This window comes from Notolepis coatsorum (genome assembly GCF_963971535.1).
Source record: "Notolepis coatsorum genome assembly, chromosome: 9".
Classification (NCBI taxonomy): domain Eukaryota; kingdom Metazoa; phylum Chordata; class Actinopteri; order Aulopiformes; family Paralepididae; genus Notolepis; species Notolepis coatsorum.
In genome coordinates, this window is record NC_140173.1 from 142,362,579 (window position 1) to 142,650,936 (window position 288,358).

General features: G+C 42.9%; 5 protein-coding genes across 11 annotated transcripts; 1 reads left to right on the top strand and 4 right to left on the bottom strand.

The window, feature by feature from the left end:
* Positions 1 to 13,435: 13,435 nt before the first annotated feature.
* LOC311234003 (uncharacterized protein) lies at positions 13,436 to 16,564 on the bottom strand. 3 transcript variants are annotated; one of them, XM_084321079.1, is made up of 5 exons: positions 16,436 to 16,564; positions 16,226 to 16,255; positions 14,038 to 14,211; positions 13,795 to 13,899; positions 13,436 to 13,656 (listed from the first exon to the last, which is right to left on the bottom strand). In XM_084321079.1, the coding sequence occupies exons 1-5, from the start codon at positions 16,443 to 16,445 to the stop codon at positions 13,526 to 13,528; spliced, it is 450 nt and encodes a 149-aa protein (XP_084177205.1). In that variant the 5' UTR covers positions 16,446 to 16,564; the 3' UTR covers positions 13,436 to 13,525. The 3 variants fall into 3 exon arrangements, with proteins under 3 accessions (XP_084177205.1, XP_084177206.1, XP_084177207.1); XM_084321080.1 differs by having other exon boundaries at positions 13,784 to 13,899; positions 16,436 to 16,559; XM_084321081.1 differs by lacking the exon at positions 13,795 to 13,899 and having other exon boundaries at positions 16,436 to 16,559.
* A 3,239-nt stretch (positions 16,565 to 19,803) lies between these two features.
* Positions 19,804 to 167,111, bottom strand: prim2 (DNA primase subunit 2). Of its 2 annotated transcripts, none has more exons than XM_084320995.1 (14): positions 167,070 to 167,111; positions 165,332 to 165,484; positions 165,092 to 165,204; positions 157,895 to 157,989; positions 153,963 to 154,083; positions 131,415 to 131,510; positions 126,270 to 126,407; positions 84,172 to 84,239; positions 77,701 to 77,773; positions 75,067 to 75,252; positions 43,084 to 43,210; positions 39,228 to 39,310; positions 27,397 to 27,465; positions 19,804 to 20,263 (listed from the first exon to the last, which is right to left on the bottom strand). In XM_084320995.1, the coding sequence occupies exons 2-14, from the start codon at positions 165,477 to 165,479 to the stop codon at positions 19,982 to 19,984; spliced, it is 1,599 nt and encodes a 532-aa protein (XP_084177121.1). In that variant the 5' UTR covers positions 165,480 to 165,484; positions 167,070 to 167,111; the 3' UTR covers positions 19,804 to 19,981. The 2 variants fall into 2 exon arrangements, with proteins under 2 accessions (XP_084177121.1, XP_084177120.1); XM_084320994.1 differs by lacking the exon at positions 167,070 to 167,111 and adding an exon at positions 166,355 to 166,451.
* A 2,432-nt stretch (positions 167,112 to 169,543) lies between these two features.
* Positions 169,544 to 195,658, top strand: rab23 (RAB23, member RAS oncogene family). Its single transcript, XM_084321522.1, has 8 exons — positions 169,544 to 169,819; positions 170,602 to 170,689; positions 182,225 to 182,451; positions 182,838 to 182,923; positions 184,337 to 184,493; positions 186,594 to 186,676; positions 187,231 to 187,323; positions 195,365 to 195,658. Exons 3-8 carry the CDS (start codon positions 182,297 to 182,299, stop codon positions 195,496 to 195,498), a joined length of 708 nt encoding a protein of 235 aa, XP_084177648.1. The 5' UTR covers positions 169,544 to 169,819; positions 170,602 to 170,689; positions 182,225 to 182,296; the 3' UTR covers positions 195,499 to 195,658.
* Positions 195,659 to 204,944: 9,286 nt separating this feature from the next.
* Positions 204,945 to 209,745, bottom strand: bag2 (BCL2 associated athanogene 2). Its single transcript, XM_084321395.1, has 3 exons — positions 209,530 to 209,745; positions 207,745 to 207,854; positions 204,945 to 205,590 (listed from the first exon to the last, which is right to left on the bottom strand). The coding sequence occupies exons 1-3, from the start codon at positions 209,643 to 209,645 to the stop codon at positions 205,193 to 205,195; spliced, it is 624 nt and encodes a 207-aa protein (XP_084177521.1). The 5' UTR covers positions 209,646 to 209,745; the 3' UTR covers positions 204,945 to 205,192.
* A 12,409-nt stretch (positions 209,746 to 222,154) lies between these two features.
* znf451 (zinc finger protein 451) lies at positions 222,155 to 257,066 on the bottom strand. 4 transcript variants are annotated; one of them, XM_084321106.1, is made up of 13 exons: positions 256,992 to 257,066; positions 243,397 to 243,456; positions 240,580 to 240,663; positions 240,332 to 240,445; positions 235,207 to 235,318; positions 234,560 to 234,710; positions 232,128 to 232,254; positions 230,570 to 230,732; positions 227,531 to 227,678; positions 225,497 to 227,050; positions 225,030 to 225,100; positions 224,413 to 224,481; positions 222,155 to 222,249 (listed from the first exon to the last, which is right to left on the bottom strand). In XM_084321106.1, the coding sequence occupies exons 2-13, from the start codon at positions 243,445 to 243,447 to the stop codon at positions 222,209 to 222,211; spliced, it is 2,685 nt and encodes an 894-aa protein (XP_084177232.1). In that variant the 5' UTR covers positions 243,448 to 243,456; positions 256,992 to 257,066; the 3' UTR covers positions 222,155 to 222,208. The 4 variants fall into 4 exon arrangements, with proteins under 4 accessions (XP_084177232.1, XP_084177233.1, XP_084177235.1 ...); XM_084321107.1 differs by having other exon boundaries at positions 256,988 to 257,057; XM_084321108.1 differs by having other exon boundaries at positions 222,159 to 222,249; positions 224,377 to 224,481.
* Between the last annotated feature and the right edge of the window lie 31,292 nt (positions 257,067 to 288,358).

Sequence of the window (288,358 nt, forward strand, 5' to 3'; positions counted from 1 at the left end):
GCACATACAAAGCAATATATATATTTTTTTTTATCTACTTTTCCTCCCCATTTTCCTATTTTTCTCCCATCTCAATTTTCGTATTATCCAATTCTTCCTCCCCTGTCTCGAACGCTGTTAGGCCATGCCTCCCACTGGTCGGCTGCAGTGAGGACCAAGCCTTGCATTCACGTGTCCCCTCCGGTACACGAGGAGGCAGCCGTCGCATCTTTTCACCTGCACAGCGCGATCTCTCAGCGGCGAGGAGTAACACGTGGGAGGCTCACGCTGCCCCCGATACTTCCTGATTCTGCTGTACAGGCGCACCAACCGACCTGTAGGAGTCGCTGTCCACAACGTCCGATCCCCACCCACCGGCTTTCCCACCCCCTAATACTGCCAATTGTATTAGTGTGAACGACCAGCCAAGCCGGAAGCAACGCAGAGAGCTGGGCTCGAACCCAGCATCTCCTGCGTTAGTGGCGAGCGCCATGCCCACTGCGCCACTTAGCCGCCCAAGAGCAATTATATTTCTATGATTTTTTCAGAACAAATTTGGCCAAATTTATTTCTCGTTTTTCTCCATTTATTTAGAATGCACTTCCACTGTATAGGGTCTGCGCTGCATCTAGGCACACGAGATGGATGGGAAACATTAAAAGCATCCATGTAGTATATGAGCAAAACCAATGCGGTGGCTGTGAGGATGCAGTACCACCAGAGCTCCCATCAGCCTGTCAGGTCATACAGCAGCCCTACTACAAGGCCTCTCTGGTCCACGTAACGAGGACGGGAATGAGAACAAATCACACATGAAGGCAGTGGAGTTTATAATATGAGTGATGATCGCGAATCCATTTGGGAGAGTCGAACGCACTGTCCTGGTAAACTGACGTGCGGGGATCTAAATGACAGCTCTTTCAAAACGCAGTCGAGCTCTGCCGAACATTAAGCGCTAGGCGTTCTTCGTGCTGACAGTAGCCCGTCCCCACCCACCCCTCCCCGTTATCCGGTTGCCTCATTATGATGCACACGTCCTCTCCTCTGTCAACCGCCGTGCTTGGATTCTCAAAAAGAATTCCAGCGATGTGTCAGGATGCCAAGGGGGGTGGGGGGGTGGGGGGGGGGGGGGGGGGAGAAGAGAGAGACACACAGAGAGACAGAAAGAGAGACACAGAGCGAGAGAGATTACTGTACTGCATCTGTACTGTACTGATCTCTGTTTGATTGTTTTGACACTGGCTTTGGCAATGTAATCGTATGTTTCCCATGTCAATAAAGCCCCTTTTAATTGAATTGAGAGAGAAAGAGAGACACAGAGAGAGAGAAAGAGAGACACAGAGAGACACAGAGACAGAGAGAGAGAGAGAGAGAGAGAGAGAGAGAGAGAGAGAGAGGAGAGAGAGAGAGATGAGAGAGAGAGAGAGAGAGAGAGAGAGAGAGAGAGAGAGAGAGAGAGAGAGAGAGAGAGAGAGAGAGAGAGAGAGAGAGAGAGAGAGAGAGAGAGAGAGAGAGAGAGAGAGAGAGAGAGAGAGAGAGAGAGAGAGAGAATTAGAGATTGGGGGGTGAGAAAAAGAGGAAGAAACGGAGACAGAGAGACAGAGAGGCAGAGAGAGGGTGGAAGTCAGGTGGTGTCGTTGTCCAGATTGAGAGAGGAGATGACATGTCATAAAGATGAGGGCCAGATTGTAATGTGCTGTAGTTCAATGAGCCTTCAGGGTGAGAGAGAGAGAGAGAGAGAGAGAGAGAGAGAGAGAGAGAGAGAGAGAGAGAGAGAGAGAGAGAGAGAGAGTGTGAGAGAGATGAACTGTGGTCTGAATGTGTCATAGAAAACTAGGATGCTTGCCGAATCCTTTAAATGCAATCGTTATCGTCATTACACCCTTGCGCACGCAGAGGAGGCTGCTGTCTGTCTGTCTGTCTGTCTGTCTGTCTGTCTGTCTGTCTGTCTGTCTGTCTGTCTGTCTGTCTGTCTGTCTGTCTGTCTGTCCCTGCCAGCCGAGTAACTCCTACATACAGCTCTGATCCCATTGAGATGAAACCACTTGCGTGTATCGACAGCCAATAAAAGGACCCGGATTCCCTGAATACTATATTCAAATCCATTTCCACCGTTGTCCACTGACATCAACAGTGAGGTGGGGGGGGGCAGCACTTGCCATTGACATCAACAGTGAGGTGGGGGGGCAGCAGCACTTGCAGGATTTGTCTGCTCACGGTGTAGCATCTCTTCCGGTTTTCTTTTGCCATGAAAAGTAAATGATAGACATAGTTTAAATAAAATGTTGCTCTGAAGTTCAAGTTCAAGTTATTTATTTGTCAAATACACAACAATACAGGGGCATTGCAGGTAATGACATGTTTGTGTTTCGAGCTCAGACTCAACAGTGCACAATTAAAGAAACTAGGGGGGGGGGCTCCAAACTTTCCACATAGTTCCTGAAGGTTAATAGTTATGGGTACACTGTTGTCTTAAATCAGACACTTTATTGCAAACGAAATAATTGGGACAAAAGAGCAGAACAGGCACGTGCACACATAGAGGCCAAGGGGTGCCTGAGCACCTGCCTTTTTGAGCCTCATCAAAAAAGTGCCTTTTTTGAAAAAAAATAATGATTTTTATTTTTATTTTTTTTTACCATTACGCATATAGACTGCCCTTCCAACTGAAAAATGTCAGGATAGAATCAAAATATTAGGTAAAGAGAGAGAGATGCCCCATATTCCATTGCAGTTTGCACGGCCTCCTCACCGTGCCTCTCCGCGGACCTATATATTTTATGCATAGCGTGGGTGGTGATGATGATGATGATAGAAACCGCTGTTGAATGCTGGTATTACACTCATTGAGGGACACGAAGAAGTCAAGTCCGATGGGATTTGGGAATCTCAAATACAAATCGGGATTGGAATAAAAAATGCATTTATATTAAACAATACAGAATATACAGACTTGGGGTCTGTAGGGTAAGCACTTATTCCCTCCCCCCTGAACATTTATGGAGATGTATGGGCCTTTTAAGTCAGTGATAAAAGTGTCTTTCAAGGATAAGTGAGCTCCTGCACTGATTATTATAGTTCAATATTCAATATTTGATCACCAAAACCCCCCAAAAAGCATAAAAAGGAGGCCCCCGCCCGAAAAGGGCCCTTAAAATCGTGCTTGCGCGCTACGCACGCTCGTTAATATATACACACAAGTGTAGTGCCCTTTTCAGCCTTTGAGCACCTGCCCCTCTAAAGTCCTGTGCACGTCCCTGTATGCATACATGGTGACGATAGAATCAAAGTATATAAGAAAATTGTGAAATTAAGTAGTAAATAGAACTAAGAACTACTGCAAGCGTTGGTATACAAGATGAGATACAAGACGATGGCTCAGGGCCATTTGCCCCGGGTGTTACAATCACAGCCAGGGCCTCCCTCTCACCTACTACTTCCACGCCCTTATATGGACATCTTCCTGTGGCAGTTTCCACACTCTGCCAGCCAAGTCCTATCTGCACACCTGAGACTCGTCAGGTCATCACCGGTGCTGATATGAGCCCTGTGGTTCCTGCCACTCACCGTCCGAGTGTTGCTACACCTATATAGGTACGAGGACGTAACCTATACTAGCGCTACCCTGTCTGTTTCTCTGCATCACCCTAACCCTTGTCTCCCTGTGCCCAGGACTGCCTGCCACTCGGTCTACGCTGTCTCCTGAGACACCACCCGCCTGGACGTTCCTGTAGATCACAAAGGAGTGCTCCTGCTCGCACCAGTTGCACATTCCTGTACATTCAAATAACCCTGTCTGCGTGGTACCTGTGGAATAAACAACCTAAACTGCTCCATTCTCCTCTCCCTGTGATCTGCTCTTGGGCTCAAGTTAACGCTGCTACCCTAACAGAGGGCAGGAGAACCACTCAGAATAGCTTGAGGCAGAGCAGGTATACATTTCTCCAATCAATGGTACCCATTCAACCTACTAACCCCTACACTACAATAGGAAATAATCATAAGGGAACCATTTACAATGTTTATGTTGTCAAGTTGAAGTTAGAAAAGCTCTATTGCCAGTATCAGGGCGTGAAGAGAATTCAGGTTAAGAAAGTATGTGGGTCATGCAGGCGGAATTAAATCAAAAACATTTACTGTAAAAGCATTCTTTTCATTCTTATCCTACTGTGTCATCATCATAATCCAGTAGCAATAACCAGTCGGACTGGAAACTAGTTTTCAGTCCCACACAGGAGGTGTGGTTTAAAAGGGCATGGCATAACATGAATGTTTTTTTGTCCAAACATTACAAAACTTGCAGGACATGTTTCATAACACATGCTGAACTGTGTGTGAGAACTTATTTTACAATCCTAATGATCAATATTTACTTGAAACCCGGTAACCCGCTTGCGGCTATATTTATTATTATATTTCTTTCTGGTAGCACAATTTTTTTAAGCTTTTTTGTTGGCTAGTTCATTTGTCGAACATTAAAAAACACAAGCCAAAATGTTTGGGCCGACACAGGTCTTCATCAGGACAAACATAGTAGATACAAACACAGGTGGTATAAATGGAGTTGCAGTCCAATATGGACGCCCACATTGATTCAATGATCCATTAAGGTATCAAAGTATCAGTGCATCTCTGCCTCATACAGAGATACACAGAGAAGAAACAATCTTCAAATCAATCATTTTTACTTTGACGAGTCATGTGTGGTCTCCACATTGTGTCCTTCCTTTGAGCCAGGTCATGGTGATCTCCAAGGTCAGCTCCAAGGCTGGTAGTCGTCGGTGCCACTGGGAGTGGGCCTTGGGATCTGGAGTACTCAACAGAAACAAGATCATTTTGGTTTATGCCCTCACATCCACTGTTCCCTTGGGGTTGGTATGGGGTGGTCGGGCTCTTAGCTTGACCAGTTGTGGCCAAGGCACTGATTAAAAGGCCCTGATCCGACGGGAACCGCTCTGGGCAGCAACTTTCCCCACGACACTTCATGACAACCGTGGCTGCTGTCTGGGCACAGGAAGGGACTGCAATTACATATTGCAGAAGCAGTTGTTGAGTAGACATTAGTTGAATAGTTTAACTGCAGCCAGTGCAACGAGAGATGGAGCGAAAAAGAAAGAGAGAGTTGAGGAAAAAAGATCAGACAGACAAGGAGTTGTTTCAGTTGTTCCTGTTCCAGCTCTCACCTGACCCGCAGCATCAGTGTGGGCTGCCCACGCAGGAGGCTCTCCAGGTGACTTCAGGGGTGAGGAGAGAGTTTGGCTGCTGAGGATAATAATAATAATAATAATAATAATAATAATAATAACTTTATTTGTATAGCACTTTTCATACAGGGGATTGCAGTTCAAAGTGCTTTACATCAGTAAGAAATAAGACGTAAAATCAGTGTAAAACAAGCAGCAAGAGCAAAGCATAAAGTGGGATACAATTTTGCAGATATATTAATCAAATCATATCAGAACCTCAAGTTCCAAGGATGGTCGTTGTATCAGACTGTGACCATGAGTAAGGAACCTTTTCTTTATCGATTGAATTGAGCTCCAACACGTGCACCAACTGTTACTGGTACCATGAACATTGAGAACTAAAACCCCAGGTATTTAATTTTTTATTTTATTTTATTTCAGTGTTTGATTCAACATGAGGTGTGTGTTTGAATAAATAAATATACATAGTGTTGAAAATGTAGTGACTATACGAGATCTGTCCATTTTTTATTCTCTGGGAATTTAGGTGAAGCCTGTCATCAGTAGAACTGTAATTAATTTGTTCTGTTATTTCTCTGATTAACATTATTCAGAGTGGGGGCAAATATTTTTTATTGCATGGGAGATTGTGTTCATTATACAGTACAGCTTCATATTTGCATCCCAGTAGCTACCTTAGTGACCATAGTGAGAACCTATAGAGAACAAACCTATAGACCTGTTCGCTGTATACAAAGAGCAAATCAGCAATACCAACTGAGTCACGTGACTATGTTGCCCCATACCTGCGTGAGCTGCTGCGGTAAAAAAAAGATTTTTTTAGACTGCACTTCTAACTGAAAAATGTCAGGATCATTAATTTACTGTAAAAGCATTCTTTTCATTCTTCTCCTACTGTGTCATCATCATAATCCAGTAGCAATAACCAGTCGGACTGGAAACTAGTTTTCAGTCCCACACAGGAGGTGTGGTTTAAAAGGGCATGGCATAACATGAATGTTTTTTTGTCCAAACATTACAAAACGTGCAGGACATGTTTCATAACACATGCTGAACTGTGTGTGAGAACTTATTTTACAATCCTAATGATCAATATTTACTTGAAACCCGGTAACCCGCTTGCGGCTATATTTATTATTATATTTCTTTCTGGTAGCACAATTTTTTTTAAACTTTTTTGTTGGCTAGTTCATTTGTCGAACATTAAAAAACACAAGCCAAAATGTTTGGGCCGACACAGGTCTTCATCAGGACAAACATAGTAGATACAAACACAGGTGGTATAAATGGAGTTGCAGTCCAATATGGATGCCCACATTGATTCAATGATCCATTAAGGTATCAAAGTATCAGTGCATCTCTGCCTCATACAGAGATACACAGAGAAGAAACAATCTTCAAATCAATCATTTTTACTTTGACGAGTCATGTGTGGTCTCCACATTGTGTCCTTCCTTTGAGCCAGGTCATGGTGATCTCCAAGGTCAGCTCCAAGGCTGGTAGTCGTCGGTGCCACTGGGAGTGGGCCTTGGGATCTGGAGTACTCAACAGAAACAAGATCATTTTGGTTCATGCCCTCACATCCACTGTTCCCTTGGGGTTGGTATGGGGTGGTCGGGCTCTTAGCTTGACCAGTTGTGGCCAAGGCACTGATTAAAAGGCCCTGATCCGACGGGAACCGCTCTGGGCAGCAACTTTCCCCACGACACTTCATGACAACCGTGGCTGCTGTCTGGGCACAGGAAGGGACTGCAATTACATATTGCAGAGGCAGTTGTTGAGTAGACATTAGTTGAATAGTTTAACTGCAGCCAGTGCAACGAGAGATGGAGCGAAAAAGAAAGAGAGAGTTGAGGAAAAAAGATCAGACAGACAAGGAGTTGTTTCAGTTGTTCCTGTTCCAGCTCTCACCTGACCCGCAGCATCAGTGTGGGCTGCCCACGCAGGAGGCTCTCCAGGTGACTTCAGGGGTGAGGAGAGAGTTTGGCTGCTGAGGATAATAATAATAATAATAATAATAATAATAATAATAATAATAATAATAATAATAATAATAATAATAATAATAATAATAATAATAATAATAATAATAATAATAATAATAATAATAATAATCATAATCATAATCATAATAATAATAATAATAATAATAATAATAATAATAATAATAATAATAAAATAATAATAATAAAATAATAATAATAATAATAATAATAATAATAATAATAATAATAATAATAATAATAATAATAATAATAATAATAATAATAATAATAATAATAATAATAATAATAATAATAATAATAATAACAACTTTATTTGTATAGCACTTTTCATACAGGGGATTGCAGTTCAAAGTGCTTTACATCAGTAAGAAATAAGACGTAAAATCAGTGTAAAACAAGCAGCAAGAGCAAAGCATAAAGTGGGATACAATTTTGCAGATATATTAATCAAATCATATCAGAACCTCAAGTTCCAAGGATGGTCGTTGTATCAGACTGTGACCATGAGTAAGGAACCTTTTCTTAATCGATTGAATTGAGCTCCAACACGTGCACCAACTGTTACTGGTACCATGAACATTGAGAACTAAAACCCCAGGTATTTTATTTTTTATTTTATTTTATTTCAGTGTTTGATTCAACATGAGGTGTGTGTTTGAATAAATAAATATACATAGTGTTGAAAATGTAGTGACTATACGTGATCTGTCCATTTTTAATTCTCTGGGAATTTAGGTGAAGCCTGTCATCAGTAGAACTGTAATTAATTAGTTCTGTTATTTCTCTGATTAACATTATTCAGAGTGGGGGCAAATATTTTTTATTGCATGGGAGATTGTGTTCATTATACAGTACAGCTTCATATTTGCATCCCAGTAGCTACCTTAGTGACCATAGTGAGAACCTATAGAGAACAAACCTATAGACCTGTTCGCTGTATACAAAGAGCAAATCAGCAATACCAACTGAGTCACGTGACTATGTTGCCCCATACCTGCGTGAGCTGCTGCGGTAAAAAAAAGATTTTTTTAGACTGCACTTCTAACTGAAAAATGTCAGGATAAAATATTAGGTCAAGAGAGAGCGATGCCCCGTATTCCATTGCAGTTTGCACGGCCTCCTCAGCGTGCCTCTCCGCGGATATTTTATGCATAGCGTGGGTGATGATGATGATGATAGAAACCGCTGTGGCGCATACAGTTGAATGCTGGTATTACACTCATTGAGGGACACGAAGAAGTCAAGTCCGATGGGATTTGGGAATCTCAAATACAAATCGGGATTGGAATAAAAAATGCATTTATATTAAACAATACAGAATATACAGCACTTCTTGGGGTCTGTAGGATAAGCACTTATTCCCTCCCCCCTGAACATTTATGGAGATGTATGGGCCTTTTAAGTCAGTGATAAAAGTGTCTTTCAAGGATAAGTGAGCTCCTGCACTGATTATTATTATAGTTGAATATTCAATATTTGATCACCAAAACCCCCCAAAAAGCATAAAAAGCGGGTCCCCGCCCCACCCAAAAAGGGCCCCCAAAAATCGTACATACACAGGTATAGTGCCCTTTTCAGCCTTTGAGCACCTGCCCCTCTAAAGTCCTGTGCACGTCCCTGGAGCAGAACAATAGTAGACAAAAAGGCCTGAGCCTTCGCTCAATATGTATGTAACCATTACCTTCTTTTGGCCGAGGCATTTACATTCATAATGCAGGTCTGACTCTTGTGCGCCTCTAATTGGATCCAAATTGAACCTGCAGACCTTGTACAGCAGGAGGAAGGAGGCACGTAACCATCACTCCTCCTCCAAGAGGAGACAAGCGGCGGGCAGAGTACAGCCGGTGCCACGGACGGACACCATTAAACACAAGGTACTAATGGTCAGTGACGTATAATCTAAGAAGAACACTCAATTTGAAACAGCCTAGAGCTCGAACCACACTCAAAAGTATGTCTGTGTCAGTTAAAGGAGTGAAACTCTGGAACAATATACCGGATAAAATAAAAAACAGCAGGAGTATTTTTAAGTTTAAAAATATGTTTAAAAACAGGGTTCTAGAATCTTAGAGTAAAATTTAACCTACAATATTATTTTTTTTTCCTACCATGAAACTCTGGTATTGCAGATACATTTTTGATTTTCCTATGTTGGCTTATGTTCTTTTCAGGAAAGTTTTTTGTTGATTGTTGATTTTTTTTTTTTTTTTTATCTTGCAAACTTTAACTTTTTAGAATTTGTCATTCGTAGTACAATGGTGGGCGAGTTACAGAACACTGGTATTTCTCACGGAAAGTTATTGGACTTGGGCTGGCCTCGACTTGAGGAACTTTTAGTTGGCAGATAGTTAAGGGATTTCGTTGACTAACTCACAGGCTGAAATTATTCCACCATCATTGGACCTCATGCACCAACAGACTTACGACAAAAGTCACGAGCAAATGTCCTCATAGCTCCCAGTGGCGGCTGGTCCATAGAGCCCGCCCCCCCCCCCCCCCCCCCCGGTGGAAAGTGGTTTTGGATTTTTCTATTATAGTAGATTTCGACCGCTAAAAATATAATAGCCTTTTTTTAAATAAATAATAATTACCCATTTTAAGTATGTTTGTGTTTAAAATTAACAATAACGTGTAATATATCAAATATAAATCATTGTTTATGCTTCCTGTTCATCCCCTCCCTCTTCTGGGTATGTGCGCAACGCAGCCAATTGAAAAATGCACATGGCAACATAAATTCATCTAGCAACAAGATTTTGCCAATCAGCGTATTCAAATATGATGCCTAAAGGGCGATTAATTTAGCGCCCCAAGCAGGGTCATTGGTGTGTTAGGGGGTGCGGACTGACGTGATGACGACAATGATGAACGCAGGGACAGGATTACAGCTGCCCCCAAATTCAATAATATCTCTTCTCTAAAAGAAAGCTGTAAGGTCCCCTTATAAGGGGACCCTGCTTTTCCCAGGTGGGGTATCATTGGAAAGCCACACTCATTGGCTACAACCCTGTCCAAAGATCTTCGAGATCGCCAAATGATTGACGGAGCTAGAGCCCCGGGAGTCGGGGGTGGTAATGTGTACTTTGGCGCACGCCTCACATATCGGCATGTAACTCGAGAACTGCTGAACAGATTTTGTCACCTGAAAGGGCAATCTTGTATATTGTATTAAAATAAATGCACACCCGAGCCACCTAGAGGTCTGCAAAGTGGCGCATCGCGAATCGTCCTCAAGAGGGCCCACATGTTAACATTGGATGTTAAGAGGTTAATGTTTTATTTTTTTTCAAATGTATCCAAGAGTAAAGACCTTAACCCTATCAAAACAGCAGTCAAAGTTTATATATATATATATTTTTTTTACAACACTACAGGTGTACTGTAATTAACAATGAGCGTGTGGTGCCTAAAGTCCACACCAAGCTCAGCATACCACCCAGTCCATATATTTGGGGTTTGGCCTACTATTGCGACCTGAGCGTGTTTGTTTGGTATGTGCTCTCACTGGTGCGTGTGTAACAGAGGCAACTCGCCCCTGCCACGAATTCGACCATGCCTTGAGTGGGAGTCGAACCCCAGGCGTCCGCACTGCGGGCGACATCACAAACCGTTGCGCCAAGAAAGGAATTCCCTTCTAAGCGCTCAGTTTGGATGCCTCTGGGGAGTGAGTTTTACACCCGTTACACGTGTGTGGGCATCAGAGCTACAGGCTCTGGAGCTAGGGGTGTCTCACTGTCTGTGAGCTTGGGTCCCTAGTCTGCAGTGGGAGTGGAGTTCCTCTACAGCTGGACCGAAGTGCAGCCGGTCGGCATCGCCGGACTGTCCTGGAAGTGGCTCGGCTACAGGTAGGATATGTCTGCGATTTCTCATGCATGAGGTAAGATCTTGGTTCCTTGCCGACCTTTACAATAAAAAGCATGAAACTTTTCTACCCATCGCTACAGTAGATGAGATTGACTTTTACATTGAGTTTGTTGCAGAGGTTCTGATCTGGATCGCTGTGTCTCTGCATGGGTCTTTATGTCACTCAGTTGGGCTCTGAGCTGCACATTGCAGTATTTGAAGCAGGCTTTTGTGTTGTCTCCTGGAACAGACGCGATCCATTGTTTTAACTCTGGGTTGCTTTCCCACTCCCGCCTGTACATTATTTTTTTTTATAATTCCCCCATTTAATTGGATCCAAATTGAACCTGCAGACCTTGTACAGCAGGAGGAAGGAGGCACGTAACCATCACTCCTCCTCCAAGAGGAGACAAGCGGCAGGCAGAGTACAGCCGGTGCCACGGACGGACACCATTAAACACAAGGTGCTAATGGTCAGTGACGTATAATTTAAGAAGAACACTCAATTTGAAACAGCCTAGAGCTCGAACCACGCTCAAAAGTATGTCTGTGTCAGTTAAAGGAGTGAAACTCTGGAACAATATACCGGATAAAATAAAAAACAGCAGGAGTATTTTTAAGTTTAAAAAGATGTTTAAAAACAGGGTTCTAGAATCTTAGAGTAAAATTTAACCTACAATATTTTTTTTTCCTACCATGAAACTCTGGTATTGCAGATGAATTTTAGATGTTCCTATGTTGGCTTATGTTCTTTTCAGGAACGTTTTTTGTTGATTGTTGATTGTTGATTTTTAAGCCTTCGAAAAATTATTTGTTTGTTTATTTATTTGTAAACATTCGAAATAAAATAATTCATTCATTCATTCAAAAAAAATGCATTCATTCATTCATTCGTAGTACAATGGCGAGTTACAGAACATTGGTATTTCTCATGGAAAGTTAGGACTTGGGCTGGCCTCGACTTGAGGAACTTTTAGTTGGCAGATAGTTAAGGGATTTCGTCGACTAACTCACAGGCTGAAATTATTCCACCATCATTGGACCTCGTGCACCAACAGACTTATGACAAAAGTTACGAGCAAATGTCCTCATAGCTCCCAGTGGCGGCTGGTCCATAGAGGGCGCCACCCCCCCTGGTGGAAAGTGGTTTTGGATTTTTCTATTATAGTAGATTTCGACCGCTAAAAATATAATAACCTTTTTTTAAATAAATAATAATTACAAATTTTAAGTGTTTGTGTTTAAAATGAAAAATAACGTGTAATATATTAAATATAAATCATTGTTTGTGCTTCCTGTTCATCCCCTCCCGGAAAGGAGCTATTGAAAATGTATTGATTTGAATATGAACAAACATTCCTATAAAATATTTAAAGTGAAAAGTAGTAAATGAAGGTCCCACGGGACATAAGCCTTTAGTGTTTTTGTGAAGACATTCTCCAATAACATTCACAAAGTAATTTTTTTTTTTCATCCCATTTGGGCTGTGGGGGGTGCTTAATGTCTGAAGGAGTCGACTGAAGGCTTCTTGTCCTCTGCAAAAGCATGCAATTGGTCCACTGATGGATACATCTTGATATTTGTCTAGTCTAGTGTGTTCATTAGATGGGTGAAATCCTCTTTCAGTGCCTCTGTGCCTGTTTTCTTAGGCAGTTAGCCTCTGGTATGCATGCCATTAGCGTTAGCCACGCTTCTAGGCCTCTTTTCTTTTGGAAAGAATGATAAAAAAATATTTATAAATAAAAAAAGAAATATATATATATAGGCTATATATATTATAATAATCATTTTATTTTGTCATTCGACTAAGAGGTTGGCAGTCGACTACGGCTCCTTTCGATCGATTAGTCGACTATTCGACTAATAGGGGTCAGCCCTATTGCAATATATATCAAGTCAATAAGGTCTTGTTTGTTTGTTTTATCTTGCAAACTTAATTTTTTTTGTTCTTTTCTGGATAGGTTTTTGTTGATTTTTTGTTGTTGTTGTTGTTTGTTTGTTATATTTTGAAAACTTAAAACTTTTTTGAATTTGTTTTTGAATTAGGGGTAGGTTGCTCTATAAGCCTTCGGCTTCAAACCTATCCTTTTCATTTGTTTATTTGTGAAAATTTTCGAAGAATTATTTGTTTATGTTTATTTATTTGTATGTGTAAACATTCAAAATAAAATAATTCATTCATTCATTGTTAATTGCCTTATATAGAGTGAATCATGGTAAACATCGACAAACAGTTCACACAAACGCCCTCCATATTGTTCAAGTGGTGACTCAGCGTTTTAGATGCTCAAATGTAGATAGATTGATAGAAATTATAGAAACATTTTCCTTTGTGTCATTACTTGGATTCTAAGATGAAAGGTTCAGACTTAATGCTTGGCAGAAACAAGAGAAATCAAATCAAATGCAAGTAACTCTTTATTTATTATGGAAGGTGACCCCTTGGGAACTCTGGGAACACAAGAGGTGCTGCTGTGCCTTCTTTTGTCTTCATCCGAAATAGCACGGGATAGCAAGTACCATGTTCTGGCCAGAATAGAATATAGTAGCGCAGCCACCCCCTACTGCTCCACCAGCGCCGGCCACCGCAGCAGTGGCTGCCCCCGATAGGCCAACCACGCCTACAATAAAAAATACATGTATCAGTTACAATCAATTTGTACATTCATTGCTGTTCCCACAATATAATTTATACTTAATTTCACTAACAAAGGCTAAAATGATTGATATTCAGAAAAAAGGTCATACACATAATTTACCTGCTGACTGCAAGGCCGCCACTACGCCAGAATAGAATATAGCGCAGCCACCCCCTACTGCTCCACCCACCGCAGCAGTGGCTGCCCCCGATAGGCCAACCACGCCTACAATAAAAAATACATGTATCAGTTACAATCAATTTGTACATTCATTGCTGTTCCCACAATATAATTTATACTTAATTTCACTAACAAAGGCTAAAATGATTGATATTCAGAAAAAAGGTCATACACATAATTTACCTGCTGACTGCAAGGCCGCCACTACGCCTCCAGCAGCCACTCCTCCTGCATTTGCAAGGGCAGCTGATGACATCATACTTGCTGCTAAGGATCCGGCACTGATCCCTGCTGCAGTGAAACCGGCAGCACCCAAGACAATAGGGGCCAAAACAGGGGCCAAAACTATGGCAGCACCTTGAAATGGTGAAACAAAACAAATGTCAAAGATTTGTTGGGCAGGTGTCATACCCAAGACCCATCGTGCATTCAGCCAGAGGTTTTTACCAGAGTTTACGAGTTGTGACGTATCACTGACCTTTAAAGGTTTTATGAACATGGAGTATCATGAGACATCTTCAGAAATATAATGTTGACATGTTGGGATTCCTAGAAATTGCTCAAACCACCTGCATCAAGAAATAAAGTTTGAATAATCTGTCTGAATCTGCTGCCTTGCATCTGATTCGTCCTGAGTATCCTAACTAGCACACCCGAATGCTATGACCTGCATACGACACATGGTCACATGATACATTTATGACTTTAAACTTTGACCAAGCAAGTGAGGCAGCATTCCTTCACACCGGAAGGCAAACATTGCGCCATAATTTTGTGCCAAACATTTGGTATGGTATGGTTTATTTCTTAATCCCTGAGGGGAAACATGGTTTGCCAACAGAGCAAATACAAATATACAAACATGAAAGAAACAGTTACATGATACAATACAGCATACACAACACAATAGGAGAGCCTCTCAACACAGTGCTATCGGTGTTCGTTAAAAAATGCAACCGCAGCAGGAACAAAGGACCTTCTCAATCGCTTAGTAGAGCATTGAGGCATCAACAATCTATCACTAAATGAGCTTTGCAGAGCATCGAAAATACTGAACAGTGGGTGGCCTTCAAAAGATAAAATAGTGTTCAGTTTAGTTCTGGTTCGCTTGGCTATGATGATCTCCAGGGAATCAGGAGGAAGGCCAATCACTGAGCCAGTCTTTTTAATGATTTTATTTATACGTTTTTTTTGTCAGAAACCGTGATGCTGCCCCCCCAGCAGAGAACAGCATTAAACAGGACACCAGCCAGGATACCTTGATAGAATACATATAAGTGACCTGCTGATGTCGAAGGATCTAAGTTTCCTCAAATGAAAAAGCCGAGACTGGGCTTTTTTTTAACACAGAATCTGTGTTCTGCTTCCAGGCCAGCTTACCGTCCAGGTGAATGCCAAGATATCTATAGGACTGGACTATTTCAACCTCCTGCCCCCTAATGATGACAGGAGACATTCACCTTCTTCCTACTGAAGTTGATGACCAACTCCTTGGTTTTTTCGATGTTTAATTCCAAGAAATTGGCATTGCACCTATGGACAAAATAATGAGTCTATCTCCTTTTTATAGGGCGTGTGCTAGTGGATTGATTGATTGGCCGTGTGGCCAATCAGAGAAACGCTGAACGAAAAGCTGAACACAAGTTGGTTGCCTTTAATATTCACGCGGCCTGGTCATCACCTTTGTTGATGAGACCGATAAGAGCAGTATCATCAGAAAATGTTTGCATATGGCATATGTAAATGCTTTCAGCTGCTCGGCTCCCAGACTCTGGAACTCCCTGCCCCCACATGTCCGACAGTCTGACTACACAACAACATTCAAATCCCAACTCAAAACTCACCTGTTCAAACTGGCATACTCACTGTAACTGTACCCTGTGTGTCACTGTTTTATACTTCCTATTGTCTACTTTTAATTTTATAAATGTTCCACAAATAAGGGAAGGACTCAAATATACCTGAATAGTTCAGGGTTTTATTTCAAAGTCGGTCTATACAGACGCACCAGTGTTTTGTCTCCTCTTCTGTGTTTTATTTAAAAATAGGTCTACACAGCCAGTCTTTTTTCTCCTCTTCATAAGAGTTTGAGGTTTTCCTTTGTTATAACAGGTAAAAACAGCAATAAAAGTAAAATTTTCTTTTTGTTGCTTTATAATTCCATTAATGCAACAAACTGTGTGCTATATGTAACCATGAGGCTTAGGGTATATAACAGACAAACAAAGCAATTATATTTAATATAATTATCTTTATTGAATATTGTGTCGATTGATGTGTCGTCCTTTCATAAATGCTTATAATGACAAACATTATTGAAAAGATAAATGAATCATTACAGTTGACTCTTGAAATACTACACAATTCGTACCTGCCCCCACCACTGTTCCCAACATGGTTACTGAAACAAGAGAGAATAAAAAACAGAGCTACAATTAATTGAGATCAGATCACAGTAGCCAATGTTGTATCAAAGAGACATTGTTATGATCGTGTACATTGATTAATAAGGCAAATTGTCTATACACCCAAGATTTTGTAAAGAATGTTAACTATCGTCTATCGGTGATATTGTACTCACACGGATCCATGATCGTCTACTGCCTGTAGAGCTGGTTTTGTGGTGCGGGCGGGGCTAGCAAGTTTGCTAGCAAGACTAGCCAGACGCTCGCTCCGCCTCCAGCTCCGACACAAAATGTGCAAGTGCCACGTTGGTGTATACGTCATCATTTTGTGTCAGAGTCAATCTGGTTCCTCCCTCCCTGCTCCTTCTCCCTCGTTTGTTATTGTGTAGAGAATACCTGTCAATCATATCCATTCTAACTGGAGATGATGGGGCGATTCATTGTGGAGTTAGGTTTGTGAAAACATTTATGTAACTTTTCATCGGGGGAGCCAGGAAACCGCCCAAATTACACAAAAAGTAGCCCAAAGCCATTTTTACCCGCCCAATCAAATAAAAAGTAGCCCAATCTGGCAACACTGCACACATGGGCGTGAAACAGCCCAATCTGGCAACACTGCACACGTGGGGGCGTGAAACAGCCCAATCTGGCAACACTGCACACGTGGGGGCGTGAAACAGCCCAATCTGTCAACACTGCACACGTGGGGGCGTGAAACAGCCCAATCTGTCAACACTGCACACGTGGGGGCGTGAAACAGCCCAATCTGTCAACACTGCACACGTGGGGGCGTGAAACAGCCCAATCTGGCAACACTGCACACGGTCCTTGGAGCTGGCGGGACGTGTCTTGTATGCAAATTCAGGTGTGCGAGAACGCGCTTCCAGTTTAAGAATGAGTGACGAACGGTTACATCCAAATGAGTTGTATTTAAATGTTTGAGCGGTTACATCCAATTCGTTTTATTTAAATGTTTGAGCTAGAACATCTAAATTAGTTTTATTTAAATGTTTGAACTAGAACATCCAAATGAGTTGTATTTAAATGTTTGAACTAGAACATCCAAATGAGTTGTATTTAAATGTTTGAGCTAGAACATCCAAATTAGTTTTATTTAAACGAGAGCTTAAATTAAAGAACGCTATTCCTTTTGGGACAGCTGGTTAATTATCTAGTCATACGTCCACTGAACAAACAAATCCTTCTTCTGGTAGAGTACATTCAGATTCAGTCTCCCTGCTTAAACCAGGATTGTCGAAGAACGAGTGGGGGGGACTTTCATGAAGCCGTCGCACAATGCAACGCACACAGAACATTGTTCTTCTGTGGTCAGAGGCATCCGGCTGTAACGTTACCGTCCCATCATTGACAACATTAACATCAGTAGCGACAACCAACCGACTTAACGTTAGTGCAGCTATAGCTAGCGGTTTTAACCAGTATTCTCACTGGAATAAATGGTAAATGGTGCATTTATATAGCGCTTTTATCCAAAGCTATTATTACTATCACTATTGTTTGTTCCCATCATTCACGCCAACGGCGGAGGCAACCATGCAAGGTGCCAACCTGCTCATCAGGAGCATTAGGGATCAAGTGTCTTGCTCAAGGACACGCCGCTTCGGTTTTGAAGTCACGGTTCGGTATGGGTTTTTGGTAGGGATGTCCGATATTCTCGGCCGATATCGGCATTAAAATGTGATATCGGAAAATATCGGTATGGGTTTTCAATTTTTTTTTTTACATTTCTATAACCTTTATTTACCCAGGCAAGCAAGTAAAAACAAATTCTGATTTTATTTATTGTCAAAAGTATGCATACTGTTGTGTTAATTCCACAACAAGAGATATGTAATGTTAATTACCTGAAATTATAAAAATGCATATATCGGTATCGGTTGATATCGGTCTCGGAAATTAAGAGTTGGACAATATCGGTATATCGGTATCGGTAAAAAAGCCAATATCGAGCATCCCTAGTTTTTGGTACAGTGGGGGAACGTTTGGCTTTCCATGTTCCACTCAGGGGTGATGTAGAGCGCAGTAACTGTGAAGTAGGGCTATCAACGAATATTCTATATTCAAGTAAAAAATTGTTAAATTTCAGACATGATGGCTTATAGATGTCAGATCAGTTAATAACACTCCGATAAGCCGTTAGCCTGTGTCAGGTGATGACGCTGTTTAAAATGCAGTCGTTCCTCTTTATCACCATGAATAGTAACAGGGAAGCGACTGTCTGTATGAGCCAACATGGTGGTCAGTAGGTGTATAAGACGTGTTGTGTCTGTTTGAGCCAACATGGTGGTCAGTAGGTGTATAAGATGTGTTGTGTCTGTTTGAGCCAACATGGTGGTCAGTAGGTGTATAAGATGTGTTGTCTCTGTTTGAGCCAACATGGTGGTCAGTAGGTGTATAAGATGTGTTGTCTGTTTGAGCCAACATGGTGGTCAGTAGGTGTATAAGATGTGTTGTGTCTGTTTGAGCCAACATGGTGGTCAGTAGGTGTATAAGATGTGTTGTGTCTGTTTGAGCCAACATGGTGGTCAGTAGGTGTATAAGATGTCGTCTAATAATAATAATAAAATAATTACATTAGATTGTGAAAAGAAACTGCCCCCGGTGGGCCTGAAAGCGCTGCATGGCGGATAGGAGACACGCAACGTCATTAAGTTGAAGAACGTGCTGAACGTAATGAACAACAACAACCACCACGACCATCGGTTGCAAAGACGGTGATTTGCACTCCGAGACTCGAGACAGTTTTATGCAAGCTATGTAAACTACAGCTGGCCTACCTTCTTTTTTATGCTAGCGCTATTTTGGCAGTTCTAGCGTCAAGAATGTAAGTAGCCAAGGAAAAGATATCGCCTCATGTTTATCACACCTTATTCGGAGGTGCGTTGCCGTGTATGAATGTCCGTTCTATATGCCATAAACTATCATTCATTTGATCTCCGAGAGCCAACCCCTTCTCAATCTCGCACCAATTCCACCTCACGCACTGAGATAATAAGGTGTGTGTGTGTGTGTGTTCGCTATGCTAAATTACAGGTAATCTCTCAGTGTTGTGCGTGGGCAGAACGAACAACATCCGGCCCTTTGCGCAAGTTATATTTTGGGAAGGGGTGAACTTGGGAGTATTGAATACAATTCTGCATGCGCAAAAAAAAAAAAGTTCTTCATGTGCGTTCCATTAGTGGTTATAACGTACCGTTGCATTCATTCGGTACACAGCACACCCCAAAGGTCCAGTACTGAAACGGTTCGGTACGGATACGTGTACCGTTACAACCCTACTACCCGCGAATCGAACCGGAAAACCTTCCGATTACCAGACGAATGCTCTACCTCCTGAGCCACTATCGCCCCGAATAATAGAAAGTCAATATAATTTTTTTTTTTTTTTACGGTTGTTGCAGAGAGGTTTAAGAAACGATACTCATGAACCTGGGTTCCGGGGCGGAGCTCTGCTATTGAACCAAATTCAACAAATGAGTCCAGAAGAGATCTTCTATTATGCAACTTTATTACTCAACAGGTTGACAACGTGACTCATATCTAAACAAAGATAGAAAGATTCATGTATAAAAAAAAATAATCAAAACATCATAGCAAGTCGTGATTCTGAATACAAAAACAAACAAACAAAACATTCCAAAGCAGCCGCTCGGCAGCGAGGGGTTAACAGGTAAGATCACTTCTATATAACAAAGACACAATCAGGCATCCGTGAAGAAGGAGTCCAGTTCCTCAGTCACCTCCGCCACGTCTTCTTGGGGCTTCGTTGGCACGTCCCGGGTCACCTCCGCCACGTCTTGGGGCTTCGTTGTTGGCACATCCCGGGTCGCTGTGGGGCCTCTGGCCGGAGGGCCGTCCTGCGCCCTCTGCTGGGGGGCGCCGTCTGCCTCGCGCTTTACCTCCTTCCCCCCTCCGCTCAGAAGCCTCTGGCTCTCGGTGAAGTACTGGTTCGGGTGATTGAGCGAGAAGCCAGCGTCCTCCACCTGTTCAGACCAAGAAACACACAAAGTGGATCGTAAGGAGAGAGTGACGTCAGCGACGGTTCAGAGCGCTACGTACCTAGTAGCCGAGCTGTTGGGCAAAAACACCTCGCACAGAGTTTTTAAGTAGGGATGCACCGAATGGGGAAATTCTTGGCCGAAACCGATACCGAAAATAGGAAACAGTTGGCCGAAAACCGAATGCCGAAAGGCCGAAAATGATTAATATAAAATATTAGGGATGCTCGATATTGGCTTTTTTACCGATACCGATATTCCGATATTGTCCAACTCTTAATTTCCGATACCGATATCAACCGATACCGATATATGCAGGGTTTCCCCCCCCCCCAAAAAACTGAATAATTTCAGGTAACTAATAATTTCACTGGATATATATATAACAAATATTGTTATTGTTTTTTTCTTTTTTTAAACAGATACCGATATTTTCCGATATCACATTTTACTGCCGATATCGGCCGATAATATCGGTCGGCCGATAATATCGGACATCCCTATAAAATATATATATAATGTATTTCTTTTTTTCTTCTTTTGCTCCCCGATTATGGCAAAATACATGATTATGGCAAACACTTAACTTAAATAATATTAATAATCACTATTATGGGCCCATAAAACATGTATTCAGCACTTTTGAATGCATACATTAATTCCAGACTGACTGCTGAAAGATTGTACAATTTAAACATTTTCTCTTTGCATACAACAAAATGTGCATTAAAGTCAAGTGCATTTTCTTTTCTCTGTAGGATAACTACAACAAAGTGCGTTCAGAACAAAGGCAAGGTGCTTTAAAACTGCATAAAGATCTGCATAAAGACACACACACGAGAGGGAGAATTGCTTATAGCAGACTTAATGATGTTACTGTAGTGGCTACTGTATATAATTCACGGCATTTCTACATGGAAGGACTGTTGTATTTACTACATCTCCCGTGACTATTAGCGGGGGATGACGTAGCTTACGAGAGACGGGTCAAAGAGGAATGGAAGCATTGTTAGCTAGCTTAACGCTAGCGTTAGTTAAAGGTTTTTAACCACGACAGGCATATAGTAATGGCGAGGATATAAAGCATGTTAATATAATATTTCCCAAAAATATAAAAAAAAAAATTGCAGTCATGTCATCACAAACACTGGCATTTAAAGGGTACAAATAAAACAATTCCTGCACCAGAATGCAGGAAATTAAGTCTTTGTAACACAAAATCTCCTGGTGGGTGACCCCCAGACCCCCCGCTTAAAAAGTGGCCTGACTGGGGCTATATTTCGCACTATATTTCCTGGCCTGAATGATTTCCCCAGTCCGGCCCTGGTTAAAAGCCTCCAATGCTTATTAGTGTGTTTGCGTTTGAACGTTTGCATGTTTCAACCATACATTTCAATAAAAAAAAAATTTTTAAATACTTGAAACCCTTTTTGTGTGGAATATTTGATGCGGCCCAGCCTCACCCAGACTCTACCTCCAGCGGCCCCCAGGTAAATTGAGTTTGAGACCCCTGCTTTAAAACAAGACGTTAGAAACACTAGATGTTAAAAACATCTTTGAATATATTCAATATTCCAGCGGGAGCAGAGTCACATTTTGTGCTGACGTTGATTATCGCTGACTACAGATGGATTGAACTTTATGCGGTTATGTGTGCTTTCTTACGGTATCCATGCGACATCTAATTGCATTGGTGACAGATAACGTAATGACATGCCAAGGCAAGCCGTTCCACGTCTATTACAAACAGCAAAGGTCAACACCTTTGTGTTATCAATGTGAATATATGAATATTGAACTAGTTTAAGTGTCGTCCCCCTGCCAAAAAAAACGCTAATCTATGAAAGCTTTAGCCAAACATTGATCCATTTCAATATTATGCCACAACAGAGATAAAACAATTGGCCCTTGCGGCCTCTGAAATTGGCGCCTACATAAACATGAAACGATCCCAAGCCGGGAGATCAAAAATGAAATCAATACGAAAATGCTTTTCGTCTGCGCCCCCAATTTCGTGGAACGCCCCCCCCCCCCCCCCCCCTTTTTCCTGATCACCGCATTCCTGGGGATTTCATTACTGGGGTGATTGTTTGATTCATGGCCCGCTGTGTAAATATTTCATCAGAGAAGTATTACATTTTGACCTTTAATAAACGCCCGGCGAGGGAAGGTGGAACGGTGGCAATCTATCTGCGCTAATTCCTATCTGCGGAAGCAGGAGGAGACAATAATGGCATGTGACGGAGCTCCTCCGAGGAGGCCGGGACAATGTGACAAAGCCTTTGTGTCGCTGATGACTTTGCGCGTCGAGGATGAGCGGCGGCTGATGGGAGGGACGGTTTTAAGAGTGCAGTAAAATATGACTAGTGGATTTCATAAATGGGGATTTCATTTGAGGGGGGGGGGGGGGTGCATTCATCTCTCAAAGGCTATTAGGGCTCGCTGTTTATCAGGGCTGCCGGCGCGTTTATTCCTGCAAAGTTATCGTTCCTCCGGAGCGAGTGGCGCCGGGCTATTTGTCATCACCTCTAAAGGATGACAAAAAGGGTACTTTTCCCCGTAAAACTACTAACTAACTACTTTACACTGAAATTAGTTAAACTACATGTAAAGGATGACAACGGTACCATTTTACTGAACTACTAACTAACTACTTTACACTGAATTGAGTTAAACTACATGTAAAGGATGACAATGGTACCATTTTACTGAACTACTAACTAACTACTTTACACTGGAATGAGTTTAACTTCATGTAAAGGATGACAATGGTACCATTTTACTGAACTACTAACTACTTTACACTGAAATTAGTTAAACTACATGTAAAGGATGACAACGGTACCATTTTACTGAACTACTAACTACTTTACACTGGAAATAGTTAAACTACATGTAAAGGATTATAACAGTACCATTTTACTGAACTACTAACTACTTTACACTGGAAATAGTTGAACTACATGTAAAGGATGACAACGGTACCATTTTACTGAACTACTAACTAACTACTTTACACTGGAATGAGTTTAACTTCATGTTTAACCAATAACAGACCACGCTAGTCTAAATTTGCCTAGAGGTCACTATTTGATGGGATTACAGATTATACCTTTAAGTAAACACAACAACAAAAATCGTATCAAGTAATTCGATTTTATATTAAGTCTTAAAATTCGTATTCAGTTTAGTCTGTTTCATCCACCTCAGCCTGTTTCAATCCACCTCAGCCTGTTTCAATCCACCTCAGCCTGTTTCAATCCACCTCAGCCTGTTTCAAACCTCTTCAGTCTGTTTCAATCCACCTCAGCCTGTTTCAATCCACCTCAGCCTGTTTCAATCCACCTCAGCCTGTTTCAATCCACCTCAGCCTGTTTCAACCCACCTCAGCCTGTTTCAAACCACCTCAGCCTGTTTCATCCTCCTCAGCCTGTTTCAATCCACCTCAGTCTCTTTACGTACCAGTAACATTATCAGTGCATCCCTAATAAACATTTGAAAATGTAAAATGTTATGACCAAATGTCCGCAACATTTTAGAATATTTTTTTTTTTATATAATTTTAAAATAATCCTTTCCAGGTCTGGGGGAAATAAAATAAGGACCCAGTGCTCTACTCAGCATAGAGACACTCGGCATAGAAAGAGAAGGATTTATGGGTAAAACCTGTCTAATGGTGGTGGGGGTGGGGTACTGGTACTGGTAAACCTATGTTACCAGTATGTTAACTGTTTTTCATCTATTACAGTAATATAAAGGAATGTTTTAGCTTTTTAAAGTCACAGTGCCATGCCATAAAAACCCACACCATCTGTCTTCTAACTATGGGAGGCGGGTGGTCTTGTTGGGACTTGGAGGTAGCAGGAAGTTACCTTATGTGAGGCTGTTTTTTAACCCCTTAAACCAGTCATCGGGCCGAGATTTATTTCACATCATAAATAGATCAATACAGTCCGTATTAATTAATGTCTGTTTTTTTTTTTTGTTATTAGTGTTAATAGAGTTCATAAATATCTTGGCGGAAACCGGATGAATTAAACGCAAGGAAATAACGTGTCATAAAAGCGTTGTAGTCCTAAGACAGATGAGACCCATTGAAAAATGGACAGACATTTCTAAAACTACACTACCCAGCTCACACCAGCCTCTGTGAAAGCTGCTGAAAATATTCTTTGTGAAAAGTTCTGACGTTATCTTTGTGATTATATCTCACGCGTCGAACAAAAAGTATAAAATATACATTATTTTCTAACAGCAGAGTGGGGTAGAGGAGTGATCCAGCCCTAAGGGAAGGGTCGTCTCCCATTGGTGGATAAGTGTGAATAGTCACTCTCATTTGAAATGGTTTGACGAATGAGGAGAAAGAGGGAGTGTCTAGTAGTTTCTGTTTAAAAAAAACAGCACAGTGAGGAAGGAATGGTATTGTGTGTGTATCAAGATTGGAGGAACATTTTGACTGAACTGACTAAGCTTGTAATACATTTTATTAATTGAGAACACAGATCCGGTCTTTCCCTTTTCTCTACAAAGATACAGTTTTTGGTAGTGATCAATCTCATCTTCTGATTACCTCACCTAAGCTGCTTCACACCACAGAAACAAATAAGGGTGCTTTCACATATCGTTTTGGTGGACTCGGTGCGGTTCTGGTGGTGAAGTTGCAACATTGTTGCATTCATCATTTGGTTCGTCTGCATTCACACAGCAATTTGTCAGGCGCACCAAAACTTTCTGAACAATGTCACGCGGTCGAAAATGGCGCTCGTCTATTGGACAATAGAGAGTGGAAATGTGTGTTGACATGGCATTGATCCATTGTTCTATTGAAGCCCATTACCACCATCCTCTCGCTAAACAACTTGTACACTGCGTTGTTTTTATGAGTGCCCACAAGTAGCTGTTTTATTTGGTCTTCTGCCCATATGTGTACAGCTTGTTTTGCAGTGAATGCAGCGCGCCTCGGTGGTAATAATAATAATAATAAGCCGCGTTTTTTCTTCCTTCTACCCAAGATGCAGTTAATAGATAGATAGATAGATAGATAGATAGATAGATAGATAGATAGATAGATAGATAGATAGATATGAGTGTGCTTGTTTTGCAGTGAATGCCGCACTGTCCGCGTTTGGTCCGATGAAGCGAACCGAGACCTATGTTTTTGGGCGGACTAGAGTTTGTGTGTTTGGTCCGCGGACCGAGTTCGACGCGCATTCACACAAACCTGAAAAACCGGACTATCGAATTCTGGTCCGATAGTCCGGACCAAACAGCCCCTGTGTGAAAGCGACCTTTAAGATACAGGTAAGCTCCTGGCCCATGAGACAACACATCTTATACACCTACTGACCACCATGTTGGCTCATACAGAGACAACACAGTCTTATACACCTACTGACCACCATGTTGGCTCATACAGAGACAACACCGTCTTATACACCTACTGACCACCATGTTGGCTCAAACAGAGACAACACATCTTATACACCTACTGACCACCATGTTGGCTCAAACAGAGACAACACATCTTATACACCTACTGACCACCATGTTGGCTCATAAAGACACAACACGTCTTATACACCTACTGACCACCATGTTGGCTCAAACAGACACAGCACATCTTATACACCTACTGACCACCATGTTGGCTCATAAAGACACAACACGTCTTATACACCTACTGACCACCATGTTGGCTCAAACAGACACAACACATCTTATACACCTACTGACCACCATGTTGGCTCATAAAGACACAACACGTCTTATACACCTACTGACCACCATGTTGGCTCATACAGACACAACACGTCTTATACACCAGCTGACCACCATGTTGGCTCATGAAGACACAACACGTCTTATACACCTACTGACCACCATGTTGGCTCATACAGACACAACACGTCTTATACACCAGCTGACCACCATGTTGGCTCATGAAGACACAACACGTCTTATACACCTACTGACCACCATGTTGGCTCATACAGACACAGTTGCTTCCCTGTTACTATTCATGGTGATAAAGAGGAACGACTGCATATTAAACAGCGTCATCACCGGCTGACACAGGCTAACGGCTTATCGGAGTGTTATTAACTGATCTGACATCTATAAGCCATCATGTCTGAAACATATATTATATATTATGTATCTATTTATCGGAGGGAGAAAGAAAAGAAAAGGCATGATGGCAAACATGCTTGCTTATGTACCCGTCTGGTCTAAGGCTATTAACTCTACCTCCAAGTAATCATTTCCCCCCAGAGCGATGGTGATCAGGTGGGCTCCTGACAAGCATCTCGCAGACGGCTCTCCTCGCACAAGGCTTCAAATTAAACTGTCGCATATTGGATACGAAACATCTACTGTAGATGATGTGTGTGTGAGTGTGTGTGTGAGTGTGTGTGTGTGTGTGAGGCCGCTGCATTCTCCTTCTGGGCTCTGTCAGTTCTGCTCCTCTCAGAGAAGAGTGGTGAAACAGCTAATCTTCAATGACATCTCTCCAGGATTGCAGCTTTCTCACAGAGAATACATGTAGATATATATATATCGTTTTTTTGTGTGTTGCTGATACCGTCTTGTGGGGGGGGGGGGGGGTTTCAATCTAAATAAAATAAATAAAAATCACATGAATTGTGGAGGTAAGATGGAAGCTCTACAATCGGCATGTTTACCTTTCAGCACTGGCTCCACAGCTCGCAGAAAATCAAACACTATCAAGTGTAATGATCAACACACACACACACACACACGCACACACACACACGCACACACCTCAGATGGATCTGCAGTAATCAAGAGATGGCTGGACTGCCTGTTTAAGCCCTTTTTTTAAGCCTGACAGCACAATGACCCCAAGGGTCTCAAAATAATAATAATTAAAAAAAAATAGCATTAGATGGAACAAATAAAAAAATTTCATAGGGGACTGAGTAAATCTAAACGCTATGATAAACCTATAAAAATGAAGTGGCTGCGACAGCTAATGATGGATGTGATCACACCTCTTGGGTCTCTGCAGAGGCTTCACTCATACCCCCCCCCGCCCCCCCCCCCCCCCCCCCCCACACAGCCTTGATTACTGCCAAGCCCTGAATGAAAGGCTTCCTTACATTGTGCGTCAGCTCAAAGTACTTCTGGCAGGCCAGCTGGTAGTGCTGGTCTTTCACCAACTCCACGATCTACAAGAAAAAAAAGACAAGTCAAATATAAAATATAAATCATTTAATGTAAATGTAAGTGTTCCTTTATTAATCCCCTTGGGAGAAATGCAGGCGTCATAGCAGTATGGGGGAGGGGAGGTACAGACAGGACAAAGATAAATAATAATAATAATAATAATAATAGTAGAAATATAGATAATAATATAAAATAATAATATAAACAAATATTATAGAATATAGAATTATCACTGGGGCAAAACATATATATATATATTTATTGTGGCAGACCGGCTGGCGTAGTACTAGAGGGCCGCTATATCTCCGCCAAGGTACTGGGGCATATGCCCATATTAGGAAGTCCGAGGAAACTCCCGGGGGAGATCCGACACACATCAGCCACTATGCAATGCACCTGTGTGTCAGACGCGCACAGGAGACCGGTGAGCACAATTAAGTGGGATAGAAAAGGGAGACAGAGAGAAGGAATAATTGGAGTAGCGCTAAGGCGAAACCTGAGAGTAGAAGAAGAAGGAGAGAGAAGTAAGTGATGACGAGGAGAGATAGAGAGAAGAGGAGAAGATTGTCGTTTGTGTGACCCAATGCTGTGTTTGAATGGAGATCCCCGCTGTGTGACCGACCCTTCGATTGTCTTGAGAACCCGCTTTGGTATCGACCCCTGCTTGCCCGGATCAGCCCCTGCCCATATGAGAAACGATCCCCGTGTACCGACCCCCACGATCGGACAACGATGATTCTCTTGGATTACGGATTGGTTGACGCTTACACTAACCTCTTCCTTCCGCCTAAATAGCAATAAAACATCTGTTAAACTTGCGTCTACCTTGTGCCGTGTGTATTTAATTAATTCCAATCTGGTGACGGCTCAATACACCCCAGAGTTTGTCACAATATATATATAATTGATATTTTTTCATTCATTATTAACTAGACACACCTAGCATCGAAGCTTGCGTATTGCAACCAGATTATTCTTGGGCATTAACCTCTTAACTCATTGGGCGCCACCCACTTTCCTCTGGCGCCAGAGTTATTGACCATTTTAGCAATGTTTGCAGATCAATCGTGTGTTCTGTATTATAGCTATGGAGACAATAGTACGGCTAATTTGACAGGCATTGTTCATAGTCCATTACTGACTAACCAGTACATTTCTACATACTGTAGTTTGTGCGCTATTACACGCTAAACATCGCCCCTTTCCAAAATAAGTATTTTTTCATAGATCGCAAGATATGACGCGTTATATGCAATATGCCCAAATCGTTCTGGTTGATCGCCTGAAACCCGAAATATTTCCATGTGTCTTCACAAAATCATCAAGGTGGGGGGGGGGGGGGTCATTTTAACTAAAGAAATGTGATCGTTACTAAAAGCAAGTTTTTTTAGGACTGCATACTTCTTTTGCAAAGCTTAGCTTTATACTTATAGCACATGCATGAGCCTGGTCTCTTTTGAAAGATAACATTCTGAAGTTACTAATGCAAAAAAGGAAAATCACTTTTAGTGTGAATGAAATAGTGTAACAGAGGTCTGAACTTGAGTTGAACCTGAAGTTGTGTACTCACATTTTTCTGTAGCGGTTGCAATATAAAAAAAAGAAATATATATATATATATATATATATATATATATATATATATATATATATATATATAAAAAAAAAGAAATATATATATATAAATAGGTATAAGCTGTAAAACACAGCGGTTCCATAGCCTGAAGTCTTATGTAGTACAGGTCCAAATTTTATAAAAGTCCGTTCAGAAATGGGTCTTTGAGAGACGTCCGAGTAAAACTGGCAACAAAAAAAAAAAGCTCTCCAAAATCCATTCGCTCATCCACGGCTGTTCATTCTGAAGTGTGATTCACTTCTCGTTTTCGCTCGTCAACTTTCACCTACTTCCTGTATTTGCACACACGTGGGGTATCGTTGGAAAGGTACACTCATGGCTACAATCAGCGGATGATTGGAAGCTCTGGAGCGTCTGGAGTCCGGGGTGGTCATCTGACGCACAGCACGTAAAAAGACGCTCGCCTGACATATCTACATGTAACTTGAGTTTGGGCAGCCCTGCTCTAAGCCCTCTGTCTTACAGAGAGTCCACTTTGGGCAGCCCTGCTCCGACTCCCATGTCTTACAGAGAGACCACTTTGGGCAGTCCTGCTCTAAACCCTCTGAGGCACTGGTTTGGTCGAGTGAGGTGGTGTTCGAATGGCAACAAATAGATCTTTCGAACGGTAATTTATATGTTCGTGAAAATGCAGCCCGAGCCGCTAGATGCCCGCCAAGTGCCGTGGCTTGTGTGAAAGGGCATGAGGAGGGCGGTGAGAATAAATATCAGACTTTTACTTCCAACAAAATGGGGTCTTGAGGCTCCTGGTACAGAGAGATGGAGCGGGGGGTGGCACATCAAATGGTATACAGTCCTCAGGGTGTCCTTACAATTATTCGCTCACACCATTACAGATCTGACACGCTTCACACTTTGGGGCCTTTTAGATATAAATAGACTAGAATGCGGGAAAGTGTTTTAGATGACTATAGAGTAATATCTACATTAAGTACAGCAGTTACAGTCTGATGTGTCTAATGCATTCTGTAACACAATGGTATGGTATGGTATTTATTTTAGACAACGAAACATATACAGATCATTACTCACATGTGCTTTTGTCAAGGATAGGAACGAAAAAGGCGCAATGACTTATTTACATCGTTGTCCTTGGATGTCAAGGATGCTTGAAAAACAACACATATACAACTCATTACAGTAAATCATTTACAATTATCACCTTTGCATAGTAATAATGGCACAACCCTTAGTTAATACAAACAATGCACATTTGTTGATGCATGTGTAACGGATATGTGCCGCGATAGTGTGACTACGGCACATAGAAGTGTGTAAAACTCACTCCCCAGAGGCAGATAAACCGAGCGCTTAGGGGGGAATTCCCTTCTTGGCGCAGCGGTTTGCTATACTGGCCCCGGAGCAGACGCTCGGGGTTTGACTCCCACTCGAGGCATGGTCGAAGTTTCGTGACGGGTACTAGGACGTACCCGTTATACATGTTCATTCTAGCCTTGAGTCTATGAGTCAATGCTATGGTGGACTCAGGAGTTAGACAGAGGGGTTAGAGCAGCGCTGCCCCCCAAGTGGTCTCTCTGTAAGACAGGGGAGTGAGAGCAGTGGTGCCCAAAGTGAACTTCAAAATCCGAAAACGTTCTTTTTGGGCCTAAAAGGGGGTTCCAGAGAGTGATGTAAGGGATAATCAACGAGTAGATGTGCATTCATCGGTTTAAAGGTGGAGATGAGGAACCCCTTGACGCGCAGTGGATTCTTTCTTTTTTTGTGACTTAAAGTCGATTAACCAGGGCTGTACCGAATAGTTCGAAGCTTCATTCATAATGTCGACATTCAAATTCTAAATAAACATTCAAATTTATATTTTTGTAAAGAAATTATTATTATTATACATTTTTTTGGTGTCTATTCATTCCGTTTAAACCAATGGGGTTTTTCTTCACAGTTGCAGATAAGGATGAGGCTACACTAATATTATACTATTATACCGTAATTCCTCTAATAGTAACCCCGGCTTGTATTTGTTTCAACTGTAGCGGATACCAGGCTTGTATTAGGAGGAGGCATGTATAAGAGAGAGGCCTATATTTCAAATTTTCAAACAGATCATAATGAATAAATCAACATTTTGTGTCAGTTTGAACCCAGTAAAATGTACTGGGTTAATTTATTGAAACCAAGTACTGTATGAAATACGGTAGTAAACAGTGCAATTACAGGTGGTAAAATAAAGTAAAATAGTGCAATCACAATACTACTAGTATAATAATAATAATAATAATAATAATAATAATAATAATAATAATAATAATAATAATAATAATAATAATAATAATAATAATAATAATAATAATAATAATAATAATAATAATAATAATAACTTCGTTTTATACAATTCTGAGGTAGGCTTACTCTCTTGGTAAACATTAACACCATACCATTATATGGTATTTACTGTACAGCCAGGCCAGCATATAACAACAATAACTCTAATATACATGAAACCCGGCTTGTATTAGGAGGCCGGCTTATAATTGCTTAGCTCAACAGCGCACCCGGTCATTAATAGAGACCCGGTTTTTAATTGAATACCGGTTACTATTAGAGGAATTACGGTAGTATATGACTCGTCATAAAAATTCTAATAAAACATTTATCATAAATGATGTAGCCTATTCTGCATCCGCTTGGCGCTCCTCCATCAAGACGTCACCATCACTTTCGTACAGACCGTGAGCCCTGATTGGATTATTTATGTTGACGAAACTGACGAGTTTTATCCATTAAAGAAAGTCGATTTAATTAATAAAAAAAAAACTCGATTAATCACTTTATTCAAATTGAGAATTTTGTTTTTGAGTATTTTTTCATGATAAAATATAAAATATGACGACAGACATTCGAAAGCTTCATTCGAAAACTTCCAATAGAAGCTTTGGGCAATTAAACGTGAGCCGAACTACGTGCGCATCGAGCGGCTCTAACGCACGCATGCTGGCCAATCTGAAAAGAGTCTCTCAGACCACGGTATAAAATTAGTGCTGTCAGGCGATAAAAAAAATGTATCTAATCAATTACACGATTTGTAATTAATTAATCGAATTAATCGCATTTTAATCGCATAACCATTTTATGCCTGATATTCTATATTCTATAATCATATTTCAAATTTCATGTGTCCGGATGGCAGAATTCAGTACTGTATCTACAAAACCTTCTGTTTAATCATCTTCCATCTATTCATTTTTCAGGTCTGATCAATTTTAGCATGGTGTTATTCACAGCCAAAAATTACAAAAAAATTACTGTTATTCTCATTTGGTTCATCACAATTTACTCAAGCCTAGTAACAGACACAGTATTTCTGACACTGAATACATTCCCTGAGATTCATAGATGTCCCTAGAATCAGATACCAAGAACATGCAAATGGACCATATTAAAAAAAAAGTCTGTAAATGTGTATTCTACGTTCTTATGGAATGAATGAGATAAAAAATATATATACCGGTATATATATTTTTTGTAATTAATTTTGAGTTAATTTTCATAACGCGATAATTTGCTGTGTAATTAATTAATCTAATTAACGCGATAAACTGACAGCCCTATATAAAATATATTATATTTGTTCTATTATGAGGCAATTCTATTACATTCGAGGTTGGATGTTGAAAAGACGTCCATATTACGAGGCATAGTATCAAAGAACACCTCGACATAAGCACCAACACACTGTTATTTACTTGTGCAGTATTCTTTAGCCCGCGGCCCACCGCTCATGTTCACTCTTGGCCCCTTGCCCCACTCAGGACAAAACAATTGGCCAACCCGGGGTCGGAGTGGTCGTTATCAAAACGCATGTGGGCACGGCGGGGCGGGGTGGCGGTCGGGGGGGGCAAAGTCACTTGTTGGCGCGTGGCCTCTGGTCCGCGGTGTCACGGTAGGTGCCAGGCTGGGCGGGCAGGCGAGGGATGACATGATGCATTTTAATCACCTCCCCACAGAGTTCTTTCACAACCAGCCTGCTCGCTCACATTTAATAACCCTTGCTTACTTAGCAGTCTTCGGGGCAATCGGAGGTCGACGGGGTGAGAAAAACCTCATGGGCAGAGCCGCTTCGTGCAAAGGGCAAACTAGCGGGGCTCTGTGGCAGAGTGGCTACGGGGGACAGGAGGAGGTGATTAATTTAATTTGACGACAAGAGGAGCCCCCCCCCCCTTGGGTTAGCGGTTCACCTAAATTGGCAACGTGTCCTCTATTTTCCTCGCGGCCCTCGATGGCTTAGTTGAATCATGGGCCAATCGATATTTAACAGCTATCTAAACAAAGATATGGGGCATTAAGATTTATGAAACAATTTCCTAGATGACTGAGAAGCATACGCTGAGTCAGTGTGGTGGGGGGGGGGACCCAACAACGGCTCTGAACCGGAGCCAAACATAATATATAGCGTGCGCTATCAGCAGTCTCTAAAACACACGCGCACACGTCGTGCATGAAATCCCAATTCAAAGTCACCGACTCTTACCGGAGGGGGAGACATGGTAGAAAGGTGAGGCCCAATTTTGTGATTTTCGGACAATCAAAGAATAATGTGGGGGGCGCTCCAGTAGCACACCACATAGCGCGCCGAGTCGCGAAGCGGTCGCCACAGGTTCGATTCCCCGACCCGGTGGCCATATGCCGCATGTCTTCCCCTCCCGTTTCACCCTCTCTCCTCTGTCGGTCCTGCGTGGCCGCTGTCGGTCCTGCGCGACCAAAAGGTACTGCGTTGACCAAAAAAGCTGAAAATGCTATAAATAAAATCTTAAAAAAAAATAATAATAATAATGTAAAATTTTGTCAACAGGATCCGGGGGAGACAGGAAGTTGTACTTAATCGTTTCTGCTGCTTGCGTTTCGGTAAACATGGCATGCGGCGAGATAAATACTGTTTACTTGTCAGTACATTGTACGTCCTCTACTTGGACGTACGGTAATTGCCCATCAGACAACTTCATAACTACTTTGGGGGATACCGTATTTCAAGATTATGCCAGAGCTCTGTGTGCGCTCTCAATTTCAATAAAAGACTTTGAACAGTGAACTTTTATTGCCCCGTTAAAAGCCAACCGTGAGTTAAATGAACGTTGGGTTCATAACTCCGAGGGAACGTAATGTCAAGCACCTTACAACCCCATTTCATTACCTGCACCATTGAACTCACTTTAATGTGTCGAGAGAACCACGCTTCAAAGTGCTTAAAAAGTGCGCGTAAAAATATGCCCCTTAATCATTTTTGAAGACACGGACGCCGCTCAGGCAGTCAAAGCTGTGAAAACACTGAGCCGGGCTGCTCTCAGGACCGCGGCGTGTGGGATTAATACAGTAATACAGTGCGTATTACAATACTTTAGAGTCCTCTCACATACTAGAGCTCCTTTAACCATTCCACCAGACATGCTTCTGCACGAGGTTTTACACTTCCAAAAGTGAGGTCGAATGCAATGAAGCAAACTGTCATGTTCCGTGGTATGCAGGAATGGAACTCTCTTCCCAGACATGTTAAGCAGGAGAATAGTAAATGTCGTTTCAAAATCGTGGTAAAACAACATTTTCAACCAAAGAAATTGACATTCCCTAATAGATGGTGTGTACGTAAATGAAAATGTATGTGTGATAAAGGGATAGGTATATATGGATGAAAAGGCATGTGTCTGATAGGGATATATTATTAAAATATTGTATAATTGGCTGATATGAACATAGATAATGTATGTAAAAGCTAAATAGTATATTATGCTGTATTGTATTATGAATGAATTATGAGTAGGTATTATTGTATTGTATTATGAATTCATAAGGCGTATATATTGTTATATTGTATTATGAATTTGATTAGGGTTTTTATTGTTGTTTTAATTGTCTGTATGACATGTAAATGTTGTGAGTGTATAAGTCTGTAACTGTATTTTATGTGTTATGGACCCCAGGAAGAATAGCCCCAGCACTGCTGTGGCTAATGGGGATCCAAATAAACTTAAACTTTTGTACACTAGAAATAGTATCGCTGAGAAAACTAGCTGGAGATATTCAACTGTGGCAGTGTTTTAAACATACAATTAATGCATTTGTTTCCCGTCGCGGTACTATAATCACATGACTCTTTCTCGTAGCAAAAGGGATGGAAGGTATGACTCCGGTAATTACATCACAGTTACCACTCTTGTCATTGACCATAATCATATAGAGATGTACAGCCTACTGGCTTCAAAATGTCAAGCCCACATGTTTAGTTTGGGCATCTACTGTACCTTTACTCTGAGGCATTTTCTTAACCCGTTATGATAGATGATAGAATTTAATTTTTTTATATTCGACTAAGAGGTTGGCCAGTCGACTACGGCTCCTTTCGACCGATTAGTCGACTAATAGGGGTCAGCCCTAACCATTTGTAATAATTACATTACCTCCACTCTGGTCTGCAGCACGTCTCTCCACACATGGAATGGCATCTCTGCACCAATAGTCTATGAACGCTATGCAAAGTGGGCGACGTGTTGTTGGCACAATTTGAAAATGCACAAACCGTTGTCTTTATCTTTTAGATTTAGACAACACTAAGCTAGCTTCCAACGCAGGATTTTTGTTTCAGTGGTACAAACAAGCACTTTGTGATCAATTTTTTTTTTATATATAAATCGAGAACCCTCAAAAACCACACACAAATATATATATATATATATTTGAAAACCGATACCGATATTTTCCGATATCACATTTTAATGCCAATATCGGTAGGCCTATAATATCGGACATCCCTAGTTGAAACGGTGAGTACTTGAGTGATCGATTACTCACGCCCCTCCCTACTAGTGAGCAAAACATCCTCCTTTTACATCACTTTACCTTTCACTTCAATTTAACAGACCATAAAATGAATGGTGAATGGGAAAAAAAACACCGCTCAGGTGTTTATATGTATAGATGTTTAGATGGATATTCTGATCAAGAGTTTACTTTGTAAAGTTCATCCGAGGCTTTGCAAAATTTGAATAATAATAAAACAATAACAAATTATGGGAAATGGGTTTTGCCTAGTTTTTGTACATATCTGGCAGAAATGTTATTTAGATGCTGGGGGAAATCACATATGGACCCTTTCCATTTGGCAAGGGTTTGAAGTCTTATCCGATTAACAAGCTGTTCAGAATGATTGCCCACGGCGATGTCACAAGGGGGGAAAAGCAGCAATGGATTCACTTTCATTAATCATAATCAATTAGCTGTGCTTTTTGGAGCCAGGAACACAGCCTATCTAATGTACTGCCCAGTTTTTTAAAGTATTGTTACTATTTTTTATTTAAATAGTAATTAATTTTACTTTTGGGTGTGGTGTTAGGGAAAGAAATAATGAATTCATCAATAACATTCAATGTGTGCTATACGTGTCCAGAGACAAAGGAAGAAGGACTGGAAAATAAATAACACTTTATTTAAACTAGTTTCTTTACCAAAAAAACTGAAACATGTTCCACAGCTTCATGGAATATTCATGGGACTCGATGTGATTTTAGGTGTCCAGTGGACTCCATCAGAACACAGTACGTAGTTGACTTGTGAGTGTTATGTTGTTCAGTCCCTGAGGGTTCAAAGAAAATATAAATCATCGCCCTCCTGTCACTGTAAGTGAAAGTACAGATAGGTGCAGCAATTTCAGAGACTTTTACCTGACTATGAATGTTAATGGAGAAATGTCAGAAGACGCGTCTCTGCATCAATGTCACCAAGACAAATCCCTCTGCATATACTGTATTTAAGAACATTTAATGGTAAACGGTAAATTGAGGTAAACATTATGATTATTAAGTATTACAATATTCGCAATTGTGCAACATGCATTTTTGGATATTTTGTCCTAATATACTAACCTACACTGTAGCACTCAACACTTTGATGAACATTGTTACTCAGCTGATAAGAGTTGTGCCCTTCCCGATGACCTGTCGTACAGAACTTGTAAGTCGCTTTGGATAAAAGCGTTCAGCTAAATGACTAAATGTAAATGTTGGTCATCAAAATGTAATAGTTCTCAATGCCCTCTATCAATGAACACAATAAAGTACGGTATATCCAGGATCTGGAACCAGCCTTCCAGAGGTGTTGTGGGCCTAACTTGACGAAACACCAGTGAAAGGAGGTGCCCAGACTTGATAACCCCGGTGATGTGCTGGCTCTCACAACCCATCTACTGTATACATGTTGGGTTGTGGAGGCCACTAGGGGCCATGTGATAGGGTATGTAGCATCTATCTATCTACAAGTTGGGTTGTGGAGGCCATTAGGGGCCATGTAGCGTCGGTGTTGTCAATACCTGGAGCTCACATCAAAAGGCCACGGGTCTATTGAAGTTGGCAACGCTGTTTGGGTTTAGAAATGAAAAACCACCTCAATACAAGCTCTTTCTCCCCCTCTTCTCTCCTCTCCTCCCCCAGGAAGATGAAGGAGCAGGGTGAGGTAGAGCATACAGCCCGGTCCGGCAGGAGAAAGAGTTCTACTCTGAATAGACACCTCTCCTTCACTCTACCTTCCTCCACCTCTTTCTAACCTCTCTCGCTGCCTATCTACCGTGGTATTTATAGGCATGTTCGACTTTCCTTTGGCAATGGGAGTGGGTTTCTTCCCTGAGCGTTCAGCCTCATCATTAGGTAATCTATACTTATAAGTAAAGTATCTTGTGTTTTATTATAAATTAAACAATGGTTAAATCACAAAATTAATAAAAGAATAATAAAGCAATGTTGATTCTGTTCTTAATTAATCAAAAAAAATCTTGCAAAATACGGTAATCAAAAAGAACCGATAAGAGAGTATCGATAAAGTACCGAACCGTTAAGCAGTATCGATAAGAGTAGTAGTATCGATAAAATCCTAACGATACCCCATCCCCAATAGTGGTAATGGAAAAAGGACACCATTGAGAAGGCCTGACGGAAGCTAACGGACCGTTTGAGAGGCCTGGAGGACAGGGACCCACCTGATTGATCCCACTGGGACACACCTTATAGGACTGAACAGGGAGGGGACCCACCTGATTGATCCCACTGGGACACACCTTATAGGACTGAACAGGGACCCACCTGATTGATCCCACTGGGACACACTTTATAGGACTGGACAGACAGGGACCCACCTGATTGGTCCCACTGGGAGACACTTTATAGGACTGGACAGGGACCCACCTGATTGATCCCACTGGGAGACACTTTATAGGACTGGACAGGGAGGGACCCACCTGATTGATCCCACTGGGAGACACTTTATAGGACTGGACAGTCAGGGACCCACCTGATTGATCCCACTGGGAGACACTTTATAGGACTGGACAGGGAGGGACCCACCTGATTGATCCCACTGGGAGACACTTTATAGGACTGGACACAGGGACCCACCTGATTGATCCCACTGGGAGACACTTTATAGGACTGGACAGGGAGGGACCCACCTGATTGATCCCACTGGGAGACACTTTATAGGACTGGACAGACAGGGACCCACCTGATTGATCCCACTGGGAGACACTTTATACGACTGGACAGGGACCCACCTGATTGATCCCACTGGGAGACACTTTATAGGACTGGACAGACAGGGACCCACCTGATTGATCCCACTGGGAGACACTTTATAGGACTGGACAGACAGGGACCCACCTGATTGATCCCACTGGGAGACACTTTATAGGACTGGACAGGAGGGACCCACCTGATTGATCCCACTGGGAGACACTTTATAGGACTGGACAGCAGGACCCACCTGATTGATCCCACTGGGAGACACTTTATAGGACTGGACAGCAGGGACCCACCTGATTGATCCCACTGGGAGACACTTTATAGGACTGGACAGGGAGGGACCCACCTGATTGATCCCACTGGGACACACTTTACTTTATAGGACTGGACAGACAGGGACCCACCTGATTGATCCCACTGGGAGACACTTTATAGGACTGGACAGCAGGGACCCACCTGATTGATCCCACTGGGAGACACTTTATAGGACTGGACAGCAGGGACCCACCTGATTGATCCCACTGGGAGACACTTTATAGGACTGGACAGGGAGGGACCCACCTGATTGATCCCACTGGGAGACACTTTATAGGACTGGACAGGGAGGGGACCCCACCTGATTGATCCCACTGGGAGACACTTTATACGACTGCAGTTTCTGCTTCAGGAGCTCAGGGTCGCTGTGTCGGAAGGGACACCCTGCAGAAACAACAGGGACATTTATTAGATGCAGGGAGAAAAAACACACACACACACACACCAGACAACAGAGATGCACATAAAAGAGCCCCTCCACCCCCACACACACAACAGACAAACGCATAAAATAGACCCCCCCCCCCCCCCCCCCACACAACAGATACACAGAAATGAGATCCCCCCCCCCCCCACACACACACACAGACAACAGAGATAGACAGAAAAGAGACCCCCCCCCCACACACACAACAGACAAACACATAAAAAATAGACCCCCCCCCCCACCCCACACACACACACACACAACAGATACACAGAAATTAGATCCCCCCCACACACACACACAGAAATGAGACCCCCCCCCCCACACACACACACACAGAAATGAGCCCCCCCCCCCCCACACACAGACAACAGAGATAGACAGAAAAGAGACCCCCCCCCCCCCCACACACACAACAGACAAGAGATGCACAGAAAATAGCCCCTGCCCATGATTTTGTTATTTATTAAATTGTGCCTGTGTCTCCCCTTTCTTGTTGCGAGCTTGAGCCAGCTCGTAACAAGCACATCAGATACACAGAAAAGAGACCCCCCCCCCCCCACGCACACATCAGAGATACAGAAAAGAGACCCCCCCCCCCACACACAAATCAGAGATACACAGAAAAGAGACACCCCCCCACACACAAATCAGAGATACACAGAAAAGAGACACCCCCCCCACGCACACATCAGAGATACACAGAAAAGAGACACCCCCCCCCCCCACGCACACATCAGAGATACAGAAAAGAGACCCCCCCCCCACACACAAATCAGAGATACACAGAAAAGAGACCCCCCCCCCCCCCCACGCACACATCAGAGATACACAGAAAAGACACCCCCCCCCCCCCCCCCACGCACACATCAGAGATACACAGAAAAGAGACCCCCCCCCCCCCACGCACACATCAGAGATACACAGAAAAGAGACACCCCCCCCCCACAAACACATCAGAGATACACAGAAAAGACACCCCCCCCCCCCCCCACGCACACATCAGAGATCCACAGAAAAGAGACCCCCCCCCCCACGCACACATCAGAGATACACAGAAAAGAGACACCCCCCCACGCACACATCAGAGATACACAGAAAAGAGACACCCCCCCCCCACATCAGAGATACACAGAAAAGAGACAACCCCCCACACACACATCAGAGATACACAGAAAAGAGACAACCCCCCCCACACACACATCAGAGATACACAGAAAAGAGACCCCCCCCCACACACACATCAGAGATACACAGAAAAGAGACCCCCCCCCACACACACATCAGAGATACACAGAAAAGAGACCCCCCCCACGCACACATCAGAGATACACAGAAAAGAGACACCCCCCCCCCACATCAGAGATACACAGAAAAGAGACAACCCCCCACACACACATCAGAGATACACAGAAAAGAGACCCCCCCCCCCCACACACACATCAGAGATACACAGAAAAGAGACCCCCCCCCCACACACACATCAGAGATACACAGAAAAGAGACCCCCCCCCCACGCACACATCAGAGATACACAGAAAAGAGACCCCCCCCCCCCCCCACACACACATCAGAGATACACAGAAAAGAGACCCCCCCCCCCCCCCCACACACACATCAGAGATACACAGAAAAGAGACCCCCCCCCACGCACACATCAGAGATACACAGAAAAGAGACCCCCCCCCCCCCCCACACACACACATCAGAGATACACAGAAAAGAGACCCCCCCCCCCCCACACACACATCAGAGATACACAGAAAAGAGACCCCCCCCCCCACACACACATCAGAGATACACAGAAAAGAGACCCCCCCCCCCACACACACATCAGAGATACACAGAAAAGAGACCCCCCCCCCCCCCACGCACACATCAGAGATACACAGAAAAGAGACCCCCCCCCCCCCCCACGCACACATCAGAGATACACAGAAAAGAGACCCCCCCCCCCCCCACGCACACATCAGAGATACACAGAAAAGAGACACCCCCCCCCCACGCACACATCAGAGATACACAGAAAAGAGACACCCCCCCCCCCCCCCACGCACACATCAGAGATACACAGAAAAGAGACACCCCCCCCCCCCCACGCACACATCAGAGATACACAGAAAAGAGACCCCCCCCCCCCCCCCACGCACACATCAGAGATACACAGAAAAGAGACCCCCCCCCCCACGCACATATCAGAGATACACAGAAAAGAGACCCCCCCCCCCACGCACATATCAGAGATACACAGAAAAGAGACCCCCCCCCCACGCATACATCAGAGATACACAGAAAAGAGACACCCCCCCCCCACGCACACATCAGAGATACACAGAAAAGAGACCCCCCCCCCACACACAAATCAGAGATACACAGAAAAGAGACCCCCCCCACGCACACATCAGAGATACACAGAAAAGAGACACCACCCACACACAAATCAGATGTTTATGGGGGTTTATTGATCAGACAAAATAGAGTAACAAACAATTATATTAAAATAAGGAAAAGAAAACGATTTAAACTATATGACGTGACGCAGGGTGATGATGATAATGGCTCGTTTAGATCATGTGGTCTTCCGTTTTCCCCTTAATGACACAGACTACCGCCACCTGCTGGTGTGGAGTTATATAATGTTACGCGGGCGCAGGATCGTACGCACTCGTCGCCGTCGGTAGTCAGAACGGTGAGCGGTGTGAAATTTGCCGAGTACTGGCGACAGGAGTTGCCTTTTGTCTGCGGTGGCTCTTTGACGTCGGATTGGTGTGTTCTGACCTTAACACATTTGTGGCCAACCACGTATATATACGTGTTAAGCTCGTTTTTGTTTTTATTCCATTCTAATATCCCGGATGTTGTCACGGAGCTGTATGTTGGCTGGAAAAGGCATATCGGGACTCCGAAAGTGCAGTACCGGCCAGATCCTGGTATTGGCGCTGTCTCGAGAATGCAGTTTCCCCTGTTGCAGACCGGGTGTCACTTTTTTCTCATTCCGGGTTAGCTTTTCTGTTAGCCTGAAGCGAGGGCTTCAACCCGATCGCCTGGAATACTTTTTGCTACGCCAAATTCAGTATGCAGTAAAGGAATATAGCATCAGCCAATGGACATATCGATCTACCAGATGGCGATCAAATAACTGGGAAATTCTATTTGGAATCCAACCGGCCACAGGTAAGATCGATTTGACGTCAATTTCAGTCTGATCGGGCCTTGTTCTCATAGCCATCCACCCGGTCAGCGTATGATGTTGCAATAGCGAATGCCGTTATTGGTAATCAATAATCAGAAACGACTTCCCCCGCTCCCCCCTTTCATGCATTCATGGTGGAACATGATACCGATCATATGCATTTTGATTTTTAACTCTAGCTTGTGTAGGCCGAAACGCCAATCGATTTAACGTTATTAGCTTAGCGCCCTATAACTAGCTTTGCAGGAATTACCCCAGACCATTGCGGTATATAGTTCATATTCACGACGCTATAAAACGGGAACTTATTGATGAAAAAATTATTTCTTTATGGCATATTGAAGGGAAGGTTTATACCGTCAATTGACAATGACAATGGACACATAGCAATAATATAAAATATAGATTTAGCTCTACAAACAACCTCACGCACAGTGACAACTTGTAATGAAAAGCTGGCCTCATAGAGTGGGATTAGACCCCCAATGGCCCCTTTAATGTGTTAATAACCACGTCTCTCTCAATCTGTCGACTCACCGTGATGGTCGCCTTGGCTGGGTGGGTTGGCCAGAATCACCTTCATGCAGCTGTAGGGGGTGTAGTCTGTTCGTTTGCCTTCCTTCCCGAACATGTGGCGGATGCTGTAGGCATATGCTTTGTCAAACTAGGGAGGGAGAGATAGGGAGAGGGGAGAGAGAGAGAGAGAGAGAGAGAGAGAGAGAGAGAGAGAGGGAGAGGGAGAGGGAGAGGGAGAGGGAGAGGGAGAGGGAGAGGAGAGGGAGAGGGAGAGGAGAGAGAGAGAGAGAGAGAGAGAGAGAGAGGAGAGAGAGAGAGAGAGAGAGAGAGGGAGAGAGGGAGAGAGGGGAGGGGAGGGGAGAGAGAGAGAGAGAGAGAGAGAGAGAGAGAGAGAGAGGGAGAGGGAGAGAGAGGGAGAGAGGGAGAGAGAGAGAGAGAGACAGGGAAGGTATTAGTGGGGTGTAGTGAGTGAGAGAGGGAAGGTTGGGGTGAAAACAGACGTGTTGTCATACATCATGGCATTTGTGGCAGGGTGTTTTCCTCAATGAAATATGGAGCTATTAAGAGGAAACCTGGTGTAGAGTTGTCGCCCTACTGCAGACAGCCAAGACTGAATTATGGATAATAGGGACCTCTTTCCTCTCATTGCTTTTGCCCTTGTCCTGCGCTACTCGGTGTGTATACAGAGTAGTGTGATCCTTCATCTCCCAGCCTCCCCACCCAGGTAAGCAACAATGCAGTCCCTGAAATGTGTACTCCGAATACCCAAAATATGGAGGGTACAGCATATTACAGAAAAACTTTTAAAATATCTGCTCAGTGTTCATACCATAGCAAGTGAAATGCATTATTTATTAGGTTATTAGTAGGGATGCTCGATATTGGCTTTTTTACCGATACCGATATAGTCCAACTCTTAATTTCCGATACCGATATCAACCAATACCGATATATGCAGGGTTTCCCCCAAAAAAAACGGAATAATTTCAGGTAACTAATAATGTCACTGGATGGATTCAAAAGGCTTTCTAAATGTAAGCATTATCTGTGCAAAATATGATAATTAAAAAAGTAAAAATTAACATACATATCTCTTGTTGTTGAATTAAACCAACATGCATACTTTTGACAATAAATTAAATAAGAATTGGTTCTTACTTGCTTGCCTGGGTAAATAAAGGTTAAATAAATGTAAAAAAAAAAAAGAAAAAAAAATTGTTATTGTTTTTTTTTAACCGATACCGATATTTTCCGATATCACATTTTACTGCCGATATCGGCCGATAATATCGGACATCCCTAAGAAAAACTATTAAAATATCTGCTCAGTGTTCATAGCAAGTGAAATGCATTATTTATTAGGTTATTAGGTTTCAAGAACAACGCAGCAGAATAGGAAATCTGCATGTGTGTGACTGGATGGGATCTGTGTGTCTGTGTGACTGGATGGGATCTGTGTGTGTGTGACTGGATGGGATCTGTGTGTGTGACTGGATGGGATCTGTGTGTGTGACTGGATGGGATCTGTGTGTGTGACTGGATGGGATCTGTGTGTGACTGGATGGGATCTGTGTGTGTGACTGGATGGAATCTGTGTGTGTGACTGGATGGGATCTGTATGTGTGACTGGATGGGATCTGTGTGTGTGTGACTGGATGGGATCTGTATGTGTGACTGGATGGGATCTGTGTGTGTGTGACTGGATGGGATCTGTGTGTGTGTGACTGGATGGGATCTGTGTGTGTGACTGGATGGGATCGGTGTGTGTGACTGGATGGGATCTGTGTGTGTGACTGGATGGGATCTATATAGAGATGTCCGATATTATCAGCCGATATCGGCATTAAAATGTGATATCGGAAAATATCGGTATCGGTTTCAAAGAAAAAAAATCTTATTTTTTATTATTATTTTATAACCTTTATTTACCCAGGCAAGCAAGTAAGAACAAATTCTGATTTTATTTATTGTCAAAAGTATGCATAATGTTGTGTTAATTCCACAACAAGAGATATGTAATGTTAATTACCTGAAATTATTCAGTTTTTGGGGGGAAAACCCTGCATATATCGGTATCGGTTGATATCGGTATCGGAAATTAAGAGTTGGACAATATCGGTATATCGGTATCGGTAAAAAAGCCAATATCGAGCATCCCTAGATCTATACAATGTTATTTCTACATTGATGAAAATCTGCGCGGTAATTTGTGAGCATTAAAGTCCAACCAGAGCCGGAAAATCAGAGCAGGAAAAGGGGGATGATTGTAACATTTCATGTTCCATACGCGCAATCTATGAGATATTGGTGCTAAAAAACTGTGAAAACAAAGTGTAGGAAATCTTCATTTAAATTCATTTGAGCATTCAGTACTTTGTTTAGTTCTAGGTGTATTCCCTCAGGACAAAAGAAAAGTCTGTTTGATTGAATTGATTGATTGATTGAAAATTGTATTAACAGATTGCAGAATGGGTACAAATACAGTACGCGGCTCAATACTATAATAAGGGGATGCAGACCGAGAAAGACTTTAGTCTTGTTTAACATCAGGGTCCCCCATTTTCAATTCATATAACATATATGACATACATGACATACAGATAGACAGTACTGCTGCTACATCTATACATTTATGACATACCAGATTTACAAATACAGTACCGTTTTTGTTTGTGATACAAAGTCTAAAAAAGAGAGTATATACATTTGACGAAGAAACTGTACATTGGAGGAGGTTGTGTAGGTGGGGTTGGAGGGGGGGGGGGTTGGGTAGGTGGGGAGGGTGGGGGGACGGACAGTGGTAAGTTGTGTAGTGGGGTGGGGGGGGGGGGGGTGTGGTGGGAGGTGGGGGGAACTGTATCATGGAGGTGTGTGTGTAGGTGGGAGAGGGGGGGGGGGGGGGTTGGGTAGGTGGGGAGGGTGGGGGAACTGTACATTGGAGGAGGTTGTGTAGGTGGGGTGGAGGGGGGGGGGTTGGGTAGGTGGGGAGGGTGGGGGGAACTGTACATTGGAGGAGGTTGTGTAGGTGGGGTGGAGGGGGGGGGTTGGGTAGGTGGGGAGGGTGGGGGGAACTGTACATTGGAGGAGGTTGTGTAGGTGGGGTGGAGGGGGGGGGGGGTTGGGTAGGTGGGGAGGGTGGGGGGAACTGTACATTGGAGGTGGTTGGGTGGGTGGGGAGGGGGGGTTGGGTAGGCGGGGGGGGGGGTAACTGTACATTGGATTATCGACGAAACCTTACTTGGTCCCAAGAAGAGGGTCTCGTGTATTATGGGGTTTGGACATTTACAGGGGCCAGTTTCGAATTGCAGTCTCCCATAGGTGCTCTTTGAGAGTGGTTCTGAGAGTGGGTAGTGATTCACATTCACCTTCAACACGTCTCAGTGGGTTATTAAGAGTGTAAGAAGGACCCGGCTTCAGAAGACTATATACGTGGTTAGATTATGGATGTCATTGGAGAGGGCTGTTCACGTGGAGGCAGAGAAAAACCTACCCCCTAAAAGAACACATTACCCTGCTGTCATGATATGGGAAAATAGAGATGGGGCACTTACAGCTTTTCTCCTGTCCAATTTCTCCAACGATTTCCCACCAGACAGGAGGAAACTAACTGTCCATCTATATTTTCACATAGTGGTGGGGTAGGGTGATTATATATTATATGATATATAGGTTTGAATTCTCCACATCCGTTTTACACACGTTTGTTTATAAAGCTAACCCTTACCTGGCTTGACCTCACTGGAGCCATCATGCCTAACCTTCACTAGGTGAAATTCAAACACTTGTTGGTCGATATAATTTGTTTAAATTAGTCATTCATGAAACAGTACAGTGTCAGGGACGCACGCGCGGGTAATTAAAACGAAAAAGGATCCTGTGGCGACGTTTTTTCCACTCAGGTTTACTGACCTGATGGGGAAGGTACTACTGTACATCCCGGGAAATATGCACAGAGTTTGTCACAAAGTCATTCAGCGTTTCTTCCCTGAATCACAGAACCAACAACTTGAGAGGCATGTTTGATATGTATGTTTGATATGTATGTTTGATATGTATGTTAAAAAGAAATCCGCCGGCCACAGAGCCTTTGTCTACCGCGCTCCCTACCTGTGGAACAAATTACCTGCCGTCATCAGGGGCGCCTGCTCTGTCGAAGCTTTTAAATCCCTGCTTAAGACTCATCTTTTCTCTCTCTCCTTCAACCTACCCTGATCTCACCTGGTCGGGGACTGACCTTTAGATTAATCTGTGTAGTTTAGTTATGGTACAGGGTACTACATGGTACCACTGGGTAGTTTACTACAGGGTAGTTTAGTTAGGGTACAGGGTACTACATGGTACTACATGGTACTACATGGTACTACATGGCACTACAGGGTTCTACATGGCTCTACGTGGCACTACAGGGTACCACAGGGCACTACAGGGTACTACATGACACTACAGGGTACTACAGGGTACTACATGGTACTACATGGCACTACATGGCACTACAGGGTACTATAGGGTACTACATGGCACTACGGGGTACTACATGGTACTACATGGCACTACAGGGTACTACATGTCTGCTCCTTTGCAGCACCACAAACATGGGAACTCTCTAACTCTCCCCCCCCCCCCCTCTTTTTTCCCCCTATTGTTAGGTTTTAGTGAGTTTTTCCTTACCTTCGCGTGGGGTATGTCTGGGAGTGCTTGCATTCTTTCATTTATTTGCATCCATCTAAAAATGTTTGCACCTTATGGTGTTCTTGTTCTGTTCTTGACTTATTGTTATGTTTTCTTCTTGACTTGTTTAAAGAAGATCTGTACGGCCCATGGGGACATTAACGTGTGTTGTTGGGCCCTATAAATAAATTTGATTTGATTTGTGACATTCCAGTCACTTTTTCATGTCCAATTTTACTATGGAAGTCAATGGAGAAATAGGATGACAAAGCACCTCAAAGGCGCTAAAAACTAAATTACAAACATCACAAAACAAACTGGTCAGACTACTGCTTGACCTTACTCCTAGAACCCACCTCACCCCTGCCCACTTTGACAACCTAGGATGGCTTAGAGTAGATGACAGAGTACAGCAACTTGCATTGGGCCTGGTCTACAAGAGACACTACACCACTAAGGTACCCATGTACATGTCAAAATACTTCCCAAAGGTCAGTGAATACCACGATCACAACGCCAGAGGGAGCTCCACAAATCATGTTAAACCCAGATTCGGCTCAAACATGGGACTAAACACGTTTCGCAATTATGCCACATCAATGTGGAACGCCCTACCCACAGCCGTAAAGGAATGTGAATCACTACCCACTTTCAAAAACACTCTCAAAGAACACCTACGGGAGACTGCAATTCGAAACTGGCCCCTGTAAATGTCCTAACCCAACCCCCTCCAATGTGCAGTAAATGTCCTAACCCAATAATACACGAGACCCTCTTCTTGTACGCAAGGTTTCGTCGATTATCCAATGTACGGTACACCGCCCCCCCACCCCACCCACCTCCAATGTACAGTTTCTATATACATTGTCCATTTATTTCATTGCAATCCATCTGCTCAACGTATGATGTCTTACTAAGGAAAGCCGTTACTGACAATCAAGGAATCATAAACGACCCCCACCCCCCCCCTCTTTCCTTCACGCATGATGGAGCATAATGTATACCGAGCATATGCATTTGAATTTTTTAATATAGCGTGTATAGGAACAAAACGCCAATCGATTATGTGTAATATGCGTCAGGGCCTATAACTCGCATTCTAGGAATTACTGCTCTACACTCCAAAAACATACTTATATTCACGACGGTACTAACACGACAATGTATGAATGGAAAAATATAACGTTCCCACATCCGGAACGATAGATACCCGATGTTGAATGGGCCATAGTAATGTCAATATAGCTATAATATTTAAAAAGTTATAGCCCTGCAAAGAAGGTGAGCGACTCCATAGGCTTACAGCACTGGCAGAGAGTGGTATAAGATGGGCAAACTGCGTGGCACAGAATGTGTTAACGGTATAAGAATCCATCAAAACTACAGTACACACCAATCAAATTTTAATTATGTAGTGGGTTCTAAGGATTTAAGAGTCTATTTCCAGATGAAAGATTACACCTACTGTGTTAACGTCGTTCTAGGAACTCCACTGGCACCGAACACTTCGTCCGTCATGACTCATCCATATTCATGAAAGAACATAACTAGTTTTGATCTTGTAAAGTCATCTCATTAACAGCGTAGGGACTTGTGGAGGAAAATATGAACTGGAATCCTCCCTTTGACTGAGCTTATGGCCACTTAGTGTCTGATTTCTGGAACCCTAACCCTACTGATGTTGATCTTTAAGTCATTTCTCAGCACAACCAATGCTATTCCTACCAGCCCTGAATAGTTAGCCACAAACCAATGCAATGTCAATGGGGTCAAGCTCCCGTATGTACAAGCCGACTGTTTATTTTTATTCGTTTATTTTTTTTATGTGTATGATTCTTAATTTTTGTGTGTATTCCTGTTGGAGCCTCTTGGACCAGATCAACATTGTAAATAAGAAACCGGTTCTTAATGTTTTATCTGGCTAAATAAAGGTAATAATAAGCTCCAGTTTGTACAAGCTGACTGAAATCTACTGTGTGTGTGCACTACAGCTTTTCAATACTGGGGAAAGCCATTAGCCTATCTGTAGTGTTATTCTTATAAACACGTTGTGTAATCGGTGAGCAGTTTGTTAACAGAAAATCAGTCTGACAGCCAGATAAATATTTGATAGTAAAAAAGTGTAGCATGACCTGCCCTTAAAGGAACACACCGACATTATGGGAAATGCTCTTACAGTCTTCTCCAGAGTCATAAGAGATACCAATTTCCTCTCTGTGCGTTCAGTATAAAGCTATCCAGCTGCAAGCTAGCCTAGCTTAGTACAATTGAATGGAAGCGGATATGGACCAGCACAACTGTTGGCCAAAACTCGCCGACCATTCAGCGCCAATCACGAGTATAGTCGGGTTTTAATCGTTATTTCTTTTATTAGCGATATCCATTAATTTTCATCCATCCAGCCTGATGTTATCGTTGGGAATGGGTCTGAGCTTGCAAAAGGGCAAATACCGCCACCTACGCCTTCAAGCTGGTATTGCACTCCATTAGAAATGGTGTAGTTTCTTTTCGGGGACGATCCGAGCCGTGCGGGGCGGGGTTTAAATTCTCAGGCGAGGTAGGCCTTTACAACGGTGGCATGGAACAGTAACCCCGCCCGCCCGTTCATGTGTAACCCTCGGTAATGTGGGACCGACCTCCACGAGCAGTATTTTGAATGGCCAGATACCAGGTAAGGACTCTATATATAAAATCTTGCGTTGATCTGATATTTCTTTCTACCCCGATCACGGCTGTCTCTGTGTGTGTGTATGTGTGTGGCTGTGTGCCGTTGGGTGCAGGAGGGGACTGGGGGAGCCCCGCACTATGAGGCCCTTTTCATTCTTGCATGAGGAAGGATAATAATTATGATCTAGCGTTGATTTCAGGATGATTAGATCAGGGGTTCCCAAACTTTTCAGGCCGGGGCCCAGAAAATAAGGCGTCAGAGAGCCGCGGCCCAATGCACATCGTCTGGCTTTTTTTTTTTTTTTTTTTGCCAGGTGACCGATTTTTTAAGCCAAATATCACTTCAATCCTATTAAGTTAGTTCAAGTTAGTTATTCATTTATATGTGCTATTTATGAGAGGGCTAACTTGTTGCAAAATAATAATGATAATAATAATAGCCTCATTAAAATACTATTGTTGCTTCGGTTGTTTTCAGCGTTTTATGTGCATAATCTGTTATTTAGTTTGAAATGTTCGTTGAAATAAGTAGATTTTTCGTTTTTGTTTATTTATTAAGTTAATATAAAACCATATAGTCACATTTTAGAATACAATAGAATAGAATTTTAGAATACAACTAGAAACACTGTCCTGGCCTGCTTCTAAGTTCAGTGGCCTGACAAAAAAAAAATAAAAAAAAAAAATTAAATCATCTCGCGGCCCACCCGTGGCTGCTCGCGGCCCACCTTTGGGTCGCGACCCCGACTTTGGGAACCACTGGATTAGATAATCAGGGGAAAAATTACAACGTGTTTTGTGTATTCCACTAAAGGGCTATTATCGCGTCTTTTCCTGGGATTAGTAAGAATCACCAAAACTATATTCATATTCAAAACGGTATAAAACGGAAATGTACGGTTGAAAAAACAATCCGTTTCGTACATGTTGACTGGAAGCAACTCACTGACAATCGACGGGTGTATTAGACCCATAGCTATAATATAAGATACATTTTAAGCACTCGCAAATCTCGCAGTCCCCCCATTGATTAAAGCGATGGCGTAATAGCGCCCTCTGGCGCATTAAGCGATGGCGCAGAATGAGTTAAGCCTCATAACCAGTATTTGGTTTCAATTACCAGTAAGGTGGGATTCAAGAGGAGACTAAGAGGGGCTGTAATGCAGAAAGAGATATTTTTGTTGGGTCTAATCTGTGTCTAATGAATGGGTTCTTGTGTTGGGTTATGTGTTGATTTGGAATGTCTTTGTCTAGTGGTTATGAGGAGTATTAGAGTATTAGTGTATGGAATGTCGTGCTGTTTCTGAGCATGTTTTAGTTTTCTCTGAGATATCTCCGTTTGTTGTTTTATTGATATTTGATTTGTTCTATATGTTTGTATATTTGTTATTGTTCTATATTTGTTTGTATGTCTGATTTTGATTTGTTTAATGTTCTATATTTGTTTGTATATTTTATTGGTGTTTTATTGATATTTGTTTCGTTTTTTATGTTGTTTTATTAATTATTCTTGTTTGATTTTTATATGTTTGTATCCAGACCCCAGGATGAATAGTCGCTGCTGAAGCAGTGACTAATGGGGATCTGAAATAAAGAAAGAAATAAATACATTCTTCCCATTTCTTCCAAAACAATTTTTATCTTCTACTACCTTCACTTTCTTATTAACTGGTTCTGATGCGGCTATGGTGCTCCCAATTTCTTCAGTTTTGCATTGTGCAATATTTACAATTCATAAAAAACAACATTTCTTGCATTACATCATGTCACACAATGAGTTGATTAATCATTGAGGGATAAACGTGATCTATGGCTGAGCAGATTACTTCATGCAGACTGAGCCAATACATAAAGCCTGCGTTTACAAATCAGCATAACAACCCAAGTCTGTAAAAATAAAGCTGACCAGATCCCAAGACAAATATAAACCGTATAGGCGATGCTTGTATTGCTACACTCTAAACCCGAAACACTCTTAACTCATTCACGGCCAATCACGTAATATTACGCGTTTGCTCGCCAACCGTTCGGCGCCACAAACGTAATATGACAACATCCCCCCAACATCCCCATGACAACATCCCCTCCAAATTCCTCAGAGACGCAGCAGCCGCCATCACCCCAGTCATCACACACATAATAAACCTCTCTATAAGACAGGGGCACGTCCCCAAGGACTTCAAAATTGCGAGAGTGACCCCTCTACACAAAAAGGGCAGCAAATTAGACCCAGGCAACTACCGCCCTGTTTCTATTCTTACCTCCATCTCGAAAGTCATGGAGAAAATAGTCTACGAACAGGTCGAAAAGTACCTGGCGGAAAAAAACCTAATCTACGAATTCCAATCTGGCTTCAGAACGTCCCACTCCACTGACACATGCCTCCTCTATTTGAACGACCACATCAAACAAGAGGTGGACGCTGGCAAATACTGCGGCATGGTCATGCTGGACCTACAAAAGGCCTTCGACACTGTCAATCACTCCATTCTAATGGACAAGCTAAAAGCAATTGGTTTTGATAGCCTATCAGTGAGCTGGATGCAATCCTACCTGGAGGGGAGAGAACAGATGGTAGAGGTAAACGGTACTCTATCCCCCCCCCTCACAGTGAGCTGTGGTGTTCCACAAGGAAGCATACTAGGACCGCTACTCTTCCTAATATATGCAAATGACATGTCGTCAGCCTGTGACTGCAACTTGTTCCTGTTTGCGGACGACTCAGCCCTGCTGGTCTCTGACAAGAACAAATTGCAGGTTGAAAAAACCCTCAGCACGGAACTAGGCAAAATCTGCATATGGCTCGCTGATAACAAACTATCATTACACATGGGCAAAACAGAGTCCATTCTCTTCGGTTCAAATAACAAACTCAGCAAGACCGACGGATTCTCAGTTACAGTGGGTGACAATATTGTCACAAGGAAAGACGAAATTACCTACCTGGGTTCCATCCTAGAGGCAAATCTTTCCGGTGACAAAATGGCATCCAATGTAATAAAAAAAGTCAACCAACGAACTAGATTCTTGTACCGGATCTCCTCTCTGGTAAACAAGAATACCCTGAAGACTCTGGCAGGAGCACTCATTCAAGGGTACTATGACTATGCGTGCACCTCATGGTACCAAAGCACCTCAAAGGCGCTTAAAACAAAATTACAAACATCACAAAACAAACTGGTCAGACTACTACTTGACCTGAACCCCAGAACCCACCTCACCCCTGCCCACTTTGCCAACCTAGGATGGCTTAGAGTAGACGACAGAGTACAGCAACTTGCAATGGGCCTGGTCTACAAGATACACTATACGACCGGGGTGCCCATGTACATGTCAAAATACTTCCCAAAGGTCAGTGAATACCACAACCACTACACCAGAGGAAGCTCAACAAATCATGTTAAACCCAGATTCGGCTCAAACAAGGGACTAAACACGTTTCGCAATTATGCCACAACAATGTGGAACGCCCTACCCAAAGCTGTAAAGGAATGTGAATCCCTGCCCACATTCAAAACCGCCCTTAAAGAGCACCTACGGGAGGCTGCAATTCGAAACTGGCCACCGTAAATGCCCAAAACCCCCACCACCTCCTAATAGACAGTCTCCTCCCCACCGCATGTATATATTCCCTCCCCGCCGTATGTATATTTCCCTCCCACCCACCCACCCCCTCCTAATGTACAGTCCCCTCCCCATCATATGTATATACTCTGTCAGGATCTAGGGGTAACAGTACTGTATATTTGAATACCGCCTATGTCACAAATGTATCAGTACTAAATACCTATATGTCCCTATGCCATAAATGTCATGTATGTTGTGTATGTCATAAATGTCTATATGAATTGAAAATGGGGGACCCTGATGGAAACAAGACAAACGTCTTTCTCAGGTCTGCATCCCCTTAACAATTGTATGTATTGAGCCGTACTGTATTGTACCCATTCTGCAATCTGTTAAATAAAGTTTTCATTCATTCATTCATTCATATTACGTTTTTAGATAGTTTTTTTTCTTTTATTTGATTTTAAATATCAATATTACACTCAGACCTATATTTTACCGCTGAAAGCCATACTGAGACACCAAAAGTGCAGTACCGGCAAGATCCTGCTAGGTGGCAGTATCGCCCACCCTTTGAAACCCTGTTCCAGACTGTGCGTCACATCTAATGTCCTCCGGGCGGAGAATTTTGGTCCAGGCAAGTCTAACGCTTCACCCAAGCAACTTGAAACACATCTGGCACACTCTATCCATAAGTTGTGCCAAATTATGTCCGGGACCAGATGGACATCAATACTGGAAATCGCGATCAGACAATTATTTTTGGAATAACCCCGATCAAAGGTAAGGACTATCTGACGTCAATTCCACCTTGATCCTACAATGATTTCATATCGATCCAGCTGATCAGCGTGTGTGGTGTTCAAAACGAATGCTGTTACTGGCGATCAGAGCATCAAAAAACGACCCCCCCCCCCTTGATGCATTTATGATGAAACATAATACCCATTATATACATTTGATTTGGAAATAGTAGCGTGTCCAGGTGAGAAACACCAACAACTTTTGCAACATCCACATAGCGCCCTATAACTCAGCTTTGCAGGAATTAGCCCGGATCACTCTGAAATTGTACAATATTCACCACGGGATAACACACGCGAGCGTATACATGAAAGAAGTAACTCTTTCTTGCATGTTCGACGGGAGATAGTGTCAAATGACCATAGTATTGTCTCCATAGCTATAATATAGAATATAGATATAGCTCTGCAAACAGTGACGCACAGTGAAAATAGGCTAGTATGAGAAAGCTGGCGCATTAGCTACAGGGATAAGGGTAATGGCTGGCGCTGAAAGTGTTAACGCCTGACTACAAGCTTCCTAAACATCAGAAATAAAAAAAAAGTGGCTCAACTCCGGTAGCCCTAAATATAGCTAACCTACAGAGGGGAAGCAGTGGATGGTGAGACTGTAAAACACAGAGGCAGGGTGCTTGCAGCAAAGTGGCACTGAAACAGCTGCTAGTGTATGAATACAGGGGGGGGGGGGGGTGCAAACGGGCACTGACACAGCTCTGCTAATGTATGAATACAGGGGGGGGGCTGCAAACGGGCACTGACACAGCTCTGCTAATGCAGTGTTTCTCAAAGTGGGGGTCTTTTTTTTTGGGATTACAGAAAATTATCACTAAAGTGCTATCTGTTGCAGCTGCACTGTTCTCCATGAAAATACCATTTCTCAAAATCTGAAAATCATTATTTAATAAAACACAGAAAAGGATCACCAAGTTACTCTGGATAAAAAAAACCTTTACAGACAACATTGAGACAAAGCTTCCCGACACATCTCCATCCAAACTCTTGGAAGAACTCTTTGAAATCTCATCTGATACCACCTGGAGAGCTAGTTTCAGAGTGTGGTGCTGAGTACCAAGTATCTCATCTCATGGCCCACCAAGAATCTCATGATGCAGCAGTTAAGGTGTTGATACCATTCAGCACCACATACAGTATCTGTGTGAAGCTGGCTTTTCATCCATGACAGCTCTGAAAACAAAATATAGGGCCAATTTGAAAGGTCACGATATTAGTGTTATTTCAATAAATTTTAACATGGCCCATTTCATGACTATTTTGTTGGGGCGAGGGGGGGGGGGGGGGGCCCAAAATATTTTGGTCCGCCAAAGGGGGGCCTGACAGAAAAAGTTTGAGAAGCACTGTGCTAATGTGTGAATACAGGGGGGGGGGCTGCAGCAAACTGGCCCCGACACCTCTGCTAATGCAGGGTTTCCCATTAATGACCTAGTCTGTGGCGGCCCGCCACATTCTAATTAGTCCCGCCGCCACAGTTGTATAATGAACCACTTGAGTTGAGGGAGGGACATTATTGTGAGATGAGAATTGGAAGAATGCGCCAAATCGAGAATTAGAGACATAGATCCTATTACTATAAGTCCACATAGCTAGAAAATAACCCTAAACACTGGAAAAGGTCATTTATAAGATAGTTCCCCTTTAAAAATATATATAGATTTTTTTTTTACAAATTCTTTTTTTAAATATAAAGTTTGCCAATAGGGATGTTATCAGTAGTATTGGCAGTGGTAGTAGTCGTAATAGTAATCCACTATATTTTTTTCTTTTCTAAAAAAATAAACCAGTTCAACACAGGTAACCACTTTTGCTTAATTTCTTTGATGGCTCAAATGTATGCTCTAGTCCAGTGGTTCCCAAACCTCTCCTCGAAGCACCCCAGCCGTTCCATGTATTTGTTAAATTCCACCACCAGCACACCTTGATTCAACTAATAAAGGGCTAGTTAAGTTGAATCAGGTGTGCTGGTGGTGGAATTGAACAAATACATTGAACGGCTGTGGGGTGCTTCGAGGAGAGGATTGGGAAGCACTAGTCTAGTCGATTTTGTGTTTTCATCATAGATCTGGCCTCTTTATTTTGCTCTCAAAGTGCACCAGATTGATCCATTTAACTTTAAAATGTACCAAAAAAACAAAAGTTCCGGGGGGGCATGCGCCCAGACATTAGCTCTGCTAATGTATGAATACAGGGGGGGGGGGCTTCAGCCAAGTGGCCCTGTCACAGCTCTGCTATCGTGCATCTTGCCTCTTGGGGCTACACCGCTATAGCCTCTCCCTGCAGTGCAGTCTGGGACACGTGTTCAAACCTAAGGCAACAGCGACAGAGAAATAGGACACAATCAAAGGGATTATGAGTGTGTGTGTGTGTGTGTGTGTGTGTGTGTGTGTGTGTGTGTGTGTGTGTGTGTGTGTGTGTGTGTGTGCGTGTGTGTGTGTGTAGACTTGGCGTGGCTTGTTAGGCACAGTCCACAGTGACTCTCTAGCCCCGATCCATCGTACATGTAATGCCATTAAACCACTTTCCATTGTAATCAGCGCTACGGTTTAAAAACTCTGCAACAATAATAAAAAAAGTTATTAAAAAAGGTGTGGGACTATATAACGCAGCGTGTTCCAAAAACACATTTGATTGCTGAATAAACCAAATGACCACGTTTCTGAAGAGCAACGGAAATGCTGCATGAAGTGGGTGAAAGCTTTGAGGGTGAATGACGCATGCAAGACTAATGAATAGGCTGGGAATGAATCAAGTTATTAGCGGACACAGTATGAAGCCACTTTAGGATCATTATGGGCACTAGTCACCCCACAGGGTGGTGATGAAGTCATTTGGATTGCCTTTTCAAATGCCATCACCATTATCCAGCTAGAAACTACTGTAGCCTAATATGTTGGCATTCGGGGCCATTCGATTTCCCCATCTAGCTACTGTATAGCTGGGCCAGCTTTCCATTACATAGTTTCACTGTGCGTCACGTTGTTTGTAGAGCTAAATCTATATTTTATATTATAGCTATGGATACAATACCATGGTAATTTGACAGTAACTATCTTCCGTTCAAGATGCAAAAAAAAAAAAAAATTCATGAATACGTTCACGTGTTATCCCGTGTTGAATATAAGTATAATTTCGGAATGATCCGGGCTAATTCCTGGGAGGCCGGCTACAGGGCGCAACGTGAATTCTACTAAAACCATTGGCGTTTCGTCCCTGGACACGCCACTATTTTCAAATCAAATCTATAATCATAGGTATTATGTTTTTTTTTCTTTTCTTTTCTGTATTTTTCTCCCATCCCAATTTAGTCGTTATGACCTTCCTGGCCGTTGCGCGCATTTGCCCCCCACTTGCCGGTCTAGGGAGGGTTGATAGATACTATCACATGTCCCCTCCGATACATGTGGAGTCAGCCAGCCGCTTCTTTTCACCCGACAGCGAGGACTCTCACTGGGGGAGCGTAACGCGTGGGAGGCTCACAATACTTCCCCCAGTTCCCTTCCTCGCTGAGCAGGCGCCCCGACTGACCTGTAGGAGTCGCTGTTTACAACGACCAGGATACACACCCCGCCGGCTTCCCACCCGCTAACACTGCCAAGCGTGTTAGTATGGACGACCGACAAAGCCGGAGGTACCGCTGACAGCTGGATTCGATACCAGTCTCTGCGGTGGTAGGCAGGCACTTAGTCCGCTGCGCTACCCGGCCGCCCATAGGTATTATGTTTCATCATGAATGCATGAAAGGGGGGGTCGTTTCTGATTATTTGATTGCCAGTAACGGGATTCGTTATTACCACAACACACACTGTAACTGAGGGGTACAATTCCCTGACTGTATTGATAAGTATGGTATCATTAAACCACTACCGCTTTATGTACTTTAATTACTGGCCATACAGTACATGATATATAAATATGATGAACACTTCCCACAATAAATCGGTTCCACACAAAGTTATAATTAAGTATTTATTGCAGCAAAAGGTACATAATATACTTCTCTATTATACTTTGAATGCACTTGTAAGGCAAAGGAATGTGCGTAGGCAAATCAATAATGAATGTCCATTCTCTGGTTACGCAGGAGGTAATTATACGACCTGAATCTTAGGGAATTATATCTATGGTGCACTGGTAATATATATAGCGGGAGATACTGAAGGGTCCCCCCGGTAGTAAGCCAGCAGGGGTAGAGGATCTGTCGGTAGTAGAGTCTGGTCAACGATGACTAAGGAGACTCCAAGTACAGGAGACGGTGAAATAGTCTCTTGATCCACAGACGAATACAGCTGTTCTCCGTAGACTGTAGCTCCACAGTGAAGAAAGCTAGCCTGCCTCAGGCTCTCTGAGGCGCAGACTCGACGTGGCTCCTCACAGGGTAAATCCCACACACGTGTAGGCGTCGGCGATTCTCCGCTCCATAAATCACAGGACCAAAACAAATATAATCCAGCCGTAAATGGCTATGCAGTCGTCGGGTAGATTAATCCAGTGTACATGTCCACACGATCCTCGTCTAGGTCTCCTCGGGTGAAAGCGCCATGAAAGCAGCCCAGCCTGGATAAGCACTCTAGCTGGTACGAGGAAGCGTTGGTGATGCTGGTCACTGTAGAACTTTAGCCGCACGATACACTACACAAATAGACTATTACTGACTTAATAGAAATATGTCGCACTCGACGGTATAGCGCCAAACTCTGACACTTCAGTTATTAATTCGCACGCGGTCTCAATGCTCTATTTGGGGCCAAACAGGCCATACTTCACCGCACGGAGTATCGTGGGTGAGGCTTCAACTTTAGTTCCTAAGTGCTTCTGTATTCACCTGCGCCATATTTATATGCACGGCGAACAATCTAGTGCCCAACCTCATTTCTGTCTCGTATTCTTGGGCAAGGCCGGGCATGTACAGACATGTCTTGACGGTGGCTTTGAACCTGACTCTGGAGGCATGGCCCTGGCGCCTGTGGACCGCTGTCCAATAGGAGAATGAAATATTATGGTCTGTACTAGGCTAAAGGGATATTCCGTGTATATGTACAAGGAATATACAAGGGATATCAAAACGATATACAAATACTATGCAATATATATCAATCAATAAATATATATATTCGGTTTAATCTGATCCTTTGTAACACACACCGATCAGGGGGATGGGTATGATAACCTTGCACGATCAAGCTGAAATTGACGTCAGATTGTCCTTACCTGTGGTCGGTGGTATTCCAAAAAGAATATTCCAATTATTTGATCGTCATCTGGTCCATCCTATGTCCATCTGGTCCACGACATAACCCTCCACAACATATGGATCGGGGGCCCCGAAAATGATTCAATGCGATCGGGTGAAGCCCTAGGTTTCCCATTACTAGAAAAGTCCATCCGGAGCAGTTTAAACGTAGCAACCGGTCTGGAACAGGGTTTACTGCACTCTCGATACTGCCTACTAGCAGGATCTGGCCGGTACTGCACCTTCGGAGTCCCAGTATGCCTTTTAACGGCAACAGGTCCCTGACATTGAATAGGATATTAAAAAACATCCCCAAGGTGTTTGAGACTTTTGCGTTATGGCTAATTTACTACTTACCGGCAAACCTTTTAGATGTACCCTGCTACTGTCCACCTCTGCAAATTACCACAAACAAGTACAGAACACTGACTGTACAGTTTCACAATGTTATTGTCCAGAGTAGTCATGGGACGTTTATGTATACAATTGTATATATACTGTATATAAATGATTAATTCATTAATACTAATCATTTTAAGTAATAATAATTCATTACATTTATATAGAACTTTTCTAGACACTCAAAGCACTCCCCACAATGTAGGGTGGAAATTGCCTCCTTCACCACCACTGGTAGCATCCAACCTTGGGCTATGCAGACTCAATGGCTGCCATACACTGGCACCAGGCACACATCACACTACACAATGGCTGAACGGCTCAGGAGACAAAGATTCAAAGATTATTTATAGAGGGATAACGGATAAGGGATATAATTTGAGAGGTATCTGCAACTTTAATAAACGTTACGCTCGCATCAATCTCAGGAGCGGGTGCACATCATCCTATATGGAGTAACTGTGTGGAATGGGCGAGAAGATACAATTAAGGAAAGCTGAATATTGCTCTATTTAAAAAGAAAGATATTATAAAGGAATGATATTTGCAAATGACCAAAAAGAGGAAAGGGGAGGTGACTATTGTCAATCTTCTGGATTCTAAGCCGTTTCATTATAATTGTTCTTCTGTACTACACTGTGGATACTGATATTATTTATTTATTTTATGTTGTTTTCAATGTTAAAAATGACAAATTATTGGTGATGTGGATATTTTCCATTATATAATTTAAGTATTAATTAATGTTCCCACTTGGAAGTGGCGGATAGGGGTAGGGCATGATAAGCTTAGGCTTCTTCCTACTCTTTTTCAAACAGTGATATGTATATTTTTCGTCGTTTGGCTTTTTTTATTCTTTATTTTTATTTCTTTAAATCATGTTCGAAATAAAGATGAATTCATTCATTCAACTTGGGAGATTCATAGATGCCCATGGCTAATGTCTTACTGTGGCTAATCTTCATGTCAATATGACATGTTCCATAACACAACAGTGATCGCCTTGAAATAAATGTGTTATGTTGAATCAGCGGCAGCGCCCGTCACAACCTTAAATCTATACAGCTCATAGAAAGACGTTGGTTCAAAACAATACACGGCCCGTCGCAAGCATCATCACAATGGACTGCATTTCTATAGTGCTTTTATGCAAAGTGTTTTAATAATAATAATAATAATAATAATAATGGCTTGGATTTATATAGCGCTCTTCATGACACCCAGAGCGCTTCACAGAGTCCATTATTCGTTCATACACAGTCATACCGGTGGTGGTAAGCTACAATTGCAGCCAGAGCTGCCCTGAGGCAGACTCACGGAAGCGTATACCTCACATTCACACACGAGTTGCTCAAGGACACTTCGACAAGCGTGTGTAGAGGAGAGCTTAATGAATGTCACTCTGTTACTCCTTTTTAACACATCGAGTGCCGACAGGGGGTGCGCTATTTATCGCTTGTATGCCAGCGCTTTAGTCAATGAGAGGACGGGGATATTTGCGAACGCATAAAGTATATCTTAAATTATGGCTATGTGTCTAATACGCCCGTCGCTTATCAATGACTTGCTTGCAGTCAACATGTACGAAACGGATAGTTTTTTCATCAGTACATTTCCGTTTTATACCGTTTTGGATACGAGTATAGTTTTGAAGATTTCTAGTGATTCCAGAAAAATCCGCGAAAAAATCGCCCTTTACTGGAATACACAAAACACGTTGTAATATTTCGGCCTATTTATGAATCGTTTTCAAATAAACGCTAGATTATCGATAGTATATGTGTACTTATGCACGCTAGAGAAGCGGGCTGATCTTATCTATGCCCTGCCTGGCGCTAACGCCACACATTGTGAAATATGTGAAAAAACATCTGATTACCCCAAGACTGGTCAAATAAAGTCCTTACCTCACATCAGATGTTCTGCAAAAAGATTAATCCAATTCCTGATCGCCATTCCAAATATCGATCGCGTTTATTGATCCAACGTTAGACCTCGAAACAGATAATCCACGCTGCTTTCGGTCGCCTCAATGAATGCACTAGTCTCAGGTTACATGGCTCAGAAGTCAAATGCGGAATCCGGAGTTTTTTTCTCTCTCATGCATTTTCATTGCTTCCAATCCAATGGGTGCATTACCATCCGGGAGACGATAGGGGGCGGTATTTGCCCATTTTCTAGATCAGAGCCAGTCCCAATGATAATATCATGAGGCTGGATGGATGAAAAATGAATGGATATATCGCTAATAAAAGAAATAACAATTAAATAACGAGATTTCTCGTTGTTGGCACTCGCCGCATGGCGGCCAACAACGAGATTTCTCGCCGTTGGCACCCAATGTGTTATAATGTACACATTCAATTCAAATGAACCTGAATACCGTCAGCTTAGCAGAAGCAAAAGAGGAACCACCCAAGTGGAGAAGTTCAGTACTCTACTCCCACGGCCTGAAGTCCAGTCAACATTGTGAACGTGAGCCTCTCTCTCCCAAAGCCAGAAACGAGAGGAAAGACTCAAATTTGTGACGTCATCATCAGGTAAATGATAAACGGACGACACATTTACATCCGAGAACACATTTTCCAGAGTGGAAATCTTCACACGAGTCGAATACAGAGTACCAAGTGCTACTCTTAGCCTTAAATGGTGGTGAATCTGCATTTATATAGCCCTCTTATCCAAATCGCTTTACAACTCATGTCTCACATTCACCCCTTCACTCACACGCCGACGGCGGAGGCAGCCATGCAGAGGTGCCAACGTGCTCATCAGGAGGTTAAGTGCCTTGCTCAAGGACACCGACACGCTGCCGGGAGGAACTGGAAGATATATGAAGTCTAGAGGCTCCTCTGTTGAAGACTGATCTTTTTTTCTTTGAGTTTTTATATCCAATTGAGCTCTATTCCATAGTGGTATTCTCAGATCTGAAACGGACAATGTATCCGGTGCACTCAGAGCGTTCCCCTGGGTGCTCTCTCAGTGTCAATTTAACCATCTTTCCCAATTCATTGTCTACACAAAGCAGACTTTATACCTGATGAAATCATACATTTCTGTTTTTAGCTATCCTAGTCTTTGGAATCGGGAGAGTGGTTTGTGTTCGCTAATATTTTTTTGACTGTCTTTGACCACAGGAATAATATGTATTAATTCCTAAAAAAAAGGTGCGGTATAGATAACATTCAGCCACTAGATGTTGCACTAGAGCACCAGCATTTCATGTATCCAATCAGGTGCATTCCATGTGGAGAGATGGGAAGTAGGGAGGGGATACATGTAAACAACAACATTTTTCATCAATAGTTTTGGGGGGAAATGCTATACTTTTATTCCACACCTTTTCTAAAAGCTCTGTGGATATATTATTATTATATATTTTTTTTTAATGATTACTCTACATAAAAACATTATCTATATCACCTTTAACCTGGGACATAGTTCCCCTTTAAGATAGAGGGGCAGTAGAGGTAGTCAGAGGATTTCTGCCGTCTGCATTCCCATCCACTAACTACAGCATCGGAAAGCTGAAGGTTAACGTGGCTCTGTGAATTGATATGTTATTAGTGCTGTGTAAGACACCCGAGGCTCGCTACAACATTGATGAGGGGCTTTTGGAGGACGCAGCGTTACAGGAGCTGTAAAGGGGGGGGCAAAGGTGTTGCCGTTATTTATTCACGTCCGGTCGACTACAAGCTCAATCAAACTAACAAGCAACATACATGTACCGTGTCATAAACCACAATGTTAAAGTACAGACACGTGTCACAGCGCTTCCCAAACAGGGAACTGCCAGCTATTAGCCTTATCATGTAGTAGCTACTGCCACCGCTGTAAACAATGGGAGTCGCTCACCTTGTTTGCAGGGCTATAACTATATATATATATATATATATATTATAGCTATGTATGCAATACTATGGCCCATTTGACATTGTGTATCTATCGTTCAAGATGTGAAAAAGGAATAATTCTTCCATCCATACATTCCCGTTTTATACTGTGGTGAATATAAGTATGGTTTTAGATCGGTTTAGGGTAATTCCTGGGAGGCTAGTAATAGGCTGCGACGCATATTATACTTAATCCATTGGCATTTCGTCCCTATACACGCTACAATAAAAAATTCAAATGCATATGATCGGTATATTATGTTCCATCATGAATGCATGATGAATGCATTTCTGATTAATTGACTGTCAATAGCGGCATTCGTTAGTACAACAGCATACGCTGATCAGGGTGATGGCTATGAAAACAATGCACAATCAAGCTGAAATTTACGTTAGATTGCTCTTACCTGTGGCCGGTGAGATTCCAAAAAGAATATTCCAATTATTTGATTGCCATCTGCTAGAACGTATGACCATTTGGGCCACGACATAACCCACCACAGCATAATGAATCGGGGGTCCCGAAAACTATTCAATGCGATCGGGTAAAGCCATCGGTTCCAGGCTACTAGAAAAGTCAGCCCGGAAGAATTTCATCGACACACGGAGAGATACACAGAGTCTCAAAGGGAGTGCAACATCAGACGCATACCACCAGGCGGCGGTATTGGACTTTTGCAATCTCAGACTCATTCCCTATAGGGCGGTGTAGTCTGACGTCACTGGTTGTTCCACCCGTATAGGGATTTATGGTTGGGAAAATGGATTATCGGCTATTGTAACAATTCTGCCGCATGAACATTGGCAAGCTTTTCATTTTTGCACAAAATGAGTTCCCTTCTACCACTAACATTATTGTTTACGCATTTTTGGTTGAAATAAAAGGTAGTTATAAGGTTTTAAATTTGTCGTAAAAAAAGAACTACATTTACCAGTAGGCAGCCTGTTTTTCAGTACGCAGCCTGTCGCCTACCTCACGTCATCCTATGTTCCCCGGGTCCTATGTCCCCCGGGTCCTATGTTCCCCGGGTCCCATGTCCCCCGGTAGCGATAGATAGTCAGACCACCAGCCCTGATTCCAAACTCTAACCTTAACCAACTTCGAAAGAGGGCCTAAGCTTAACCAGTTCGAAACAAGGCGGACATTAAGTAAGGGATAATGTATAGCTACGAGGTCATTGTCGCAAAATAATTGACCGACAGAGTTTAAAATACCGAGCCGCCTCGGCGAGGTGTTTTAAACGTCAGTAAAGGTCAATTATTTTGCGACAATGATCGAGTAAAGCTATACATTATCCCTTTCTGAGCAGAAGTACGCACACGGATGTGCACGCGCGCGCACACAAAAATGCATTCACAACTTTCACTGACTCGTCACGCCGTGCGCAAAGTACCCGGCACTTATCACCTAGACTTTGCATAATAATAGGATACAAATAACATAAAGAACGAGAAGTGCAAAACCAAAATACAAGCCCTGTGGGGGTTGATCTGTGGAGCTCTCACTATGTGACAAATAGTCCCGACTGGAAGGATGAGACATTAAGTTGTGCTTCAGAAGGAAACTGTCCTTCTGTAAACTAAGTTGCATTGTTAATTTAGTTTGTATTTACTTTTCTAGTTTAAGTTAATTCAATTAAAGAAATTGTAACTACAATATTGTATCTACAATTACATTTAAAACATTGTTTGTTTTTCAATATCATTTCTTTATATATTGAAGGCTACATCCTGCTACCTTTTTTAGCTTCTATATTTCAAGGCAATATTTACAAAAACTAAACTAAAACTAGTAATTTCCTATACAAACATGTTTCCTACTATTTATGCATAATAATCATCTGTTCTGTGCGCACGGGAGGGAACATGTATGCGCGGTAGCGCGCGTGCACGTGGCGTCATTTAAACAGCGTACAGGCAGTTCTGATATTACGACTGCACCCCTGTCTGCTTGTAATAGTCAACTTCACCAGCTGATAGATAGATGCTGTCTGCTCTACTAGTCAACTTCACCAGCTGATAGATAGATGCTGTCTGCTTGTAATAGTCAACTTCACCAGCTGATAGATAGATGCTGTCTGCTCTACTAGTCAACTTCACCAGCTGATAGATAGATGCTGTCTGCTCTACTAGTCAACTTCACCAGCTGATAGATAGATGCTGTCTGCTCTACTAGTCAACTTCACCAGCTGATAGATAGATGCTGTCTGCTTGTAATAGTCAACTTCACCAGCTGATAGATAGATGCTGTCTGCTACTAGTCAACTTCACCAGCTGATAGATAGATGCTGTCTGCTTGTAATAGTCAACTTCACCAGCTGATAGATAGATGCTGTCTGCTACTAGTCAACTTCACCAGCTGATAGATAGATGCTGTCTGTGCTCATAATAGTCAACTTCACCAGCTGATAGATAGATAGATGCTGTCTGCTCATAATAGTCAACTTCACCAGCTGATAGATAGATGTTGTCTGCTTGTAATAGTCAACTTCACCAGCTGATAGATAGATGCTGTCTGCTCTACTAGTCAACTTCACCAGCTGATAGATAGATGCTGTCTGCTCTACTAGTCAACTTCACCAGCTGATAGATAGATGCTGTCTGCTTGTAATAGTCAACTTCACCAGCTGATAGATAGATGCTGTCTGCTCTACTAGTCAACTTCACCAGCTGATAGATAGATGCTGTCTGCTACTAGTCAACTTCACCAGCTGATAGATAGATGCTGTCTGCTACTAGTCAACTTCACCAGCTGATAGATAGATGCTGTCTGCTTGTAATAGTCAACTTCACCAGCTGATAGATAGATGCTGTCTGCTCTACTAGTCAACTTCACCAGGTGATAGATAGATGCTGTCTGCTTGTAATAGTCAACTTCACCAGCTGATAGATAGATGCTGTCTGCTTGTAATAGTCAACTTCACCAGCTGATAGATAGATGCTGTCTGCTTGTAATAGTCAACTTCACCAGCTGATAGATAGATAGATGCTGTCTGCTCTACTAGTCAACTTCACCAGCTGATAGATAGATGCTGTCTGCTTGTAATAGTCAACTTCACCAGCTGATAGATAGATGCTGTCTGCTACTGGTCAACTTCACCAGCTGATATAGATGCTGTCTGCTTGTAATAGTAAAAAAAATATGTACTTTACTCTCTCTCTGAAGTCTACATTTCACAACACACATTCTAAAACCCCTCTCTACCTCCCTCTCCCAAACCGTTCCTACAACAATTTTTTTATGTTGCATGAAAATACAAAATGTATGTATACATTTATTTTGTATTATAATTTTTTTAATGTTTAAATATCAACATTATCTGGCAATCCTCAGTAAATACTATCAAACTCCTCTGATATCATCTGGTCTTTCCAAAGATATGGGACACGTGACACACAGGGAGAATGGCTTAAATCATTTTAGAATACTTAAATGTTCATTATCATCAACTAACTACTATCAAGTTTGCTTTTATACTACACAGAGAGAGAGAGAGAGAGAGAGAGAGAGAGAGAGAGAGAGAGAGAGAGAGAGAGAGAGAGAGAGAGAGAGAGAGAGAGAGAAAAAAGCTTGTATTGTGTTTCTCCGTCATTTCACTTCTGCGACTTGTTCCCCTTGGTTTCAATTAAAATTTGTATTTAATAAAATTCTGACACCCTCCAGACAAAGAAGCTTTCATTCGGAAACAAATACATTTATATTATGATCAAACAAAAAAAAGAATAAGACAAAGCCAGTCGATGATTAAAGGGACGATGTTTAAAGGAATGATATGCAGCACAGTGCCTCCTAAAACTTCAAGCTAGTGGTTTGCTCTAAATATTTAAACAACTCGATGTTCTAACAAGTCGCTGAATTAAACGGCTTGTTCAAAAAAAAGTTCCCCCTCATCTCACCAAGGTTTGCCGGTTTTGAATGTCGACGGGTCATAATGTAATTAGGGATGCACCGATCCGATATTGGTATCGGCCGCCGATATCAGTAAAATAGCTGGATCGGGTATCGGTAAAAAAATAATAATATAGGATTTTTTTTTTATAATAAATAAAATAAGATAACCATTCAGTACATTTATATCTATGTGTTAATCTGTTACATTTAATTTCACTAAGTTAGGAAAGTAATGTTTTAAGTCAAGCCTGATGTTGCCTTGCACAAAAGAATGATCACAGTCTCTTCCACACAGTGACAGTGAGGCATACAGTTTATTAATTGAATGAATGAAGTTTATTTTCTGTCTTTGTTTACAACCAATCAAAAACACACTTGTGATCCTTTACAATTATTAAAAACAAAATATATTAAAAAAAAAAAAGTAAAAAAACGTGGATACATTTATTTTTTTAAAAACCTTTTTGGAAACTTTTTTTGAACAATGAATATCGGTATCGGTATTGGCCGATACCCAAACCCAGGTATCGGTATCGGAACTGAAAAAGTCGGAATGTAATTCATATTCTCCCTAGCTCCTGTCCAAAATAACTAATCCTAGGGGGGGGGGGGGGGGGGGGGCAAACATTCCACCACCCGTACAATAACAAATCCCTAAGCGGTGCAGAGCATGAACAAAAAAGTGAGCATCATCGAGATGATCATTATCGGTTCAGAAAGCAGACCTGCCCCGGGGCGGTACCACCACTACGCAACGAGCGGTGCAGGAAGCAGACCCGCCCCACGGCTACACCGCCACCACAACACGCGCGGAAGAGTGCTGCTACCAGTCGACACTCATCTGACTGAATAGGCTCGCCGCCCGCGGAAAGCAGAAGCGATGGATAGATCAAGTTGATTTCTCCCCGCAGCCTTACATTACGTGCCTCTTCCTCGGGGGGGGGGGTGTCTCTCTCTCTCTCTCTCTGCAGCCTTACATTATGTGCCTCTTCCCTCGGGGGGCCTCTCTCTCTTTTCGGCAGCGCTGCCTCCCATCTTTTCTCCCTCTCTCTCTCTCTCTCCACGCCCGCCCGCATACTAACGAAGCGTCTTTTGTGTGCGACCTGCGGCGCTCCCGACAACAACACATCACCATGAGAGGCAGGCCTGAGATCTGCTCCGCACCGGGGGGGGGGGAGAGGGAGAGGGAGAGAGAGAGAGAGGGAGAGGGAGAGAGAGGGAGAGAGAGAGAGAGAGAGAGAGAGAGAGAGAGGGGGAGAGAGAGAGTGACGGCAGCCCTCGAGATGGGACAGTTTGAAGGGGAGCGTTGCACGGCTGGCGGACTGTCCGCCTTGAGCAGGGATACAAAGGGAATAAAGGGAAACCACAACGGGAAGAGGGATGAGAGCAGAGCGGATGGACATCCTCCTTGTTAAGCTGTGTAAGCCATATTTTTCTGAAAATTCACCTAAAAGTACATATCCAAGTAAATGGAAGATTGCTCCACTTCTACAAGGTCCATTTGAATGTTCTTGGTATCTAGGGACATCTATGGACCTCAGGGAATGTATTCCCAGTGTCACAAATATTGTGTCTGTTACTATGCTTGAGTAAATTGTAATGAACCAAAGGAGAATAAATATCAATTACATTTTTTTTGGCGGTGAATAACACCATGCTAACATTGACCAGATGTGAAAGACTGAGCTCATTCAGCACCTTCTTTTTTTTTATCCACTTTTTCTCCTTATTCTTCTATTTTTTCTGCCATCCCAATTTCGTATCGCCAATTCTCCCCTTCAATTCTCCCCTCCCCTGTCTTGAACGTTGCTAGACTATGCCTCCCACTGGTCGGCTGTAGTGAGGATAGAAGCCTTGCATCACGTGTCCCCTCCGGTACACGAGGAGGCAGCCTGTCGCATCTTTTCACCAGACAGCGCAGACTCTCAGTGGCGAGGAGTAACGCGTGGGAGGCTCACGCTGCCCCCGATACTTCCCGTCTCTGCTGTACAGGCGTCACCCAACCGACCTGTAGGAGTCGCTGTGCACAACGTCCAATCCCCACCCATCGACTTTCCACCCGCTACCTCTGTCAATTGAGATAGTATGACGACTGGCCAAAGCCGCAGGCAATGCTGACTCGGGGAGTCGAGACCGGAGTCTCTTGCATTGGTGACGAGCGCAAACTCCGCTACGCCACCCAGCCGCCCATTCAGCACCTTCTTGAGATCAAGTGTACTAAAAATCTAAGCAAATAAATAAAGGGCAGATGATTTACAGGTTTTTTTTGTAGATACAGTACTGAATTTTGCCATTTGGACACATGCAATTTGAAATATGAATATAGAATATCAGGCCTATAAATTACCTTATTATGGCCAAGTCATACATCTATGGATCGGGCCATGTCTCCTCTTTCAATCTGGATTTAGTACCACCAGGCGCCCATAACAGGGCAGCAAATGCTCCGACATTTTTCATCAGATTGAGACGCGTTTTTTTCCTAGACGTTCACAGAAGGTAAAGAAACAAACCAGGTTCTATTTTATGGCAATAACGTTCAGGTTTGTTCGACCCGTGAGACATAATTATGGAAATAAAAAATTATTTCAGGGCTGGTGTGAACTGGTAGTGGAGTTTTAGAAATTCGAAAGCCCATCGAAAGCCCTGGGTCTCTTCTTTCATAGGACTACAAACACGTCTGACTTCCTGATTTCCTTGCATCAATACCCACCGTTTTCCACCGGGATGCGCCGATATTTATAAACTAATATTTCGCTAATAACACTTAAAATCAATTGGTATTGAGTTTATTAGGATCCCCATTAGCTGTTGCATGACAACAACTAGTCTTCCTGGGTCCACACAAAACATAAAACATTACATTCGACAAGACTTTTACAACAGACGTATGGCTGAAAATATACACTTTGACTGCTGTTTTGACAGGGTTAGGGTCTTACGCAACATTAATTCATACAGCCTGTAGAGATGGATTTATGACGTGATGTCATTTTGGGTCCGGTACCGTAGCTATACTCGGCCAATAAAAGGGACTCTGCTTTTGAATAAAATTGTACGTTATTTGCATAATCAGGCACAGTTCTCTTTTGAAAATGTAATTAGGGCTGAGGCAAATAAAATAAAAATAACCATGTAATGGTTTCTGGACGTGGACAGAGAATCTTCAAACAACTTTCTACACCCCCCAACTCCTCAAGCACCCTGTCCACCTCGGCCTTCCCCCACACTACCGGCTTCTGAGGCCTCAAAACAGCACTTAAAACAGAACTGCTGCTACCAGCGTCAGCAACAACTAGGACACCCTGGGCCTCTGCTGTTCCAGAACTGTTATTCATAAATTATTCTATAAGAAGCAGAGGCCCTCGGAGAGAACAACCTTCCCAAATACAATAACTAGGGATGCTCGATATTGGCTTTTTTACCGATACCGATATACCGATATTGTCCAACTCTTCATTTCCGATACCAATATCAACCGATACAGATATATGCAGGGTCCCTCCCCCCCCCCCCCCCCCCCCCCCCCCAAAACTGAATTATTTCAGGTAATTAACATTACATATCTCTTGTCGTGGAATTAACACAACATTATGCATACTTTTGAGAATTAAAAAAAATCAGAATGTGTTCTTACTTGCCTGGTTAAATAAAGGTTAAATAAATTGTTAAAATTATTTTAATTTTAATTTTTTTTTAACAGATACCGATAATTTCCGATATCATATTTGAATGCCAATATCGGACATCCCTAACAATAACCAGTGTCCAGACAAAGATTAGAGAAGCAGGTCACAGTAAAGTCTTCCAATCATACACATTTCATTCACATTCCCTGTAAGCCAGGTATCTCAGGCCCTGCTCCAATTACAATACGTGGAGGGGTGGTCAGACCATAGCTTACGTTGTCAATACATGTTTAGAAAGCCACCAGAGAGAGAGGCTGGTGATCAATTGAAGATTTCAATAGTATTATTCAGACCTGAATTTGGTGAGGTTAGTCGAATTTGCTCACGCACAGTATACCCAAGTGACATGTGTATAACGGAGTATAGAGAGAAGGCTCTATAGCAGAGGTCCCCAACCATCGGGTCACGGACCGGTACCTGGCCGTGGATCATTTGGTACTGGCCCGCAAAGAAAGAATAAAGTTGTTTAAAAGGAAATGTCTTTTATTTTCATTCGTCTTCCAGGTATTTTACTTTGAAAAATTGCCACTTCTGCCCTGCCTCACTCTTTTTCGCACAGTGGTTGAGAGTGAGACATGGTTATAATCAGGTTTTTATGCACCCGAGTCTCTCGTACATTACGCTGAGCTATGGTAACTTCCGCGCACTGTAAGCCTCTTTTATGTCATCACTAGGCCAATGAGAATGAGTCTTCAGAAATAGCGGCATTATACACGAGACCAAATAAGAAATAGGAATCGGACACATACAGTAGTTAGGGTTGGATTACAGCTGAGCTCAACAGACTCGTGTCTCCGTTGTATAGGTCCACAAGAATGTATGTCATTCCCTGCATGAACACACATCAGAATACAGGGCCAACACAGTAAATAACAGTTGATTGTACACACTTGTTTAAGTCATTTACAATATGGAATTATAGATAGATAGATATGGTAGAATTTATAGATACTTTTATGGATAGTCTTATTAGCAAAACACCTGCTAAATCCTGACGGCACCTACCCGGGCCCCTACCAGTGAATGCCTCTCACCTGCAAAAGGTGTTAGGTGGGGGAGGGGTTAAGTGGCAAAGGCCAGTGGGTATTTGTAGTTCTGCATGCATCTTAACTCATTGGACGCCGACAACGCTTATATACGCGTTTGTCCGACAACCGTTGAACGCCAAACCACGTATATATACACGTTATTTGATTGTAATTTCTTTTATTCGATATTTCCATTCATTATCCATCCAGGGAGCCTGGTGTTATCATTGGGAATGGGTCTGAGATCGCAAAAGTCCAATACCGACGCCTGGTAGGTTGCGGCCGGTATTGCACATCCTTTGAAACTCTGTGTATTGGGGTGTGCGTCGATCAGGGTTCGAAATTAACGGGGGCTCGGGGCAAAATGCCCTTGAAAATGGACAAAATGCCCCCGAATATCAGTTAAGGGGGGCAGAAAATGCCCCCGACAGTTTACTAATTATATATATAATTATATATATGATCTACAGTGCGAGCATTTCCCTTGTATTTGGCCCTAATAATATGTGTGTGTGCGCCACCCGGAAAAATCATTTACTCGAGACGAGTGACGATTACAAAACAGCTCCGCTGTTATAATAGTCCTACATTACACAAGGCGCATAAACGTCCAATCACAGTAGCGCCCGAAAACAAAGTCACGGTACCGGCTTAGGCAAGTTATACATTCAGAATCAGACAACGCAAAAAAAATCAGCCAGCCATGAAGCCCATTCATTTTTATTTTGAGCAAAAGAGAGACGAGGAGAAAGAGAGGAATCCGGCTGACATGGCTTTTGAAGTGATATTCGCACGTGTTTTTGCGGGTCCAGTCCCCACGGTATGTTGACAGAATTCGCAAAACACCTTATCGACTGAAGCATAAAAGTCATTAGGATACTGCTCTGCTCTGAATTTAGGGCTTAGTGGGGAATTTCTTCCGACGTTAACGTTAACGACGCACCGAAGCAGCTAGACCATTTCTCAGTGTTGTGTGTAACACGCAGCGGTCCCCGCCTCCTCCCTCCTTGCAACAAACGTTCCACCCAAAAACGGAATTTCTATTTCATGAATGAATGAATGAATGAATGAATGAAAACTTTATTTAACAGATTGCAGAATGGGTACAATACAGTACGGCTCAATACATACAATTGTTAAGGGGATGCAGACCTGAGAAAGACGTTTGTCTTGTTTCCATCAGGGTCATAATGAATTAAATAATTGTATAAAGAATTTTCAATGTTCTGTCATCTAATAATATATTCCATTACCTTTCCTATCTGTATCAAAGTCAAAATGTTGGTATCATAACAACACTACAACATACAAAAGCAGCTTGACAACCGATATCCTTTGCGTTTGATTGATTGAAAACTTTATTAACAGATTGCAGAATGGGTACAATACAGTACAGCTCAATACACACAAGTTAAGGGGATGCAGACCAGAGAAAGACTTTCGTCTTGTTTACATCAGGGTCCCCCATTTTCAATTCATAGTGTGCACACGCACAGTATAATAATGCATGAGATAAATAGTTAATAAACTCTGTGTTACTTGAACAATTTTCACTGTGCTCCTAAATTTCTTTGTGTGCTCCTAAATTTTTATTTAGATTTTATTTATTAACATTTTATTTAGGAGCACATGTGCTCCTTGGGAAAAAGGTTAGCGTAGAGCCCTATATATGGAGACATTAACATTACATTATCAAACATAGGGACGAAGACTGTAAAAAAAAGTGTCAACAATGTTTTATAATCCTTATGTTAATTTTCATCATAAAAATTCAGTGCCCCCGAAATACAAAAAAAAGCCCCCGAAAATCAATTAAGGGGGGCAAAAAAAGCCCTTGAAAAAAAATGTTAATTTCTAACCCTGGCGTCGATTATATAGGTCCGGGCGGACTTTTCCTTGTCGGGCATGACGAGCGGTTATAACGCATGGATTGATAAGAATCAAACACTCCCGATTCATGTTCTTTGGTGGATTATGTTGGCGACACGATCGACATCAATACTTGGAATGGCGATCAGATACAGACTTTGTAGATTGAAGACGTAAGATTGAAAAGTATCCGCCCGATGTGTACAAGTGACGGCTCATTTTGTAGGTAAGAACGTGTACTTTGATATAAACAAAAAGAGAACGCTTCACGGTGCCAACGTTACCTTGTCTGCGTCCACTTTGCCCTTGGTGAACTCCGACCTCCAGAACTGCAGCGCCTGGTCCAGGGTGAGGCCGATGCCCTTGAGGAAGAGGCCGTACTGCATGCGTCCACCGTGGCGCAGGTGGTGGCTCTCTCTCAGGGCCTGGTGGAGCTGCCTCATGCACAGGGCAAAGGACTTCCCAGAGAGCTGGAGGAAGGCGAAAATACAGCGGGTGAGAATCAGGGGTAGGTCGGCCAGAACGATATTGGAAAACGTTTATTTTGTTGTTGTTGTTGCCGTTCGCAATATTGTATATGAGAATATACAAGTTAAGGAATTAAACCACAGCGCTTGTGTGCAGATTCAGTGGCATTCATCTCTCATCAAGAGTATATGATTTGATTTGATATTTTTTATTTTCGTGTCTTACATACAGATGTATGCCCAGCCCATATGGGCTTACAAGACACATAACAATAAGTATATAATAATATACTTTACCAATTACTTAACAAATGACATAGACCAAGATGGCCATAAAAAAAATACAAGAAAATACAATAAAACGTAATATAACACTAGCTGTACTCAATGTAAATAAACAGAAAAACAAGGTGAATTCAAATACAATTATATAGGATACAGTGTGTTTTGTCTCAGGTGCCATGCCTTCTCCAAGTATAAGTAGTAAATACAAGCCTTGCATGTTTGGTTTTTACTTTCTAAGCGATAGAAAATGTTTTTTGTAGGACTGACCTACCGGTACTTAAGACCATAAATTGCACCGTGTCTTCCATGATGACACTACTGCATGCGCTCACGTTGCCGTGACGATATTGATAAGACCATAGTCACCTCAGGCCTAATGGGGGGTGGCGGCCCACAGGGAGAGCACAGCGCTGCCGTTTACAAATACACAATCTGTTTAGTAACGATCAGGATAGGATATGCTGCATCTGCGTACTGTAGTTATTGCTCGAGGCTGTGAATGTGTGAGCGAATGCGAGGCATAAACTATATAGCTCTTTTATCCAAAGTGCTTTACAAGTGCAGTCCATTTAGCGCCAATTTACCATGATTAGTTAAACCTTCTCCACACAAGTGATAAGAACATAATACCATAAAAGAAGCGGAAGCGGAATAAGAGGAAGAGAAGAGGGAGAAGAAAAGAAAATGAAGATGAAGAAGAGAATGTAGACGAAAAAGAGGATGAAGAACAAGATCTAATTTCCATTCAGTGCCATGTTTTCAAAATGCTCAAAACATGGCTACAGATTGGAGTCCTGCTCCTCAAGTCTCGCTGCGCCTCCGCGTCCGTTTGAATATCAACATTAGAATTAGGGATGTGCGATATTATCGGGCGATATCGGCAGTAAAATGTGATATCGGAAAATATTGGTATCGGTTTTCAATTTTTTTTTTTACATTTCTATAACCTTTATTTACAAAAGGCAAGCAAGTAAGAACAAATTCTGATTTTATTTATTGTCAAAAGTATGCATAATGTTGTGTTAATTCCACAACAAGAGATATGTAATGTTAATTACCTGAAATTATTCCATTTTTTGGGGGGGGAAACCCTGCATATATCGGTAGATATCGGTATCGGAAATTAAGAGTTGGACAATATCGGTATATCGGTATCGGTAAAAAAGCCAATATCGAGCATCCCTAGTTTTGACTTTAATGTGTGACTATGGACAGGAATATATTAAAAAAAATGTAATATTTTTATTAATTTATTATTGTTTTGGGGAGGGAAAGCTGATCCTAGACCAGAGGGGTAAGTTCTCCCTGCAGAGCCAATTACAATGTGACGAAGAAATGAACACACTGAGCTAGATCCATAGTCCCCCAGAGAGACAACTACACAGTGCAAGGATAATTCAGAGTGAATTCTTATGTAGCCATTTTCAGGGGCGACAGTGGCTCGGGAGGTAGAGCAGTCGTCTGGCAATCAGGAGGTTCCCGGTTCGATTCCCGCTCCTCCCGGGCAGCGTGTCGATGTGTTCTTGAGCAAGATACTTAACCCCCTAATTGCTCCCGATGAGCAGGTTGGCACCTTGCATGGTTGCCTCCGCCGTCGGTGTGTGAACGTGTGAGTGAATGTGTGAGTGAATGTGTGAGTGAATGGGTAAAATGTGAGTAACAAATTGTAAAGCGCTTTGGATAAAAGCGCTATATAAAAAAGGCAGCCATTTACCATTTACCTGTGTGTAGTGGGAACAGTTTCATCAAATCTCATCAAATTACTATACCTCATTTTGTTCAGAGGGATGATGACTTTCCGGTCAATTTAATCTTACAAGTAAGCAGAAACATTTGCACGACAGCAGACATGAAAATACCTAGGTTTTGCAGATTTGGCGGAACTTCCTGGGGAAACAACCTTGCCTGCCGGAAGAGGAATGAACTGAACATAATAGGCTACATATCTATCCTCCCTCTTTTTGTGCACATAAAAATGTAAGGAAACATTAATTACAACATTTTAAGACATTGGACTTTTGACCTTTTTAACGTTAACCTCTTAAGGTCACACCCAGTTTAAGTGCTCTGTGCAACGACAATTGGTAGAAAGTGAGGAGAAGAAAATACTTTCTGTCCCGGGCTTCCAAGATAAAACAAGATGACATCTGCAAACTGTGAACTCACCGGATCAATTTGTTCCAAGGAGATTTTGCCAATACTCTTCTGGATGCTGTAATCTTGTCCCACATAGGCGTGGCTGGAAGAGAGAATATTAAACACATTTATAGAGTGAATATAGAAGGCATACATTGGGGTGGCAGTGGCCGGAAGGTCAGAGATGAGAGGGGTTGTGAGTTGTGACTAGGGCTGGGCGATTAATCGATTTTATCGATTAATTCGAATGAATGATTTATGGCGATTTTGAAAAATTAAAATCGATTAAAAAAAAGATTTTTAATTTTTCTTTTCATGAGTCACCTTTTATTTAACAAAAAGTGATGTTTGTTGAAAGTTAGATTTGCACTTTATTAATCCAATAAGGAAATTCATTCTTGTTTGGTGATCAAGAGGCACCTTTTATTTGTTTTAAGTGAAGTTTGGTGAAAAAGCAAGTTATTGCACTATTAATCCCAATAGGGACATTCATTTCGGTTTGATCAAGAGTAACCTTTTATATATATTATTATTATTATTATTATTATTATTATTATTTATTTATTTATTTATTTATTTATTTATTTATTTATAAGTGAAGATTGGTGAAAGTTAGGTTTGCACTTCAATCCCAATAGGGAAATTAATCTTGGTTTGATTTTTTTTGTGTCAAATAAGTTAGCTAGTTTTCAAGAGAGAAAAAATAGATTAAAATCGTAAATCGGATTTAAAAAAAAAATCAGAGATTTTATTTTTAGGCCATATCGCCCAGCGATTGATAGTCAGAGATGTAACTGTAAGGTTCGCCGGTTCCAATCTCTGGACCCACTGGGGAAATATTGGTTGAGGAAATAAATGAGTAAACTCTACCCTCCCTCAATTACTGCCACCATCTAAGGTGTTCTTGAAACTTCAAACTCAACACCAAGCTCAAAATCTTCAACTCCAACGTCAAATCCGTACTGCTATATGGCTCCGAAACCTGGAAAACCACCACTAACATCATAAATAAACTGCAGACCTCTGGAACCCACGAGGCAAGCGAGGCAGAGGAAGACCCAAAAACACCTGGAGGAAGAGACACTGAGCAGGAACTCAAGAGACGAGGGGACTGACGTGGAAACAGCTGGAGAGGATGGCTCAAGACAGACAGGGGTGGAAACATTTCATCAATGGCCTATGTTCCAAAAGGAATAAAAGGCCTAAGTAAAGTAAAAGTAAGGTGTTCTTGAGCGAGGCACTTCTCCAGTGGAGCGGCTCGGTGGCCAACAAAACAAGACGGCACTAGCTCCCGGTGGTGAATGTGTGTAGCAGTGTGTGGAGGGTGAAAACCTTTACACAGTAAATAGTTAAATAAAAAAAATAGTATGTAATTTACTGGAACCCCATTACATGCTGGAGCAGAGCAGACAGACCTTCATTGCCAATACATTCCACTTTCAGGGTCAGGTCAAGTCTATAGCCGGCACACAGAGGGGGAAAAACAACTCTGAAAACATTTCTCCTCAGCAAATCCACTGAATAGACCGATGGAGGAGTTAGCGAGAGATGAAAGACCGGAGGAACACTCCCGGCGCTGTTGCCATGTCCACCAGAGCACGAGAGCAGGAGGTTGGTAAATTTCCCAAGACTCAACAGAGTCAAATAAGCCGTCTCTGCCTTTGTAAAGAAACTTGAAACTTGTTGGTGGATGTGAACGCAGCTTTCGACATAGGTGGCTGAAATTGTTATGGACTTTAAAATTGGGCCGGCCAATCAATCATTGGATCGCTCATCTACCAGAAATGCAGTGCTTTCAAGCTCTGCTAAAACCATTCAATCTTTTATGGAAGAGTTTTCACTTTCAGATCCTTGGCGTTTTCAAAACCCATCTAGCAGAGCATACTCATTCTTCTCTCATGTTCATCACACCTTCACTCGTATTGATTATTTCTTGATCGACAATCTGCTCATCTCATCAGTACTATCTTGCTCATATGATACTATCGTCATATCGGACCACTCTCCAGTTCTAATGGAACTGCAAATTAGGGGATGTGATAACACCCGACCACCCTGGCGACTGAATACTAGTTTGTTATCGAACGAAGATTTTGTTACTTTTATTTCCAAGCAGATAGATTTTTTTTATTATATCTGTCCTGTATGGCTTGATTTCCTCACTGCGTCCTACCTCATTAGAAAAGATCAGGAGGACCTGGGTGAGGACATCACAGAAGACCTGTGGGAGGATATTCTACACCGGGTCCACTCCTCTTCAATTTGTGCCAGGCACGGACTGATCCAATGTAAAATTGTTCACCGTTCACACTTTACTAAAGTCAGGCTAGCCAAGATCTATGGCAACATTGATCCCACCTGTGACCGATGCCACCGTGCCCCTGCTACACATAGTCACATGTTTTGGTCCTGCCCTTCCCTACTGTACATAACTTTTGGTCTGAAATATTTGAAACCATCTCAAATAGTATTGAGATCCCAATCAGCCCGACTGCCATAACTGCTTGCTTTGGTGTCTCTATCTCCCCTACTACCCTGTCTCTGCCACGATATAAAGCTGACCTGGTGGCATTTGTCACTCTCCTGGCTAGACGTCTCATTTTACTGCATTGGAAGTCACCCACTCCTCCATCTCACTCTATGTGGCTCAGGGATATTTTGCACTTCCTTAAGATGGAGAAAATAAGGTGTGTCATAAGGGGTTCTACAGCTAGAATTTATAAAACATTGGGTCGTTTCTTTACTTATGTTGGCGAACAAGGTTCAATCGACCCCCCCATAAATAATGCTCACTCCTAGCCTAGCACTGTCCAGTCGATTTACCTATCTACATGTGCAAATGCAACCTGATGTCTACCTTCTCACAAAAAGTGTTCCATTCCTCTATTCCTGCTTGTCCTGAGTGTACATATCTGTTTAATTGACTGTATGTCCAAAACAATATCTATATTTATTTTGTGGTGTACTCGCTTTAGTCTATATATTCAACAGACCTATACTTTGACTACTTATACATAGCTTTGTGCAATAGGTATATTGTTTATCCAACAGACTTATATTTTGACTAATTATACATAGCTTTGTGCAATATGTATATTGTCTACATTCAACAGACCTATATTTTGACTACTTATATGTAGATATGTGCAATACGTCTGGCATATATGTGTACAATTTGACCTTGGGCTCATCTCATATTGCAACGAAAAAACTTCAATAAACAAAGTTTTGAAAAAAAAAAAAAAAAAAATTGGGCCGGCCTGATTCTGAAAAGGGATTCCTCGACATTTTGAATTGTGGTTATTATCACAACACGTGTGGAAGGTTTCTCTATAGACTAGACCAGGGGTTCCCAAACTTTTCAGGCCAGGGCCCAGAAAATAAGGCGTCAGAGAGCCGCGGCCCAATGCACATCGTCAGGCTTTTTTTTCTTTATTTTTTTTGCCAGGCGACCGATCTTTTAAGCCAAATATCACTTCAATCCTATTAAGTTACTTCAAGTTAGTTATTCATTTATATGTGCTATTTATGAGACGGCTAACTTGTTGCAAAATAATAATGATAATAATAATAGCCTCATTAAAATACTATTGTTGCTTCGGTTGTTTTCAGCATTTTATGTGCATAATCTGTTATTTAGTTTGAAATGTTCGTTGAAATAAGTAGATTTTTAGTTTTTGTTTATTTATTAAGTTAATATAAAACCATATAGTCACATTTTAGAATACAACTAGAAACACTGTCCTGGCCTGCTTCTAAGTTCAGTGGCCTGACAAAAAAAAATAAAAATAAATTTAAATTTAAATTTCTTTTGGAAATCATCTCGCGGCCCTCCCGTGGCTGCTCGCGGCCCACCTTTGGGTCGCGACCCCGACTTTGGGAACCACTGGACTAGAGGACAAAAAAAACATCCATACTGAGATATATCGTTGTACTTCCTCTTGAGACACATTATCGATACACTGGTGGCAACTATCAATATATTTTTTTCATTTTACTGCAATAAGAATGATTGGAATGAGGTGAACAGATTGAAAACGTTATCTTATTAGATAAAAACAGATGATGTATATGGTAAATATATACTTATATAGCAGATGCTAATAATTAATATGAATAATAATCAAGTCACGGTTAGTGTGTTAAAGAGGCACTATGCAATTGGTTGAACATTGTTTCATGTACAATTGGCCAGTTTGTGATGCACACTAATGTTTCCATGCCAATTCTGTGAAAAATATATAATATCCACTTATTGCCTTTTTATGGGTATTTGTTCGTCTTCAGTTACACAAATATTGTGATGTATCGTAGATGAGATTTCTTGCAATATATATCGTAATAGCAATATTATCACAGATATCGTGATATTATTGGTATCGAGGGCAACATTTTTCAAAGTATCGTATCGTGAGTTACACACATAGTTTAGACCCTAATCTAGTTTTTGTAACGGCGACGTATATTAGGTATGCGTGCATGTTGGCAACAGAAAGATTCTTTGACAGATGGTAACTTAAAACTAGAGAAATGCACTCGGTAGAATACAGACCTCAGGACTAACACACCTTCCACTTTGCCATTACATTCACATGCACGTTTGACCAGGTAGACAGAAAGAGTTGCCGTATTGCCCGTCTCTATAGACCCAGTCACCCAGGCTATAAATCCATTAGGTGACACTAAAGGAGAGGTCACCAAAATCAACAGACCCTATACGAGTCTTGACTGTACAACTATAATGAGTCAGGAGATAAGGTTGAATATTAAAGTTTATGTTCATTTGTACAATTACATTTGGTCCCCTAAAACAAGGGCTACAATTCCTAAATATGGAACGTCAACAATCCTCAAATTAAAGCTAAAGGTCTGTACTTCAATCTCATAGTCATCGTTCCATTTCAAATCCAACGTGCTGCAGCACAGAGGCAAGATAGTTTCACTGTACTCAAGACCTACGAATGTAATGCACAAAATATGTGCATATCTTTATTTTTTTATTTTTTTTCCACTTTTTCTCCCATTTTTAAATTTTTCTCCCATCCCAATTTCGTATCGTCCAATTCAACCCTCCCCTGTCACGAACGCTGTTTCTTGCCTCCCACAAGCCGGCTGCAATGTGGACTAAGTCATACATAGCACAAGTCCCCTCCGGTACCTGAGGTAACAGCAGTCGCATCTTTCCACCTGCGCGGCTCGATCTTTCAGCGTCAGAGGTCTGCGCTTTGGAGGGGCGCCTCCCCCATCGCTTCCTGATTCTACTGCGCAGGCGCACCAACCGACCTGTAGGAGTCGCTGTCCACAACGCCCGATCCCCACCCATCAGTTTCCCACCCCCTAATACTGCCAATGTGTATTAGTACGGACGACCAGCTAAACTGAAAGCAATGTGGAGCGCTGGGCTCGAACAGGGCGAACCCAGCGTCTCCAGCATTCGTGGTGAGCGCCTTGCTCGTAGCCGCCCCCCTGTGCATATCTTTGTTGATGAAAAAGTGTCTACGGCCACTTCAGTTAACCTCTTAAACATCGGAAGGCCAGACGACGGGCTGTCACACACGCATGCACTCACACGTCGCAGCGGTGACCATTTTGGATAATCATGCCGAATTAATCATTAATCATGCCGGTACACGCATTAGAAAAACCTTTGTAAAACACACATTTTCCGTGGGATTGTTATAAACTTTGGACCTGTACTGTAGATAAGACGTCAGGCTATGGAACCGTTATGTTTTCCAGCTCCTACCTCTCAGCTGGAACCCAAAAACAGGCATCTGGCAACAAGTCAACATAAATGTGAGTAAGCCAAACTTTTCCTTCAGTGTGTTCAAACCTCAACTCAATGTCAATGTCCAAACTCAATTTCATTAGCATTAGTGATTCGTCTTTGTTGTTGTGGAAGAACGTTCAGAATGTTTCCTTTCGAAAAAGAGACCAGACTCATGCATGTGCTATAAGTATAAAGTATAATAAATTGCTAATTACTTTGGGTATGCAATCGTCAGGCGTGTTATGCAAAACTAGCCCCATTTTTGCCCGATGCTTAAGTAGTTAAACGTAAAGGTAGGTTGTCAGAATGGTATTTATTTCCAAGTACTTTGCACATACAAGGAATTTGATTTGGTCGTTTGGTGCGACGTTAACAGACAAGACAATTAAGGTATAATCAAATAAAATGGAATATAAACTAAATAAAAATAAAAGTACAATAGAATAGAATATGATTATGAAATAAAAGTTGGGGAGTTGGGAGGAACACCGTCACCGCGAAAGCACCGACTAAGATTTCACAGCCGTCGGCGCAAATTGAATGGTATTTAAATTGAGTATATAATATATATATATTTTTTTTTAAACATGGGTCAACACGCACTACGGCGGGTTTTCTCACTGGGGGGGGCGTGTCGCCTGGAGAGTTCCAACGAGAGCCTGTATCGCCACAGGGAATAAATAAAGGAAAGCAGCGGCAGGGAACCAAGTGCTTATAATAATGACAATTACCTGAGGTGGTTCAGCAGCGGCTGGAGTCGTTCGTCAGACTGTACCGTGGGGAGGGAACGAGCAGTCAGCTGCAGAACAAAAGAAAAAACCTTTTCACAGATGTGTCATAGAGGGGTAAACACAGCTGCAGCTCATAATGGGTTCACTTAAAGTGGTCCGCACACGGCGGGGGGGGCGATTTTTGTCAGGCGACCGATTTTTTTAAGCAAGGCGACCGACAGAATTCTATCGCCTCCATTGTTATGAATGAGACGAGCCACACGGCAGGAGATTTTGAAGCGACGGTCGCGCAGCAATTTCTGTCGCCTGGCAAAAAAATCGCATCGATCCTATTTTTTTTGAGGCGACGGCAGGCGATTTTATACAAAAGAAGTTGTGGATGTTGACAGAGTTTAATGTCCAGGCTGCAGCTGATGTCATTTGTAAGGTTTATTGTCCAAAGAAAATTATGGTTGAGAACAGAACAGTTTTTTTTTTTTATCCACTTTTTTTCCCATTTTCTATTTTTCTCCCATCCCAATTTTCATATCGTCCGATTTCAACCCTCCCCTGTCTTTGAACGTTGTTTCTTGCCTCCCACAAGCCGGCTGCAATGTGGACTAAGTCATACATAGCACGAGTCCCCTCCGATACTCGAGGTAACAGCAGTCGCATCTTTTCACCTGCGTGGCTCGATCTTTCAGCGTCGGGGGTCTGGGCTTTGGAGGGGCCCCGCCCCCGTCGCTTCCTGATTCTACTGTGCAGGCGCACCAACCGACCTGTAGGAGTCGCTGTCCACAACGCCCGATCCCCACCCTTCAGTTTCCCTCCCCGTAATACGGCCAATGTGTATCACTGTGGACGACCAGCTAAACTGAAAGCAATGTGGAGAGCGGGGCTCGAACAGGAGGCATTCTGTTCGAGCCCAGTCTCCAGCATTCGTTGCGAGCGCCTTGCCCACTGCGCCACGTAGACGCCGGTTGAGAACAGAACAGTTTGCGTCTTCAGTGAAAAAACATTCTCTCTCAGCAGGTGCATAACATTACTTGTCCAATCGGTGGTAATGAATGTATTGTAGCGATCAGTGACTCATGCAGTAATGTCAGGAAGAATGAGGAGAGGTTGTATTCGTATAGGTGGTTTAATTCCAGCTCAATATGGGTTTAGTTCCCTCGTAATGCACAACACAGGTACCTGCTAATACGCTCGCTTCACAACAACCTAACGTCCGGTCCGTCCTCCCATATCTCCCTCCGGGGGGGGAAACAAGTAACCACACCCCCAGCTAGACAGAGCGACGGTCGCCTCTGGTGTGGGGGGCCAAGCGATTGTCATTGAGCGACAGACCATCGCATCGCCAGGCGACGCCGCTCGCCCGCCGTGTGCGGACCACTTAACACTAGCACAGCCATGGAGAAAATGCCACAAATTACCGCCAGGAACGGGTCAGATGAGAATATGAGAAATATGAAATAGAAAAATAAACAGTGTAAACTATATAATTACCTCTGAATATAAATATATATATATATATATATATATATACCGTACTTTTCGGACTATAAGCCGCGGCTTTTTTCCCCATTTTTCGACCCTGCGGCTTATATAACGGTGCGGCTTATATGTGGACAAAACCCGAAAATCGAAATATTGCTTTTTTTACTGCATTGAAATGTTATTTATCTGTTCCCTTATTTACTTAATACAACTTGTAAATGTTAATTCTTGTTATTTGTCCGACAGTATTGTGTCCCAATGGGAGTCATTCTCTGTAGAGGTGGGAGTCATTCTCTGTAGAGGTGATGGCCATGCACCACCACCCACAGAATCGAGAAAGAGCAATCAATCTGTCAATCCTTTCTGTGGCCGGGTGAGGTTTCCCGTGTTGAGTCAAATTAAGCCGCAAGCTCCACTCCTTACATATGGTAATTAAACATTAAAACACATGCGGCTTATAGTCCAGTGCGGCTTATATATGTACACATCATTCAATTTAGCTGCTGCGGCTTATAGTCAGGTGCGGCTTATAGTGCGAAAAGTACGGGTATATATATATATATATATTATAATTTTATTAAAAAAATATTACGGGCAAAGAGCCACATGCGGCTCGCGAGCCACGGGTTGGCCACCCCTGCGCTAGACGCTCGCAAAGTGCTGTGCCTTTCGTCCGTTCCAACGGCCCATATGTGGAATAACGTTCTAATTACCGATAATTTTCCTGAAGTCATTTTGAAATTTCAGAAACCGTGCCAGATAAAACGGGTATACTTTTAGGAAAAGTCATTGAGTGACAGAGCTGGAGCTCGACAGAGTGCCGAGGATACATTTATTGAAAATGCCTAGGGGTTATGTGACCCCTTGTCGGCTGTGCTAGTGTTAATGTAGGTAACGCAGCACGGACACTCTGGAACAAGCTCCCACTCAACTTGAAATCGGCAGGCACTCTACGGACCTTTAAGGCCATGCTCAAAACCCACCTTTTCTCCATAAACAATCCACGAGTTCGTTTTGTATTGTAGTATGACTGGTGTATTATGTCGGTCCATTCTCTATCTGCTTGGTTGGCCTGTATGTATTTCTTCTGTTTTCGTATTGTTCCTGTCTTTTTTTGTTTCTCTTTCTTTCCCGGGATGCGCCCCGGGCCGATGTAACTATTGGTTGAGGGGCGCAATATAAATAAATGTATCATATCATGTATCATATCATATCATATCATAGGTGTGCCAGTGGCCAGCATCGACTTAGGGATGCTCGATATTGGCTTTTTTACCGATACCGATATTGTCCAACTCTTAATTTCCAATACCGATATCAACCGATATATGCAGGGTTCCCCCCCCCCCACAAAAAACGGAATAATTTCAGGTAATTAACATTACATATGTCTTGTTGTGGAATTAACATAACATTATGCATACTTTTGACTATAAATAAAATCAGAATTTCTTCTCACTTGCTTGCCTGGGTAAATAAAGGTTATAGAAATGTAACCGATACAGATATTTTCCGGTATCACATTTTAATGCCAATATCGGCCGACAATATCGGACATCCCTACATCAAACATTTTATTAGCTGCCGTTTTGTTTACCCTGGACTTCTATTGTGGTTAATGTCTATATGGTCCTGAGTCACACAAAGTGAATCAGTCGTCAGTCATGTAGTCATGTAGGACCCTGGCAGGAATACCGTCAGTAGCTAATCAGGAGGAGATTAATCACGACAGCTGCCAATGACTTGGCACCCGTTACGGGAAGCAGACAGACACTGAGACGACGAGTTGGCTCAAACTTTTGAAATGGTGACAAGCCAAATACTGAATCCATGCCCTTTCCAGCACATTTTAATTAGCAGTTCAAGATCAGAGAATGCACCTTCCAAAAATGCAACCTACAAATAAAACTAACGCTGCAAACGATAAAAAAAGATGCGTCATTAGTAGGGATGGGTACCGAATTCGGTTCTTTTAAAAAAGGTACTTACCGAAACACGTCGGTACTACCGAGTATCGATTCACGTGAGATGCCGCTGTCGGTACTGTACATTTTATTTTATTTGATTTTTTTACACTTTTTTTCTTCATGTGTTGACATGAAGAAAAAAAAGTTTAAAAAAATAAAATAAAATTAAATGTACAGTACCGACACACGCACAATATACGCTTACCTAGGATTTGACTTGATTCAACAACAAAGCAGTCGGGCAATGGCAAGCCGAAAACGGTCGAAAGTGTGGTTATTTGAAGTTTGGATTTTTTTTTTTACAACTGCAGCAGGTAGATTAATTTTTTTGAGACTAAAGTATCGAAAAAAGGTACATTTTACAGTATTTCTAACTATCAGAAATATACCAGAATGGCTAATAATTACTATCTCTAATTCATTGATTCATCCGATTTGTTAGGAGGAGGAGGAGGAGGAGGAGTGGTAATAGTAATTCAAATTTTGAAATGTATTATTTATTGATAGGATAAACCCCTTGAGATGATCCATCTCGTTTTCGAGGGGGTCCTAAACACAGTGTAACAAGAAAATACAATACATAACGCAAAACAAGACAACGTACAATACAACACAACAATACAACACAACACAACGAATACTGACGGGAGCTCTCCCAAGCACAACCCACCCAGACCAAATGACAAATGACTGCTTTTGCAGTAAGAATAACAACTTTATTTGTATAACACTTTTCATACAGAAATTGCAGTTCAAAGTGCTTCACAACAGTACAAAATACAGGCATAAGCAAGAATAAAAAAAATTATTAAAAAAGATAGAGGTAGCCTTTCTCCAACGCATTCGTGTTTTCCGCGTCTCTGATTGGCCAGGTCATGTGACATGTACGCCCAATCGTGGGACCGCAAGTTTCTACACTGGTTAAGCTTAGGCGCTCTTTCGAAGTTGGTTAAGGTTAGAGTTTGTCTTAGAGCAGGGCGATAGAACGCCTGCCCTGATTCCAAACTCTAACCTTAACCAACTGCGAAAGAGATTAACCAGCTTAGCTAAGTTTAACCAGTGATAAACTAGGCGTTAGGTAGTTTGCAGGCTTGTTCGACCGGGAAATAGGCGCAGAACTTGCCGTCCCACGATTGGCGCACACGTCACATGACCTGGCCAATCAGAGGGCAAAACGGGAACCCGGAAACACGGACGCGTTGGAGAAAAGCTACACGCTGCAAGGTAAGGTAAATCACAGTTTTTCAGTAATACAAATAATAAAAATAGATTAGATAAGAGTAAAAAAAAAAAGTGTGGTTTGATTCAGTTTCAAAATAGGCTAAAAATAATCAAATAGAACGACAGTAAAAAAGTGTGATACAATTGTTCAATAAAAAATATATATAACAACAGAGCAGTGTAAAAGCCCAAGTTCACAAAATAGCATCATGAATTGGATGAAACGTCAAAGACCAAGACATACTATAGTAGGGCTAGGCCAGGGGTGGCCAACCCGCGGCTCGCGAGCCGCATGCGGCTCTTTGCCCGTCAATGTGCGGCTCTTCCATCCATAATTTTTTTTTTTTTTTTTTTACCTTTTTTTTTCTTTTTTTTTACCTTTTTTTTTTTTATGTCACTCATTCCATAAGGACGTAGAATAAACATTTACAATTTTTTTTAAATGGTCCATTTGCATGTTCTTGGTATCTGAATCTAGGGACATATATGGATCAGTGTCAGAAATAGTGTGTCTGTTACTAGGCTTGAGTAAATTGTAATGAACCAAAGGAGAATATCAATTCTATTTAAAAAAAAATTATCTTTGACTGTAAATAACACCATGCTAAAATTGACCAGACCTGAAAAATCTAAGCAAATGAATAAAGGGAAGATGATTAAACAGAAGGTTTTGTAGATACAGTACTGAATTCTGCCATCTTTTTTATAATGTAAATTTCTCCACCATTTTTCATCATATTGCAACACCGTTTTTTGCAAGACGTTCACAGAAAGGTAGAGAAACTAACTGCGTTCTGTTTTATGGCAATAACGTTCAGGTTTGTGGGAGATAATCCCAAAAAATAAGAGAAATTAAAAAGTAAATCCAGAAGTCAGATGATTGACAGGGGCTGGTGTGAGCTGGGTAGGGTAGTTTTTCGAAATTTGAAAGCCCTGAGTCTCTTCCTTCAAAAGACTACACTCACTTTTGGCTGTGCCACTTCCTCCTGTCAATATGCTCAGGTTTCCGACTCAATGCCCTGAGATTTCTATAATCTTATATTTCACTAATAACAGTTAAAATAATTGGTAAACAAACATAATGCTGAAAATATACACTTTTACTGTATATCTCGGGCTTAAGAGGTTAACCCTGTGAGGCCCAAATTAAAAAGAAATTAGCAACTTCAGAGGCCAGAGGGTGGGACATATAAACACATTTACTATCAAATAGCATTGTGAGGCTGAACAACAGGACCAATTGACTATACATGTGCTTAAAGGGGAACTATCTTATAAATGGCTTTTTTCAGTGTTTACCATTGTTTCTTAGCTATGTGGACTTATATTAATAGGATATATGTCTCTAATTCTCATATTGGCGAATTCTTCCAATTCTCCTCTCACAATATTCACCCTCACTGAACTGAGTCATCTGAAAATGTGCATATCTGTGATGTCAGAGATTTCTCAGCTGCATAATAATGTGGCAGTTTATGTGGCAGTTGGCACCAGGCCACACAGTGGTTGGAGCCCAGCCTCAAAACGGCTTAAGATCTTGAGGTAGAAAAATGCGGTTTTTAGTACTTGATTAGAAATACAAAACAATGCTTTTTTTTTGAAAAAAACCTAGGTGTTCCATAGACTCACAGGAATTGTGTAAAAGTGCCCAAATAGTGAAAGAAATAGTAAAATAGTTCCCCTTTAACATTTTTTAAATAAACATTATTTTTTTAAATGGCTAAAAGTGATTTTGTAATTTTGCAACCGTGGGTCTCACAGGGTACTTTTAACCCTGTGAGGCCCAAATAAAAAAAGACATTAGCAACTTCAGAGGCCAGAGGGTGAGACCTACAGTATAAACACATGAAGGGTGCCGTGACTGAAAAAAAAGGTTGAGAAACGCTGGTATATGGTGTGGCTCTTTGTGGTACCACAGTAATTTTTTTGTGGCTCTTAGTCTCTGACTGGTTGGCCACCCCTGGGCTAGGCGATATGGAAAAAAATCATATCGCGATAACGATATGATAATGTTATCATATTTCTCAATATCGATAATTATCGAATTGTTATAAGTATAATCATTTTTTATTTTTTTTTTAACAACAGATGTATGTTTATTTTGCAGCAATTCTTTGTCATTGCCGCCATCTTTAGTGTTACACTCCAGTTCTCAGGCTGCAGCTGGTTTAAAAGGGAAAGTAAACCGGCTTCTCTGCTGGCTGTGGCTCCAGAGGAGTTGAACAGTTCTGGCTCTGCTAGTTTATTTTCGATCTTTTGGCGCTTTTTTGGTGGACAAACCACCGCACATGTGCACTGTGACTCGTGACTGGAGACTAGCTCTGCTAGCACACATAGCCTACTGTGTACAGACGGTTTCAAAATGTATTTTAAATTAGAAAGCAAACAAAATAAATGGACAAGAGAAAAATAAATCTCAATTTGGTCAGTATTGTCATTTGGACAAGCAAAGCCATTACTTTAAGTTGCAGGCAAGAAAGACAAGTCTGTCCACTGTCGCTGGTTTTAAAACTGCCCTGTTGCTGGTCAAAAAAAAAAATAATTAAAAAAAAACGATTTTTCGATTTTTTTTAATTTCGATATTCGATATCGATTATTAAAATATATTGCGATATTTATCGTTATCGTTATATCGCCCAGCCCTATATATAGTATACGGCTTTTCACGTCACGTCAAAGTTGCAAGGCTTACAGGCGGTGTAGGTACGTGGCTTTAAAGTGGTATGATTAGCCTATAGATCGTTACCAGGGGAATACAAGTCCTTGAGAATATCAAGGTGTTAATATTTCATCCATATGACACAGGCCTAACACGGGTATCCCACTATTACTGGATGCTATATTTAGTCTATTGATTTTATGAACATGCCGATGTGGACTGGCAACACTGAGGAATGAGGAAACATGACTATAGGACCCCCCCCCCCCCCCCCCCCCCACCACCACACACAGTAGGGGCGTGGGAAGATGTCAATAGCAAGATATTGTGATACTTTCCCCCCACAATATTAAGAGTCACTGTACTTTTTCCCAGGCCTTAAAAGAAAGAAGATACATATTGAGGCACTTGGAAGTGAGGGGTTACGCCAGCACCTCCTATTGTCAGCTTCCCCTTATTGCACCTAACTTTACACATGATGCCATGTGATGACCAGAGTAGAGCCGACTTGATGGCCCCCCCCCCCCCCACACACACAAATTGATGGACGCTTATGTTTGAGTTATTTGAAGTTTTTTTCTTTCCCAATAATTTTTTTTTAATATTCGGTATAATAAGTTATTAAAAAAATTGCAGTGTTTCTTGTATTGCAATATATAGCTGTATTGTGATGTGCATCATATGGCCAGATTATATATATATATATATATATATCACACACACACACACACACACAAGCTCAGGATACTTCTGTCTGTTCAGATTCAAATGACCAGGCGGAGGATCCAGTCAAACGGAGGAAGCAGCTTTCAATTCCACTCCTATAATGACACATTCTCTGCCACGTCCTCTCGCCGTCACCGGAGGAAGAGGCCATTATAGTAACACACAACACAGTCACAATGGCTCGCTCACAAGAAGAAAGGGATGGGTTTGGAAGATTACTCCGTCTTAGTTAGCGGTTAGCGGTCCGGATAATTACCCGGGAATATGAGAGTGGATTAATTCAAGAGAAGGACACCGCACCCCGTGGTGGAGGAGGCCGCACGCTCACGCTGAACCCAGGCGGGCGTGTGCTTACCGCTTTCTAGGACTGTCCCCGACTAAGGATTTGGATGGTCGACTAGGATTGGCCAAAATGTGCCGTTAATCGACTATTGGTTGACTTAAAAAAAAAAAAAAAAAAAGTATAATATTATCATCTTTTTTTGTTATCATTCCATTTGGGCTGTGGGGGGTGCTTAATGTCTGAAGGAGTCGACTGAAGGCTTCTTGTCATCTGCAAAAGCATGCAATTGGTCCACTGATGGATACATCTTGATATTTGTCTAGTCTAGTGTGTTCATTAGATGGGTGAAATCCTCTTTCAGTGCCTCTGTGCCTGTTTTCTTAGGCAGTTAGCCTCTGGTATGCGTGCCATTAGCGTTAGCCACGCTTCTATGCCTCTTTTCTTTTGAAAAAAATGATAAAAAATAAAATAAAAATAAAATTATTATATTCGACTAAGAGGTTGGCCAGTCGACTACGGCCCCTTTCGACCGATTAGTCGACTAATCGATTAATAGGGGTCAGCCCTACTGCTTTCCACATCTCAAAGTTCCATTTCCACGGCGATATCTTCCTACATCACACTCTGAATGACACGTTAACAACGCTCGGACGACACGCTCCCTTGTTCTCTGTATCGGGGGAAAAAGACACGACCTGCGATGAATAACTCATTTGCTTCTTTCATTTCAACATCCCCCGATGAGAGAAGAGATCGGAGGAAAGGTTTCACAAAAGCTTCCAAGTCTGAGACACGGTCACAGACTATATACGGAGGCCTAAGTGTCTCTGACTCGCACCTAGACTGCACAGACTACAACGTATAAAGTATATCATGCCAGTTAGGGTATACTGCACCTGTGTAGTACCGTTTACTTGACTTTACTCATAGTATAATACGGTATATATTCAGATTCTAATTCTTTATTGCCTATATTTATTGTAACTAGGGATGTCCGATATTATCGGCCGACCGATATTATCGGCCGATATCGGCAGTAAAATGTGATATCGGAAAATATCGGTATCGGTTTAAAAAAAAAGAAAAACAACAACAATATTTGTTATATATATATCCAGTGAAATGATTAGTTACCTGAAATTATTCAGTTTTTTGGGGGGGGAAACCCTGCATATATCGGTATCGGTTGATATCGGTATCGGAAATTAAGAGTTGGACAATATCGGAATATCGGTAAAAAAGCCAATATCGAGCATCCCTAATTGTAACGTATAATATAAATGATAGGGCATACAGACCCTCATCTGCACCTTTGATTACACTGCCTACTTGCTCATGTGCGTATATTCAGTTAATTATATTGTTTACACTGCTTATCGTTTTACTTTTCTACTGTACTATAATTCTATTGCCTATATTTATATCTACTATTACCATGGCCATACCTGTACCTCCCCTCCGCCCCATGGTGCTATGATAACGGAATTTCCCCAAGGAAATCAATAAAGGAATATCTTATGTTATCTTATCTTAATAGCCTATCTTGAATAGATGCTTGTTAAAGGGGAACTATCTTACTATTTCTTTCACTATTTGGGCAATTTTACACAATTCCTGTGAGTCTATGGGACACATCTCTGTAAGTTCTTTTCTCAAAAAAATTCATTGTTTTGTATTTCTAATCAAGTACTCTAAAGCAGCATTTTTCCACTTCAAGATTCCAAGCTGTTTTTGGCTGGGCTCCGCCGATACTCGCAAAGCGCTTTGAGTGACAGTCACCAACCAACGTTACATCCAGGAACTTACATCCAAACAGCCTGTTTGAAAATACTATAATCCAACATAATTTTGACGTCTTGCTCCAGTCGTGGCAAGAATCAAATCTAGGCCTTTACTATCCTATGAGTGTAAGAGAGAGTAGGAGAGAGTGAGAGTGAGAGTGAGAGTGAGAGTGAGAGTGAAAAAGAGAGGGGGGGAATGTACAGAATAAGATATTATCTCTGTTCTGGGCTGAGGGCTCCAGTATGGCTCTGATAACGTCTGCCTCGCTATCATTCTGGGCATGGAGTGACACAAAAATAAGTACTTAGTGTTCGTATCGAGTTGGGATGTCCCGATCGGAGCCGATGACGGCATATCTTAATTGATTGGCATCGGTTATATTAAGCCAGATCAAATTATGTTTTATAAAAAATGTATGAAAACCATTAAGGGAAAGCTATAACGTAGGCTATTTGTTTCGTTTAAGCAGAGCTATTCAATTACCAAGCGTATCTCACAGACATTGGTTTTTACTAACTTTAATATGGTTGAAGTGTGAAGGGTGCACTGTGCAGCTGTGTTATCTAGGAAATACAGATACATACAGGACCAGGACTCTGCAGATACTATAGTAGATACTCAATATTAAATTACTTGGATGGGGATCAGGGACATGCCTAGTGTCGAGTATACTGAGGGGGAGGTGTTTGCCTTTTTCTTATTTTTTTGTATCTACTTTTTTCTCCCATTTTCTATTTTTCTCCCATCCCAATTTCGTATCGTCCAATTCTACCCTCCCGTCTCGAACGTTGTTAGGCCATGCCTCCCACAAGCCGGCTGCAATGTGGACGAAGCCTTGCATCACGTGTCCCCTCCGGTACTCGAGGAGGCAGCCGTCGCATCTTTTCACCTGCACAGCGCAATCTCTCAGCGGCGGGGGTCTGCGTGGGAGGGACACGCCGGCCCCGTCGCTTCCTGATTCTGCTGCGCAGGCGCACCAACCGACCTGTAGGAGTCGCTGTCCACAACGTCCGATCCCCACCCATCAGCTTCCCACCCCCTAACACTGCCAATTGTGTTAGTATGAACGACCAGCCAAGCTGATAGCAATGCGGAGAGCTGGGCTCGAACCCAGCGTCTCCTGCATTGGTGGGCGAGCGCCTTGCCCACTACACCACCTAGCCGCCCGTGTTTGCCTTTTTCTTCAAGTTCTTTCTTCTTCAAGTGTACCCCCCCCCCTTGAAGAATACACCACTAATTGAAACGAGGTGGACCATGATCAAGCCTTTCAAAAGCTATTTTATATTTAATTGAAATGGCGTCTTGAAGGCCAATATAATTTAATGCATCGCATAGTATGCATATCACTATAATAAGGACAACTATTTTGCAAACAAAAATCCTATAGCCCCGTAGATAAAGAAAAAAGGATTGCCTATCCCCGTCAGAAGCCTAATGCCTTCCTCCGATGTTTCAGTAGACCTAAATAACAGACAATGACAACCATTCATTTGGCAAGACACTCATTCCTATATCAATTGTTCCATTCGCCTACTGCAACGTGTAGTGTTTTTAAGAAGAAAAAAAAGCTCGATTTTTTTTTTTAATTTTTTTTATAATAAAAAAAAAAAAAAAAAAAGCTTGATCTTGTTGATCTGCGTCTCTCTTTATACCACTTCCATTTTAAGCACCCCGTGTAGATATGCACCCAGCAAGGCTTACTGCTTAATGATGCACGGTTTATACACTGCATCGAGGGATGCAGCAGGGGGACTACATGATGCCTGTAGTATTTACATACATACATAAAGAGAGACATCACTTTAGAGAAAACCAGGAAGACTGTGGTTACCCCCCCCCCCCCAGAGAGAAACAGCAGCATGGCTAGTCAAGGGCCACACAAGTGACCCTAGTTTGAGATGGATGTTAAGTAAAGTAATGATGTCGACTAGTCTGTTAGGTAGATTATATATCATTCGAAACCTTGAAAAAAACACGAAATATTTCATTAAATGTTAGTTATTAGACTGGCCATTCTATTTTGGTTGTATTAACACTTAGCCGCCCCGTTTTATACCATTTTGAAAAACGCTCGTTTTTTTAAACTTTAAAAAAAAAAGATTCTGCAGGAATCGCGCTTTACTGTAATACACAAAACACGTTGTAATTTTTCGGCCTATTTATGAATCGTTTTCAAATAAACGCTAGATTATCGATAGTATATGTGTACTTATGCACGCTATAGAATCGGGCTGAAAAATCGATTATCTTATTTCCTGATAAGCTACACACACTCACAGCCACACACACACATATAGGACACGTTGATATATAGGTGAAAACAGCTCTGATTATCCCAATACTGGTCAAATAGATTCCTTACCTCAGATCAGATGTTCTCCAAAAAGATTATTCCAATTCCTGATCGCCATTCCAATATATCGATCGCGTTTATTGATCCAACGCTGGGTGGTCGAAAGACATATTCCATGCCGTTCTGATGGTGGGCGATGACTGCAATAGGCTCGGATTACATGCCTGACAAGTAAAATGTGGATTTCCCCATGCGTTTCATTCAGTGCAATCCAATGGGGTGCAGTACCATCCGGAGAGACGATAGGGGGCGGTATTTTCCCTGTTCGAGCTCAGACAGATCCCCACTGGTAACGTGAGGCTAGATTGATGAAAGATGAATGGAAATCGATAATAAAAAAAATAACGATTAAAAACGAGATTTCTCGTCGGCTGGCACTCAACGGTTGGCATGAACTAACGAGAAATCTCGTCGCTGGCACTCAAAGTGTTAAGATGGCCTGTTTCGTTTATGTTTTCATCAATAGGAGGTGGGCATGTAGCACTGTGCAGGTTTCAACAGAATGCACTGAGATAATAAGCAGGCCTGGACTGTGGCCCAATATGTTAGCGCATCAGTGAACTCAGCAGCTATGCTTGTGCGGGGACAGAAAGACAGCCATACATACAAGCAGACATAAAGACAGAGACACACTGTTTTAGACAGCTGTGGCAAGTTATGATATGACGAAGACATATTTTCACTGTTGTTGGGTGTCAGGCGCTAGCATTCAGCCAATTAGCTTAATACCGAATCATTGTGAACATTAGCTGAACACTCCCAGGGAGATGCTTTGAATAAATAAAAAAAAGGAATTCTGATAGCACTCTGAATTCATGAAAAGTCCAGGTTGTGCCAGAATGCCAAGCCGCGGCGGAGCTTCTACTGTATTTGTATGGGTTTTGATTACCGTTACAGTGTCACATTGTGGTCAAAAGGGCGTTTCAGGTGATGTCATTATTACAAGTATTGGTTTCATTGGAGAGTCTTTCAGTGTCAAGTGGTCTAAATGTAATTTCAGAAGCCTCTCCACTCTGCTAAGCAACCTTTTCTGGGGGACTGCTGATTATTGGGACATCCATCCATCCATCCATTAAAAGATTAAAATAAATGACACTGAATGTTTCGATTTTTTTTATACTGAATTACAGAATACACACGTCTCAATCTTCTGGCACCTTTGTGACAGAAGGTACCGTATTATCTTATATAGCCCTTCTTCTAACTCGCCATGGGTGCTGCTTCCAGTGTTGCTGCGGCACTGCTGCAGTCTGCAAGTCATTGATGCGAGACATAGAACGTCCTTGGTGGCCAGTAAAAAAAGCTTGCTATACAAGCATTTCCTGGGTAACTTCATAAAAAAAAAACTTTAAAAAAAATAAACGTTTTGATGGCAGAGAAAGGAGATCCTCTCTGATGCTGATTGACTAAAAACACAAGATCGGCTCATTAGCATAACAGCAAAATGTCATTTCGTACAAATTAATGGTGGCTCAGGGAGAGCGGTAGAAGTGCAGAGTCGACGTTAAAGCTTGGCAGAGCGGCAGGAGGCTGACGAGCCGAATTGATGGAGGAGGAGGAGGCAGGAGGGGTCATTAAAAGCAGGAATGCTGTAGACCAGCGACAAAAATATATCCAAATTATCTCCATGAAAATGGTTGAAGATCCAATTTGAGCCATGCGACGACATGGAGCAGAGAAGATTGATTTGGAGGGGGGGGGGGGGGGGGGGATTAAACTGTCGAAATAGAGCTGGAACAATTCTGTAATGGAATAGATCGGGGAGGAGGAATGGAAATGCATTAGGAAGTATAGAGCAGCAACCTCTCCGTTGTTCACACTTCAATGTTGACCTATCTGAGAATATTCTGATTATAACCACAATCCAGCAGTCTTTCCAGTTCAAAGGGAAACAACGCCCCTTTTTAAGATTTCAATGTTATTCCTGTACACCAGTCAATATTTGTGAGGATGCACCGCTCTCCCATAAAGGCAGAAATCAGTATCCTGGTTACACAGCACCATCTGGAAAGTTTTATACTTTTATACTCTGTGGGTACCGGACCGCAAATGACATCACGTCATAAATCATTCTCTCTAGACTGTATGACATAAGGTTCTTTTTTTTCTCTCCAAATGTATCCAACAGTAAACATCCTAAATATTTTCAATGTATGACAACATTTGAAAGCTTAAATTTTTTTTTTATCTACTTTTTCTCCTCCTATTTTTCTGTATTTTTCTCCCATCCCAATTTAGTCGTTATGCCAATTCCCCCCTCCCCTTCCTGGTCATTGCGCGCATTTGCCCCCTACTTGCCGGTCTAGGGAGCCCTGAAGTCTATCGGATGCTTCCTCCGATACATAGGAGACAGCCAGCAGCCTCTTTTCACCTGACAGCGAGGACTCTCATTGGGTGAGTGTAACGCGTGGGAGGATCACACTACCTTCACCAGTTCCTTCCCTCGCTGTGCAGGCGCCCTGACCGACCTGTAGGAGGCACTGTTTACAACGACCAGGATACCACCCACCGGCTTCCCACCCGCTGACACTGCCAATTGCGTCAGTATGACGACCGACCAAGCCAGAGGTACCGCTGACAGCCGGATTCGATACCAGTGTCTATGCGGTGGTAGACAAGACGCTTAGTCCGCTGCGCTACCCGGCCGCCCATGAAAGCTTACATTCTGTACTTTCACAATCTGTACAAATCTGGAAATTGACGTAGGAGACATGTGGTCACAATCGCTGGTCGTGGTCACAATGATTGAGCTGTCCTGGGGCACAGGAATAACGTGAAAAAGAGTAGTATTCCCCATTTAAGATCATACTGAAGAGCATTTATACTGCAATTAAGACATGAGGAATACTGCATTAGAGGGTTTTCCAGATATGTACTAGGCGTATGTGGTATGGGGGGAAAAACAAATGTCATGATATTCATAAGGATAAGGATGCTCGATATTGGCTTTTTTACCGATACCGATATACCGATATTGTCCAACTCTTAATTTCCGATACCGATATATGCAGGGTTTCCCCCCCCAAAAAACGGAATAATTTCAGGTAATTAACATTACATATGTCTTGTTGTGGAATTAACATAACATTATGCATACTTTTGACAATAAATAAAATCTGAATTTGTTCTTACTTGCTTGCCTGGGTAAATAAAGGTTATAGAAATGTAAATGTTTTTAAAACAATACCGAATATATTTTCCGATATCACATTTTAATGCCAATATCGGCCGATAATATCGGACATCCCTAATTATTACCCCTGATATCAATAGATATCACAATATCTGGTATGGATGAGCACCAGTGTGATACAGTATCAAACTAAAACTGGAATTTTCATTTATTCAATTATCATAATCAAATACTTCAGAAATAATTTGTGAGCATTCTGAATTAATATTTACTTATCATTAATTTAGCTAAACACCATTGTGTATCACAATAAAAAAAAATCTCAGAAACAATATGAATATATTGCCAAGCTCATGTCATAATATATATTGTAAGTAAGTAAGTAAGCCTCTACATAATAGTTTTTACTTTGACGTATAAAGTTGTTACCGTTTACAGCTACATTATTTTGTTTACATGTATTGATCGAGTCTCACTGTTGCAGGAAAGGCACGGGAACAAGGAAAGTATTGGTGTGATACGACTACGGTGTATAACACCAGGGAAATTATTGACGCCACTTGTAACCGTGAGGGAGGAGGCAATTAAGCTCAATCAAGTGTGACACTGCATAGAACAACAATATTAACAATATTGCCGTTGCACACGTAGACGGCTTAATCAACTCATTATCATAATCAGTAAGGGCAATGATTAGATCGTTGTGTGCATGTAAACATGGCCCTTGTTTTGCACATCATCTGAAGTAGCTCTACAGGGTTTATTTTGGTTGGTTAGTAGAATAGATTCTATGAAAACTGATTGTATTATTGAAAACACTTTTCCTAGAAAACTTTTTGGGAAATGTGCTTATTTGTCATCTACCCTGGAGTTAGACAAGCAGTTACATAGCCTTTTCTCCTCTGTGCATGCATTATGCATTAGGCTTAGGGAACCGTCGCACCATTAGCCTAGCTTAGCGTCATTCACTGGAAGTAGGTGTGCCAGTGTAGCCTAGTTCCCAACAGTCACGAAATACACTCCAAATACAACTCCAACACGTTCCTGTAAACATGTTGTGACCCGTGTATTTACCATGTGGAGAAGAAATATATATAATAAGTAGACATTTTTGTTTTCTAAGCAGATATATACTCTGAACTATTTGTTGCAGAAACGCTGCTGCCTGGGCGCAGTGATTTTTAGGTGATGAAATCACTGCGCCCAGGCAGCAGTGGTTCGGAGAAAAAAAATTCTGAGTAAATATCTGCTTAGAAAACGAAAATGTCTAATGTCAAAATGTTTTATTTCTCCATGTGGTAAATACACAGGTCACAACATGTTTACAGGAACATTTTGGAGTTGTATTTGGAGTGACTGTTGGGAACTAGGCTACACTGGCACACCTACTTTCAGTGAATGACGCTAAGCTAGGCTAACGGTGCGGCTGTTCCCTAAGCCTAATGCATGCACAGAGAAGAAAAGGGTATGTATCTGCTTGTCTAACTCCAGGGTAGATGGCAAATAAGCCAATTTCCCAAAAAGTTGGCATGTTCCTTTAAGACGCCGATCCATTTTCAGGTGAAACAATTGCCACTAAATTGAATCACTTCACCATGAGCCGTGAAGACGGGATGAAATTGAAAACAAAATAGCTTTTTTTTATTATTTCACAATTTTCGTTTTGGCCGAAACAAAGGATGTTTTCACAGTCTCTGCTTTTTTATTTTATCTTAAGCAGACTAAATGCTGTCCTCTGTAACTGATTCAGTACCATGGAATTACAGATAATTTAACCCCCCTCCACCCCCCCACACACACACACAACAACCCACTCCCAAAGCAGTAGCCAGCTGACATTCAGTTCTAGACGAACCATGATGCACAAACAGATGTTATTCCCATGTATTCCCCCTTGGTGCCTTCTACCAGCGTATGGCTCTTGTTTAATTAAAGTCGAACTCAAGTGTTGAGCAGTAATGTTAGCGTTGTCAAAATGTTTACTTCTTTCTCTCCCTCTCTCAAAAGGAAGCTGTGACAAAGGTCTGGATGTTTTACTGTTGAACACGGCTTGGTCTAAAATCATAGAAAATGACTAGTAGTCACATTTTCACAAGATTTTTTTTCTTTTACTCGTATCATCAATTTCTATAGCCTGCAAAGCAGTTCCCCATCTAGAGCTACAGTGCATGAGGGAAACAGTTAGAACTATATAGCAAACTCTCTGCCTGGATCACATTCAAAACCCAAACATGGTGCAATACAAAAAATTACCTTGCATGCCCACATTTTGCATAAATCCTGGCTTAAAAAAATAACAGCACTTTTAATTAGGTGGAAAATTAATTCGATAGATAATTTTGGGGCTGACAAATCGGTTAGATAAGATATTCCTTTATTGATCCCCTTACAGTATGCGCCCGATGGCAGTCGAGACCACACAGGCAGTATGGGGCGAATATCTGCGCCTTTGGCGAGATTAGGAGAAAGAAAATAATGGTTAATCCCTTATTCAAACTACCGTAATTCCTCTAATAGTAACCCCGGCTTGTATTTGTTTCAACTGTAGCGGGTACCAGGCTTGTATTAGGAGGAGGCCTGTATAAGAGAGAGGCCTATATTTCAAATTTTCAAACGGATCATAATGAATAAATCAACATTTTGTGTCAGTTTGAACCCAGTAAAATGTACTGGGTTCATTTATTGAAACCAAGTACTGTATGAAATAGTAAACAGTGCAATTACAGGTAGTCACTGGTCATTTCAACGTTTTCAAAGTGAAATCAAGTAACTAGCTCAGTATGCAGCTCATATATTAGTAACCCGGCTTGTATTAGGAGGTCGGCTTATAATTGCTTAGCTCAAGAGCGCACCCGGCCATTAATAGAGACCCGGCTTGTATTTGAGACCCGGTTACTATTAGAGGAATTACGGTATCATCTCAAGGACTATGCTTGTTTTGTGGTTCACTGCACAGAGAGTCTATTTTCCACCGGTATCTTTCTTTAGATTTGAGTTGTTTCATGTGACTGTTGTTGTTACGAGCTGGCTCAAGCTCGCAACAAGAAAGGGGAGACACAGGCACAATTTAAGAAATGGCTAAATAATTTATTTAAATATACTAATTATCAGCCAATATGAATGAGTATCAGTGTGTAAGCAGTGTGTGGATGAGAATGTATGTGCAGCATGAATGTTGTAAGTGTCAAAACAAACCAAAGGAACCAAACGGGTGGAGAGAGAGAGAGAGCGAGACTACAGGAAGCCTCCCTCTATATCCGACTGGGACACACCGACCCAGGTGTGTCCCAATTAGCCTGTCTATCTGTATGTCATGTATGTCATAATGTATGTTATAATGAATTGAAAATGGGGGAACCCTGATGTAAACAAGACGAAAGTCTTTCTCTGGTCTGCATCCCCTTAACAATTGTGTGTATTGAGCCGTACTGTATTGTACCCATTCTGCAATCTGTTAATACAATTTTCAATCAATCAATCAATCAATCAATCAGCCCGATTACCCTCCCCCAGCTGTGCTCTGACAGCTCCACCCACCAATCCTGTGTAGCTTTTCTCCAACGCGTCCGTGTTTCCGGGTTCCCGTTTTGCGCTCTGATTGGCCAGGTCATGCGACATGTGCGCTAATCGTGGGACGGCAAGTTCTGCGCCTATTTCCGGGTCGAACAGCCTGCAAACTACCTAACGCCTGGTTTATCACTGGTTAAGCTTCTAGGCGACTCTTTCGAAGTTGGTTAAGGTTAGAGTTTGGAATCAGGGCAGGCGTTCTATCGCCCTGCTCTAAGACAAACTCTAACCTTAACCAACTTCGAAAGAGCGCCTAAGCTTAACCAGCGTAGAAACTTGCGGTCCCACGATTGGGCGTACATGTCACATGACCTGGCCAATCAGAGACGCGGAAACACGAACGCGTTGGAGAAAGGCTACAGGCGACAGGGACACAGAGCAAGCAAGCAAACAATGTGGGGGAGGGTCGTCACAGTGTTGGCATCTCTGACCCGTCTCTCAGGCTCTCGGGCTTGACGATACCGAAAAGCAGAATTTTACTTACAAGGAAACCATATAAGTGTGCGCCGTGCGGGCGGCTACGTGGCGTAGTGGGCAAGGCACTCGCCACGAAATGCTGGAGACGCTGGGCTCGTCAGTTCGAGCCCAGCGCTCCACATTGCTTTCAGTTTAGCTGGTCGTCCGTACTAATACACATTGGCCGTATTAGGGGGTGGGAAACTGATGGGTGGGGATCGGGCGTTGTGGACAGCGACTCCTACAGGTCGGTTGGTGCGCCTGCACAGTGGAATCAGGAAGTGTCGGGGGCAGCGTGAGCCTCCCACGCGTTACTCCTCGCCACTGAGAGATCGAGCTGCGCAGGTGAAAAGATGCGACTGCTGTTACCTCAAGTACCGGAGGGGACTTGTGCTATGTATGACTTAGTCCACATTGCAGCCGGCTTGTGGGAGGCAAGAAACAGCGTCCGTGACAGGGGAGGGTGGAATTGGATGATACGAAATTGGGATGGGAGAAAAATATAGAAAAAAATGGGAGAAAAAGTGGATCAAATAAAAAAAGAAAAGTGTGCGCCGTGCACGCATCGAACAACACTGAATTGCAACGCTCGCGGCAGTGTCCAACGGGCAATGTTTTGTATAAGGAAATCAATGTCCACATTCATCAGGACTGCAGTTAATAGGGGAACCCACTGGGGAATGAGAAAACTGTGGAGAGAGAGAGAGCGAGACTACAGGAAGCCTCCCTCTATATCCGACTGGGACACACCGACCCAGGTGTGTCCCAATTAGCCTGTCTATCTGTATGTCATGTATGTTATAATGAATTGAAAATGGGGGACCCTGATGTAAACAAGACGAAAGTCTTTCTCTGGTCTGCATCCCCTTAACAATTGTGTGTATTGAGCCGTACTGTATTGTACCCATTCTGCAATCTGTTAATACAATTTTCAATCAATCAATCAATCAGCCTGATGACCCTCCCCCAGCTGTGCTCTGACAGCTCCACCCACCAATCCTGTGTAGCTTTTCTCCAACGCGTCCGTGTTTCCGGGTTCCCGTTTTGCGCTCTGATTGGCCAGGTCATGCGACATGTGCGCTAATCGTGGGACGGCAAGTTCTGCGCCTATTTCCGGGTCGAACAGCCTGCAAACTACCTAACGCCTGGTTTATCACTGGTTAAGCTTCTAGGCGACTCTTTCGAAGTTGGTTAAGGTTAGAGTTTGGAATCAGGGCAGGCGTTCTATCGCCCTGCTCTAAGACAAACTCTAACCTTAACCAACTTCGAAAGAGCGCCTAAGCTTAACCAGCGTAGAAACTTGCGGTCCCACGATTGGGCGTACATGTCACATGACCTGGCCAATCAGAGACGCGGAAACACGAACGCGTTGGAGAAAGGCTACAGGCGACAGGGACACAGAGCAAGCAAGCAAACAATGTGGGGGAGGGTCGTCACAGTGTTGGCATCTCTGACCCGTCTCTCAGGCTCTCGGGCTTGACGATACCGAAAAGCAGAATTTTACTTACAAGGAAACCATATAAGTGTGCGCCGTGCGGGCGGCTACGTGGCGTAGTGGGCAAGGCACTCGCCACGAAATGCTGGAGACGCTGGGCTCGTCAGTTCGAGCCCAGCGCTCCACATTGCTTTCAGTTTAGCTGGTCGTCCGTACTAATACACATTGGCCGTATTAGGGGGTGGGAAACTGATGGGTGGGGATCGGGCGTTGTGGACAGCGACTCCTACAGGTCGGTTGGTGCGCCTGCACAGTGGAATCAGGAAGTGTCGGGGGCAGCGTGAGCCTCCCACGCGTTACTCCTCGCCACTGAGAGATCGAGCTGCGCAGGTGAAAAGATGCGACTGCTGTTACCTCAAGTACCGGAGGGGACTTGTGCTATGTATGACTTAGTCCACATTGCAGCCGGCTTGTGGGAGGCAAGAAACAGCGTCCGTGACAGGGGAGGGTGGAATTGGATGATACGAAATTGGGATGGGAGAAAAATATAGAAAAAAATGGGAGAAAAAGTGGATCAAATAAAAAAAGAAAAGTGTGCGCCGTGCACGCATCGAACAACACTGAATTGCAACGCTCGCGGCAGTGTCCAACGGGCAATGTTTTGTATAAGGAAATCAATGTCCACATTCATCAGGACTGCAGTTAATAGGGGAACCCACTGGGGAATGAGAAAACTGTGGAGAGAGAGAGCGAGACTACAGGAAGCCTCCCTCTATATCCGACTGGGACACACCGACCCAGGTGTGTCCCAATTAGCCTGTCTATCTGTATGTCATGTATGTTATAATGAATTGAAAATGGGGGACCCTGATGTAAACAAGACGAAAGTCTTTCTCTGGTCTGCATCCCCTTAACAATTGTGTGTATTGAGCCGTACTGTATTGTACCCATTCTGCAATCTGTTAATACAATTTTCAATCAATCAATCAATCAGCCTGATGACCCTCCCCCAGCTGTGCTCTGACAGCTCCACCCACCAATCCTGTGTAGCTTTTCTCCAACGCGTCCGTGTTTCCGGGTTCCCGTTTTGCGCTCTGATTGGCCAGGTCATGCGACATGTGCGCTAATCGTGGGACGGCAAGTTCTGCGCCTATTTCCGGGTCGAACAGCCTGCAAACTACCTAACGCCTGGTTTATCACTGGTTAAGCTTCTAGGCGACTCTTTCGAAGTTGGTTAAGGTTAGAGTTTGGAATCAGGGCAGGCGTTCTATCGCCCTGCTCTAAGACAAACTCTAACCTTAACCAACTTCGAAAGAGCGCCTAAGCTTAACCAGCGTAGAAACTTGCGGTCCCACGATTGGGCGTACATGTCACATGACCTGGCCAATCAGAGACGCGGAAACACGAACGCGTTGGAGAAAGGCTACAGGCGACAGGGACACAGAGCAAGCAAGCAAACAATGTGGGGGAGGGTCGTCACAGTGTTGGCATCTCTGACCCGTCTCTCAGGCTCTCGGGCTTGACGATACCGAAAAGCAGAATTTTACTTACAAGGAAACCATATAAGTGTGCGCCGTGCGGGCGGCTACGTGGCGTAGTGGGCAAGGCACTCGCCACGAAATGCTGGAGACGCTGGGCTCGTCAGTTCGAGCCCAGCGCTCCACATTGCTTTCAGTTTAGCTGGTCGTCCGTACTAATACACATTGGCCGTATTAGGGGGTGGGAAACTGATGGGTGGGGATCGGGCGTTGTGGACAGCGACTCCTACAGGTCGGTTGGTGCGCCTGCACAGTGGAATCAGGAAGTGTCGGGGGCAGCGTGAGCCTCCCACGCGTTACTCCTCGCCACTGAGAGATCGAGCTGCGCAGGTGAAAAGATGCGACTGCTGTTACCTCAAGTACCGGAGGGGACTTGTGCTATGTATGACTTAGTCCACATTGCAGCCGGCTTGTGGGAGGCAAGAAACAGCGTCCGTGACAGGGGAGGGTGGAATTGGATGATACGAAATTGGGATGGGAGAAAAATATAGAAAAAAATGGGAGAAAAAGTGGATCAAATAAAAAAAGAAAAGTGTGCGCCGTGCACGCATCGAACAACACTGAATTGCAACGCTCGCGGCAGTGTCCAACGGGCAATGTTTTGTATAAGGAAATCAATGTCCACATTCATCAGGACTGCAGTTAATAGGGGAACCCACTGGGGAATGAGAAAACTGTCCATTCCTGTTTGGAAATAGGCTTTCACACCAGGCAAGATCATTTCCCCTCACGTCCGCCTCCCAATTTGATACGAGTCTATGGGATTGATCTTTTCTAGCTCCGAACAGCTAGAAACCTGTGTTCTCATTTTGATCAATAAACAGCTTCGCCCAAGCAAATCCCACAAGTGCAACGTTAGTGCTTTGTGTTGTCACCGTCGCAAATGAAGCACGAAACAAGACGTCTCAAGAGCTCAGGTCTAAGGTTGTGTTGCAGGAATAAAAGCCTTTAGCAAACCAACTTTGACAACACCCCGGCAACAAGCGACGGATGTTGTCGCTCGACAAAGAGATTTGTGCACAGGCAGCGCACGCTGATCATTTCTCCCTTTAACCCTCATGTTGTGTTAGGAATAGACCTATCTCAAACCCTGCCCTTTTTCTTGATCCTCGGACAAACTTTGTTTGTACGAGGAAGTCCGAGGTAAGCGACAGCTGTGATTGGAGGATCAAGAAAAGAGGGCAGGGTTTGAGATAGGTCCATTGGCACCACTGACCGTTGTTAGCGGGTCAATGTTGCCCCGGGGTCTAACTCAGTCCTGACCACTAAAAAGAAAGGAGTATCACTCAATATAGTTAATACTACATCCTAACTAACATTATATGCATTCATAACCATATAATCCCATTGTAATTAGATTTGATGGCCCCCCGAGACACATGTCTGAGGTTGTAAATGAGGTTGTTCAATCATAATATACTAAATGTGAAACCCATAGATAATAATGTTTTCCGACTATAATAGAACAATATTAGAATATAACTTCTGAAAAAAAGTTTAGTATATTTATTATAATTTTATGTATTTATATTTAGTATTTTTATAGTATAGTTTTACCTTGCCGGGTCAAGAATGACCCTAACACCACAGTCGTACCTTTTTTTCTGCAGATACCTTCAGAATTTTCTAAATGGTGAAACATAGTTTTGCTGTGCTTATATATGTGTTGTGGAGGATATCATAAAGCCTTGTTCTAATAAAATCAACTACATGGTAGTTATTACATATTATAACCTTGAAACGGGTCGCTGGAGACCCTCCCCCTGCTCTACCCTGGTTTAAGCGAGGTATTACAGCCAAACTGTATTGTGTTGGTTCATGATCTTTGACGGAGGTATGGAGATTTAATTATTATACTGTTACAACCAATAGATGTAAATGTTTTAACATAATCTTTGACAGAGTGTGTTTTATATTGTATTCAAATGCTGAGGCATATGGGTACTGTAGTAGTTCGGTAGTACTGTAGTAGTGTCTACCTGTCAATCTAGCCCTGCTACTGATCATGACGTCAACCTAGCCTGTTGACTGATTGCCGATTGTTCCCACCTGGATGTCGTCAAGTACAGCCTAGTTAAGGTTGGTTTGTCACAATTGTTATCATTGCACACTGAAGAAGGCCGGATGGCTAAAAGCGTTTTGTGCGTTATACAACTTGTGCATATAAAAATAAAAACAATGATTTTCCCCCCTGAGTGCGGTCCCTATTCCATTTTTTACTGTAGAAGTTACCATGGAAACAAGTTGAGATTTAATAGTTTCTGTCAAATGAAAAAAAATGCAGATCTCATTGAATCATGCTCAACAGACGGGTCTTCAAATGATCACGTGACTCCCCGGGTCTATAGCATGACATTGTTATGCATTAAGACTGCAGATAAAACTGCTGTTTACACATCAATATCCCATTCCCATTCTGATATGCAAATGATCCAGGTTTATGTATGCCCATGTAAATATCAAATCCCATTTATAATGGCTTAGTGCTCATCCTGGTTAGGGAAACCTAGGACAGCTGCGATAGGACGATATTAACACGGATACTGAGGCAATTGCACACCGTATCCCTTTAACTATTGGGTTTTGTGGTCTGTTCCGTTTCCATGGTGATCATGGCCATACTAATTCCATTTACTCACATATTATGTACATTAGCGACCAGGATATGAAAATGTACATAATAGGGATGAAACGTTACCGGTTTTACTATCAAAGATTTGTTTGGCAAAATTCCCAACGGGTAGTACCTAGGGATGCTCCGATCACGTTTTTTGCCACCGATACCGATCACTGATCGTCTTGAGCCATATCGGCCGATACCGATATCGATCGTTTTTGATAAAAAAAGATTTTTATTTTATATAATTCTTTTTTTATAAAATATATATATTATATAATTATACTTGTAGTTGTATTATCTGCGAGACATCGCCACCACGCAACAAGTCAAAATGCTCGCTATCTCCACTGTCTGTGTGTATACTCTGCTTTGATCAAATCACATTCAGCATGCCCTCAGCAGGGTATATCAGCGGCTGCGGCTCTGCAGATATACCCTACTCCCTCAGCTAGCCCAGTTTGTGACTGCGATGCAAGCCGGGGCTCGAATACGCATTGAATCAATGTTATAAGACATTGATATCAGGAGCTATCTGAAGTACAGCTGTGTTTTAGTTACTATAGCAACAGGAGAAGTTAATGGACTAAGTCTGAAGTACAGCTGTGTTTTAGTTACTATAGCAACAGGAGAAGTTAATGGACTAAGTCTGAAGTACAGCGGTGTTTTAGTTACTATAGCAACAGGAGAAGTTAATGGACTAAGTCTGAAGTACAGTGGTGTTTTAGTTACTATAGCAACAGGAGAAGTTAATGGACTAAGTCTGAAGTACAGTGGTGTTTTAGTTACTATAGCAACAGGAGAAGTTAATGGACTAAGTCTGAAGTACAGTGGTGTTTTAGTTACTATAGCAACAGGAGAAGTTAATGGACTAAGTCTGAAGTACAGTGGTGTTTTAGTTACTATAGCAACAGGAGAAGTTAATGGACTAAGTCTGAAGTACAGCGGTGTTTTAGTTACTATAGCAACAGGAGAAGTTAATGGACTAAGTCTGAAGTACAGTGGTGTTTTAGTTACTATAGCAACAGGAGAAGTTGATGGACTAAGTCTGAAGTACAGTGTTGTTTTAGTTTCTATAACAAGTGCATTATGCAACACTCATAAGACAAGACTTTATTCTCATGATGTATTTTGCTATGCATCATGATATAATACCTCACATACGTCACAGCTCATTGGCCACAGTCGTCATTAATGATAATCACCTACCGATTACAATCACATGTTGTTTATGACCAAGATGTCTGCGATGGAATACTACAAACACTACATTTGCTATTGCCTTTAGCATCTGGTTTACTTTTTATACATTGTATCACATTAATTCCATACCCTTTCATCTCTGGTACATAAACCCTTAACTGGGATACAAGTTGGCATCTAGAATAGTTTGCAGTCAGTGACCTGGAGGTCTCTCCAAAAAGAATAATAAAAAATAAATAAAAAAGACTTTCATTATTTCATCCACATGCAAATTTGGGAGAGCTTCAATAAAAGGGAGAAGCACAGCTACAGACTGCGCAAAATATTTTAGGATTTGGATATTGTTGACGACGGAGGGGGGGGGGGGGGGGGGGGTGTACCGCCCCAGTCAAACTCTGACACTGTCCCCAGGAGCGGGTTGCAGGTTGAAATCTGCAGAGTGCTTTTACATTAACTGTGGCGAGTGGATGCATAGTAGTAGACTGCCCTGAAGAAGATTCAAATGAATATGACGGGTAATAATTGATGACCGGATTTTTTTTTACGACTAGCGCAACCTCTGTTCCTGGACTTAAGTGTCGCAGTATCCGAGTGAGACACGTTCTGAACTGCAGCAGGTACTGGAGCCGAGACCAGGGCTGAGGGTGAGGAGCGTCCAGGGTCCCGGAATCACTGACTGCCCCCAACATTTACACAGGAAACAAATGAAGATATTCACTTCCTTAATATGCCAATCAGCCCCCCCCCCCCCCCCCCCCCCCCCAGTAATATCCTGATTAAAGCTACAATGTGTCAAGATTTTGTTGAAATCATATCTTAACGTGGAGACACTGACTCACAATAGAAATCTTTTTTTTTACATCAATACTTGCCGTCACTGTATCGATATAATATCGGCATGCAAAATAATTGCGATATATATCGCTGTATCGACCCTAGGGGTGGGGGGGGGGGGGTGGATACGTAGTAGTATCACGATACTTTGCGTGGCGATACTGTATCGATACAGGGACGCCAAGTATCGATATTTAATTATTCATTTAATTTATTTTTCTTTTTGTATAAAGGAAGTTGCATTGTTCATTTCAATACCTGTAATAGTACAGTAGTCCACACACACACACATGTGCATTCAGTTAAGTCGGAATATGACTATAATACAAACAGTTCAGTTTGTCAGGTACATGCAACACAGATTACAGTATTGACATCTGTCTGCTTGAGAAAATACCATGTTCTGCAATAAAAATGATTGAAGTGAGATGAACAGACTGAACTTTATTTTATTAGATAAAACATGTTGACAAAGTTTTACTTTGCAGTTGAAAAAAGGTAATAAATTAAATGTGATGAAGAAATAATAATAATAATAAAAAAGTGTATTCCCGCAATACTCAGCGTCTCGCGATATATTTAGTATCGCGATATTATCGTATCGTGACGCAAGTATCGCGATAGTATCGCATCGTGAGGTCTCTGGCGATTCCCACCCCTATTCGACCCCCACAACCCTGTAAGCTACAACCAGTTCCATCATCAACTCCCACAAAGACTCAAGGGATGAATACGAGCCGAAATGCTGGCAGTACAAACATTCCCTGAAAGAGACCAGTTGTTGTCGATGCTGTTGTTGTTGTTGCCGCTGCTGTTGTCGTTGTTTTTTTTACGACCGTGCCCCTTCCAGGCATGACTCTTCCGAGTGGCACGAGTGTGGGCAGAAATGTCAACAGATTGGTTTGTTGCTCTGCATTTCAATGAGCGAAGAGACGCGGGGGGGAAACACAAGACGGCGGTAGCAGCCGCTTAATAAATGTTTTCATGTCGGTGGAAGGGGCCGTTGAGGGTTGAGTTGGCGTGGCAGGAGCATTCACGCTTCTCCTGGGACTTGTTGGCACGAGCGAGAAGAATAAATCGGCTCCCCGTTACAGCCGGTCCTCAAGGAGCCGGTCATCGACTTCGCTGAACATTCATCAGGTAAATAATTGAGTGGGGGCTGAGAGGGACAAGCTTTAGCGGTGGAATCCCACCGCCGAGCGGAATAATAACCCCTCGACGGACGAGTCCGCTGGCGTTTTCCTTCTTCACGGCGTTTCCAACCACTGACGGAATTAAGCTGACATTAAAAGCATTCACAGGCCTTTGTCAAAAGAATTCAAGAATGGACTCAAATATAAACCAGTAAACACTCACCGGAATTGTATAGCTCCACTGGCTTTTATTGACATTTGAGAACGGAAAAACGTGTTTGAATATATTTCCTCAGTCTCCCTTACTCAAGGCCCACCATGCATTTTAGATTCCTGGTGCGCAATTCTTCTCAGTGTGGGAAGATGCAACCAAAAAAAAGTTATCGAAATATTGTTGTATTTCTAGTCACCGGCGTGTACACAGTCTTACCACTGTGGCGAACGAGAGCTCAGACGTTTACCAAAAAAAATCACAGCTCCGTGTCTGGAAAGCTGTCCCGTTAAGCCCATAAGCGGTAAAGTAAAGCTGTGTGTTGAGACTAGTACTGGCCTCATGTCATACGGTGGCGGCAGCAGCCACGGCTCTCAGTGCATTGAACGGGGTGCAGACACCGTTTAAAAAGGAACACGCAGACATCATGTGAAATGCTCTTAACGTCTTCTCCAGAGATAGATACCAATTTCTTCTCTGCACGCTCAGGAGAAAGCCATCTGGCTGCAAGCTAGCCTAGCTTGGCACAAATTAATGGAAGCGGATAAGGAGCTAGTGGTCCGTATCCACTTTTGTCGTTATTAGCTTACTCACGAGTCCCGTGGTCGGAGTTCTGTGCCGGTTCCTGGTGAACCAGGAAGCAACAGACAAGCCAAAAGGAAAACGGGGCGACGAGATAGAAAAGTGTTAATCCACACCTTAACGTGCACTGGGACGTATACGTCCCGGCGTGCCCCGTGCGCGGAAACGCACAAAGTCACGGCACTTTGCAAGTGTCTTAGCGGCTCGGGCTGGATTTTTTCGCTGAACATATAAATTACCGTTAGAAAGATCTATTTGTTGCCGTTCGAACGCCACCTCACTCGACAAAATCCGTGCCTCGGTTCTCGAGTTACATGACGATATGTCAGGTGAGCGTCTTTTTACGTGAGCGCGTCAGATGACCACCCCGGACAAATGATTGGTCAGCGTTGTAGCCAATGAGTGTAGCTTTCAATGATACCCATGTGGGGGGGGGGGGGTGCGAATAAGGGATCTAGGTGAAAGTTGACGAGCGAAAACCAGAAGTGAATCACATTTCGAATGAACGGCCAAAATGGATTTTGGAAGTGGGGTTTAGCCTCTCTCCTACATCAGTATTAGACTGAGGGACACGCTGAAAGTGTGTCTGTGTAGAAGGAAGGTTTGAGATAGTGGTCGCTATGGCAATGATAGGAGCCGAGGTGTCCGCAGAGGAGCTTTAACAACATTCAGAGACAGCGAGAGCGAGAGTAGGAGAGAGAGCCATTGCCTAGGTAATGAAAGCGAGATAACGAATCTGTCAGTAGACAGTGGTAGAAAGCATTGCACACAAGAGAGAGAGAGACTTTAAGACATTAAGCTGGTAGTCTTCCGGTAACAGACAGAAGTGTGTTAGATAGCGTGTGAGACAGCAGAGAGCTTCCAGCCTCTGAAGTCGCCCTGCTACGAGCAGTGGCGGACATAATAGGGCATCTTCCTTTATATAATTTAACAATATAATAGAGAACTAGAGCATTTATAATGCCATAGAAGCATATAGACTATTATTATGTATATAGCCCTAAGTCTATTTTGATTAGGTTTTGACCGTTTTGACAGCGCCGAGTTTCATTTCACTAGTTGCTCTAAAGTTGTGGCAGTGTATGTCCTTCTCCGTCTCTCACCTCCTCCAGCCCAAGTCTCTCTCTTGCGGTTTGAAAGCTTTCCCCTCGTACCACAATCACGAATGCTGCGTTAGCCATTGTGGTAGAAACTTGTAATACTTTTTCTTCCTCACTGGCTCAGTCGGTCTCGCCCTGCCTGCACTTTCATCATTAGCTGTTGTTGGCTCTCCCTCCCCACCAGCCTCCTCCTCTCCCTCCTCTCCCTCCTCACCAGCCTCCTCCTCTCCCTCCCCACCAGCCTCCTCCTCTCCCTCCCCACCAGCCTCCTCCTCTCCCTCCCCACCAGCCTCCTCCTCTCCCTCCCCACCAGCCTCCTCCTCTCCCTCCCCACCAGCCTCCTCCTCTCCCTCCCCACCAGCCTCCTCCTCTCCCTCCTCTCCCTCCTCACCAGCCTCCTCCTCTCCCTCCCCACCAGCCTCCTCCTCTCCCTCCCCACCAGCCTCCTCCTCTCCCTCCCCACCAGCCTCCTCCTCTCCCTCCTCCTCTCCCTCCTCACCAGCCTCCTCCTCTCCCTCCTCACCAGCCTCCTCCTCTCCCTCCCCACCAGCCTCCTCCTCTCCCTCCTCCTCTCCCTCCTCACCAGCCTCCTCCTCTCCTCCTCACCAGCCTCCTCCTCCTCTCCCTCCTCACCAGCCTCCTCCTCTCCCTCCTCACCAGCCTCCTCCTCTCCCTCCTCACCAGCCTCCTCCTCTCCCTCCTCACCAGCCTCCTCCTCTCCCTCCCCACCAGCCTCCTCCTCCTCTCCCTCCTCACCAGCCTCCTCCTCTCCCTCCTCACCAGCCTCCTCCTCTCCCTCCTCACCAGCCTCCTCCTCTCCCTCCTCTCCCTCCTCACCAGCCTCCTCCTCTCCCTCCCCACCAGCATTCTCCTCTCTCTCTCTCCTAATTTCTCTTTTTAAAATGATCATGTTATGGTGCCGCTTCATTTTTGGAACACGGTAACAACAACTAAATGGATTGTTTAGTAAGGTTTGGAATCTCTGAACTTGCGCAAATGGGTCCAGGTGAACTTTTAATTAACCTCTCTCTCTCAAAGAAAGGTTGCATAGAATTATGGCCGCAGTCTGTAGGCAATCTGAACGATCTGCGGTCCTCCCAGCATTTCCATGCTCGATTCATGTTGGACCGTCTGTTGTTGTCGAGCGTCAACATTAGGGATGGGTACCTTTCACATTTGAACCGATACCGGTACCGGTACCTGTGAATCGATACCGGTACCCAACGGTACCTTTTTTCGGTACTTTAGTCTCAAGAAATTTAATTTACCTACCTCAGTCGTAAAAAAAGAAAATCCAAACTTCAAATAACTACAATTTCGACAGTTTTCGGCTTGTCATTGCTCCGACTGCTTTGTTGTTGAATCAAGTCAAATCCTAGGTAAGCATATAGTGTGCGTGTGAACGTTGACATGAAAAAAAAAAGTTAAAAAAATAAAAATAAAAATAAAATAAAAATTAATAAAATATTATTTTTTTAAATTTTTTTTTAATTTTTTTTTTGGTTTCTCACTTGATTCGATACTCGGTAGTACCGACGTGTTTCGGTTCGGTACCTCAAAAGTACCGAATTCGGTACCCATCCCTAGTCAACATTACATTCATCTTTGCAATAGGTGAACAATCTCAACATAAAATAACATGTTGACACTCACGCACTCCCTCCCTCCTCCTCCTCCTTCTCCAGCCCAAGTCACTCTTGCAGTTGGGATTTACGTTTCAACAATCTCGCCACATCACTTTGCTCTATTTGAACATTTACACTTTAGCCATAAGTACAGGGCTCCTGCAGGTTTCAACAAGTAAAATGTAGGACTTTAAGACCCGGCAGGATCCCTTATATATATAGCCTCTTGATAGTAATCTCATCACATATTTTGCAAAAACAATATGGCGCAGAGCCACAGCTCATTCGCCACGGCTGTCGTTTTAACGATAAACACCTGCTATTTGATTACAATCACCTGTCGTTTGTGACCCAAGATGTCTACAATAAAAAAATTAGAGATTTGGAATACCGGTATTTTTCAATTTATTTTCCAATTTCTACCATTGCATGAATTAAATTAAATTTGCTTTTGATTCATGCTTTTCAATGACAAAATTCAACTACAAAACTACATGGTGATGAAAAAAACGTATTAGTCTATCGAACATTGTCCTTTCCACCACATTATACCAAAAGAGCACAATAACTGAAAACAAATTAATTAATGAGTCACTGGCTGTGCTTGTGGATGGGGCAGACAAGTACCCATGTGCCATCTGTACGAGCTCTGGAAAGTGGCCTTGATTGGTCCTCCAATATCCAAGAGGGCTATATCACGACTGTACTTGATCCACGCAAAATGATCCATGGTAAATTGGATTTGATGGAAATGACAGTTGACGGTGGAGACGGTGGCACAGAGGATACGTTGCGGTAGAAGAGGGTTCATACAATATAATTTCTCGTACACACTGCTAAAAACACATTCAGTTAACATTCACTCTGGCCTGACTGCTGATGTGACCTCACTGTCACCCTTCCCCCGAACTATGAATCACTAAAGACACTTTTTAACTGCTGCTGTGACCCACTGTCACCTCCATATTTATATTGTAAACTGTGAATCGGAACGTGCAATGTTACTCAATGTGTCTTGTATATATCGTATACCCTTTTAAAAAAAATATCTATTTTTACCATTATTTTTTTTGCACTCGCTTGTATTTAAATTGTATTGTGTGATTTTGTGTGAAGGGCGGACTAGCAAAGTAAGATATTCATTGTACGGCAAACTGTCTGTTTAACTGTGCACATGAAAATAAACAATCTTGAATCTTGAATTTTCAGCCTTTTCACTATATTTGCACAAACTGGTGGAAAGCATAATGGTATATGAATATTATTCCCACTGATTGTATCTGAAAAAAGAAAAAAAAACACTAAATACAGCGCAAGGCAATGTACCTGTGTAAATGCCCATGCCATGCATATCATGCATATCAAGACAAGCATATCAGATTGTAGTAAAGAAAATATTATATGCAGCATAGACTATCTTTTTACACATTCACCCAATAAAATAAATACAAAATGATATCCACATGAACCGCTACGAATAAATTCAAGATAAGTGGTTAGCCGGCAAACTGGTTATCTGTGCATTTTTGTGATCTTCATGAGCACAGAAATATATATTTTTCTTTTTATTTGACCTTTGCTATTCAAAAATGCTGTTTACAAGACTGAGCGTCCAGATAGTGAATGGCATATCTTTATGTGAAGCATAAGCTGCATGATGGCTGTGTGAGTCATCAGTCTAACTGTTGACAATCATGAGTGTGCTCTCTCTCCCGTCATGATGGGAATGGTGACTCATCGACACCAGCCGAGTGATGGACTCATTGACACCAGCTGAGTGTGAATATTAAGAGCGACCTTCACAAAATAAAATTGTTGCTTCCTTGATACACGGATCCTGTTTGTCAGCGTTTTATTCATTCTTCTATATACTGTGGAGTCTGTGTTATGATGTCTAGCCAATAAGCAATAGCCGACATTCAACAGGTTATGGGCCCAGGGCGCTAGAATCATGACGACCAGACAATCGGAAAAAGGAGTTTGCGTTGGTCTCGTCTAGCGTTTGACGGAGATGAACAAAAGGTATGAACTGTGGGAGACTAAGTTCATGGGCCATCGCCGGCTACAGAGGCTAAAAGACACTCTCGAAACGTATCTTCCTTTAACGGCGTCTGCTGACGAGTTGAGAGAAGATGATGAGAAAAACGCATTGATATATACGCAGAACTCATCCAGTTTCTGGACGAGTTTATCGCTGGTAATGCGAGAAGCGTCCGATGATGGACGGAAAGCCATAGAAATATTGCGCAATTATTATGCGGGTTCAGGGAAGCCGAGGGTTATCATCAGTCTCTATACAGAGCTGACTACACTGCAAAAGTCTAGCAGTGAAACAGTGACGGACTATATTATTCGGGCAGACACAGACTGACACATCCATAGATGATGAGGACTTTGGTGGGCCACTTAGGGCTAGCACAAGCAAGCAAATGGATGCTAGTCCAGAGAGACTGCTAAACAGCAGATTCCTGTGACCAGGCCAGAGAACAGCCAGGATCAGGCTAGAGAGGAACAGGAGGTCAAACAGGAGTCTCCACGCTATCCTTCCAGGGACCGGAAGGAGCCAGATTATTTTGGTGATAGTGTATATGAAGTAGGAAGTCAGGACCAGACACAGGTTAATGTTGATTATTGTTAACATACCTTTAACCTTCAGTGATGCAGTCAAGTCACCCAAATCAAAAGAATGGGTCAGTGCCATGGAGGATGAAATGCAATCACTGAGAGAGAACTGTACATTTACTTTGACCAACTTGCCACAGGGCAAAGTTGCAGTGGGGGGTCGATGGGTGTATACTATCAAGAAAAATGCAGATGGTTCAGAAAAATACAAGGCACGATATGTTGCTAAAGGCTACAGTCAGAGAAGGGGTGTTGACTATGGAGAGACTTTTTCTCCCACAGCCGATCTGACCAGTGTTAGAGTGTTGATGCAGAAAGCAGCAACGGAGAATTTGATTTTACATCAGATTAGTGATGCACCGATGTGAAAATTGTGGCCGATACCGATAACCGATATTAATATTGCTGTTCTGGCCGATAACGATATTTACCGATGTCGATATTTCTGTATAGAAAACACATTTTTTTATGATAATCAAATAAAGAGCTATTTTCCAAAACGCTTTTTATTTTTATTGTAACTTATTTTCAGAAATGACATATTTTGAAACTATTTAAATTTTTTTTTTTTATATCGGCCCTATCTTGATATCGGACCGATACCGATGTGTAAAAAAACGGCTATATCGGCCGATATATTGTGCATCACTACATCAGATGGACGTTAAAACTGCCTACCTACATGCACCGATAGATTATGAGATATACATGGAACAGCCAGAGGGTTATCAACAGACATCTGGCACAGAGACATTGGTGTGTAAACTAGAGAATGTAAATGTAATGTAAGTCACTGTATGGTCTAAAACAGTCTGGCCGGAATTGGAACAACATGTTACATGACTATCTAATTGTGAATGAGTATGTGCAAAACCCTGCAGATCACTGTGTATATACAAGAGAAACTGAACATGAGAAGGTAATCATGATTATATGGGTTGATGATTTGGTTCTTGCTGCCAGTAATGATAATGCAATGAATGTTGTAAAAGAGATGCTCACAAAGACATTTCAGATGAAGGATATGGGCAGATTGACACACTTCCTAGGAATCGACTTTGAACAGTGTGATGGATGTGTGACAATGTCACAGAAGCAGTGTGTAAAGAACATGCTAGAGAGGTTTGCCATGCAGAACTGTAAATCCAGATCAACACTTTGTGAACGGGCAACTCAATTACACTGAAGGGACAGGACTAATGAGTGATGTCACCCTGGCCTGTACAGAGAGGTGGTCGGTAGCCTAATCTATCTTACTATGTGTACTAGGCCAGATCTGTGTTTCATAGTGAGTAAACTGTCTCAGTATTTTAACAAACCAACTGAGGAACATTGGGCCACTGTCAAGCATGTATTGTCGGTTCTTAAAGGGCACCAGTGATAAAATGTTGTGTTACAAGAAGTGTAATTCTGATCCGAGGTTACAGGCTTACAGTGATGCGGACTGGGCAGCAGATGTCACAGACCGACGTAGCACAACAGGGTACTGTGTAAGTCTACATGAGACTGGTCCATTGGTCTCATGGAAGACCAAAAAGCAACCGACGGTGGCATTGTCCACATGTGAAGCAGAGTACATGGCAGTCATTGAGGATGACTACCGGCTGGAGGTGGAGCGGACACTAACGTGGTGCAGAGAACACAACTCAATGAAAGCAAGACCGTTGAACTCATCATTGACTTTAGGAAAACCACACCCACTAAAACACCCATGCTCATCAACAATCAACCCATTTCAGCCACAGACACATTCAAATACTTAGGAACATACATCAGCAATAAACTAAACTGGGATCATCACACCACTCATCTACTCAAAACAGCCAATCAAAGACTATTTCATCTGAGACAACTCAAGAAATATAAGGTTAGGAAGAACTTAATGATACAATTCTACACAGCCATAATACAAAACATTATTTCACTATCCATCACTGTATGGTACGGCAACACACCCAAACACACACTACACAGACTAGACAGGATCATTAAAAGGGCATCCAAAATCATCAACTGCAAACTCCCCACCCTGGACTCCATACACAAACATCACACCATCACACGCGCACACAAAATCATCAGTGACCCCCTGCACCCAGCTCATCACCTCTTCCAACACCTCCCCTCTGGTAGGAGGTTCAGGTCACTGGGCAGTCGCACGGTTAGGTTCAACAACAGTTTCTTCCCCAAGGCCATACAACTACTTAACTCCAACTCCTCCTAAATTTACCCCCTGCTGTTATGTTTCTTCCGGTCTAGGTTACATTGAACTGTCATCTATAGTTTTTCGTACTGTACTGTTTCTGTCATGTATTTGTTCTAGGTGGTGTTTTCTGTACTGTACTGTTCCATGTGTCTTTGAATGTTTTTGTGGTGTATTGTCGCAGCTACCACCTGCACCGTGCTTGAATTCCACCGGCCTGGCCGTGTAGCAATAAAAGGAACTTGAACTTGAACTTGAACTAGCTGCAACCACCCAAGAGTGTTTACACCTGGTACAACTGCTGACACATATGGATGCATGTAAGTATGCACCACCCATTGTCCATGAGGACAATCAGGGAACCATTGCATTAGCTAAGAACCCAGTCCGCAGACAAAGATGCAAACACATAGACATAAAGTACCATTTTGTCAGATCTACAGTACTAAATGGACAGATCCGTTTGCGATACTGCCCCACAGATCAAATGGTGGCTGATGTGTTTACCAAACCAGTAACTAAGGACAAATTGGATAAGTTCACAAAAGGTGTGTGATGTTTGGGAGAGAAACCACATCAGTATGAGTAGTGACCAAAGCGGTAAAACATTTTTAGTTTTCTTGTTTTATTTCAAATTGTTATAAGAGAATGCCAGTGAAAAAAACTGACTGTTTGTAAATAATGAAATTTAATGATTTATGTTCTTGTTTCACTCAGGAGAGGAAGTGACGGCCTTCGTTTGTTTGATTAATGGAATGTAAAAGTGTTACAAAAAGTGTAGGCTATGTTGGCAGCGGTTACAAAGCTTAAAGAGCGCATATAACGTTCATTTGCTAGATAATCTATTGTATATAATGTATTTAACCCACGTTGAGGTCCGGGGGTGAGTGGGGGGGGGGGGGGGGGGGGGGGGGGGAGCAGGGCGAGTGAGTGCCATTGTCCACTTGTGTTTTTTATTTTTTATTTCTTTTTTGTTATTATTATTATTATTATTTTTTCTCTTCTCTTGTAATTTTAATGATGTATATTTTCGGGACCCCCTTTGGCTGTGGGTCTGGTGGCCGTGGGCTCTGACTGGGGGGGGCCATGGTTGGGGGGTCTCTGCGGGTTGAAGCATTAAAGTGGCGTGGTGCTTTGGCCCGTGGGGGCGCCGGACTCCGGGTCCTTCGGGATTGGGGTTCGCAGCTGCCGGGCCTGGGGATGGAGGGGGCTCAGGAAGCCTTATACTTTGTGACAGCTTATTTGAACTAGATATGTATGCAAATGTATATTCTGTCTAATTTATTGTCTGATCATTTTGGTTAGTTTATGTTTTGGATGTCTTTTACGTATTATTGTTATTATCGTGTTGTGAGTTGTGATGTTTCATGTTTGAAAAATGGAAAAAAAAAAAAAAATTTATCACAAAAATAAAGTGTAGGCTACTTTATGTGAAGCATAAGCTGCATGATGGCTGTGTGAGTCATCAGCCTAACTGTTGACAATCATGAGTGTGCTCTCTCTCCCGTCAGCCATGGGAATGATTGACTCATGGACACCAGCTGAGTGAGTGATGGACTCATTGACACCAGCTGAGTGTGAATATTAAGAGCGACCTGCACAAAATTAAATTGTTGCTTCCTTGATACACGGATCCTGTTTGTCAGCGTTTTATTCATTCTTCTATATATACTGTGTAGTCTGTGTTATGATGTCTAGCCAATACGCAATAGCCGACATTCAACCCATCTAGAATGAATTTTCAAAACATATTTACCGTTCATACGTTTATTATTGACAGCCTCTGGACTGACGAGGCTGCAACTAATGATTATTTTGGTAGTCGACTAATCTGTCGATTATTTTTTCGATTAGTCGACTAATCTAACGATTATTTCTGTCACACCCTCCATCTCTGCTTCCTGTGGGCGCGGCTCCTTTTCCGGGCTCTTAGCAGACTTCTTAGCTTAACATAACAGACCGACAGTAAGTTTGGGGGAACTAATGGGATAACTGGGGTTGCAACAAAAGTGCAACTAGGGCTAAAAACACAATGAAATAATAAAATAATAATAATAATAATAAATAATATATCCTTCTTAGCAGACTTCTTAGCTTAACATCCCAGGGAACTAATGGGATAACTGGGGATGTTGTTTGCTCCTGACAAGAGTCTCAAAGTCTGGGGTGATGGTAGACAAAGCAACTCTGAGGTCATGCTCAATGTCCAATCTGTTCCTCTTCTTTGTCTTCAGCTGGACCAGAGCTGAGAAGCCACTTTCACAAAGATAGGTAGTACAAAAAAAAATATATATATATATATAGTTTTTATGATCGACGTCGTCGATTAATCGTTGCAGCCCTAGGGGGGGGGGGGGGGGGGGTCACACCTCTTCCTTCGAATATGCTTCTTAGTTCCGTCAAGATGAACCTCGACCGGCAGGGTGGGATGCGCTGCTCGATTCATGTCATCGTAGAGACAAATGAGGGTTGAAAAAACCTCATCCCAAGATCGGGGTGACTCTTTTAACCTGGTAATCGATTTCAACGTTAAGCGACGGAAACTATTCCGGGTCTCAGGGCACAGCAGGGCCAGAGTTTTATTAAGATTGACGTATCTCATTATTTTCCAGCAGCCACCATTTTAAACGACAATGGAGGTAAATATGGAGACAGGCAGCGTATGTTTGCATTCACCGAGACAGGTTCCGTCTGACGCCTCCCCCGGCCAACCTGCGGCTTAGAACGCGCAGCAGAGAGAGATGGGCAATTTATTATCAGCCCAGGAGGGACATTTGTTTACAGCATTCATGAAAAGGGGAAAAATAAATAAAATAAGATTCGAGGAACTAGAACACACTGCCACTTTTGTTTAGAAAAGCCCTTCCATTCATGTCACAATTTTCTTTCCAGTGTCCCAGATTTATGAAATTACTCTGAAAGTAACAAATAGTCTTCCAAAATGTGCTCTCTCTCTCTCTCTCCCTCTCCCTCTTCAATTTGACTTGGGGAACATGTGACAGTCCTGGTTAGAACACGCTTACAGTCCTGGTTAGAACACGCTTACAGTCCTGGTTAGAACACTCTTAGAGTCCTGGGCCCTCATTCATCAACGTGGCGTAGAAAATGTTCTATTTCCACACGTAAGCACAGAATTTAGAATCAGTGCACGCACAAAAAAAAACAGGATTTACCACACGTGCGTACGCAGGTTCTACGCACACCTGTCATGATAAATATCACCTTGGCCCTGCGCCGAGGCTCGTGCACACTTTCACGTATTTGCATACCAAAACCGCCCCGATTAACCATATACGGTAATGGGCACCCCCATGAAATGTGGAAGAATGGACTAAACCGAGGGAAGCGTGTTATGAGACAGGCTGACAGACGTGTACACGTACGGTGATGTCGGATATGATATCTATTAACCATTGCTGCCTGGGCAGCGCAAACACTAATAAAGACCGTGCTGGAATATGACTGCCTTTTTCTGTTTTGTTTGATTAATACCCAGGGATTAAAGTTCTCCTCAATTTTATTCCAAATCGCGACGGATTTTCGGTCAATTTTCTACCTGCTGCATATGATTTCTAGAGTCATACAATCTATTTTGATGTCAGTATTGGGTAGCCTATATAAACAATAATACGAGAGCATATACAAGAACAATGAATCTCACTGCCAATGATGTAGCCTATACGCCATGTGTAGCCTGCCTATATGTGATCAATACAAACTTGAACTTGAATTCCATCATGTCTGTGTGCGGGTCACTGCGGGAACTCACAAGGCTGTTGTCACAATGTAAATAAGAACGTGCACTGAAAAGTTACAGTATGTAGTTGGTTGATTATTTGTATGACAGTCAGTAAACCCTTGCAAAAAGTATCCGTTTTATTTAATGAATTGAAAACATTCAGCATCGCCTTCCTCCCGGCATGCAGCAACAACATGTATCAGGCAAATGCGCATCGCAACATTGACTTCGTGGAATCCCTTTCTATTCACATAACTGCATTTGTGATGGAGCTTTGACAGCTACAGTAACAGTCTATTGCTCGATCCATCCATAGTCTGCCCAGTGAACTGAAAACCATAGACAGTGCCGTTAGATTCAAGTCCAGCCTGAAGACATGGCTCAAAAGGGACTATACCTAGACACTTAGCTTAAGGCACCCTTGCATGTTGTATGAGTCTGTATGTACATAAATGTTAAATGGTATATGTGATGTGTTGTGATGTCACGTTTTGTATGATGCATGTGTTAAGCATCACATTCCCCCACCCCCCTACAAGGACCACAATGGAAATAAGCTCTGAGCTTTTTTGTGTTACATCCTTGGCAGTATATCCCGACTGTGCTCTTCTGTCACATGTTTATTTTTTATATTGTCAAATAAAGTCATTCATTCAAGTCATTCATTCATCCAATATCACGATGGACCGTGTCGGTGGCAAAGACCCGAGGGTGGAGAGGATCTTGAATGAATTCCATCATCATATTTATATGTTGTGTGTCTGTCCACTATGTCTGTTACTTTGTTATTCCCCCCCCCTATCTATGTAAAGCGACCTTGGGTCTCTTGAAAGGCGCTATATAAAATGAAGCTATTATTATTATTGTTATTATTATCACATCTGAGCGGGAGCTCACAAATAGACTGTTAGTCTCAGTGAAGTTTCAACGGAGGTCATCTATTCTAACCAACACATTGAAGTAGAAAGCATTTCGTGACCAATCTTATTTGGAAACATGAAACACAAAATAATTAGCTTTTTATTTGAAACAATATTTAATCGCGTTTGGAGGTTGGTGTTTTGCGTCTGCCCCCCCGTGCCAAACAAGCAGGCCAACCTCTTGTTCGCGTGTGAGCCCGTTATAATTACACTACTGTCGCTATTTTATAATGAACTATAATGAATTACGGGTCATACAGAAGTTGAACACTAATGCACGGAAGCTTATTTCCGCCTTGAAACTAATGCAGAACTGAGGAGCGCTTATGCCGTAGTAACGATGTTCTACCACTGGGCGTCAGCTAAGTGTGCTCCGAGCTGTGCGTACACATAAGCACGAAGTCAAGTTCAAGTTGAAATTGATGAATCCCACTCTTTGCTTAGAAATGGTCGTACGCACAGGTTAAGCACATATCTGTGCGTAAGTCAGGTTGATGAATGAGGGCCCTGGTTAGAACACGCTTAGAGCCCTGGTTAGAACACGCTTAGAGCCCTGGTTAGAACTAGGGCTGGGCGATTTATCGATATTATCGATTAATTCGAATTAATGATTTAGGACGATTTTGACAAATTAAAATCGATTTTCAAAAATATATATATATATATATTATTATTTTACAAAAAGTGATGTTTGTAGAGATGTTGACACTTACTGCCAGGGCTTTGGAGAGTCTTATGCGGAAGTCATTGAGAACGATGGTGATAATCTCTTGTTGAGGGATGTACACATAGCCCCCTCTCAGGTACACTTTCCTGGTACGCACAAGATCCAGCGCATCTTGAAATGGAACCTATAGGATGCAAGTAAAAAGGAAAGATAAGTGAAATATATACAGATTCATATTCAACACTAGGCAATGTTTGTCTCAACGTCAAGAAATAATCATTGTTTAAATTAAGTGACTGTCTATTAAAGTAGGCCAGGCCAATTCAAAATCGCAATGCAATGGGCACCAGTTGAAACGTTTCCCTCTTAAACGGTTAATCCAAGCCAATAATATATCCTTCACCTGATTTGTTGTTCTGATCCAATTCGTCAGAAATTAGGAGTAATTTCAGGCCATTCAAATGGCAGCAATAGCCGTGTTTCAGAACACAAGTGACATAAGATGCTAGCATGGTGACTTTCTTCAGTTTCTATGGTGTTTTTAAGACATTCTCAGATACACAGGAAGCCGATGACAGTGGTGCATCAAGGCTTAGTTTAATCTACCTAGTCACTAGTGAAACACTACTAGGAATTATCTGGCTAGTTTAGAGCCGCCTGAATCAGCATTTACAGTTTGTTTAACACAGAGTTCGGTCATTAGCGTTAGTGTCCATTCACTTAACCCATTTAGACCTAAAAACGCCTGCTAAAAACGCCTATTAAAACCTATGCAATTATTCTACACAATCTCTTAAAACCTGAGGGTTTTTTGGAAAGATTTTCAGAATTGTCAATCTTCACTAAAACCTTTTATATCTCAGCCTCTGGAGCAGGTAGAAAAATGGAATGAAAAAACCATTTGATAGATTACAACTTGGGCTTTTATTTGAAATCATTAATTTACTATAATGTGCATTGACATTTATAAAAAAATAATATAAACAACAAATATAAAATACTAAATATAAGATACTGCCACCTAGCATGATTCGGCCGACATTGGAATCTCGATGTCTCAGAATGAGTCCCAATGATACACCGAGGTCTGTGAGACTGTATAGAATATTAAAACCAAAGGGCGGCTAAGTGGCGCAGTGGGCAAGGCGCTCGCCACTAGTGCAGGAGATGCTGGGTTCGAGCCCAGCTCTCGGCATTGCTACCAGCTTGGCTGGTCGTTCATACTAACACAATTGGCAGTGTTAGTGGTGGGAAAGCTGGTGGGTGGGTCCTGGTTGTTGTAAACAGCGACTCCTACAGTTCGGTCGGGGCGCCTGCTCAGCGAGGAAAGGATCTAAGGGGGGTAGTGTGATCCTTCCACACGTTACACCCTCTCAGTGAGAGGCCGCGCTGCCAGGTGAAAAGAAGCGGTTGATTGGCTACACATGTGTCGGAGGAAGCACGTGATAGCCTCCACTCTCCCAGACCGACCGTAGGGGGTAGGTGCCCAGCGACCAGGAAGGGGATTGGGAATTGGCATAACGATTAACATTGGGCAGGGCGGATACGTGGCATAGTGGGCAAGGCGCTCGCCACAAATGCGGAGACGCTGGGCTCGCCTGTTCGAGCCCAGCGCTCCACATTGCTTTCAGTTTAGCTGGTCGTTCATACTAATACACATTGGCCGTATTAGGGGGTGGGAAACTGATGGGTGGGGATCGGGCGTTGTGGACAGCGACTCCTACAGGTCGGTTGGTGCGCTTGCGCAGTAGAATTAGGAAGTGTCGGGGGCAGCGTGAGCCTCCCACGCGTTACTCCTCGCCACTGAGAGATCGAGCTGCGCAGGTGAAAAGATGCGACTGCTGTTACCTCAAGTACCGGAGGGGACTTGTGCTATGTATGACTTAGTCCACATTGCAGCCGGCTTGTGGGAGGCAAGAAACAGCGTTTGTGACAGGGGAGGGTTGAATTGGATGATACGAGAAGATATAGAAAATGGGAGAAAAAGTGGATAAAAAAAAAAAAAAAAACGATTAACATTGGGATGGGAGAAAAACAGAGGAAAAAGGAGGGGGGGAAATATTAAAAATATATATATATATATTCAAATCAAATAAAAGAAAAAATTATTAAAACGATCGAAAACCTGAGATTTCTCGGGTTCTGGCACTCAACCGCTGGCGAGATAACCGAAAGAAATGTCGGGTCTGGCGCTGAAAGTGTTAATATAAAAAAATATATATTTATAATTAAAATCCCAAAGCATTCCCCCACATGTATTTCAGCGAATCACAGCGCTCGTCATTACTCGCATACCTTGAAAATGGCGACACTGTCTGAAATGACCTAGACGTTGCATCAGGTCTTAAAGCTAAATACATGCGCATGTAGCATCCAGCCTTAAAAGGTATAAACACACACACACAGCATCCGGTCTAATGGGCACGCCACGATAGGACGTGTGATCACAATGTCCCGTGTTCGAATCTGGCCCAGGACATTCGTTGCATGTCTTCCCCCTTCTCTCTACCTGGTTTCCTGTCTCGCACCGTCCTGTCCCCAATAAAGCAGAACGCCCTAAAAACACATCATGAAAAATAATTCACTTGAAATGTCCGTCCCTATTGGAAAAATGTCGGTTCATAAATGAGGAGTTATTAGCTGTGTAGTGTGCTTCTCAAAACAGACTTAACCACTTGTTGGATTCTTCGGTAATCAGCCAATCTCATCTCGTCATCTCCTTCGTGACTCTCCCTGTTCTGCGTTGTGTTTTTTTTCAATACTTCACATTGGCTGTCACCCACTGTATCAACCCCCGTTAGTACATCCGTTAGTCATAAGAAACGACACTGCAACGTGATCTCTTTCCTTAGATCCTCATGTTTATTTTCATAACCATAGCCTCTGTACCAGATGGAAACACCGTTCTGTATTGTCCTTGTTCAGTCTTAATTATCTTTAATCCAATGGTTCTCTCTCTCGTCGTAGCCAACCACCATTTCCTGTTAGCCGAAGCTAGTGATGATGTGTCACTATTTCCCCTCCCCCACCCAGCGAGGGTGGCGAGGGATGAAAGTCTCTGATCAACGCGTCTGCTCGTCTGGGCGTCGTATCTCAGTCTAAACTTACCCCCGGAAGGAACTCACCCCTCATAACATTCTCCCCATAGCAACAGGCCGCCGCCCCCTCTTCTCGTTACTGCGTAACACGCAGTCTTTGACAACGGCTCTTTGACCCAAATCACTATAGCAACGGCGATGTTAATATTATCCCCCTAGTTCTCTCTGACCAAACCTGCCTGCTCTCAGTGCTTATCTCGATTGTTTTTGTTACAAACCTGCCGACGACCTTGGCATTCACACACCCTGCTTGCTACCGTGGAGACACACACGGCTGCTTTTAAGATCTATAGATCCGTCTGAGTAGATGCTGACACCCACCAATACATTATATACACATTGAAAAACATAGATTCTGGAGTTTCAGGAGGCTGCCTATAGCGATGATTGACAGGACTAATAACAGCTAATGTCATGCGATTATCATGTATTAAAATTAAACATTTACAAACTTGTGATTATTAGTTAGGCTTACAGTTATAGGAAGGCTATAAACGAACCCTTACTACTTAGCTGTAAAACAACAAAGGCATACATTTCATGGCCATCAGAAACTTAAACAGAAATAACGAACTTGAATGAAATCAACATCTGGGCTGTAATCTCATTTGTCTGGCGTCCTGCTGTGGCTAACCTGCCTAACACCTGATCATATAAAACAATGTAGCTAAAATATTACAAATTATTATTACATTACATAACATTAGCTAAAGGGCCCAGAGTAGTTCTCAATCACATATGCATCAGAATCTGCTATAAATCTAGCATAACATTAACATAGCGTACATGCAAATACATTATTGAATATCACATACGTATCAAACTATATGTACCTTGAAAACACTTGAAACATAGCTAAACTGGAGTTGGGAAAAATAACTGGACTTTTGGCCCTCCCCACTTAAGAGAGTTCGAGTAATAAAAGTTATTGCTATAGAAGACATAATTACCACACAGAATGTACCCGTTTGTTTGGTTTTCCCCGAGTGTCTCTTGGGAGAGCTGAAGAGCAGGCAATAGCAACATTAAACACCCTCAACGCCGTTCAGTGACTAATTTTACTATGGGCCAGTGGGGAAATTAAGACCGGAGAAAGTCACTGAAACTGCATTAAAGGGTTATTTTTACATACAGTGGAGGGACGGTGGGACCACTCAGGCGCAGGACATGAATCTCCATAAGTGTACTATGTGTCCCACACTGTGTTCAGGTATTGGACAATGAAAGCGTATATACCGCATTGGGACCGATTATAAGACAACGTTTTTTTTCTTCTTTTTTTGCTGTAAATTACACCCATAAAAGATGCAGCCGTCTTATATTCAGAGTTGATTGAGACGTGTTGTGGGGCAGCACGTTGGTAGTGATATTTACTTTCCTGAGAAGCAAGCATGTTTCGCCTCTACGGATCCTGACCCTCTGTAGTTTCATATAACTAGTACAGTGTCCCCTTGACCGTCCCCTGACCCCCACCCTTCTCCCCCCTGAGACTTTTGTCTCTTCACCCCAGCCCTCCTCAATGCCCCCCAGCCCTCTCCTCAAAGCCCCCCAAACTGTTTATTTGTAGTTGGTCTCCAAATAGTATCCATATAGGCTCATGGCTGGTCAAATTAAAATGCGATATATATCGCAATATTTTGACATTTTCTCTAAAGCACTTAAAAATGCTTGATTTAACCCTTTGATGGATACGGTCACGCAAATATGATGATTATAATAGTCCCGGCAACATATGTCTGCATTAAACCATGAAGATGCTTTCAAAGATAATTAAATTAATTCTCTAAGACAAGTTATATAAAAACTCTTGGGTGCCTAAGACTTTTGCACAGTAATGTGTTTTCTATCCACTTTAGCCAAAAATACACACATATATACTGTATGGATGAGGGTTTGTGCAAAACATCACGATGTCCACGATACGTTTAAAAAGTGTATCGTTAATGAACTGTACCCGATATTTATTTAATATAGTCATATTGCCCACCCCAGCGGCCTACTGTAGAAACAAATTAATGTCAACGTTTGCGAGGGGAAAGAGAGAATGAAAAGGATCCGAGGAGTGCGAGCGTCCAGACGGGTCGGTAACTCACTTTGTAGAAGTCTTGCTCCTCGACGTTGCTTCCGCTGACGGCGTAGCTGGAGCTGACGAGTTTATCCGTCAGAGCCTTCTTTTCATCCCCACTTATCTGAGGAAGACATTGGCGGAATGGATCGATTCATCTTTATTTATCTCAAACACAACAAACACACAATCACATTTAAAGGGCACGTGTACTGCATTGTTTTATATTTCTAATCAAGTACTAAAAAACCATAATTTTTCAGCTTCAAGATTTCAGGCTGTTATGGCCTGGCTCCGCCCATAAGCACTTTGAGTGACAGTCAGTCCACACAGTCTGCGACTTGGAGAGAGAGATAGAGAGAGAGATAGAGAGATAGAGATAGAGAGAGAGATAGAGAGATAGAGAGATAGAGAGATAGAGAGAGAGAGATAGAGAGATAGAGAGATAGAGAGATAGAGAGATAGAGAGAGAGAGAGAGAGAGAGAGAGAAAAAAAAAAGAAAAGACAGGCCGTTCTTTTTTTCTCTGCCTCTCGGGTGTGCTGCACGCAGCTTGTGGGGAGGGGGCCCTCCCTTCCTCCCTCTCTCTTCCTTTTTTTCTTTCTATCACTCTCCCGTTCGGAGGTGTGTGTGGTGCGGCAGGCCCCCCCCCCCCCCCCCTAGTCCTGCCCCTTTCTTACAATATCATGACACGACACAACTCTTTTACTACCTAAAAGAGAGAAATAAATATAATTATAATAACATAAAAAAAATGTAATATACAAATTAATTATAAAAACAAAACCATTTTTTGTTTTAAAGAAATCAAAACATTCCCAGAGAGCAACCATCTATAGTTCCTCAGTTCTGTATTGTCTATCAGTGCTTTTTTGTATAATTCTTTTTAACTTGCCGTTTAATTTCCCCACAAACTGAAATGCACATGCTTTTAAGAGTACAGTACAGTAGGATATTTTAAGTTAAGTTACCCCCTTAAACCATAACTTCCCCTCTCTGTCCATGACATTTTTTTGTATATTACCTGCATTTCTTCTGAAATTCGGATGGACTTTTTTGTCATAGAGATTAAACGATTTATTGCAAAATGGTCATACAGTTGTATTTTGCAGTGTATGTTTAGGTTCTGCTCTCAAGGTGCTCCCAGCACAGATACTGGGCAGTTTTAGTAGAAGTCAATATGGAGTATGTCTTTGACAACAACAAAAAAGATCCTTCACCAACTAGTGGACAGAAAAATTTCTCGCCACCTACATACAGCAGTCCTACGTCGTTTACAATCCCCAACTAACACAACTTCTGATTTGTATTATTTAAATACTTTATCTGCTTACTTTCAGGGAAGTCTTGCACCTATAATCCCCATTTCATTTCTTGCATGGTCACTTTGTTAACCTCGAGCCTTACCCACCTATATTACAAAAGCAGTCCCATTTACCATTTAGATCATTTGTATAAGAGGCCTAGTACTATCTGCCAATCAGTGTCCAAAACTGTTATCGTATGCCGCTTGTCTCCGTTTGTATGCAGAGCACTTCAAAATAAAAGGTTGATGCTATTTAGAGATTCAATACATTTGAAGAGCTGAACTGAAACTAGAGACAGATGAGTGGAGAGAGACGTTCCAAGGAAGTACAATTCCCACCCGTCCCAGGCCGTGAGTTAAGGAAACAGAGGTTCAGTCGACACAGAGGCCGGAGGATACTGGTTTCTCATCCCATGCCTGGCCAGTTTACACATCTTTTTGCAAGGCTTCCACTAATGGGTTTAATTTTACAATGTATCCACGGTTTAAGAGTTACTCTGAAAACTGTGATTAATATCGTGCTTTGCGCGACGGGAGGAAGGACGGAGACGATGGGATGTGGGAATATCTCTCTCTCCCATCTCCTGCTCCTTCTAACTCACACGTGCTGAAGCACGTTGCCTAGTAACATTTTAATACATCAAAATGCATTATTAACTTAGAATTTTGCTTGATGGTTGATCCACTGGCTTAAGTGGCCTTGTGTGTGTGTGTGTGTGTGTGTGTGTGTGTGTGTGTGTGTGTGTGTGTGTGTGTGTGTGTGTGTGTGTGAATCTGATGGACGGAGAAGGGCGTGGGGGGGCAGAGCTGTATCTCATCTAGTGATGCACCGATGTGAAAATTGTGGCCGATACCGATAACCGATATTAATATTGCTGTTCTGGCCGATACCGATATTTACCGATGTCGATATCTCTGTATAGAAAACACTTTTTTATGATAATCAAATAAAGAGCTATTTTCCAAAACGCATAATTTTTTTACTTTTGTAACTTATTTTCAGAAATGACTGATATTTTGAAACTATTTAAGGCCAAAACATGTATAAAAAAAAATTAAAATTAAAATTAATATCGGCCCCATCTTGATATCGGACCGATACCGATGTGTAAAAAAAACTGCCATATCGGCCGATATTATATCGGCGGCCGATATATCGTGCATCACTAATCTCATCCCATATGGATACTATCTCAGAATGAACAGTCAGATCCTTAGGTTTCCCGTTATACACAGATACCTGCCGATAAAGCTATTGTGCTCAACAGCCAACAGCTGTGGCCGTAAAAAAAAAATTATAGGTGCCGTGAGCGTAGTAGTGCGACGTCTACTACACCCACTCGTCATCACAGGTCCATTTCAGATGCAGTCACAGATATCGGGCTACGTGTGAAAATAGAACTGCGGTTTGCCCTTCCGTTATCAGGCGGGACCGTTTTTGTGGCACTTTTAATAATAGCGTGTTCATGGTTAATTAAGTCAGACCTGCGTCCGTTTCTGACCTCCAAGTCGGATAAATATCTCTTTAGCGCCCAATGAGTGGGAAGGTTGTGATTCTTTTGTGTCGAGCATTTGCAGTATCAATAAAAAACCTCTTCGGTTCCACCACAGATCCCTCCTGCTCAACCTGGGTGACCTCTTGCACCCTGGGTGACCTCTTGCACCCTGGGTGACCTCTTCCACCCTGGGTGCCAAACAGCAGAGCCTAGGTCACTAAAGGAATCCTGCAGAATCTCAAATGTCTGACATTTTAGTGTCTCCTCTCTCTACAACCCAATGTTGATTTAAAAAAACGAATTGTTTGCTTGATCAACACACGTGTAAAGAAAAAGCTTTTTCGGAACAGAACCATAACATTTGAGAGTGCACACGCTAAACCCATAGCAGGAAGTTGTACCCTTCCTGCTGACTTGTCGTACAGAACGTCGTAAGTCGCTTTGGATAAAAGCATCAGCTAAATGACAAAATGTACATGTAAACCTGTTCAGATGTGCTCCAGTACCTTCCTTTCTGAGAACCGGAACATTGTTCATTTAATTTCCCCATCATCCCGTAGTTCCCAAAACATCACAGTTTGTAAATCTCGAAACAGAGAAATCCCACTATAACTTTGTATCCTCGAGAAAAGCCGATTCCAAAAAAAGGGCCTTGGTGAGACAGTTCTAGAAAAGAGATCGAGCAGATTCCCTCTGGCTCCCACAGAATCTACAGGTACTTTGACTGACCGAGGCCCCTGACACCAGGCCCCAGACCCCTGACACCAGGCCCCTGGCCCCCAACACCTGGCCCCCAACACAGAAGAAATCTGTATATTCATTGTTTTTGTACCATTAATAGAAACCCGCGGTGCAGACATATTGATTGCGTCCTCCCATTCTAATAGGCTGTTTGCTTAACATAGTGACACCATGTAAAATTCATAGGCTACATCTTTATTCATGTTTGTTTTTCTTGCTAGTTTTGCTGAATGGGCAACACGTTGATCGGTTGGTTCATTTACTTATTTTTTCCTTTTCCATGCATTTGGTATCATTGCTTTGGAAATTATTACATTTTAATATGTCTAAATGAGCACACATTACCATATATCCTGGAAAGATTCATAAGGCATAATATTATCATTTACATCTATTATATCATCCAAAAATATAATGCCATTCTCAACATCCGTTTTCATGCCATGGGTTGCCCATCTATCTATCCATCCATCTATCCATCCATCAATCCATCATTAGAGAACACAATGTACGTTTCCATAGCTACGCGGATGACACACAATTGTACATCTCTGCTGTACCAAATTATGCTGCAGCCATTAAATCCATTTCTGCCCGTCTCCTAGCAATACATAAATGGATGAGCAACACTTTCTTACAATTAAAAGAGGACAAAACCAAATCCTAATAGTGGGCCCTATAACAAAAAGAGAAATGCTGCTGAACAATATGGGGAAACGTACTACAAAAATCGGAATAATTTCAGGTAATTAACATTACATATCTCTTGTTGTGGAATTAACACAACATTATGCATACTTTTTACAATAAATAAAATCAGAATTTGCTCTTACTTGCTTTTCCTGGGTAAATAAAGGTTATAGAAATGTAAAAAATATAAATTATTATATATATTTTTTTTGAAAACCGATACCGATATTTTCCGATATCACATTTTAATGGCAATATCGGCGGATAATATCGGTAGGCCGATAATATCGGACATCCCTATTTATAATACATTTTAAGATCCTCCTCCTTATATACAAAGCACTTTGAAGCTACATTGCAAATTCTCGTCAAACTATGTGCCTCCAAGAAAATTACAATCACCTACTACTGGTCTATTGGAGGTTCCCCAACCACAGCCAAAAGAAAATCGAGCATCCAACCTTTGCTAATTACGGACCAAAGCTATGGAACACCCTACCTATGGACATTAGGGAGGCTAGCTCACTAAATATTCTCAAAAGTAAGCAAAAAACGTAGCCTTAAACTGAGTGTGGGTCATTATCATTAGACGAGTACAGAGCACCACAATGTTTGTAGTTTGTGCAAACTCGAATTTAAGATGCCCGTTGTATATTAATACCCTGCGTCCAAAAGACAACAAGGTTGTATAGTTGTGATCTTGGCAGATAAACAGTCACAATATCAGAGTCCAGGACCCTGTTGATGATTTTAACCAAGGTTTGAGAAAGTCAAGAAAACTGGACTGATACTGACGAGTATATTTTAAAGTTATAGTAACACTGATAACAACACAAGTGCAGCGCAAAATAATAATAAGCCAAAATTAACAGTATACAATAGAAAGAAAGAAACGTATTTTCTTTAAACAGGGTAATATATACAATGGCACTAAATTGGGCGGTTAGGTGGTCGAGCGGAGATTGCGTTCGTCACCAGCCCCGGAGCTGTGAGCTTGGTTCGCCTGTTCGAATCCAGCTCACAGCTCCGGGGTTGTCACCAGCTTGGCTGGCCGTCTGCACTGATACAATTGGCTGTATCAGAGGGTGGGAGAAGCTGGCGGGGTGGGTCCGGGTCGTTGTAAACAGCGACTCCTACAGTTCGGTCGGGGCGCCTGCTAAGCGCGGATTGGACGTGAGGGGGATAGTGTGGTCCTCCCACACACTACGCCCTCTCAATGAGAATCCGCGCTGCCAGGTGAAAAGAAGCGGTGATTGGCTGGACGTGTGTCGGAGGAAGCACGTGGTAGCCTCCACTCTCCCAAATGATCTGACTGTGGGGGGTAAAGCGCAGCGACCAGGAAGGGACTGGGAATTGGCATACGACTAACATTGGGATGGGAGAAAATCGGAGGAAAATGGAGGGGGAAAAAGACCAAAAAAAAAAAAAAAAAAACAATGGCACTAAATTAATAGAATAATCAATCAAAAGGGTGGCTAGGTGGTGTAGTGGGCAAGGCGCTCGCCACTAGTGCAGGAGATGCTGGGTTCGAGCCCAGCTCTTGGCGTTGCTACCAGCTTGGCTGGTCGTTCATACTAACACAATTGGCAGTATTAGAGGGTGGGAAAGCTGGTGGGTGGGTCCTGGTCGTTGTAAACAGCGACTCCTACAGTTCGGTCGGGGCGCCTGCTCAGCGAGGAAAGGATCTAAGGGGGGGGGGGGTAGTGTGACCCTTCCACACGTTACACCCTCTCAGTGAGAGTCCGCGCTGCCAGGTTAAAAGAAGCGGTTGATTGGCTACACGTGTGTCGGAGGAAGCACGTGATAGCCTCCACTCTCCCAGACCGACTGTGGGGGGTAAGTGGGCAGCGACCAGGAAGGGGATTGGCATAACGACTAACATTGGGATGGGAGAAAAACAGAGGAAAAAGGAGGGGAAAAATAATAATAATCAATCAAAATGGACAAAGAAAATCAAGTGACTTCAAACTAAAGTGTTTTATGACGACCTAACAGGAAAGACTCTTTTGAACTTTGAGAGTCAATATTTGTATTAAACTGTGACGTCTAGGCTGCAATTCTTGTATAAAAGATGCAATACGAGGGCGCTCCAGTAGCACACCATGTACCGCGCTGCGTCGCGGATCGGCCGACCGAGGTTCGATTCCCGGACCCGCCGTTATTTGCCGAATGTCTTCCCCTGCTCTCTCTCCCGTTTCACCCTCACTGCATCCGTCGGTCATGTCTGACCAGGAAGCGTCTAGTTTTTTTACCAACAAAGTCATTAATATTATCCGTGTGGTCACGGAACACACTCCAGTCTGTACATTCTAGTGCAGCGTGGAGCGCCTCCCCCGATTCCCCAGACCAACGCTGCACATCTCACGTTACTACAGGGACGCGTTTGAGACTTTGTTTATACCGAGGCAAAAGAAAGATGGCAATATATTGTATTATAACATCACGATCATATATTGTATTATAATATTATGGGCTGACCTTCGAAGCTTTTTTTGGCAATCGAAGCTTCGGGGCCGAGCTTCGATTTTAATTCGAAGCTTCGAAAATTTTAAAAATAAAAAATAAAAAGAAATTAAAAAAAATATTTTTTTTTAATTTTTTTTTTTTTTTTTTTTTTTAATCTTATGTTGTGGGACTTGTACAGCACTTTCGTAAATTTGTTGTTTTTAAATGTGCTCTATAAATAAAGTGGGTTGGATTAATTAATTAAGTAGCCCCTTTCGTGACTGTGACGCAGCCAACACGGCTGTGTGATTTAATTCAAGGTGGATCGCTGTTGTCGTTTGAACAACTTCAGATTTCATGGGAACTACCAATCCCCCAAATCAAGAATGTTTAAGATGAATGAAGTAAGATTTTGATTATTTGAAATATGGCCTGTGTAGACTAAACTATGCACATAATTATGTCAGTCTACAAGGTCCGGATTCTACATGGTCCGGCAATGTAGACCTTGTAGACTCCACTACAGACCAATTATCAGTGAATGTTCATGCATTTTTAAGAAGGGCAACTTCCACAAAAAAACAAAGAACTCACCAAAACATCTCAGTAGCACCTTATCTAAATGTTATATTTCATATATGGAGATTCATATTTATTTATGTATTGCATGCATTTCTACATTTTATTTCCTATTTTGTTTATTCATCCCAGTATCTTTCTTTCTTATGTGTGGAATTCTACAAGGCGCGCCCACACACACACACACACACCTACACACACACACACACACACTTACATTTAGTCATTTAGCTGACGCTTTTATCCAAAGCGACTTACAAGTTCTGTACGACAAGACAGCAAGAAGGGCACAACTCTATCAGCTGAGTAACAATGTTCATCAAGTGTTGCGTGTTACAGTGTAGGTTAGTTTATTAGGACAAGTGCATGACAGTAAGGTTAGTCACGGTTAGATTTTTTTTTTTTTTTTTTTTTTTATCATTTCAGATAATGGTTGAAGAAGTGAGTCTTTAGTCGACGGCGAAAGATTGGACGGGATTCGGCTGTCCTAACTGGGATGGGTAGTTCTCACACACACACACACACACAAATCGAAGTAAAAAAAAAAAAAAAAAAAAAAAAAATGATAAACAAAATTAACATTTAATTATTTTTTTTTTTTACTTCGATTTTTTTTTTAATGTTCGAAGCTTGTGCCATCAAACGAAGCTTCGAAGCTTCGAAGTAATTAAGACAGCCCTAATTATTATAGTGACATATTGCCTACCACACCAGAGAGCAATGTAGAAAATGGACAGTGACAGAATCATTTGGAGTAGCTGGGGTGAAACCTGTACGAAGTGAGTAAGAGAGAAGAGAAGAAGAGAAGAAGAGGAGGAAGATTGTTGTCCGTGTGACTGTGACCCCATGCTGTGTTTATCTGCTTTTGGCAGGAGGACCCTGCTGTGTGCTGTAACCCCTGATCATAGGAGAACCCGCCGGTGTATCGACCCCTGCTTGTCTGACGTCTCTTCTCCCGGATCATCCCCCGCCCGTACGAGAACCGCTCTCTGTGTACCGCACCGCGCTAACGGACCAAGACGCTTCTCTGGAATTACGGACTGGCTGACGATCACACGAACCCCTCCTTTTCCCCTAAACAGCATTTAAACTGCTGTTAAACTTGCTTCTACTTTGGGCTGATCGCTATACTAACCCGTTTGGCTGGGTTAGGGGGAGGAGGGCAAGTCATGGGTGGGAATCTGGCGTTGTGGACAGCGACGCCTACAGGTCAGGTCTGGGGGCGCTGGCTCAGCGGAGGCAGGACTTGAGGAGGAAGGCAGCGTGACCTCCCACGCGTTACGCTTCACCAATGAGAGCCCTCGCTGCCAGGTGAGAAGAGAGCCACTGGCTGTCGCCGCACGTGTCGGAGGAAGCGTGCGGATACTTCAGGGTTCCCTTGTACCGACCAGTAGGAGAACATGCGCACAACAAACAGGTAGGGGAGGGGGGGGGGGGAATTGGCACAACGACTAAATTGGGACGGGGAGAAAACAGAGAAAAAAATCGGAGAAAGAGGATTACATTTTTTTTAAATAAAACTTGCTTCTACGGTGTGCCGTGTGTATTTTGTTAAATCAAATCTCGTGACAGCTCATAACACCCCAGAGTCTGTCACAGTGTGTCTCTCCCTGTAGCCCCTCTCTCCCAATCTCCCCGTGTGTGTGTCTTCTGTACTTCCTCTCTCTTCGTCTCTCCCTCCTGTTCTCCCACCTGGGGGAGAGAGAATCGAAAGCTGCAGTTATGGACTTTGTGGTGACCAGGCTGTCTGTAGTTTACTGCATTATTCTATTATTATGGACTTAACTACAGTCGTTTACTAAAGCTATCTGTAGCCTGTAGCCTTAGGGGCGACAGCTGGGGGCACCTCTACATATTATGCTTAAGGGACACCTAACTAAAAACCTAGTGTCGTCACAGAACTGATGTAATAACAGGCAGCGCTGGCCTGTGGGGGGGCGTCCTGTCTGTGTTAGCAGTCCACACGGCCAAGATGGGCGCCTACAAAAAATTTATCTAATTAATCGCATTTTAATCGCATAACCATTTTATGCCTGATATTCTATAATCATATTTCAATGGCACAATTCAGTACTGTATCTACAAAACCTTCTGTTTAATCATCTTCCATCTATTAATTTTTTCAGGTCTGGTCAATTTTAGCATGGTGTTATTCAGTCAAAGATAAAAAAAAATTTATTGATATTCTCATTTGGTTCATTACAATTGACTCAAGCCTAGTAACAGACACAGTATTTCTGACACTGGGAATACATTCCCTGAGATCCATAGATGTCCCTAGAATCAGGTACCAAGAACATGCAAACGGACCATAAAAAAAGTCTGTAAACGTGTATTCTACGTTCTTATGGAACGAATGATAAAAAAAAATAATAATGTTAATTTTTTTTTGTGTAATTAATTGTTTACTCAGTCTATTTTCATAACGCGATAATTTGCTGTGTAATTAAATTTATCTAATTAACGCGATAAACTGACAGCCCTAAAAAAACGGAATAATAATTGCAATAATGTAGATGTATACTAGTGAAATTAATGACTACATGGCAAGACTAAATTAATAAACAAATGTACTGAATTAAAATATTGTACTTAGTCAACCAAAATACATGCCGCTATTTACCAGCTCCCCAATCAAGTTTGGCTCTGCCTTCCGGCACCATCGCCAACTTTCCCACCGACTTGGCCCGACTTGGGAGTGATCGGTCGAGTCTGTATCAAGTTGATAGCTAATATGAGGAAAGCTAAGTCCTTACTTCAGTAATGTTTGCGTAAGAAAGCTTCTCTCTGATGGAAGGCATGCCATAATGTTGTTTAAGAATTACCCGCTTGTCCCGGATATACTGTAAGACGTTGTTTTTTGCCACAAAAAAACAAACCTGAAAAAGGGAGGGTCGTTTTATATTCGTAGTCACGAGTCTAGAGAACCGTAACAAGTTTCCCCACTCGTCTTTCCCTGCTTTTACACGGTGAGAAAACATTGAATTAGACGACGTCGACACCTCACTGTACCGAAAAGCCAATGAGTCCCAAAAGGTTTGTGTAAAGGAAACTCGACTCCTCCTCTCAGACTCTCGCCACTCCAGTGAAATGAGTTTAGTTTGTGTTTAAAATCATAAATCTAAAATAGTATTCGCTCTGTGGTGTAGAGTTTCTTTTACCTCCTCTGGTGTAGAAGATCTTGTGTCCCGAATAACGATCACTGTGGAGACCAGCGGTCCGTTGGAACCGATCCCACACTTGACTTGGTCCAATTAAACAGACTCTTATTCAATTAAACTGCAATTGTTTTTGTGCCAAAGTTTTCAGTTCGAGACTTTTCTTTTTTGGGTCTCAATGTCTTAGAGGTGCTATAGATAAAAATTTAAAAAATTATTATGTGGAGTAATCATTATAAAAAGGTATACATCCACAGATATTTTAGAAAGGTGTGGAATAAACGTATTGCTTTCCCCCCCGAAATAAAATATTCATTAATGAATTTATCATTTGAAGGCAGTTTTAAAATGAATATTTTTGTTTACATGTTCCATGCATCTATCCCCTCCCTACTTCCCATTTCCCCACGTGGAATGCACCCGATTGGATAAATGACATGCTGGTGGCCTAGGAATGCACCCGATTGGATAAATGACATGCTGGCGCTCTAGTGCGACATCTAGTGCCTGAATGTTATCTGTAGCACCTTAAATTACATGCTGGTGCTCTAGTGTGACATCTAGTGGCTGAATGTTATCTGTAGCACCTTAAATTACATGCTGGTGCTCTAGTGTGACATCTAGTGGCTGAATGTCATCTGTAGCACCTTTACCTTGTTCTAAAATTGTGTTTTGCCACACAATTTCTTTCAAGTCACATAACTGGGCTGTAATTATTAATGATGAGACGATGAGATAATGTTATAAACCTTGTTTATAGAAAGTGAGATCAAATTAACTGCAGAGAGACATGTTTTGGCAGGCATTATGGTATTGGTGGCCTATATTCCTGTGGCATTCGTTTCAAATATACCTGGACTCTGTATTTCTGAGTGCCACTCTTATCGACCTTCTACATTTGCAAAAACGCGATGAGAGAAAGCCTTATTCTAGGATTTATATCCATCACGGTTTGTTACACAAGCGCGAGGCCGGGAGAGAACACATGCTTTCATAGGCTGTTAATGTGGAAACACGCATTTATTTTCCTTCTCATTGTTGCTGCTGCCGTTGTTGTCGGAACTTCTTCAACGGGATGGAATTTGCTGATGTCAGATGACGTTGATGGCGGACATTCATAAAGCTGCCGAGAGACGTCTTTTGGGTTTGGTTTCTCCAAGAAGTGCAAGAAGGGTTGTTCTTCCATGCAGCGCGCAGAGGGTTGTTCTTCCATGCAGCGCGCAGAGGGTTGTTCTTCCATTAGGGCTGTCCCCGACTAAGGATTTGGATAGTCTAGGGCTGTCCCCGACTAAGGATTTGGATAGTCGACTATGATTGGCCAAAATTTGCCGTTAGTAGACTATCAGTCGACCAATTTTTTATTTTTTTTAATATATATAATATATATATTTTTTTATCATTCCATTTGGGCTGTGGGGGTGCTTAATGTCTGAAGGAGTCGACGGAAGGCTTCTTGTCCTCTGCAAAAGCATGCAATTGGTCCACTGATGGATACATCTTGATATTTGTCTAGCCTAGTGTGTTCATTAGATGGGTGAAATCCTCTTTCAGTGCCTCTGTGCCTGTTTTCGTAGGCAGTTAGCCTCTGGTATGCGTGCCATTAGCGTTAGCCACGCTTCTAGGCCTCTTTTCTTTTGGAAAGAATGATAATAAAAAAAATTATAAATCTTTTTTTTGTATTCGACTAAGAGGTTGGCAGTCGACTACGGCTCCTTTCGACCGATTAGTCGACTAATAGGGGTCAGCCCTACCTTCCATGCAGCGCACAGAGGGTTGTTCTTCCGCAGTCAAGAGGCAGCCGGCTGAAATGAGGATGCCTTCTTCTTCTGCCGTTACCGTGTTAATGTTAGCAGCGCAGTCAACATGTTCTCCGACGTTTCTCTGGGCATGAGATGACCTGGCGTCACACGTAACACTGTGTCTGAACCTGGTGGGGGGTAAGGAATGTGGTCTGACTACGTCAAAAAGGAGAGGATATGATCTCTTCACTTGCAATGTTTATTAAAAGGGGAACTATTTTACTATTTCTTTCACTATTTGGGCACTTTTACACAATTCCTGTGAGTCTATGGAACACCTCTGTAATATATATATATTTTTTATTCATTGTTTTGTATTTCTAATCAAGTCCTCAAAAACAGCATTTTTCTACCTCAAGATCTTAAGCCGTTTTGAGCCTGGGCTCCAACCACTGTGTGCAGCTCATCTTGTATCTCAACATTAACATGCAGCGGTGTCTTTCTGACATCACAAATCATCACATTTTCAAATGACTCAGTTCAGTGAGGGTGAATATTGTGAGAGGAGAATTGGAAGAATGCGCCAATATGAGAATTAGAGACATAGATCATATTAATATAAGTTCACATAGCTAGGAAACAATGCTAAACACTGAAAAAGGCCATTTATAAGATAGTTCCCCTTTAAGTAAAAAAAAAAAAAGAAAAAAAGGACTGCATTCACATAACGGCTTTCATCCAAATCCCTTTACACCCATTCATTCACACATTCAAAACACCGACACCGGAGGCGACCATGCAAGGTGCCAACCTGCTCATCAGGAGCCGTTAGGGGTTAAGTGCCTTGCTCAAGGACACTTCCGACACGCTGCCGGGAGGAACCGGAATCTAAACGGGGAACCTTAAGATTACCAGACGACTGCTCTACCTCCTGAGCCACTGTCGCCCCGGTTTATAGCGGTATACTGCTAACCACATTTAATATAGTAGGACTTCTAAAGTATACATAAATAAAACCATCTTTGATATATGCTGTATTTATTCCAAATAAAAGCATCTGTGAAACTTTCAAAATACCATCAACTATGATCAGGGGTGTAGCTCCAGATTCTGGGCCCCATGAAAGAATGTATTTGTAGGCCCCCAGTGTATGCGAGCGTGCGTAAGCGCGCAAGCGAATTTTTTTTGGCAATTTTTTTATTGATGAAAACGCATAATATGGTTTTTACCTTTACATTCGGATCAGCAGTTCGGCACCTGCACTGTTGGTGGGTGAGCCTAGTAAAGGATGTCGCATTGCGTTCATCTTCAATGAATGGACCAATGCAATAGTCTACCAAAGCCCCCCCTCTCTCTATATATATCTCACACACACACACACACACTTCAGAAACAAACATAGTATCAATGAGAGCATCAATAATACACCTGAGTGATGTCTAGTAAAAAAAAAAAAAAAAAAAAAAAAAAAAAAAAAATGTTGGGCCCCCCCTCAGTGCTGGGCCCTTGGAATCATCCTAAGCTACCCCCCCCCCAGCTACGCCCCTGACTATGATCTATAGGCAACTGTGCACCCCCCCCCCCCCCCCCCCCCCCATGATGACTAACTGATCGCAGCGCAATCTGGTTGAAGATATCTGAAACACAACTCAATGCTGCCAGGCCCGGTCTTGACCAGAACTCAGGCGAGAAGACTTGGTCTGGCAGCGCAAGAAGCGAAGGTGGTTTCCATCGCGACCAACAACAACATCAACAACTCGACCCGTGGCAACATCCACTGCGCGGACGGCAACTGTTCCCCAATGACGCCGCAGCAGACGAGCACACGTGAGGCAGAGACGAGAGGAGGTGAACCGAGGGTCGAAACCATGACGACCAACTCGACGCGGGATTTAAACATCTCGACGCCCGATAGCCGGCTAGCTAGCAGAGCTAACAACGGAAACATCCAGGAACGAGTCCTTTGTTGTTCCAGCACGGCGCGGGACCCGACCCCCCCTCCCCCCTTCTTTGTTGTTCCAGCACGGAGCGGGACCCGACCCCCCCCCCTCCCCCCTTCCCACCCTCAACAACAAAGCCCCCCAGCCCCACACAGAGGAACAGATCACAAACGAACAATACTTCGAACCTGCCAACATCAATGAAATAACCAACGCCAATGGACTGAACATTTTTCACATTAACATTAACAGCTTAAAAAACAAATTGGATGAAATCAAACAATTATTCATAAATGGTAAGGCAAACATACTGTGCTTCTCAGAAACTAAGCTTGACGATTCTGTAAAAGATCCAGAGATAGAGATTGAGAACTACTCAATAATTAGGAATGATAGGAACAAACATGGAGGTGGTGTCTGTATGTACATACACAAGGACACCAAATTCATCAACAGAAATGACCTGAATCATAAATCAATTGAAACTGTATGGGTGGAAATCCTATTCGAAAGGGCGAAATCCCTACTGGTTGGCCAGATCATAGTGACTTTTATGATACACTGGATGGGTGTTTAGCTGGAGTTGAGGATGTAGACAAAATTCTTATTGGAGACTGGAACACGGATATGCAACGAAAAGATGCACCCGTCTTCAAGTCATTCAGTAGGTTTTGTGATCTGCACGGCCTCAGCCAGCTAATCACCCAACCCACACGTGTATGTGAATCAACTCAGACTACCATTGACCTCATTCTGACCTCCGACAAGTCCAAGATCTCCAAGAAAGGGGTTATAGCATGCGGGTTAAGTGATCATTATATGATATTCTGTACCCGCAAAAAACTAAAACAAAAGGCTGGCTGCCACAAAACAGTCACATCTAGAGACCTCAAAACCTACTCTAGCGAGGCCTTTAACCTTGAACTGGAGAGCCTGGACTGGTCAGATGAACTCAATGGTACACTGGTTGAAGAAACATGGCTTGGTTTCAAAACCAAATTCTCAACAATACTAAACGACATGGCCCCCCTAAGAACCACCAGGGTAAAAAATCGCGCTGAGCCGTGGATGCACTCCGAAATACTGGCCGCTATGAAAACCAGAGACAAAAAATGCTCTGAGTTTCGTAAAAGTCAGTCAAAGCTTACTAAAAGCACGAGCAGTGAACTCCAAGCCCACGTGACTGAACTCAAACTAGAAAGAAACAGACTAAGAAACGACGTAAACTCCATGATCAAAACTGCAAAAAAGAATTTCATCAATGACAAAACTGAGGAAAACAAAAACAAACCACGTGAACTTTGGAAATTACTCAATAATCAACTAGGATGCAGTAAAAAACTTAAAACCAGATTCTCAAACATAAACATAAAAACGGACAACACGCTCATCACAGACAAGCTGGATGTAGCCAATTACTTAAACATTTTCTTCACAAACATAGCCACAACACTGGTAAACAAACTACCCTCCCACTCAGGGCTTTATGGGGTAGAACACATAGTAGCTTACTACAAAAACCTAGGGGTCCGCAAGGACGACTTCAAGCTGGAAATGGTAACAACAGATGAGGTACTCAATAAACTGAGCGCCCTCCAACCTAACAAGGCCACTGGCCATGACAACATCCCCTCCAAATTCCTCAGAGACTCAGCAGCCGCCATCACCCCAATCATCACACACATAATAAACCTCTCCATAAAACAGGGACACGTCCCCAAGGACTTCAAAATTGCGAGGGTGACCCCTCTGCACAAAAAGGGCAGCAAATTAGACCCAGGCAACTACCGCCCTGTTTCTATTCTCACCTCCATCTCGAAAGTCATGGAAAAAATAGTCTACGAACAGGTCGAAAAGTACCTAGCGGAAAAAAATCTAATCTACGAATTCCAATCTGGCTTCAGAACATCCCACTCCACTGACACATGCCTTCTCTATTTGAATGACCACATCAAACAAGAGGTGGACGCAGGCAAATACTGCGGCATGGTCATGCTGGACCTACAAAAGGCCTTTGACACGGTCAATCACTCCATTCTGATTGACAAGCTAAAAGCAATTGGTTTTGATAGTCTATCAGTGAGCTGGATGCAATCCTACCTTGAGGGGAGGGAACAGATGGTGGAGGTAAACGGTACCCTATCCCCCCCTCTCACAGTGAGCTGTGGTGTTCCACAAGGAAGCATACTAGGACCGCTACTGTTCCTAATTTATGCAAATGACATGTCGTCAGCTTGTGACTGCAACTTGTTCCTGTTTGCGGACGACTCAGCCCTGCTGGTCTCTGACAAGAACAAGTTACAGGTTGAAAAAACCCTCAGCTCGGAACTAGGCAGAATCTGCATATGGCTCGCTGATAACAAACTATCATTACACATGGGCAAAACAGAGTCCATTCTCTTCGGTTCAAATAACAAACTCAGCAAGACCGACGGCTTCTCAGTTACAGTGGGTGACAATATTGTCACAAGGAAAGATGAAATTACCTACCTGGGTTCCATCCTAGAGGCTAATCTCTCCTGTGACAAAATGGCATCCAATGTAATAAAAAAAGTCAACCAACGAACTCGATTCTTGTACCGGATCTCCTCTCTGGTAAACAAGAATACCCTGAAGACTCTGGCAGGAGCACTCATTCAGGGGTACTACGACTATGCTTGCACCTCATGGTACCAAAGCACCTCAAAGGCGCTAAAAACAAAATTACAAACATCTCAAAACAAACTGGTCAGACTACTGCTTGACCTTACTCCTAGAACCCACCTCACCCCTGCCCACTTTGACAACCTAGGATGGCTTAGAGTAGATGACAGAGTACAGCAACTTGCAATGGGCCTGGTCTACAAGATACACTACACGACCAAGGTACCCATGTACATGGCAAAATACTTCCCAAAGGTCAGTGAATACCACGATCACAACACCAGAGGGAGCTCCACAAATCATGTTAAACCCAGATTCGGCTCAAATAAGGGACTAAACACGTTTCGCAATTATGCCACATCAATGTGGAACGCCCTACCCAAAGCTGTAAAGGAATGTGGATCACTACCCACTTTCAAAACCTCTCTCAAGAGACACCTACGGGAGACTGCAATTCAACACTGGCCCCTGTAAATATCCTAACCCAACCCCCTCCAATGTACAGTCATTTACCTAGTATGGTTTTGTCAATAGTCCAATGTACAATTTTGTTTGTTTGTACAGAGTCTCCCCCCCCCCCCTCAATGTACAGTTTTGCTTGTTTATACAGTGTGCCCCCCCCCCCCCCCCAACCACCTCCAATGTAAATTACCCAGTATGGTTGTCAATATCCCAGTGTACCCAACCCCCCCCCACCCAACCTCCTCCAATGTACAGTTTCTACGTCAAATGTATATACTCCCTTTTCTTGACTCCTTCTGTATCACAAACAGTACTGTATTTGCAAATCTGGTATGTCATAAATGTATAGATGTAGCAGTACTGACTATCTGTATGTCATGTATGTCATATATGTCCTGATGAATTGAAAATGGGGGACCCTGATGTAAACAAGACGAAAGTCTTTCTCTGGTCTGCATCCTCTTAACAATTGTGTGTATTGAGCTGTACTGTATTGTACCCATTCTGCAATCTGTTAATAAAGTTTTCAATCAATCAATCAATCCCTAAGCGAGACTGTGATCACACAGCTCCATCTGGTGGATGATATCTGAAACACAACTGAATGCTGCCCTAAGCGAGACTGTGATCACACGGCTCCATCTGGTGGATGATATCTGAAATACAACTCAATGCTGCCCTAAGCGAGACTGTGATCACACGGCTCCATATGGTGGATGATATCTGAAATACAACTCAATACTGCCCTAAACTATTCCTAGATGTCACAATAGTAAACCCAGAAAGAACATGTTTTGAGAGAGAACAGCCGATATGACAGCTGCGAGAGACGTAACCAAGTTCAAATTGTTGGAGGTTTATAATCCGTTTCAGCATTGGGGACCATCACTTCTCATCTAGGAGATTTACTGATCTGAATGAATGAATGAATGAATGAATGAAAACTTTATTTAACAGATTGCAGAATGGGTACAATACAGTACGGCTCAATACACACAATTGTTAAGGGGATGCAGACCTGAGAAAGACGTTTGTCTTGTTTCCAGCAGGGTCCCCCTTAAGAACAGATTAAAAAAAGGAGTACAACGGCGAGATGGAACTCATGGATGAACAAAATGTGATACTTGTCAATGTGGTATCATGTAACATTTGAGTTAAAATTCCACTCAAATCTGTTCCTATTGAGCCTAAGTTTCGCTGTGCATCGTTATTCATTCGGATGTTCCTAACGTGGAGTACATGTTAAAGAAACTGATTCAAATTGATTTCAGAGTGGATCTCTGATTCACAAGAGATTACCATTACATGGTGTAGGATTTGGGTAGCATTTTCTTAGAAGATAAAACCATTTTGTTTTTTTATTGGATTCTATTATATGTTGTACCACTGTATTGCACATTGTCGCGGGCAAGACCACCCGCATTTCATTGTATTCTTGTATGCCGTGACAATTAAAACTCTTGACTTGACTTGACTTGACCATTGAGACTTATAATTATATAGGGCTACGGTCACTTGGGACTCTCACAGGGGGAACACAGCTAGGAGGATTGATTGATTGATTGAAAACTTTATTAACAGATTGCTGAATGGGTACAATACAGCACGGCTCAATACACACAATTGTTAAGGGGATGCAGACCAGAGAAAGACTTTCGTCTTGTTTACATCAGGGTCCCCCATTTTCAATTCATCAGGAATTGAGGACCGAGGTTGTGTTGAACTTTAAGGCTCCAGAAAGGGAGATGAGTAAGGAGCGGGTGATAAAGAATAGTCATATTATTCAGAACTATTTTATTGCACTGCACTATTGTGTCACTTTACTCAGTCTATTCTATTTTTAGAGTTTCAAGCACAAAGTGCAGAAACCCTATTGTTTGTGTGGATTTCTTTTTTTCCTCCTTCAGTCAACAGCCGTTAGGTCAATCATCACCAAATATGCAGGATATGTCCAGATAACTACTCGAAACATACCCATACCCTAAAAATTACATTCAAATCCACCACTAGGGGGCACTACAAATGTACAAAATGTGCATGGAATAAAACAAATCGGATTATATTTCAACGTTTTCTTATTCAAACATTACAAAACTTGCAGGTCATGTTTCATAACACTGCTGAACCGTGTGTACGTTTATTTTGCGATCCCAATGATCAATATTGGCTTGAAACCCGTTCTTTGCGCGCTTGCATATTACTGTATTTATTATTGTCCATTTTAAAACTGCAATAGAATCAAACCATAAACAAGGTGGCCCATTGGGATGTTAGATCCTAATGTGGAAAAACTGTGATTTCATATGTCTGCACTATGTGCCCGTCTTGTTGCTATTGTGAAGCACTTCTATTGTGAGCTGCAATTCTTGTATGAAAGGTGCTATACAAATAAAGTTTATTATTATTATTATTATCCCAGTCTGGGATTGTCTCTTTGGTATTTCAGCTTGGAGGAGAGAGGGCTTCTCCGGTCTCCTTCAGTATTCAGCTCACTCAGAGAACCTAAGAGCAACCTATTTGTAACTATTTTGCCGTTTATGCCAATAATCCTGTGTTATAAAGAGAATACCGGGAGCCTGGGTGTCGTAAATTATTTCATTAAAGTGACTTTACTTCAACATCCAACAACACAACGCAGTCTATCCTGAAGGAAGACAGGATAAGTGACAGTAATCGAAGGTCATCTAAATCTAACAATGGCATGAATTAACCACCCCCCCCCCCCCCCCCCCCCCCCAAACAGGGACAGTCTCCGGTAATAGTCATCGGTTTGGTCCTTTTACTGGTTTGTATTCTGGCATTAAACAACTTTACAACTTTGTACATTTAAAGGGCCACTTTGCGTTCTGTTGTGAGGAGGATGTGATACATAAAAACTTTAACTAAACTAAAACTTAGCAACGTCTTCGGTGTCTCGAGAGCTCCGCCACATTGGCATCCCGAGAAACTCCGTCCGACGACATCATCGGTAGGGTTGGGTACCTTTCACATTTTAACCGATGTGTTCAAAACCGACGGTACCTGTGAATCGATACCGGTACCCAACAGTACCTTTTTTCGGTACTTTAGTCTCTAAAAATGTAATTTACCTACCTCAGTTGTAAAAGAAAAAATTTCCAAACTTCAAATAATTTATCATCATTATTATTTATTTAAAACAATTTGTTAACACATTCCCGGCCAACCACGGACATGTCTGTGTTTCGGATCCAATGGTTGAGGGCCAACCATGGACATGTCCGTGGCAAGGTTGTTTTGGCTTTTATTCCATTGTAATATCCCACTCAATGTCACCCTGCGCCACTGCAGATTTACCCTACTCTTGGAATTCGGAAAAGTGCATTACCGGCCAGATCCTTGTAGGGGTGCCGTCTCGATAATGCAGTGTTCCCTGTGGCAGAACGGTGTTTTATTTTTTTGGATGTTGAATGGACTTTCCTGTTAGGATGAATCTATGCGTGTAGCATGTAGCATGGAATACGTTTTGGGAGCTGAATTCAGTGTGCAGTAAAGGAATATAGCATCAGCCAATGGACATATGGATCTACCAGATGGCGATCGATAACTGGGAAATCCTTTTTGCAGTCCAACCGGCCACAGGTACGATCTTTTTCACGTAAATTACACACTGATCAGGCCTCGTTATCATACCCAACCAGGCGATCAGCGAATGTGGCTACCGAGGCTAACGCCATTATTGGTAATCAATAATCAGAAACGACGCCCCCCTTTCATGCATTCATGGTGGAACATGATATCGATCATATGCATTTAGATTTTTAGCTATAGCTTCTGTAGGGCCAAAACACCATTCAATTTAACGTTATTAGCTTAGCAGCCTGTATCTCGTTTTGCAGGAAATATACCAGACCAATCCCATATAACGCTTATATTCAAGACGCTATAAAATGGGAACGTATTGATGAAAAGATTATTTCTTTAAGCCATTTTGAAGGGACGGTTTATAGTGTCAATTGACAATGAGAATGGACAGATAGCAATACTATAAAGTATAGATTTAGCTCTACAAACAGCCTCACGCACAATGAAAGTTTGTTTTGATTTGCTGGCCATATAGAGTGGTATTAACGCGTTATCGCCCGATTCTATTAACGCCACTATTTTTTTTTTAACTCAAGATTAACTTTATTAAAAAAATAAAAAAATAAAATATATTATTATTAGACTTCACTCAGGTGTATTATTGATACTCTCATTGATACTATGTTTCTTTCTGACTCAAAGTGTGTGTGTGCGTGTGTGTGTGTGTGTGTGTGTGTGTGTGTGTGTGTGTGAGAGAGATAGAGAGGGGGGGTGAGAGAGATGAGGAAGGGGAAAGAGAGCTGGGAGAGTTCTCAGCCCTTGTGTGGGTTAATGTAACAAGTTCCTAATGTTTTCTTTCCCCTATTATTTCATGCACTTTATTCATTGTTATTTATTCATGATTATTTTCTTTTAAGTTATTTTGTGCATCACTCTGTTTTGAATTTGATGCAAATTTGCAATGCATGAGGGTCATCCTTTTGTGTTAAATGGCTGCATAAAGCAAGCATGTGTTGACTCTCATGTTGATAAGAGTATTAAAACTTGAAAAATATCAGTTTATGGTAAAAAAAAAAGAAAATGCAATTAAATTGCGATTAATCACGAGTTAACGATGGACAATCATGCGATTAATCGAGTTAAATATTTTAATCGATTGACAGCACTAGTAACAACACTTTGTTTTTGGCTTGCCATTGCCCCGACTGATTTGTTGTTGAATCAAGTAAAATCCTATAGGTAAGTGTGTATTGTGCGTGTGAACATTGACGTGAACGTGCGGCACACTTCATAGGTTTCGTTTCGCTATAAACGAAACGTTGACGTCAGACTTTTTTTTTTATATATATATATAAAAATACAAAAATATTTGATTTTAACAGTACCGAAATGTGGCACAATTGTCTGCAGTTCACTAGAGGTCTGCTCTCCTCTCCTCTGGAGTTTTGTTGGGGGTGACGCAGTACATTTGATGAACATTGTTACTCAGCCGATTTGAGTTGTGCCCTTCCTGATGACTTGTCGTACAGAACTTGTAAGTCGCTTTGGAAAAAAAAGTGTCAGCTGAATGACAAAATGTAAATGCAGTATGTCTGATTATTACATGCTCTCGTCACAACAGGAATCAGATTAAAAATGTAAAAACATGGTAAAATGCCCCTTTAGAATGTCTTTGTGACCAATTTTGAAACAATTGGCAAACATTCCTGTACTTTGAATAAGGCTACTTCCAAACGTATATGGTGAAAAGAAAGATTAGATTAATAATAAATAATACAAATAAAACATGCAAGTAAAAAAATTTATTTAAAAATAAATTAAAAAAACTGGCTTACCGTATCATACTCAAGGTTGTTTCGATGCATGAAGTCACTTTTGTAGTTTGCCGGTAGCTGGCTGAAGCGGTAACGGAACAGGTCAACCTCCTGCTGGATAAGCCACCTCCTGAGATCCTCCCTAAAGTTACAACACAAACAACAACTTACCACATGTTGCCGTAGTAGTATTATTATTAGGGATGTCCGATATTATCGGCCTACCGATATTATCGGCCGATATTGGCATTAAAATGTGAAAATCGGAAAATATCCGTATCGGTTTTCCAAAAAAATAAAATAATCAAATTATTTGAATTTTTTACATTTCTATAACCTTGATCAGTGTGGCAAAGTAAGAACAAATTCTGTCAAAAGTATGCATAATGTTGTGTTAATTCCACAACAAGAGATATGTAATGTTAATTACCTGAAATTATTCCGTTTTTTGGGGGTTGATATCGGTTGGTATCGGTATCGGAAGAGTTGGACAATATCGGTATATCGGTATCGGTAAAAAAGCCAATATCGAGCATCCCTAGTAGGGATGTCCGATATTATCGGCCGATATTGGCATTAAAATGTGATATCGGAAATTATCGGTATCGGTTTTCAAAAAAATATATAATTTTTTTTTTTTTTTTTTTAATAACATTTATTTCACATTTATTTACCTAGGCAAGCAAGTAAGAACAAATTCTGATTTTATTTATTGTCAAAATAATGCATAATGTTGTGTTAATTCCATGACAAGATATATGCAAGGGATAATGTATAGCTACGAGGTCATTGTCGCAAAATAATTGACCGACACGGAGTTTAGAATACCGAGGCGCCTCGCCGAGGTGTTCTTTAAACGTAGTGAAGGTCAATTATTTTGCGACAATGACTGAGTATAGGCTATACATTATCCCGCTTATTACATGGCTAACTTACTAACAATATACCTAATTCATTTACACCATCGACAAGACGAGATCAAATGCAGACGCAGTTCTGGTCTGTCGCTCCGCGCAGAACACTGGCAGCCGGCAGGTCTGTGGTCCGATTGCACTGATGACTGAGTGCAGCTGTGCTGAGCAGCTTTCATGACTGCGATCTGTGTGTCAGTGGGCTTGATTGCTACAGCTGCGCACAGCGGTCATTATTACTCGGCAGAGGTCCGTTATCGAGTATTATTACATGGCGTTTTCACATTCGCCGAAATGCTTGCTTGTGATTGGTCAATAGCCCCCCGACAGCGGTCATTATTTTTCAATAATGACCGCTGTTTTTTCAATAATGACCGCAGTGCGCAGCTGTTGGCAATCAAGCCCACATCAGTGCAGCAAATCAGACACACCTGCCGCGCTGCACTGACAGCGGAGTGTCAGCGGAGCCAGAACAGAGCTGCCCGCGATAATAATAATCACTTTATTTGGGCTGACAGAGCCACAGAACAACTGCGATTTGTCAAATGAATTAGGTATATTGTTAGTAAGTTGCCATGTAAGCCATGTAATAAGCGGGATAATGTATAGCCTACTCGGTCATTGTCGCAAAATAATTGACCTTCACTGACGTTTAAAACACCTCGGCGCGGCGCCTCGGTATTTTAAACTACGTGTCAATTATTTTGCGACAATGACCTCGTAGCCATACATTATCCCTTACATAACGGACCTCTGACGAGTGCTATTGACCAATCACAATCAAGCATTTCGGCTAATGTTAAAACGCCATGTAATAAGTAATGTTAATTACCTGAAATTATTACGTTTTTTGGGGGGGGGAAACCCTGCATATATCGGTATCGGTTGATATCGGTATCGGAAATTAAGAGTTGGACAATATCGGTATATCGGTATCGAGCATCCCTAGTATTGAGCCATAACATTTTCAATCACCGCACATTTTCTTTTCTTTTTTTATGTTCTGGCAACACATTTAGGCTAAATATGCCTCGTTTTTATAAATGTGTATACAGAAACAATTCCGTTGCTTTCGTTGATCATATTCATTCATTTCATTGATAACATAGTGCTGTAATTTCATTTTCTAATAAATATGCATGATCAAGTTCAACAACGTGTGGTTTTATTTTGATATTCCTTATCTCCACATTTGAAATTATGCAATACATTAAGTGTGGGGTCGTCAAAACAATTCCTAAATAAAATGGGGTCATGGTATAAAAAAGTTTGAGAACCCCTGCCATAGACCATGTGCTGCACACGGCAGCATCACACCTGGACAAGAGGCAGGGGAACTATGTGAGAATGCTATTAATTGACTCAGCATACAACACCACAGTCCCTTCCAAGCTTGTCGTCAAGCTCAGAGACCTGGGCTTGAACGTGTCTCTACTTTTCGTAGCTCCATTTCTGCAGACCCCTCTCTGATTGGTTGGAGCCCATTTCTGCAGACCCCTCTCTGATTGGCCGAGCGCACGCATGAGCCGCGACAAGCTCCTCTAGCCAGGTGTCGAAACTCCGTTAAGCTCCAGAGAGAGAGGCTGAAAACCCAGTTCTTGCCCGACGGATGGGAGCCGAATCCCGGATCCGAGTTTTCTGATGAATAGCCCCAAAACATGGAGGTCACGAATGCAATTTATACACATGGAAGTATTGATTACGCCATAACGAATCATTAAAAAAATATACCGTTAACTGGAATATGTTGTGTGTGCCTTTACACATATGTTGGATTATGTAATTGGTTTGTCATTAAAAACCAATAATAATTGCTCGCATCGCCGGCTTCGCTGACCAGAGCTCTCTCAGATTCAAAGTTTTAATTGCAGCCTGGAACATACATGTTTCGGAACCAATGTGTAACTAGACAGTTACAATATAACATTTATATTAATTAACCCAGTTAATGCCTTAAGAGAAAGAGTCTGGTGGTCAATTGCTACGGAAATGTGTGTCTTACTAATAATAACTAATTCCTTGGTCAATAGAAGTCTCTGTGATACTTTCTGAATATGATTTGGGAACATCAAATGGGCAGGAAAGACAGTGTAAACAATATAATTAACTCTGAATATAATAATGAGGAAAAATAAACAGGATACACAACAAGGTGCATGAAATGAGGTTATATGTAGAACATGGTACAGTTACAGTAAGTGGGGAGTGTAAACACTAGTGATTCAATCAAACCCCCTCAATGTACAGTTTCTGACAGCTGGGCTGTGTTGAACTTGTCACGTGAAATAACGTTATGTGAATAAACCGCGAAATAACATAACGTTACAATGTACAGTTTCTGACAGCTGGCTGTGTTGTGAAATGTGCATAACGTTATGAATAAACCGCGAAGTCACGCGAAATAACGTTATACGCGAATCTGGTAGTACATTTCTTTTTATCTTCTTGATATGATAACATCACATCCGCCTTTTACCGCGTGACGAGCTAAACCAATCAGAGAGGGGCTTCGCTCAACCAATCAGAGAGGGGTCTGCAGAAATGGAGCTCAACCCATCAGAGAGGGGTCTGCAGAAATGGAGCTACGAAAAGTAGAGACAGGAAGACCCCAAGTGGTGAGAGCAGGTAACTGCACCTCCTCATCCATCACTCTCCCCAGGGCTGTGTTCCGAGCACAACAGCAAGACAATCATCAAGTTTTCTGACGACACTGCTGTGGTGGGCCTGATCTCTGCAAACAACGAAGAGGGCCTACCTCCTGGGAGAGGTGGAGAACCTGGCACTGTGGTGCCGGGGGAACAGCCTCTCCCTGAACATCAGCTAAACTAAAGAGATGATTGTGGATTTTAGGAGGTCGGGGGGCCAGGAACTACAGCCCCCTCAGCATCTAGGGGGCGCCGGTCGAGAGAGTGAACAGTTTTAAGTACCTCGGAGTCCACATATCCGAGGCACAAAACCAGAGGCAGGGCTTGACATGGACCACCACACGCATACAAATATTGTGTAGAGCCGATAAGACGCTCATCAAGATGTTTAACTTACGTTTGGCAGTAGGCCAGTCTGAGGATGAAGTGAGAGATGTGATCCTTTCGTCTCTTCTCATATTCATTGGGTCCATTCTGAACTTTGATATCATCCTGAAATGGGTTTAAAGAGTTATTATAGTGCATGATTCATATCAGGTTTTCACATCAAATCAACGACATGGAATTGTGTGTTTGTGCACCGCTGCTATGCCAAGCTACTTCCCCATCCGGTAGAACTACCTGCCAAGCGACTATTCTTATCTTTAGGGCACGAGTATGTTGTGTTTTATATTATAAATATAAACCTGGTGGTCCATTTCCCTTTGGGGACAATACAGTTCTATACCGTTCAATACAGTTCTTATACACTACTGGACACCACACAGGGGGGGGGGGGGGGGGGGTCGATACAGCAATAGATATTTTGCATACCGATATTATATCGATACAGTGATGCCAAGTATCGATTTTTTAAATGTTTAAATTAAGACTAGCTTGCAGCCAGATAGCCGGCTTCTACACTGAACATAGAGAGAGTTGGTATCCATCTTCTTGTCCGACTCTGGAGAAGACGGTAAGTGCGTTTCCCACAATGTTGGCGACCCGTGTAACGTTCTAATCAAGAGGTCAGCCTCCAAAAAGCAGACAGACTCTACATTAAAGGTTTGACAAAGTGTACCATTTCAACGACTTTTGCCAACTGTGTTTGAAAAAAATAAAAGCACCGGCGTTTTATGTTTATGTGATATAGAATGAGCCTGAGTAAGTGAAATTAAATGACACGACATACCGTCACCCCGACTGTGATATGTAGCTAGCGTAGCGTTAACCCTAACCTGTTTATATCTCCTCACTGTTAAATTGGAATATTGGAACCTATTCAACTCGATCGAATGACTGGATGGTTCTTAGGGTTCCTCAGATTTGTTCTGAGCTAGGGAAGTCAGCCTTTTCCTTTGATGCCTCTAACTCATGGAATGTCCTTCAACTCACGCTAAAATTGGAGGTTCTCCCTTCCCTTGGAATGTTTAAATGTATGATTTCAGACCATTGTGTGACTACCTGTAACTGTTTTAGTTGATATTTTAAAATTATTTTTAAACGTTTTTAATTTGTTTTACTCTGGTGTTTAAATTTCTGTGAATATTGTTTTTATTATGTACTGTACAATCGTCGTTTCTGTAAATGAGGGAAACCTCAGATGCTTACGATTTTAAATAAAGGTTGAAATGAAATATTACAGCTGGTACATCGAACTAAATGTATGGCGAGGGTATAGTATAGTCTGCAGTCTTTGTCAAGGAAACTATAAAAGAAGGAAGGCTCACGACATCAGAATACCAGTGTTCTATACCAAGGAAACTATAAAAGAAGGAAGGCTCACGACATCAGAATACCAGTGTTCTATACCAAGGAAACTATAAAAGAAGGAAGGCTCACGACATCAGAATACCAGTGTTCTATACCAAGGAAACTATAAAAGAAGGAATGGTCATCACGTCAGAATACCAGTGTTCTATACCAAGGAAACTATAAAAGGAAGGCTCACGACATCAGAATACCAGTGTTCTATACCAAGGAAACTATAAAAGAAGGAAGGCTCACGACATCAAGAATACCAGTGTTCTATACCAAGGAAACTATAAAAGAAGGAAGGCTCACGACATCAGAATACCAGTGTTCTATACCAAGGAAACTATAAAAGAAGGAAGGCTCACGACATCAGAATACCAGTGTTCTATACCAAGGAAACTATAAAAGAAGGAAGGCTCACGACATCAGAATACCAGCGTTCTATACCAAGGAAACTATAAAAGAAGGAATGGTCATCATCACGTCAGAATACCAGTGTTCTATACCAACTTTACTTACTTACTTACGCCTGCTACCCCTTCTGGGGCATAGGCCGTCAACAAGTGATCTCCAAGCATCTCTGTCTTGAGCTGTTCTCTCCAGTTGGTTCCAGGTCATCTTCATGGTCTTGGTGTCTGCCTCCAGGTCTCTGCGCCAGGTGTTTCTCGGGCGGCCCCTTTTCCGCTTGCCCTGCGGGTTCCATGTTAGGGCTTGTCTGGTGATGGTACTTGCGGGCTTTCGCAGGGTGTGGCCTATCCAGCGCCATCTGCGTTTCTTAATTTCTTCTTCTGCTGGCAGCTGGTTTGTTCTCTGCCAGAGTTCGCAGTTGCTGATGGTGTCTGGCCATCGGATGTTGATGATCTTCCGCAGGCAGCTGTTAATGAAGACCTGCACTTTCCTGATGGTTGCAGCTGTAGTTCTCCACGTCTCTGCTCCATATAATAGGACTGCCTTGACGTTGGTGTTAAAGAATCTGACTTTGGTGTTGGAAGTCAGTTCTTTTGAGCTCCAGATGTTCCGTAATTGCACGAATGCTGTACGTGCTTTCCTTATTCGTGCTCTAATGTCAGCATCTGTGCCGCCCTGCTTGTCAATAACACTGCCAAGGTAGGTAAAGGCTTCAACTTCTTCCAAAGCCTCGCCATCCAGCATGATTGTGTTGGTGTTGTTTGCTGCATTGGTCTTGAGGATCTTAGTCTTGCCTTTGTGGATGTTGAGTCCCACTTGCGCGGAAGTGGATGCCACGTTGTTGGTCTTCTCCTGCATCTGTTGTTGGGTGTGCGACAGTAGTGCCAAATCGTCAGCATAGTCCAAGTCGTCAAGTTGCGTCCAAGGTGTCCACTGAATCCCGTACCTTCTCTGTGCTGTGGAGGTCTTCATTATCCAGTCAATGGCCAGCAGGAAGAGGAAGGGCGAGAGCAGACAACCTTGTCTGACCCCGGTCTTCATTTGGAATGCCTCTGTGAGCTGCCCTCCGTGGACCACCTTGCATGTCAGTCCCTCATAGGAGTTCCTGATGATGGAAACAATCTTGGTCGGCACCCCGTAATGTCGGAGAAGCTTCCAGAGGGTCTCTCTGTCTAGGCTGTCAAAGGCTTTCTCATAGTCCACAAAATTTATGTACAGGGGCGAGTTCCACTCTATCGACTGCTCCACGATGATGCGCAGCACTGCAATTTGGTCTGTGCAGGATCGGTCCTTGCGGAAACCAGCTTGCTCATCGCGGAGTTGTCCATCGATGAGGTCCTTCATCCTGTTCAAGATTACTCTGTTAAAAACTTTCCCTGGCACTGATAGCAGTGTGATCCCTCTGTAATTTGCGCAATTGCTAAGGTCGCCTTTCTTTGGGATCTTGATGAGATAGCCCTCTTTCCAATCTCCTGGCACGTCTTCTTCCTCCCATATCTTCATGAAGAGTGGGTGGAGCATCTTCACCGTGGTTTCTATATCTGACTTCAGTGCCTCCGCAGGGATGTTGTCTGGTCCTGCAGCCTTTCCGTTCCTCAGCTGCTTGATAGCCTTCCTAATTTCTTCCCTGGTTGGTGCGTTGCAGGCTATGGGTAGGTCTGTGTCAGCCTGTGCGATGTCTGGTGGGTTCTGTGGTGCTGGCCGGTTTAGAAGTTCTTCAAAATACTCCATCCATCTGTTCTTTTGTTGCTCCTCTCCCGTTGTTATCGGTCTTCCCTCTTTGTCCTTCACAGGTCGTTCTGGTTTGCTGTACTTTCCTGCCAGCTTCTTGGTGATGTTGTACAGTTCTCTCATATTCCCCTCTCTTGCTGCTTGCTCTGCCTCTGTTGCCAGGTCATCCATATACCTTCGCTTGTCTGCTCTGATGCTCTTCTTTACTAGCTTGTTTCCTTCTGCATACCTTTCTTGTGCCTTGGCCTTCTCTGCTCTTGTCCGGCTGTTGTTCACTGCCGCCTTCTTCTCCCTCCTCTCTTGGATCTTTCGCAGACTGTCCCCTGAGATCCACTCCTTGTGCTGGTGCTTCTTGGGGCCAAGAACTTCCTGGCAGGTAGACGTTACTGCCTCTTTTATCTCCTTCCAACTGTTCTCCAGGGTGCACTCGTCCTCTTCCAACAGCTCCTGTAAAACTTGGAACTTGTTGCTGAGTGTTACTCTGAACTCTTCCAGCTTACTGGCGTCTCTCAAGGAAGCTGTGTTGTACCTGTGTCGTGTTGTATGTGCCGACATCCAGTTCTTTCTCAGCTTCAGCTTCAGGCTGGCTACGACAAGGTGGTGGTCTGAAGCCACATCTGCTCCTCTCTTTACTCTTATATCCTGCATGGACCTCCTGAATTTCTTGCTGATACAGACATGGTCAATCTGGTTCTCGGTTATGTGGTCTGGCGATACCCAAGTGGCCTTGTGGATGTTCTTATGGGGAAAAACACTGCCGCCAATGACCAAGTTGTTCATAGCGCACAGGTCCGCCAGCCTCTCCCCATTTTCATTCATGGCCCCCAATCCGTGTCTTCCCATTATATCTTCGTACCCCCTGTTGTCACTTCCGATCTTGGCATTAAGGTCTCCCATCAGGATTGTGATGTCTCTCTCTGGGTGCTTTTCTATAATGGACTGCAGTCTGTTGTAGAACTGGTCTTTGTCTGCTTCCTCGCTGTCATTGGTAGGAGCGTAGCACTGTATGATGTTCATATTGATCCTCTTCTTCTTGGTTCGAAAGGATGCGGTGATGATCCTTGGACCATGGGCTTCCCATCCTATGAGCGCCGTCTGTGCTGTTTTAGATAGCATCAGTGCTACTCCTTGGGTGTGGGAGGCATTGTCCTCTTCGTGTCCGGAGTACAGCAGTAACTCTCCTGAGGCCAGTCGTTTCTGTCCGGACTGTGTCCATCTTGTCTCACTTATTCCGAGCAGCGTGAGATTATAGTTCCTCATCACTGCTGCTACTTGAAATGTCTTACCCATCTCATACATGGTTCTCACGTTCCACGTACCGATATGGGCAGCCCTGGACGAAAGAAGGGTGATCGGCCGTGTGGCTTCCAGAGACTTCTGGCTTTCACCACATGGTGTCATAGACCTTCTTATCGAAGACCCTTCTCTTCCCTGGGCCAAGGTGTTGATGTCTTGTTTTTCTCTTGTTGGCGTTTCTGTAACAATATAGTGTTTTACAGGGTGGGGATGTTAGCCCCTCGCCCAACCCCCTGGAGGGCTTTTGGAGTTGGCTTGTTAGTCCTCTTCCCACGCCTATTGTCTTCCAGGTGATGGATTGCAGCCTCATACCACGTGAGGCCAGACAGGCTGAGGGTTGTGTACAAGCTGTCTCGGCACGTCAAGCCCAACCAACTCCTGCTACTGTGTATTGAAAGCTGCACTAGGCAAGCTAACCCTACCAGCAACGCAAGACAGCGTTCTATACCAAGGAAACTATAAAAGAAGGAAGGCTCACGACATCAGAATACCAGTGTTCTATACCAAGGAAACTATAAAAGAAGGAAGGCTCACGACATCAAGAATACCAGTGTTCTATACCAAGGAAACTATAAAAGAAGGAAGGCTCACGACATCAGAATACCAGTGTTCTATACCAAGGAAACTATAAAAGAAGGAAGGCTCACGACATCAGAATACCAGTGTTCTATACCAAGGAAACTATAAAAGAAGGAAGGCTCACGACATCAGAATACCAGTGTTCTATTCCAAGGAAACTATAAAAGAAGGAAGGCTCACTACATCAGAATACCAGTGTTCTATAGGCCAGTGGTTCCCAAAGTCGGGGTCGCGACCCAAAGGTGGGCCGCGAGCAGCCATGGGTGGGCCGCGAGATGATTTAAAAAAAATTAAAAAAAAAAAAAAATAATAATTTGTCAGGCCACTGAACTTAGAAGCAGGCCAGGACAGTGTTTCTAGTTGTATTCTAAAATTCTATTCTATTGTATTCTAAAATGTGACTATATGGTTTTATATTAACTTAATAAATAAACAAAAACAAAAAAATCTACTTATTTCAACGAACATTTCAAACTAAATAACAGATTATGCACATAAAACGCTGAAAACAACCGAAGCAACAATAGTATTTTAATGAGGCTATTATTATTATCATTATTATTTTGCAACAAGTTAGCCCTCTCATAAATAGCACATATAAATGAATAACTAACTTGAACTAACTTAATAGGATTGAAGTGATATTTGGCTTAAAAAATCGGTCGCCTGGCAAAAAGAAAAAAAGCCTCACGATGTGCATTGGGCCGCGGCTCTCTGACGCCTTATTTTCTGGGTCCTGGCCTGAAACGTTTGGGAACCCCTGATCTATACCAAGGAAACTATAAAAGGAGGAATGGTCATCACGTCAGAATACCAGTGTTCTATGCTCCGCTTGGTGCCAGTTCTATTGAAGGCTGTATTCAAATGATATACAACCTATCTGAGGAAATACACATCAACCAATATATCAATAGTTAGCTACCGTAGTTAACAATGCAACAGATTGTTGATGATTCCGACAGCCGAGCTAATAACCGGTTTAAAATAACACACACCAGGTGATGGCGACACCATTTAATTCAATGTTGGCCGAGCTGAAAGTTCCCACACTTGAATGTGCTACACGGTGACATAATAATGACCCTTCCTTCTTTTATAGTTTCCTTGGTCTTTGTCGCGCTGTCCCTGTGTGCAGTGTGTCCTGTTGTCATTGGACTGTGTTAGGGCTGGGCGATTAATCGATATTATCGATTAATTCGAATGAATTGATTTAGGACAATTTTGAACAATTTTTTTTTAATTAAATCTTTTTATTTTTTTAGTCACCTTTTATTTTACAAAAAGTGATGTTTGGTGAAAGTTAGATTTGCACTTTATTAATCCCAATAAAATATCCCAAATTCATTCTTGTTTGATGATCAAGAGGCACCTTTTATTTGTTTTAAGTGAAGTTTGGTGAAAAAGCAAGTTGTTGCACTACTACGGTATTAATCCAAATAGGGACATTCATCTTTGTTTGATACTTTTTTTGTGTCAAATAAAAACAAAAGGTTATTTGAATGATTTCCTTGGCGTTTCTAGTTTTCAAGAGAAAAAAATCGATTAAAATCGTAAATCGGATTAAAAAAATAATAATTTGGGATTTTATTTTTAGCCCATATCGCCCAGCCCTAGACGGTGTGTGTCTGTCAAACTGTAAAATCTGGAAGTTGCTGAACGTGTGCACAGTTGTCGCAAATAAAGATACAAATTCCTGTATAATTCAATAGTGTTTTGATCCAATGGCCCCAAACCGATGTCCCTAAGTCTATAGTGGTCAGTATTGGTCTGTACTCGTCGATTGCTGAATGTTTAAAACATGGAATTGGTTATGAAATGTGATGTAAACCTGTATTATTATACTCACAGCCTCGGTTCTGTAGGGGAAATTCAAACTGTTGAACTCATAGTCCAGTTTCTTCTGGTAGTCCTCACTTGTTTTCACATAACTCACTCCCAAATTCGCCACCGTCTTCAACACTGCAGCGATCACGAGACAAAATCAGCATTGTGAACACAAGAGCAAAGTTGACCGATTCAATGGATCATTGTCTACAAAGGACATCAGACTCTAGTTGTATAGAACATATTCAACCAAGGGCCTTACGTTTCAGTCTTTCCACGGCGAATGTCTCGAACTCAGAGAGCGCAATGTTTTCAAGAGGAGGCTGCCCGTAGAACTGTAGACAATGTCCATAGAGCTGTGACTGAGGGTTGGCTATAAGCTTCCTCCTCCTGTTGCCGTAGAACTGCATGGTGCCTAAAGGTAAAGAAGAAACACACCCGGTTAGCAGGGCTGCATCTTGCCAGTCTGTCATTAGACTAAATAGATGTCAGGGTCACAGTCCACTAACAGCCTGTCTGTGGTCAGTCGTTTTTAAAAGGATTTCTTATTTTTCTGGTGTGGAGGATGACAAACCCTGGCATCACACACAATACATTCACAAACATGGTTTGAATGGGTCCCAGTGGGTGATTGTTTCATTTGCTGAAGGCCAATAATGAGGGAGTCACATATTTTACACATATAAGAGACCGTTTAGCCTAATTAGCTGAAAAAAAGGGACACCATAGTAGCCCATGTGCTGCACACGGCAGCATCACACCTGGACAAGAGGCAGGGGAACTATGTGAGAATGCTATTTATTGACTATAGCTCAGCAGTCAATACCATAGTCCCCTCCAAGCTCGTAGTCAAGCTCAGAGACCTGGGCTTGAACTACGACCTCTGCCAAACTGGGTCTTGGACTTCCTGACAAGAAGACCCCAAGTGGTGAGAGCAGGCAAGTGCACCTCCTCATCCATCCATCACTCTCAACACAGGTCCCGCCCAGGGCTGTGTTCCGAGCCCCCTCCTCTACTCGCTGTACACACATGACTGTGTGGCAAAGCAAAACAGCAACACAATCATCAAGTTTGCTGACGACACAGTAGTGGTGGGCCTGATCTCTGCGAACGACGAGAGGTAGAGAACCTGGCGCTGTGGTGCCGGGAGAACAGCCTCTCCCTGAACATCAGCCAAACTAAAGAGATGATTGTGGATTTTAGGAGGTCGGGGGCCAAGGAACTACAGCCCCCTCAGCATCGACGGGGCACCGGTCGAGACGAGAGAGTGAACAGTTTTAAGTACCTCGGAGTCCACATATCCGAGGACTTGACAACATGGACCACACACATTGACAGTGTAGTGAAGAAGGCACGGCAACGCCTCTACTTCCTCAGGCGCCTAAGGAAGTTCAAAGTGAGTCAGAAGATCCTTAAGAACTTCTACTTGTGCACAATAGAGAGCATGCTGACTGGTAACATCACCTCCTGGTTTGGGAATAGCACTGCACACGACCGAAGCAGACTACAAAGAGTGACACGTTCAGCCGAACACACAATTGGAGGGGGGCTTCCCACTCTCCAGGACATTTATACATGGGTGCAATACAGTACAGCTCAATACACACAATTGTTAAGGGGAAGCAGACCAGAGAAAGACTTTCATCTTGTTTACATCAGGGTCCCCCATTTTCAATTCATCATAACATATATGACATACATGACATACAGATAGACAGCAAGGTAACGTTAGCTAACCTAGACGACCAAATGATATACAACGTATTTTAATGAATTAATGAATGAATGAATGAATGAAAACTTTATTAACAGATTGCAGAATGGGTACAGTACAGTACAGCTCATGACAATATGCAGACCAGAGAAAGACGTTTGTCTTGTTTACATCAGGGTCCCCCGTTTTCAATTCATAGTGACTCATAGTAATCACGTATATTTCATCAATACACGTATGCATTGTTGTTATTTAACTACTTTAAATGAGACAATGTTAACGTTACCGATGTGCTGCTAGGTGCGTCCTCCTCTCTGTTGAATCCCGCCAAACGCCAGTGACAGTGTGCGTTCGTCAACAAACGCGGGTAAATGACGTAGATACCTACGTAACAAGCGAAAAGCAACCAATCGAGTGCGTGCCCGATATCCGGGGGGCGCTCGTTTAGTTCCCCGGACTGTACCGCTACTGGTCGCCTGAGTGTGTGTGAATGAATGAATGAATGAATGAATGAAAACTTTATTTAATAGATTGCAGAATGGGTACAATACAGTACGGCTCACACAATTGTTAAGGGGATGCAGACCAGAGAAAGACTTTCGTCTTGTTTACATCAGGGTCCTGCAATTTTCAATTAATAGTGACATTTATGACATACATGACATACATGACATTTATGGCATAGGGACATACATCGACATACAGGTATATAGTACTGTTACATTTGTGACATATATGATATGCAAATATACAGTGTCCCCGTTTACAACGTAAAGAAATAATATATTCACCATCGTGTTCTATACATGTCAAAACATTTGACACAATCTCCCCGTCCTCGCCACCCATATATTATATATAGTGACTGAATCCTGTCGTTTTACTGTCTGTCCTCTGCGGCTGTGTACAATTGACCTGATATATGATTAATTGAAAATGGGGGACCCTGATGTAAACAAGACGAAAGTATTGAGCTGTACTGTACTGTACCCATTCTGCAATCTGTTAATAAACTTTTCAATCAATCAATCAATCACAATGGAAATAAGCTCTGAGCTTTTTTGTGTTTCATCCTTGGCAGTATATCCCGACTGTGCTCTTCTGTCACATGTTTATTTTTTATATTGTCAAATAAAGTCATTCATTCATTCATTCAATCACAATTTTCAATCAATCAATCAATCAATCAATCACCTGGCGCTGTTGTGCTCTGCTCTCCAACATATAAACGCACCCAGCAGTGTCTGATCCCAGGAGTTCAAAACTTGTAATCCTGATTGATTGATTGATTGATTGATTGATTGATTGATTGATTGATTGATTGATTGATTGATTGACATTTTTTATTAACAGATTGCAGAATGGGTACAACAATACAGTACGGCTCAATACACACAATTGTTAAGGGGACGCAGACCAGAGAAAGACTTTCGTCTTGTTTACATCAGGGTCCCCCCATTTTCAATTCATAATGAGTTGAAATGAATTAATCCAAATCTGATCCGATCAGATAGGGATTAAAAGTTTTGAACTCCTGGGGTGGGTAGTTCTTATCAATCTCACGGAGATAAAACTGGGAACGAGGTCAGGTGGGTAGTCAGACTTTAGATTTGAGCAACACAGGGGTCAGTGTCTGGGGGAAGAAAAGAAAAAACACTAAATATCATATTCGCTAACTTGTAGTTGATGTTGCTTTTGTTGTTTCATAGAAGCAGCATATATTTGTATATTTGCATATCATATATGTCACAAATGTAACTATATACCTGTATGTCATGTATATGTCCCTATGCCATAAATGTCATGATGTCACATGTATGTTGTGTCATAAATGTGACACTATGAATTGAAAATGGGGGACCCTGATGTAAACAAGACAAACGTCTTTCTTGATTGATTGATTGATTAATTGATTGAAAACTTTATTAACAGATTGCAGAATGGGTACAATACAGTACAGCTCAATACACACAATTGCAGACCAGAGAAAGACTTTTGTCTTGTTTACATCAGGGTCCACCATTTTCAATTCATCATAACATAATATATGACACACACGACATACAGATAGACAGTACTGCTACATCTATACATTTATGACGTACCAGATTTGCAAATAAAGTACTGTTTGTGATACAAAAAGAGTCTAGAAAATGTAACCTTAACTGCGCCACTCTCTGTTAAGGGGAGAGACCCTCACTCATTGTTACACATTTATGTTCTGAGTTCCCAGACCACACAGGGTTTCTAATAAAAGAACAGGCGTACAACAGAGGTTTTTGTATTCCCAAAATTTGACACTTTATTAAATAAAAACACTAAAAATGGATCATACCCAACTTCTCTGGTCTGCATCCCCTTAACAATTGCAATCTGTTAAATAAAGTTTTCATTCATCATGCAGAGCATGCATTCATTCAGCATGTCTGCAAGTTTTGCAGCACATATTTAACTGTCACCATGGTAACCAGATACGTCTTTTCTTGACCGTGATGCTTTGCGTTTTATTAGGCAACTGGTAAGTTAGCTACGAATGCGATACGCGGCGACAGATATATACATGCATTTATCAAACGTTAGATGTATTTAATCCCGTATATTAACGTTTATTTAAAACTCGGAAGATAAACGGGTTGTGTTTCTCTGCAGTTGTAGAGGGCAGAACAACAGACCGGGGGAGAATAATAATGTCGTGACAAGCTCTATAGCTAGGTGACGTCAAAGACAATAAAGAGAAGAAAAGAGAACTCGTTCCCAAAGCAGCACCAGTGAGCTCGCTGGTGTGTCCTGCGTGCCATAGTAAGCCAGCCAATCAATGAGCCTTGTATGGCTCACGTGATCAATGACAGGAAGTGACTTGGAGTTGCGCCGTGTCCTCCTCTCTGAAGTGTCTCTGGTTAACGCAGCTACATTTAGCGACGTGAAGTCCAGAGAGACGACAGAGAGAGAGAGAGTCATGATGGACATGTGGTTGTTTGTTATTATTATCGTATAAAACAACGTCAACTAGCTAACATACCCGACACGTTGCAGCAGGTAAGAAATGTCCTCCACTTCTTGTCAGAGTTTAGGTTTAGGTTTAGCTAACGTTAGCTAGATAATAGCCAGAAAAGATGGGTCTCTTTTCCATCATGTCGTTGTTCTCTACAGAGCAATTGTCTTGAGTTTCAGCAAAGATGGTGGTTAAAATGTTTTTAGTCTTTTTTTTAATCGTTGATTGATTGATTGAAAAGTTTATTAACAGATTGCAGAATGGGTACAGTACAGTACAGCTCAATACACACAATTGTTAAGGGAATGCAGACCAGAGAAAGACTTTCGTCTTGTTTACATCAGGGTCCCCCATTTTCAATTCATCATAACATATGACATACAGATAGACAGTACTGCTACATCTATACATTTATTGACATACCAGATTTATTCTGTTGGCATACACAGGTTTCATCAGCCTACTACCCATAACTAGTGATCACAAACAGACAGAGACCTACCTGGACTTCTGTGTTAAGGCTTTGTTCGCAAACAAATTAGTGTTATCGCGTTCTCTGGGAAACACTTTTTTGAAACTATCTATTTGTAGGGACCACTAATATAAGTTATGGCGCTGGTTTATTAAGGCATTGCTTCTTGGATCACCTGTGCCTGAAAATACCGACCCCCTCGCCAAAATAATTCCAATATATTCATACTAGTAGCAGTGGGAATCAAAACAAATTCCATTTGTTGGGCTACAATTATTAATGTATGTAAGCATTGTCCATGTTTGAACGATGGACTGAAAAACGATACGGAGATATCATGTTTGTCTTCTCCAGCCAGCAGGTGACACACGATTGAAAGTGAAGTTCAAACCCTACCTACATCATCAGACGGGACAACACAACTGGCATGGACATCAACTTGGTATGTGTCGAGCTCCATTTGTTTAGCTTCAGAGTCGAGATACGAAAGAAAGTGGGCTCAGAAGGCCAGTGGGTGTAACAATAAAACATCCTTTGGTGGCGCAGTGGGCAAGGCGCTCGCCACTAACGCAGGAGATGCTGGGTTTGAGGCGAGCCCAGCTCTCGGCGTTGCTACCGGCTTGGCTGGTCGTTCATACTAACACAATTGGCAGTGTTAGAGGGTGGGAAAGCCGGTGGTTGGGGATTGGACGTTGTGGACAGCGACTCCTACAGGTCGGTTGGTGCGCCTGTACAGCAGAATCAGGAAGTATCAGGGGACAGCGTGAGCCTCCCACGCGTTACTCCTCGCCACTGAGAGATCGCGCTGTTCAGGTGAAAAGATGCGACAGCTGCCTCCTCGTGTACCGGGAGGGGGCACGTGATGCAAGGCTTCTGTCCTCACTGCAGCCGACCAGTGGGAGGCGTGGTCTAGCAACGTTCGAGACAGGGGCGGGGAGAATTGAAGGGAGAATTGGCGAGGCGAAATTGAGATGGGAGAAGCATAGAAAAATAAGGAGAAAGTGGATAAAAAAAACATCATTTGTTGTATAATGATGATGTATGTACACAACTGATGATGATGTAGGTACACAACTAATGATGTAGGAACACACAACTAATGCCAGGATCGGCGTCGTACCCCATTATGAACGACGGACGGGCGTCTTTACCCCTGGTAGTGTGACATCATCAAAAGAACAGCAATGTGGCACCTCGGACGTCCCCACGATGCCCTCACGAAAAGTCTAGCATGTTAGAATATTTTTCTTTTTTTTAGTATGACATTCCTGCAATGTTCTTTATTTTTTTACTTTGGACAAAAATGAAACGTCCAAACCAAACCCCTCCTCCCTGGTGAACTTGGTGTCGAGGACAAACACACCGTGTGCTCTTGTCTCCTGGCCAACACGTGGCAAGATTTTTTCGATGCTATGATAACCTAATCTGACACAGTGGAGTTTTCTGATGCCGGCATGTAGTGATGCACGATATATCGGCCGCCGATATAATATCGGCCGATATGGCCGTTTTTTTTACACATCGGTATCGGACCGATATCAAGATAGGGCCGATATTATTATTATTATTTTTTTTTTATCTTTATCTTTATATTTTTTTTTTTTTTTTTTTACATATTTTGGCCTTAAATAGTTTCAAAAATATCAGTCATTTCTGAAAATAAGTTACAAAAGTAAAAAAATTATGCGTTTTGGAAAATAGCTCTTTATTTGATTATCATAAAAAAGTGTTTTCTATACAGAGATATCGACATCGGTAAATATCGGCCAGAACAGCAATATTAATATCGGTTATCGGTATCGGCCACAATTTTCACATCGGTGCATCACTACCGGCATGACAGTTTTACTGACCATAGGACGGTACATCTTCAACATGTCATCATAACACTCGGCAGGAAATGTTCTGTTTTTAAAGTTAAAGGGGAACTATTTAGCTATTTCTTTCACTATTTGGGCAAGTTTACATAATTCCTGTGAGTCTATGGAACACATCTGTAAGTTTATTTTTTCAATAAAATTCATTGTTTTGTATTTCTAATCAAGTACTGGATTGTAGAGCACCACTTTCTGCACGTCCAGATTCCAAGCTGTTTTTGGCTGGGCTCCGCCCATACTCGCAATGCGCTTTGAGTGACCGTCACCCACCTGCACTGGCAGATAATTTTTGGGGGAGATAGAGAGAGAGGAGAGATCGCTCAGAGAGCGTGCGTGTGCGACAGAGCGCGGCTCGAGTCGCGAGTGTGTGTCAAATGCAGGGGGAGAGACAGAGGAGAGATCACTCCGTATGAGCCTCTCTCTATCTGTCTCTCTCTTTCTCTCTTTTGGGGAAGTGCAAGTGTCTGACAGGGAAACCGCTTCCGCATTATTTCCACTCGCTCCGTTTTGATCATAACTTCAATATTACACTAACTTCCTCGAATTGTCGATTGTGGCCGGTGGCTACAACCACAGAAGGAGCTGAGATATGCAAATCAGCATTACTACGTAGGCTAGCGAGGCAATTTTGAATGGCTTAGTTTACTGGGCGAGGATCTTGTATCAACTGAATGGGAGAAATGGGACTGAATGATAATTTCACATCTAGTCAGTGTGTTGGTACAACCCCACATTGCTAGAAAACAATGCTAACCACTGGAAAAAAGGCAATTCTTAACCTGCTCAAGGTCTATTCGTTCTCCAGCTTGTGAGTCACCATTTTATATTGTCCTTTTGCAGTTTGCTTTTTCTTTAGGAAAAATCAACACGATCAATTCACTCGCAAGAAGTGAATTATTTATTTATTCATATATAACAAAAGTAAACAATACCAAAATGAACAGCATTACACATCAAATGTGCTGTAACACTGGAATGTCTGGGTGGTATTTTGTCGAGGTGCCATGCCTCGACTATAAAGCACTGGTGATTATTTTCTATTATATATGCTGAGATCTTTTGGTGATTATGAGGAGGCTGAGTAGGAATTGAATCGGGAGTCGAGGGTGAAATTCAATCGATGGTTTATTTGCTGGAGCACACGAGAAGCAAACAGTCCTGGACCCCGAGCCGTCCACGGGGCTCATGATAAACGGAAACAAATACGGCTTTATACTCTTGTGAGTTCCATTTTTAGAGAGGATGACCCCGACTGGTTTGATGACTGATGATCATCTGACAGATATTGGCATACATGGTCTAAGTATAACTTTGTGCCATCTGAGACCACCCGCATTTCATTGTATACTTGTATGCCGTGACAAATAAAACTCTTGACTTGACTTGACTTGACTTGACTTGACTTGACTTGACTGCCAGCGTGTCGTGGCAAAATCCTGCTGACCAGAGCAGACTTTTTGTCTCTGGTGTGAATGTGGGGGAAATGACAAAGGGAGGATGGTTTTGTAATAAAGGGTATGGCGATGAAGGATTGTGGGTTTAACATTGATTTTATCTATCAGTTTTAAGTGTTAACTTATTGGTTATCTATTTGTTGGATCTAATTCATCTGCTCAGCTTTGCTTTGTACGGCCTTCAGTAGTTCAGTAGCTGACATGTGCGGTTACAGGTCAATCAGGTCAAATGTATTCTATTCTAAACCTGGGTGCCTGGCTTGGCTCGGTCACTGGGCCCACAGGCACATTCCAGAGTGGGGGAGACATGGTTTGACCAGAGGAGCTTGGATGTAAGATATTAGATATTAATGAAATATAATTACAATGGGGGAAACCTCGCTTGAGGTACGGAAAACGCACAACGCGCTCACAGTGGTCTTCCTCGAGGCTGTGCAAGGCTATATGACAAAGGACACTCTTTATTTTTTTTAAACAATGTTTTTATTGCAATTTTTTCTTTTTACACAAACATACATATATACAGAAAATAGCACATGACGAAAAATAAAAAGACACCCTCCAATCCCCTCCCTTCCCTAATTATAATACAAATGACATTTCCGCAGACATACTACAATAGAAATAAGTATTGTTAATGTTAATTTATAAAGGGGAACTATCCTATAAACGGCATTCCTCAGTGTCCAGTACCTTTCCCCGGCTCTATGGATTCACATCAACAGTATCCACGTATCCAACTCTCAATGTCCGAGATTTCAGGACACTCTTTTATAATTTTTCTTTATCAAAAAAAAAATTTGAAAGCTATATTACTATACTATAACTGCCATTGATTCATAGCCAATGACGGTCATAGAACAGCCTGAGGAGTTTACAGCCGGCCCCCATACCACTGTGACCCTCCTCCGTTTGGACCTGCCCAGGTAGCAATGATTAGTCCACCATAACAAAATGGTTAAAAGCAGCTGCAGGTTAACCTTGAGAGTATAATTCAGGAATGTGTGGAGTATTCAGTTATGTAGCTTGTGAGACTGTTATCTATTACAGATGCTTTATTTTTTACACTGGTGGTACCCCTAAGTTTTTTGAGTCAAATTGAAACCTCTATTATTCTTTGTATAGACAAACTTCTTCTTCTAAAAAGAACACTCATTGTGTCACACGTGATCAGAATTGTGACTTTAGAACTCTGTTCAATGGGGACAGGCTGGGGATCTCATAACATGGAGAGGAGCAACATGTTCTAGGCTAAGAAATATTTGGGTGGGTCTGAAATCGGCCCGATCTGTCTAGAGTACCGTAAAAAAACAAGAGTATCATGACCTCAGTTTTAAATCTTTCCACATCTGCTAGTCTCCACCCTGGCTTCTCTCAGCGATATACCCCCCCCCCCCAAGTTAGAGACGGTGGGCTCACAGGCCATCCCCGGAGCTGCAGGATTCACAGATCAATGCCTTAAATCAGGACACAGCAGGCCGTTAAGTGCTCTCTCTCGCCCCAAGTGTTTACTCTTCAGCTATAAAACAAGCCAGTAAATGTGGGTTTATGAGTGAGAGAAAACCAACACTAATTGTCATCCCAGAACATTATTAAGTTGCTGAACAAACACACGAGCGATGCTAAAGAAAGGTTGTTGTTTTTTCTAATCGGATTTCCTCAGTTTTTGCTAAATGTATCAATTATTGTGCTTTTTCTGTTATTTATATTTCTGTGACTTGACTATAACCTTAAGGCTTTTTTTACTAGCCATTGAAAAGTGTGCAAATTGTGGATATCGGAATCCGAAAACCTTTAACTCGGCAAATACAAAGACCGTACAGGAATTTGTTAATTGGACGATAATGGCGCAGAAACATTTCAACAGCTTCTCAAGTTTGACAGTATGACCGAAACACGTTGTTGAATGACGAGTACAGGGAACGCACAGGAACAGACTATACACATGTGACTCGGTACGTTCACTTTCAGTACTACGTAGTACATCGATCTTGTTTTAGCAGCAGGTCGCAGCTGTGGAGTGATCCGTGCAGGCGGGAGAGATGTCTGGCAGAACTCCTTATGTACTGTGCATCATCATCCATCAACAATATCCATGGTTGTTAGTTAAAATAGTGTCAGGAGAAATGTTTCTTCTTGGAAGTTTTCCATCATGAGAGTGTGCAGTGGCTTGTTAGCTCCAAGGCTTGTTGTTGTTGTTGATCCGTAGTTACGGGGACTTTGGAAACAATAAAAATCGAGTGGAAAAGGAAATTGCCAACGGAAGTAGTCCGTGCCAATGGTAGGATTAAGCCCTGCTATTCGTACAGGACTAGTATTAGGTGGGGGGGGGAGGATCCATTGTAATAGGAAATTACCCCCGGCCCCAACTTCTGTTATTCCCAGATGATTGCGCATGCTCACGGGATACATTTCTACAGCGGTGTCCTGAGATTGAACTTGACACGCCCATAGTTTTGACTGTTTGGGTGCGTGATCAAGACATAACTGTTTCAAACTGCACCTCAAACTATTTTATAATGACATCAAATGCCCTGCCTGATACAAAAATGCAATCGTGTAGAAGAGTACTCGTTTTGAAGATCAATCAAATCTATGACAATCCAGCAGGGGAAAGATAATGAACTGGATAATGGTTAAAGAAAAAAAAATTGCATATAAGGTAAATACATTATAGTGAAATGCTTGGTTCTGTATTGACCCTCCTGAGATTGTGCTTCATACAGTAAAAGAATCAACACTATACAAAAAAATTATTCTAAATGCAAAAATTTGGTAGAGGTAGTGTAAATCTTTTTAGTAATAAATAGATTAAATATGGTGTAATGTTTAAAAAAGTGTTTAAATGTTAACGGTGAGTTACAGTATGTGCACCTGCACCTACTTTGGAAGGATATATATTTTTCAAGAAGGAACTGTAGGCACATCCATGATGTGGTGATGCAGATTGATGACTTTGCGCTGAAAATCTATTTAAAACCTTGCCGTATTGATTTTTTCCCACTACCAACGACAACCGATTACGACCCCCAAATCACACAGATGCAGATTCGCACGAGACTAATATGATCAGATGACCTCTGTGTTCTCTAGGGGTGGGAATCACCGGAGGCCCCCCCCCCCGCGGTACAAGAAGAGTCACAAATGGACATGGCAGGTTCACATGGGATTAAGTTTAAGTTTATTTGGATCCCCATTAGCCACAGCAGTGCTGGGGCTATTCTTCCTGGGGTCCATAACACATAAAATACAGTTACAGACTTATACACTCACAACATTTACATGTCATACAGACAATTAAAACAACAATAAAAACCCTTATACACTCATAACATTTACATGTCATACAGACAATTAAAACAACAATAAAAACCCTTATACACTCACAACATTTACATGTCATACAGACAATTAAAACAACAATAAAAACCCATAATACAATATAAAAATATATACTCCTTATGAATGAATTCATAATACAATACAATAATACCTACTCATAATTAATTCATAATACAATACAGCATAATTAATATACTATTTAGCTTTTACATACATTATCTATGTTCATATCAGCCAATTATACAATATTTTAATAATATATCCCTATCAGACACATGCCTTTTCATTAGGGATGTCCGATATTATCGGCCGACCGATATTATCGGCCGATATCGGCAGTAAAATGTGATATCGGAAAATATCGGTATCGGTTTAAAAAAAGAAAAAAACAATAACAATATTTGTTATATATATATATCCAGTGAAATTATTAGTTACCTGAAATTATTCAGTTTTTTTGGGGGGGGGGGGGGGGGGGGGGGGAACCCTGCATATATCGGTATCGGTTGATATCGGTATCGGAAATTAAGAGTTGGACATATCGGAATATCGGTATCGGTAAAAAAGCCAATATCGAGCATCCCTACTTTTCATCCATATATACCTATCTCTTTATCAGACACATACATTTTCATTATTATGGTCACAGATGTCCTCCACAAATATTATAAATCACTAGAGGTTCCCAGGTAATACCAGCTCTGTGTAAATAGGGCTTCATACACACAGTCAACATCCTGAGAGTCGGACTAGCTGGCGAGGGTCATTGTGAGCGTTGGTTAGCTGGCACACAGGCCGGAGAACCAGGAGGTAGATGATACTGAATAATTAAGAGGCACGAGATAGCCGAGTGGCTAATGGCCCACTATTTGACTTCACACGCACCCAACGGTAGAGTTCATCAGAGGTTGTGGTGTGGTTAACTCCCAAGACACCTAGAACAAGTCTTGTTGGCAGAGCTTTTGGTCAAATAGAAGTGACGGCATATGGTGTGTGTGCAATTGCCTTCTCCTAATAGGCTAGTGACAATTAGGGGTGGGGGGGGGGGGGATCCGTACAGCAACGTGTTGCAATATTTTTTGCGTGATATTATATAAATTCAGTGACGGAAAGTATCACTTTTCTTTTATTATTATTGTTTTTTTTCTTTTTGCAAAAATAATTGTCTCTTACTGCGAGAAAAAAAAGAAAATGGTAATATATAGCAATTGTGATATTATACCATCATCTCTAGTATGGTGATGGTGTAATATCACAATTGCTATTTATTACCTTTTTTCAACTGCAAATGTCACCAACGAAAAACTTAAACCTTAAAAATCTGCAATAGAAAATATATATATACACTTGACTATATTATATAAATATATTTATCTAAAAAGATAACGTCTTCAGTCTGTTGACCTCATTCCAATAATTTTTTTTTTTTCGTGGAAAGAGATGAATGTAAGCATCTCTCAAGTCTATAGATGTGAACCAATTTCCCGACAAGAGTATTACACCCTTCATCGTCTCCTGTGGCGAGACGAAGGTGATGACCTTCTTTGATAACGGCTCCTGTATCTCGGCCGACGAGGCAGCGGCCTTCGTCTGGTCTGATAATGGTCCGTTTCACTCCATTGAACAAAGGGCAAGGGCTCTCGAATAGCAATGTGTGACCTATTCTGTCTAGCCGTGGTGCTAGACTGCATAGAACTTGCCCCATGCTCTAATGTTCTGAAGGCCAGCCGTGTTGTGTTGAACATTGAATTGACTGCCCTGGCTTCTACCTCTGTCTGTCTGCCTGCCTGTACTGAACTGGTCTGCCGTATCGGAGGCCTGTATGTAAAGTAGGGGTGGGAATCGCCAGAGACCTCACGATACGATACTATCGCGATACTTGCGTCACGGTACGATAGTATCGCGGTACTAAATATATCGCCATACGCCGAGTATTGCGAAGAAAAAAAAATTGTATTTAAATTTTTTTGATCACATTTTTAATTTATTTTCAACTGCAAAGTAAAACTGTCAACATGTTTTGTCTAATAAAATAAAGTTCAGTCTGTTCATCTCACTTCAATCATTTGTATTGCAGAACATGGTATTTTCTCAAGCAGACAGATGTAAACACTGTAATCTGTGTTGCATGTACCTGACAAACTGAACTGTTTGTATTACAGTCATATTCCAACTTAACTGAATGCACGTGTGTGTGTGTGTGGACTACTGTACTATTACAGGTATTGAAATGAACAATGCAACTTCCTTATACAAAAAAAAATAAAGTGTGAATAATTAAATATCGATACTTGGCGTCCCTATATCGATACAGTATCGCCACGCAAAGTATCGCGATACTACTACGTATCGATTCCCCCCCCCCCCCCACCCCTAATGTAAAGGGAGGACACGGCACCTTCCTGGCCCTGAGGCCTGTGAGGAGGCACTGGGGGACTCAACCATGCAGGAACAGCAGGGAATTCGCAATGCTGCCGGTGATGGTGTGGACGTCTTTGAAGCCTTCGTCTTGGACATTGGGGCTAGGCCGCTCATCTTTCAACGGGACAGGGCCAGCATTACTTATCTGAGTGACACCTGGGGCTGAATGTTTGCCAACCGGCCAGCAAGAAAGATCTGATCTTGATCTAGACTGGGTGATGAAAAGAGGGGGGGGGGGGTAGGGCTGGGCGCTTAATCGATATTATCGATTAATTCGAATTAATGATTTGGGACGATTAAAAAAAAAAGGGAGTCACCTTTTTATTTTACAAAAAATGATGTTTTGTGAAAGTTAGATTTGCACTTTATTAATCCCAATAGGGAAATTCATTCTTGTTTGATGATCAATAGGCACCTTTTATTTGTTTTTAAGTGAAGTTTGGTGAAAAAGCAAGTTATTGCACTATTAATCCCAATAAGGACATTCATCTTTGTTAACAAAGGTTATTTGAATGATTTCCTTGGCGTTTCTAGTTTTCAAGAGAAGAAAATCGATTAAAATCGGATTAAAAAAAATTATCTGATTTTATTTTTAGGCCATATCGCCAAAGCCCTAGCGGGGGTATACTCGTGACTGGCATTCACTGCCACCTCAGAACCACTGCTAGTAGTAAGGGGCAGATGGCAGGAGTTGTGTTTGTGAGTTTCAATGTAATATTGCTCTTTCTAGAAAATGGTATGCATTCGGTCAAATGCTGTTTTTCTGTCATGGGAGCACAGGGGGGTTGCTTCAGGAAGGAGCCACCCTCTGGGACCTGGCAGGTGGTTGTCTCTCACAAGGAGTCTGGAATGGTGGCTGGAGCAGTCGAGGAACCCGAGGGGCCGGGGGCAGGCGGCTGGGCTTCTCCGATGGCCCTTTCACACCGGCAGGGCTCCGTTCCGGTTCCCGAACCTAATCTTGAACCGGCCGGCGTGTTCAGACCATAAATAATTGGTTCAGAACCTGAACGGTCTGTTCTCAGCTGGAACCGAAAAATGGTTGGTTTTCCCTTGTGAACCGTGACATCATCAGTGGGCATGTCGTAACTATTCTAGGCTGTGAAGACGAGCAAAAACGGCGAACAGCAGAGGTTCGGTGTTACAAAGGGTCAGATTAAACCGAATATATATATTTATTGCTTGATATCCCTTGTATAATATTTGTATATCGTTTGATATCCCTTGTATAGTATTTGTATATATACACGGAATATCCCTTTACCTGGGTACAAACCAGAGTAATATTCGCTCTCCTATTGGACAGCGACCCCTAGGCGCCAGCGACCAAGCCCCCAACGGCAAGTTCAAAGGCAACTCCGGGCATGTCTCAACATGTCCAGAGTCTGCGCAGTAATACGAGACAGAACTGAGGTTGGCACTAGATAATTCACCTTACGTATAAATACGGGGCAGGTGTACACAGCAGCACTTATTTCGTTCATTACTAGTAAAGCCTTCACCACGAGACAACGTGCAGTGAAGTGAGCAACTTTGCCTCTAAATAGAGCCTTGAGAACCGCGTGCAAATAGATTGCTAAAGTGTCAGAGTTTAACGCAGTAACGTTGAGTTCGACTTATTCTAATGTGAAGTAATAGTCTATCATTTATAGTGTATCGTGCGGCTACAGTTCTTCAGTGACCAGCATTACCACCGGTTCGTCGTGTATATAGCTAGTGCACTTATCCAGGCTGGGCGGCCTAAACTCGTGCCCCCACCCGAGGAGTCCTAGACGAGAACCGTTGGATATGTACACCGGAGAACCTACACCGGCGACGGCAGAACCATTTCTGGTTGGATTATATTGCTTTGGGACCATGACTGCTGGAGCAGAGAACCGTCGACCCCACTGTCGTTTGGGATCTACCCCCCGTGAGGATCATCACTAGAGCCCGTCTCTAGGAAGAGGCTGGCTAGCTGTCTTCCATGCTGTCGAGCATACTGGATTATAGCTGTTGCTTTGTCTACTGATCAAGGGAGTACATGCACTGGCTCCTGTATCTGGAACCTCGTTATTCCTCGTTGACCCAGACTTTGTACCCGAACATTCCTCTACCCCTGCCGGCCTACACCCGGAGGGAACCCCCCAGTGTCTCCAGCTGGTACTAGTGTGCCCTATGTAATTGCTATACCACAGGTGGCGTCAGTTTAGACCCATCCTAGTATTCCTACTATTCTCATTGACTTACGCTCTTGACTTACTTTACATGTGTTCTTCGCCATACAAGCGCAAGCATAATTCTCAATCTGTAACCTAACGTTGCTTAATAATAATAAATACCCTCTAAATAGTACTTTGTGTCAATGCCGTATTCTTGTGTGGGTGTTCACCATATATATTCATGTACTGTATCGGTTGAAAATAACGTTATATTCCTCTTACCGTGGGCGAATGAGACTGGCGGTGAAAGATCCCAATTATACGATGCCGATCGCCTAGGTCCATTTCCGGTTTGTATGGCGCAATAAACGCCGAAATCATATCGATTATTAAGTTTATAAAGCGATCCATATGCACTATAGTGTCTGTCGGGAGTCCCGTAACGAGATGTGACTGCCGGAGGACTTTCCTCGATGCACCGATGGCACTTCCTGTTTTGCGAGTGTAACTCGCCCGACCATCCACCAGGCGGCGCTATTGAGCCGTCGTTGCAGTCACATCTAGGGTCCAGCTGCAGCACCGGGGGTGGGTGGATGAATTATGAATGCCATGGCGAAAAAAATGAAATATTGATCTAAAAAAAACGCTGTACAGCGATCTTGGCAGACAATGCATGGCGGGCAATAACGCTGGACAGCGTTTTTGGCGCTGGATGTGTTAATGATTGTTGTGGTGTTCTTTTCAGGCGGTGTTGGCGTTCCTGTAACAGATTGGTGAAAGTTGACGTGACGAGAGCCGCCTGAACCTCCTCGCCACCATGTTGGAGGAGGACATGGAAGTGGCCATCAAGGTGGTGGTGGTGGGCAACGGAGCCGTGGGCAAGTCCAGCATGATCCAGCGCTACTGCAAGGGCATCTTCACCAAGGACTACAAGAAGACCATCGGAGTGGACTTCCTGGAACGGCAGATATTGTAAGGAGCCTGGCTGGCGGGGGCGCCCTCATTCCTACAAACATGTTGCATCTCATCCTCATTCCTACAAACATGTTGCATCTCAACCACAGTTCCTATATATTCATCTATCTTTTTGCTCTACAAATCTGCCTGTCATGATATTTTCTCTCATAAATAATATGGCCTCATCTCTGACCTACCAGTTGGAAACGTTAAAATAAGAGGCTTGATGTCGATCACTTTCCCCCTTTCTCATCTTCAGTCGAGGAAATACATATGGGCAACATGAATTACTGTCAAAACAAAACAAAAACATTTGGCAGTTTTTAAATCTATAGCTGCAGATTGATGTGAATATACTGTATATGAGGTCATATCTTCCCATGGATTGCTTGTTTTTCCAGAGTAAACGATGAAGATGTGAGATTAATGTTGTGGGACACCGCTGGACAAGAAGAGTTTGATGCAATTACCAAGGCCTACTACCGCGGTAAGGCCCCTGTTAACACATTAACTGCCACGCTTCTATCCATCAATGTATGATCACTGCCACCAGTCTAAGCCTATGGAGATGTTCACCTTCTTTGCAGGGCTATAACTTTTTAAATTGTATTGCTAAATTGACATTACTATGGCCCATTCAACATCGATTATCTATCGTTCAGGATGTAGGAACGTTATACTTTTTCATTCATATATTCATACGAAAATACCGTCTAGAATATAAGTGTTTTTATCGTTTTCTGCAGTAATTCCTAGAACGCTAGTTATAGGCCTAAACGCATAATATAGATTATCGATTGCAGTTTATTCGCGATACACGCTATATAAAAAAATCCAACTGAATACGATCCTAAACGTTATGACTCATCATGCGCGGTTGAAAGGGGGGCGGGAGTCATTTATAATTCCGTGATCGTCAGTAAATGCTTTATGTAGTATGGGTGATATATTGATCAGAGCGGTTTGCATTGAAAAGAAAAAAACAATTAAGCTGAAAGTAACGTTACTGTCCTCTTACCGTTCGCTGATGAGACTGGAGGAAAAAGATCCCACTTATTTGACGTCGATCGACTAGATCCATTTCCGGTTTGTATGGCGCAATAAACGCCCAAATCATATCGATTATTGAGTTATGGCAGCGATCCATATACACGGATGTGTGTCTAGAGTCCCGCAACAATATGTGACTGCCGGACGGATTTCCCAGTTGCACCGAGATCACCAGAGATCCATTTCCGGTTGTAACTCGCCCGATCATCCACCAGGCGGCGGTATTGAAGCGTTGCACGGTTGTGCCGAGTCCCACTGTGTCAGCCGAGGCTGTGTGGTGGAATTATGAATACCATGGCGAAAAAATGTAATATGATCTCAATAACGTCGTACGCCGTGGATTGGCGGAATTCGCATGATCAGCAAACCCGTCGTAAGCCGTTTATGGCGGTGGATGTGTTAACAGTTAAAGGATCATGGGCGGCCACCAATCTCTGGTAACATTTAAAATGTCTTATTATATCAACCGTAATCCATAGTACTAAAAAAAATAAGATATTTGACATGGAACATTCATTCCGGTAAGGGGCAGGAGCTAAAACAATAACATCCAATCAAACGAATGAGTGAGCCGTCTATCAAACCCTCTGGTGACACACGTACACAAAGGCCTGCCGAGTGCTGACACATAGCTGCCTGCTAGCTACCTAGCAGGGCCTGGCTTTGAAGGCACCCTGATGCGTTCTGATTGGGAAGGGCGTATATATATATATTTCTGCCCAAAATCAACGGCACACCCATTGCTCCTCTTAACTGTCATACTTCCATATTGCCCAGCCCTGATACATTGTATTAAATGCTACATTTTAAAAGCGCTGATAGCTTGGAAACCATTCTCTGTGTGTTCCAGGGGCTCAGGCCTGTGTGCTGGTCTTCTCAACCACCGATAGGGAGTCCTTTCAGGCCATCAGCAGCTGGAGGGAGAAAGTGGAACTGGAGGTTGGAGACATTCCCACAGTTCTGGTGCAGAATAAAATCGACCTCCTGGATGAGACAGTTATCAAGAAGTAAGGGAGCACAACACACCCTAACATGCTTGTATTAGTGGACGCACCCATACTGATAATGGTATGGGATATCAGGCCAGTACCTGGTTAAAACATCAGTACTGATAATGGTATGGGATATCAGGCCAGTACCTGGTTAAAACATCGGTACTGATTATGGTATGGGATATCAGGCCAGTACCTGGTTAAAACATCGGTACTGATTATGGTATGGGATATCAGGCCAGTACCTGGTTAAAACATCAGTACTGATAATGGTATGGGATATCAGGCCAGTACCTGGTTAAAACATCAGTACTGATAATGGTATGGGATATCAGGCCAGTACCTGGTTAAAACATCGGTACTGATTATGGTATGGGATATCAGGCCAGTACCTGGTTAAAACATCGGTACTGATTATGGTATGGGATATCAGGCCAGTACCTGGTTAAAACATCGGTACTGATTATGGTATGGGATATCAGGCCAGTACCTGGTTAAAACATCGGTACTGATTATGGTATGGGATATCAGGCCAGTACCTGGTTAAAACATCAGTACTGATTATGGTATGGGATATCAGGCCAGTACCTGGTTAAAACATCGGTACTGATTATGGTATGGGATATCAGGCCAGTACCTGGTTAAAACATCAGTACTGATTATGGTATGGGATATCAGGCCAGTACCTGGTTAAAACATCAGTACTGATTATGGTATGGGATATCAGGCCAGTACCTGGTTAAAACATCAGTACTGATTATGGTATGGGATATCAGGCCAGTACCTGGTTACAACATCAGTACTGTTACGAACTGGCTCAAGCTCGCAACAAGAATAGGGAAGACACGGGCACACGAGGCTGCCTCCTCGTGTACCGGAGGGGACACGTGATGCAAGGCTTCTATCCTCACTACAGCCGACCAGTGGGAGGCATAGTCTAGCAACGTTCAAGACAGGGGAGAGGAGAATTGATGGGAAAAAGAATTGGCGATACGAAATTGGGATAGAAATAGAAAATAAGGAGAAAAAGTGGATACAAAAAAAGAAGAAAAAGAAAGAATTTATTATAATTAACTAAATGAGCAGCCAATATATATATATGAGGATCAGTGTGTCAGCAGCAGTGTATGGATGAGTGTATGTGCAGCATGAATGTTGTAGGTGTAAAAGCAACGAAAGCAACTAAAACAAATTAACCAAAAACGGCAACCAGACAAGCAAAGAACCAAAACCAAATGGGGAGTTCGCCAGAGAACCAGAGGCAGCCCCTCTCTCATATCCTGGCTGGGAATTAGCCTGACGAGCCTTCCCCTGCTCTGCCAGCTCACCCCACCAATCCTGTGACACAGGGACACAGAGCAGAGCAAGCAAACACAATGCGGGGGAGGGTCGTCACAGTACTGATAATGGTATGGGATATCAGGCAGTACCTGGTTACAAGAGGATTTGTAACCATTCCAAATGATAACGTCAGGCTGGATGGATGAAAAATGAATGGATATCGCTAATAAAAGAAATATGGATTCAAACCCGAGATTAGGCGCCCAGAGCATGGCGAGTTAACCCGGACTATCTCGGGTTTGGCCTCCAGTGAGTTAACTACAACAAGCAATGCTGTTTGTTATTTAAGATGAGGTCGGACTCGCCACTGACAGATGTGTTCATTGTGCTGCTTTTATAAAGCCTCAAATGACGGCTTACAATATTTCATGAAAGTGTTTTGTTTAAAAAGGTTTAAACTTTACAGCACTGACAAAGTTGAACAAAGTGCTGTACAAGTCCCACAACAAAAAAAAAGAGAATACATATATATATATATTTTTTATCTCGAAGCTTCGAATTAAAATCGAATCTCGGCCCCGAAGCTTCGAATGCCAAAAAAGATTTCAAAGGTCAGCCCTACTAGTTTGTACTACCGTATCATGTGACATTTGTGACTTGTATTGTCATTTTGCATCATCAGTATATACAGGATTTGCAACTGCATGGAAAGTAGGACACCTATTTAATGAAGACACAGAGCTAACGGGGATCCCGATGCCAAAAGTAGTATTGTATAGCTTGCAGTAAATGGCTATAAAATAGTGAATTGTGTTTATTTTCTGTACACCTCAGCGAGGAGGCAGAAGCTCTGGCCAAGAGGCTGAAGCTGAGATTTTACCGGGCGTCGGTGAAAGAGGACCTCAACGTCAACGAGGGTGAGTCACTGGAGACTAGGGCTGTCCCCGACTAAGGATTTGGATGGTCGACTAGGATTGGCCAAAATTTGCCGTTAGTCGACTATTGGCAGACCAAAAAAAAAAAAAAAAGTATATTTAAAAAAAAAATTGTATCATTCCATTTGGGCTGTGGGGGTGCTTAATGTCTGAAGGAGTCGACTGAAGGCTTCTTGTCCTCTGCAAAAGCATGCAATTGGTCCACTGATGGATACATCTTGATATTTGTCTAGTCTAGTGTGTTCATTAGACGGGTGAAATCCTCTTTCAGTGCCTCTGTGCCTGTTTTCTTAGGCAGTTAGCCTCTGGTATGCGTGCCATTAGCGTTAGCCACGCTTCTAGGCCTCTTTTCTTTTGGAAAGAATGATTTTTTTTCTTTATATTATATTCGACTAAGAGGTTGGCCAGTCGACTACGGCTCCTTTCGACCGATTAGTCGACTAATCGATTAATAGGGGTCAGCCCTACTGGAGACGTGCGTTTGACACTTTGTCTAAAGCCGAGTCGTGCGTCTAAATCAAACCTCTCTTTTGCAGTTTTCAAATACTTGGCTGAGAAGTATCTCCAGCGACTCAAGCAGCAGACTGCAGAGGAGCCCGAGGCGGTGCACACCACGAGCAATAAAATAGGTACACGTTTCTTTCTTTGTTTTCGTTCATTGTTTGAGAGTGCACTTGGATTATCAGTGTGATTTGACTGTACTCCTATTATATTGTTAGATGTCTACCTATACCTTTTTTTTTTTTATCCACTTTTTCTCCCATTTTCTATATTTTTCTCCCATCCCAATTTCGTATCATCCAATTCAACCCTCCCCTGTCACGAACGCTGTTTCTTGCCTCCCACAAGCCGGCTGCAATGTGGACTAAGTCATACATAGCACAAGTCCCCTCCGGTACTTGAGGTAACAGCAGTCGCATCTTTTCACCTGCGCAGCTCGATCTCTCAGTGGCGAGGAGTAACGCGTGGGAGGCTCACGCTGCCCCCGACACTTCCTGATTCTACTGCGCAGGCGCACCAACCGACCTGTAGGAGTCGCTGTCCACAACGCCCGATCCCCACCCATCAGTTTCCCACCCCCTAATACGGCCAATGTGTATTAGTATGAACGACCAGCTAAACTGAAAGCAATGTGGAGAGCTGGGCTCGAACAGGCAAGCCCAGCGTCTCCGTCATTCGTGGCGAGCGCCTTGCCCACTACGCCACGTAGCCGCCCTAGATGTCTACCTATACCTTAGCCAAAACAGAGACTACAAAATGAGAAGTACGAGCTACTCCCCAGTTTGTACTTATGCCTCACATTGATCTTTGCAGCCCAAATGTTAAGAATATACCAAAGAATTAGTGCAGCAACCTGTCCCTTTTTGCTACCAACAAGCTGAGGTCATGTGACGAGCTGAGCTAACGTGAAATGGTCATCGTGAAGTTTGGAATGAGGGAAACTTGAAGCTCCCAACATGAAAAATCAATATTTCATGAATGTTCTGTGAACAAATTGGTCCTCGGGCAGCCTGGGCTGCTACTGCTTCCTGTGTTCTGCACTGTGTCATTGTTATGTTCTTCCTGGATTCCAATGAACATCCTGTGTGCGTCGGAAATAGATCGGCTACAAAAGATATCGCAGAGAATCAAAAGCACTGATTGCTGATTGAAAGTAGCACACGCTTTTTTTCTGTGATGGTATCTTTTGTTTTTGCTTTCTTTTATTATACCGATCTAGCTAAATCTATCATAGGATATATATGTAAGGGATAATGTATAGCTACAAGGTCATTGTCGCAAAATAATTGACCGACACAGAGTTTAGAATACCGAGGCGCCTCGCCGAGGTGTTCTAAACGTCAGTGAAGGTCAATTATTTTGCGACAATGACAGAGTATAGCTATACATTATCCCGCTTATTACATGGCTAACTTACTAACAATATACCTAATTCATTTTACACCATCGAGAAGACCAGATCAAATGCAGACGCAGTTGTTCTGTGGCTCTGTCAGCCCAAATAAAGTGATTATTATTATCGCCAGCAGCCGGCAGGTGTGTCTGATTGCACTGATGCAGTGTGTGTCAGTGGGCTTGATTGCTCCAGCTGCGAAAAGCAATAATCACCGGTGATTATTGCGCGTTGCCCATGGCAGCGGTCAGTTATCGAAAAATTATTCACCGCTGTCGGGAGCTATTGACCAATCACAATCAAGCATTTCGGCGAATGTGAAAACGCCATGTAATAAATAGTGTTAGATGTCTGATCACTAAGTGTGTCTGACTCTTACCATCTAAACTGCACGGACTACAACGTATGATGTATATCATGCCAGTTATGGTACCTTATGTATACTGCACCTGTGTATACTTTACTTACTCATAGTGTAACTGAGGGGTACAATTCCCTGACTGTATTACTAGATATGATACTTACTACCACCACCTTTGTACTTAATATTCGGCCACCCAGTACACGGCATAAATATATTATCATGAACACTCTCACGTAGATGAAACGGATCCAACACAAATGTACGAATTAGAAACAGGTCTTTATTTCCTACACAGCGATGGTGTGTAGAATAAACACTTAATCACTTAATTACATTTATGAATTGAAATAGTATGCACTTTTATGGCAAGGAGTATTCGTCGGTATATCAATAGATAATGTCCAATCTCTGAAGGCGCAGGTGGTAAATATACGACCTGGAATAGTTAAGGAATAACAGCAATGATACTTTAATGATTATAGGCTGGATACACTAGAGGGTGTTAATCCGGTCGCTTGTAAGCCGACAGGAGTAGGAGGGGGGGGGGGGTAGAATCCAGCTGCCTCGTCCGGCCAAGGGTATCCCAGGAGAACCCACTGTAGTGCCGTTCAATGCGCCGGCGATCCTTGGACCACAGATGAAAGCAGGTGGACTCTTTGTGGGCCGGCTCTCTCCGGTCCACGGGGGAGAGATGTGGAGAGACCTCGTCTTGCAGAGCGTCTCCTCACCTTGCGTCCTCTCCAGGGGGGGGGTTCCAACACATGGTAGTGTCGGGGGTCTTTATCCATAGAATAATCAAAGTATCCAAAGCATAATCCGTGCCTGGGAAGGCGGGCTGTCGTCGGTAGAATAATCCGGTATACAGGTCCACTCGCTCGTCGGCTCTGGGGCTCCTCGGGTGCAGCTTCACATAGGGTCAACCACCCTGGGTAAGCAGCCAGTTCTCTGCCCGAAACGATGGGGTACTGACTACGGTAGTATTCTCACCGCACGAAGCACTATATATTAACAGACTATTATTAGCTTAATAGACTACGTCCAACTCGACGATATAGTGCCAAATATGACTATTCAAATATTAATATACACGATGTCTCAATACCGATGGTAGGCCGAACTTGGCCTTACTCCCACACGTGGCATCGCGGGGAGGCTTTACGTCTGTGACTCTATTGGAGGGTAAGAAACTGGACTGAAAAGAAAGTCCTACTTTAGTAGCGCAGTATATATACGCACTATGAACAAATAGTCCCATTAGTGGTGCGGTAGCCAAATTCCTACGCGGAACTAGGACTTGTTCGTACATGTGGAGCGGTACGTTTGAACTGGGTCTGAGGGGTATGGCAGCCTGGCACCAAGGTCTCGACCAATAGTAGAATGGAGACTATTATGGGATGTTCAGTAGGCTAGAATGGATATTCAATGCATATTGTACAAGGAATATACAAGGGATATCAGGGAATATTAGAGAATATACAAATACAATTAAATATATATATATAAATAAATATATATATTCGGTTTAATCTGGCCCTTCACAACACATAGTATACACATTAATTCAGATTTTAAGTGTTTATTGCCCATATTTATTGTGACGTTGAAGAAATCGTCGGAAAGGAGAAACGCACTATTTCTACCTTGCGACAACCCAAAGCTGTGTCATTTATTTCATTATAGCACAAGTGACAGCTGTCGGAACCAATGCCGTGCTAGCCTCTTGACGGCTCGTAGTAACCAAACATTTTATCAATGAAACCCCACCAGGGCGTCTTCTCTCAGCCCAACCCCAAAACCTACCTCCTTAAAGTGACAGTGCCCCATCAACACATCAAACCAATACAATGGTGAATTATGCAGTGGTTCCCAAAGTCTGGGTCGCGACCCAAAGGTGGGCCGCGAGCACCCACGGGAGGGCCGCGAGATGATTTTTTTTTTTTCAGGCCACTGAACTTAGAAGCAGGCCAGGACAGTGTTTCTAGTTGTATTCTAAAATTCTATTCTATTGTATTCTAAAATGTGACTAAATGGTTTTATATTAACTTAATAAATAAACAAAAACGAAAAATCGACTTATTTCAACGAACATTTCAAACTAAATAACAGATTATGCACATAAAACGCTGAAAACAACCGAAGCAACAATAGTATTTTAATGAGGCTATTATCATTATTATTTTGCAACAAGTTAGCCCTCTCATAAATAGCACATATAAATGAATAACTAACTTGAACTAACTTAATAGGATTGAAGTGATATTTGGCTTAAAAAATCGGTCGCCTGGCAAAAAAAAAAAAAAAAAAGCCTGACGATGTGCATTGGGCCGCGGCTCTCTGACGCCTTATTTTCTGGGTCCCGGCCTGAAAAGTTTGGGAACCCCTGAATTATAGAACCCACTACATACGTCCCCCCCCCAGAATTCATCATAACAAAAGAAGTCAATGAACAGGAGGGCGGAGAGCCCTGCCATAACGGCTCCGCCTGACTCCGCCTTAGAGACCGGCGTCTCTGCAGGGAATACCTTGGGGGGCCCTACGGCCACTCGGGCACTGGATAGGTGGCGAGGGGGTCTCATGGGCCTTACTCGGGGAAGTCGGGGCAAGGTAGGGGGTCGTCCCCGCCGTGGGGGCTGGGCCAGTCCCAACAGGTTTGCTCAAGTCCACGTGAGCCGGTTTAAGGCGGTCTATGGAAATGTGTTCCAGCTTCCCGCCCATCATGTCCACGACAAAGTACTTGTCTCCAGCCTCCTGGACACGGAACGGACCGTCGTATAGAGGTTGCAAGGGGACGGACGGATGGAAACATATTCCGCTGACCGCAGACTTGTAGGGACGTGTGACCGGGGGAGGCCATGCTGTGAGGTGGGGACCATGTGTGAAGACCATAGCCTTCTCCAGAAGTGCCGTCCGCTGCTGGGCTGCAGACCAGGGGGCAGTAATGTTGGGGATGATGGCGTTGGCTAGGGCAGCCTTGGCATCCAGAAAAGCTTTGTCTCTCTCTGCAGACCAGTCGACAGCATGTTTTGGCGCTTTACCCCTAAGGGCCTCGTACAAAGGCAGCGTAATCCGAGCCGCCTGGGGGATAAAGCGGTGGTAAAAGTTGATCATTCCGAGAAACTCCTGCAGTGACCTAACCGTGGGCGGCCGGGGGAAATTCATCACAGCTTCCACCTTCATGGGAAGAGGGACCGCTCCCTCTTTAGTGACTCGGTGCCCCAGGAAGTCAATGGTCGACCGCCCAAACTGGCATTTGGCCCGGGTTGATTATCAGTCCATGCTCATTTAGCCGCTCAAAAAGCATCCGGAGGTGGGACATGTGCTCAGCCTTAGAGGCGCTGGCTATGAGGATATCATCAAAGTATACAAAAATAAAATCCAAGTCTCGAAACACAGAGTCCATAAGGCGCTGGAACGTCTGTGCAGCGTTTTTGAGGCCGAATGGCATGCGCAGAAACTCAAATAGTCCAAATGGAGTTATGACTGCTGTTTTGGGGACGTCCAGCGGTTGGACGGGCACCTGATGATACCCACGCACAAGGTCCACCTTGGAAAACATTAATTTCCCCGAAAGGTGGGCAGAAAAGTCCTGAATGTGCGGGACTGGGTACCAGTTCCGGCGTCGTAGCATCATTGAGCCGGCGGTAATCCCCACACGGGCGCCACCCCCCTCCCGGCTTGGGGACAATGTGGAGGGGGGAGGCCCATGGGCTGTCGGAGCGACGGACAATGCCGAGGCGTTCCATGTTCTCGAACTCTGCCTTGGCAATGCTGAGCTTGACCGGGTCGAGGCGCAGAGCCCGAGCATAGACCGGAGGGCCGGTCGTGGCGATATGATGCGCCTAGAAGGGGTGCGGCTACATTAGCGGTGATAAAGTCCCAGCCAAACCGTTGGCCACTAAAACACATTTTGACATACCTGGTGCCGTATGTGCGGATGGGGGTGCCGTTGGCGGCCTCCATGGGGGGTCCGTGTCCGCCGGATAGGATGTCCACTCTAGAAGCCGGCAAGACGCTCCTCTGCGCGCCCGTGTCGCACATGAAACGGCGCCCGGAGATGGTGTCCTGGACAAACGGTAGCCTGCCAGCCCGACAGACGCTCATGGCCACTAACGAGCGCTGGCCCGGGTATTTCCCCGGGCCGCTGAAGCTGCACGGCGGGCGGCACTGCTTGGCTTTAGGTCCAAACCGTGCATGATAAAAAACACAGCCCCGCGTCACGCTGTATTCCAGTCTCCCGGCGGTGAAACAAAGGCTTGGGTTGGGAAAACTGCCGTTGCACAGTGCTGTTGACCAGCCAAGAAAAACGTCAGCCTCCTCGGCCAGAGCGCGGCAATCGTCTATAATAGTGGTGTTGGCCAGAGCGGCCCGAACCGGAGAAGGCAGCTGACGCAGGAAAAGTTGCATGAAAAGAAAATCAGGCTTGTGCTCTCCCAATAAATCCAGCATCCTATCCATGAGCTCCGATGGCTTGCTATCACCGAGCCCTTGCAAAGAAAACAACCGGCTGGCCCGCTCGGAATCGGAAAGTTCAAATATCTTTTAATAGATGAGACTTGATCGTGCGATATTTATCCCGAGTCGGAGGGTTCTCGAGGAGGCTCACCACTCTGCTGGCTGTCGAACTTCCCAGGGCTGACGCCACATAATAATATGTTGTGGTATCCGAGGTAATCTCCCGCAGCTCCAACTGTGTGCCTCCGTTTGTGCAAACCATGCCGAGGCTGACGATTTCATTATAGCACAAGTGACTGCTGTCGGAACTATGCCGTGCTAGCCTCTGACGGCTCGTCGTAGTAACGAAACATTTTATCAATGAAATCCCACCAGGGTGTCTTCTCTCAGCCCAACCCCAAAATCGACCTCCTTAACCCATTCTCTGCCACGCTTATATCCATCGCTGTTTGATCTCTGCCAACACTGTAAGTCTATGGAGATGTTCACCTTCTTTGCAGGGCTAACTTTTTAAATTGTATTGCTAAATTGACATTACTATGGCCCATTCAACATCGATTATCTATCGTTCAGGATGTAGGAACGTTTAACTTTTTCATTCACACATTCATACGAAAATACCGTCTGAGTATAAATATGTTTTTATCGTTTTCTGCAGTATTTCCCAGAACGTGAGATATAGGCACAAATCCATATATTAGATCATCAAATGCAGTTTGATACCGATCGACGCTATATAAAAAATGTCAACTGTACATGGTCCTAAGCGTTATGACTGATCATGCGCGGGTGAACGGAGGGGGGGGGGGGGTCGTTTATAATTCCGTGATAGTCGTTCGATGCTTCATGTAGTATGGGTGATATATTGATCAGAGCAGTTTGTATCGAAAATGATAAACAAAAACGCTGAAACTCACGTCAGTCTCCTCGTACCGTTGGGCGATGAGTGGAGCAAACGGATCCCAGTTATGTGGTGGGGATCGATGCAATCCATTTCCGGTTTGTATATTACTAATACACGCCCAAATCATGTAGATGATTGAGTTATGGCAAAGATCCATATCCACGGTGTGTGTATTGAGTCCCGTGACGATAAACGAGTGGCCGGACGGAATAGGGAGACGCATCGGGATCACAAGAGATCCACTTCCGGTTGCAACTCGCCGATCAGCCACCAGATGGCAGTATTGAAGCGTTGCAGAGTTGTGCTGGCTAAGTTAGTTAACCCTAACTAACCGTACTGTCATGCACTTGTCCTAATAAACTAACCTACACTGTAGCACTCAACACTTTGATGAACATTGTTGCTCAGCTGATAGAGTTGTGCCCTTCCTGATGGCTTGTCGTACAGAACTTGTAAGTCGCTTTGGATAAAAGCGTCAGCTAAATGACTAAATGTAAATGTAAATGTCACACAGCATCCGACAAGGCTCCGTGAGTGAAACATGAATACCATGGCGAAAATATGAAATTATGATCAGAATCACGTCGTACGCCGTTATTGGCAGAATTTGCATGAACTTGAAACCCGTTGTACGACGTTATTGGCGGGGAAAGGGGTTAAAGTGACAGTGCCCCATCAACGCATCAAAACAATACAATGGTGAATTATGTCTATAGAACCTCACTACAACAATGATATAACTGATGGGTCATACAGACCCCATCTGTGCCTTTTTGATTACACCGTTTACCTGCTCATATATTCTTATATTCAGAGTTAATTATATTGTTTACAGTGCTTGTTTTTTATTTTGATTATAATTGTATTGCCTATACTTATGTCTTATACTATTACCCTGCCCATACTTCTACCTCCCCCCCCCCCCCCCCCATGCTGCTATGATGCCCGAATTTCCACAAGGTGATCAATAAAGGAATATCTTATCTTAAGTCACATGTATCATTATAAAAAGGTTTTGACTAAGGTTTTAACTGACAAATGTCGTCATCTCAACAGGCGTTTTCAACACTACGAGCGGTAACCTCTGCAGCCAGACCTCCAGCAACGGCCGAGAGGTCATCAGTTTGCGACCCAACAAACAAAGAACCAAGAAGAGCAGAAGCCCCTTCGGAGGCTGCGTCCTGCTGTAAGAGCCGACGGATCGCTCCTCCGACTCTGCACAGAAAGAGGGACCACTACCACAGACTGGCGCGTCGTCTCGACTACTACATGGTTGAAAAAGACCCAACGCACCCATCTCATGTTAAAAGTGGAAGCGGAGTCTTTATCGTAGTGGTGGCTGACGCATGGCAAAGGCACTTTTGATGTGAGACGAGTGCTTTGGGTTTTTCCTTTTCTCTATCGTGACAATATTGTGCCTGCCTTTAGCCCCCCCCCCCCCCCCCCCACACACACACACAGACAATTCTTTTGACATCGAGACAATATTTTCATGTGTTTGTTGTGAACAAGTAGTCTGTTTTAGATGATCGGTGTGACAGGGTCAGGAGCGGTCGTAATGACTTCGGGGCAGCCGGCACTACGCATCTGTCCCACTGAGTGGCTAATAGGGAGGCTGAGAAGTAGCAGCCCCAGAGTACACTGAAGATCCAGTGGGATATATATACAGTAGGACACTTGGTAGAAATATGATATGAGCACAAATCATTTTTTTTTTTTTTTTCTCATTGGAGACATATCATGACACTCTAAAAAAAGACACTGGTTGAAAAGAAATAGCAGAGATACCAGGTGTTTAGTGGACGGGGGAATGGCATCGAGCTGTTTAGTAGGGTTGTCTTCCACTGGAAAAAGCACAGTCATGGGTTCTTATCCACTAATCCATTTAATCGAAATCTGTAAAATTGTGTCTCACAAATGCAATTATGCAGGAGGACCTCTTTAACTCATTCCGGGCCAACAGCGCCCTCTGCTGATGGCCCTTCCGTGCCAATGCTATATCCAATGGAGAATAGGACTTATTTGCGAGTGCATAAAACATATAAAATATAGTAGCAATAGATCTAAATAACACAGTGATCGTCAATGAGTTGCTTCCAGTCAACATGCACGAAACGGATAATTTTTTCATACATACATTTCCATTTTATACCGTGATGAATATCTATATATTTCTAGGGCGTTCTGTCTCATCTCAATAAACTCCAGCAAATCGAGCTTAAATGTATTTCCTTAGAAAGCGTGCCATTTGTCGCTTGATTTATGAATCCTTTTCAAATAAACGCTAGATTATCGATAGTATGTGTCCTCATGCACGAAGAGAAGTGGGGTCTGAAAAATCGCTTCTCCGTACTTTGGTCGGCGCGAACCTCACACACGCTCCGATGGCGGAGATAGGAACATCTGATTACCCCAAGATTCGTAACATAAAGGCCTTACCTCACATCTGATGTCATGCAAAAAGATTTATCCAATTCCTGATCACCATTCCAAATATCGATTGCGTCCATTGATCCAACGTTATAGTCCAAAACACATAATCCAAGCTGCCCCCCTGACTCGACCAAGCTGCAATAGTATTCAGCTGCATGCCCGAGAAGGGAAACCCGGACCGGAGTTTTTTTTCCTGATGCACATACCCAGCCAATCCAATCCAATGATGTGCAATACCATCCGGGAGACGATAGGCGGCGGTATTTGCCCTTTTGTGGGCTCGGACCTATTCCCAATGATAACATCAGGTTTGATGGATGAAAATGAATGGATATCGCTAATAAAAGAAATAACGATTAAAACCCGACTATACTCGTGATTGCCACGGAAGCGATGGCGAGTTAACCCGACTATACTCGAAGTTGGCACGGAATGGGTTAATTGTCACTGTCTTTTGCAGAGGACCTTGTGTTAACATGGGCTGTGTAGCTGCTCTAACCTGTTAACATGGGCTGTGTAGCTGCTCTAACCTGTTAACATGGGCTGTGTAGCTGCTCTAACCTGTTAATATGGGCTGTGTGGCTGCTCTGAGCTGTTAACATGGGCTGTGTAGCTGCTCTAACCTGTTACATGGGCTGTGTAGCTGCTCTAACCTGTTACATGGGCTGTGTAGCTGCTCTAACCTGTTAACATGGGCTGTGTAGCTGCTCTAACCTGTTACATGGGCTGTGTAGCTGCTCTAACCTGTTACATGGGCTGTGTAGCTGCTCTAACCTGTTAACATGGGCTGTGTAGCTGCTCTAACCTGTTAACATGGGCTGTGTAGCTGCTCTAACCTGTTACATGGGCTGTGTAGCTGCTCTAACCTGTTACATGGGCTGTGTAGCTGCTCTAACCTGTTACATGGGCTGTGTAGCTGCTCTAACCTGTTAACATGGGCTGTGTAGCTGCTCTAACCTGTTAACATTGGCTGTGTAGCTGCTCTAACCTGTTAACATGGGCTGTGTAGCTGCTCTAACATGTTAACATGGGCTGTGTAGCTGCTCTGAGCTGTTAATATGGGCTGTGTGGCTGCTCTGAGCTGTTAATATGGGCTGTGTAGCTGCTCTGAGCTGTTAATATGGGCTGTGTAGCTGCTCTAACCTGTTAACATGGGCTGTGTAGCTGCTCTGAGCTGTTAATATGGGCTGTGTGGCTGCTCTAACCTGTTAACACAGGCTGTGTAGCTGCTCTGAGCTGTTAATATGGGCTGTGTGGCTGCTCTAACCTGTTAACATGGGCTGTGTGGCTGCTCTAACCTGTTAACATGGGCTGTGTAGCTGCTCTAACCTGTTAACACAGGCTGTGTGGCTGCTCTAACCTGTTAACATGGGCTGTGTGGCTGCTCTAACCTGTTAACATGGGCTGTGTAGCTGCTCTAACCTGTTAACATGGGCTGTGTAGCTGCTCTAACCTGTTAACATGGGCTGTGTAGCTGCTCTAACCTGTTAACACAGGCTGTGTGGCTGCTCTAACCTGTTAACATGGGCTGTGTGGCTGCTCTAACCTGTTAACATGGGCTGTGTAGCTGCTCTAACCTGTTAACATGGGCTGTGTAGCTGCTCTAACCTGTTAACATGGGCTGTGTAGCTGCTCTAACCTGTTAACATGGGCTGTGTAGCTGCTCTAACCTGTTAACATGGGCTGTGTAGCTGCTCTAACCTGTTAACATGGGCTGTGTTGCTGCTCTGAGCTGTTAATATGGGCTGTGTTGCTGCTCTGAGCTGTTAATATGGGCTGTGTAGCTGCTCTGAGCTGTTAACATGGGTTGTGTAGCTGCTCTGAGCTGTTAACATGGGCTGTGTGGCTGCTCTAACCTGTTAACATGGGTTGTGTAGCTGCTCTAACCTGTTAACATGGGTTGTGTAGCTGCTCTAACCTGTTAACATGGGCTGTGTGGCTGCTCTAACCTGTTAACATGGGCTGTGTAGCTGCTCTGAGCTGTTAATATGGGCTGTGTAGCTGCTCTAACCTGTTAACATGGGCTGTGTGGCTGCTCTAACCTGTTAACATGGGCTGTGTAGCTGCTCTGAGCTGTTAATATGGCCACCAAAATGAAAAGCCAGACATCCCGTGGAGCACACACACACTGCTGAGTTGACGGATGTGTCCCAGGCCTAACTTTGGCCGACTTAAGACTAAACCAACCGATTAATCGACTAAGAGAGGACGGCCCTTTTTTTAATACTTTTATACTAATAACCTGCAAACGCTGTCAAAATGTGTGTCTGTGCGGACGGCCTTAGGTGATGTTACCTGAACCTCTGTCTGTATGCTATGGAGCCAGACACACAGACCACAGCCTGCACAGAGAGGAGGGCATTTCTATTCATCATAAAACCTAGTCATGAATCCAGTCAGAGGAAATCTGACCCGCTGCAACTTTCGATTCCTAGATGTTCTGTGCACGTTTCTTATTTTGTGAGATTTTTTTAGTCTTTGTGGCTGGTATGAGAAATAGAATCTAACCGATGAATCTGCGTGAGAGTAATGCAGAAACATAAGAAGACAGGAATTCACATGTTGTTCCTCCCGTTTGATGAATATTTGTTAACGTTAACAACTTTCTCCCAAAGCTAGTGCGGGATATCGGAACCGTTGGATAGGAAAAAGGCCCTGAAATTTGAATTTTGTAATTGCATTAGAAGCTAGGTTTTTTTTATTCCCCTATAAATCCTCAAAAATGGCTCACAAATCAGTTTAAGTAGGCAAAAAAAATGCTGAATACAGAAATAACTCATTTCCTGCCTTGTATTACCAGGAGACAAGCAAGCCTAGAACTGCTCCATTGACATTAACAATGAACTGTGGACTCGCGTTGGACAGGATTTTTACATCCAACTACAGTCGTGAAAAACCTGGGAATTTGCCAGGCCTGGAAAAGTTATGGAAAATGATAACAAGGTTTTAAAAATGTCAAACGTGGCTGCTATTAGCTCCTTTCAAATCTTTGAACAAATAATAACCCAAATAACATATTTACTGAATTAACGTGCAAGACATTCAAATAAACTATTAGTTAGTCAATAAATAGTCAATCGATTGAACATTCACATCGACAAATTGCGCTATTTGTCATAGAAAAGTTATGGAATTTTCTCAACAAAAGGTGTAGGAACCCCGTGTATCGCCAGCAGGACTTGGAGTCATATTTCCATGGAGATATTCTGCACCGTCACTGATATCAATGTCTTGTCTCCTAGGAAGGAGTCAAAGGAGCCCAATGTGTCTCAATGACTTGAGGACTGTCAACCTTTCACCTTCTGGTCTTTTCGCTTCGAGAGAGAGAGAGACCATTTAGTGTATTCATAAGATTGAGATGGAACTGTTTGTTCCCAGAGGTGGTGTTGTAGTGGTTCAGACTAGGGATGCTCGATATTGGCTTTTTTTTACCGATACCGATATTGTCTAACTCTTAATTTCCGATACCGATATCAACCGATACCGATATATGCAGGGTTTCCCCCCCCCCCCCCCCCCCCCCCCCAAAAAACGGAATAATTTCAGGTAATTAACATTACATATCTCTTGTTGTGTAATTAACACAACATTATGCATACTTTTGAAAAATAAATAAAATCTGAATTTGTTCTTACTTGCTTGCCTGGGTAAATAAAGGTTATAGAAATGTAAAGAAAATAAAAAACGATACCGATATTTTCCGATATCACATTTTAATGCCGATATCGGCCGATAATATCGGACATCCCTAGTTCAGACCCCTCACCTCTGGAATCACAAGTAGCCCTGCTGGCCTGGGATCAGATCCCACCAGGACCTTCTCTCTTGTGTCTCCTACTCTGTCTCCCTGCTGGCCTGGGATCATATCCCACCAGAACCTTCTCTCCTGTGTCTCTCCCCTACTCTGTCTCCCAACTTAGCCTTCCAAATGTCTCAATAGAAGAAGAAAAGAAACTAAGGGGAGTTGACTGTCCACTGTCCTTAAAAGATTATGGAATGATGTGCATTCTGGCTATGGGTGGATTTTTCCTTGAATGGCTGAGGTGTCCATGTAATGAAATGTACATGTTTGAATGGGCACACAAATCACAATGGCTTGCACTCTTTCACGTAAAAACATTATTTTATTTACATATATAATTCTTTGCCGGTAACACATTTCTGCGTTTTGACTATTCATCTGTGCAATATGTTTGTATTATTGTAGGAGATATACAGATTATTTCGTACCATATTTTTCTACCTATTCTAATAGAATATGGTTCAATATATACTGTTTATCGTGGACACAACTCTATTTGGAAAAATAATAGTTAATTCTTTGTGCAAAAGTATTTTTATATGAATCGTGACAAGTGTTTTACCGGTATGTTGGCTAACATGTTCCTTAACACATTCAAGTTGAGTTTAGTGCCAAATAGCATCTCTGTCCTGTGGTTGGTTGTAAGACATGGTAACAAGACTGCAGTGATGGGATGTAACATGAAACTGACAGAATCTGCTCTTTATGCATAACCAAAATATAATTACGCTGTTGGTAAAGAGTAGCCCTCCATATTCCTGTCTGCTCATTATCACATATTGATTCTTTACATTGTTTTAACCCATTTTAATAGGCCATCATGTAAAATCATAGGTTAAATTGATGCTTCTGAATTTGTAGTAGCCCACATCACAATCAGCTGCAGTAGTTTACATGGGGATTGTTTAGTTCACACTCTGCACTACCAGACCAGTTCAAATCAAACACTAACTATTGTTACACAAGTTATTTCTGTTTCTTTTGTTTGTTTCTACAGTATTGTTTACAATTCTCTGATAACCTGAATGTCATTTTGCTTCGTAGAACTGACCAGCAGAGGTAGTGACTCGGCTGTTTTTTAAAAAAGATTGTCCTGTGACTGAAAGGTCACAGGTTTGATCCCTGAAGGCCCACCACACATGGGCTGACTGGGCCGTCATGTTTGTGTCTCACTGGGGTATTGCACAGAATACAAGTCACGGTTACACTGTGTGTAATAAGGGGATCGGTTACTCCCTCCATACAAAACGGAATACTAAACTAGTTGGATCTGGGTACAAATACCATCCTGCCTCGTCTGTATCACGCCTAGGTGGTGCTTCTGTTCCATCGGCTACTCTTAGTAATGTGATTTTTCGCCTTTTTACGTATACAGTAGAATCTCTCGTCCAAACTATATTCGCCTCCCGTGTGCAACTATTGGGGTATTTTGCAACTATTGGGGTATTTCCTTGTGAATATATGTGCAACGGAAAAGCGCTTTGACTGCAAATACGGTCGCACGTGGCATTTCAGAATAAGTGTGTACTTTGTAACCCGTTTTGCACCCGCTTTTCGAGCACCCAAACGTGTCACGTTGTTCAAAAACAACCTTAATATCCAATGGGATCAGATTAACATGGTTCTACTGTACTAAACGGAAGAGATGTAGTACCTACTAAACTTTTGAATAATGTTCACTGTTACTGTAAAGCTAACGGGTCCTTAAAATGTGTTCTACAGTAACTCCAGTGGTACTAGTGATTTTCTTTTCTTTTTACATTTCAGAAATGGCTTCATCCACTGTATTTCACCTAAAATGTTGTACTGCTGTTTTTGGGGGCTGGAAGAGGAAGTGTGGTCTTAGCCTAATCGTGCCGCATGCATGCATGCCTTCTGTTGATTTTCCTCCCACGTGAATGAATGTTTGAACCACGGTACAACACCACAATGCCTTGTCCTCCTTTACATTCTCGTCCATTTAAGCAACTTTTATTATCGTTTTTAAATCCCTTCTTTTTTTGTGTTATGAAATTACGTGTACAGTAAATATTGTAAATTAATATTTTATTTCTCTTAGCTTTCATTTGTAACCGTGTATTCAACTTTTATTTTTGTTTGAATGGAATTTAGTGCACTTTATCTATGAGATGACGTCTAAGTACACGGTCTCCTAGGAGACTTCCCATAATGTTTAACACATGAAACTAAAACCATATCACAGTGCTGTCACTCAGGTGGTGTAAAAATGTACTCTTTTGTAAACTCGTCCAATTTCTGAACCGTTTCACTGATGCCTTCATTCATTTGTGTGCTAAAATAAAATGCATCGGTCTTAACAATGACATCCATAACAAAAGGGTACAGTCTTAGTGTCTGTTCTTAATTTAATTTGTTGGTTGTCATTGTACGTCAACATTAAAGGATGCCACACAAATGTGCACCTGCTGTTTTGCTGAAAAATCTGTTTGATGGTAATACTGACATGAATAAAAGTAACTTTTCCCCCCCTTCAGCAGTAAGTCATTTCAGAATTCCAAGCTCTTATGAAGCACCATTAAATACACTTGTTGAATATAATGAATCATAGGTTGGTCTAAAGGGGAACTTCACCAAAAAATCCCATGCTGATTTGTTTTGCACATAATCTCGACCACATCCAAAAACTCTGTTTTATACACATTCATTTACAGTTATTGAGAGTCAACTAGTTTGAATATGGCACCAGTGATGTCATCAGCAACATTGAATCCTTGTATTAATTACAGCACCATGAAATGATGTAGATGGAAAAGCAATACCATGTCTTAGAGAGATGGACTACATTATAATTTCATTGAGCTGTAATTAACACAACACAAGGATTCGATGTCCCCAATGACATCACTGGTGACTATTAAAACGAATTTACTCTCAATAACTGTCAAACTAAACGAGTGTGCAAAACAAATCAGCATTGTTTTCTGGTGGAAATGGCCCTTTAACTTATATTTTCAAATGGCCTGTTGCATAGGCTTTTTGTTGTCCTCCAATCACAGCTGTTGCTTCTCTTGGGCGGGGCTTGAGAAAGGGCAATATGAGCAAGAGATTATGACATATCAAGTTGGCATAAATGTGATATTTAATACTCGCTACTCTATTAGAAATTTAAAAAAGATGATACTAAAAGGTTACTTAAGAATACAAGTAGAGGGGCGGTTAGGTGGTCGAGCGGAGATTGCGTTCGTCACCAGCCCCGGAGCTGTGAGCTTGGTTCGCCTGTTCGAATCCAGCTCACAGCTCCGGGGTTGTCACCAGCTTGGCTGGCCGTCTGCACTGATACAATTGGCAGTATTAGAGGGTGGGAGAAGCTGGCGGGGTGGGTCCGGGTCGTTGTAAACAGCGACTCCTACAGTTCGGTCGGGGCGCCTGCTAAAGCGCGGATTGGACGTGAGGGGGATAGTGTGGTCCTCCCACACGCTACGCCCTCTCAATGAGAATCCGCGCTGCCAGGTGAAAAGAAGCGGTGATTGGCTGGACGTGTGTCGGAGGAAGCACGTGGTAGCCTCCACTCTCCCAAATGATCTGACTGTGGGGGGTAAAGCGCAGCGACCAGGAAGGGACTGGGAATTGGCATACGACTAACATTGGGATGGGAGAAAATCGGAGGAAAATGGAGGGGGAAAAAGACCAATAAAAAAAAAAAAAATACAAGTAGAGAACTTGTGATTTTATTTGTGTAGATTTAAAACTGGCTTCTTAAAATGAGCGTCTAAGTTGTTTCATCAGGGTCTTTAGAATGTGGGCTGCTGCTTATCAAACATGTCAAAGTGGGAGTGCTGATCCAGGATCTGTTGCGTCTTTCTGGTGATAACAACTGGGACGGTCAAGTGGACCCCACTCGTCTCATTTCTATAGATCAAGAAGTACTACACTGAGAAAGAAGTCCCCTGCATGGTCCGCACCGATTCAATCACACCTCATTATTGTGATTGTAGGCAGGGGCGTTAGCGGTGGAGAGAGTCAAACCTATATGGTCAGTAATCATTCTCACAATTATCCCATTGTGTTAACTTTTAGTCAATGAAATAGTGCTGCAATATAACCTTGTTTTCCCCATAGAATTAGACAGAACATCTGGACCCAATTCAAGGCCCCCTAGAGGCCATTTTGGGGACCAGTGGTATAGGCTGTTGGTATGTCTTTCTTACTATAGCAAACACTGTTTAAACTTTACACACATAGGTCTGAGTTGATGTATGGCCACCAGGGTATGGCAGCTGCCACGCTCCCTCTAATTGGAACTGGAAAGTACATCTAACCTAGGTGTCATAAGTGAGACGGGTACTAGGTCCACATTAACATGTCAAACTTAAATGTTAATGTATCACAAAACACTTGTCACACGTCACAGTAAAAAAAAAAAAAAATCTTTATTGGCTCAAGTGAAAAAAGGGCTTGTTGACTATCTTCATTACACACTATGCATTTATTTGTGTAACCGGTGGGCCCGGTAGATTATTAGCCCACTTGCTTTGTGAGACCATGCGCACAAATAAATCCATATACAATATAATGTGTAAGAGTAAGACTATAAGTTTGAGGTAAATCTAAAGTAAATGTGGCCTATTTGGTCTCCCTGTAGATTTGACTTGTAGTGAAAACGAGGGAAAGTGCGTTCGGAGACGGGCTCAGCGACTGCCGTTGGCTTTCGGTTCGTCCACTTTTTGATTATCCATAATCTTTATTGTCTTTTCCGCATTTTCGACATTCCTCAGGAGACTCTCGAGTCGCCGCTTGATTTGCTTCTGGTCCTCCAGGGCGCAGTCGATCACCATGGCCTGGAACTTCTGGTCGAGCGGCACCGGCGTGTCCAGCTCCGTGACGCAGGCGGCGTGCAGGGCCATCAGGCGGGTCCTGCTGATGCCCATGTCGTCCAGTAACTTCGCGACCACCTCGTCGATCAGCGCGGTGGCTCTGCTCAGCGCGTCCTGCTGCCCGGGGTTTCTGATCGTGCCCACGGACACCTGGACGCTGATCGTCCTGCCCAGGAGACGGTTGGCGGTTAAAGTCAATTCCTCTTTCTCTCCTAAGATAAAAACAATAATTAGTAAATTAGTATGCATATACCTTAAACAGTAATAGGAGGTCATAAATGCAATGCAAAAAAATATAGATGGAAAGATATGTAGCCACCTGAATATGTCTGGCTATTATTCAGGGTGGCTAACGTTAATCTTTTGCATTCCCTGTGCTCACGCGGACGTTGTAACCAGTTGACCGCTCTTGATCATACCTACTCGGACATGGACAATTAACGTGCGGTTCTCTTTGATCACCCCTCCCTGACATTGACTATTAACTTGCTGCTCTTTGATTCTCCTTCTTCAAAACATTGGCGTTTCATAGCGGGACAGGACTACAGGTGCCGGCAGGGGGGCGGTGGTGGTCGCTGGGCAGGAAGGACATCAGGAGAAGAAGAAGGAGTTCAATGCCAAGTGCGGCCGAGAGGAACCTCCTCTTCGGCGTTCTACACAGAGGAGGAAGGACGTCTACAACGAGAGCACCAGCGAGCGAGCGTGCGAGGAACAGACTCAGCTACAAAACGGGTTATTCCAGAAATACATGCGGTAGTTGAGCGTTTGATTAATGCGCCGGCGAGCATCGTCGAAGAGCAGGTGGTAGACATTAGCCACCTTGCGTTAGCTGTTTATAGGCGTCATAGTAGGAGGGTTCAACCCGACCCACAGTTTAGCTGTGTTTAGGCGAGCACCACAGTTTAGCACGCGCGCCGGCCCACCTCAGCAGCCCAGCAGAGGACGCCACTACACTGCACGCTTCTCCAGCCTCTCCAAGCCGTTGCCCAGCATCACCTGCCCCAGCGTCTACTCCGCCCCGCTGGCTGTTATCGCGGGATCTCCGTCTGCCATCTTAGCATCCGGACTAGTGGTGCTAAGATTGGGCCCCTCATCTTGGATAAGTATCAGAGGTGCTCTGAGTGTTGAAACGTGTTCGGTAGACAGTCTACTGTGGGGAGCAGGCTCTGTAAGAGTGAAGATAAACAGTGCTTTGAACGGGCACTGGAGAGCAGTGCATAGGGGCGCCCCAAACATTTCAAGCCGGCTTTAGATAGGACTTTATTTGCTAAATGTGGGCCCACTGTTAATTTCTTTTGAGTGTAATAATATGTGTGTTCCTTTATAAAATTCCCATTCAGTAACCCCTTTATCCCTTCCCTCTTCCTCCCCTCTCTCCCCACCTATGGAGTAGTGGAACAGTATATATAAACCCTTAAAGGGAAGGTCTTGTTACTGTGTCTAGCCCAGTGTGGGAAGCACTTTAGTCTGTGTTACAGAGCGAGAGCACTAGGTGGCCAGGGCGTAATTGTAACTTGAATCAGACTGTAATTAAGTGTAACTTGAATCGCCATCACTAAACAACCACTGAATGGGAGCACTGTGTGTGTCTGTTACTGAGTCTGTGTCTTAACCCTTTTCTGCCCGGGTAATGCTCATTATTATTTAACCCTTTCCCCACCCCTGCCTATGGTTCATTGTTAAAGGTCTCTACAGGTCATTAAGGAAGGGTACTGCTTTGGGGAGCGCAAACATTATCCATCTTACTGCCATCAGGTGTGGGAGGGCTCAGGAAATATTGGGGGAAGTGGGGGTGTGTGGGGAGCTACTGCTGATCGCCCTGGAGGGCAAGAAGGACCAGAGTACCATCCCTAGGTCAGTGAATCCTAGGCCCCATCCAACATTCCTGGCCTACAGTCGGGGGTCCAGCTAGACTCAGCTCTGCTGCATCCCGCTACCAGGTGGCCGTGTACAACCACTCCCATAAAGCAGGGATAATCCACCCTGCTACAGACAGACAGACAGACGGACGGACGGACGGACGGACGGACGGACGGACGGACGGACGGACGGACGGACGGACGGACGGACGGACGGACGGACGGACGGACGGACGGACGGACGGACGGACGGACGGACGGACGGACGGACGGACGGACGGACGGACGGACGGACAGACAGACAGACAGACAGACAGACAGACAGACAGACAGACAGACAGACAGACAGACAGACAGACAGACAGACAGACAGACACAGACAGACAGACAGACAGACAGACAGATAGACAGATAGATAGATAGATAGATAGATAGATAGATAGATAGATAGATAGATAGATAGATAGATAGATAGATAGTCAAATAGTCAAATGTCCATCTACCTACCAGCAGAGATGTTGTGCATTTCTTGGCTAGTCTGTATGGACTGAATCATGTCCAATAAACACTCCCTTTCTTGTTCCATCGCCGATGCAGCTTCGCGTAATGCCTCCACCCTGTAACAGACATGAGTAATGATGTCATCAATACCATTCAGTGATGCAATGACAAATAACAGACATGACAATGTCATCATTACCATTCAGTGATGCAATGACAAATAACAGACATGACGATGTCATCATTACCATTCAGTGATGCAATGACAAATAACAGACATGACGATGGCATCAATACCATCCACATCAATGTGGAACGCCCTGCCTAAAGCTGTAAAGGAATGTGAATCACTACCCACTTTCAAAAACACTGTCAAAAAACACCTACGTGAGACTGCAATTCGAAACTGGCCCCTGTAAATGTCCTAACCTAGTTGTACAGTAAATGACCAAGTAAGGCTTTGTCAGTATTCCAATGTACAGTGTAAAATGTGTGTGTGTCCCCTACCCAACCCCCCCCCCCCCCCCCCCCCCCCCCACCTCCAATGTACAGCCCTCACCCAACCCACCCAACCCCACCCCACCCATCCAACCTCCTCCAATGTACAGTTTCTACGCCAAATGTATATACACTCCTTTTCTGGACACTTTTGTATCACAAACAGTACTGTATTTGCAAATCTGATATGTCATAAATGTATAGATGTAGCAGTACTGTCTATCTGTATGTCATGTATGTCATATATGTTATGATGAATTGAAAATGGGGGACCCTGATGTAAACAAGACGAAAGTCTTTCTCTGGTCTGCATCCCCTTAACAATTGTATGTATTGAGCTGTACTGTACTGTACCCTTTCTGCAATCTGTTAATAAAGTTTTCAATCAATCAATCAATCAATCATTCAGTGATGCAATGACAAATAACAGACATATGATGATATCATCATTACCATTCAGTGACGCAATGACAAATAACAGACATATCATCATTCAGTGATGCAATGACAAATTACGCACAGAAGCGCACGCTCTCACGCATTGGCATTCTCACTGGACTCATTGCCTTCATTCTTATTCTATTCGTATTACTTTTGTATCATGATTCATGTCTACTCTATTTCTGTTCTATTTTATTTTATTATTTGTATTTTTGCAGAATCGAGGCCACATTCCACTGCATGTCTCGTCTTGTGTATTAATATGTGACAAATAAAACTCTTGAATCTTGTAGCTCGGGGACCTTAATGTATTTCCTGTCAACTATCAAGGGCGTTTTACTGTCAACTAGTCATTACATGTAACAACAGGACATACATGTGGGTCATTTTAGAATATTATTATATAATTGTTGTCACATTGAAAACGTCTATACGAAATGTATTTGATTGAATTTCTTTCAATGAATCGTTACCTTTTTTTCTTTTTTTTCCCAATACATCTATAAACATATGACATGGCAATGCGCAATAATTATATGCTGCCTTTTTCCGAGCCTATACCGCTTAAACAGTGAATACCATGCAGCTTTGTGTTGCTTTCAGTTGAATGAATGAATTAATGAATGAATGAATGGATGAATGAAAACTTTTTTTTAACAGACAAACATTATTTAACAGATTGCAGAATGGGTACAATACAGTACCCAGTTCAGAAACATTATGTACACAACATGCGTTCGCACTAGCAGCATGATAGTGTATTCATAATTTGACACAGATTCAAGTGGAAGGGTTGTAAGTAATACAAGGCGGACACATGGCGGTCGGACCCTCCCAGGCCTACTCTCTTACCTCGTCTCCAGCTGGTCCAAATTCTCCAGAAGTCGTCCGGCGCGATCAGCCATGGACATGGATCTGCTGAACTTTCCACGTTCGTTCATTTTCGCCTGTATCTTTGCTTGGGCCATGATAGTGAGACTGGATGGTGGTGATCGTCTCGGGGGAGGAATATACACTGCAACCTGAACCTGACAGCCTAACCGTGTTCCCACTACAAGTGCAATAGCGGTTTCCTCGCCCCAGCAGGCGTAAACATTTCCAAACATGGGCTGTAACTTCCTCGCAGAGACGCGCTGCTGACAGCCAGGAGGTCGGGAGGAGAGCGAATAGCCTTTGGGCGACTTATCTGAGGTCAGTTCTGGAATGCATCACGTTACGGAGACCAGCGGGGGGAAGCTGTTCCCAGGTCAGTAACCGCGGGGGGAAAGTTCTTCACTATCACAAGTTACATACAGCATTAGATCATCATGTTATTTAAAAATATATATATATATTATTTAAGTAGTATAACAATTATAAAATAACTATTACTTTGATTAAATATTGTCCCAGATTTCCAAACTCTGGATTCTGTTTTTTTGTCTATGTGGATTTCTTACATTAAGCTTTAATGATTTAATGATTAAAGTATAGAGCGGTCTTAATGTTTTACTGTGCAAGAAAAAGAAAGATCTCAAAAAGATTGGAAGAAAAAATTGTAAAGCGAGGCCTAAATATAAAACTATTGTTAACTTTCCAAGTAGTTTAAATATAAAGTCTGTGAAACATTGTCATTGTCTTGAGGAGAACTCAAGCCTGGTAACACATAGTACATGTTAAGTTCACTGTTGCTTAATAAACAAATCAGCTAATAATTAACTTATTTATAATTATAATTATCTGTCCCCCTGTCTTTTTCTTTCGTTCAATACATATGTAAAAACTAAAAAAATTGTTTACCTCTGGTCCAAATTGTAACAGGCACAAAAGATAAAAAGGCAAGGCATTGGATGGTGTATCAAATATCCCCAGGGAATACTCCTACACATTAGAACTATGCAGGCAGCCATCCTACAACAGAGGATATAGTCGGGTCATGGAAGACATTGAAAGAAATCGGTGTTTTTTCAATGTATATTTGGTTTATAACTGATATATAGAGACAAGCTTTAAGAGGGTAATACCATTATCATCACGGGTTGAACGGTGGAGGAATAGTGTCATGGTCAGGGCTCGGGCCTTCCTCTGCCCTCATCCTGCCGCGCCCATATATGGGCAGCTTCGTGCTGGAGCGTTCCCACGCTGCCAGACGAACATCAATCAGCGCGGCTGTGAGGGATTCCCTCATCAGGCAGCTCCTATATCACCTGACGGATCCTGTCGTCCCTCGTCGCAGTGTTAAACTGCCTACCTAGGTACGACCCTTCAGTCCGAAGACCTGCTAGACACTCTCACGTTATTATTCCCTGTTCTAACCTTCCCTCTCTTGTGCCCAAGGACCTCCGTTCCAGCGAGCCCGTCTGGACCCCTGGAGCTTGACTACGGAGTTCCTGCTCTCACCCCCGACACAGCGGTGTCTACGTTCTCCCGCACTGCACAAGGAGTGCACCTGCTTAAAGAACATTCTCCCGCACTGCACAAGGAGTGCACCTGCTTAATTAAAGAACATTCTCCCGCACTGCACAAGGAGTGCACCTGTACTAACCCCAAGAACATTCATCCCTGTCTGTTGTACATTTCTGAATGTGATTCCTGTCTGCTTGGGGAGAACAATTAAAGCACCCTGAACCGCTCCATTCTCTCTCCTCCTGTGTTTGCTATTGGGCTCCGCAAAAACCCCTCTCCTCACAAATAGCGGTCTAGTGGCTGGCAGTCAGTGTTAGCAGCCAGCAGAATGTTTGCATTCCGTTAGAACATCAACAAGCTGATACGAACGGCACAGGCACAGGAGCGAGGGAGAGGTTTTGACATCATTAATGAAACAGATGTTTAAAATGTGTGTTTAAAGGTTAAAGCTGTTGTCATGGCAGCGGCACATAGTAACCAGGAGAGGGGCGAGGCCGTCGTTGCTATGACGAAGATCCTATAAATCTGACAGTGTTTCCGGGTGTAAGGCAGACTAGACTGAGACTAGGGCAGACCAAAGAAAAGAATCCAACGGGAGAGAAGACACCATCAGAGACTTTGAGACGGCTCCCTCCTCTCATCACAGCGAGGGGGGGGGGGGGAATGCCACATCATCATTAGTGTAACTGAGGGGTACAATTCCCTTACTGTATTAATCAAGTATGGTATCATTAAACCACTACCGTCTTATGTACATTATACTGGCCATACCGTACACGAGTATATGATGAGAACACTTCCCCACAATGAATCGGTTCTACACAAAGTTGTCTTTAAGTATTTATTGCAGCAAAAGGTACATAATATACTTCTCTATTTACTTTGAATGCTCTTGTAAGGCAAAGGAATGTGCGTAGGCAAATCAATAATGAATATCCATTCTCTGGTTACGCATGAGATAATAATACAACCTGAATATTAGGAATTATATCTATGGTACACTGGTAGGGGGGTTCCTACCGGTTGTAAGCCAGCAGGGGGAGGCAATGCTCTAATGCAAAATCTGGTGCCAGCGGGGACTCAATATAGGCTCCTGCTATGGGAGGCGGTATATTACTCCCTGCTCGGCAGACGAAAGGCAGCTGTAATCCCAGTGTGCGCGCAGCACAGGTGGAAGCCGGTCAGCCTCTCCAATAGAGACGGGCTCGAATGATGGTCCTCACGGGCAGGTCCCACAGCAGTGGGTGTAGACGATTCTTATCCGCTCCACCAGCCTGGTACAAAGCAATAATAATAATACTCCAGCCGGAAAGGGGCTCCGCATTCACCGGTGCAGATCCTCCGGTGCGCGGTACTCCACACCAACCAAGTTGAACTTGACGTTACTCAACCAAGCTCTGATACTCCACTATCCTATTCGCACGCGGCTATAAGTGCTCTATTTAGACACACAATTGCTCACTTCACTTGGTCTTTAACTCGTGATGAAGGCTTTACTAGTAAGGAGCGAACGATACGTTGAACAAACGTATTAGGATAAACAAGACTCTATCTTGGGGCAATACGAGCCCTACTTCACCGCACGTTGCATAGTGGGTGAGGCTTCACTTGTTACTAAGACTGAACTGAACGGACTGCGGACTGAACTACTTCTGTATTCACCTGCGCCATATTTATATGTTGGGCGAACAAACTAGTACCAGCCCCACCTCTGTCTCGTAGTCCTGGGCAGAACCGGGCATGTACAGACATGTCCTGACGGTAGCTTTGAACTCGACTCTGGGGGTAAGACACTGGCGCTGGTGGAACGCTATCCAATAAGAGAACGAAATATTATGGTCTGTAGGCTACTAGGTTAAAGGGATATTCCGTGTATATGTACAAAGAATACACAAGGGATATCAAACGATATACAAATATTATGCAATATATATCAATCAATAAATACATATATTCGGTTTAATCTGACCCTTTGTAACAGCCGCCTCCTAATTAGTCCCACCTAATTAGCTAAGCAGAGACAGATTAACCGCACTGTCCACTACTCAATGTCCGTTGTGAGGGTAGGCAGTTCACAAAGTCAGGGGTCATGGTCGTCATTAAGCGAGTCGGGGAGCCTTGGCGACTCTATCAGCCTCGCCACGGGTCGGTTGTATGTCCGCCCTTGGCCGAGCACTTCTGCCACTCTGACCTTTCCGTCGGCACCAGTGGTCACTTTGCTTACGCGGCCGGCCGGCCACGCAGCTCGGGGTAGTGACTGGTCTATGGTCATGACGACTGGACGGGATGAAGGGGGGCTTAGGAGGAAGCGGGCCTGAGACTGCTTTGATCTGTGCTTGGCTGTGCCTCCTCCTCCTCCGTCTGTTTCTCTTGTTTGCTCTGTACCCCGTCTGAGGAGGGGCCGGTCCCGGCCGCCCCGTCAAGGAGTCGCTTGGGGTGCTGGGTTCGAGGTCAGCTACGTCTGAAGCGCAGCTGAGGGGGGTGGAGTTCCGAACTCCCTCTGGTGCCCACGGTTCTCTCACGGGCCTCTCGCTTAATGTCAATAGCCTCTGCTGTACGAGGGAGTGGCCGGTGTCGCTCGCCTTTGTGTGTAGGCAGCGTGTAGACGTGGGTTGACTGTCAAGTCCGTAGAGGGGGCCCTGGAGCGTCCATCCCAGTCGGGTCTGAACCGCGACTGGGCATCCTTTGGGTCCGATGTGGGCCGCCTCAATTGGGAGAATGAGGTCCGCGTGGTCGGAGCCGATGAGCAGGGTCGGTGTGGCGCCGTCGATAAGCGGTATAGGTAGTTGACGTAGGTGCACATATTTAGCCATCAGCTGTGGGATGGGGTAGGTGTACTGAGACAGGCCTATGTCGTGGCTGGTGAAGACGTTGGTTATACTATACTGCTTCTCGGGCTGGTCCACCGCTGCTATCTTGAAGGAGACCTTTTCACCTTTTATGGTCTTCTGGTCCCTTCTGATGGTGCGTATGGTCATGGTATCTTTGACACCCCGCAGGCCCAACTGGGCTGCTGCGGAAGCGAGGAGGAGAGTCTTTTCAGACCCATCGTCCAGGACGGCGTAAGTGTCCAGGACCTTGTCCTCGTAGCTCAGGAGCACTCTGACCACTTTGAGGAGCACTCGGGGGGTCCCGCTCTGCTTGGGGTCTATGTGGAGCACTCCTGTCTCGGGGGGGTTGTCACCTGTCTGTGGTGACACAGAATCTATATGGTGCGAGTCGCACCGTGACTCCCAGTGTCTGCTGTAGCAGTCGGGACACCAGGGAGCGGTCTGGTGGAACTTTGGTGCTGGTGCCACCGCCTCGGCATGGTACATTACCGCGACGGGCCCACTCTGTTGTCCTGGCTGACGCCTGTTGATGTCATGCAGGACCTCCAAGTGGGTGCCACCGCACCTGCTGCACTTCTTCTTCAAGCGGCACTCAGCTGCTAGGTGGCTGCGCGCGCAGCGGCGGTGGTCCTTGATCCACTGACTCACCTTGTCCGTGGTCAGCTTCCCGAAAGTGTCGCATTGGTACAGCCGATGTTCTCCCTCACAGTACTGGCACTCAATCTTCCACTGGTCCTCTTTCGTCGAGGGGGTGTTGTGGTTCTTGTGCTGCGGTACTGATTCGGCTTGGTGCATAACGGTCACCAACCGACGGTTATCCGTTGATCCCCGAGGTCCGAGTCTTGGGCTTGGTCCACTCCATACGAACGTGTCGAGTCGTAGGCTACTGACCTCCCTGGCGAGGAACTCAGATAGGTCTAGGAGGGATGCCTCTGGACCGTTGGGGTCGCGGTGGTCTCTCTGCCGCCGAAAGCGCTCTTGTCGGGCGGGAGGGAGCTTCTCTAGTATCCTCTTTACATTAGAGTTAGCGTACAGTTCATAGATACCCTTTTCCTTTTGCGCCCCCAGCATCCCTACCAGGGACTGTACCTTGATAGACAGGTCATCTAATGCTCTGTTGTCTCTGGCTGGGGGGAGACGGTCAATGTCTCTTATCTCCTGTATCACGTAGTCCCATATGCGTCCATAACGTTGGTCGAGGGCTACTAGAGCCGCGGTGTATGGGGTAGTAGAGCTGGAGTATGCCAGCGCTATATTGTGCGCTCTGGGCACCTTCAGGTGCTTGAGTAGGATAGCATACTTGTACGGTTCATCTGGTACGTCGGACAGCATAGTCTCTAAGCACATTCGTAGCTCTGTGTACTGTGCTCTGTTCTCGTGTGTGAAGTCCGGGAACGTCGGTGTGCCAAGGTACGATGCCATGGATGACTGGCACATCGGTGAGCGTTGGGGGAGAGGCCTCCTGGGCGAGTCTCCCCGTGCGTGTCATCTTGGGCTGGTACTTGGTGGGTACCGAAGGTCGGGTACCCAGGTGCTGTTCCTCGGGGCTGGCGGTGCGTCAAACTCACCCGTGAGTTGAGTCGGGGGTTTGTAGCGTAGTGCCTCGGGGCTGACTTCTGGGCTGTACTGGGCCTCCTGGTCCAGAGTACGTTGCTGCTGGTCGGCTTGACATTCCTCCTCTTCCTCTTCCTCTTCCTCTGCTAGGACCTGGAGTCTTCTGTTCAGTCTCTCGGCGTGGTCCGGTTCTTCCCGGTTGCTGGGTCTCGTATGGACCGGCCGGGGAGGGGGTTCGGAGACGTGGACAGGAGCCTCCTGTTGGCGGGGTCCCGGGTCGCTTGGTCGGGTAGGGGAATGCGTCCTTGACCCTTGTCGTGACGATCTCCGGGAGCTCCGTGCGGAGAGAGGGGGTGTCGCCATGGCAACCAGTTTGTCCATCAGCTCCGCCTGCAGCCGGTCGCGCTCTGCCTCGCGCTGGGCATGGGCTGCGTCGCGCGCTGCTTCGCGCTGGGCATTGGCGGCGTCGCGCTGCGCATTGGCGCTGGCCTGGGCAGCGTCGCGCTGTGCGTTGGCGGCGTCGCGCTGGGCATTGGCGCTGGCATGGGCGGCGTGGAGCTGTGCATTTGCGACGTCGCGCTGTGCATTGGCGGCGGCGTGCTGTGCATCGGCGCGGCTTCTTTCAATGTTCTCTTCCGTCTGAAGGCGTCTGGTCTCCAGTCTTATGCGGTCGTCTTCACTCCTTTGTTGCGCCTAGAAGCGCTCTCGCTCGGCTGCAGAATGTTCGCGCTCGCGCGTCTGTTGCGCTTGAAGTCGATCGCGTTCGGTGGAGGCTGCCAGGGTGGCGATGAGTGCCCGCGCCAGCATCTTGTCCGCCTCGCTGGGGGAAGACGCTGGTCGAGGTGATCGGCTTCCGGCAGTGCTCGTTGGAGATCCGTTCTCCTGTCGCGTACCGAGGAGATCCATCTCCTGGGTGCGCGTCTCTTCTTGTGGTGGGTCGGGTTCCGTCCCGGGAGGGCTTTCTTTATCCTGGAGCTCTCCGGGGACTGTCCCGTTGGCGTTGTCTGGGGGTAAAGTCATGTCATGTCCCTCCTGGTCCCCCCCGTGAGCTTGGTCAGTTACGTTAGAACCCACTAGGGCCTCTATTGGCGGGGTAGCCTGGTCGATAGGGTCGGACATAATTTTACTATCTACTTTTTCCGCGTTTACCGTCTGTAGAAAGCTAGGTAGTATATTGGCAACGTAATCCTCTAAGTACTGAGGTGTCTGCCGTCTACGCTGCGGGCGATCTACTTTAGGAGAACCGTTTTGTGGAGTGTTCATCATAGGCCATGTCAATATTAATACCACTATATTAATATTACACTAGTTACCCTCCGGCTCGAAGGACCAATTGTAACTGAGGGGTACAATTCCCTGACTGTATTAATCAAGTATGGTATCATTAAACCACTACCGTCTTATGTACATTATACTGGCCATACCGTACACGAGTATATGATGAGAACACTTCCCCACAATGAATCGGTTCTACACAAAGTTGTCTTTAAGTATTTATTGCAGCAAAAGGTACATAATATACTTCTCTATTTACTTTGAATGCTCTTGTAAGGCAAAGGAATGTGCGTAGGCAAATCAATAATGAATGTCCATTCTCTGGTTACGCATGAGATAATAATACAACCTGAATATTAGGAATTATATCTATGGTACACTGGTAGGGGGGTTCCTACCGGTTGTAAGCCAGCAGGGGGAGGCAATGCTCTAATGCAAAGTCTGGTGCCAGCGGGGACTCAATATAGGCTCCTGCTATGGGAGGCGGTATATTACTCCCTGCTCGGCAGACGAAAGGCAGCTGTAATCCCAGTGTGCGCGCAGCACAGGTGGAAGCCGGTCAGCCTCTCCAATAGAGACGGGCTCGAATGATGGTCCTCACGGGCAGGTCCCACAGCAGTGGGTGTAGACGATTCTTATCCGCTCCACCAGCCTGGTACAAAGCAATAATAATAATACTCCAGCCGGAAAGGGGCTCCGCATTCACCGGTGCAGATCCTCCGGTGCGCGGTACTCCACACCAACCAAGTTGAACTTGACGTTACTCAACCAAGCTCTGATACTCCACTATCCTATTCGCACGCGGCTATAAGTGCTCTATTTAGACACACAATTGCTCACTTCACTTGGTCTTTAACTCGTGATGAAGGCTTTACTAGTAAGGAGCGAACGATACGTTGAACAAACGTATTAGGATAAACAAGACTCTATCTTGGGGCAATACGAGCCCTACTTCACCGCACGTTGCATAGTGGGTGAGGCTTCACTTGTTACTAAGACTGAACTGAACGGACTGCGGACTGAACTACTTCTGTATTCACCTGCGCCATATTTATATGTTGGGCGAACAAACTAGTACCAGCCCCACCTCTGTCTCGTAGTCCTGGGCAGAACCGGGCATGTACAGACATGTCCTGACGGTAGCTTTGAACTCGACTCTGGGGGTAAGACACTGGCGCTGGTGGAACACTATCCAATAAGAGAACGAAATATTATGGTCTGTAGGCTACTAGGTTAAAGGGATATTCCGTGTATATGTACAAAGAATACACAAGGGATATCAAACGATATACAAATATTATGCAATATATATCAATCAATAAATACATATATTCGGTTTAATCTGACCCTTTGTAACAATTAGCTTCGGCTAACACGAGGAGGGTTTTGGCTCACGACAAAGCCTGAGCCACTATTGGACTGAATAGATAGCAATGACAATACGATCTGATAACATCTGATTATGAGGTTCTGTTTATTTAATAAACAACGCTCTTCCAAGAAAGGTATTATGCTGTCAAGGTGTCGAATTCTTACGAAGGTGGTGAATTATTATGGTTGCGGATTGCATTAACAGGGAAAGATAAGGATTGTACAGCCAGTATGAGAAGACGTCGGAGAGAAACAAACAACGCAGAGGTCGGTGGATGGAGAGGATAACACAAGCCAAACAGACGAAGACGTGATACTGGCTGATTGATCAGAATCCAACAACATGGATGTTCTGCCGACTTCAACTTAAAAACATTAGTAAATATATACCTAAACTTGTTAAAACATTAGTAGATATACCTCAACTTGTTCAAAACATTAGATAGATGTAACAGTTGTGACAACGTCACCTCAAACTTCGATGCCCCGAGTGGGAGTTGAACCCCGGTCTCCCACGCCGCAGGCAACAACACAGACCGCTATACCAAGAGGTGAATCCACTACTTCGCAACGTGTCTATCTGTCTTTGAGGATGTGAGAGTGAGTTTAACCCATAGCACCGCTACTCACCCCAGCCCTTCTTGACTGCGCTTCATGATACCATCCGTTACAGATACCTCAACTTGTTAAAACATTAGTGATATACCTCAATTTATTCAAAACCTTAGATAGATACCTCAACTTGTTAAAACATTAGTAGATAGACGCCTCAACTTGTAAAAAGAAATATATATATATATATATATACAGCATTAGATACCCCAACTTGTTCAAAACATTCAAGATTCAAGATTGTTTATTGTCATGCACAGTTAAACAGAGTTTGCCATACAATGAAAATCTTACTTTGCTATTAGATAGATACCTCAACTTGTTCAAAACATCAGTATATACCTCAACTTGTTCAAAAGTATCGGGGAAGATACTCCACTCCTTCTACTCCGGGGCTGTAGAGAGCATCCTGACTGGGAACATCACTCCCTGGTTTGGAAACTGCACTGCCCAGGACAGGAAGATTTGATTGATTGATTGATTGAAGGCCCTACAGAGTGGTGTGCTGCTCAGCAGAGCGTACTACGGTTATTGCACTACCACCCATGCAGGACTTATACAATAGGAGGTGCAAATCCAGAGCCTGCAGAATAATGAAGGACCCTCACCACCCCAACAATAGCCTGTTCAAGCTGCTGCGGTCAGGCAAGCACCTACGTATACACGCAGCAAGAACAGAGAGACTCAGGCTCAGCTTCTTCCCTCAGGCCATCAGAACAATGAACACTGATCTCTCCACACACAAGCACACATGAACACACACACACAAACACACCACAGGTCACTTTAAACACATAAGAAAAGAAAAAACATAACTGGATGTTTTTGTATAGTATAGTTTAGGGCTGTCCCCGACTAAGGATTTGGATGGTCGACTAGGATTGGCCAAAATGTGCCGTTAGTCGACTATTGGTAGACAAAAAAAAATAGGATAGCATATGACTGTCATAGAGTATAACTGTATATTGTATAGTAGTGTACATATAGGACCCATTACCCTTTGTATTTTATCTTAGTACTTTTACCATGTCTATTTTATTCTATTATAATATTTTTTGCACAATAGAAGCGGGCATGGCCACCTTCATTTCACTATATGTCTTGTGTATGTATGTGATGAATAAACCTCTTGAATCTTGAAAACATTAGTAGGAGTAAGTTAACCATAATATGTATGTAATCCATTATATTAACACTTTTACCTGCTTTTGTAATTGTGATAATCAGTTCATAACTGCACCAAATTAGTATTACATTAATGGAGTAAGATGAGTAAATACGCAGTAATATTCCAAATATTTTTTATTACCTTTGGATTAATTTAGCCTACAAATCTATAGGGCAGAATCATTATCTACAACCACTATTAGGCTACCAAAATGCTTGTACTGTAGTTAAATGATTTTTACCTACAAAAAAAAGTTATCAGCCTTTTCTTTTTAAGTAACAACTGAATTGGCAGTGGGCATTGTATGAAGTTGCATCTTTATTAATCCCCTTGGATAAATTCATCCTCTGCATTCTGATCCATCCTAACTATTTAGGAGCAGTCAGGGACCAACTCCAGTTGTAATACCAGTACCTCGGTCAAGGGACCAACTCCAGTTGTAATACCAGTACCTCGGTCAAGGGACCAACTCCAGTTGTAATGCCAGTACCTTGGTCAAGGGACCAACTCCAGTTGTAATACCAGTACCTCGGTCAAGGGACCAACTCCAGTTGTAATACCAGTACCTCGGTCAAGGGACCAACTCCAGTTGTAACTTGTAATACCAGTACCTCGGTCAAGGACAATGGCAGGAAACCTATCATGTGTGTCCTTTGGTGTGGGAGGAAACCGGAGTGCCCACGCAGGCACAGAGAGAACATCCAAACTCCACAGAAAAGCCCCCTGCTGGTCAAACGTAGTACATTCTTGTTGTGAGGAAACAATGTCTAACCACTGTGCCAACCAAAATGTTTTAAAATAGCATATTTAATTGCAGCAGCACAGGATGACCACGGCCACACATACTCCGTACACAACAAAATACTCTTCTAGCACAGCTCGTTTACCCGTTTAACTGAAAGTGTCAAGACATCATTGCCAATTTCGATTGTATTTTTTTCTGTGTTGCAAAATAAATATTTGTACATTTGAAAGTCCAACAATGTCTGCTCAGTAATGCAGTGGCGGGCAATAATACCCTGTGTATTGTTAATAAATAGATTACCTGCCTTTAGAGAATAATATATATCTGACATTCCAGTAAAACTGGTGTGATGTCATGAAAAACCATCATCCAGTCAGCAAGAATAGCTGGAATAGTGAGTCTGTTGTTGGCAGGGGCAGGGCTCTGTTACCGCCCATGCACCCAGATATACACCTGGGACATTAGTAGAGGATTGTGTCTAGATGCATGACCCATAGTGGAAATAATAGTATAATTTACTGTGTATTTATCCTCGATAGAGTATACAGTGATTCTTTTCTTTTTGTCCGTTAGCCAGTTGGGGACTATTATGTGTTTTTTTTATTTGTTTTACTTTTAACTAACATAAAATAAGAAATGACTAACACATTATTGGGTGTTTATGGATGGTCGGACTCCTGGTTCAATCTAAATAGAAAATCAATTACAAAATGTGTCAAATATTGTACTTTTATCTCAAAAACTGAATCTCACATACATGTTTATGTTTTTACAATGTGTAATTTAACACATCAATTGGAAATTAAGCATCTTTACACGTCTTAAATTATTTTCACTACAAAGCGATCCATCTTCAAACTAGATCTCAAAGTGTTTTTATTTCATTTTATAACCTTTCTGCCCTTATGTGAAACATTCACAAATTAAAAAGGGACATTTCCAATTTTTGGAAACCTATTTATCAGGTCATGCGTCCCAGCATGAATCAAGCATGGAAATGCTCGAGGACCGCAGATTTTTGTTATTGATTATTAGCGTTTTTTGCCTGCATGTGGTATACTGTATGAATTAGAACCTTTTCGTTACAAAATTCGCTGCCCGTCTTGACACTTCCTGGTTCACTAGGAACTGGGCAGCAGGCCAGAAATCTGACCGCGGCACTTTGCGAGTAAGCTAATGGCATCAACTACACTACTGACAAGTATGCCATACAACTTAATGTCCAGAAATCTGAACTATCCCTTTAACAAATGTGCTTAAAATATTTCATAACTCAACCCAAAATTGATGAAGACCAAATGAATGCTGGACAAAGACCAAACTGACCAATTAATGGACTATGAGGAGGCAGCCCTGTAGTATACAGTATAAATATATATATATATATATATATACAGGCTGTCAACTCTCTGTATTGTCCAGCTATGCTGTGCCGGGCCAAGCCGTTCAACAACAGTCAACAACTAGTATGCAGCGGACAATCTTTATTCAATACACTACATGAACATGTATTTTATAAAAAAACATTTTAATAAACGTGTGTGAACATTGTGTTACAAAATAAATCAGAATACATCAGTGCGTGAAATATCAGAAATCCACAAGGCTTCTTTTGAGAACTTCTTCCAATTCTGTAAAGGACAAAAAAAGGTGTTCAAGTTAGTTATAGTAAACCATTAGGAGGAAATAAATCCCACCGGGCCGATCGGGCTTAACTCATTGAGCGCCACGCTGTTTTTGGGAGACGGAGCAGGGGAAGACATTCGGCAAAGAACGGCGGGTCCGGGAATCAAACCCGGGTCGGCCGTGCCACGACGCAGCGCGTTACGTGGTTCGCCACTTGGGCGCCCCTGGCACCAGCGTTATTGACAATTTTCACGATGTTTGCGGACCAATCGTATATTCTATATTATAGCTATGGAGACAATAGTATGGCTTATTTGACAGGCACTATTTATAGTCCAACATTGACAAACCAGTTAATTTCTACATACTTTCGTTTGTGCGCTATTCCACGCTAAACATTGCCCGGTTTCAAAATAATCTTTTTCTAGATCGTGAGATATGACTAGTTATATGCATATGCACAAATCGTTCGGGTTGCTCGCCTGAAACCTATATTATTTACAAATCAAAGGTATATACCATATATAGATGTTTCTTCACAAAATCATCAAGGGGGGTCGTTTTACGAAGCTGCGATCGTTACCAAAAGCATGTTTTAGGTTCGGTAAAATACGACGCTGTGATCAATACAAAAGCATGTTTTAGGTTCGGTAAAATACGACGCTGTGATCAATACAAAAGCATGTTTTAGGTTCGGTAAAATAGACCTAAAATAGACCATACCTTAGTCAGGAAAATGGCGCCGCAACGAACGGCTGCCTCTCTGATCGCTCCGTCGAGACTGTGCTTTCTTGTCTTGCACAGTCTCTGGAGCATAACAGTAAGAAGCATTTTGTATAAAAGTATTCTGTACTTCTGTATGACAACTATTAAAGAAACTTGAAACTTGAGAAGGTACTCCAAAATGAATAATCCATGTAGTTCCATCATGATCGCCATTACTCGTGTGCATTGGGTCTGGCTATAATACGGGAAACAATAGGTTCCAGGCGAGCAAATCTCCGACAGATGGCTGTGTGCTGATTCACTTTGAGGGGGGAGGGGATTCCTGCAGCCAGAGGTACTGAGGCACTGAGAGACACCTTAGAGACCCAGTTCAAAAGGTAGGCGATACTGCCACCTGTCGGGATTCGATCGTCGTTGCAATTATAATGTAGGCAGCGGTGCCAGGGAGTCACAGGCAGGTCCGTGCGAGTGTTTAGAATGGGAAAATCGAAAAAATACAAAAAAGGATCTAAAAACGAGAAAACTCGTTTTTGGCGCTCAACGGTTGGATTTGAAACACGAGAATTATAGTTTTTGGCGCAGAAAGAGTTAAGAGGTTAATAAATCGGCAAGCATTTATAAGGTACTTGTTGTCTGACTGGATCAACTACAGAGGTGAAAACTAAGCTTCTACACACAATTACATTTCGACATACACACAACATAAACTTCCAACAGTATGTTTTAGACTAGGGATGCACCAATCCTGATGCTGGTATCAGGTTAAAAAGGGTTGATACCAGGCTAAAACAGTACCAGATAATTTCAGATACTCTGATACCAAGAGCCCCATGTCTAAAATGTCCAAAGTAAAAAAATACTATTCTCTTTATGTGTGACACGTACAAAATGTCAGATGTCAGATTTAAGAGATTTAAAAAGGGATCACTGGGACATCTCAAATAATTGTGTTTACCGATCCCAAACTAACGGTCTAACCATGTGGGAGCATCAGAAATATGATTTGAGTTACGCATGAACAACCCAACAAAGTGAGAATTACTAGTGGGAATGTTTTATGTAAATAGAAAAAGATGCGTCTATGATAACCAAGTTACACAAATGCTTCAGGCTATAGAAATCATTATTATTGGCTGAAAACAACATATTAAGTGTAATAGTGTAATATTGAGTGTTGCATGAGTTATGAGGTAAAACAATAATTTTACCACAGGCATATCAAAGATTTCCTATTGGCCCATATTGATGTTATTTCAGTTTCCAACCAAAGCACTTGAATGCATGTCATGTGTGGTATTTATGACTTCCTAGGATTGATCTGATTGGAGGTTTCTCTATTTGCAGACCCTTCAGGTCAGTGCTTTAAGAGTCTGTATTGGCAGTGAACGGGCAGTATTGGTGCATACCTAGTTTAGACTGTGGACCATGCATTTAATCAACACCTGTTGACTCTTTTGCCGCTTCCTCTGCACTCAGAGCCAAGGCTCGCCTCATCTCCTCGTCCGACTCATCTGCAATGAAACCCACAGGCACAGAAGACAATGTTGATTAAAACACTACAGCCAAAATAGTACTGTGCGAGTCAACGTGTGAACGACTCGGTTCCGTTCCTCAGGATTCAAAATGTACAATAAAACAGGCTTTGTTTAGAAAAGTGTGGTTTGTTTCCACAATTGGCAGTGTGAAACTAAAATAATAATAAAAAAAAAAAAAAAAAAAAAAAAATCCACTTCTGACTTCAGACAATTTAAAAAGGAACTCGAGTGTGAAACGCCCCATCCACCACAAACTCAGTTCTGAGTGCTAACAATCTGCTAATAATCCAAAAAAAATAAAAAATAAAAAACACTTAAGTAAGGACTTAAAATGGGTGGGGCTTTTAAGTATTTCAAAATATGAAATAGTTGTAGTAACGTTACATATCAAGGAAAACATTGACATTAAATATCTGTATTGCGTGTATTTCTGTGTGCTGTAGTTATAGGTTTTGCAAAAGCAACCAAGTAAGTACACTGCGGCACAGCAGTCAACACCCCATGCTGGCTCGTACATTTCCTACCTTCATGGGTGTCACTGACTGTGTTGCTCTTATCCATGTTCAAAACCGTAGCCAGTTTGTCATCTTCACACCCTACACCAGAAAGGCAATAAGAGCAGCGTTTTAATCATTCTGCAGGACGACAAGGAATGTTGATTTATGCCCATTTGAGGTTTTTCTCTCATCATAATTTACCATAAGGACGTTTGGGCTTTCGTAAAGCTGTACGGATCATTGATGAATTCAGAATGTGAAAACTGTGAAATATAGTTTGGCGAAACATTGATATTCAATGGAGGACAGCTGGCCTGATATTACCGGTAAGAAGAAATAAATAATAAAAAAATATTATATCATTAGCAAACATAAAATATCGTTAGGTATCGTTAGATATCGTCATTCTTGGCTCCAAAAGTGTATAAAACTCAAGTGTGTCCGGGGGTCAATGTGACTGAAAATGACAGTATATCAACTTTAAAATCTACTTTCCATCTACGTCTGGTTTGATCTCCACAGCGTCCAGCGTCACTCTGCACTGTGTGGCCGTGGTGGCGGTGGTGGGCACTGGCTCCCGTCCGCTCCTGTAGCTGCTCAGGCAGGGCTCCAGTGGGCAGTGTTGGTCGTGGTAGTGCTGATGGAAAGCGTGCACGCGTGGGAAACACTCCTGGCAAGCGCCGCACTCCACGTCGAAGGTCTTCTCCAGGTTCAAGGCCGGGTGCGTCGTGTGGACGTGGGTCTTGATCAGCGCAAACGAGGACACGACGAAGGCACAAGGGGCGCACGCGTATCGACACTTCCCCTCTCCGGCCAGATTCCTCATGCACTGCGTGTACGTGGCTTTCCGCTCCTCTTTTCCCTTCTCCGAGCCCATGCACGGACACCCGCCCCCCTCGGATCCTTTGCTGGTGCCGGGGAGCTGGCTGGAGGAGTCCATCTCGGGCTTGTCGGATTGATCGTCGCCCGTGCGGTAGTAGTCCCGGCTGTGAACGCTCTCAAAGTGCTCCAAGAACTCCGCCTCGGAGCGGAACCGCATGCTGTCGCAGAGGCCGCAGAAGTGGGCGAGCTCCACCTGCCCGTCGTGCTCGTGCACACAGTGCATGCGCAAGGTGGCCTGCTTGAAGAACCTCTGCGGGCAGTGGCCACAGACGAACCTCTGGAAACTGTGCTTGCTCAAGTCGCCGCAGTGCTTGCGGACGGCGTCTTCCGAGTCGAAGAGGTCCTCGCACATCCTGCACACCCACTGCTGCTGCTCCGGCGTCGAGGACGGGGGGGCAGACCGGGCCGCGGAGGAGCGATCAGAGCGCGGCGCGGGTCTGCCGCCGCCCGCGGCCGTCTTGCTGTGGAGAACCGCGGGAGGCTCCACCTCCACGGGCACCGCTCTCTCCGTGAGGTAGGTGTGTCCGCCGTGGGCTTCCGACACGTGCAGCAGGATGTCTTCGCGACGGGGCATGTCCACTTTGCACAGGCGGCAGTGGTAGAGGATGTTGGAGAGGTGCGCGCCGCCGTGGAAGCGACTCATGTGCAGCCGAGCGACCGGGGACTCGCCCATGAGCTTGCCGCACACGCCGCACTGGTGGAAGATCTGGTTCGCGGCAAAGAGGTGGCTGCTGGCCGCGTCCTCCTCCGAGAAGCGCAGGCCGCACTCGCAGAACCACGCCAGCGTCGAGCCGCTGCTGCTCCTACCGGGGTTTCCGTTCACACTGGGGCCGAGTTTCTGCCGCTTGGCGGGAGATTCCACAGTGTGGCTCCTCTTCCTGTCTCTCTGAGGAGGCGCTCCGGCGCGGCCCGCGGCCGCCATCTTCTCCTTTGCCCTCTTGGCGTGTTGAATTTCACTGAAGCGGCAGTACTGCAGGATGGCCGCCTCCACGGTACGGTTGACCTCCACCTCATGCTGGGTCGATTCTTTGTGTTTCTCTATTTCAACTTGGCTGAGGAACATCTTGGAGCACAGCAGGCACTGGCCTAGCGCCTGCAGCTGTTTCATAACCTGTGCCACTGATTTGTCCGCCTCAGCGATGGCACAGCCCTGTCTGCAACGCACACTGAGAAACAGCAGAGAGACAACAAAGGTCACTAGTGACACCACTGATCAACAACAACAGATGCACCAATACCAGCTTTGAATTGCTTACACAGTTGAGTCTTAAACGTCAAGTATTACCCGATACCGTACACAGCAATCTGATCCGTTACTTTTACTGATTAGTAAGTTTATCTTTATTAATTAAGTTTACCATATTAATGTACGGTCACGGGGGAAGAAAACTGAGATATAATCCATTTCTCTCCATTAGAGAAATCCAATATTCTTCCATGTGCCAGAATATGGAGAAAATCAAGTTGCTTAGCTTTGATTTCTTGCAAATTACACATTAGGTGTCAGATTTGAGTATTGGGAGAAATTCTCAGAAACTAACACCTTGTTTAAATGTAACAAGCACGTGGATCAAAATTCACAGTACAGTACACATGCAATACCGTTACCCTACATGCACAATCACAGTGTACAACACACCACTTACTTAAAGTGTGCCTGGGCTTCCTGATGCGACATCAGCACTTTCCGGCACAGAGTGCACCTGACGCTGAAAGAGACATCCTTGCACAAAGCAATGAGGCGGTTCTTGCCATATTGTGGGACAGGAACTGGCGACACGCTGCCTGTGGGCGCTGAACACAAAAGAGATTAAATTAGCTTCATAGTGAAAACTAGTCTCAGTCTCATCTTTAATATACAGTCTGAACAATGCCACTAATCTACAGGCATTTGGGAAACACAAGATGTCATCAAGTCTGTCATATGGCATACTTGTTAATGCGTTGGGGATGGAAGTCTCACAAAATACAAAAATCGATTAGAAATATGACAATTGATGCGCTAACAATGTACACTGTACCATCAATACATTTCCCATGAGCGTCTTTGCTCCGTTGGATCTGTGTGCTTTTTGCAAGATATATCGACGACCATACCGGTATCTGCAGAGGATAGCGATTTTGTTCACATAATGGGTATTGGTCCGATGAGCGATGCAGCACAGGATTGTGGGCCAATATTAACGTTTACATGCTGAAGGAGGAGCAATGTCCACGGTGTGGCAGTTTGTCACCGTGTCAAAAGAAGACACTCGAATGGCAGTAGGGGTGGGAATCACCAGAGGCCCCATGATACAATATTATCACCTTACTCACGATATTACCGGTAGTCACAATATTATATTGCGATATATTGCTATTTATTACCTTTTTTTTTTAATGATGTGCCAAATTATGTAAACATAATAATATATATATATATATCGGTTTTATCAGAAAATGTTTTATGTCTGTTACCTCATTATAGCAATAATTACCTCATTATAGCAATAATTATTTGATTGAAGATACAACATTTTAGATATTTGGCATCACTGTATCGATTATTTTTTTCTCAAATCGAAGATATAATATCGGCACGTAAAATATCGTGATAGCGCCTATGGATTTTCCCCCCACCCCAAAATGTCAGTATGTGAGGAGGATACCGGGTCAATAGACAATAAAAATAGACAATAATAAAAAGAGTAAGATAGAATAGAAAATGTTTGCAATAGTGCAGTGCAATAAGTAGTAGAATAGAATAGACATGAAATGAGCACATAAAGTGCAGACATAAAATAAAACATTTTTTACAGTGCAATAAAATAGTTCTGGATTACTGTTTAACAGTTTAAAGTCGTCTTTACCTTCTCCGTTTGGTATCCACAGTTTAAAACATGACAGTCTTCCCTCCTGTTTGATACCCACTTTGATCCTTTGAACCTCCCACTCAGGGCAGACCTCCCCCTCAGGGCGCAGTTCCCCCTCTCAGGGTGCAGTTCTAGGCCTAGGTTTTATTTAACACCAAGCATTTCCTTTAACAGAGCACATCTTCTCTGCGACCAATAGGGAGGTGTAGTGGTTACGTCATTGGTGTTTCCCGCGCGGTCGGTCCACCCTCCTTGAAATGACAATGTATTTCCAATGGACCCATTTCTAAATCGTCACGTTTTAAACCAAATAAAGCATGAACATTGGCACGGTGTACCTCTCTGTGTGTATTCATCCACAATCTATAGCTCAACATGAAGAAATTCGCAATTAATCGTAAAAGTAGCAAAATAACAATGTTTATGTTATCGTTCACTGAGGAACTACACTTGACTTCGGCGCTGCTGACTAACGTCACCACAGCGTAGAGACTCCTGGCTGTATTAGGCGACGGCACTGAACGACAGGCTGGTAAGTGTAGTTATTTTTTTAATGACAAATTAAAAACCTTATAACTAACTTTATTTCAACCAAAAATGCTTAAACAATAATATTAGTGAGGGCGGCTACGTGGCACAGTGGGCAAGGCGCTCGCCACGAATACTGGAGACGCTGGGCTTGCCTGTTTGAGCCCAGCGCTCCACATTGCTTTCAGTTTAGCTGGTCGTCCGCACTAATACACATTGGCCGTATTAGGGGGTGGGAAACTGAAGGGTGGGGATCGGGCGTTGTGGACAGCGACTCCTACGGGTCGGTTGGTGCGCCTGCGCAGTAGAATCAGGAAGCGACGGGGGCGGCGCCCCTCCAAAGCGCAGACCCCCGACGCTGAGAGATCGAGCCGCGCAGGTGAAAAGATGCGACTGCTGTTACCTCGAGTATCAGAGGGGACTCGTGCTATGTATGACTTAGTCCACATTGCAGCCGGCTTGTGGGAGGCAAGAAACAGCGTTCGAGACATGGGAGGGTTGAATTGGACGATACGAAAATTGGGATGGGAGAAAAATAGAAAATGGGAGAAAAAGTGGATACAAAAAAAAATAAAAAAAATATTAGTGATAGAAGGGAAAAAATGTTGTGCAAAAATGGAAAGCTTGCCAATGTTCATGAAGCAGAATTATTACAATAAGCCTATAATACATTTTCCCCAATGATAAATCCCATACTATATGGGTGGACCGCCGCGGGGAAACTAGTGACGTCAGACAGTACACCTCCCTATAAGAGACTAGGGCTGACCCCTATTAATCGATTAGTCGACTAATCGGTCGAAAGGAGCCGTAGTCGACTAACCAACCTCTTAGTCGAATAGTAAAAAAAAAAAAAAAAAAAAAAAAAAAAAAAAAAAACCATTCTTTCCAAAAGAAAAGAGGCCTAGAAGCGTGGCTAACGCTAATGGCACGCACACCAGAGGCTAACTGCCTACGAAAACAGGCACAGAGGCACTGAAAGAGGATTTCACCCGTCTAATGAACACACTAGACTAGACAAATATCAAGATGTATCCACCAGTGGACCAATTGCATGCTTTTGCAGGAAAAGAAGCCTTCAGTCGACTCCTTCAGACATTAAGCACCCCCCACAGCCCAAATGGAATGATACAAAAAATAATAATAATAATACAAAAAATAATAATAATTAGTCAACTAACGGCAAATTTTGGCCAATCATAGTTGACCATCCAAATCCTTAGTCGGGGACAGCCCTATAAGAGACACGTGGTGATCGTCCTGCAAGGTGTGAAGAACGAGGAGACACCCGGTGTGACGTCTCACCGTTCACGGCGCCGGCCTCGGAGAAGTGGTTGACGGCCGACATGTGCTGGAGACACTCGTCCCGGAGGCTGAAGAGGAGGCAGCAGGTGGGGCACGCGAAGCACACGATCTGCTGACAGGTCTGGCCGCGGGTGTGGCCCTCAGCGCCGCTGGACGAGGAGAGCTGGGAAGCAAAACACATGATCTTATGGTGAATTCTCCTCCGACTTTTGAAGGGGAACTACGCCCCCCCCCAATTGTGAATTCCAATGTTATTATTGTCCATGGCCTTGAACGTCATGAGCTACTCTCTCTCTTCCAAAGCCAGAAACACGGTTCAAACCGTGTGTGATGTCACCAGGTATCAAGTCTGGAGCATCGACAATGAACGAGATGATGAGAACAAGACTTGTTTTTAGGGCTGACCTTTGATTTTATTTTTTGGGCCGAGATTCGATTTTAATTCGAAGCTTCGATATATATTTTTTTATATATATTATTATTATTATTATTATTATTATTATTATTATTATTATTATTATTATTATTATTAATAAAAATAAATTTATGTTGTGAGAACTTGTACAGCACTTTGTTCAACTTTGTCAGTGCTGTAAAGTTTAAACCTTTTTAAATCTTAGACAAACAAAACACTTTGCTTCCATGAAATATTGTAAGCCGTCATTTGAGGCTTTATAAAAGCAGCACAATGAACACAAATCTGTCAGTGCCGAGTCCGACCTCATCTTAAATAACAAACAGCATTGCTTGTTGTAGTTAACAAAGAGAGGCAGAGTTTATTTAGCAAAAAAAAGAAAGAAAAAAAAAATCATATATATATATTTTTTTTTAATAATCAAATTTTATTTTCATATTCGAATCCCATGCCCATCGAACGAAGCTTCGAAGACAGCCCTAATTGTTTTGTGGACAGACGCATAGAATGTTTGTTCTATTTTTCTTTTATAGTAGTGTTTTCAGTGTCACCTATAACATCTTTCCCAGTTCATTGTCTATGGAGCAGGTTCAGACTTTATAGCCGATGACGTCACTGCAGCTTCCGGGTTTGGCGTGGAGCCGCTTCGTGTCACTGGTCACTAATATTTACACCAGAGGAATAACGTGTATGAATTCTTAAATTGGACGTTGTTGTACTGTAAACCCTTTGCAGCCTAATTCAAAGATGAATGCTGCCCTCTTCTGCTTCCGTGTCCCTCTTGTTACAGTTATGGGACGTTTTGGAAGCCTAGTCCACCGATGAATATGAACGACCACCTGTTAGGACACTCAGAAACGTCTCTCGTCAATGATTATGATCCTATGCAATCAGCCTGTTAGCAAGTAAACAGGGAATACAACTATTTCACATACAATCCATTAAAGATACTTTTATAATCTGTAATAATAGTAGTAGTAATAGAACTGTTTGGAGAAAAAGATTTATAGGATTTCTCAAAAACTATCAATAGATCCCGAACCATCCCTTTAAATGTAAACAATGTGCACAAACCTCAGTAAACACAAGTAGTAAAGATTAATGAATTCTACAAACAGTGTTCATTGGTCAAGTGAAGCCGACCTTTGCCTGGAGGTGGAGCCTCCACAACTCTTTGTTTTCATAGCGATGACCACAAGCAACACAGGCGAAGATCTCAGACAGGCTTCCTTTAAGGTTAACAGTGGGGTCACAAGGGGAGTGGTCAAACCTATGGGGGGGGGGGGGGAATAAGGTCAGTAGAATTAGGACAATTTGATTTTGAAATAAATTCCTCCAGATTTTTTTTTTTAAATCCACTTTCTCCTTATTTTTCTATTTTTCTCCCATCCCAATTTCGTATTGCCAATTTTCCCCTCCCCTGTCTTGAACGTTGCTAGACTATGCCTCCCACTGGTCTGCCTCGCCATGCATACTCAGTAACTGTATGTGTGTGGTTACAAGTCGCTCATGGCTGCAACTAACAATTGCATACATTGGAGGAACAGAGGGCAAATAAAGACTCACGATACCATATTATGACGATACTGCAATATTGCGATGTATTGCGATTTATTACCTTTCGTCAACTGCAAATTATGTTCCCAACGGAAAACTTTGCATCGGCAATACAAATATATTTACAGCATCCGTTTGATCTCATTTTACTTGGCGTCAGTGTATCGATATAATATCGGCACGCAAAATATTGTTGATTTCCCCCCCCCCGCCCACCCCACCCCACCCAGAGCGGTGACAGAAACCACTACCAAAGCATAAACACCAGACGCTGCGTGACATCCATTCCTTTCAAGCGACGACCATTAAAAGGTGTTGAGCAACGAAGCATAAATAAGACTTAAGAGATTGAAACAGTAATCCTGCTGTTCAATATATGCTAGCGTGGGGTGGGATATATGCTAGCGTGGGGTGGGATAAAGAGTAATGACGACTCCTGAGATCCTCATGGATAAGTGGATAGTGGACACACAAACTGAGACTTGTGTCGGCAGCTAAAAACACCACACTTGCTTAGGTACTCCTGAAGCTCTTGGCAGGCAATATCCTTGGCATAAACAAGTGGTTGTACCCATCATGATGGGACATGATATGTTCTGCACACGCCCAAAAGTGCTTCCCATGCAATGGATGTTTTTTTTTTTGGTCCACTTTTTCTCCCCATTTTTCTCCCATCCCAATTTTCGTATTATCCAATTCTTCCCTCCCCCGTCTTGAACGTTGCTAGACTATGCCTCCCACTGGTCAGTTGTAGTGAGGACAGAAGCCTTGCATCACGTGTCCCCTCCGGTACACGAGGAGGCAGCCTGTCACATCTTTTCACCGCAGCAGCTCGAACTCTCAGTGGCGAGGAGTAACGCGTGGGAGGCTCACGCTGCCCCCGCTACTTCCTGCTTCCGCCGCACCGGCGTCACCAAACCGACCTGTTATCATTGGGAATGAGTCTGAGATCGCAAACATCCAATACCACCGCCTGCCGCCTCGCGGCCGGTATTGCACATCCTTTTAAACTCTCTGGCTTGGGCTGTGTGTCGATCTAAAAAGTCTGTGCCGGGTTTTCCTTGTCGGGCAGGACAAGCGTTTATAACACATGGATTGAGGAGAATCAAGCACTCCCGGTTCATGTCCTTTGGTGGATTATGTTGGCAACACGATCGACATCAATACTTAGAATGGCGATCAGATAATTGGAATATTCTTTTTGGAGTACATCCTAGTCAAGGTAAGGGCTATATGGTATCAATCTAGCATTGATCCAAGAATCCCTTCCCCGCGATCCGAACGTATGTGTGTAACATATTCCGTTGGTGACGATCGAAGCATAGAAAACCCCCCGTCCCACCCTTTCATGCATTCATGATGAAACATAATACAGATAATATAGCATTGATTTCAGATTGTTGATACAGGCGAGAAACGGCACGGTTTTGAGTGAAATGCACTAAACGCTGCATAGCGTAGTTTTCTGGGATTAGACAGGATTACTCTAAAACCATATTCATATTCACCACGGTATAAAACGGGAATGTATGGATGATTTTTTTTTTCACAAATTGAATGATAGATACTCGATGTCAAATGGGCAATAGTATTATATCCATAGCTATATTTAATATAGTTTGAGCCCTGCAAACACCACCATGTATTCGTATTCTTTAAAGCGGTGGCCTTCTTACCACACGGTAAACAGCGACCTCTGGCGCTGATTGAGTTAAGGATGATCGGTAGATGGAGAATAAAACAGGCGAAATAGTTGGTATGTATGAAAATATATGTGTAATAAAAAACAAATATGTACATGCAATAACAACTGTCGTACATAAGACATTTTTTGAAAGATTTAAATAGAATAGAGCCAATAACAGCAACAACAAGAGAGAAAGCATAGGGAGACAAGTGCTAGTGTCAAAATGTCACTCATCATATTCTGTTTGCCCATGATTATGTATTCTTTTCGTATCAATTTGACGTATAGGGGGTAGAGAGGCCTGCCATGTGCCGACACAAACGAGTCTTACCTTTTCAGGTGGCCTCCCAGGAAAGGCAGGCCATCATAAACTCTGCCACAGTTGATGACGGGACAGGCGTGTTTGGTTGAGCTGGTGGTGGGGAAAGGAGGAGGTCTGCCCCGTCCTCCATAACCAGTATTGATCACTCCTGGTCGAAGGCCTGATTGAAGACAATGGGTGGTATATAACTATTGCATAGTCACGATTTCTTATTACCGATTATCTTTAGGCAGCGATACCCTAAAAGGATAGAGAAACAGGGCTTGGGGCCTTAAGGTTGCCGTTTCGTAGAACCTGGACTGACGTGGGACATCTCTGCAACTATCGGTGAAGTAGCCTTTGAGCAAGGCACTTAATCCCTGACTACCCCGGTGTCAGACTGTGGTTGTACTGGGCAGCTGTACGATTGTGTAGAAGAAAAAGTACCATACCCAAGTAAATGGAAGATTTCTCCACTTCTACAAGGTCCATTTGCATGTTCTTGGTATCTACGGACATCTATGGACCTCTGGGAATGTATTCCCAGTATCAGAATTATTGTGCCTGTTACTATGCTTTTTTTTTTTTTTTTTTAAACATAACAAATTAGACACACAAGCATTAACAGTATATAATTTGCTATAATTTACAGGGTGTTCTGGGTTTAGTTAATTTACCTGGCATCTTTAACCACATGTCCACACAGCGTTTGGCACCAGGGTCATTTCCACTGACGGGATTGAGAGACACTTCCTGCTGCCCGTGGAACCTCTGGGAGATTTGCTTCTCCTGGAATACATTAAAAAAGAAAGAAAGAGGGCGGGGTCAGGTGGCGTAGCGGAGATTGCGCTCGTCACCAACGCAGGAGACGCTGGGTTCGAGCCCAGCTCTCGGCGTTGCTACCAGCTTGGCTGGCCGTTCATACTAATACAATTGGCAGTATTAGGGGGTGGGAAAGCTGGCGGGTGGGAATCTGGCATTGTGGACAGCGACTCCTACAGGTCAGGTCTCGGCGCTTGCCAAGCGGGGGGAGGACTTGGTGGATAGCGTGCCCTCCCACGCGTTACACTCCACCAATGAGAGTTCTCGCTGCCAAGTGAAAAGAGCGTCACTGGCTTGACGGCGCACGTCTCGTAGGAAGCGTGCGTTCGACATCAGGACACCCTTGTAGCGACTCGTGGGAGAACATGCGTACAACAACCAGGTAGGGGAGGGGGGGAATTGGCACAACGACTAAATTGGGACGGGGAGAAAATCAGAGAAAATTAGGAGAAAGAGAAGGTTAAAAAAGATTTAAAGAAAAAGAAAAAAGAAAGAAAGAAGGCGGCAGTGGCGCAGTGGGCAAGGCGCTCGACAACTAACGCAAGAGATGCTGGGTTCAAGCCCAGCTCTCGGCGTTGCTACCAGCTGTGCTGGTCGTTCATACTACCGTAATTCCTCTAATAGTAACCGGGTCTCAAATACAAGCCGGGTCTCTATTAGAGCCATATGAAATCCGTTTTATTTTTTTCCAAATTCCATTTTTTTTTTTTTCAAATTCCATTTTTTTCGTTTTAATATTTCAGAATTCTGTATTTTGCTTTGTACGCTCATTTTACCATCAGAAATAGTGTCTTAATAAGTGGGAATGAATAAATGTCCACAATTTAATAAGATATAACAGTCAATTTAATAGGGCTGTCTTAAATACTTCTAAGCTTCGTTCGATGGGCATGGGATTCGAATATGAAAATAAAATTTGTTTATTAAAAAATATAAAAATATAAATGATATATATATATTTTTTTGCTAAATCAACTCTGCCTCCCTTTGTTAATTACAACAAGCAATGCTGTTTGTTATTTAAGATGAGGTCGGACTCGGCACTGACAGATTTGTGTTCATTGTGCTGCTTTTATAAAGCCTCAAATGACGGCTTACAATATTTCATGAAAGCAAAGTGTTTTGTTTGTCTAAGATTTAAAAAGGTTTAAACTTTACAGCACTGATAAAGTTGAACAAAGTGCTGTACAAGTCCCACAACATTAATAAAAAAAAAAAAAAAAAAAAAAAAAAAAATTTACAGTTGATTCCATTTTTATTGCTTAATTCCGCGATTCCGTCCGCGATTCCGTGATCGCGGATTTCATATGGCTCTAGTCTCTATTAATGGCCGGGTGCGCTCTTGAGCTAAGCAATTATAAGCCGGCCTCCTAATACAAGCCGGGTTACTAATATACTGAGCTGCATACTGAGCTAGTTACTTGATTTCACTTTGAAAACGTTGAAATGACCAGTGACCACCTGTAATTGCACTGTTTACTATTTCATACAGTACTTGGTTTCAATAAATGAACCCAGTACATTTTACTGGGTTCAAACTGACACAAAATGTTGATTTATTCATTATGATCCGTTTGAAAATTTGAAATATAGGCCTCCCTCTTATACAGGCCTCCTCCTAATACAAGCCTGGTACCCGCTACAGTTGAAACAAATACAAGCCGGGGTTACTATTAGAGGAATTACGGTAATACAATTGGCAGCGTTAGGGGTGGGAAAGCTGGTGGGTGGGGGATCGGACGTTGTGGACAGCGACTCCTACAGGCCGGTTGGTGCGCCTGTACAGCAGAATCAGGAAGCAACGGGGGCCTCCCATGCGTTACTCCTCGCCGCCGAGAGATCGCGCTGTACAGGTGAAAAGATGCGACGGCTGCCTCCTCGTGTACCGGAGGGGACACGTTATGCAAGGCTTCGTCCACATTGCAGCCGACCAGTGGGAGGCATGGTCTAGCAATGTTCGAGACGAGGGGAGAATTGAAGGGAGAATTGGCGAGGCGAAATTGGGATGGGAGAAAAATAGAAAAAGGAGGAGAAAAAGTGAAAAAAAAAAAAAAGGAAACTCAGAAAGATTTTAAGAAAAGAGCTGTAGAAATGAATTAATTTCATTCAATGCCACTTACCCTTAGCTGACAGAGGGGTACCCCTCTTGCCGATTTGTTGTTCACAATTTGAAAGTCACGTTGGATAAAAGTGTCAGCTGAATGACTAAATGTAAATGGCATTCGTTCAACTTTTTAAATGACAGAGGGCCCTTCGAGAGCACAATGTTTTGAGATGATTTATTCTGTATGCAAGTTACAAAAGGACAAAATGACAACATCCTATTACCTTGAAGGCTCTACATGTATCTGCTAGCTCCTGTATCCTGTTACCTTTTTTTTTTATCTACTTTTTCTAACCATTTTTCTATTTTTCTCCCATCCCAATTTTCGTATCGTCCAATTCTACCCTCCCCCGTCTCGAACGCTGTTAGGCCATGCCTCCCACAAGCCGGCTGCAATGTGGACTAAGCCTTGCATCACGTGTCCCCTCCGGCACTCGAGGAGGCAGCCGTCGCATCTTTTCACCTGCACAGCGCGATCTCTCAGCGTCGGGGGTCTGCGTTTGGAGGCACACGCCGCCCCCGTCGCTTCCTGATTCTGCTGCGCAGGCGTCACCCAACCGACCTGTAGGAGTCGCTGTCCACAACGTCCGATCCCCACCCATCAGCTTCCCACCCCCTAATATTTCCAATTGTATTAGTATGAACGACCAGCCAAGCTGATGGCAATGCGGAGAGCTGGGCTCGAACCCAGCGTCTCCAGCATTGGTGGTGAGCGCCTTGCCCACTGCACCACCTAGCCGCCCCCGTATCCGGTTACCTTGAAGGCTCTACATTTATCTGCCCTCTCCAGTCTCCTGTATCCCGTTACCTTGAAGGCTCTACATTTATCTGCCCTCTCCCGTCTCCCGTCTCCGGTTACCTTGAAGGCTCTACATTTATCTGCCCTCTCCCGTCTCCTGTATCCGGTTACCTTGAAGGCTCTACATTTATCTGCCCTCTCCCGTCTCCTGTCTCCGGTTACCTTGAAGGCTCTACATTTATCTGCCCTCTCCCGTCTCCTGTATCCCGTTACCTTGAAGGCTCTACATTTATCTGCCCTCTCCCGTCTCCTGTATCCTGGCCATGCACCAGTGATAACGGTGACCGTTGCCGGATTTTTTCGACGAAGACCCCCAAATCATGGACGCCCCGAAAATTTTTAAAAACTCAGAAAAGTTTTTTTAATACGTTTTTTTTTTTTATATATATTTTTTTAAAACGTTGTATTTCGCTCCCATTCATGGGAAAGTGGTCCAGGGCGGTCGGATCGACCCGGGGACAAAACCGACCACCCCGGCCCCGCTGAGCCTCATGTCGGATCGGATTTTTTCGACGAAGACCCCCAAATCATGGACGCCCCGAAATTTTTTTAAAACTCAGAAAAGTTTTTTTAATACGTTTTTTTTTTTTTATATATTTTTTTTTTTTATAAAAAAGGTCAAAAACGTTGTATTTCGCTCACGGACCCCAAAAGGGGTACCATCGAAAGATACACACACACACACACACGGAGGCCCCCGTCGCGCCCGTGCCGGCGCCGGGCGCATTTCGTTACCTTGAAGGCTCTACATTTATCTGCCCTCTCCCGTCTCCTGTATCCTGTTACCTTGAAGGCTCTACATTTATCTGCCCTCTCCCGTTTCTCCTGTATCCTGTTACCTTGAAGGCTCTACATTTATCTGCCCTCTCCCGTCTCCTGTATCCTGTTACCTTGAAGGCTCTACATTTATCTGCCCTCTCCCGTCTCCTGTATCCTGTTACCTTGAAGGCTCTACATTTATCTGCCCTCTCCCGTCTCCCGTATCCGGTTACCTTGAAGGCTCTACATTTATCTGCCCTCTCCCGTCTCCTGTATCCGGTTACCTTGAAGGCTCTACATTTATCTGCCCTCTCCCGTCTCCCGTATCCGGTTACCTTGAAGGCTCTACATTTATCTGCCCTCTCCTGTCTCCTGTATCCGGTTACCTTGAAGGCTCTACATTTATCTGCCCTCTCCCGTTTCTCCTGTATCCGGTTACCTTGAAGGCTCTACATTTATCTGCCCTCTCCCGTCTCCTGTATCCGGTTACCTTGAAGGCTCTACATTTATCTGCCCTCTCCCGTCTCCTGTATCCAGTTACCTTGAAGGCTCTACATTTATCTGCCCTCTCCCGTTTCTCCTGTATCCGGTTACCTTGAAGGCTCTACATTTATCTGCCCTCTCCCGTCTCCTGTATCCGGTTACCTTGAAGGCTCTACATTTATCTGCCCTCTCCCGTCTCCTGTATCCGGTTACCTTGAAGGCTCTACATTTATCTGCCCTCTCCCGTCTCCTGTTACCTTGAAGGCTCTACATTTATCTGCCCTCTCCCGTCTCCTGTATCCTGGCCATGCACCAGTGATAACGGTGACCGTTGCCGGATTTTTTCGACGAAGACCCCCAAATCATGGACGCCCGAAATTTTTTTTAAACTCAGAATTTTTTTTTTAATACGTTTTTTTTTTTATATTTTTTTTTTTTTCATAAAAAACTTTTTTTTGATAAAAAAAAGTAAAAAACGTTGTATTTCGCTCCCATTCATGGGAAAGTGGTCCAGGGCGGTCGGATCGACCCGGGGACAAAACCGACCACCCCGGCCCCGCTGAGCCTCATGTCGGATCGGATTTTTCCGACGAAGACCCCCAAATCATGGACGCCCCGAAATTTTTTTAAAACTCAGAAAAGTTTTTTTAATACGTTTTTTTTTTTTTTTATATATTTTTTTTTTTTTCATAAAAAACTTTTTTTTGATCAAAAAAGTCAAAAACGTATTTCGCTCACGGATCCCAAAAGGGGTACCATCGAAAGATACACACACACACACACACACACGGAGGCCCCCGTCGCGCCCGTGCCGGCGCCGGGCGCATTTCGTTACCTTGAAGGCTCTACATTTATCTGCCCTCTCCCGTTTCTCCACAGCCACCTGGCGGGCAAGTCTGTCCAGCGTAGACACAGCGTGCGCTTTCTGTCTGTCAATCTGATCTTCAATCTGCAGGCAAAAAAGAGACGACACAAGAAATAAGGCAAGTGGTGTCGGGTATCCATACTATCTTAGTATTCAGAAACAAGTAGGCCTATTTATTTATCCTGTGTTTTTATGTTTTTTTTTTTTAAGGCACTAACTGTGTTTGCCATGGACGAGCTTCCTTCCTCTTCGCAGTCACTCAGTAGGTCAATGCATTCCAATACTGGCCTGAGAGGACCCTCCTGTAGTGTGTAGAGGTACAATGGAAAACAAAAAGACACCTTGCTGTTTCACTAGTGTCAATATCAAAAGAGGCAGAACAAGCATGCAAGTCAGTAGGCGCAAAACATGACCAGCCCCCGATCTCGCTTAAAATATGAAAAATAAAGTATCCGCCACAGGAAAATAGGTGCATAATGTACGTTATGTTATAACCATAAGTAATATATTTTACGTATTGTTGTCGAAAATGTAACATGTGTATGTATTACAAATAAGTACTTTTTACGTTTTCAGAAAACATTTAAGTTCCCCTGCTGGGGATCGAACCCTAACCCTATAAAACATTATGTCTTAACCATAATAGTTAAATTAATGTTAAAACTAACCTTAACCCTAACTTTACGTCTTAACCATAATCGATAAGTGAATGTTAAAACTAACCTTAAACCTAACTTTATATGTCTTAACCATAACCGTTTAAGTGAATGTTAAAACTAACCTTAAATCTAACTATAATAATAATGATTGTTGGTTCAACTCCTGGTCACGGCGTTTGTTTTGGACTTTTGCCGATACAATACATAGATATATTACTTATGGCTATAACATAACATACATTATGTAAATGTTTTCCTATGGTCAATTAGTACTTCATTTACATTTTCTGACAAGACTGTGTTGAAAATGTAAGAAAGTGTTAGTTTAGAAACTTGCCATGTCATCCCGCCCCTCTGAAATAGTAGGCCTGAAACTACCAGTAGGCCTGAAACAAACACTGTCTCTCTCTCTCTATATATATACTATTATGTACTATTATGTAGAGCCATATGAAATCAGTTTTATTTTTTTCCAAATTCCATTTAATTTTTTTCCAAATTCCGTTTTTTCCGTTTTAATATTTCAGAATTCTGTATTTTGCTTTGTACGCTCATTTTACCATCAGAAATAGTGTCTAATAAGTGGGAATGAATAAATGTCCACAATTTAATAAGATATAACAGTCCATTTAATAGGGCTGTCTTAAATACTTCGAAGCTTCGAAGCTTCGTTCGATGGGCATGGGATTCGAATATGAAAATAAAATTTGATTATTAAAAAATATAAAAATATAAATGATATATATATATTTTTTTGCAAAATCAACTCTGCTGTTTGTTATTTAAGATGAGGTCAGACTCGGCACTGACTGATTTGTGTTCATTGTGCTGCTTTTATAAAGCCTCAAATGACGGCTTACAATATTTCATGAAAGCAAAGTGTTTTGTTTGTCTAAGATTTAAAAAGGTTTAAACTTTACAGCACTGACAAAGTTGAACAAAGTGCTGTACAAGTCCCACAACATTTATAAAAAAAAAAAAAAAATTGATTCCAGTTGATTCCATTTTTATTGCTCAATTCCGCGATTCCGTCCGCGATTCCGTGATCGCGGATTTCATATGGCTCTACTATTATGCTATGTTACTATGACTATACAACTATGCACTCCAAATGAAGCACTCAGATTCAGCACTGCTAGACGAACAATACCACGTACCCCTCTCGCTGATTATTATTTTTTTTTATCCACTTTTTCTCCTTATTTTTTCTATTTTTCTCCCATCCCAATTTCGTGTTTCCAATTCTCCCCTCCCCTGTCTTGAACGTTGCTCGCATATGCCCCCCACTGGTCGGTTGTAGGGAGGATAGAAGCCTTGCATCACGTGTCCCCTCCGGTACACGAGGAGGCAGCCTGTCACATCTTTTCACCTGCCAGCGCGGACTCTCATTCGGCGAGGTGTAACGTGTGGGAGGGCTCACACTACCCCCGCTACTTCCTGTCTCTGCTGTGGAGGCATCCCCCAACCGACCTGTAGGAGTCGCTGTCCACAACGTCCAGACTACCACCCATCGACTTCCCTCCCGCTGACTCTTGCCAATTGAGCCAGTATGACGGCCGGCCCAAGCCGGAGGCAACGCCAACAGCCGGATTCGAACCCGGTGTCTCTTGCGTTGGTGACGAGCGCAATGTCCGCTGCGCCACCCAGCCGCACCCCCTCTCGCTGATTTGTTGTACACAATTTGTAAGTTGCTTTGGATAAAATCAGCTAAATGACAATGTACATGTACATGTCCGCACATCTACAGGAAAGACACTGGAGGTATGGTCAGTGTCCATAGGTTGATGTCCTTTTTACCGTTAGGTAGCTGTAGAAAGTGTTGCACGGTGGTTACGTCAGTGACTTGGAGTCTTAGGTGTCCTGTCCCAGTTTTAGACTTAGTCACGTATGTTACACTTACTCACATATGACAGACTTACTCACATATGATACTTACTCACATATGACAGACTACTCATGATACTTACTCACATATGACAGACTACTCATGATACTTACTCACATACGATACTTACTCACATATGATACTTACTCACCTATGATAGACTTACTCACATATGATACTTACTCACATATGATACTTACTCACCTATGATACACTTACTCACATATGACAGACTTACTCACATATGATACTTACTCACATATGACAGACTTACTCACATATGATACTTACTCACATATGACAGACTTACTCACATACGATACTTACTCACATATGATACTTACTCACCTATGATCAGTAAATACATCACCTGATACAAAGTTACAATCCAATCAGTTACTTTTACTGTACAGCAATCGACGAGTCGATTCCTTCAACCCTTGAACGTATTTGTTACTTTGAACATGAGACAACTTTCACATCACACTTACCGATACAAACTCCACCACGTCCTCTTCATCCGCCTCCGTAGGAGAGGACATCGTCTTTATCTGAGGAGAAACAAAACAGTGTTAAGTTTGTTAACCCTTGTACCTTGGCTAAAAAGTGCCATATATCGACTACCGTCATTTCTAGATGAGAGAGAAAGAATACAGCCGCTTCCTGGTGCTGCAGAATCCCCGGCCGGTACATTTTAGGAGGTACAATGTGGTCATTAGGGTTGGGTACCGAACGCTGTACTTAAGGGTACCGACCAGGGGCGGGGCTAGGGGGTGGCTACTTGGGCTCAAGCCCCGAATGTTTTCTGAAAAGCCCCGAATCTATTTAAAAAAATAACATTTTTTTTTTTTTTTTTTTTGACAATTCATCATTGTTACATGAAAATATGTTTGCACCAGATTTAGCAGAAGCTAATTTCCATCTGTGGTCTATCCAGCTGCTAACTGTATTTGAGTGAGTTAAGTCTTGGTGTTATGGTAGACTGAGACCTAAGCTTTAAATCACAATCAACAAGTTGACAAAAACTTAATTCTTCCACCTTAGAAACATAGCTAAAGTACGGCCATTTATAAATCAAAAGGATGCTGAAAACCAGATCCATGCCTTTATCTCAAGCCAACTCGACTACTGTAATGCACTCCTTACCGGCCTCCCGAAAAAATACGATAACTATTTTATTGCAATGCACTATTGCATTATTTTATTCTATTTGACTAACTATTTTATTGCACTGCACTATTTTACTTTGTATCAGTGATAATCAAACCGTAAACAAAGACGCATATTAACACTTTCAAGGTGGTGGTATAAGTAAAAAATTGTGGTGTCGAAGTAAAAAAAATCCTATCTGGGCTAAGCCCCGGATTTCCTACAATCCTAAATCCGCCCCTGGTACCGACCGAATTAAGTCGGTACTACCGAGTACCGGTTCACATTAGATCAATCTGTGCCACATTCCGGTACCTTGAGAGCAGGTAGATTAAGAATCTGAATTCCAGGTGGAATCTGAATTCCAATGACGCACAATTGTCATTTCTTAACACATTCCCCGCCAAAGACGAGTTAACTCGTTATAGCCTGCCAAACGAATAACGCCAACAACAACAACAACGAGTAAACTCGTTGTTATGATCGTTATTTCTTTTATTCGCTATTTCCATTCATAATTCATCCAGCAAGCCTGTGGGAGAATCTGGCACTCGCAACGGCCCGATACCGCGATACTTACTTTCTGCAGGAAGCTTGGCTCTGTGCGTCAGTGAATGTTGGAGTTATTTTGTAACGTGGATTCAGATACACAGTCGAGTGCATTGAATCGCCTTCAAGACGCAATAATCATTATGCTTTTGGAGCTTATGGCGTCGGCCAAACGGAAATACGATCTAGCAGATGGCAATCAAATAATTGGAATATTCTTTCTGCAGTCTCATTGGCCAGAGGTAAGAGCACTCTAACGTTAATTCCACCTTGATTGTCCATTTCTATCATTGCAATCGATTTGATCAACTTATGCTGTTGTACTAACGAATGCCGTTATTGACAATCAATTAATCATAAACGACCCCCCCCCCCCCATTTCCTGCATGCATGATGGAATATATACCAATCATATGCATTTTAATTGTAGCGTGTATAGGGACGAAATGCCAATGGATTAAGTATATGCAACGCAGCCTATTACTAGCATTCTAGGAATTATCCCAGACCACTCTAAAACTATACTTATTCACCACGGTATAAAACGACAATGTATGAATGGAAAAAATATTACTTTCCCACATCTTGAACGATAGATACCCGATGTCAACTGGGCCATAGTATTGCAGATATAGCTATAATATTTAAATAGTTATTAGCCCTGCAAACAAGGTGAGCGACTCCCACCGTTTTACAGTGATGGCATCAGCTACTAATGATGCTAATATTGTGTGGCAGCTATTGTGTTAATAGACGCAGAGCAGCACGGTCACGGACCTACATTTTTAGAAGCTGTAACATCTGGCTATTCAGCCCTGTGTTCGACAGCGCTGCCGCTGTAACAATTCCTCTCACAGGTCGCACTGTCTCCATGTGCAGTGAATACTCTGTGAGCAACAGGTCCAATGCGTCTAACAAATTGCTTCACATCCTCATTATCCCTGTATGCCCACATCGCGGTAAAAACCTAAACTGACGTTTGGGCCAGAGAGAGGAGCTAGTATAGGGAGGGGTTTTAGTTTGGGAGGAGGAGCTAGGGAGGGGTTTTAGTTTGGGAGGAGAGGGGGTAGGGAGGCGTCTACACTTTCCGTAGCCGCATTTCTGGCAGACGCTCTCTGATTGGCCACTGTTGCCCAATCGTGTGACGAGCTGTGTCTTTGCCCATTTCCACATCGAACAGCCTGCAAACTACCTGGCGTTCTATCGCCCTGCTCTAAGACAAACTCTTAACCTTAACCAACTTCGAAAGAGTGCCTAAGCTTAACCAGTGTAGAAACAGGCGTCGGCCAATCAGAGAGCGTCTTGCCAGAAATGCGGCTACGGAAAGTATAGACGCGGTAGGGAGGCGTGAACACTTTGGGCAACCAACATGTACTTCCGCGTTTCTCCGATTGGCCAGCGATCGGCCAGCCCTCTACGCTCGTTTTCCCCCTACGCATTTCGTACTTGTCTCCCTGTGTACAGCTGAGAGCTCCAGCATAGCTAACTTATGTCCGCGAGCTAGGCGCAAGCCAGAGTAAAACAGTTTTCATTCAATCAATAATAACATTAACGAGACTCTCGTTGTGTCTATTCTGCTAACGCTACCTCTCATTGCTTTAACGTTACCTAGGCTCTCGTGTCTATCTGCTAACGTTAGCATTAGGTAATAACCGGTTTAAAATGGATGGTGATTACCTCACGTTGTGTCTATTCTACTAGCATTAACCATTAGTTACTAGTACAAACAATCAATAGCGAGTTATATTGATCACACTATGTACGATAGCCATGCTAAAACGCTAGCACAACATTAGCACCTAACCTAACAAGCTTAACAAGTCAGCGATCTTTTTGTGAGACTAAACTCTCCGCTCTGTGGCAAATTGTGTTGATGTCGGTTTTGTTTCATCAATAAATGAGGCAGAATACACAGTGACTGTATCCTTTTTTGTTTATTGCACTTGTTCCTGCTGCAAATTAAATCATATGTGAGACATTAAAGATGGCGGCTTTCTGTTTTTCTGGAGACCCTCCAACGAGTGACGCGTCTCTCTTCTGACCAATCAGTGGTCTGCAGTGTTTCACGTGACTCATGAGGGGGTAAACGAGCGTAGAGCGGCTGGTATTCACGAAGGAGAGCGCTGGCCAATCAGAGAAACGTGGAAGTACATGTTGGTTGCCCAAAGTGTTCACGCGGTAGGGAGGGGTTTTAGTTTGTATGGTTTGGGAGGAGAGAGGAGGTAGGAAGGGGTTTTAGTTTGCGTGGTGTGTTACAACAATAAATAACTAAATGTTCTAAATAAATAACAATGTTGAAATTGAGAAGTTTGGACTACTGAATTTTTTTTGTTATTAGAGAGAGTAAAGTACGGGAGAAAAGCACCGTTGGGTACCGGTACCGTTATCAGTTCAAATGGGAACGGTACCCAACCCTATAGCACAATCACACAAATCATAGTATAGTATACTTCTTTTTTTTTGTCAATAATACCATGCAGTTGTTAATGATATTGAGTTTTACACAATACTGGAACTTCAGGGTTTCCCATTAATGACCTAGACCATAGGTGTCAAACTCACGGCCCGCGGGCCAAATCCGGCCCGCCACGTCATTTGATGTGGCCCCCCAAGAGCTCAGGTAAAAAAAAAAGAAAAAAAAACAACGTTTTTTTTTTTTTTTTTTACATTAATATTGGGTTAAAAAATAGCAGTGTTAAAATAATTGTGGGTTAATGCGTTAATAAAGCTTTAACTTTGACAGCCTTAGTTATTACACATTCTTACACATACATGTATGTTGAACATCTGAGGTAACAAAGGAAAAAAGCCAAAAGCACTTACTCCTCAGACATTCTTTGACAATTTTACAGCCCAAAATACAAAAAAGATCCAGGCGGAATAGGTAACAAAGGGTTGAAGAAATATTGTCTGAACTGTCGGATGCAAACTGGCTGTGTGACATAACCGAGCATCTCGCTCAATTGAATAAGAAGCTGTAGGGACGCAAACAAATCCCACCCAAAATTTGACCAATATAGTTGTGAACTGAGACAACCCTTATTTTGTTATTTTTGAGTACAGTTACAGTTGTGTGTTCATGCAGACACATAATAGCAATTTCATTACGAATTGAAAATGGGGGACCCTGATGTAAACAAGTCGAAAGTCTTTCTCTGGTCTGCATCCCCTTAACAATTGTGTGTATTGAGCTGTACTGTACTGTACCCATTCTGCAATCTGTTAATTAAAGTTAATTAAACTATCTTCCATTAGTTGGATGTATGGCCTCTGCAAGGTTGTGTGCAGCCATTTGTTTTTGTAACATCTGCTACATCTGTCCCATGTGTTCTTTGCAGCTCACAGTTGTTAGTTCTGCCCCTCTTGACTGTGACAAAAAGGTTTTGAACAAACTTAATGTCATAGCTTGTATTTGATGATATTCTTCTTTGTTATTTACTTGAATGGTTTGATCATTGATTGGTGGAGTAATATGGGCTTCTGATAAACTAAAATTATTTGTTAAAATAACATAAGCTAACATATATTTTTACATTTATGCAAATTAATATCCAATATGTATAACTTGAATAAGTAATAAATACAGAAACACCATGTTTAACAATATGTAAATGTGTAGCTACATTTATTTTACATTACATTAACATTTATACGGTCTTTGGCCCTTTGAGGGCAACCATAATGCTGATGTGGCCCTCTGTGAAAATGAGTTTGACACCCCTGACCTAGACTGTGGCGGCCCGCCACAGTTGTATAATGATTTTTTTTTTTTTATTAACAGTTAGTTGTTAATCATTATAATTTTTTTTTAATATAAAGTTTGCCAATAGGGATGTATCAGTAGTATTGGCAGTGGTAGTAGTCGTAATAGTAATCCACCATATTTTTTTATTTTCTAAAAAATAAACCAGTTCAACACAGGTAAACACTTTTGCTTCATTTCTTTGATGGCTCAAATGTATGCTCTAGTCCAGTGGTTCCCATTGACCTCTCCGCGAGACACCTTAGCCGTTCCATGTATTTGTTAAATTCCACCACCAGCACACCTTGATTCAACTAATAAAGGGCTAGTTAAGTTGAATTAGAGCCATATGAAATCAGTTTTATTTTTTTCCAAATTCCATTTAATTTTTTTCCAAATTCCGTTTGAATATTTCAGAATTCTGTATTTTGCTTTGTAGGCTCATTTTACCATCAGAAATAGTGTCTAATAAGTGGGAATGAATAAATGTCCAGTCCACAATTTAATAAGATATAAGTCCATTTAATAGGGCTGTCTTAAAATACTTCGAAGCTTCGTTCGATGGGCATGGGATTCGAATATGAAAATAAAATTCGATTATTAAAAAATCAACTCTGCCTCTCTTTGTTAACTACAACAAGCAATGCCGTTTGTTATTTAAGATGAGGTCGGACTCTGCACTGACAGATTTGTGTTCATTGTGCTGCTTTTATAAAGCCTCAAATGACAGCTTACAATATTTCATGAAAGCAAAGTGTTTTGTTTGTCTAAGATTTAAAAAGGTTTAAACTTTACAGGACTGACAAAGTTGAACAAAGTGCTGTACAAGTCCCACAACATAAAGGAAAAAAAAAGAAAAAAAAAGATTTATACAGTTGATTCCATTTTTATTGCTCAATTCCGCAATTTCGTCTGCGATTCCGTGAATGCGGATTCCATATGGCTCTAGTTGAATCAGGTGTGCTGTTGGTGGAATTGAACAAATACATTGAACGGCTGGGGTGCTTCGAGGAGAGGATTGGGAAGCACTAGGCTAGTCGATTTTGTGTTTTGAGCACAAAGTTCATCATAGATCTGGCCTCTTTATTTTGCTCTCAAAAGTGCACCAGATTGATGCATTTAACTTTAAAATGTACAAAACAAAGTTAGGAGGTTCACCCCCCATAGTCTCTGAAAATCCTGTGGGAAACACTGAACTTCTTACTGCAGTACATGCATACCAGCAAATCCTGGTGCATCCTGGAGACACAAAGCCAGCAGTAGCTAGTTCTTAACAACGGGATGGGTGATGGTGCACAGGCTACTACCTAAGAATGGTAGGGGCGAGGGCTGCTTGATTATGGCAAACATTTTATAAAAACATGATTACTCATTGATTTGAGAACATCATATGATGACGACTGAATTTGTTTTGCATTTCTTGACCAAAGGCTGCCTTTCTGTCATCTTCTACAAGCCATAGCTGTCAACCATCTCGTTTTTCCCAGGATTGTCACGTATTTCACCCCTCCTTCCCGCCGTCATCCCGTTTACAAAATGGCTGCAATTCCCCTCCGTGACGACAGGTGGCAGCAGTGTAGATGAATGAATGAATGAAAACTTTATTTAACAGATTGCAGAATGGGTACAATACAGTACGGCTCAATACATACAATTGTTAAGGGGATGCAGACCTGAGAAAGACGTTTGTCTTGTTTCCATCAGGGTCCCCCATTTTCAATTCATATAGACATTTATGACATACACAACATACATGACATTTATGGCATAGGGACATATAGGTATTTAGTACTGATACATTTGTGACATAAACGGTATTCAAATATACAGTACTGTTACCCCTAGATCCTGACAGAGTATATACATATGATGGGGAGGGGACTGTACATTAGGAGGGGGTGGGTGGGTGGGAGAGAAATATACATACGGCGGGGAGGGAATATATACATGCGGTGGGGAGGAGACTGTCTATTAGGAGGTGGTGGGGGTTTTGGGCATTTACGATGGCCAGTTTCGAATTGCAGCCTCCCGTAGGTGCTCTTTAAGAGCGGTTTTGAATGTGGGCAGGGATTCACATTCCTTTACAGCTTTGGGTAGGGCGTTCCACATTGTTGTGGCATAATTGCGAAACGTGTTTAGTCCCTTGTTTGAGCCGAATCTGGGTTTAACATGATTTGTTGAGCTTCCTCTGGTGTAGTGGTTGTGGTATTCACTGACCTTTGGGAAGTATTTTGACATGTACATGGGCACCCCGGTCGTATAGTGTATCTTGTAGATTAGAACGTTAGCACAGGAAGTCAGACCGGAAGACGGTTGCGACCCGAAGAAGAACAGGAAACGGATAAACTACCTTACCCACAAAAGGCAGACAAGTGATACCGGCAAAGTGGGGTTGTTCCCGGAGAGCTCACCCTCGGCCGTGGTTTCTCAGTGTATAATGTATGGTGCTCTGCTCTCCCTCAACATGCGAGTAGGGTGAGACAACACCATTCTTTAGTCCAAATAATACCCTACTTTATACTATATTATTGTCATTCGTTTTTAATGTAAAGTCAGTCTTACATTGGCACTGCTTTAACGTTGCATTTACCCATAATCCATTGCTGTATTAGACATGATGCCAGTATAACGTTTGTAATATGAATGAAGAGCAAATGTAACGTTAATCATCAATACACAATGAAACAATATCTTTATCTATATATCACATGTCAAAACTAGTTTAATAAAAGAAGATTTAATACAGTTAAATAAATAAATAAATAGATAGATAAATGAAAAGCAATTAACCTAACGATGGGACCAGGCGATGACACACACAGGGCTACTAACCTAACGATGGGACCAGGCGATGACACACACAGAGGCTACTAACCTAACGATGGGACCAGGCGATGACACACACAGGGCTACTAACCTAACGATGGGACCAGGCGATGAGACACAGGCTACTAACCTAACGATGGGACCAGGCGATGACACACACAGGCTACTAACCTAACGATGGGACCAGGCTAGGGCTGGGCGATATGGCCTAAATATGATATCACGATATTTTCTGACCTTTCGGCGATACACGATACACATCACGATGTTTTTCTTTTTTCCCCAAACAATTCATTATGAGGCTTACCAAGACAGTATTTGAGTTTGCAAGCTAACATTAAAGACTAAATAAAATACCCATGCATTTAGCATTTTTATATTATATATTAGATTTAGATTATTGGATTATTAGATTATATATTGCATATATTTAGCAATGAGATATTATATGATTTAGATATGAAATATGATTAATTGAAAATGGGGGACCCTGATGTAAACAAGACGAAAGACTTTCTCTGGTCTGCATCCCCTTAACAATTGTGTGTATTGAGCTGTACTGTACCCATTCTGCAATATGTTAATAAAGTTTTAAATCAATCAATCAATCAATAAATAGCATTTTAGCATTTTTATGAAACTACTGTATATTTGTATGTCTCTAAATGTTTTGATGAATTGAAAATGGAGGACCCTTATGTAAAAAAGCCGAAAATCTTTTTCTGGTCTTCATCCCCCAGTCCACTGTTGTTGTATTGAGCTGTACTGTATTGTACCCATTCTGCAATCGTTAATAACGTTTTCATTCATTCGATCATTCAGCCGGCAACAGAATAATTTTGATTGACAGTCGAGTCTGCCAATTACGTCACACCGATTGAACCCGCCCTGCTGTTCTTAGCACCAATCGGCAAGCTCTATGCGTTTTTTACTTCCGCAATTGATTTTGACGAGAGCTGAGCTCAGCTCAACGACAACAACAGCTCCCAATCCCTGAGTGATTACCAGCGCACCGCAGCATGACTAAACAAGCCATAATGATTTTATTGCAACTAGAGCTGCCGCGGTATTGATATTTTCCTTACCGCACGAATTTGCGAAATATTTCCTACCGCCGCGGTAATTACCGCACAGTGCGCAAAAAAAAAAAAAAAAGTTTGAATGCATTTTTTTTTTTTTTTAGTAGTCTACTCTTATAGCCTGCCTCTAGTCTAATGGCGCTTTTCCACTGCATAGTACCTACTCGACTCGACCCGCTTTAGGCACCTGGTACTTCGTTCCTTTTCCACTGCAGCCAGGTACTACTACTCCGTTTGTCTCCGTGTGGGGAATGGGGATGCAGGCGGGGCCGCCGCCGCTCGCTTGTGTACACTGAAAGCTCCGTGGGCATAGATGTCCGAGGGCTTGCAGCAAGCCAGAGTTTAACACAGTTTCAATCAATCAATCAATAACAACATTAACCAGACTCTCGTTGCGTCTATTCTGCCAACGCTAACGTTACCTCTCATTGTGTATTCTACCAAGCAAACCCGGGCTTAACGTTACCTCTCTATATCGGCTGACTGTAGTATTAGGCTAATAACGACAACAAACTTAACACATCAGCGATCTTGTTGTGACACTAAACTCTCCGCTCGGTGGTAAATTGGGTTGATGTCGGTTTTGTTTCATCAATAAATAAGGCAGAATACACAGTGAATCCATTATTTTTTGTTTATTGCACTTGGTTCTGTCGCAAACAAATCCTGAATGAAATGCATCCTTAGCGAGGCAGTAAAGATGGCGGCGCGGCGTTCTGTTTTCGTTCAGAGGCTACAAAGTGTGACGCGTCGAGTAGGGGGTATCTGCAGAGCCGCAGAGCCAGGCTGGACCAATAGGGTCGCTTGGAACCGAGTAGGGTATATCTGCAGAGCCGCAAGCCGCAAGCCAACTTTATTATTATGATAAAAAACAGCGGTGACGCGGTATTCAGCCTAACTCTGCGGTGAGCGTGATGCAACAGCGATACCGCGGTAATGCGGTTATCGCGGCAGCTCTAATTGCAACGAATGTTATAATAAAAGCCTTTCCATACATCTGTCTGATTGAAAACTTTATTAACAGACCGCAGAATGGGCATGCACAACTCTGCACGAGCTGAGATATGAACAGTAACGCTTGCTATCTGTCGTCATCGGACGTTGCTATGTTTGGGTAAATACGCTAATGTTATTGAACGTGTAACTATATAACGTTAATGCCACAAAACGAATGCCTTTGTTAATAATAATTAGTAACTTTGATGCAGTAGTGTGTGTGGGGGCGGCGTTGTTCAAAAGTTTGAACGGGTGTGGACCAGATTGACGCAACACAATCCTCTTGGGCAAAACATCACGATATCCACAATACGTTAAAAAAGTGTATCGTTAATGAACTGTACCCGATATTTATATAATATCGTCATATCGCCCAGCCCTAGACCAGGCGATGACACACACAGGGCTGCTAACCTAACGATGGGACCAGGCGATGACACACACAGGGCTACTAACCTAACGATGGGACCAGGCGATGACACACACAGGGCTACTAACCTAACGATGGGACCAGGCGATGACACACACAGGGCTACTAACCTAACGATGGGACCAGGCGATGACACACACAGGGCTGCTAACCTAACGATGGGACCAGGCGATGACACACACAGGGCTACTAACCTAACGATGGGACCAGGCGATGACACACACAGGGCTACTAACCTAACGATGGGACCAGGCGATGACACACACAGGGCTACTAACCTAACGATGGGACCAGGCGATGACACACACAGAGGCTACTAACCTAACGATGGGACCAGGCGATGACACACACAGGGCTACTAACCTAACGATGGGACCAGGCGATGACACACACAGGGCTACTAACCTAACGATGGGACCAGGCGATGACACACAGGCTGCTAACCTAACGATGGGACCAGGCGATGACACACACAGGGCTACTAACCTAACGATGGGACCAGGCGATGACACACACAGGGCTACTAACCTAACGATGGGACCAGGCGATGACACACACAGGGCTACTAACCTAACGATGGGACCAGGCGATGACACACACAGGGCTACTAACCTAACGATGGGACCAGGCGATGACACACACAGAGGCTACTAACCTAACGATGGGACCAGGCGATGACACACACAGAGGCTACTAACCTAACGATGGGACCAGGCGATGACACACACAGGTAGAGCCATATGGAATCTGCTATCACGGAATCGCGGACGGAATCGCGGAATTGAGCAATAACAATGGAATCAACTATTTAAAGTTTTTTTTTTTTTTTTTTTTTTTTTATGTTGTGGGACTTGTACAGCACTTTGTTCAACATTGTCAGTGCTGTACAGTTAAACCTTTTTAAATTGTGGACATTTATTCATTCCCACTTATCAGACACTATTTCTGATGGTAAAATGAGCGTACAAAGCAAAATACAGAATTCTGAAATATTAAAAACGGAAAAAACGGAATTTGGAAAAAAATTCAATGGAATTTGGAAAAAAATAAAACTGATTTCATATGGCTCTACACACACAGGCTACTAACCTAACAGCTTCAGGGTATTCAGGGAGATGGCAGATGGCACTCATGCTCACAAATTAGCCTAACTTGTTTGATTGCGTAAATAAAGGGGCACTTCACCGATAATCTCACACACACATCCCAAGGCTCTAACTGTTGCACACACACCACTGGCGTAACTCTCTCTCCAGGTGTGCCGGGGACAGATTTGTGGGCGTGGCGAGTGACGTCGCTGGGGGGGGGGGGGGGTTAGGGCCCCCCCCCCCCCCCCCCCCCCTGTCAACCTCGATTTTTTTTTAATACCAGGGGTGCAATACCGCATTTTCCCAGGCGGTGGCGCCATTTCTCCATGTAAACGACACACTGAGCTCATACATACAGAATTACATTGCATTCAGAGATCTCCAGGGTTCAAACAACCAAAAAACAATTATCTTCCTCTAAACCAGTAGGAACGCCTTTCATCTCTGATGGCTCCCATTGTGAAATGTATTTACAATACAAGGATGTTACAATACTTCCATTGAATATGACAACAACAACAACAACAAAAGCTATGGTATGTCATAAATGTATAGATGTAGCAGTACTGTCTATCTGTATGTCATGTGTGTCATATGAAGCCAGACCAGCACTCTCAGGTTCAAAATTTAATGGCAGCCCCCCCTCTCTACCTAGATTTTTTTTTAAATACCAGGGGTGCAATACCGCATTTTTTGTATCTTTTTTGTATCACAAACAGTACTGTATTTGCAAATCTGGTAGTTCTTTTGTTAGTTCTTCTTCTCGCAGACGCAGATTCAGCTGTTGTTGTGATGAGTCTGATGACGTAGCAGGGGGTGTACAGGCGCGTTGCCAGATCGGTTGGTTTTCCACATAATTTTAAAGCCTGTTTACGGTGTATTTTAACTGGGTTTTCGGCTGAAATACATATGAAATCTGGCACATCTTTGAACGCCGTTATAACAGAGTGCTGAGAATGAACGCACTTTTGAACTCCCAAGTGCTCCTAACTGCAAGCCCAGATAAGTACTCGCTATTTGCATATCAATAGCGCCGGTCGTATTTAACACACCTGACGACCGGCGCTATTGATATGCAAATAGCGAGTGCACTCTCAGATTTCAGGAACGCACCACACACACACTGCTGGTGTCGTCACTGCTGCTGGTTTAGCTCTAGATAAGGGCAAGAATGCGACCCCCATCTACTTCTCTTTGCATAATAGTAGGACAGGTAGTCAGAAGGGGGGGGGACATAACTGCATTCTGAAAAAATGGGGGGGACCCATTCCAATGTCCCCCGTGCCAAATACGCCCCTGACACACACACACACACTCATTTAATTTGACAGTTATTGAGAGTTAATGAGTTGAATATCGCCTCCCTGTGATGCCATCAGAGGACACTGAATTAGCTCAATGAAATCACGTAGATGAAAAATAGCAATCCTATTGCAATCATTATCTATAGTTTTTCATCGACATCCTTTCATCGATCTTACATTGCAATGTCAATCTCTAGTAGTGCCCTATTCATCATGACGGTGTATAAGTGTGCAGTGATTTAAGGACACCACAAAATGTACAGTTTCTACGTCAAATGTATATATACTCTCTTTTCTGGACTCTTGATTCACAAACAGTACTGTATTTGTAAATCTGGTATGTCATAAATGTATAGATGTAGCAGTACTGTCTATCTGTATGTCATGATGTATACATGTTATGATGAATAGAAAATGGGGGACCCTGATGTAAACAAGACGAAAGTCTTTCTCTGGTCTGCATCCCCTTAAACAATTGTGTGTGTTGAGCTGTACTGTATTGTACCCATTCTGCAATCTGTTAATAAAGTTTTCAATCAATCAATCAAACCCATTCTGCAATCTGTTAATAAAGTTTTCAATCAATCAAACACAACACACCGCCACAGCATTTGAATCGACTGGCACCAAAACACTGCTTTGAATATTAGATTCACACAATATGAATGTTGGCTAGATAACGTATCATCAACACAGATGAAGTATTGCAGTGACACACTATGTTGCAGACAGTGACAAACAGCACATGGAGATGAGTCGAACACTAGCCAGCATAATGCTCTTGCTAATGCTAAGCTAACTTAGTTAACGTTAGCTAATGGGGTGAAGCTAACGCTAGCTAGTTGTATAGCTGACGTTAACTGATGATGGCACAGGTTATTAATCGGAGAGCTTATTATAAAGTCGAGCCACTTCTTACCTACCTGGTTTGTTTGGTTATTATTTTGTGTTTTGTTTGGCGCTTCGCTGTTGAGAGCAACAGCAGCGCCACTGTGTAGAGTCTGTCAAGTCAGTTTATTTAAGGGATTCTACTTCCGGGCAGACGTTTACCAACTCCTTCTAAATAAAAGTTGCCCGTTACAGTTCCACTGTACAAGGTTTATATACAGTACAACTCAGATTCAGATTTATTTCATTATCATAGCTTTTTTTTATTTATTTTTTTAAATGTACATACATTCAGAAACACGTGAGATGCTTGTTTTTCCTGGCTCCTCATCAACCGTAGTAGATTTGTAAACGCAAAACACAACGATTTATACAAACTATACAATACAAGGTATAGTGTGTGTATAGTTTGTTTGTATAACTATGGGGTTTCTGTATAGAATGTTGTTAAAATGGAATAGTGTATAGTGTATAGTGCAGCAATGCAAGTGGGAGTTATGTCACCGGGGGTTGAGGATGGGGGGTGCGAGGGGGGGGGGGGGGGGGGGGTGCGGGGCGAGGGGGCGGTAAGTTGACCGTTGAGCAGCCTGACAGCCCGTGGATAGAGGCTGTTGGTTGTTGATTGGTTGTTGAATACTAATGTATAGGCTACATATATAAAATTATATATTAAACTACTCCAGTCATCGGCATATAGACCTTTTCTAACTTGACAACATAAACATTCTAAATAGGCCCCTTTGTGTTTCCTGTTGCAATGTTTGTTCATACAGTAAGATAAGATATCTCTTTATTGATCCCCTTGGGGAAATTCACAGTATAGACTGTGAGTTGTGTGTCCCCACGTCAAGATGTATTTTTGGAACAAACAACAAAAATACCTACAAGCTGGACCCTCGAATGGATGATGGCCTTTTGAGAGTTGGTGGACGACTGAGTAGAGCGGCGATGCCTGAAGAAAGAAAACATCCACTCATTCTGTCTAAAGATCAGTACATTTCCACACTCATACTGAGGCACATCCACCAACAACTAGGACACAGTGGAAGAAACCATACATTGTCGAAGCTTCGTAAGAAGTTCTGTATCACAAACGCCAATTCGGCTGTGAGGAAGATCATTGGAAAGTGCGGGTTTTGCAGGCTCCATTGTGCAAGGGTAGGAGAACAGAAAATGGCAGATTTGCCCAAGGAAAGGCTTCTGCCTGATTTACCCCCCTTCACGAATGTTGGCGTTGACTACTTCGGGCCATTTGAAGTGAAGAGAGGCCGAAGTACATGTAAGCCGAAGTACATGTAAGCGATACAGAGTAATTTTTACCTGTTTCTCAAGCAGAGCTGTCCACTTGGAAGTGGCGCAGTTGTAGCTTTAACCTCATTTGAAAATGAAACAGAAGACATTTCTTTATCATTTGGTGAATATATTATACACTGTAAGAAAGAAAGCTGCAAGAAAACGGTAAATGTCTGGCATCAATGGTTGCCAAATACTTACTGTCAAATTTCAATAAAATCAAACACATTTACAGATTACAACCTTTATTTAATGGTTAATATTTTGATACAACTGTATTTCTATGGCATTTACACTTAAAGTAGAAAAACAAAAGTAATCTGTAAAATAATACAGTGAATTTCCTGTGAAAAAACATTTATTTTGTACAGTGTAGGGGAGACTTTTATCAGACCTACCAATATCCACGTTGCCTCAAGGCTATTACATGCCTTATTTAACATTGAAAAAAATAGCAGTCACCAAAATACTTGATAATTCTTCTGAGATATGTTCTACAGGTTGTTTGCATATAACTCTACACTCTGGAGTTAATGTTGATCGCAAGAGACCCGGATTGCAGATCGAGTGATTGGATTATTAGGTTGAGACAACGATGCCAACCAACGGGTGTTAAAGACAATGGGGCTGGAGACGGTGCAGTGCCAAGGCTATGAGAGAGGGCACCAGCGAACCGAGCGAAACCATGGACGCCAGACAATGGTGAAGAGAAAAAACGTGAGTGTGTCTCACGCTCTGGGGTTTTAGCCTTATCTAACCTCGCAAGCCAATGAAAACGAACAGATATGCATCCGTAAAAATATGAGCGACACAGAGAGAGCCAGAGGAGACTGTTTTTGAATAGGAAGTGTTCAAATACGGGGGGGGGTCAGGCTGTGTGTATTTCAGAGAGAGCGGCAGAGAGCATACAGGGTCTTATCTAAAAGGAAACAAAACAGAGCCACAGATGGCTTGGGAAAGCAAAACAAAAGCCAGAGTGTAAAAGTGTATTGAGGGAGACGGAGGAGGGACGGCTAAGCAAGACAAAAGTGGCTGTGGGGTCGATGCATGGTAGGCATCGACTAACGAGATCACAGTTTTGACTGGATGCTGTCTTCCTTCCTCAGGCACGAAGGAGGGGGGGCTGTGTACGGTAAAACGACAGCCGAGTATGATTGAAAAACCAAGTAGTTTGTTGATTCTGAAGGTTGATTTAGAATCAAAGGGAGGAGTGAAGGAATCTATGTTTTTCAATGTGTATATAATGTATTGGTGGGTGACAGTATCTACTCAGACGGATCTATAGATCTTAAAAGTAGCCGGCAGTCAGTGTGTGTTGCAGCAGACTAACAGCAGCAGATGAGGATTCGGGCTGTGCTCTTTAACATCAACAGCTGATAGCCACAGCATCAAGGTTACTCGATCTGGAGAAAGTGCATTATCAAGCCACAGCATTTGTTATGGGGTAAGAGGGGCGGTAATTTCAACATCGCCGTTGCTATAGTGATTTGGGTCAAAGAGCCGTTGTCAAAGACTGCGTGTCACGTAGCAACGAGGAAAGGGGGGTGGGCCCCCGTTGCTAGGGAGAAGACGTTATGATGTGAGTTTCTTCCGGGATAAGTTAGACTGAGATACGAAGCACAGACGAGCAGACGTGTTGATCAGAGACTTTGAAACGGCCCTCACGGGGAGGAAGGGAATATGCCATGTCATCGCTAGCTTCGGCTAACAGGGAATGGTGGTTGGCCACAACGAGGCCCAGAACCATTGGACTGTCGTGACAGAAGAGACGGCGAAGAAGAATTAATTAAGACTGTTCAAGGACAATACAGAATGGGTTACATCGGGTACAGAGGCTATGTTTATGAAAATAAACATGAGGATCTAAGGAAAAAGATCACGTTGCAGTGTCGTTTCTTATGACTAACAGATGTACTAACAGGGGTTTATACAAACACAACGCAGAACAGGGAGAGGCACGAAGGAGATGACGAGATGAGATTGGCTGATTACCGAGGAATCCAACAACTTGGTACCTTATGCCGGATTTTGATAAAACAGACTTTTCAATGGGGTGACGAGTGAACAACAGCCAGCGGCCAAGCCGGCAAGCGAGGCCAGTCAACCATGGGAGATAGTCGAGTTGAGCGGTCATGAGGAGCGAGCAACCAGTGGCTGTAGAAGAAAAAGTGAATTCACTTGTGTTGAAGTGCCACAAACAACTAGTGACACTTTTTATTATGACATCCTGTTCTCCCTGTCACGTGTAAGATATAAAGGATTAAGCATATGTTTATTACATATATCTGTTTTAAATCTAAGCATATGTTAAGAGATGACTTAAGCATCAGTAATTATGAAGAACGTCTTTGTATTCTTCCTCCTACTTGTGTAAAACTGTAAGGGCTATAACTATAGACTCTAAAAACAGTAACTTGTGTAAGACTACAATATATTGTGTGGTCCTGGAGAGTGGAGGGAGAGGAGGCCTCCTCTCTTGCTGTTCTGTGAAGCCAGGAATGTGACCTTGACAGAGAATCGCTGCCTGCAGGGTTGGCCCTTGCAGTTATGGGGCAGAGAACTATTATATACTTTAAACTACTATGATGTGTGGGCATATCCACCAATGTTAAGTATATGAGTATTGAATTGTACATGTATATATATGCTATATCTGCTTTCTGTAGAATGTGGATCATTGCAGACATGCATAACTGTTTAGTGACTTAATGGGGTTTTCCCAAAAGAAAGTAATCTGTTACTTCTCCAGTAAATGTAACGACTAGAAAGGGAGGAGTTCATCCTTACTGAGTGTGTTATGTGTTATATGTTGATTGGATGGTAGAAATGACATCACTGTATTTAGACCAATAAGTAAGAGGTCTTGATATGATGCCGGACCGGTATATAAGTGACTGCTCCAGTCTCGTCGAGTCAGATTTTCAGTTTTTCTAGAGCCAGGCAATGTCGAGCGTTGTATTGGGGCATGGCCTGGCAATTTTTCAGAGTGGAGTCCCCATGACAAGACTCTGTTTTTTTAGATGATCTAAATCTTTCAAATGATAGAGGCAAAGAGAGTTTTTTGCTATGCTATGCTAACAGAGAGATGTTTTGTTTTATACTTATTTTTACTGAATTGGACATTTCCAATGCAGTCTCTTTGTAACTTACTTTTTCTAATTAAAGCAACTTTGTTTAAATACTTATTGAATTCGTGGACTGCTTTCTATCACAATGTGCCAAGACGCTGGCCTCGCCCTGCTCTTATCTGAGGTAAATCAGTATAGCTATATTCTGGAAGCCATGCAGATTGAATCAATTGCTGGTTACTACTTTTCAGCTAAAGTTATATAAAGGATATTATATATATATATATATATATATATATATATATATATGGCACTGTTTGTTGTTTGCGGGCGCCGGTATCTCTGTGTTCGACGGGCTCCATCAGATTTGTGGGAAACTGATGAAGGCCGGATGGCTGAAAACTAGGGATGTCCGATATTATCGGCCGACCGATATTATCGGCCGATATCGGCAGTAAAATGTGATATCGGAAAATATCGGTATCGGTAAAAAAAAAATTTTTTTTTTTTTTTTTTTTTTTTTTTTTTAACCTTTATTTACCCAGGCAAGCAAGTAAGAACCAATTCTTATTTTATTTATTGTCAAAAGTATGCATTTTGGTTTAATTCAACAACAAGAGATATGTAATGTTAATTTTAACTTTTTTAATTATCATATTTTGCACAGATAATGCTTACATTTAGAAAGCCTTTTGAATGCATCCAGTGAAATTATTAGTTACCTGAAATTATTCAGTTTTTTTGGGGGGAAACCCTGCATATATCGGTATCGGTTGATATCGGTATCGGTATCGGTATCGAAATTAAGAGTTGGACAATATCGGAATATCGGTATCGGTAAAAAAGCCAATATCGAGCATCCCTACTGAAAACGTTTTGTGTCCTTTGAAAATAAAAAAACAACGATATTCAGAGTGCGGTCCCTACCTCCCTTTTTTGCAAACTGAGAGTCCGGCCACTGCAGGGCCGGACGATCGGTACCACGGATTGATGGGCCTGTCGAATTGATAAGGGGTACTGGGGCTTGCAAATAATGATTAATGTTAGTACGCTAATTTTACACTATTAGCAGTAGTAATACTTATTAAAAGGCAAAGTAATATCATCAGGCTTTCAAATGATTAGCATTACAGGCCTTTCCTCAAAAATGAGGATAGTGGCGGTGACGGTGATGGTGATAATAATAATATTGCTATTATTATAGGCAAAAGAGTTCTCCCAGACATACATTCGGTTTATTACAAACAAAGAAGAGGTTAACAACTCTTCTATGCTTATATTTCATATCAACTGGATATAACTAACTAGTGACTATGAAGTAAGCGTGATTAGGAAATAGTAATTGACCCGAGAACTTAGCGAGTTTAGCACCTCGCTGGGGGATATCGGGCGGCCACAGGGTTATATCTCGAGTAAGTGACCTGAGATAGATAGAGACAACCCATCGGCATTCAACAACTTGCATGCACGGTTATAGTCGTTTAAGCCAAAATAAAGAATGGTGCATCCGTAAAAATATGAGCGACACAGAGAGAGCCAGAGGAGACTGTTTTTGAATAGGAAGTGTTCAAATGTGCGATGTGGGGAGCTCCAGTAGCTCACCGCATATCTCGGCGCTATTTCTGCGTCGGGGAAAACCGTGCTGCGTCACGGATCTGGTGGACTCTGAGTACGATTCCCGGACCCGCCGTCATTTGCCAGAATGTCTTCCCCTGCTCTATATCCCGTTTCATGCTTGACCAGAAAAGCGATAAACGCTAAAAAAAAATAAAGTTTAAAAAAAAAAAAATGTGCGATGTGGTCTCAGAGACGGCTGAAACTGTTGTGACGTATTTTGCTGTAAAAAGCTTAACAAAAAAATAAAAGCTTAGCAAAAGCTTCGGCCCTGCTGGTCTCTGAGAGAGACAAGTTACAGGTTGAAAAAGCCCTCAGCTCTGAACTTGGCCGAATCTGCACCTGGCTCGCTGATAACAAACTATCATTACACCTGGGCAGGGACGTGCACAGGACTTTAGAGGGGCAGGTGCTCAAAGGCTGAAAAGGGCACTATACCTGTGTGTGTTTGAACCGAATGCGTGATACGCGCAAGCCCGATTTTTTGGGGCCCTTTTTGGGCGGGGCCCCCTTTTTATGCTTTTTGGGGGGTTTTGGTGATCAAATATTGAATATTGAACTATAATAATCAGTGCAGGAGCTCACTTATCCTTGAAAGACACTTTTATCACTGACTTAAAAGGCCCATACATCTCCATAAATGTTCAAGGGGGAGGGAAGTGTAGTGCTTACCCTACAGACCCCAATAAGTGCTGTATATTCTGTATTGTTTAATATAAATGCATTTTTTGTATTTGAGATTCCCAAATCCCATCGGACTTGACTTCTTCGTGTCCCTCAGTGAGTGTAATACCAGCATTCAACTGTATGCGCCACAGCGGTTTCTATCATCATCATCATCATCACCACCCACGCTATGCATAAAATATATATGTCCGTGGAGAGGCACGCTGAGTAGGCCGTGCAAACTGCAATGGAATACGGGGCATCTCTCTCTCTCTTTACCTAATATTTTGATTCTATCCTGACATTTTCAGTTGGAAGGGCAGTCTATATGCACAACGGTAAAAAAGAAATATTATAAAAAAAAATAACAATAATTTAATGCCACTTTTTTATGAGGCTCAAAAGGGCAGGTGCTCGAGCACCCCATTGGGCTCTATGTGTGCATGTGCCTGCACCCATGGGTAAAACGGAATCCATTATTTTTGGATCAAATAGCAAACTCAGCAAGGCCAACGGCTTCTCTGTTACAGTGGGTGACAATATTGTCACAAGGAAAGATGAAATTACCTACCTGAGTTCCATCCTAGAGGCAAATCTTTCCTGTGACAAAATGGCAACCAATGTAATCAAAAAAGTCAACCAACGAACAAGATTTTTGTACAGGATCTCCTCTCTGGTAAATAAGAATACCCTGAAGACTCTAACAGGGGCACTCATTCAAGGGCCTTACTCCTAAAACCCACCTCACCCCTGCCCATTTTGACAATCTAGGATGGCTTAGAGTAGACGACAGAGTACAGCAACTTGCAACGGGCCTGGTCAACAAGATACGGTATACCACTAATACCCATGTACCTGTCGAAATACTTCCTAAAGGTCACTTAGGTCAGTCAAGTCCACGACCACAACACCAGAGGGAGTTCCACAAATCATGTTCAACCCAGATTCGGCTCAAACAAGGGACTAAACACGTGTCGCAATTAACGCCCTACCAGCCTTAAAGGAATGTGAATCCCTACCCTCCTTCAAAACCACTCTCAAAGAGCACCTACGGGTGGCTGCAATTAGAAACTGCTAACTGGCCCGGTAAATGTCAAAATTCCCCTTCGGATGTATATTTTTTTATTATCTCTTTTTCTTACACAGTAGGCCATGTATTTGTATGTCTTGTATGTCATAAATGTCTTGATGAATTGAAAATGGGGGATTTGATTTGATTTGATTTGATTTTTATTTAGTACATACAATTTATACAATAGTATAAAAAACAAGGGGTACAAGGATAACATGTGAAAGTCTGTCGACTTGTTTCCAACATGGTCCCAAGAAAAATACAATAAATCACAAAGAAAGAGTTAAGATAAAATAGATACAACAAGTTGATAAAATAGACAACACAATTTTCTAAGAGCCTCATTACAGCATGTCATGTTCCTGTTCTTCAAGAGTGGTGGCCAAGCACCCTCCGCAACCTATTGTTGCAGATGTCGCTTCACACCCCTCTTGAAGACAGCAATAGTGGGGGAGTTTTGGATGGCCCTGGGCAGAGAGTTCCACAGCCGGCAGGCTGTAGACAGAAAGCCATTCTGTGAATAGGAACCCTTTCTAGGCTCATAAACTGAGAGCTGTCCAGACCGTAACTGTCGTCCGTGGACCTGGCCACGCAGGACAATACGAGAGCATAAATATCTGGGGGCAGATCCATTTAACATTTTATACATATGTCCCAGTTTCAGAAAGGAGACCCTCTGCTCCACAGGGAGCCATCCCACCTCATTGAAGTGACATGGCTCAATATGGGTTCGAGGTGGCAGATTTAGGACCAATCGTATGGTCTTATTTTGGCTGGTTTGTAGCCTGTGTTTACCCTTATGTAAACCAGACGGAATTATTTTTCTGGTCTTCATCCTGTTAGCAGTTGTTAGTATTGAGCTGTACTGTATTGTACCCATTCTGCGATCTGTTAATAAAGTTTTCAATCAATCAATCAATCAATCAAACAACGGCGTCAATGTCAGTGCTTTTATTTTAAAGGCAAAACCTCTCCACCGGAAGTCTTATTCAATTTCATTTTAACTTGACAGATACTGTACAGACTGGCGGTGCATTAGTAATGCAAGTCATAAAATAGAACTCTTTGCAGCAGCAAGTGCAACTCCTCGTTTGTAATATTAAGGTGTGCTCGTTTACCACAGGGAGAACCCCGCATGGACGGAGTTTGATGGCGAGAGAACGACAAACGACGTCAGTCTCAAGATGTCCTTTACCTTGTTCCAAGCAAAAAGGCCTGCTTACTTGGTGAAGCTTAGTAACTATAAGCATTGATTGATTGAAAACTTTATTAACAGATTGCAGAATGGGTACAGTACATACAGCTCAATACACACAATTGTTAAGAGGATGCAGACCAGAGAAAGACTTTCGTCTTGTTTACATCAGGGTCCCCCATTTTCAATTCATCAGGACATGACATACAGATAGACAGTACTGCTACATCTATACATTTATGACATACCAGATCTACAAATACAGTACTGTTTGTGATACAAAAAGAGTCCAGAAAAGAGAGTAGATATACACATTTGACGTAGAAACTGTACAATGGAGGTGGTTGGGTGGGGGGGGGGGGGGGGCACACTGTACTGTACAAGCAAAACTGTACATTGGAATATTAACAAAACCATACTTGGTAATTTACTGTACATTGGAGGGGGTTGGGTTTGGACATTCACAGGGGGCAGTTTCGAATTGCCCCCGTAGGTGTTCTTTGAGAGTGGTTTTGAAAGTGGGTAGTGATTCACATTCCTTTACCATTATTATTATTATTATTATTATTATTATTATTATTATTATTATTATTATTATTATTATTATTATTATTATTATTATTATTAATAACAATAACAATAACAATAACAATAATAATAATAACAACATGTTGGCCTCCTCCTCGGTCCACGGGCCAATAGGCTGCAACAGAATACAGTTATGCAGCATCACGATGCGATATGCGCTCAAATGCAGTTGCTGACTCCCCCCTGTTCAAGAAACTTGCGCCTCTCTGCTGAGTCATGGATTGTATTAATGAAATCAATAGCTGCCTGGGCCTCAAGCCTTGTATGTAGCATTAGAGACATCATCATCATAACCAGCTCTCACGATTTGCGCTGCAATGCCACGATCACAAGTTGTGCCACTGCCACATCATCATCATCATAATAAGCTCGATTATAGCGACATGATTATTTAGGGCAGCAGGAGGAGGCGCGGAGGAGACAGCTGTCCTACATCATACCAACCACCACCGCCTGCCTCTTATGATGATCGCTGCGGCGTTTCTGGTCCTGTTGAGACCCTACAGCATCCAATGCGTTCTGTTATTATTGCTGCTTTTGCTCGCGACTATTGCGACTATTGTCTTTTTCTGCTGTTGGCACCGCAGGCTTCGCGATGGGAAGCATCCTTCCATGAAGTCGGTGCTCTCTGGAGGACGGGCGAGGAGCCGCGGTGAGTCCAGCTGCAGCCGCATCATCCTCCATCATGACATACATATTCCATCATTTCACTACTAGACCACCCTAACCCTGCTGCTATGTGTCTTATTATATATCCTTATTTTATCCGCACTAACAGTACTAAATACCTGTATGTCATGTATGTCCCTAATATGCCATAAATCATGTCATGTATGTTGTGTTGTGTCATAAATGTCATGATGAATAATTGAAAATGGGGGACCCTGATGTAAACAAGACGAAAGTCTTTCTCTGGTCTGAATCCCCTTAACAATTGTGTGTATTGAGCTGTATACTGTACCCATTTTGCAATCTGTTAAATAAAGTTTTCATTCATTCATTCATCCATTCACCCTCTCTTTTCTGTGGACATTATTGTTATACCTGACTGACCCTTATTAAATAGGCCTCAGTCAATAAAGCAGATTGTTGTTCTTCTTCATGATTTCACCCTAAGACAAGAGCCGAAAGTCCAACATTATAGGCTCAGACGACCTTCTGATGTTAGGATGGTGATCGATCCTTTAATAAAGCAGTAATAACATCTTCTATCTCTCCTCTATGCAGTTGGCCTGCGAGCTCATCATTTTCGATCTGAGGTATGGGCTATAAGCATTTTTGTCTTGTTATTAACCTGTACGCTCAATTGGCTATTATTAGATCGATTCAATTGTGTGTCTGAGATAACATTTTAAAAGGCGACCATGTATATATATATAGGCTACGACTCGGTTAATAATAACACAACAGCACGATGTTTACTTTCCAACTTTCATTATACTTTCGCCGAGGCAGCCTATTTTAGAGACCGTGTTAAGCGCATTGCGCATGCATGTGTTGTTATCAATAAATAATACGGTGATTCTGCAGTTTCTCTTTCAATAGATGAGATGATTATATATATTACGCATTTGGACATTTCCAAAACGTGGCTATTATTTATAGACACCCAAGCTTGTTTTGTTTTCAGCCAATCAAAATCCACTATAGTCTTTGTTTATCTCTTTAATTATGATTAATTGAAAATGGGGGACCCTGATGTAAACAATAGGAAAGTCTTTCTCTGGTCTGCATCCCCTTAAACAATTGTATGTATTGAGCTGTACTGTATTGTACCCATTCTGCAATCTGTTAATAAAATGTTCAATCAATCAATCAATCAATCAATGGGATCCGTTTTCTAAAACGTGTCTGCTTGTCGTGCTACATTAGCCCCTTTCGTGACTGTGATGCACCGAGTGAATCCACAGTCACTTGCTCCTCAATAGGAAACCACCCTAGATTTACCATGAAGGACTGGTTCTGGCCGAACCGTTCGTTATACAAGTATCACAGAGACATTTCAAAGGTACTCACAGTTGCACGAGGATTTCGGACAGAGATACGGGATGGTTTGAAAGCTCGGCGTTGCTAATAAACATTTAAAACATTTTTTATAAACTGCTCAAAACGGCATTATTTCCGGCGTTGGCTGCCCTGGTGTGTGTGTGTGTGTGTGTGATCACAGCGCAGGCGCACCAGGCAGCCAACGCCGGAAATAATGCCGTTTTGAGCAGTTTATAAAAAATATTTTAAATGTTTATTAGCAACGCCGAGCTTTCAAACCATCCCGTATCTCTGTCCTAAACCCTCGTGCAACTGTGAGTACCTTTGAGATGTCTCTGTTTGATTGATTGATTGATTGAAAACTTTATTAACAGATTGCAGAATGGGTACAATACAGTACAGCTCAATACACACAATTGTTAAGGGGATGCAGACCTGAGAAAGACTTTCGTCTTGTTTACATCAGGGTCCCCCATTTTCAATTCATCAGGACATATATGACATGACATACAGATAGACAGTACTGCTACATCTATACATTTATGACATACCAGATTTGCAAATACAGTACTGTTTGTGATACAAAAGGAGTCAAGAAAAGGGAGTATATACATTTGACGTAGAAACTGCACATTGGAGGAGGTTGGGTGGGGTTGTGTGGGGGCTGGGGGGGTTGGGTACATTGGGATATTGACAACCATACTGGGTAATTTACATTGGAGGTGGTTGGGGGGGGGGGGGGACACTGTATAAACAAGCAAAACTGTACATTGGGGGGGGGGGGGGGACACACACTGTACATACAAGCAAAATTGTACATTGGAATATTGACAAAACCATACTAGGTAAATGACTGTACATTGGAGGGGGTTGGGTTAGGACATTTACAGGGGCCAGTTTCGAATTGCAGTCCCCCGTAGGTGTCCCTTGAGAGTGGGTTTGAAAGTGGGTAGTGATCCACATTCCTTTACAGCTTTGGGTAGGGCGTTCCACATTGATGTGGCATAATTGCGAAACTTGTGATACTTGTATAACGAACGGTTCGGGCAGAACCAGTCCTTCATGGTCAACATACCGTTGGTTTCCTAATCCTATTGAGGAGAAAGTGACTATGTGGATTCACTCGGTGCATCACAGTCACGAAAGGGGCTAATGCCGGTAGGGTTGGATCATGGATGTCCTCCTCAGTGTCTCCTCTCCTTCGCAGGGCTGCTTCAGACACAGTCCCAGACACGCACGGCGCAGCGCGCGTCCACGACTCGTGGAGGAACAGCCAGACCTGGTGGAAATCCCCGAGAGTGATCCGGAGTCATCGTCAGGGCTGAGGAAACGCAAAGTGAAGAAGAGGGTCCTGCCAGAATTCTACCAGTCGGTACAAGTCACCCCTACACGAAAACCCGTAGGTATTCCCGAGTGCGTCGTTACCGTTGCCATGGAGACCCCTATATAAGAGCTCATCATGCTATACACTGTAAAAACTGAGCGTCGTCACTTTTTACAAATTTTACTCAACTAAACTAAAACCGTGTAAAATGCAATTCATAAATGGTTCAAATTCATTGGATTCAGCTCAATTCGATTTCGATTTTTTTTAATTATGTATAGGTGACTAATAATTATTTAATAAATATGAATTAACCCCAATCCCAATTTTTACAGTGTAGCATGTTGAGTAATCTTCATTTGCGACCTAATTGTGTAGAAATGCACAAGATGATGTTATTGAGTAATACTATCTTAGGCTGAAAGCTGAGGGTGCTCCAGTAGTTTCCTCCTATTGGATGCAGAGGAATGATTATGAATAGACTAGATACATAATGAATAATTAATAATGTGTATTCTTTCCACATTGTCATGAATTAACTTTTCTTTAATGGCGCCCTTGCTGGCAAATGGCAATAGCCTACATTTCAGAGGCAATAAGCTGACTTTTAACTTAACTTTATTGGCCTGCATTTTAGTGTTGTCTTTCTTCCTTAACTTAACACTATTGTTCCTAAAAATATAGGGTTACAGAGACTTAGAGAGAGATTTATAATATAATTATATATGTTTAGTGTCAATACAATCCTATACATTTTCATTTCACTGACCTCTAGGGAATTAAATAATACTTATATTCCCTAGAGGTCGGTGAAATGAAAATGTATAGGATTGTATTGACACGGGCGGCTAGGTGGTGCAGTGGGCAAGGCACTCACCACCAATGCTGGAGACGCTGGGTTCGAGCCCAGCTCTCCACATTGTTTTCAGTTTGGCTGGTCGTCCGTACTAATACAATTGGCAGTATTAGAGGGTGGGAAAACTGATGGGTGGGGATCGGACGTTGTGGACAGCGACTCCTACAGGTCGGTTGGTGCGCCTGCGCAGTAGAATCAGGAAGCGACGGGGGCAGCCCCCTGACGCTGAAAGATCGCGCTGCGCAGGTGAAAAGATGCGACGGCTGCTACCTCGAGTACCGGAGGGGACTCGTGCTATGTATGGCTTCGTCCACATTGCAGCCGGCTTGCGGGAGGCATGAAACAGCGTTCGAGACAGGGGAGGGTAGAATTGGATGATACGAAATTGGGATGGGAGAAAAATAGAAAATGGGAGAAAAAGTGGATTAAAAAAAAAAAGGATTGTATTGACACTACAGTGGTGCCATGTGTGTGTGTGTTGGGGTCGGTGCATCACGGTGGCACAGCGCCTCACAGCAAGAAGGCCCTGGGTTCGAACCCCCCCCCCCCCCCCCCCCCCCCCCCCCCCCCCCCCCCGAGAGGCCTTTCTGTGTGGAGTTTGCACCCTCTCCCCATGTTCGCATGGGTCTCCTCTGGGTACTCCAGTCTCCTCCCACACCATTACAGATGTGCAGATCGTGCCACTAACCATGACATGGCATTATAACTCGAGTTGGTTGCCGAGCGCTGGACTGTGGCTCCTCACTGCTCCTAAATAGTTAGGATGGGTTATACATGCAGGAGGATGACACGTTCTTGGAACAGCATGTGTTAAATTCACATAGCAAAATAAAGAGTGTCCTCCTTCCTTCTATTTTGATACCCCCCCACCTAGGAACAGTTGTGCAATTTCATGTACTAAGTCAGAATGCAAAAATCTCAGAAGAGAGTTTTTGGGGGGGGGGGGGACCCCCGTCTTAATGGTACAATCCACAAAACAAGTTTCCTGAGCAGACAGAATGCTCCAGAAGAGGCCACGCCCGACCTATAGAAGGTAGACAGCACGCCCGACCTATAGAAGGTAGACAGCACGCCCGACCTATAGAAGGTAGACAGCATGGCTGCTGTTCACTCCACCAGTGCTGACACCATGAATGCTATAATGGGTGCATGAAGCTGAATGATCTGCAAGCAAGTGCTGTTGGACCAAATATGACTTTGACGGATGATTTCTTTCTTATTTGTTGAAGGATGCATGTTTTTATTTGACAAAGTAGAGGAGTAAAGTAGGCTACTTATAGACTTAAAGGTAGAATCTGTAATGACAAAAGAGACCCCTCTTGGTTCTGCACTTTGTTTAGATTTCTTTTAGTTTTGGTCTGATGTGTGGTTGGATTTGAGTGGGTATATCTATGGGAGGGGTTCCTACTCCTGGCCACACCTCAGGCTCTGAGGCTCAGCAACACAAGCACCCCCCCCCCCATACCCACTCAAATCCAACCTGCACATCAAACCAAAACAAAGAAATGTAAACAAAGCACAATATCTGAGAAACCTCTAGAGATATTTCATCTATAGCCTACTATAGGGTTGGGTACCGAACTCTGTACTTTTAAGGGTACCGGCCGAATTACATCGGTACTAAAGAGTACCAGATTCATGCTAGATCAACCGGTACCAGATTTCAGTACCTTTACATGTTTAGTACAAGAGTGTAATATTACTAGACAAGAGGGAGCCTTTTCCACATCTCTTGGGTCTTTGGAAAGACCAGACGAGGTCAGAGGAGTTTGGACTTATCTTTTACAACTGAAATATGTTATTACGAGGGGCCGGGGGGGGGGGGGGATACAGAGTACAGAGTTCAAATGTCCCCAACCCTATAGCCTATACTGTACAGTATGTCATGTTGTTCAAGCCTCCATATAACGTATATATATATATATATATATATATATATATATATATATATATATATATATATATATATATATATATATATATATATATATATATATATATATATATATATATATATAAATGACAATACTGGAGGTCTGCATAATCTATAACAGGCAACAGACCCAAAATCCATCTTGGGTCATGCAAAATAAAACATGTTTCTTCCACAGAAGAACAAGAAAAAGCTGTAAAACTACTGTGATAATTAGTCATTATTGTGATAATTATGTCCCCATTCTGTGTTGTTGTTCCATTCTGTTGTGCAGGTGATGTACTCATGCTGTTGCCATGCCATGGTGACAAATGAATACTGGAACATGGAGTACATTTGGCATTGTTGTTGTTGTCACAAAACACTTGTAACAGCGATGTAACAGCTTTGCTACCATTCAGTTAACTGAGAGACAGTATAAACAACACCTACTGTACAGTCACGTTAACACTTGATTCATGTAACTAGTTAGCTTGTTTATGTCTGTGGGTGTGCAATGTGCATGTGCTCTTAAAGGAACACACCAACATTATGGGAAAACGTGCTTGCCATCTTCTCCGGAGTCAGACAAGAAGATAGATGCCGGGCGACTGATTGGCACAGTGGGCAAGGCGCTCGCCACTAACGCAGGAGACGCTGGGTTCGAGCCCAGCTCTCGGCGTTGCTACCGGCTGGCCGGTCGTTCATACTAACGCAATTGGCAAGTGTTAGAGGGTGGGAAAAGCCGGTGGGTGGGGATTTGACGTTGTGGACAGCGACTCCTACAGGTCGGTTTGGTGACGCCGGTGCGACGGAAGCAGGAAGTGACGGGGGCAGCGTGAGCCTCCCACGCAGGGGCGTAGCTGGAGGGGGGTAGCTTAGGATGATTCCAAGGGCCCAGCACTGGGGGGGGGGCCCAAACTTTATTTTTTATTTTTTTTACTAGACATCACTCAGGTGTATTATTGATGCTCTCATTGATACTATGTTTGTTTCTGAAGTGTGTGTGTGTGTGTGTGTGTGTGTGTGTGTGTGTGTGTGTGTGTGTGTGTGTGTGTGTGTGTGTGTGTGTGTGTGTGTGTGTGTGTGTGTGTGTGTGTGAGATATATAGAGAGAGGGGGGGGGCTTTGGTAGACTATTGCATTGGTCCATTCATTGAAGATGAACGCAATGCGACATCCTTTACTAGGCTCACCCACCAACAGTGCAGGTGCTGAACTGCTGATCCGAATGTATAGGTAAAAACCATATTATGCGTTTTCATCAATAAAAAAATGGCCAAAAAAAATTCCGCTCGCGCCCTTACGCGCGCTCGCATTCACTAGGGGCCTACAAATACATTCTTTCATGGGGCCCAGAATCTGGAGCTACACCCCTGCTCCCATGCATTACTCCTCGCCACTGAGAGTTCGAGCTGCTGCGGTGAAAAGATGCGGCAGGCTGCCTCCTCGTGTACCGGAGGGGACACGTGATGCAAGGCTTCTGTCCTCACTACAGCCGACCTGTGGGAGGCATAGTCTAGCAACGTTCAAGACGGGGGAGGGAAGAATTGGATAATATGAAATTGGGATGGGAGAAAAATAGAAAATAGGGGAGAAGAAATGGATAAAAAGAAAAAGAAGATAGATGCCAATTTCCACTCTGTGAGTTCAGTAGAAAGCTATTCAAATGCAAGCTAGCCTAGCACAGCACACATGAATGGAAGCGGATACGGATCAGCTAGCTGTTGGCCAAAAACACCTCTCCTGGAGTTTTAAGCTAGGCTAGCTGATCTGTATCTGCTTCCATAAGTTAGTCTAGCTTGTAGCCGGATAGCTTCCTACTGAACGCACAGAGAGGACATTGGTATCTATCTTCTTGTCTGACTCTGGAGAACACAGTAAGTGCATTTCCCATAATGTTGGCGTGTTCCTTTAAAGAAATGATCTTCATTCTAACAGGTACAGATTTGAACAGTCAAGGCTGTCATGAACTGTGCTTTGCCACGATTGTGCATGTTGTGCATCTGGATTTATGTGCCGTTTTGTCCTGTCATGTTCATTTTGCAGTAATGGGACATTCCGTTCACCAGAGACCAGACCAGTGTTGTGCCAACGTTAGATAGAAACAGATCTACGCCGTCTCTTTCTGTGCGATTTCACTCACTGTTAAGGTTGTCTGTCTAACCCCTGCATGAACTGTAGTATGTGCCACATTCACCTACATGTAAATCAGTATGGGGAGGTTTATTCTTTAGGCTGTATCTAGACAATCACTTCTCTCAATTAAAATTTATAGAGCTACCAGGATAAAAAAAAAAAAAACACCTAGTGACACAATTGTAATGACTAATCTTTTTAACAGAATATTTGTCATGGTCAGAGCCTTATAGTTACAAATGTTACTACAAACATGTTTCTTTTTTAAAATTTTATTATTATCTTTTTCCCCCTTCTCCCATCTTAATGTTAGTCGTTAGGCCAATTCCCAATCCCCTTCCTGGTCGTTGCACACTCTACCCCCTACCGTCGGTCCGGGAGGGCGGAGACTATCACATGCTTCCTCCGACACATGTGTACGCGGCCCACCGCTTCTTTTCACCTGGCAGCGCGGACTCTCACTGGGAGAGTGTAACGTGTGGAAGGTCACACTACCTCCCTCCAGATCCTTCCCTTGCTGTGCAGGCGCCCCGACCGAACTGTAGGAGTCGCTGTTTACAACGACCAGGACCCACCCACGCCGGCTTCCCACCCGCTAACACTGCCAATTGTGTTAGTATGGACGGTCGGCCAACCCGGAGGCACCACAGCCGGATTCGATCCCACTGTCTCTGTGGTGGTAGACAGACGCTTAGTCTGCTGCGCTACCCTGGTCGTGAGTGCAATTGTGGTGCTAAAAGGACAGCACAGACATATAACATAGACATATAACATAATACATGTAGGTCTACATCAGAATCATAAAAAGAAACTATGACTAGTTGGTAGATACCAGACACTGAGAGCGAGAGAAGCTGATTAAGCTGATTAAGACAGCAGTGGGGGCGCCCGAGTGGCGCACCGCATACAGCACTACGGTGCAACACGGCCGACCGGGTTCAACTCCCGGACCCGGTGATCTTTGCCGAATGGCCTCCACCGGGTCTATCTCCCATTCCTCCTCACTGCCCGGTATAGGCAAAAATCAATAAAAACTAGGGATGTCCGATATTATCGGCCGATATCGGCATTAAAATGTGATATCGGAAAATATCGGTATCGGTTTTCACAAAAAAATAAATAAAAGAAAATAATGTTTTATTTTATTTTTTTACATTTCTATAACCTTTATTTACCCAGGCAAGCAAGTAAGAACAAATTCTGATTTTATTTATTGTCAAAAGTATGCATAATGTTGTGTTAATTCCACAACAAGAGATATGTAATGTTAATTACCTGAAATTATTCCATTTGGGGGGGGGAAACCCTGCATATATGTGTCACCTAGCAGCGCTTGCGACCACAACTCGGCCCGCCCCTTTGTTGGCTAGACCTTCTAGAGTTTTCTCTTTTTTTTTTATGTGTTTTTTTCTTTTCTTCACATTATTATAAATTGAATGTATAAGTACTTGTTTACTATAAAAACGAACAGTTAGAATATCTAAAATAGTGTCAAACCTGTGTTTAAATTTAGGTTGTTCACGGACTTTATTTCAATGAAACGGGGGCGTAATTACTGTATTTGCATGTGAATCAAACCTAGCCTGCAGCCCGCAGAGATTTACATTGGGGGAGTGTTTGAAGCGACGCACTGGCTGTTTACACTTTCAATGGGATTAGCACTCTGGATCAGAAAGAGATGAATGCATTGGATCTAATGAACGAGTACATGAACTTTGTTAAACCAGTTGATTCAGTCTCTGGCTCTCTGCTCACCGGTGAAAACACCGCGCTATTCAACGAAATTAACTGAGATCGGTCGAGATGCGTCTGCATGGGTAAGTTTAAGAATGTTTGTTTATGTTTACAGTAGCATGTTTACAATTCCGCATCTTTGATAAAACTACACCAAGTTTTTCTGCCGACCACAAGTCCAACCATGTCACGTTTATTACATTAACGTTAGCGTTCGTCTTGTTTACATCAGGGTCCCCCATTTTCAATGCATCATAACATTGACATACATGAACACAACGCATTGTAACGTTAACGCAGCTGTCAACTGTACTTTACTATGGAATATACATGTATATTATCGCGACGCGTCGTCACAGACTAAACAGTGTTGTGAACACAACACATTGTAACGTTAACGCAGCTGTCAACTGTACTTTACTATGGAATATACATGTATATTATCGCGACGCGTCGTCACAGACTAAACAGTGTTGTGAACACAACACATTGTAACGTTAACGCAGCTGTCAACTGTACTTTACTATGGAATATACATGTATATTATCGCGACGCGTCGTCACAGACTAAACAGTGTTGTGAACACAACACATTGTAACGTTAACGCAGCTGTCAACTGTACTTTACTATGGAATATACATGTATTGTTAGAAAATGTTTTGGATCTAAATCACTTGGAGTTTGAAAGTGATATCAGAAGAAACTACTCAACCTCGGCTGTCTTTAACTATGATTGAACACAACACTCTAACTCACCATGTTTAGATAATAAAGTACTCAACCTCTACTTGTCTACTGTCTGACTGAACACAACACTCTAACTTACCATGTTTAGATAATGAAGTACTCAACCTCTACTGTATTTAACTATGAGTGAACACAACACTCTAACTTACCATCTTTAGATAATGAAGTACTCAACCTCTACTGTATTTAACTATGAGTGAACACAACACTATAACTTACCATCTTTAGATAATAAAGTACTCAACCTCTACTGTATTTAACTATGAGTGAACACAAAAGTTAGAGTGTTGTGTTCACTCATAGTTAAATACAGTAGAGGTTGAGTACTTCATTATCTAAACATGGTAAGTTAGAGTGTTGTGTTCACTCATAGTTAAATACAGTAGAGGTTGAGTACTTCATTATCTAAACATGGTAAGTTAGAGTGTTGTGTTCAGTCAGACAGTAGACAAGTAGAGGTTGAGTACTTTATTATCTAAACATGGTGAGTTAGAGTGTTGTGTTCATTCATAGTTAAAGACAGCCGAGGTTGAGTAGTTTCTTCTGATATCACTTTCAAACTCCAAGTGATTTAGATCCAAAACATTTTCTAACAATACATGTATATTCCATAGTAAAGTACAGTTGACAGCTGCGTTAACGTTACAAGGTGCAAGGTGGAGAGCTGTAAACAAGACGAAAGTGTATGGATGCAGGGTCCATGTGTGTGTGTGTGTAATAACAACAAGTTTATAATCTCAGCACAGATTGCAGAATGGGTACAGTACAATACAGCTCAATACACACAATTGTTAAGGGGATGCAGACCTGAGAAAGACTTTCGTCTTGTTTACATCAGGGTCCCCCATTTTCAATGCATCATAACATTGACATACATGACATACAGGTAGACAGTACTGCTACATCAGTGTCTAAGAGAGGTGATGAGCATCAGATAGCAAGGTGGAGAGCTACATAACATTAGGTTGTGGTGGCTAGGAGGGATATGAGAACTGTGTGTGTGTGTAGTTTAAGATGCTGCATCACCGCTTAGCCACTGAGTCCAGCTAGTTTAAGATGCTGCATCACCGCTTAGCCACTGAGTCCAGCTAGTTTAAGATGCTGCATCACCTCTTAACCACTGAGTCCAGCTAGTTTAAGATGCTGCATCACCTCTTAACCACTGAGTCCAGCTAGTTTAAGATGCTGCATCACCTCTTAACCACTGAGTCCAGATAGTTTAAGATGCTGCATCACCTCTTAACCACTGAGTCCAGATAGTTTAAGATGCTCATCACCTCATGACATGAGGACCGTGCGTATGTGTAGCTAGGAGTGATATGATAAGCAGTGTGTAAGCAGCTTGCAGAGCTACATAACATTAGGCCCATGCCACTGAGTGAGGACTTTGTTGCTTTTTCTCGTTGTGACATAGATTTAACAATAATTCTGGTGTCAAAGCAGCATGGGGGGGGGGGTACATAGCTTCACAGTCCTATACAGTCCAGATAGGGGGTCCTGGAGAGACAGGGGTCCTGAGGAGAGAGAACTCTGATTCAGCAGCACTTAATTATGTTAATGTTATTCAGGTGAGGGGCGTTGCTGGAGGGGGGTTTGTTGACGCCCAGTTGAAACTGTCTGAAGTGTGAAAAGTTGCCTTCCTTTGAGACACCTTTTCACCTCTTAAGTATTCTAGAACACAGCCAGTTTTAGAAGTTATAATTGGGCACATCGTGTTCAAAACATTCTCAGATGTCAACATATGACACATCATTTGAAAGCTTAGATTCTGTACTTTAGCAATCTGGAATAATCTGAAAAATTAAAATGTAGAGATCTGGCATAAAGCGCTGTGAGGTGACACATATTGGTATCGGTTGATATCGGTATCGGAAATTAAGAGTTGGACAATATCGGTATATCGGTATCGGTAAAAAAGCCAATATCGAGCATCCCTAATAAAAACCTACAAAAAAACATAACTAAAATGCCAGACAGCACAGCAAAACACACAACAAAATAATATGGCACGTGCAGTTGCCCACCTATTATTTCTACCAGCCCACCCGTATATAGCAGGCTAAAACCAGCCCTGTCTACCTGTTGGAACCTCAACAGAAGGCAGAGACTAGACTTATTGTGTCATTTCAAAAGCAGAGTACACTTTGCTTTGAAACCCAAATCTGTGATTTATTTATTATTTACCATCTCGATATGTGTTACCACATACATTCTTAAAGAGTGTAATTTGGGGGCGGCTACGTAGCGTAGTGGGCAAGGCGCTCGCCATGAAATGCTGGAGACGCTGGGCTCGTCAGTTTGAGCCCAGCGCTCCACATTTGCTTTCAGTTTAGCTGGTCGTCCGTACTAATACACATTGGCCGTATTAGGGGGTGGGAAACTGATGGGTGGGGATCAAGCGTTGTGGACAGCGACTCCTACAGGTCGGTTGGTGCGCCTGCGCAGTAGAATCAGGAAGTGTCGGGGGCAGCGTGAGCCTCCCACGCGTTACTCCTCGCCACTGAGAGATCGAGCTGCGCAGGTGAAAAGATGCGACTGCTGTTACCTCAAGTACCGGAGGGGACTTGTGCTATGTATGACTTAGTCCACATTGCAGCCGGCTTGTGGGAGGCATGAAACAGCGTTCGTGACAGGGGAGGGTTGAATTGGATGAATACGAAATTGGGATGGGAGAAAAATATAGAAAATGGGAGAAAAAAGTGGATAAAAAAAAAGAAAATGGGAGAAAAAGTGGATCAAAAAAAATAGTGTAATTTGGAACGTTATTAACTCAAATCAAATAAAATTTATTTGTAAGGCCCGACACAACACACGTTAATGTCGTAAGTATGTACATATACATGTAATAGAACACAAATATGTACATGCAATAGCAACTGGGGTACATGAGAACATTTTGAAAGATTGACAATAGAATAGAGCTGATAACGGATCCATTTGAGGTATGGGGGGCGACGTAGGGAGGATCGTATCCTCTTGGCCATCACTACGGTACGTCCTCCACTTTGGTCATCACCACGAGACGTCCACTCACTTCAACTTATTCACAGACAGCTTGAACCCTTTCTTTCACAAGTCTCTCAAAAGGTTATGAAGAAGAATGTAAAAAGTGAAACGTTCTTTTTTGTCACTTTGGCCCAATGTTATTAAATCAGAATAAAGATCTGTTTTACTCCAGTGTTTAGAAATATCATCAATAACATTAACAAACCTTTTACGGCCACAAGATATATACAGTTGAAAGAAAACCTGGGGCTGCTGCACTGATGAGGAATTGGGGAATTTGAACTAATATAAAATTTTAGTATAAGAATTATGAACTAGAAATAGTATGCCAAGTCCCTCTACAATCCACTGAAGCATTCAGAGTCCATTGACGTGTGCGGTTCCAAGTCATTCTGGCGTTGGTACAAAAATCAAGGTGCCCTTTCTTCTTTTTTCATAATCTTCTAACATTACTGAAATATTTGGTAGTTATTTTCTGCAGATTCACCACTGCCACCCAGAAGTTCCAGTGTATCTGAAAACTGAGCAAAGTCACCACGTTTGATTAAAATGGAAAATAAATGCCCCTCAGATGTTTGTGTAACATTTTAGTCAGATGTCATGGTGACTTTCATGGGTGTTTGTGGTGTTTATTTAAATTTACATTTACATTTAGTCATTTAGCTGACGCTTTTATCCAAAGCGACTTACATGTTCTGTACGACAAGCCATCAGGAAGGGCACAACTCTATCAGAGTATTATATTTCCGGTGTGTGTGTGCTCAGCATAGCTTGCCAACTAAAAGGTTGTGGTGGATGAAACTTGCCACATAGACTGCAACAGGTGTGATGAGATGTGACACCTGGGATATTAGAACCAATTGGCCTGATGAGAGCGCCAATTTACACACAAATTGATACAGACAACTATCTATCCTCACTCTACATATTTTCCTCAAGGACCCATAAATATGGCCATATTGGATTTTCCGCCATACATTTTTTTTTGAATATTTTTTTTTTACATCGCCTCCTAAACTGTAGGTCCAATTGCTATACCAGATTTTATGTGAATTATTGCTGGAACAAGCTTATCAAAACTTGTTAATATCTAATTGTGTTTTGAAGATATATTGACCAATGAACTTCAAAAGGGGGCGTGGCTTAGCACATAAATAGACCAAAGTTAACTGCATCACAAAACGTGCAGGATATGTCCACATAAGTACCATACCCTGAACGTTTAATTCAAACCTACCTTTAGGGGGCGCTACATATGAAAAAGGAATGGCCGTGACATAACACAAATCAGATTATATACATCAAACATTGTCCAATCATTACAAAACGTACAGGATATGTTTCATAATACTGTTGATGAACTGATTGCCGCTCCTATATTTATTATCAGGGCATGCCACTTTGGCGGAGATTTACGCTCCACTGAGCGCACCTTTATTTATGTGGTGAATCTGTAATGATCAAAGATAAGGAAAAAAGAAGGCTGCCTTGATACAAAAATCTTACAAAAATGACCTGGAACCAACATGTCGACAAGACTGGTCCTTTAAGTGGGCATCGTTAGACGCCCCATCACTCTGCAGTGGACCAGTGTTTCTCTTGATGACAACAAAATAATCTTGACTTTTGTTAACTCTCTTCTTTCTCGCTTGTTCGTGTTGATACATCTATAGGCTGAACTGTCCAAGATCATAACTAATCATCATCTGAATTATTTACAATATATACACCATAATATACTGCAGTGCTTTGTAATTGCAGGTGCACTATGCAGTTTCAGAGGGCGTTTTGAGCCATGCCATTTTTCAGAACCTGCAAAATGACTACTGTCATTCTTTAGAATTATTCCATCTCATGTTATCATAAATTAAAACAAAATAATTTTAGACGCTGTGAACCCTATAGAATAAGGTGTAAGCTTAGATTATGTTTGTCAACTAAATTGCCGGCCTTGCCTTTGTAAACGACAGCAATGAAATAGTAACTTTTCAGCAAGCTTTCTAACTTCAAACAGTGTTTCCAGGGGTCCAATTGACCCCTGATGACAGTTTGTTTAATCAGTTGTGAAAATATACCTTAGAAATGATTCACTTCTCATGACTCATGCAGTACACCAAATTCAATTTAAGCAAATGGAGGTCTCACTGGTATTTTGAGCAGCCCCGCCCTTCCCAAGGCCATCAAGTCGCATCAACAACACACCGACATTACAGGTTACAGCACCTGTTTTGTTGCTCAGCAGGTCTATATGTGTGGTTACAGTGAGCCAGGTAATTGTGGCAGTCAGAAGCCATGTTTTACCCTATACTCATTCAGAATTGTCTCAATAAGCCGCAGCCTCTTGCAACACTTGCAAACTGCCTAATTAACCCAAAATGGTTATTATTATTACCCAAGCCACCATAGCCCCTTTCGTGACTGTGATGCCAACAAGGTTTGGCCATGATTGATTGATTGATTGATTGATTGATTGAAAACTTTATTAACAGATTGCAGAATGGGTACAATACAGTACAGCTCAATACACACAATTGTTAAGAGGGGATGCAGACCAGAGAAAGACGTTCGTCTTGTTTCACATCAGGGTCCCCCATTTTCAATTCATAGTGACATTTATGACATACATGACATCATGACATTTATGGCATAGGGACATAATATGACATATACAGGTATATAGTACTGTTACATTTGTGACATATATGATATGCAAATATACAGTACTGTTACCCATAGATCCTCCTGGGCAGATTTGGGCAAACCTTGTTGGCGTACGTGCATCACAGTCACGAAAACACTAAGCCAAGAGTGCCCCCCGGAGGTAGAGAGAGAGAGTGTTATTATAGTCACCTCACCTGGCCTTATTAATAAAACAGGGAGGCTACAATACACGGGGCTGTAGACTAGACACCAGAGGGTGCAGAAACCAAAACCGTATCGCTACAGTCTACAAGGAGGATGGCGCTATAGCACCGCCGGCCGGTGACACGAAAACAATTTGCTGCTGAAGCTGCCTGCCTGCACTGCCTCTGTCTGTCTGACTGACTGAGCCATTGAATATGTGACGCGGGGACACAACGAACAAGCAGACTGTTCTCGCATCATCATCACGGGGCCACAGCAGTCTGTCTGTCCGCCTCTCTCTCTCTCTCTCTCTGGAGGAGAACTGACATCATCTCGGTTCCTCTACACGGCGGCGACGGCGGCGGCGGGGAGGAGGATGAACTCACCGTCACCCATCGCATCCTTTTGAAGGGCGTGGTGCTGATGATACAACACACATGATCACGTAATAACACGTGAATAAGAATATTTTCCCGCATCCGACAGCTCTGAAATGTACCATATGGCGGTAAGTCTTATTCGATCGCGACCTGGCGTGGGGGGGCACTGATCGATCGATTGATTTCGCATCGTCTTCTTTTGCTCCATTCCTTTTTATTGTTGTATGGATCACTGTGAGCGGGTGGCGTTGTAATAGCACCTGTTTACTAGCATTCCGCATCTGACCTCGGTGCTGCGATGCGATGGTGAGAGAAACGTGATGTTTTCTCATTATGACGAGCGCCTCTATATGGGCTTATTGTGTGTTGTCGATTGTCATGTACTGTATTTGCAAATCATGGTTTGTCATACGTGTATAGATGTAGCAGTACTGTCTATCTGTATGTCGTGTGTGTCATATGATGAATTGAAAATGGGGGACCCTGATGTAAACAAGACAAACGACTTTCTCTGGTCCGCATCCCCTTAACAATTGTATGTATTGAGCTGTTGTTACTGTATTGTACCCATTCTGCAATCTGTTAATAAAGTTTTCAATCAATCAACCAAAAACTGCTGTGTTGTTGTGCATAATGGAGGCTATTATAGACACGCTTTGCTCATCTCTCTCTCTCTCTCTCTCTCTCTCTCTCTCTCTCTCTCTCTCTCTCTCTCTCTCTCTCTCTCTCTCTCTCTCTCTCTCTCTCTCTCTCTCTCTCTCTCTCTCTCTCTCTCCCTCCCTCCTATTGTCTCATGATCAAAACACTAACAGAGCTCCAGTTCGGGCAACGCGTCCCTCCTTCGCTGCTCCTCCATGTCTTCCTCGGCTGGTGATTTGTCCGACGACGATGACTACAGTGTCAAGTCCGGCTCGGCGTCGCCGGCGCCCGGGGACACGCTGCCGTGGAACCTGCCCAGACACGAGCGATCCAAGAGGAAGATGATCCAGGGAGGATCCGTGTTGGATCCAGCCGAGAGAGCCGTGCTCAGGATCGCAGGTGAGTGTCGACAACATCTATAATACCAGTGTGTGTGGGTGTCACTGGGGGGTGTGTTGTTGTTGTTGTGTTGTGTACAGTGCCCCAATACCAATACATCATCATGACAGGGTGGAAATAACATGCGAGATCGAATATGGTCGTATATGGACTATACTGACCTGTAGATTAGAGGCTTCTACTGACCTGTAGATTAGAGGCTTCTACTGACCTGTAGATTAGAGGTTTCTATACTGACCTGTAGATTAGAGGCTTCTACTGACCTGTAGATTAGAGGCTTCTACTGACCTGTAGATTAGAGGCGTCTACTGACCTGTAGATTAGAGGCTTCTACTGACCTGTAGATTAGAGGTTTATACTGACCTGTAGATTAGAGGCTTCTACTGACCTGTAGATTAGAGGCTTCTATACTGACCTGTAGATTAGAGGCTTCTACTGACCTGTAGATTAGAGGTTTATACTGACCTGTAGATTAGAGGCTTCTACTGACCTGTAGATTAGAGGCTTCTACTGACCTGTAGATTAGAGGTTTCTATACTGACCTGTAGATTAGAGGCTTCTATACTGACCTGTAGATTAGAGGTTTCTACTGACCTGTAGATTAGAGGTTTCTACTGACCTGTAGATTATAGAGGCTTCTACTGACCTGTAGATTAGAGGTTTCTATACTGACCTGTAGATTAGAGGCTTCTATACTGACCTGTAGATTATAGAGGCTTCTACTGACCTGTAGATTAGAGGCGTCTACTGACCTGTAGATTAGAGGTTTCTACTGACCTGTAGATTAGAGGCTCCTATACTGACCTGTAGATTAGAGGCTCCTATACTGACCTGTAGATTAGAGGCTCCTATAACTACTACTAATAATAATAATAATAATAATAATAATAGATCAAATTTATATAGCGCCTTTCATAGAACCCAAGGTCGCTTCACAATCAGGACAAAAAATAGGGCTAGGGAAGTAGGGGGAAAAAAGGGGGATGAGGGCAGGTAAGGGATAATGGATAATGGACCTAATCTAATCTAAACTAACTGATTGGGAAAAGCCTTGGTGAAGAGGTGTGTTTTTAGAGCGGATTTGAAGGTGTCCAGGGTTGGGGCGTTGCAGATTTCGGGGGGGGGGGGGGGGGGGGGGGGGGGGGTTCCAGAGGGTAGGGGACACCACGCTGAAGGCTCTGTCCCCGAAAGTCCGTAACCTGGTGCGAGGGATGGAGAGGAGACCTATAGATCAGAGGATCCTAGGTTCCGGGATGGAGTGTACTGGTGGAGGAGACCAGACAGGTATCGGGGGGCGAGGGCATGGAGGGATTTGTAGGTGAGGAGCAGGAGCTTGAAGGTGATGCGGAACCTGACTGGGAGCCAGTGGAGGTGGATGAGGGTGGGGGTGATGTGCTGACCTGGCTCCTAACTATACTGACCTATCTGAAGCTCCGTCCTAACGACGCTATACAAATCACACAGGCATCGACGACAAGACAATAAGGCTGTAACCTGCTGCGCGAGAGTCAGGCCTGTATCAGGTGAAACTGCTATACCTGCGCTGCATGGCTATATTTATCTATAGATTTGTTGTTGACATTGTAGAATTTCCACCTATACTGTTATACGAGAACAAACAGAGACAACGTTTTATATAACTCAAAACATTTTTTTTTTTTTTTTATAACATATTGATATTGTATATTGCTAAATCCCTCTCAATGAGACATCTGGCAGCGGTGTGGATAATAATCGATGAGTGGGTGGACTATGGGATCTATAAGTATATCGGATCTGGGGGGGGGTATCGTTTTATTTTAAACAGCAGCTTGCATGAATCCGCCTCACACGTGCGCTAACAGATCCACGCTGAGGAGGGGAGTGTCATGTTGTTGGGCTTAAATAATTCGATTCAACCATTATCTTCAAACAGTGAATCTATAGCCTATATAGGTGTGAATCTGCTATTTTCAACTTGTGCGCGCTATAGGCTTCCAGCCTGTCTATAGGCTTAAAATCGATTTATGAGACATGAATGAATGAATGCATGAATGAATGAATGAATGAATGAATGAATGAATGAATGAATTAATTAATGAATGAATGAATGAACACTTTATTTAACAGATTGCATCAAGGGGATGCAGACCAGAGAAAGACGCTTGTCTTGTTTACATCAGGCTCCCCCATTTTCAATTCATAGTGACATTTATGACATACACAACATACATGACATTTATGGCATAGAGACATACATGACATACAGGTATTTAGTACTGTTACATTTGTGACATAATATGATATGCAAATATACAGTACTGTTACCCATAGATCCTGACAGAGAGTATATACATATGATGGGGAGGGGACTGTACATTAGGAGGGGGTGGGTGGGTGGGGAGAGAAATATACATACGGTGGGGAGAGAATATATATACATGCGGTGGGGAGGAGACTGTACATTATCAGTGTCATGTTGGGCTTAAATAATTCGATTCAACCATTATCTTCAAACAGTGAATCTAGCCTATAGCCTACGATGAATTGAAAATGAGGGACCCTGATGTAAACAAGACGAAAGTCTTTCTCTGGTCTGCATCCCCTTAACAATTGTATGTATTGAGCTGTACTGTACTGTACCCATTCTGCAATCTGTTAATAAAGTTTTCAATCAATCAATCAATCAGGTGTGAATCTGCTATTTCAACTCGTGCGCGCTATAGAGGCTTCCAGCCTGTCTATAGGCTTAAATTAGCCTATGATTTATTATTATGAGACATCATCATCATCACCACCGAATTTCAGTTTGTAACTGAACCTGTCAAAACACAAATGTGCTGGTCTGTGCAGATACAACAGCCTGCCTGCTGCTGCGGGCCACCACCCCGGTTCAATGGCATAACAGGCACATAAAGGCACCCTCTCGTCTCGACATGGGCCATTTATTCTAATGTCAGCCAGGCGGCAGCCCCCTTTCTCGTGTAGCCAGAGAGAGAGGAAGTCTCGCCCATTGGATAGCGCGTCCACCAGGGAGGGGTGTCAGGGGCGTTTCCTTCGGCGGAACAACAGCGCCGATCACTCCGAGCTCCTCTCCCCGGCGCACGGCACCCACACCGCGGCTGGAGCGTCCGGCTCGTGGAGCCCCAGTACAGTACAGTGTAGTTATTATTATTATTATTATTATTATGGCTCACTATAATAATAACACCCCGGCGGCGCATATGATCGCGGACGAAAAGGAATATCTCCAAGCCTATGAGGATGTTCTGGAAAAATATAAAGGTAGGCAAAAAAAATATATATCCAAACAATGAAGGACTTGCCTGATGATTGCAGCTTGACAGCTCAGTAGCTAAACGTGAGCGACCCGACCCCCCCTCCTCCTCTGCTGGGGCCCACGACCGGACCGGAGCGTCTATCAGGAGATATTCATATATAATAATGGGAAAAAAAGTGTTGTTTTTTCTTCTTGCGCATGACAACGCAATTATTATATACAGTGTAGTAGACAATGGCTTTACTAATTGTTTGCCTGTGACTGTGTATGGTTGATGCAGTGGCATATTGTGATCTTGTTCTTGTACCCAGCATGAAATGTTATTATAGCATGTATAACCTCTATATTTATTATTATGGGCATATTATCTGTTGAGAAATTGAGCTTGAAATAGGTTTGGAAGAGATTTCATTTCATTAATTAGCCTCTCATGATTAATTACATTGTTTACACCATTTGTTCTGACTGAGGACATCGCACAGTTCATGATAATAATAATAATACCACTACTACTACTAATAATAATAATAATAATTATTATTATTATTTAACTATCTTTTTACGCTGACCATCTGATGATTGCTAATTGAATAGCATACGTGGGCATGTTTTTGTTAGTGTTTTAAACCAGTCTATCTGGTGTCTTGACAGTAATCTTGTGCATAATATACCCAGACAGACA

What these genes read in the sequence shown, in the direction of transcription:
- bag2 (XM_084321395.1), bottom strand. Translation starts at nt 209,645, where the DNA reads ATGGCCCAAGCAAAGATACAGGCGAAAATGAACGAACGTGGAAAGTTC. An exon ending in TTGGACCAGCTGGAGACGAG is followed by an intron (nt 207,855 to 209,529) that starts GTAAGAGAGTAG and finishes TGTCTGTTACAG; the next exon opens with GGTGGAGGCATTACGCGAAG. An exon ending in AATGCACAACATCTCTGCTG is followed by an intron (nt 205,591 to 207,744) that starts GTAGGTAGATGG and finishes TTTTTATCTTAG; the next exon opens with GAGAGAAAGAGGAATTGACT.
- LOC311234003 (XM_084321079.1), bottom strand. An exon ending in GGGAACAGTGGTGGGGGCAG is followed by an intron (nt 14,212 to 16,225) that starts GTACGAATTGTG and finishes CACCATTTCAAG; the next exon opens with GTGCTGCCATAGTTTTGGCC. An exon ending in GGCGGCCTTGCAGTCAGCAG is followed by an intron (nt 13,657 to 13,794) that starts GTAAATTATGTG and finishes TTTTTATTGTAG; the next exon opens with GCGTGGTTGGCCTATCGGGG.
- prim2 (XM_084320994.1), bottom strand. Translation starts at nt 166,388, where the DNA reads ATGTTGTCAAGTCCTCGGATATGTGGACTCCGAG. An exon ending in CCTTGGAACAAATTGATCCG is followed by an intron (nt 75,253 to 77,700) that starts GTGAGTTCACAG and finishes GCCTTCCTCCAG; the next exon opens with CTCTCTGGGAAGTCCTTTGC. An exon ending in ACTTTGAGCTGACGCACAAT is followed by an intron (nt 20,264 to 27,396) that starts GTAAGGAAGCCT and finishes TGGTCTGAACAG; the next exon opens with GTGGAGGACGCTGGCTTCTC.
- rab23 (XM_084321522.1), top strand. Translation starts at nt 182,297, where the DNA reads ATGTTGGAGGAGGACATGGAAGTGGCCATCAAGGTGGTGGTGGTGGGC. An exon ending in TTCCTGGAACGGCAGATATT is followed by an intron (nt 182,452 to 182,837) that starts GTAAGGAGCCTG and finishes TTGTTTTTCCAG; the next exon opens with AGTAAACGATGAAGATGTGA. An exon ending in GGACCTCAACGTCAACGAGG is followed by an intron (nt 186,677 to 187,230) that starts GTGAGTCACTGG and finishes TCTCTTTTGCAG; the next exon opens with TTTTCAAATACTTGGCTGAG.
- znf451 (XM_084321106.1), bottom strand. Translation starts at nt 243,447, where the DNA reads ATGTCCTCTCCTACGGAGGCGGATGAAGAGGACGTGGTGGAGTTTGTA. An exon ending in GGCTCCACCTCCAGGCAAAG is followed by an intron (nt 230,733 to 232,127) that starts GTCGGCTTCACT and finishes TTTGCTTCCCAG; the next exon opens with CTCTCCTCGTCCAGCGGCGC. An exon ending in GAAGCCCAGGCACACTTTAA is followed by an intron (nt 227,051 to 227,530) that starts GTAAGTGGTGTG and finishes GCTGTTTCTCAG; the next exon opens with TGTGCGTTGCAGACAGGGCT.